This window comes from Culex pipiens, chromosome 1 (genome assembly GCF_016801865.2).
Source record: "Culex pipiens pallens isolate TS chromosome 1, TS_CPP_V2, whole genome shotgun sequence".
Lineage (NCBI taxonomy): Eukaryota > Metazoa > Arthropoda > Insecta > Diptera > Culicidae > Culex > Culex pipiens.
Genome location: NC_068937.1, coordinates 30,485,464 through 30,772,724, shown reverse-complemented (window position 1 = coordinate 30,772,724; position 287,261 = coordinate 30,485,464). Strand labels below are relative to the sequence as shown.

The window sequence follows — 287,261 nt, the reverse complement described above, 5'->3', positions numbered from 1 at the left end:
TTTTTTTTTTTTTCTTCATAAAATTATTTTTATTAGGTCCTTTTCGGTACTGGGACCTGGTTAGGACCGAGTTGGCTTTTGTAATTACATTTGACTTAATAATTACAGAGGATCTTGTGTGTAAATGTTAGTGGGAGGGGAGCCGATTACCCGCGGCCTACTCGGGGTTAGTAGGGAAGGGATTGATGTTAAAGACAAGGCGTGGGAAGGGAAGGGGGATTGTGTAGGGGTTGGTTGGCTCTGCTGGCCTTTGCGTTTTGTCCTCAGCCGCAACTCGGTGTCCAGCTGCTGGGGCGATCTTGCTTTGCTTCCGGTGCAACCAGAAACGACGGCTTTGTGCGAAGGCGAGTTATACTAACTAGAGGAAAACTAACTGAAGGGAAACTAACTGGAAGAAAACTAAATAGATATTTTGGAATCTGAGAGGAACTGATAGATAGGATAGAGAACATCAAGGTCTAGTTGAGACAGCGCGTATCGCATCGGGATTTCTGGTGGTCTTCCTCGGGCCCTGAGGGTATCTTTCAACTTAATTCTGTGAGCCTGGTGATCTGGACACGCCCATACGAGATGGTCGATGTCCTGATAACCCTGCCCACAGTCGCAAAGGTTCGTATCACTCATGTTGATACGGTAAAGATGAGCCTTGGACGAGTAATGGTTCGACATAAGGCGGGACATCGTTCTGATGAATCCACGCGTCAAGTCCATTCCCTTGAACCAGGCTTTTCTTTGCACCTTAGGTCGTATGGAATACATCCAACGTCCCTTGGTGTCGCCGTCCCATTGTGTTTGCCAATCCAGAAGCGCACGCTGCCTCGGAAAACCGTAGCATTCTTGTAGGCTAATTGGCCTTTCAAAAATGTCTCCACTCTCAGCACCCTTCTTGGCGAGCAAGTCCGCTTTTTCATTACCCGGAATCGAGCAATGAGCGCGGACCCACACCACCGTGATGTTGAAGGACTGAGCCGCCAGGTTGTTTAAAGTCTTACGTATTTCCGTGAGGAAAAACGTAGACTCCCTGGTCGGCTTCAGAGACCGGATAGCCTCAACAGAGCTAAAGCTATCGGTGAAGATGAAGTAGTGGTCAGGTGGCATGGTCTCGATGATTCGCAGTGCGCAGTAAACCGCGGCTAACTCTGCGACGTAAACCGAACTCGGGTCCTTCAGCTTAAAGAACAGCTGATAAGATTCATGATAAACACCGAAGCCCGTACAGCCGTCAAGCTTGGAGCCATCGGTGAAGAATCTGTTGTTTGGAGGAACATGGTTGTACTTTGATGCGAAGATCGACGGTACAACTCCCCGCAGAAGATGGTTTGGGATACCGCGAGTATCGGATTTCATGGACGTGTCGAAGCCAATCAGGGTGCTGCTGGTTAACGCAGGCGTGCGCTGTACCGTTGTGCTCGGGCTCCACTCCCACGATGACATAAAGTCATAATATAGAAGCATGCGCCGAGACTCAACGTGAAGGTTCAGCAACGTTTCAAAGTTGTCAATTACCAGTTTATTCCTGTAATCACACCGGATCAGGAACCGGTAAGACAGTTCGTAGTAACGAGTTCGCAGAGGCAACACTCCCGCCAAGACCTCGAGGGTCATGTTGTGAGTTGAGTGCATGCATCCCAAGACAATGCGAAGACATCGGTACTGTATCCGCTGGAGAACCAACAAGCGTGATTTCGCAGCTGATTGGAAGCAGAAACTGCCATATTCCAGCACCGAGAGTATCGTTGTCTTGTACAGTCGAAGCAGGTCAGAAGGATGAGCACCCCACCGGTTGCCAGAGACGCTGCGCAGAAAATTAGTTCTTTGCAGGCACTTTTGCTTCAGGTAGTTGATGTGCTTCCCCCATGTTCCCTTTTGATCGAAGATGGTACCCATGTACATGAAGTGGTCCGACTGCTCGATAGTCTTTCCCGAGAGAGAAAGATTGAGCTGTGCCGGTTCATGCTTCCCCGTAAAAACGACCAGTTCCGTCTTCGCCGGAGAGAATTCAATACCCTTTTCAACTGCCCAATGGGCCAAGTTGTTCAGGGTATCTTGCAAGGGTTCTAGCAGATCGACTTCCTTCTTGGCAGCGATTGAAACCACTGCGTCATCTGCGTACTGTATAAGGGTGCAGTCTCCGGTCAAGCAATCATCGATGTCGCTGACGTAGAAGTTATACATGGATGGACTAAGGCGTGAGCCTTGTGCCAAACCCATGTAACTTATCCGGGTGATTGCCAGATCACCTTGCACAAAGTGCATGTGTTTTTCAGACAACAGGTTGATGAGGAAGTTGCACATCGTCGGATTGAGACCGCTCCGCCGCAGCTTTACTCCCAACACATCGATGGAGACTGAATCAAATGCACCCTTGATGTCTAGGAAGACAGAAGCCATTTGCTGTTTCTTACCACGGGCTATGTCGATCCCTGTGGCCAGCAAGGCTAGACAGTCGCTTGTTCCCTTGCCTCTCCGGAAGCCATACTGCGTGTCTGACAGCAAGTGCTCTCGTTCCATCCATGGTTCGAGGCGGTCGAGGATCATCTTCTCCAGCAACTTGCTGGCCCACACCATTGTTGTTGTGAGCTTAAAGGGCGCTACCAGCATTGACTAAAGTTGGATTGATTGATGGAGGAGGTTTTTGGATTGTAAGCCGAACATTGTATTGATGTAAGCCCCCGGGGATTTCCATTCTTTGGAATGCTTTTTGATGTCAACGAAAGTGGTTTGGATTGAGAAGGAGTGTTGAATGTCCTGTGAAATGTTTTCACTTATTGTTACTGGAAATCGGATCACGCACTGGACTCACAATTCAAAAAAATCACCGTTTTGAATCTCTTTAAAGTCCTTGTAGATAGAATGAAGACACTCTTGCTAGAGAGATGCTAACGCGCTTCCGTGCCTACCGGAACAAGGCAGAACAATTCCAATCTCCCAGTGAGCTGAAGTTGAAGTACATCTACAACGTTATTCGATGTCAAAAGACAACTACAATCAGTTATTTAGTTCATCTTTTCTATTTGTACCACTTTTTTTTAGCATGTTTGGAAGGTTTTGGTTTGTGGTTTTTCCTTGCTCAATCCATTTTTGGAATATCACACATTACATTCAAATGAGTTGAAGTACCGAAGTTAGAACTTAATGATGAATGAATTGAATTGAATTATAGGAAGCTGCACATATATCTACTCAGTTTCTTGTTCAATCAAAATATTTTCCATATATCCATAGCTGATTATCAAAAATCACATTTAGCTTCAAAAATAAAATTGTAGGATATTTACGAATTAAATTTTTGAATTTATTAGGAAATTCAAAATTACTTGCCAAAATGAAGTACTTTCATCACGCCATTCTTTTAAAAAAAGTATTCCAAAACCGTTATATCAAATACTTCAATTGCGTTCATTACAATTTCGTAAACCGAATTTGCTTAAAAAATAAAGACAGAAAATAAAGTTGTATAAATGTGACAAGTGCTGAGAAAATATAGTTTTGCAACGGGTTGCATAACATTTTTTTTGCAAAAAAACATCATTCAAATCGATATTTAAATCGAAAGTCCATGAGTTCAGTGAATTCACCATTGAAATCTAAGTTATATAGCGAAGTATTACTTTTCGATACAAGTGCTTTAAAGTTCAACTTTTTAGCACCTACACAGCTAAAAAAGTAGTAATCCAGCTGCGTGTAAACAGCCTGGGTGTAAAATAAATATTGCATTATTTTATGCAATTTTATGTGATTTTACACCCTGTAATATGTAGCCCATCAGTATGGGAAACCTACTTGACCGAAATGTCAAGCTCATATATGCATTTATCCTTAAAGCTTTTCATCGGTCTGATGGCCGAGTGGGCTAAAGCGCCAGTCCTTACTGTTGGTGCTGGGTTTGAATCCCGTCGGTTGCAACTTTTTTTTTGTGTTTGCAAAAATTGTACATGCAGTGTGTAATATTAAGTGTTTATTTTGACGAAGGTGATGTGCATGCTTTTGCATGCGATTTTACAATCGGATTTTTTGCTGTGTATTTCAGTGGGGAAAAGTAACTACTGTACTGTTCATCGAAATTTTACAAAAAATCTAAATATGATTTTAAACGTGGTAAAATGCAGCATGAATTGATTATTTTTTTGTAAATTGTATTTATTTTTTCATTAAAATTTCAAAGTTTCTGAATAAAATATTAGAACGCCCAGTGATTTTTCCGGTCAATTTTGCAACAGAAGGGCGACAACATTTTTGAAAAGATATTTGCATCGGCCTTACATATAATAAATAATTTACCTTATCATGAATTTATAAAGTTGGTTGTTCCAATTATGTTAAATTCCGGCCATTTTAAATATTGTCAAATGATTACTTTTTTTTGCAAATTCTCTTCTATCTTTGAAACAAAAAGTGAACAACAATTGTAAACTATTAAGAAAACATTGATTAACGTTCATGTTTACCAAGGTTGTTAATCGATAAAGTTATCGCCGATAATATTATCGTCTGACGATAACGATAATGGTTATCGTTCTCGTTATTTCGTGAATTCTATCGGCGATAATCTTATCACCGATAATGGACGATAACTCATTTTTAAAATCTTTCTATATTAATTAATTAAACCATATCATGTTAAATTTTTAATGCTTTCACTAAGAATATTTTTTTTTAAATCTCGTAAGTTTCAATGTATAAATATGCACTCAAATTTTTCGAAAATACTCATATTTTCATAAAAAGCATTTGCAATTTCAATTCGTTTGATGAGAATTTTCGAAAAAAATACGGTATTTTTGGAAAAATTTTGCAATTTTACTAACAAAAACTAATAAATTGAAAAAGCAAACAAAATCATAACAAAATTTGAAAATTTGAGTATTTTCAAAATATACGGTATTTTATATTTACAAAAAAAACTTAAATAAAGTGAAAAAGAATACAAAATTTCGCTTCGCATAATTTAAAAATTTCAATACATGTTTTCGAAAAAATACGGTGATTTGTGAAAATTTTTGTATTTTGCAAAAAACACTTATAAAGTGAAAAAGCATTTACAATTTTGCATAGTTAATTTTTTTCTATTTTTTTTATTTATTTTTTTTGTTTTAATTTTTTTATACCCATATTGCAAATTATGAAAATTTTTGTACTTTCGAAAAACACGGTATTTTGTGAATATTTTAGTATTTTCCAAAACAAACTCTCTTAATGTGAAAAAGAAAACCAAATTTCGCTTCGTTTGATACCCAAACTGCTCATTTAAAAAAGAATAGTATTTTTTAAAAAATACGGTGTTTTGTAAAAAAATTAGTTTTTAACAAAAAAAAAGTCGAATAAAGAGAAAAAGCATACACGATTTCGCTTCGTTTGATATCCATATTACAAACTATGAAAATTAGTGTATTTTCGGAAAAATATAGAATTCTGTAAAGAACTTTGAGTACGTTTTTTACATTGAAACTTACTAGATTTAAAAAAATATATTCTTAGTGAAAGTATTGAAAACTTTTAGACATGTTTCAATGTTTTATAATGTTTACAGTTGAACTTGAAAACAGCAAATTTTTTCCGGGAAATCCCGGGAATTCCCGGGACGGGAAATTGGACGCTCTATTTGATACCCATATTGCAAATTATGAAAATTCGAGCATTTTCGGAAAAATATGGAATATGTGAAGAACTTTGAGTACGTATTTTACATTGAAACTTACTAGATTAAAAAAAAATATATTTTTATTGAAAGCATTGAAATTTTTAAGACATTTTTCAATGTTTTATAATGTTTACAGTTGAACTCGAAAACAGGACATTCCCAACCATAATTCCGTTCAAAATCCAGAGAAAAAAATTACGAGTGATTTTTGCCCTCAATCAATGTCAGGTGTTTTCTCAAAGAAAATAATTAAAATTAAAATTATTTCTTGTTCTTAATTGCCGTTTTTAGTTCTGTCGTATTTACAGAAAACGAGTTCAAAATGTGAACTTTGATCGTTTTTCAAAAACGTATCAATAGTAGTTTATGCAACAAAGTGCAAAAAGAGGATTTTTTCAGCACGAGTCGTACATTTATCCAACGAGGTTCACCGAGTTGGATAAATACGTCGAGTGCTGAAAAAATCAAGTTTTGCAACGAGTTCCATACAACATTTTTTGCAATTCCGAAAAACACCCATTGAGTGAAATTTTAAGTCAAATTTTCTAGTATTTTATCAATAAATCGTTTAAATCCAAAAAATGTTGAAAAGTGTTACATTTCGAAACAAGTGCTGAAAAGTTCAACTTTTCAGCACCCATTTCAGTTATTTTGAAAAGTGTTGCTATTCGATTCTTTTATTTTTGGTACAGAAAAGTAGGCTATTTCATCGTTCAAGAATGACAGGAAAAGTAAGTAATTTCACGACGGAATTGCAAAAAATCAATTTTAACACTTGGTTCGTGGTTCCGAATTTCATTAAAGCTAAGTAAGAATTCGTCAATTTGATGGAATGATACCTGACTTGTCAAATATAGGATTATTTTCTCTTGTCACCTTGTTTTCGTTTGATAGTGTGCCTTCAAAAGCTCATTTTTTTTCTAAATAAAACCTTTTTTTCGATTTAATTTTGTTAGAACATGAATTACTTTTTGGTTTACAATTTTATTCAATTTCATGCAATTATTCAACTTTCATCAAACCACAACCCGATCACGATCACTCCCCTCAAATCAATATTGGTAAGTTCGATCGATGCTCCAAAGTATTGGTGTGCCAGCCATGCTCTCACTCTCCGGCAGTTCCGAAAGCCAATGCTCTAGTCCCCGGCACGGCCCCACAAAAGCGTTGTTTATGTTTACGACGGACACACGTTTTTTCTTTCTTCTTTTCTCTCTCCGTGTCTGCAACCCGGCTGCTGCTGCTGGTTTCATGTTGTTGACTTGTTGTTGTTGTTGTTGTTGTTTGACGTGCATTTTTGCTCAGTTTCTCCTCGAGCGGCACGTTTGTTTTTAGCCCCCACGAGAGGGTATCGGACTGTCACTTTGACTTGGGCTTTTGCGAGCTGTCAAACAATTGTTAGGTTATGTCGAAATTAGAGTTCATTACTTGGGTTGTTTTCTTTTTTTTTTTGTGTATGTGTTTGTAAGTGTCTACTGCACATTTGGTGGCATTTTATTTCTGTTTCAAGACACGACTTTTAATGGTTTTGGTACTGCCTCAGAAGGCGCTTTGCGTGTAATAAACCTAACCTATAAAGAAGATTTCGACTACTAACAAGGTGTCACTTTTTATTGACCCTTGGTGTCACAACTGACAGTTCTGTTTGTTTTCGGGCACGGTCTTTAAATTTTACCCAAAATTGGGTTTGCTTTGCAAACGTGTAGTTTGACAGTTCTAACCCAAATGCGTTTTAAATTCAAACAATGAATCGAGCAAGCTCACCACTCAAGAACCTTTACCTGAGTTTGCACCCCCTTTGTCGGGCTCCTTTTTTTCTCCTCTAGTAATGAATCGTGACGGGTTTACCTCCAACTCCCTTCTACCTCCTGCAGCGTCCATTCACCAAATCGTCAATTCTCTGCTCATTGAGGTAGCGATCTCGCAGCATAGAGTGCTTATGATCACTTTGGTGTTGTGTTCTTCGCCCATAGCATCAAAATTGTTCTTTTCCAGCACCGAAAAACGAGTAATTTTCCTCATCCTGCGTCTTAACCACTTTTGTTTTGAGCCGATGGACTCGTGTGCTCAATTGGATTTGGTTTGGTGTGTTGAACGGAAAGGCTCAACTGCCAGTTTAACACGGTTGTGGAAGTTTAGTCAAATTTGAGTTCAAAACGCTTTTGGTGAACACTCAAAATCAGAAGTATCCCTCAAAAGGGTACTTTCAATCCTCAAAAAGGATACTTTCTATCCTTTTCATAAGTTTACCCGGCGTCACCCTTTTAAAAGGGTATGTCAAAATCAGTACATTTTCGATACCATGTTAAAGGGTGACGACGGGTGAACTTGAAAAAAGGATACTTTTTACTTTGAGTGAAGTCTGCGCAAGCGTTTAAGTGAAGCAGAAAAGTTGAACTGTCACTTTTGCACGCTGCCTTCAGCTTACTCAATTTTAAGTTTAATGCTCTTTTGCTGCATGGGCTCAGAAGAATTATTGCCTACAAAATTCAAATAAGCCTTGCCAACAATCGAGGTTCTTCCGTGTTCTTTCGCGGGAATCGGCTCCAAACAGATCTCAAGAACTAACCCAACGCACATTACCGTACTCACGATCTTCGACCCCGGGCCAGCAAGCCGACCAAAACACACTTTCCGATTGGTTCTTCCTCTTTGCTGTTTTGATTCTACACTTCACGTCTTCACATCGATCTTCTTCTTTGCATCCCAGCTCAACACTTGAAAAAGCAGGGAATCAACCAGGAGGAAAACGCTTATTTACCCAAAACCTGATGTAATTTACAAGTTACGTACGTTCAAGCGTGGAGTTGGGGGCTTGTAAAACTTACAGGTTTGGCGTGTGTTTGATGACGCGTTACAAACTGGTTTTTCCAGCCTCCCGGCAATGGAATGATGAAGGTGCGGGATCTCTGGTTGTATAGTGGATCACAACGCACGTGAGTGAGTTTGTTTTTTCTTGTTGTGTGTTTGACGTTTGGGGAGTTGGAAAACGAAGCATAACAAAGCGAAAACACTTTATGACTTATTTCGCGGAAGTTGTTGTCGATTGGAGAGGCAACGCGTGTTTCGCTTTTGTCATTGTGAAGAAGGCTTTATTTTTGAGGTTAATGTGCGTTTGATAAGTTTTACTTGTCTCTAGAAAAATTCATGCAGCAAATTTGATAGAGTAGTTTATGCAACAAGTTGCAAAAAGAAAAAAATTACAGTCGTATTAGTCGTACATTTATCCAAGGAGGTTTACCGAGTTGGATGAATACGACGAGTGCTGAAAAATCAAGTTTTGCAACGACTTGCTTACAACATTTTTTGGAACTCCGAAAAACGCTTCTTGAATGTGTTTAGTTAATTCACCGTTCAAAACAAAACAATATTGAAAAATGTTTCTTTTCGATACCAGATCAGCACTCCGTTCAGTGCTAAAAAGTAGAACTTTTCAGCACTGGTATTGAAAGGTATAAATATCTCATTCTGTTAGTTTTAGTAGAAAAAAGTAGGCCGTTCCGTCGCTCGAAAATGACAGGAAAAAGTACACAGCAAATAACGTAGTAATCCAGCTGCGTGTAAAAGGCCTGGGTGTAAAATAAGGTTTGCATTATTTTATGAAATTCTGTGTAATATTACACCCTAAAATATGTAGCCCATCAGTATGGGAAACCTACTTGACCGAAATGTCAAGCTCACATATACGTTTATCCTTTCCATATTTCATCGGTCTGATGGCCGAGCGGGCTAAGGCGCCAGTGTTTACTAGAGGGGCTGGGTTTGAGTCCCGTCGGTTGCATTTTTTTATGTTTTTACAAAAAATGTACATGCAGCGTGTAATATTAAGTGTTTATTTTGACGAAGGTGATGTGCATGCTTTTGCATGCGATTTTACCATCGGATTTTTTGCTGTGTAAGTAGTTTCACGACGGAATTGCAAAAAATGATTTTTTTTCAGCACAAGGCGTTCACTTATCCAACGAGGCTCTACCTAAAAATGCTGAAAACCAGCCCCCTGGCACCAGTGTAACTGTCTAGCACGTTTGACAGTCACCAAAACCTTGAAGAGTACACGCAATGGTATATGTGAAGAGCCCACCATCAACAAAGCTTTGGATGAAGTAGTATTGGTGTCTTGTGATTATTTACATGAAAATAAGGAAATGGCGAGCGCGAAAAAGTTTAACCAAAAATAACATTTTTGTGTTAATTTATTACGAAATTCGGTTTAAGTGGTCACGCGAGTGGACCTGTTTATCTTGGGCAGATTTCCGGATATTTATCGTGTGTGTATGAGGCCGGAATCCGAGGAGCTCTAGAAACGGCAGGATGAGCAGCCGGAGAAGCAGAAGTAATTTTACCTCTTCCAGTAAGCTGCTCTGATGCGTGGAGTAAGTAAAGAACCTTCCACAAAGGCAAAAGAAGGAACAACCAATTTAAAGGAAAAATCCGAATTGACCGAGAAAATCTGGGACCGGGGATCGAAAATGTCTTGCAATCGCGGAAGGAACATTCTTCAAGGAGTCCTGGACATGCGGCAAGTGTAACACGTGAAAAAGTAAATAATTTAAGAAACGTCTGAGCACTTTGTTTATTTTTCTAAATCTGACAGTAGACACCTTCGTTTTCTTCTTTGTTTGCTTGATGTTCGTCATTGAACTCAAGTAAATCGAACTCAGGTAAACTCACAATCCAAAACAGTGTCAAAAAATATGATGATACAAGTACTAAAAAGTTAAACTTTTTACCGCTCAAAAGAGTGCAATTTTTGTTATTGAGCAATTCTCTGAGATTTTTTTTTGCATTTTTAAGCCTGGCTGCAACTTTTAGGGTCCCTTTCCTATGCACAAAGCAGCTATTTTTCATCATCAGCTTGTCCATTATTCTCCATACAAGTTTGACAGCTGCCCATACAAAAATGGTATAGACAAATTTAAAATCTGTACATTGTGAAGGAATTTTTGAATCGATTTGGTGCCTTCTGCAAAAATGTTGATGTGTATGGGAACTACACCAAAAAGTTTAAACAGGGATTTTTTTGCTCATTTTTAAATTCGCTTTTTGTAATAAAATAATTTTCAAAGCGTTGAGGCTGGAAACATCACAAAATGTTTAAAGGGTGATTATTGTTATGCTTTCGTCAAAAATTTTCATTTTTTTTGAGAACTCACTATTTTTTGTCTAATTGTGGCGCATTTACTGATCTTTGATCCAAACATACAAGATTTAAAAAAAAAGTTTTTTAAATTAAAAATAAAATATTTAAAAAAATATGGTTTGGGTCATACGAAAATGCTGAAATTGTTACGACCCAATCTCACTCTCCTGCCCCAATTTCACCCCTGATGACGATACATTTTGGATCCGGATCTCACTTATCTGCATGGAAACTATGTCCAGAGCTATAATCAAACTTATGGTTGGATAAGTTATATCAAGACCTCCCAAACGAGTCAAATAGTTCGAAGGTCTTGCAACTGGTTTAATGTACACAGTAAAACATAATGTAAATTTGGAAGCTGTAATTTTGGAAGGTTGAATAAAACCTCTTTTATGATGTTATTTTACCTCAATTTAGACTGAAAAAGTGACATTACACCAGAAAAGTGGTAAAATTACACATTTCCAGAGGTAAAATTACACCTTTTTCTGACATAAAAGATGTACGTACCCCTTCCCAGATGTAATATTACCATTATTTTTTTTCTGTGTATATTGAAAGAATTCAAGATAAATTATTTTGGTTTAAAATTAATAATCAAAAAATGTTCGGCGATCAGGGTTGTTAAAATATCAAAATATCAGCTCTCAGCAACTACAATTACAGAGAAACCTCTTTTTACGCGGTGGCGTTACGCTTTTTGTTTCGTCGATTGCTCTTAAACTACACAATATTTTTGCAAGCTTCAAAAAGCATTTTGTAGAACTGAACAAAACCTACAAATTGATCTTAAAAGATTGCAAAAATGTTTCGTCGTTCCAGAGAAATCTACGAAATAAAAAGCGTAACGCCACCGCGTAAAAAGAGGTTTCATTGTATCCCGCCTGAATTTTCATGCCTCAAATACAACTGCTCTTCTCTCCTCATTGAAACTCTCAGCGCCGAACATAGCCGAACACGTTTTCGTGTTTACCCACTCGCGATTCTCTCTCATTCTCGCTTCCACGATCATCCTACCGCAACAGCGTCTAACCACAAAAGCCGCCACAAAACCAATTTTGCAAACGCAGTTTAATGGGACGTTATGCGTGGTCGGCTCCTAATCGCCATCTCGCGTTCTCTCATTGCAGTTTTAGGAGAGATTGAGAGACTCAGCGCTGAGAGCGTCGAGGAAAAGGGAAGGAGTGATAGAGAGAGAATGACATCGCTGGGAATCACGAGACACAAGAAGAGATCTCACAAGCTATGTTGACGGCCGCTATACTCTCGGATATTTTTGGTGCAGAGATAATCTATTGATAGCTTTTATATCACTCTTTTGCAACACTGTCGGCCATCCATTATTTCCAAAAAATGGGGTCCTAAAGCCGTTGTTAATTGTGATGCACAACGATTTCTGATTTCTGATCACTTTTTTTTTATTTTAGCAAATAAAAAACTTGATGAGACAACTTTTTTTTATGAATCATCTATGGTCCCCGGAACGAGCTGTCAAGTAGGGGAGCGCTCTTTTATTAAGCAACGCAGTAGGGGGGAGAGAGGGGTCGATGGCTGTGTTACGCTCCATACAAAAATTTTAAAATTTGTATGAAAATTTTATTACGAGGGAGTTCAAAAATACATTTTTTACGTTACGTAATACAAGAACACTCCCTAGGTGGGCTTCGATCTAAAAAATCGCCAAAAATCAATTTTCAACCATTTTTGGATCTTTAAAAAGCATTGCAAAGGAAAGCTCTTGAAATTAAAAAAATAGGGTTTGAAGTTTGACTTGTTTTATGTAACTTTGCCAATGTTTTTAAAAATGTAATTTTGGTAGAGACTTAAGCTGTGTTTTTTTACTAACATTACCTATATTTTAAGTAAAAGAAATATGCAGTATTTTTTGTAGTGTCCCAGACTATGTCTCTACGTATTTTTTACAATTTATGTGATAATGGTGCCATTCTGTAGCAGAAAATGAGAAAAACAAGCAAAAAATTGAAAAAGTGACTGTTAAAACATGAAAAAAATAGAAAGGCAAAATGTAATGATATAAGGTGGTAGAATATGCCAAAAACTACCAAAAAGAAACATAAACTGAACAAGATAAATGCAAATTAAAATACTAAAATGAAACAAGAAAAAAAATAAAACAAGAGAAGTAAAGTTTTTCGTAGAACAAAAGTTGCCTCCCAAACAAGGGAAAAATAAAAAAAAATCGAAAAAAATTGGGCATTAGAGGGTTAATTTTAGGACCCAATTAAAGGTTGAAAGTCCCTGTTCTAGTTATGCTGAGATACATTAGATGTAATGTTTGATCAAAACACCGCGGTGCTCTGTCATAATCAAAAATTAACAAATCAAATTTTCACTCGTGAATAAATCAATTAGAGGAAAACACGCTGGATGCACGTCAATTTCGCATAACTCAACTCATCTTCAATCTGCCATGATGCGTTCATCACACAACACGAAAAATGAATAGAAAATTCTTCTTGAAGCAGACTGAAGGGTTCGTCAAAAGCTCGGAAATCCGCTCCTCCGTGAGCAGATGCCACATGTTTTGCGTGCTGATGCAGGCTTCCCAGCGCTCCAAGAGGGAATTTTTAATTACATCTGCTTCATTCCCGTTAAATTAGATTACAGCGTGCGCTTCACTTTTAATTTATCTCTCTGAAAACAAGAGGCAAGAGGCTTCAACCTTGAGTATACGACCTTCTTTCAGAACGCTGCAAAAGCCCTTGGGAAACGTGTACGGTCAGAAGGTCGTGTGTCCTACTTGAGTAAAAGCTTCCGGGGTGTAAACCTTTCAAAAAGGTGTGAAATGTTTCCTCTTTGTGAGTAAACCTTCTTCACCGTGTTGACAGCTGTTGCGGCGACAGTGATGCCAGATTTATTCGTTCCCTGCGCAGATCTCGCCATACTTCCCGGTGGGATGGTCTCGGGCGCAGTTGTCATTATAAATTCAAATTATGCAGATTTTTTACCTACCTTCACGACAGTCTAACAAACCGCTGACATTAGAGGTGTTGCCAGTTACAGAACTCATTAAAAACTAGAAAGTATAAAAGGGAGTGGGATATGGGACCGTGCACACCAGACTTGTTTTCGTTGCGACCACGTGGTCGTCTCAGGGTTTGGAATGCAAATCCCACGTGTTGAAGAATTGAATCGTTACTTGACGTGAAGATTAAATCTCAGAAATTTCTTGCATCTTAAGAAGGCATTCCTGGCTAAATTTGGCTACAACTCGCACGAGGGGGAGAAAATTTCTGGAATTTTTCGTGAGATTTTTGTTTCTTGAAAACGACCTTGCCAGAGTTGAGCAGATACTTGCGTTGGTGGAGTGCCGGCTTTCGCGTGCGACAGTCAACCTCGTAATACATCTTCATTCTAGTCTTCATTCGTATTTGGACGGATGGCAAAATGTTTTGTCTCTTTCCGTAAAGAATATCTAAACATTGTATATTTGTATTTTTGTATTTTTGTATTTTTGTATTTTTGTATTTTTGTATTTTTGTATTTTTGTATTTTTGTATTTTTGTATTTTTGTATTTTTGTATTTTTGTATTTTTGTATTTTTGTATTTTTGTATTTTTGTATTTTTGTATTTTTGTATTTTTGTATTTTTGTATTTTTGTATTTTTGTATTTTGTATTTTTGTATTTTTGTATTTTTGTATTTTTGTATTTTTGTATTTTTGTATTTTTGTATTTTTGTATTTTTGTATTTTTGTATTTTTGTATTTTTGTATTTTTGTATTTTTGTATTTTTGTATTTTTGTATTTTTGTATTTTTGTATTTTTGTATTTTTGTATTTTTGTATTTTTGTATTTTTGTATTTTTGTATTTTTGTATTTTTGTATTTTTGTATTTTTGTATTTTTGTATTTTTGTATTTTTGTATTTTTGTATTTTTGTATTTTTGTATTTTTGTATTTTTGTATTTTTGTATTTTTGTATTTTTGTATTTTTGTATTTTTGTATTTTTGTATTTTTTTATTATTGTATTTTTGTATTTTTGTATTTTTCAAAAGCCAACCTTCACTACCTGCCATTACTTTCAACTCAGACCCTGTTCTAATAGCCATAACCTCAAACAAAAAAATAATGGTTTCACCTTCCTCAAACACATGTTTACCTGAAACCCCTTTCACTAATCGTCTCCATTTGCAAGACCCCCCCCCCTCCCCTTCTCCCCTCTCTAACAAACCTTCTAATCGCCTAGGGTTTCGCACCAATTACCAACCAATTAGCCATCATCGCCGGAGAGAGAAAGGAAAACCGCCCAAGAAGCGACGGCCGGTCATCATTTGCACTTGTCCAAGGTCTGTTTTCCTGCGGAAAATTGCATCCATCCGCCGTCGATTCCATGCAGGGGGGAGGGGGGCGCTTCAAGTTCAACTTTCACAAGCCCATTTATCGGCTGCTTCTCCACCACTACGATGTTGATATTGGTTTGCAAAGACAACGCCAAAGATGACGCTCTGATGATGATGGTCAATCAATGTCATTGCTGCGCGTGTGACTTGGCGACTTGGCGACTTGAGTGGTCGACGTCGCCGGTCAAGCGGTGCGCAAGTTCAATAGCTCAAGTTCGCGGACTCGCTGGTGCTTCGAGACGCCGGGTTGGATCTTCTTCGGAAGCTAATGAGGCCCTGGTGAACCGTAAAGCCCGAGCGAGGCTAAATCGAGATCTGAGAGGTTGAAAAGTGCGTGACAGTGAAATCGATTCAGAAACAACAATACAGAAAAGAAGATCTCGCTGTCTCACCGTACATCACCATCAAGGTGACGATTTTGGACAAGTTCGCGCTGGGGTTTTGTACCGTAATCCAACTTGAGCAATTGTGAAGGTTCAATGTTGGCGGCTGCTTCATCAGCTCCGTTATACATCGCTAGCGCACTGTGTCACTCGATTTTTGTGCGCCATAAATCTAGAAGTGTGTCAATACGCTGAAAATAGCTGTAAACCTTACAAGTACTTGAAATTGAAATTTTATTTGAAATTGATACTTATACATCGCTAAAGTGACATGTTTTGCATTGTTTTGTTATGCAGCGCTAGAACAACATCTCACATGAAATTATGACTTTATAATTCAAAAAAAGAGAAACTATGGCGTCAAAATTTACGCATTTTATGCACACACCAAAATGACACGCATAATGAACCCCACCAAAAAAAACCATTCATAATTTGTGGGTCCGTGCTTACATGATACCGGTGTCGAGACGCACACACAACGCCGCCGAGAGCACACATATAAATTAATTAAAAATCAACATCATATTAAAAGCGGATCTTCCCCCCTTCCCCTATGCGTTTTGATGAAAAGTGAGATGGAAATGAAGGAAAGATATGAGGCGCGCGCTCGCTTCTCTTTTGGCGGTTTGAATTTAGACACTTTCGCCATATTTTTTTGTTTATGGTTTTTACTAATCATCACGTGAGTGCGGCTTGGTGGGATGTCAGATGGCTGGCGCTTTAAGGGTTAGGGTGGTTACCAAGAGAAATTCTTTTTTTGTTTTATTTTTCAATTGTAATTGCAATCTATTCAGTTATTGTCAGTTTCCTCAAAATTGACTCTTTTTTCAATTCTACTTGCTGCCTTCATGTTTGCTACCAATTCAAATAACAGGTTTCATAAATTATCAGCAAAACCAAGAAACCACCTTGCAATATGCTAACTAGCCAACACATCTGTTTGCTACCAGCTACCAAAATCGTTACCAACAACTGAATTGCTACCAATTTTCAGAGTCTCACATTCCCATAAAACGATCCCCTCTTGGTGCTACCAACAAACCTCACAAGGTCAAAAACTCGATGAAACTTAATAATCGCAAATTGCTACCAATATTTTTTAATATCTCTATATGTTACTCTTACAAAAATGATTTCACTTTGAAATCACAATTATACTACATAAAAATCTCTGGTTGTATCTTATAATTAATCGCTAATAAATAGATTAATTTATAACTGATACTAAACATTTACATATCATAAGCTAATTTGCTATCAAATGGTTGTTATTTTGCTCCCTTAATTAGCTACCAATTCACCAATCCAAAAATCATTGCGCACTGAAGCTGCCTGCAACAACAAAAAACATTAGCGTTATTAATTGTTTATCATCAACTGAATTGTTATATAATTGTTATCATACATCCCAAATGATCATGAAGTGGTCACCTTGAAGTGCTACCAACATGCTTAACGTCTCCTTGAAATTCGAAACTAAACTATAAATTCCCGAACCCTGCTACCAACATATTTGATGACATCTTTAAGCAAACTCAGTCATTATAGCTTGATACCAACTGAACTTTGGAACCAATCGACTGAACCAATTGATTATCTCAATCCGCTACCAACATGTTCAAGAGTGTCCTTACTTGCTTACTCCTAATAATTGTCGATACGATAGTTACATTTATATACTGCTACCAAATATTTTTTGAGTTAATTTGTTAGGCTATTTTTTGTTACCAATTCAATCTTCAAAGTTTAAAATGGTTACCAATCGTTTGATATCATTTGACTTGCTACCATCTGCTAATGAGCTTTGAGCGTATATCTAGAGTTTTTTTTTTGAAAAGGTCCTAGTAACTTTCATATGTTTTCATGACCTTTAGAAAAACTCTAGATATCAATTCGCTACCAATATTTTAAAAGATTTTTTAAATATCTTCCAATGTGTAACCATAGTCGCTTGATTTGATTTTTTCCTTTTTAATAGACTGTTGATATCTTGATGTGCTACCAATAAACTTGCGATCGTCAGAGTTGCCTTAAGTAATATTTTTTTAATCCGAATTTCTTACTCTACAGCAAAGCTGGGGACATTCACCTACCTCTTGATTTGCAACCAAATTAATTTCAGACTCAGGCTTACCACTCAGCTACCAAATTCTCATATGGTTAGCATTTACTGCTGATAGCCTGCTACCAATAGTACTTATGTTTGCCTTAAACACTATGGCTTGCTACCAACTGAATTTTTAATGTCTATAATCGTTACCGATTTCAAACCAACTGATTTGCTGCCATTTTGGCTCAAAAAATCTTGATCTGCTACCAACACTGTTTGCTAACTTTAGCTACAATTTTTTGTCGGTAGCGAAATTCACATTCTGCTAATAAAATATTTCCGAATTATGTTGTTAATAAGATGTTGCTACCAATTGAATCTCAAAGGTTTCAAACAGTCATTGTTTGCTATCATCTGACATCCTACCAAATGTTATTGAGTATTTTTTTTATCAGAAATCAGTGATAATCTTTATTTAGCATAAATATGCTTAAGAATTTTTTGAATACCAACCAAAATTGTAAATTGCTACCAATTTTAAACTTTTGCCGCTTGACTCTATAAAGATCAAAATGGTAACTAATTGATTTGTTTAATTTTTTATAGACTTCAATATCGATACTTGTGTGCTCAATCTTTATCTGCTACCAATAAACTTGCTATCTTCAGGGTCGGCTACCAATTTATATTTGGACGTCGCAGCTGATAAGCAAACCGCATTAGTATTAAATGTGCTTTCCAGATTGCTACCAATTTCGTTTATGGCTTCTTATGGGTCTGCTACCAAGCAAGTTACCATTCTGTTACCAATCGACTTTATCATGTTGTTTTTTAAAGCGAATGCTCCAGGTTTCTACTGATAACTTTTCAAATTCTAGCAATTTAGGCGCCGAAGGACACCTTGCTACCAATAAGTTGGCCGGATTTTGTAACCCTCAAAATCTTCAATATTAACAAATTTTGAATATCGTCATACCAGCAGGCTAGGTGTAAAAAGCAGTTCATTATCCAAGACATGTTATTACCTGCAACTGCTCGAGGTGCTCAATCTTTGTCTGCTACCAACAAACTTGTGATCATCAGTGTCAGCTACGAGTTTATATTTCCAAGTCGCAGCTTATAAGCAAATCTCATTTTACTTACCAAATTTGCTTTTGTGGATTACTATCGATTAAAATTTGGGCTTCACATGAGTCTGCTACCAATGTGAATTTAATCATTCTGCTACCAATCGACCTTTTCTTGTTTTTTTTTTTTTTAAATTGATTGTTCCAATTTTTTACCGATTGCTTTTCAAATTCTGATATGATGTTGTAGGTTCGGAAGGAATATCCAATAATTACAATATATAAATTTTATATGCGACAGCTAAGCATTTATAAACAGTGTAGACTACCAATAGATCAATCTTCTTGTTACCAATATTATTTTACTATGACTTAGTGGCTCCCAATAGAAGAATGTTAACTTAGTTTTATCTTTTGCTACCAATTGGCTACCAATGTTCTATCAAATAATTTGGTTAATTTTCAGAAAAAAATAAGCATGTTCGAAAACATTGCATTTTAGCTTGAATACTAGACAGACCATTTTCGGTAGTTTCTTTTAAAGCTAGTGTGCTACCAAGCTCTCCTCTGGCTACCAAATAAACTTTAGACCAGGCTTAGATGATATCAGCAATCAGATATTAATTTTTATAAAACTAACATAATGGTAACGAAATCTGTCTAATTTGCTACCAATATGGAACTACTTAGTTTTATCCATGTTCTATATTTGCTACCAATTAGTTACCAACACTATTTTAAATTATTAGATATGTTTTCAATAAAGTTGAAGTGTTTTCTTCAAACTAGAATGAAAGTTCATCTTGGTTACCAACAAAATAATAAATGTGCTACCAACAATTTACGATTTATTTTCGTAGGACATCCCTAACCGCTCGCTCCAACCAAGCTCACTGATTAATTGCGGATGCCTTTTCGCTGGGCGCGTGTGTGTGTGTTCGCCACCTGAGTTATCAAATTTTCGTATTTTAATTAAGGGACGAATCTATCCAGCAGAAGATGCCTTATCGCGTCTCGAGCAGGTAGCAGCTGATGTGCCTACCTCCGTCTTGGGTTTAAATTAATTTCATCTCAGCAGATATGCAGCAACCTCTTCGAGGTTACGTAACAGAGTTCGTCTTTACGACTTTGTTCGATGTGTTGGTAAGGGCTCAATGAGCTATATTCGCTATTTAGCCCAGCAAATCGCTCACTGAATCGTTTATTGCCCTCCCTCAACTTAATCGACGTGCAAGCTTGTTTCACACCGTTAAAAAGTTAGGCAAATAAAACAAAACAGCACTCGGAGTGAACTTCAAGAATTTCTCACCCTTCCATTGGAGTGGGCATGCACAGGCAAACATTTGTGGCACTTTAAGGCACCCCCAAATGGGAAAACCAACAGGCAATTCAGCAATTTCAAAAGTTTACCGGTTTGAACGCTGCTTTAATTCTGTTTTTCTTTGCTCAATTTCAGTTCGGTTTTTGTTTTTCCCTCATATATTTTAAGGCTTTTTTGATCTTTTAATTACGGCCAATTCAGCTTGCGCGATACGCCACAAACAATCTGGCACCGACGTTTTTTTCTTGTTTTCGAAAAAAAACGGTTGTTGCTCCCTCTTTAGTGAAGCCCTCTTCTAATTTGAGAAATAAAAATTCAGAAAAAAAGCTTACGCTTAAGCCGAAGCCCCAAAGAGAAGGAAATTGAACAGCCCTGCGGGCACGGAGGCAAAACCGTGCGCGCGTGTATTAATTACCGGCGAGCGTAAATTTGCTGCAACCAGGAAGCCCGGGGTGGAAAGTTTGCACAGTTTTCCAAGCGCACACGAAACAAGGAAAATGCGTTCCATATTGCACACGGCGTTGGAACGTGAAAAGTCATTTGTACGGCGCGAATCGGCGATTTCCTTGCTTGGACGCGAGAGAAGAGGTTTTGCGCCATGGGCACACGGAGGGAAGTTGCTTCCTGGCTGAAGTTTTGCGCGGGGGGTTGTTGTTACTGCTGAAACTAGTGGCATAAAGACGGAGTCACTACAGTGGAAACACAGTGGGAATTGCTAATTTGACCAAGTTTTGATCAGTTCAAGTCTACGTTGATTTTCAGAGAGTATGATTGTTTTTTTTTTAACGGTGCACATCAACCAGAGCTTTTGAACCCAGATTTTTTACAGACATTTTAGTATCTTCAAAATTACGGGTAGAGATTTCGTTGTGAAAAAAGTTAAATTTTTTTTAAGCATTACATTTTTTATCGGGAGTACATTTTTTTTAAATTTTTGTGTACCAAATCAGCTTTGTTAAAAAAAACAAAGAATTTAATTTTTGTATATTTTCGATTTACATAAAATTTTGTGTACACTTTTTCTCTGACCAAAAAAGGAATTTTGCATCATCAGTTCATGCTGAAATCGTTTCAAAATTTTTAAATTAATTCTGATATTTAAAATGGTTGAACCATTTTTTTCGACCATATCAAAGGTTTATTAGAAAACTATGAAAATATTTGTAAAGTAAAGTATTTGTTTTTATTTATTATTTTCTAAGTAAAATAGTAGTTTATGCAACAAGTTGCAAAAAGAGGATTTTTTCAGCACGAGTCGTACATTTATCCAACGAGGTTCACCGAGTTGGATAAATACGAAGAGTGCTGAAAAAATCAAGTTTTGTAGAAAGTAGAACTTTTCAGCATTTATTTTGAAAAGTGTTGCTATTCGATTCTGTTATTTTTGGTACAGAAAAGTAGGCTATTTCATCGTTCAAGAATGACAGGAAAAGTAAGTAGTTTCACGACGGAATTGCAAAAACAAACTTTTCAGCACTTCTATCAAAAAGTAATACTTTTCAATATTGGTTTATTGAGAATGGTGAACTGACTCAACACAAGTACATTTGCCTTAAAATTCATTTCAAATGGTGTTTTCATGGTACAGTCCAGACTCGATTATCCGAAGCCTCGATTATCCGAAGTTCGATTATCCGAAGGATTGTATAACACTTCGGATAAACTAATCACGAACAAAACAATTTTTTCGTATATTTTATTTTCTAATTTTAACATCAAATTCGAGTTCTGCGACCCCATTTAAGTAAAATTTTTATGGTTGATTGCATATTAAACAAAAAAATGCATTTTTTCAATATTTTAACACCGCCATTTTGGCCGCCATCTTGGATTAAAATATTCTTAATCACTTCAGAGTAGTTTAGGGGTCATTCTTAAGCTCAACAATCATAAATAAGACAACGAAATTTTTTTTCTCGTGGTTCGATTATCCGAAGTGAAATTTTGCCAAGGCCTTCGGATAATCGAGTCTGGACTGTATTGCAAAATAAATATATGCAGTTGCAAAATTTAATATTTTCAGCACTCGTCGTAATTATCGAACTCGGTAAACATCGTTGTACAACTCGTGCTGAAAAATCATCTTTTTGCAATTTGTTGCAAAAACTGCTATTTCAGAGATGATCGAGCTTGGTCATGACAGTTAAAAAAAAGTAACGTTATCAACAAAAAACATTTTTTAGTGGATATAACTAAAAAAAACATAAAAAAATGTTGTTTTGCGCAATTTTTTTTTTGTAAAATTAAAAAAATGGTTAATTTTTTCCAAGTGCAACTTTTTTTTGAAAGTCCTAAGCAGTATCTACCACTTTGCCGAAGACATAAAATCAATAAGAAATTCCGTTCTCAAGAGAGCAATTCTCTACGAAATCGGTCTTTTTTTTTTAATTTTAAATTTTGTATTTTTTAATCAGGCTGAAACTTTTTTGGTGCCTTTGCATCATTAGTTCGTTCCTATAATTTTCCATACAAATTTAACAGCTGTCCATACAAAAATGATGTATGAAAATTAAAAAAAATCTGTACCTTTTGAAGGAATTTTTTGATCGATTTGGTGTCTTCGGCAAAGTTGTAGGTATGGATACGGATTACACTGAAAAAATATGATACAAGGTAAAAAAAAAATTTGGTGATTTTTAATTTCACTTATTGTCACTAAAACTTGATTTGCATAAATAAGTGCACATGTTTGCCCATCTTGGAAAAAAATATTTTTAAATAGCTGAGAAAATTCTCTATATTTTGCTTTTTTGAACATTCTTGATACGACCCTAAGTTGCTGAGATATTGCCATGCAAAGTTTTAAAAACAGGAAAATTGATGTTTTCTTAGTCTCACCCAAACAACCCGCCATTTTCTAATGTCGATATCTCAGCAACTAATGGTCCGATTTACAATGTTAAAATTTGAAACATTCGTGAAATTTTCCGATCTTTTCGAAAACAATATTTTCAAAAATTTTAAATCAAGACTAACATTTCAAAAGGGCCAAACATTCAATATTATGTCCTTTTGAAATGTTAGTTTTGATTTAAATTTTTTGAAAATATTGTTTTCGAAAAGATCGGAAAATTTCACGAATGTTTCAAATTTTAACATTGTAAATAGGACCATTAGTTGCTGAGATATCGACATTAGAAAATGGCGGGTTGTTTGGGTGAGACTAAGAAAACATCAATTTTCCTGTTTTTAAACCTTTGTATGGCAATATCTCAGCAACTAAGCTGCCCCTGTTCGCATAAATGTTCCATATGCAAAAACAGCACGCTGAGGAAAACGCATTTGAAGTTTGCCCCACACATAAGGCTACGTGTCAAGTTTTCGCGAAAAAAAATGGATTTCCTCCTGATTTCTAGAACAAAGTACTGGATGTCATAGGCTTTTCTGAAAGAGCACACAATTTTGAACCAAACTGCATCAATAACTCAAAAACGATGAAAATGCATATGGGACATTTATGCGATCAGGGGCAGTAAAGGTCGTATCAACAAAGTTGAAAAAAGCAAAATATAGAGAATTTTCTCAGCTATTTAAAAATGTTTTTTCAAAGGTGAGTAAACATGTGCACTTATTTAAAAAAAATGAAAAACTGCGATTATTTTCAAAAAAAGTTACCTAAAAATGGCTTTTACTTGAAAACGGTGCATTAAATCAAAATTACACAACAGTACTTTTTGATTGCAAATTCGATTTTACATTGAAAAATGAAGTTGAAAAATTTTCGCGACCAATACAGTGGACTCTCTCGTTGTCGATATTGAAGGGACCGTTGAGAGCGGGAGTTATCAAATTATAGAACAAAAAATCAAAGCAATCTTCTTGAAGGGACTGAAAAATTTATTGACAGCTGGAGCAATATTGATATCGAGAAGATCGACAGCCAGAGAGTCGACTGTAGTTCGATTTAAAAAAAAATAGTATTGATTCAAAAATTCATAGCGCGGTCAAAGATTTTTTGCACAGTATGGAAATTTCTGAAAAGTTGGCATTAAAACATTAAACATTAAAAATAGGGTTTTTTTTTTGCAAATCAAGTTTTAGTGACAAAAAGTGAAATAAAAAATCACCAATTTTTTTTACCGTGTATCATATTTTTTCAGTGTAGACCAGGCCTGCTCAACCTTTTCGGCTCAATTTTCACATTTTTGATCGTCAAAATTACAATTGTTCATTTTTTCATGGTTTCTTTGATGGAATCGGTTCTCAGATGACCAGTGAACATAACTTTGATAAAAGTTTGAAAAAATATGTTTGCAGGTTGTTTTTATGTAAGTTTTAAGTGAAAAATTGGTCCGGCCCGCGGGCCGGATGGATTTTTGACGTAAAATGTAGATAAAAACGACTTGTATAAATATTTTTTCAAACTTTTGGAAAAGTTATTTTCACTGGTCATCTGAGAACCGATTCCATCAAAGAAACCATGAAAAAATGAAAAATTGTAATTTTGACGATCAAAAATGTGAAAATTGAGCCGAAAAGGTTGGGCAAGCCTGGTGTAGACCTTATCCATAGCTACAACTTTTCCGAAGACACCAAATCGATCAGAAAATTCCTTCAAAAGATACATATTTTGAATTGTCACATATCATTTTTGTATGGACAGCTGCCAAATTTGTATGGAAAATTATATGGGCAAACTAATGATGCAAAATTGCTTCTTTGGGCATACCGAAGGCACCAAAAAAGTTTCAGTCGGGTTGAAAAATACAAAAAATAAAATTAAAGAACAAAGACCGATTCCGTAGACAACTGCTAAAAAGCTGAAATTTCAGGGATCAAATCCTGATCGGTCACTTTAAAATTTGGACACTGGTATTGAACTTAGAATATGAACAAAAAACGACTTAAATCAGGTGGGATTCGAACTCGAACCTTTACATTTGTAGTCTGGGCCGCTAACTCGTCGGCCACCTGTAATTTTCACGTAAAGTGGAATTTGATATTCTAAGTCTTATAAATACAAATTCATGAGAATTTATTTAAAATGCTGTAATTTACACCTGAATTTTTCTATGCTAAATTTTAACAAACTTCACCGCTGACCACTTTCCCCGTATCTTCACTACCCTTGGTCTGCTCAAACAAATCGCGAAAGTTCGAGGACGTTGTGCATCGTCGTCATCGCCGGACTATCTAATCGTATATGCACAACACGCAGCCGTTTTCGCCGACTCGCGTCCAGCTGTCTGCTGCTGATGATGATACCATCCTATCCTCTTAACTACGCAAAACAACACAACACAACACACGCTCTTGTCCGCCGAACAGGACATGGCGGCGCTTTTTGCAACCCTCACGCGCTCAGGACTGGGCCCTTTTTTGTTTGAAGTTTTCGCAGTTCCCTGCAAAATGAATTTTATTTCCAAGAGTTTTTAATTTTACAAATAAAAGTTTAATTTTGCGAAAAATATATTGTTTTTTATTTATTTTAAATCTTTTTGTAACAAAAAAATAAATATTTTTAGATTTATAATTTCGAAATTTATAATTTCCCAGAGAATCTCCCAGATGGTACTTGTCGGCCGTTGTGTTAACACCGCACTCGAGAAGTCCGTTCGTCCATGTCTGGGCTGGGGCTCCAGCTGACGATGAGGATCGCCACGATGTTGATGATGATGTTTAGTGCGGAAGTAAACGTTGCGTTGGGCTCTCTTCTGCACCGATGTTGTTGGTGATGTTTGCGCATCGGTTACACGTGCGCCTGGAAAGTGCGACCAGAGTGGCGGCGAGTTTGTTGCGAGCTTTCACGTGCATTTTATGTCAGGATTTGAAGTTTGATTGAATTAGTTATTTGAACTTGTTTAAAACTGAAACGAATAGCTACTTATTTCTAATATTTGAGACGTTTCGCTCTAAGATGCAAGTCTTCAAAAGGGTTCGTGAAACCTACCATTGTTCTCAAATTAGGCTCATTTTATAAATCGCTTCTCAAAAAAATGTCAACCTTTTCGCAACGTCCCCTCCGATTATCCAACCCAACTAGCCTTGGCCGCAAGCCGAACTCATCCATCGTTGAAGGTCACAACAACAGCAACGCAGCAAGTCTGTGTGACACCTCCTAGGAGAACAATGTCTTCCGGTTTTGTGGCCGAATCCAATCCGCGTGCGCTATGCCGCCTGCCGGAATAAATTGGTTCCAAATGATGGGGCTGGGCACGGTTGGCTGGTTTGCCCCAGCAGCACAACCCGCAACTCACGCGAAGGTCAACGCGTTGCGAGGTGGCAAACCCCTTCGAAATGTGTACTCCTCTTGAGGTATCCCTACACGGTTAAAAGTTAGCTAGATTACTGAAGTTCATATCAATCTTATAGGGATCGTCCATGAACCATGTTATTGTCTTAGTTTTTTGTAATCCCAGTCTCCACACAAATTAAAATCCATAGAAAAGAGCTATGCAAATATTAAAAAATCTGTATCTGGAGAAGGAATTTTCTGATCGATTTGGTGTCTTCGGAAAGCTCGTAGACTATAATTAAGACTATTTGAAAATATATGCACATTGAAAATTGCCATTTCAAAATCTTTTTTATTACGAATAAGGCCATTGCAATATAATTTCCAGTTTTTGTTTCTTCTTCCCTCTCCCCTTCAAAACTTCAAAAAAAAGGGCAAACAAATTATTGACTAAAATTGCCAACTTCTTGTAAAATCTGTCGCAAACTATTCAGAATACATTGCAAAATGCTTATTTATGTTTTTTTAAAACAAATTAAGACTTTTTACTCCTTTTACAAAATTAGATTTTTGGCATCACAGACGGAAAAGTTGAAGAAAAAAAAATAAAAAAAATATTGATATTTTGCAATTTGTTATGGTAGCATAACTATAATGATATATAAAGCATATTGTGATACATTTAGCTTAAACTTTTGAAAATCAAATTTGAAATTTACAAAACTTTAAATTAAATTTATTATTAGCCTAATCAATTTGGACAATCTTTACACCCTTCGATTCATTTCTTTGATTTTTGAGTGGACAAAAAGTGCAACAAAAAATTTGCTTTTGAGCACTTTTTAGTTAAGGGAGCGTTCTTTTATTACGTAACGCAGTACGCGCTCCATACAAAATTTGTATGGACATTTTGTTACGAGGGGGAGGGGGTCTAAAAATCCGATTTTTTGCGTTACTTAATAAAAGAACGCTCCCTAAAAAATGGGATTTAGCAAAGTATCGAAAATTCAAAAAAAAATTGAAATCAAAAACAATTTTGTAATTTTTTGATAAAATGCACCGTTTTCGTGATAAATCCAAAATTTTCAGAAAAAAAAAAACATATTTTTTATGATGTCTATGCTCGGCTATCTCTGCCAACAAGAGATTTTAAAAACTGATAAAATTCTACACAATTTTATTTTTGAACATTGTTGGTCTGGCCTTCGGTTGCTGAGATGTGGGCTTGAAAAATGTAATTAAAACAAGTAAAAATAAGTTTTTGTAGGTGCCACCCATTCGGTGAAATTTTCTTAATTTTTTCGAGGAAATATTTTTTAGATCTTTCAAATCACGACTCACATTCCAAAAGGACTTAAAACGATGTTTTGGCCTTTTAGAATGCAAGTAGTAATTGAAAAAAATCATACAATATGTAATGAAAATTTTGAAACGAGGTTCACATTTTAACATTAAAATCGGATCAATATTTTCATAGATATCGATTGATAATTGAGGGCCAAATGGAAAATTGGAAATGAACTTCGAAGAAATGGGCTTAAATGGACACCATTTTAAAACTCAAAAAAAAGAACTGCAAATTTCAATATGAAAATAGTTTAAACTCGAAAAACGGTACATACAAATAAAATCCCAAAAGTACTTTTTAATTCCAAGTTCAATTTCAAATAAAAAAAATGTTGGAATGTTTATCCTTTGTACAAGTCAAACAATGAAAAAAATCCAAGGAGCCTATGTTTTTCGTGAGCCTTCCTTTCTGAAAAGTTCCAATCTGTTCCAATCGTCATAACCCACAACTTTGACCAACACATCAAATCGATCAGAAAATTGCATAGCTATTTGCTATGAACAGTAGGGCGTCCCAAAAAAAAAAATGAAAAGTGGTTAAAATCTTGGTGCTCACCACAAGAATGATAAATTAGGATGGACGGAAAGGGACCATCCATAAACCACGTGGACACTTTAGGGGGGTATGGCGATTGTCCACGCTCCATACAAAAAAGATTTTTTTGTATGGACAGTTTTCCACGAAGGGGGGGGGGGGGGGGGTTGAGATTACCTAAAAAGTGTCCACGTGGTTTGTGGATGGTCCCAAACAAAAAAAAAACCTTTAAGAGGGTTTACAACTCGCGCGCTGATCTTGAATGAAAAACGTAAAAAAAAACACATACTAAAATCATTCAAATAAAATCGCTTGGGGCTTCAAGTTATTGTTTTATGTCCCCTGAATAAATTCCTGTCCTGACATAGTCCATAAAAGCTTGTGTTTGGGCATGTCAGGGATGCAAAATGGCTTATTTGTACCTAAAAAAATTGATAGCCAAAGTTCCATTCAAATAAAAAAAAAATACAGATTTTTTTTTGCAAAATGCTCCTACGAGTGCATCAAACCCTATTCAATCAAATTGAAGCTTTACGATCCAAAATATGATTTTTTGTGATTTGATTTTCCTTAGATTAATAATCGAATCTTAATTTTTTTTATTCGATTATCCAAAGTTATTTTTTTGCGAGAATTTTGAATAATCGAGACTAGACTGTACTGAGAAAACAAATATGAAAACAAAACGCAAAACGAAAGAATTAGAATCTTTCGAAGAACAAACAAAAAATCAACGGGAAAATATTGGGATTGATTTTCGGAAGAATTTTCAATTTCAGTTCAAGTTTAATGCAACACCCCGCTACTCTGATTTTAGCTATTTTCTGCTTAATTTGTGTTTCTATAATTTTCTAGTAACTTTTTCTGTGTTTTGCCTTTTTCAAACTTTTTTGCTCTAGAATCATATTATTAGGTAAAACTAGATACATCTGCGATTAAAAATATTTTGGGACATAAAAAATACCGCATTCTTATTTGTTGAAATTATTGATAAATCATCAAAACCTTTTTAAAAAAATCATTCGAATGCTTTTCCAAAACCAGTCATTTGAGGAAAAATATGTTTTTGCTAATTTTCAGACTCAAACCCAGAGCAGAGGTGAAGAGGGTTAAGGGGGGCAGAAATGTACAAACAAAGCATCAAATTATAAGCAATTTTCTCTCCTCAAATTGTGAGGTGTCAATGCTCAAGTTTATTTTTAAATTGAAATTAAAGCCATTTTTTGTTATAAGTTAAATTAGTTGAAACAATTCAAATTTAAGTGTCATACAATTCAATGTTTTGTTCGAGTAATTCACCAACATTAATTTAAAAGAATTCAAAAGCGAATTTTGCACACCCATTATTTCAAGAAGGTGCCCACAATAATGACGGTTGATCGCCTTAAGGGGTAGCTCAAGGTGGTTGCACGCTCGAAAGGGACACGCTCCGCTAGGTTTTAGTTAAAGTAGTTGTGTTGTAAAACAAGACCGCGCTACCGGTTTTTGTTTCGGTAACAACAACACTTTCAATTGGTGAAGAGTCTAGGTTGGTTAGCCTGCTTGGGGAAAATTTTGCGCCAATTTAGTTAAGGGCTTTGCTGATTTAGGGTTTTTCTTGCCAACTTCAACTCATAAAAGCTTGAAAAGGATAAATAACATGAAATACTCAGTACTTAATGGTTCAATCACAACACTTTTACGTAAATTATCCAAATTTGAATGCTGTAACCGCATCAATTATAAAACAACAATTGCCCGCTAAACAATGCAATGGCTCCGAAAAACAAAAAACGCAAATCGCCCCCAAATTAATCAATAAAGCTAACCTCAAATCCAAACATTACCGTACGGCCTCGAAAGAATGACCCCCGTTTCGGCCAGCTGACTCCACTCCAACATGCCAACACCGGCTTGTGGGTATGAAGTGAAGAGATCCATTAATTACCCATCCACCCCAACAACTGCCCCCGCTTCTTTTCTTCATTCTGAGTGGCGGCCACCGCGACGGCACTGCTGACCCACATTCGGGGCTGGAGAAAAAAAAACTCCATTCAGAAACGATTTTCTCTCGCCAGAAGTGCGCGCAGAGATAACAGAAGCCACAATTTCAACGGTTCACTCCCCTATCGATTGAAACAAAGCACAGTTTCTCTTCTCTTAGACTCAGCCACCCACCCACCATCGACCACTATGAATAAAATCATCGGCTTCTTCTTCTTCTTCTGCGGCGTCAATGGCCTGCACAATGGTTGGTTGAGGGGTCCATCGCCGGTGAGGTATTTGATGAGTTAATATGCATTGTTGTGCACGTGGGGTGGTTGTGAAGGGGAAGAAAGTTGGTTTGGACGCCTCAAGATTTTTGATTCTTCAGCAGGTCGACTTAATGACAGATTTTTGGAGTTGAACGATCACTTAGCAAATAATCAGCAAGTCTTTTTTGTATAGAAACACTAAAAAATTACAGTGCCATTCGAAGCCATTGCCGAAAAATAGCCCTAAAACTATTAGATATTAATTTGATGTTCAAGATATTAAAAAAAAATAAAAAAAATAAAGAAAGCGAAAAAATTATAATGATGATCGAAACTTCGATTAATCGAGTCTGGGCTGTTTGTGTTTTGAAGTAGGGCGTCCAATTTTCCCGGGTATTAAATTTCCCGGGAAACGGGAAAATATTTTTGGAATTCCGGAAATTCCCAGAATCCCGGGAAATTTTTGAAACAGTCATAAAATCAATGTTTTCATTATATTTGCTATGTTTTTCAAGCTTATAGTTAAAAAAAAATGAAAATGTTTTTTTTGTTCTTTGTTGTGCTTAGTATTCTAAATAAACTACCGTTTTTCATCCAATGTGATTCAAATTAAACAAGTTTTTAATAAAAATACCTTTATATTTTTTTTATATTATTATAACTTTATATTAAGAGATCGAAAAATTTCTTTGAAAATGTGTAAAAAAAACAAGAAGTGACAACAAATAAAATTATAACAGTCAATTTTAGATATGGTTTGAATTTCTTGTTTTATTTAAAATATATTTATCTTTAAGTTAGATACAGGAGATTTTAGAGCAATAAATTTGAATTATTTTGTTCTGTTCCTGTTTCAACCGAAGTCATTCAAAACATTATCAAAAAAAATGGCTTAAATAACTGTCTTAATTCGTTACATTTTTCTTGATTTGCCCCAGATGGCGGTGTGTTATGAAAAATAATTTAATATGATTTTTTTCATATTTAAAATTGTAAATAAACGTAAATATTATACCCAGATTTTTAAAATATAAAAAATCGAAAATATTTTTTAAGCCGCATAAATGCATTTGCGGATCTGTAAACTGAAATTCAAACAATTAAAAAAATAGGTAGGTAAGCCAAATTAACGCTTATATATGCAGAATAAAAATGTTAATGTCTTAAAATTCTTATCGAATATTAATTATTTAACTGTTCATCTATTTCCAGAACTAAATCTTAATTTCCAGACCAAAATTTGTTTTTTTTTTTCAATTTTGGGAATTCCCGGGACAAATTATTTTAAAAAAATCCCGGGATCCGAGAATTCTCGGTTTTGGAAAAATCTCGGGAATTTTGTCCCGGGAATTCCCAGGATGGATGAACTATGATAATGACAAAAAATTGCAAAAAAAAAAGCAACAGGAAAGCATGAAACAAACATGTTTTATGAGGATATGAATTTTTGAATGCATCTATAATTTTTCAAATACTCAATAATTTAAAGAAAAACCTGTTTTGAAGCTAAATCGAATTTGAAATCGAAGATTCGTAAGAATACTTTATATTTTTTGTTTAAATGCACCATTTATAAGTTAATGTAATTTGACGGTAAATTTCAGTATATCATATTTTGTTGTTGAAAATAAGGTTTTGATAAAATAATAAAATCACTACAACTATCATGTTTGAGTATTTTGAGAATTTGAGAAATCGAGAAAAATTAAATTTTCTTAGTGCTTTCAGAAAACCTAAATTATTAATCTGACGATATATCGGAAAATGTTTGTTACATGCTAAATTATGATTTTTTTGTAAAATTTTAAAATCTTCCGAATACAAATCAAACCCGATCCTAACATTTCAAAAGAGATATAAAACATAAATCTTTGCCCTGTGAAATGTTGGGTTGTCCGATATTCAAATGGCCCTAATTTGAACACGGAGCATTTAGAAAAAAAAAATTATAATTTTATTGGAAATGTTAATTTTTACATTTCTTAAATTTAAAAAAAAAATACACTCGTAGGTCACAAGCTAAGGGTTTATTATGAAACTCTTACAAAAAAATCGTATAATTTCGCAAAGTTTTATTTAAATATTGAAAATTGGACAAACAGTTTCCAAGTAATTCATCTTAAATCCTTTTAATTACAATGCAACTAGGGGAACAGCATCTAATTCATTCGTACCTCTAATGTTGCCATATCAGCACTTTGACATTCGATTGTAGCGCATTAAAAGTGATTTAAACTGAAATCAAGTGAATAATAGCTTATTATGAAGTGAGCAAGCAAGTTTATATATATAGTTTCTTAAAATAAGTTGTTTGAATAGAGAAAATCAGCTAATTGGATGAAGTTAGGAGCGAGTGCTCAACCTGCCAAACATACGAGAATTTCCCCTAATTGTCCAATTTTCAAATCCAAAAATGAAAATAGAATAGGTTCAACTATTTAAAGAAGAATTGTTTGAGCTATTTCAATAAATTATTTATAAAAATAGACTTTTTGGAAACTGTATAAAACGATCAACGGTTCCCTAACTCATAACTCAAATTAACCCTTGAATGACTGTTATTTGAAACAACCCTTATTAAGGGTTAAGAATTTTGAAAAAAAAATAGCAAAAAAATGCACGTCACCTCTGTAAGAAATGTCACGCTTGTATAGTTTTTCTGACACCCAACAAATATTGAAACCGACTGGATTCAAACCCAGCATACACTGAGTGGACTGGCGCCTTAGCCCGCACGGCCATCGGGCCAATGAGGAGTTGAAGGTTTCAGTTAAGTAGGTTTCCCATACTGCTACATACTTCTGGATGTAATATTACACAGAATTTCATAAAATAATGCAAAAAATATTTTAATCGCAGTTCGTTTTTTCGCTGTGTACAAATTTAATATAAAAAAAACATGATGTTTCAAAACTTTTTATCTGTACTTTACAGCGCTCAGATAAATGCTTAAAAAGTACTTTTTTTGCATTCCGTCGTGAAACTACTTACTTTTCCTGTCATTCTTGAACGACAAAATAGCCTAGTTTTCTGTACCAAAATTGACAGAATCGACATTTTTTGATTTAAATGATTTATTGACAAAATACATGAAAATTTGACTTGAAATTTTCACTCAATGGGTGTTTTTCGGAATTGAAAAAAATGTTGTATGGAACTCGTTGCAAAACTTGATCTTTTCAGCACTCGTCGTATTTATCCAACTCGGTGAACCTCGTTGGATAAATGTACGACTCGTGCTGAAAAAAATCTCTTTTTGCAACTTGTTGCATGAACAACTATTTTGCAATTCCGTCGTGAAACTGCTTTTCCTGTCATTCTTAAACGACGAAACAGCCTACTTTTCTCTATTAAAAAAAAATTGCAGAGTTGAACAGAAACACTTTTCAAATCAAATAGGTGCTTAATAGTTTGTTTTTTCAGCACTTGTTTTGAAAAGTAACACTCTTCAACATTGTTCTAAATTAAACTTGATTTTATCAGCACTCACCGTATTTATCTAACTCGATGAACCTCGCTGAATAAATGTACGAACTTCTTTTTGCAACTTGTTGCATAAACTACTAATTCAGTACTTTTTTGGCGAACTCTTCTTTTGCAAAAAAAAGTTGCATTTTAACTCATAATGCGTTAAAACATAAAAGTTATGATATGTTTTTAAATTGTGAAAAAAAAACATTTCAAAAAACTTCATCAATATTTTCAAATTTGTTGAAGACAGGATTTTTTTTGCTCGACAAGATGATTTTTATGTTACAAAATAAAAAATGCGGATCGAATACGAAAAGAATGGCTTAGAATCCAGTTAAATCTGATAGAATTGTTTTTTTTTATTCTTGCTTCAAAGTCGGTTTAAATAAAATAAATGCTGAAAACACAGCGACTTTTAAAGTTTCTCTGGAAAAAAAGAAAAAAAAACAAAAAACTAACGCAAATATTTTCATACAAAAATAATTTAATAATTACTCCAATAGCGAGTACGCAAATCTTCAGAAAAAAGTCATTATTTTTTCTCACAAGTTTTAATTTTACGAAGCCATCTATATAATGGTTGAAGAACCACCCCACCCAATCCAAGACAAACTGTATCGCTTCGCCGAGGAGCACGCAGCTACTCGTGGTGGCTTCTTCATTCGGCTTTCCACTCTCTAGTGGAAGTCAGCTCTTAAATCAGCTGAGCCTCCACACTGTGCATTGATCGTTGGGGTTGGCGTCCAAGATTGCCTTCAATTACTGTTTGCCCCAAGAGAGAAGTGACGACGATGAGCTGTGCCTTTTTAGCTACTCGAGAGTGATGGCCAATTGGATGGTGGTAGGTTCATTTTTTGCTACCGTCCGGATCATGGACGGTTTGTTTAGGTTAGTCGAACCCCCTGATTGATGCTCGTCAATCAATTCAGTAGTCACAGTGAGAAGGTGCAATTTTGGAGATTGGGTGGATCATCTTGGGATTAAGTTACGACGAGATGGGCTAGAATGATGGTTGATTGCCGCTTCGGAACTCGACAGTACCGGGGTTGAATGGTACAATAGCTGCTGACACCAGTCCATGGGACTCAACCTCCCCAGACATTACACGATGCATAATTCGAAATTCCGGTTGTTGACAATTGTCTTCTCTCTATCGGCGCTTGTCTGTTCGGCAGACCGACCTTCTGTCTGCAGTTACAACCAACTTCCGGTCCCGGCAGCAATTTGTGTTCTAATTAAATTCATTCCCTTTGTGTCATTCGAAGGGGCGGTCCCAGTGCCCGAGTTGTAGACCCACTTTTCCCACGTGAAACGTGCGCTCTCGCAAAACGGGGTTTTTGTGTGTATCAACACATCATCCAAGCCGGCGACGAACCACCACCGGGACCCGCAAGCAAAGTAGGTCCTGACAGAGCCCCTTCGGGGCGGAGATGAGCAGGCCTTGCCAGATGAGTTCGTCTACCGGTTTGCTACGATGTGGAAGTGTGTTTGCCCAAAAGGATTCACAAATAAAGATACACACAAGTACATTACATATGTGCACCACATTGTCACTGTCATGCTCTGTTGACCAGCTCTATCAACTCCGACTCCTTCTCGAATTACAATTCCCAAAGCTGTTGAAAATTTGCCGACTCAATGCGATAAATGTGACAAGAGAGCACAACGCCACACAAATTCATGATTAAATTAAATTCCCTGTCTCCATGCAGGAGTCACAATCTCCCCCCGGAAAGCCGGGTAAGGACGCCGCACAATATTGCACAAGGACGACCCCGTTGGCCCTACAAGTTTATGGGCGACCCCGGGTCCCAGAACGGACTTTTCCCCCGGCAATAACTTTACTCGGTAAGGTCTCAACCTCCCCCTTTGGGGAGCTACCACGCTATCCAAATAGCGAGATTATTGTTTACATGCTATTACCATCCTTCTGGTAACGACGACGACGGAGCGGTTGGTCCCTCGTAAAGTTTTCAACCCCTTTTTTTGGGGGAAGAAACGGTGTCCCCAAGTGGCATTCCACAAAATGGAGCCAACTAGGAAAAATTCGGATCGCCTACTTTTTCGAGGATGCCTGCATGCACCTCTATCGTGGAGGAGAAAAGAGAAAACCGAGGGGTACTCGAGCCGTCAAAAAATAATTGTTTTAGCATCATCTTTGCGCGGCGAGCGGATTCCGGTTCGTAATTTCGGAGATTTATGAGCCACCTTGACGAGTGCGAGTGCAAATCTGTGTACTTGGGCGAGGAGCAACAAGTGCACTTGTTCGTGTAGCAATAAAAGTGAGTGGAATTTTGCTCAACCATCATTGTTGTAGAGGGGTGTTTATGCTTCTAACCTGAATTTGAAATAGATAAACTCGCGTTAGCTGTCAATGACCGCCGATGAGACGGGAAAGTAATGTGCTCTTTTGATTGAGGTTAAATGTTTGCGTTCAAAACAGTCAAATATCTAAAATTTAGACCTTCAATCGACTTTATTGTTATTGATCTTCCATTTCTCAATAATACTGCATCTATCGGTGGTTCTTCAGTTCCTTCAAACAACATACTTCGATTAGTTGGTTCTATATCATGATTCCCCCCTTGCCTTGAAGGTCCCTTCGATGAGAGAGATAGTCGACTGTCCTATAATACTCTTCTTTCCTTGCTATTCTCTCTAACTCGAAGAATCTTTTTCTCGATTGTCTCTGGGTTGTATTTCTTCCAAAAATGCCCTCATTGAAGTGAGTTTGACATTCGTTAGTTTTTGCGCTTGCTGGGATCACTCCCATTTATGGGTTTCAGGATATTATTTATTTATTTTACTTGGGATCTTCAACAATTTAATATGGTTGTTTTTCTTTGAGTCGGTTTCGGTTCTTTTTGGAGAGCCTGAGTCAGAGTTGGAGTGAGAGTTGGAGTTGTTGAAAAAGCTGCCCAACTCGGCAGCCTTGGTAAAAAGTATTGAATATATTATAGGTGGAATTAGAATAAACGGTGTCTCCAAGAGTGGTGAAGAGTCCCAACCTAAAGAATTTTGTATCCCTTCACATTCCAACCCCGTTCTTAGACATGGTCGTATCTGAAAATTTCAGAACACATTAGAAAGATAATATTTGAGTTGTTAGATTGCACAGTGGCCAAAAACGGGTGAAAAAACGGATCTTTTGATGCCGTCAGTTTCTGCCTATCAAAAGTATATTTTTTTAATGTACGAGAAATCGATTGGTGACATTTTCATTGGCGGCAAATGACAACAATGGCCCATTTTGCCCCAGTTACCCCATTTTATGAGTTTTTCGTCAATATCTTTAATTGCTGTTGTTTTATCCCTTTGAAAGTACCGTAAAACGGGGTGACTTTGATAGCCGGGGTGACTTTGATAGGTTTGCGATTTTTCCGCAAATTGGGTCCTAAAATGAAGCTTAGATTGCTGATATTATTGTTTACAGCGATAAAGCTTATTTTTCTGAGTACAATGACCCTTTGTACGACCACAAAGAGTTTAAAATGGATTTTTAAATCAATTTTGAAAAATTAACCTCGCGGTCCTTCTTGACAGAAAAGCTCCTACTTGACAGCTCGTTCCAAGGGGACCATAGTTGATCCATCGAAAAAATGTTGTATTGTCAAAAAAAAAATTTGCATTAAAATGAAAAAAAAGTGATCAGAAATGGTTTTTAATCGTGTTTTTTACCGTTGTACATAAAAATTGACATAGGGCTTTAGTACCCAATTGAAGAGAACAATTAAAATACGTACGGAATGGTTTAGATTCATACTGACCGTGGTAGAGAAGTGTTCAAAGTATCTCAAGAAGAACTTTTCATAAAATTTGGAAAGTTTAAAAAGTTAGTTAACTATAGTTAAGAAAATGTTGATGAAAGTCATTATTTTAAACTTCTCAAAGTGTCATGATTTTCTCAATAAACATGATTTTGAATCGGAAAACGGAATGCATTTTCGGATTCTTTGGACAATTTTCCACTAAGAGAAGGTTAAAAAAGTTTGTAAATAATAAATAATATGTGTTTTTGAAACACAATTAAAAAAATCTCCAAATTTATAGGCAATTTCAGTTGAACAAATTTCATGTGAAATGTGAAAACTTGTGATTCGTGCTTCGAATTCAGTATAAAATGCAACATAAATCGATAATTTTAAAAACAAAACCAGCTTTAACAAATTTCAGGCAAAATTCCGACTTTTTAACAATTTTACCTAAAATTTATATGTATTTTATTAAAAAGCTTATATACTTAGTTAACCTAATATAAACATTGATTATCAGATACTTAGGTAATGGTACATTTAAAGTAAAAATAAAGTTTGAACATCTTAAATATGATTTTAACAAGAAAAAACTATGACTATCAAAGTCACCCCGGAATTTAAACTAAGAATTTTTAACGTAACTATTTTTCTAAACACTATTGAAAAAACTTATTTTCCTAAATAGTGCATGGACTTTGTGTGGCCTACCCCAGTACATGTTTTAAAAATAATAATCTTGAGAAAAACCTTACCTGTTGGAAAATATTCCAAAACAAATTGAAATCCTATCAAAGTCACCCCGGTTTACGGTATATTATTTTATGTAAAAAATAGCAAATTAGGCCATTGTCGTCATTTGCCGCCAATGAAATATCACAAATCGATTCCTCTCGGTTTTCTACAAAAAATAACATACTTTAAAACTTTACGAAACTACAGCAATTCAAGATATTAAAGAAAAACACATAAAAAGGGGGTAAATGGGGCAAAATGGGCCCTTTCCGTCATTAAATTATACTTTCGATAGGCAGAAACTGACGGCATCAAAATAACCGTTTTATCACCCGTTTTTGCCCATTTGGTGGATTGGTTTGTTTCGTGTAATTTGTAAAATGTATGTTTGGTGTCCATCTTGGGCCGTGTTAATGAGTAAAATTTCCTCAGTTTAAATTTTAAATTGGGTCAAACGTTGTTTTTCATTTTCGAAAGCATTGAAAAAATATTATTTGATTGTTGTTTTTATCAAAATTTTATGAGATTTAAAAAAATGTTTTTTAAAATAAAAACAAAATCTTCTGGCATAAGGAGCGGCCGTGGCTGACTGGTCACGGTGTTCGCTTTGTAAGCGAATGGTCCTGGGTTCGAATCCCATCTGCTCCCAACGAGAAAGTATAGGAAATATAAAACTTGAAACTCTGAACATGAACGAAAAATCAAAGTCGCTCGAGTCGGAGTTCGATCCCCCGTCCTTTGGATTGGTAAGCAAAAATGCTAACCACTATGCCTTCGCGACTTGGTGAGCTATGACTGGAATTAGTAATACTGTTTCTATCAACTATATACGCGCTGGGTCCTTGTCCATTTGACAAGGGTTCGGAAGTTCTAAATAACGTTTGAATCCGATTGGTCCAAACGTTCTTCAGGGCGGGGCTTGTCGATAAAGCTGAAGTACCTCGCGCTCGGCTAGCCAGCGTAGAAATGGGTCACCGAAGCTCGGCAGAACTAACACCTTCCAAATGCCTATGCGAGTTATTTGCATGTATAGAATGTAGATCTAAAAATACATGGAAACAACTCAATTTGTAAGAAGCGACCGCGTGGTCCCGTTTGGTTGGTTGCACACACACACACACACACACACACACACACACACACACACACAAAACAAAATCTTCTGGTATTTTTTTTTCAAATTTAAAACACACTTGGAGAAATTTTCTTCATAATGCTTAGGAATTCTCAGAAAAAATATAGTTACACTCTAAAAAAAACCCGTTTTTTTGTTCAATTCTTCATACAAAAACATAAATTGCCCAAAATAACCATTTTTAAAAATCTCATTTAAAGATTTTTTTAAATTACAAAAATGGCGTCTAGGGCGTCGCAAGGCGCGACGCATATCTTTTTTGCCGGGACCGATTTTTCGAAAAAAATGCCAAACTTTGAAGGCCTGTACCGAGCTCCAGATTGCTCCAAATTTCAATGTTATTTATACCAAAAGATGCGCAAGGATCTGGCCTACACGCCAATGATGTTGAAAATAAACGCTTCAGTGGCCAAAATGCCTCAAAAAGTGACATTTTTGAAAAAATCTTTTTTTACGGGTTAAATCCCATTTAAAATTCAAATGCAAAGCGCCAGCTCCTGTTACGTCCAATCAAGCTCATATTTTGGATTTGGGCTTAGTATGCCCACCGGAACAAACCCTTGAATGCCCTCCAAAAAGTCATTTTTGTTACACTCTAGTGTAGTAGTCAGGATGTTGGTTGTTGTTGAGAGACAACCTCTGAAAGGAAAATTTTAGTTGTTCTGCAAGTATGCATTCAATGTTCAATGTAAAAAAATGAAACTGTTGTAAATTTGCCGTTCGTTAAAAAAATAATAAAATCAAAATTTGTAAAATATCTATTTTTTTCGAAAAAAATATTTTAAAAAAATTAATCAAGCTACAAAAAAATGTAAGTGGCTATAACTTAGATACGGTGCAGGTTATTAGATTTTGTGAAAAGAACTTTTCGATGAAAAAATTGATTTTAAACCTGAAAATATAGTTTTTTGACTATATTTTCAGATTTAAAATCAAATTTGTCATAAAATCTAATATTGTACACCATTTCTATGTTATAGAAAGTTAATTTTTTTTTTGTAACTTGATCCATTCTTAAAAATATTTTTTTTCGAAAAAAAAATTGATTTTTTTTTGACAAATTTTTGAATAACTTTTTGAAATTAAGATTTTTTTGAAGAACCGGCAACACTGCCAAATATATTTTAACCAACTTGTGTCTTAGCTTTAATATGCCATTTTGTTGTCATCTAAAAATTATCCATAAAGAATATTATTTATTTTTTATTTGTAAGGAAATTCCCCCTTTTTCTCGAGTTTAGGTGTTAATAAAGAATTAATTTTTTTGCAGAATCATTTTTTTTTTTTGTCTGAAAAGTTCTTAGTCATACATTGACAAATACACCAAATTGGTCAAAAAATTCGTTCTCAAAAAACATATTTTAGAATATTAAATGAGTCTTTTTGTATGGCCAGCTGCCTGTATGCAGACTTGCAGCTAATGATGCAAAATGTCATGTCTTTGGTCATAGTGGTCAATCTTTCAGAGTTTGATCCAAATCAAAAATACAAGAAATAATCGTTGTCCAAAGCGTCAGAGAATTGCTTCCGGGGATGCAAATACATAAAATGAACAGTTAAGGTTTTATTTCTTTTGCAAACATAACTTTTAGTTTGAAGATTCTACGATTCTGTGACTTGTTCTATAGTATAATTAGTTAAACATGTTAGACATTTTTGAGTTATTGCAAGTTCCAGATTTGCTTAGAGAAGATACTTTTTAATTTTGTTCGTATTTATTCGATCATTATTTGATTTATTGTTTATTTGATATGGTTATTTAAGTTTTTCTTTGTTCTAACAAATATTTTTTGTATCATTTTCAAAATGGGTTTTCAAACAACTTTTTAAGCTGCCTTTTAAAATATTTGCAATTTTTCATGTTTAGAAAAACTAACTCTCGTTTAACTAGGAATTCTATTCTCTTTAATTATTTAATTTCGAAGAAACAAATATTTTACAAGGTGACAAAATGACCAAAGCCATAAATTTGTCAATTTCAAAAATTTCGTTTGCCCTTTGAATTTCTCAGAGGAAATGCTTATCCTTATCGATTCAAAACTAAATTTTAAGAAAATGTCTGTGCTTGCTGAACCAATTTTATCCGGATTTGTTCCATTCGGTCCAGGGCCGTGCACAGGATTTTCGAAAGGGGAGGGTTTTCTCGAAAGGGGCGCATGGGGTGCTTGTTTAGATTGCGAAAGGGCGCTAACAGTCAATCTTTAAACTCAATAAATAATACTTTGGTATATTTTACATATATTTTGCTGGTTCGAATCCCGCGGCGGACGCTCTAAAATTCTAAGTGTAATTATGGGTATCCGGCGCCGTCGCTCTGTGCCTTACTCAAACAGGGCGGCGAAGTCCTTGTAGTTAAAAGGAAGACAGTGGTTGGTCTAGTACCGGCCGACAGATATAAAGTCAACTTCGTTTTTATATATTTTACATTGGTGCAACAGGAGACTACACTTTTTGAATTGGTGCTGCAAATCGTGTTGAATAGCACCATGAAGGGGGGGCGTTAATTCGGAGTTTGAGCGAATTTGAGATTTTTGCGCAAATGAGAGTTTTGGCGTAAATCGGAAGAGGCATGGGCCGTTCACTTGTGGAGCGTAAAACGGGGTTTTAGTGAAGAAGTGTAGCGGTAATTGCTCAAAACAAGTTTTCATAAGTTTTTTTTTTTAAATATTAAGAGTAGTTCTCAACGATTTCGCAAATTTTTTTCACGATTTTTAGCTTTTCATTTTTTTGATTTGGATGAAACTTTGCTATGCACCATGCATTCCATATGTCAATAGAAGCACAATTGCATAATTCGTTTTTCTATACAAATGTCCATACAATTCTGGGGCCGGTCATATTATTCATCTGGTTTAGGAGATATGATTTTTTTGAAGAAAAAAAACGTAAAAGTGGACAAAAATTGTTGAAGCAATTTTGTTAACAAAATGTACCGTTTTCAGGTTAAAGCTAATTTTAGGACTGCATTTTCAATTTATTTTGGTTTCTTTTCAAGAAAATTTTGTACAATTTTCTCTCTGAAACTTTCAAATCGAGCAATTTGTTTCTGAGATACACAATCTCAAAGAAATCAAATCGATGAACTTGATTTTTTCTAAGAGTTAACCCTTTGCTGCCCAATTTTTTTTCGATTTTTTTTTAATTTTTCCCTTGACATTTTGAGCAACTTTTGTTCTACGAAAAAGTTTACGTCTCTTGTTTTTTGTTGTTTTTGTTTCATTTATAGTTTTAATATTTGCATTTATCTTGTTTAGTTGATATTTGTTTTTGGTAGTATTTGGCCTATTCTAGCACCTAATTTGTCATGTTTTTACAGCCAATTTTTCATATTTTTTTTGTATGTTTTTAATTTTTTTACTCTAGAACAAACCATTATCATTTAAATTGTTAAAAAATGCTTAGAGGTATAGTCTGAAACAATAGAAAAAAAAGTACAGAAAATATTAGTGAAAAACACAGCCAAGAAAAATTTACATTGGTAAAGTCAAATAAAACAAGTCACACGTTCAACCCTAAAAAAAAACAAATTTTAAGAGTTCACCTTTCCAATGCTTTTTAAAGGTCGAAAATTGGTAAAAAAAAAGATTTTTGGCTAATTATTAGATCGAACCCCGCCTAGAGGTGGGGTTGGGTTGTAGCTGGATAAACTGAAAGTGTTCAACTGATCATAACTCGGAAACTACTGGTTTTCAATCGACTTTTCTTTGCATTCCCTATGTCAAAAGAAGCAATTTTGCATCATTTGTTTTTTCATGCAAGTCTCCATACAATTTTGAGGGCTGGAATGGGTATGTAAACGTATGAAATTTTGTATCTTTGGACGGAATTTTCTAAAAATCTGAAAAATTAGATAAGAAACTTAATTTTTGGGTTAAACATTTGTAACAGATTTTTTGAGTATAAAAAATTAAAAAAGATAATTTTGAATATATTTCTATCGATTCCTTGACTTTTCTGAAGAAACGTCCTAGAAAATCGATAAAAAGTAACAAAGTTGCTACAGGAAACAAAGATATATTTCGATTTACCCCAGAAAATGTTCCGAAAAGGCACCTCTCTCATAAACAAAATTTAAAAAATGATAAAATAATTAACATATTAAAAAAAATACTATCAACGCCTGAATAGCACCATAGAAATGATGAAAATATTTTGAAAATTAGATTTCAAAGAAAGTTTCACAACACGTAAAAAAAATAATCAAAAAAAAGTTAGCTTAAGCAACATAAAAATGATAAAAAGTTGCGCCTTGTGATGAAATATTTTTTTTAAATATAACAATTTGACTACCTTTTTGAAAATAAAATTTCACTAGAGGTGGCCTCATGACAAAATAAAAAAAATGAAAAAAGTAGAGCAACATAAAAAAAGATCAAAGATAAATATTTTAAAAATAAGATTTTACCAGCGGCGTTTTGTTGATAAAATTATTTGACTATCGGCGCTCCTCAAGCTATAAAGACTATTCAAAATTAGTCAAACAAAGTTTGCCAACCGGCGCAAAAAGTTGTTGTAGCTAGAACGCTAAACAGAATTTTTATTTTTTTATGTTACCGTACGCCAAACTTTGTTTTGCTCTTATTAAACAGTCTTTATGTTGCTAGAGGGGCGTCGATAGTCAAACTTTTTTTTGTTGAATGTTTTAATTTTGTCATAATAGCGGTTCCAGTAAAATCTTATGTTTAAAATATTTTTATCATTTTTAAGCTGATTTGGGCACTGATTATTCAACTTTTTTTTCAATATTTTTACCAATTTTTTTCCCCACTCATAAGGGCGCCTCCAGTAAAACTTACATATTGAGAATTTACATAAAAATGTTTACGTCATAGGGGCGCCCCCATTCCATTTTCCATATCGAGAATTTGCATGATTTTTTTAAGTCGTAGGGGCGCCTCAAATCAAAATGTTCATATCGAGAATTTGCATGATTTTTTTTTAGTCATAAGGGCGCCTCCAGTCAAATTTTCATAAAAAATTTGTATGATTTTTTAAAAGTCGTAGTGGCGCCTCCAATTAAATTTTCATAATTTTCATAAAAAAGTTTTAGTCATAGGGGCGCCTCCAGTCAATTTTCATAATAAGAAATTGTATGATTTTTTTAAAGTCGTAGTCACGCATCCATTAAATTTTTCATAGCGAAAATCATCATGATTCATGATGAAGTCGTAGGGGCGCCTTCTGTCAAATTTTTGGTATTGAAGATTTGTTCTAAAAAATTTAAGTCACAAGTTGAATTTTCATAATAAGAATTTGTATGATTTTTTTTAAGTCATAAGGGCGCCTCAGTCCAAGTTGCCATATCGAGAATATGCCTTTAAAGTCGTAGAGGCGTCTTCAGTCATATTTTTTACATTAACATTATTTTTTTTAAATACATATTTAAAAAAAATAATTCATAGGGGTGCTTCCAGTCAATTTTTCATATCCAAAATTTGCATGATATTTTTAAGTCGTAGGGGCGCCTCCAGTCAAATTTTTAATGTTGAGAATATGTTAAAAAAAAAATTAGGTCGTAGTGGCGCCTCCAGTTAAATTTTCGTATTGAGAATTTTCATAAAAATGTTTCATTCATAATTATCATAGGTCACATTTTCATAAAAAGAATTTGTATGATTTTTTTTGAGTCAAAAGAGAGCCTCCATTCATTTTTTCATATCGAAAGTTGGCCTGATTTTTTTAAGTCGTTAGGGCGTCTCCAGTCAAAATTTTATATTGAGAATTTGAATTGGAAAAAATTAAATCGTAGGGGCGCCTCCAGTAAAATTTTCATAATTTTCATAAAAAAAATTTAGTCATAGGGGCGTCTCCAGTAAAATTTTTCATATCGAGAATGTATGAATTTTTTGAAGTCGTAGGGGAGCCTCCATTCAATTTTTTATATCGTGAATTTGCATGATTTTTTTAAGTCGTAGGGGCGCCTCCAATTCAATTTTCATATCAAGAATTTTCATAAAAATGTTTTTGTCATAGAGGCGCCTACAACCAAATTTTAATATCGAGAATTTTCATGTTTTTTTCAAGTCATAAGGGCGCCTCCAGTCATTTTTTAAAATATAATTAATATATTTTTTTAATGTCGTAGGGGCGCCTCCATTCAATATTTCATATGGAGAATTTGCATGATATTTTTAAGTTAAAAGGGACCTCCAGTCAAGTTTCTATATTGTGAACTTTTATTTAAAAAAAATTAAGTCGTAGGCCTCCAGTTAAATTTTCATGATTTTCATAAAAATGTTTAAGTCAAAGGGACGCCTCCAGTCAAATTTTTCATATCGAGAATTTGCATGATTTTTTAAGTCATAAGGGCGCCTCCAGTCAAATTTTCATAATAAAATTTGTATGATTTTTTTAAAGTCGTAGTGGAGCCTCCAATCAATTTTTCATTTCGAGAATTTGCATGATTTTGTTAGGTCGTAGGGGCGCCTTCAATTCAATTTTCATATCGAGAATTTTCATAAAAATGTTTAAGTCATAGGGCGCCTCCAGTCATTTTTTCATAATAAGAAATTGTATGATTTTTTCAAAGTCGTAGGGACGCATTCATTAAATTTTTCATAGCGAAAATTTTCATGATATTTTAAGTCGCCTCCTGTCAAATTTTCAATATTGAGAATTTGTTTAAAAAAATTAAGTCGTAGGGGCGGCACCAAATAAATTTTCATAATAAGAATTTGTATGATTTTTTTAAGTCATAAGGGCGCCTCAATCCAAGTTGCCATATCGAGCATATGCTTTTAAAGTCGTAGGGGCGTCTTCAGTCATATTTTTACATTGGGAATTTGTATATAAAAAAAATAATTCATAGGGGCGCTTTCAGTCAATTTTTCATATCAAGAATTCGCATGATTTTTTTAATTCTAAGGTGCGCCTCCAGTCAAATCTTTAATGTTGAGAATATGTTTAAAAAAATTAGGTCGTAGGGGCGCCTCCAGTTAAATTTTCATATTGAGAATTTTCATAAAAATGTTTCATTCATAGTCATAGGTCAAATTTTCAATATAAGAATTGGTATGATTTTTTTAAGTCATAAGAGCGCCTCTAGTCAAATTTTCATTATAAAATTTGTATGTTTTTTTAAGTCGTAGGGGCGCCTCTAGTCAAATTTTTATATGGCATATTCGTACTGAAAAAAATTAAGTCTTAGGGGCGCCTCCAATTAAATTTTCATAATTTTCATGAAAAGGTTTTAGTCATAGGGGCGCCTGCAGTCAAATTTTTCATATCGATAATTTGCAAGATTTTTTTAAGTCATAAGGGTGCCTCCAGTCTAATTTTCATAACAAAATTTGTATGATTTTTTAAAGTCGTATGGGCGCCTATATTTAATTTTTCAAATCGAGAATTTGCATGATTTTTTTAAGTCGTAAGGGCGCTTCCAGTAATTTTTTTTATATTGCATATTCGTATTGAAAAAAAATAAGTCTTAGGGTCGCCTCCAGTTAAATTTTCATAATTTTCATAAAAATGTTTTAGTCATAGGGGCGCCTTCAGTCAAATTTTTTACATATCGAGAATTTGCATGATTTTTTTAAGTAATAAGGGCGCCTCCAGTCAAATTTTCATAACAAAATTTGTATGATTTTTTTTACAGTCGTAGGGGCGCCTACAGTCAAATTTTTATATTGCATATTCGTATTGAAAGAAATTAAGTCTAAGGGGCGCGTTCAGTTAAATTTTCATAAAAATGTGGTAGTCATAGGGGCGCCTCCAGTCAATTTTTTTATATCGAGAATTTTCATGGTTTTTTCAAGTCATAAGGGCGCCTCCAGTCAATTATAATAAAATTAATATGATTTTTTTAAAGTCGTAGGGGCGCCTCCATTCAATATTTCATTTCGAGAATTTGCATGATTTTTTTAAGACGTAGGGGCGCCTCCAGTCATATTTTTATATTGCATATTCGTATTGAAAATAATTAAGTCTAAGGGACGCGTCCAGTTAAACTTTCATAAAAATGTGGTAGTCATAGGGGCGCCTCCAGTCAAATTTTTTATATCGAGAATTTTCATGTTTTTTCAAGTCATAAGGGCGCCTCCAGTCAATTTTTATAAAAAAGTTAATATGATTTTTTTTAAGTCGTAGGGGCGCCTCCATTCAATATTTCATTTCGAGAATTTGCATGATTTTTTTAAGACGTAGAGGCGCCTCCAGTCAAATTTTTATATTGCATATTCGTACTGAAAAAAATTAAGTCTTAGGGGCGCCTCCAATTAAATTTTCATAATTTTCATGAAAAGGTTTTAGTCATAGGGGCGCCTGCAGTCAAATTTTTCATATCGATAATTTGCAAGATTTTTTTAAGTCATAAGGGTGCCTCCAGTCAAATTTTCATAACAAAATTTGTATGATTTTTTAAAGTCGTATGGGCGCCTATATTTAATTTTTCATATCGAGAATTTGCATGATTTTTTTAAGTCGTAAGGGCGCTTCCAGTCAATTTTTTATATTGCATATTCGTATTGAAAAAAAATAAGTCTTAGGGTCGCCTCCAGTTAAATTTTCATAATTTTCATAAAAATGTTTTAGTCATAGGGGCGCCTTCAGTCAAATTTTTTACATATCGAGAATTTGCATGATTTTTTTAAGTAATAAGGGCGCCTCCAGTCAAATTTTCATAACAAAATTTGTATGATTTTTTTTACAGTCGTAGGGGCGCCTACAGTCAAATTTTTATATTGCATATTCGTATTGAAAGAAATTAAGTCTAAGGGGCGCGTTCAGTTAAATTTTCATAAAAATGTGGTAGTCATAGGGGCGCCTCCAGTCAATTTTTTTATATCGAGAATTTTCATGGTTTTTTCAAGTCATAAGGGCGCCTCCAGTCAATTATAATAAAATTAATATGATTTTTTTAAAGTCGTAGGGGCGCCTCCATTCAATATTTCATTTCGAGAATTTGCATGATTTTTTTAAGACGTAGGGGCGCCTCCAGTCATATTTTTATATTGCATATTCGTATTGAAAATAATTAAGTCTAAGGGACGCGTCCAGTTAAACTTTCATAAAAATGTGGTAGTCATAGGGGCGCCTCAAGTCAATTTTTTTATATCGAGAATTTTCATGTTTTTTCAAGTTATAAGGGCGCCTTCAGTCAATTTTTATAAAAAAAGTTAATATGATTTTTTTTAAGTCGTAGGGGCGCCTCCATTCAAATTTTTTATATCGAGAATTTTTATGTTTTTTTCAAGTCATAAGGGCGCCTCCAGTCAATTTTTATAAAAAAAAATAATATGATTTGTTTTAAGTCGTAGGGGCGCCTCCATTCAATATTTCATTTCGAGAATTTGCATGATTTTTTTAAGACGTAGGGGCGCCTCCAGTCAAATTTTTATATTGCATATTCGTATTGAAAATAATTAAGTCTAAGGGGCGCGTCTAGTTAAATTTTCATAAAAATGTTTTAGTCATAGGGGCGCCTCCAGTCAAATTTTTCATATCGATTTGAAAAAAAAATCTCTTTGGCATTTTAGCAACATAGCTAAAAAAAAATCGGCCCTTCGGGCCGAGGGGCGCATGGGGTGTAACTAACTTAATTTGCCAGGGGGGGGGGGGTTAAACCCCTAAAACCCCCCCCTTGTACACGGCCCTGATTCGGTCCAATTCCGAGTCCTATAGTTTGGTTTGGAAAATCATCAAGTTAAATAAAGTTGTTAAAGAGTTAAGTAAACAATGCATTTAAACCGATACCAAAAATCGTGGTTTTCAACATAACCTCAAAATGTTGGGGTCTTAATTTAAAATCAGGATGAAATGGTTGCATATTTAAAAATCACCGAAATAGCATTTTTTTGTAACATGAGGCAATAACGTTATTTTTGTTTTTACCATTTCAGATAAAACCATTAAAATGTGCAATAAAATGGACCGAATGAAATAAAAAGCTGACACCATCAAAAAATTATCAGGTAAGCAATCGTCAGTTTTGTCACCGTGATTCATTTTAAAGCTCTTTTTTACATTGTGAAAAGTTTAGCTTAAAAAAGAAATTTAAATTCATCCAGTATTCACACTCTGTCACCACCGTCAAAACTTCGTCTACCTGGAAATTTATAATTTGCCACATTTTCCCCGACACAAAGTTTTGCTGCCGAGCATCACCTCTATCAACTTTGACGTCGTTTCGGATGTATGTGAAGTGCCAAAAAATGGCGACGCTGGATTCAAACTTCAGTGTTTCAAGCCCAGTTTTCACCGTCACACACTCAGCTCAGCTGACGACTGGAGAAAAGTTGCTTTACCATGCAGATTGAAAAGGTTAATGAAAACATATCCCAGAGTCGGCTTTCCGGCGTGGAGTGAAAACTTTCCGCAAATTTAAAACTACCTTGAATCCATATCCATATTTATTAGCTGGGGCAATTAATGCCTCAACTTCCAGCGGGAATCGATCTGCTCTGATAATTACAACGCCATAGTTGAGGCCGTTGGTCACGTATCGTGCCGAAAAACCAAAACCGCTCAAAACGCCAAACTGTAACGGCCACAAATTAGCACCTGTTTCGATGGCCACAGCAGCGAGGCCCCTGAAACGCCTCGAGGCCCCACAACAATGGGCAGAGATTCGTGAGAGATCAAGCTGGGGACCTACCACGTGACTGGATGTTTGAGAAATGGCACTCTGAAAATTTTCAAATAATGTTTAAGATTTTTGCCAAATCAAATTAACTAAATTGAATTTTAATTTATTTGAAAAAAATGTTTGAAAAATCTGCAAGTTTTTTTTTCACAGTGTAAGATGCTAATCTGCAGCTAATTTAATTGAGGCGATCATCATCCTAGTGCCTAACGCGTAAAAGATGCTGATGCCATCTCACGATAAAAAGAAAGCAAGCGTAAAATGGCGTGACGACGTTTTTTAAAAATGCTTTTCATTGCCTTGTTTTGAAGCTTTTGGAGCTTTGAAATTTGCCCTGGAGCTCGTTTGCTAGAAGAGCAGTTCTCTACGGAATCGGTCTTTTTTCTTTAATTTTATTTTTTGTATTTTTTAATCCGGCTGAAACTTTTTTGGTGCCTTCGGTATGCCCAAAGAAGCCATTTTGCATCATTAGTTTGTCCATATAATTTTCCATACAAATTTGGCAGCTGTCCATACAAAAATGATATGTGAAAATTCAAAAATCTGTATCTTTTGAAGGAATTTTTTGATCGATTTGGTGTCTTCGGCAAAGTTGTAGGTATGGATATGGACTACAATGAAAAAAAATGATACACGGTAAAAAAAATTTTGGTGATTTTTAATTTAACTTTTTGTCACTAAAATTTGATTTGCAAAAAAACACTATTTTTAATTTTTTTTATTTTTTGATATGTTTTAGAGGACATAAAATGCCAACTTTTCAGAAATTTCCAGAATGGGCAAAAAATCTTTGACCGAGTTATGATTTTTTGAATCAATACAGATTTTTTCAATAAATCGAAATATTGGTCGCAAAAATTTTTCAACTTCATTTTTCGATGTAAAATCGAATTTGCAATCAAAAAGTACTTTAGTGAATTTTTGATAAAGTGCACCGTTTTCAAGTTATAACCATTTTTAGGTAACTTTTTTGAAAATAGTCTCAGTTTTTCATTTTTTAAAATTAGTGCCCATGTTTGCTCACCTCTGAAAAAAATATTTTTGAAATGCTGAGAAAATTCTCTATATTTTGCTTTATTGAACTTTGTTGATACGACCCATAGTTGCTGAGATATTGCCATGCAAAGGCTAAAAAACAGGAAAATTGATGTTTTCTAAGTCTCACCCAAACAACCCGCCATTTTCTAATGTCGATATCTCAGCAACTATAAATCCGATTTACAATGTTAAAACATGAAACATTCGTGAAATTTTCCGATCTTTTCGAAAAAAATATTTTCAAAAATTTAAAATCAAGACTTACATTTCAAATGGGCGTAATATTGAATGTTAGGCCCGTTTGAAATGTTAGTCTTGATTTAAAATTTTTGAAAATATTTTTTTTTAAAAGATCGGAAAATTTCACGAATGTTTCATGTTTTGACATTGTAAATCGGATTTATAGTTGCTGAGATATCGACATTAGAAAATGGCGGGTTGTTTGGGTGAGACTTAGAAAACATCAATTTTCCTGTTTTTTAGCCTTTGCATGGCAATATCTCAGCAACTATGGGTCGTATCAACAAAGTTCAATAAAGCAAAATATAGAGAATTTTCTCAGCTTTTCAAAAATATTTTTTTCAGAGGTGGGCAAATATGGGCACTAATTTAAAAAAATGAAAAACTGAGACTATTTTCAAAAAAGTTTCCTAAAAATTGTTATAACTTGAAAACGGTGCACTTTATCAAAAATTCACTTAAGTACTTTTTGATTGCAAATTCGATTTTACATCGAAAAATGAAGTTGAAAAATTTTTGCGACCAATATTTCGATTTATTGAAAAAATCTGTATTGATTCAAAAAATCATAACTCGGTCAAAGATTTTTTGCCCATTCTGGAAATTTCTGAAAAGTTGGCATTTTATGTCCTCTAAAACATATCAAAAAATAAAAAAAATTAAAAATAGTGTTTTTTTGTAAATCAAATTTTAGTGTTAAAAAGTTAAATAAAAAAATCACCAAATTTTTTTTACCGTGTATTATTTTTTTCCAGTGTAGTCCATATCCATACCTACAACTTTGCCGAAGACACCAAATCGATCAAAAAATTCCTTCAAAAGATACAGATTTTTGAATTTTCACATATCATTTTTGTATGGACAGCTGCCAAATTTGTATGGAAAATTATATGGACAAACTAATGATGCAAAATGGCTTCTTTGGGCATACCGAAGGCACCAAAAAAGTTTCAGCCGGATTAAAAAATACAAAAAAAATCGAATGACCGAAATCTCAGAGAATTGCTCAGAAGCTTCTTTGTTTTATTTTTTGTGTGATTGTCATGTAAAATATTTAAAGTACAGCAATTTTGAAAGAATTTCTTGCAAAAAGCACTTCACGTCCACATGAAGTTTCCACTCCATAAACCACACACCAATCTGTCCAACATCGGCATCATCTAGATATAGAGAGAAAGGGAGACGAAGAAGTTGCAGCAGCAGTAAACGAGCTGACAACTTCCCAACCCTCGCATTCCAACCCGAGCAGACGGAAATAACTTGGGAATGACATTTTTTGCTTGAATATCCTAGAACAATAACAATTTATGTTATTTATAACAAGAATTTTTATTCGTCGTTATTGGATTTTTATTGTTTTGCCATCTCAATAACAAACACTGTTAAAATAACAGAAAGTGTTATGGAATCTTCTTGAAAAATCAATTTTTGCATAAGGATTTAATAACATTTTATGTTATCATAACATAAATGGTTCTTGGTCCGATATTGGGTGAAAGCCAAAACAACTTGGGAATAACATTTTTTGTTATGGAAGAATACCTCCAACTGTTATTGGGATGATCGGATAAGTTGTTAAAATAACAAAAAATAATAACAAAGATTTGTTCGAAGAATAACTAAAAATGATATTAGTCTGTTATAACAATAACAATCCAATAACAAAAAATTCATAACGAATAATAACAAATCTTGTTATAGATAACATTAAATGTTATTGGGTTAGTATTTTCAAATATCAAAAAATGTTATTCCCAAGTTATTTCCGTCTGCTCGGGAACGAAAAATGTTAGTTGTTTTGGCTTCCAAATTAAATCAGACTAATAACAAATTTTGTTATGATAACATAAACTGCGACTCTTCTAACTCTTCCCGGGCAGAAGGTTATAACAAAATTCATGCCATTTCAATAACAAATACTGTTAAAATAATAGAAAATGTTATGGATTCATATTGAAAAATCAACTTTTGCATAAGTGTTGAATAACAGTTTATGTTATCATAACAATAATTGGTATTAGTTTGATATTGGTTGAAAGCCAAAACAACTTTGGAATAACATTTTTTGTTATGGAAGAATACCTTCAACTGTTATTGGGATGATCGGATTAGTTGTTAAAATAACAAAAAATAATAACAAAGATTATTTCGAAGAATAACTTTAAATGTTATTAGTCTTTAATTACAATAACAATCCAATAACAAAAAAATCATAATGACGAATAACAAATCTTGTTATAAATAACATCAAATGTTATTGGCCTAGTATTCTCAAATATCAAAAAAATATAAGTTATTTCCGTCTGCTCGGGTTATGCAAAAATGGATTTTTCAAGAAGATTCCACAACACTTTCTGTTATTTTAACAGTATTTGTTATTGAAATGGTATGAATTTTGTTATTACCGTCTGCCCGGGAAGCCAAGGACCCGGGACAGGAGAATCGCATTAAGTGATTCCGGACACGTGTTTTTGCTTGCCGGGTGGTTGTATCTTGTATTTGCGATTTACAGATTTCCCCCCGGTGTTCTTGTTCGGATGGTTGGTTAGAAGTCGGAAAGGAGAAGAAGGGTAGCAAAACTTCACGTGTGCACCCGTGGCGACACGTGGACCTCTGTTAAGTGCTGCAGCAGGTATTGGGGAGAAACGATTGATGTTCAACAATCCTTCTGCTTGCCTTCGCCGGGATTCACTCGGAACATGTGTTTTGCGAAGAATGCCTGCGCGAAAGTGTGGGAAATGCAAGGAATGTCCACGTGTTACGGTTTGATTGTTGAAGAATGGAGGAGGCAAACTTGGAATGAAGGCAGATAAAGTTTAAAACATGTCTGAACAAGGCTTGTATTGATTTGTTGTAACCTTCTGTTCTTATATTTTTGTTTTCGTGTTTTTTTCTGTTCTTCTATTTTTCTATTCTTCAGTTCTTCATTTCTTTCGATTTGATGTTTTTCTTTTCTTCTTTTCTTCTATGTTCTTTTTTCGATGTCCATGTTCTTCTGTTCTTCTGTTCTTCTGTTCTTCTGTTCTTCTGTTCTTCTGTTCTTCTCTTTTTCTGTGCTTCTGTTCTATTTTTTGTTATCTGTTGTTTTTTCCCTTTCTTGTCGGTTTCTTCTCTATGTTATAACTTATTTCCCACTTCATTTTTCATTTACATAATGAAGTTGTCTCTCTATTTTTATCACTGAGTGCTTGAAAGATGACTTTCATAATTTCTCCACTCCACAGCACAGCTTCAGTCTGTCTGTCTGCTCTTCGTCTGAAAGTGATACAATTCCGCCCATTTCTCCAATTTCACTTCCACATATCTCCGGCGAGTGTGTCTTCGTCCAACCCGCGCATCGTTTGACTCTTCCCCTTAGAGAAGTAGGTAATCACAATCAAACGGGCAAAACAAAAGCAAAAGTTCGAAAGGAGGAAAAAAACGTGAAGAAAACAAAGTAATTAAAAATTTAAAACCATATGCGATCGAAAGTGAAAACACAAATGAGCAACTGACACACACACACCCAGCCAGACATGTGAGGTTCACAATTAATTCATTTGTTTTTCACCAATTTCTCGCCAAGCCACGCCACTTCGTTTGTGCACAGGTGAGCAAAGTGTCATATTTCCCGCTCTCTGTTACGACGGAGGGGGGCGCTTTCTGCTTCGGTTGTAATCTGAGCAAGACCTGCGCTTTGAGACGTAATATTTTTGCTGATTTTCTTTCAAAGCAGGTTGGATTGCCACTTTTTTAATGTTTGCTTCCTGCACTATAAATTTCATTAATTAACTCATTTAACGCGATGGAGTTTGAGTTTGGGTTCTTTGGAGGATTTTAATATTTGTTGAGAGTGAAATTGATATGGTTTTGATGTTTTAGTTTGTGTAAGAGTTTGAGAATTTTGAATGAAATCTGTTAAAGCTAAGGTTAGTCTTATATATCTTAATTAAAGGAATGTTCTTCTAAGTTGTCTCTAATTTGGCAAATTTGAATTTTATAAAAAAGTGTTTCTTCTCAAAAAATCATACAAAAAAGCAAATAAAAAAATTAAAAATCAAAAATTAATTGAAAGAAATCTAATAATCTAATAATATTTATTTTCATTTGCATTAAAAAAAGCTTCTTTATTTTCAAATTAAATTTGATTCTCTTAGTTAGTTTTTTATTTCAGACCAAGATATCTTGCCTAAAAATTTCCTTGAAACTTTTAAGAGAAACAAAGAAATTTGAACCACAAAAATGGTGAATTTAAAAATTGTTACTAAGATTTATTTAGTTTTTAAATTTAAAACGAACAAATATTTTGCTTATTTATATGCGGATAAATTACTAAGGGACCATCCATAAACCACGTGGACACTTTAGGGGGGGGGGCGGGGGGTTGATACAAAAAAGATTACTTTTGTATGGAAATTGTCCACGATGGGGGGCGGGGGTTTAGATATCCAAAAAAGTGTCCACGTGGTTAATGGATGGCCCCTAACTTACAGAATGTTTTAAACGTAAACGTAGATTTTTATTTTAGTTTTTTGGGGCTATTCATCAACCATGTGGACACTTTTTTGAAATCTCCTTGCTATCCTGTGCAATTAAAATTACATGAAAAATTTCACAAAAATACGTATTTTTCTTATATTTCTAACATGCAGTTTTTTCTCGAAAAAAAATCTCAAGATCATTGTTTTTGCAATAGGGTTTCAAATGATCGGGATTTTTTTTTAAATTTCGGAAGCAATAACTCTTTTTTGAAAACACTCAAATTTTCACAAGACTACGTATTTTCGAAAAAATACTCAAAATTTCAGTTTTTACAATATGAGTATAAAATGATCAGGACTTTTTCATACATTTCGCAAGTAATTTTTTTTTTTAAATTCACAAAATTTTAAATACATTTCGAAAGTCATAACCTTATGTAAAAAACTGAAATTTTGAGTATTTTTCAAAAATACGTAGTTTTGTGAAAATTAATTAGTAGGTATTTTCAAAAATTTCTTTCAAAACATTCGAAATGTATGAAAAAATCCCGATCATTTGATACACATTATGAAAATATAAAAATATTCAAAAATATAAAAAATTAAATAACAAGCCATTGTCTCAACATTTGGATGCAACAAAGTTTTTTAAAGTGCATTTTACACCTTCCTATTTGTTTGCAATCATTTGTTTTCAAAATATCCAAGTATTGAAGAGATTTTTTGTTGGTTATTGAAATGGCATGAATTTTGTTATTACCGTCTGTCCGGGGTGTTTTGCCTTTCTTACTAAAGAAAGGTATAGGTTTTACTTTAAGCCAGGACGTCATTTCCATCTTCGTAAATATGTCGATTCAGCATGAATTTTTAATCGGAAAAATCGTCAAAAATTCACACTGCATCGATTTTCGACGCTCTATCGGTTCACCTTGACAGAACTCGTCTATCTCACACCCTCGAATTTTGAGAAAATAAATTCCGTGGAGGTCGAGTAATGTTCGTATGTGGTAAAATTTTGCAAAATTTTGTGTCGCGCCGTTCTCAGCTCCCATATATCCGATTTCGATTCTTCTAAATGCAGATGAAAGCTAGTGTGCTGAACCTGGGCGAGTTGCCGCGCAAATTTCGAAATATCCAAGTGTTTTTAGATGCGGCCAGACTTTTCAACAAAATACACAGTTTTCAAATGAAAATATGGTCAAATTTTTTCATTTTCATATCTTTTATTTATCTCAAAAATTGCATTTTTCGAGCCCTACAACCTTCAAAATTTTCATCCAGATTCATAATATGGTTCTGAAGTTAGAGCCGTTTGATTGACCTACCATAAAAAAAAATCCCTAAAAAAAGGTAAAAGCCCACCTGGTGACCTTCGCCAACATTTTTCATTTCTGATTTTATACGAAATTTCTTGCTACATTCATAGTACAGACCATGAGTGAGCATCTGAAACAAATTCGACATCGATCGGCAATCCCGATCAATTTTTAAGAACGATTTTCTTTTTGCCTTTCTTACTAAAGAAAGGTATAGGTTTTACTTTAAGGCAGGACGTCATTTCCATCTTCGTAAATATGTCGATTCAGCATCAATTTCAATCGGAAAAATCGTCAAAAAATCACACTGCATCGATTTTCGACGCTTCGTCGCTAAGTCGACAAGTTGTCAAGTTGAGCTTCGAATACTGGCTCGAGAATGCTGGCGCATATATTTTGGCTCGACTTATACTCATTTTGTAGTAACTTGTTTACCGATGTTTCCTTCAAAATTTAAGATATCGTAGCTTTTCGGTTTCTTTTGCCCTGTCCGTTGTTACATAACTGTCCAATGTTTATGCAAAAACCTATGTGATATAGGAAATTCATCCGGCTACAATCATTTTGTTTCCCGTGCGCTCCTAAAATCGCCTAAATGTAGACTTCATTTTTTCGTGATTTCGTAAGTTTATTTAACAGGGTTCATTGGATTCCAATAGGAGCTTTCTAAGCTTTTCATCGTTTATTTCGTTTTCAAAGTGTTCAATGCTGGCGACTCCAATGGCTTTCTTCCTAAGGTTCTCGCGATTGAGTGTGTAGTGGTGCGGTTGTTAAAAATAGCTTACTCTGAGTCTGTCACTTTCGTAGAAGCTGAATGGCTAGCTTCCCTGCACCGTGCGGCACACGCGGTTCACTTGAACCTCGGTTTTGCTTGTCTTGGTGCGCTGGTACGATGAACCAAAACACCAACACAGTCACACAAAAGGGCTCGTACCGAAACTAGAAAACCAAAACCGCGGTGTGCGTTGTTGGGAAGCTTGCTATGATCGCGTTTGTCATAATCGCTTGTTTGATTAGAAACGTACAAACATATTGTACGATTAAAAATATTCTTTTGGTGAAAATTGCGTTTTAAATTTCTTTTGGAAATTATATCATTAATAATACTCATAATATCATCATAATACTTTGCTTTCATCATAAGACTTTCTTTTGAGCTGACGTTATAAATGAACAAAGTCGATGTTATTCATTGAAAGAAGTTCTACCATTGTTATATTCTTTAGTAAGAAAGGCTCTTTCTCACCCAGGTGGGATTAAATCGGGTTTTTAATTAAAAAGAAACATTTTAAGAGCGAGTCCACGAACAGGGCATACCCCTTTGTATGGGACGTCGTTTGGACCTCACCAATCTGCCTGAAATTTTCAGGGGTTGCTTGTACATATAAAACTAGCATCTCGCCAAATATGAGCACTCTAGGTCAACGGGAAGTGGGGCAAATAGGGACGCAAAGTTTGAAGGTTCAAAAACGTCAAAAATCTTAAAAAGGCTATAACTTTGACTAAACTAAATTTAACTTCAAAATTCAAAATGCATCTGAAAGGGCTTAGAAAATGCAGCATAATTTTCAAACTTAAATAAAAAAGTGTTCCATCCTGATATCAACTCGGTTCAACCTGCAGCTTGTAGGGGACATCTGGGACTACCATCTGAGACTGAGAACGCTTTGGGTAAGGCAGTTTAACATATTAAATAGACACTTTTACTTTTAGTGAATTTTTTGGTTGTAAATTTTTGCTTGGGGGACCCCTTAGATCCCATTTTCTGGTGATAATTTTATCATATTCGTGTTTCTGAGACAATTTCACAATAGAAACATGCATACAAATGTTTATTTTCATCCATTTTTACCCTTTAAAAAATGAAAATTAAAAAAATTCTTCGATTCACATTTATTGAAAATCAAGTTCGTTTCCAAGGATACTAGATGACACCAGAAAAAAGCAGCTTCTTTTTTTTAAAGTAACTTTTCATGTTTAATAAATCTGGAAAAAAATCAAAAATATGTATAAATGATGAATAAATTATGTTGAAAGAATGCAAAATGGTTTTAGTTTGAACACTTTTTTTCAAAGAATTTTTCATGATTTTAATAAATTTTACAAATACATATTTAATTTTTTGGAAATAATTAATTCTTAAAAATTTGCTTGCGTTCAGACCGTAATATCATCAAACTTTTAAAGTGACTAATCTTTGATTACTGAAAATTTTTTTTCAATAATAATAATATTTAAAATACCGATTTGATGGCGTACATGAAATTTCGATAAACAACAACTTTTTTTCTCATTTCAAAAAAAATCATAAATTGTGTTCAAACTGCTGTCATTTCCCGTTATAGAACTTTAATCTGCCGAGAAACACGACGTTTTATGTTTAATTTCATGTACTTTTCGAATCTGCAAAACCCAGCGAGTTATTTTTTGCATTTTGAGATCTTCCATAAACCTCGTGACAACCTTAATTGTATGCAGCGTGGGTTTTTTCCAGACCCCCTCAAAAAGCCTTGTGGTATATGGATGATCCTCTAGAACAAAAGTTATTTTTTTAAACATTTAGATATCGCGAGTGGAGAAATGAGGTTTGATTAAAATGATAAAAACTAATTTTTCACAAAATTTAAACTTTATAAGGCTACTTCACAGCAACCAGCAATCCGAAGTCAAGAAATGATAATTGTAGAAAACGTTTTCAGCCTTTAAGTTAAAAAAGGGAGCTTTTCTCTCAAGAAAACTTTTTAAAAATGAAAAAAATAGAACACATTGCGAAATAATTTCCTTTAATTTTGTAGTTTAATTTGACAAAAAAATCCTAAAATCTTTTTTCTCAAAAAAAAATTGTTGCCAGATTTTGCACCACCGTTAACCCAAGTGCAAAAGAAATCGTTTTTAGTCCCCTCACAATTATCCACTTTCACAAATTATACAAATAAGATTTCATTCAGAAAACACTGTCTGTGCTATAGATTTTTTTTATCAGTTTACATCATTCTAAACAATTTGTCTCTTAGTTCGTTAGTTTGGAAGTTCAGGTATTAGAGAGTTAGCAAGGACTAGTTGTCATTTACTTAAAATAAAACTCATTTACTGTGTAGATATTGTTTAAAAACTATTTATTTGCACTTTTAACCATCTTTTACAAACAATTTATATAAATGCTTAACTAAGTAACACAATGACCGGATAATCCATCAAACTTTGAAGCAACTCGCCACAAACTTTGCCTTCTGTTCAACGCAGAAAATATCGCTCTCTTCATCGTCTAAAAAGCAAGCCATTTATCATATTTGCAACCAGTTCTTCCCCTCTTCTGCGCCACACTTTCCCCATAAAAGTCCATCTAACTTTGCTCAAACACAAACAACGCACACCCCCCTTTTTTGCATACGGAATACTCCCTCCTACTGTTCCCAGCTCAGCTGCCCGGCTCAAGATTAAGTTCACAACTGTCAATCACTGACCCCTGACGACACTGCTCTTGCTCCTCTCCTCCTCCTTGGTGCCGATTCTGCCAGTACCGAACCCACTCTTGCTCCTCCTCCCCATCGGTGGTAATCATCGTCGACGAACTTCTCGGAAACTCATCACTTTCGATTATTGTTTTAGCATCCCCCTTGGTTGGTGGTGGCGGTGGTTCCGGAGGGGGTGTGAATTCGATTTGTTGACCTTGTGGCATCGATTCCCCCCGGGGGTCGCTGGAAAGTCCAACTTTGTGAGGAAATTGGCCCGGAATCGTCGGTGGTAAAGTTTGATGAGTTTCTGCGGGGAAGAAAATCGGTTTATAAGAACACAATTTGTTAGCCGTTAACGAAACTTGCCCGCTTTCTTGGAGGGAAATTCTTGCTCGTTTCTGGTGGTGAACAGTCGTCCAAAGCTGAGGATTAGTTCGTCCAACATTTGATTTGAAGTCACTGGCTTGGGCGGTTGGTCCGAATTGTGTTCGCCAACCACCTCCGGCGGAACATCCCCCCTGACGGGATCCTCCAACAAGTACTTGTTCTTTTTGGCTTCCTCCTCGATAAATGTCTTCACTTCGTGCCGAAAGTAATCGTTTATGAGTCGCCACACCCCGGCACTGTACCCGATCACAATGCCCACGAAAAAGAAACTTCGCAACGCTATCAACAACATGTTTCTGCACTTTATTCACTTAACAAACTGTGTTCCTTAAAACTCATCCTCCCCATCCTCCCCAAAGTACGACATCAGCATTTCGTACGACTTCTTCATCTGTGGCCAGGCCACCGTCAGGAACATCACGATCGAGTTCGCCACCACAAACAGCTTCAGCATTTCCGAACCTGAAAGCAAAAAAACAAAACATGTTAATATCCCCGCACCCAACAAACCCTGTTCGGTTTCGCGTTACCTTGCGAGGAGCGCAAATATTCGGCAAAGCCCGAGTTCTGGTCCTCGTCGCCGGTGGCGTTGGTTTGAGCGGAAGTGTTGACGGCAGCGGCTGCCTCGTTACCGGCAGGGGCTTTCTTGAAGGATTTGCCCCGGGAGCCGCCGGCAGCGGGCGACTTTTTATTGCCACCGGAAGGCATGGTGGGGCATCCGATTGGTGGTTGTAGGTGGAAGAAGTAATCTTGGACACTGGAAGAAAGATGGGAGAAAAAAATAAAAACTAATGAAATTTAAAAAAAAGGTTTTTTTTAAATTTAACTCTATTATAGTAAACATTTGAATATTTAGAATTTTGAAAATATCAAATTTACATTCATGTATCATTTTGAAAATTCCGGATACGTTCTTAAGCTTAAAAGTATATCATATTTAAACCCAACTCTAGGAAACTTGCCCGAAAATAGTGTCTCAAATCGCCTTAAATTCGAAAGCGCTCGACTATTATTTAACAGTTTGAAAATTGATTTTTTTTAACGTGAAAAATCACTAAGACTATAGATAACTTTGAAATTTGAAATCAGTTTCATCTGTTCAGCAATAGAAACTAACAATTATTTGAAAAATTTAAGAAATTGAAAATTGAAAAAGCTTGTTTTTTATAATAAATAAATAAATAAATAATTAAAAAATAAAAATAATTGATATACAACATTAATTTCTTTTGCTTTAGTTTAGACCCAATATTTACAAGTTTAGAATTTAGAAGTATTTTTTTGTTAAATGTGTGATCAAAAAGGTATTTTTCATAATCGTTTAAAGTTTTCATTAAAATTATCCCTTTTTTAACATTTGAAGATATCTTTATACGATGAAATTTATCAGCGATAAACGACGAGTAAAATGATCAAATTTTAATATTTTGCAATATAAGTTTTAAACGAAACAAAAATGTACATATATTTTTTTCTACATTTGAAGTTTAAGTTCAAAATACATAGTTATTTAAAAATAATTTTCCGGTTATAATTCAAAAAATTTGCGGCGTTTTAGCCAATATTGCGCAAATTATGGAAATTTGAGTACCAAAAAAACTTTTTTTTCAGATAAATTGTGAGTATTTTCAGTTCAAACTCTAACGTAGTGAAAATCTATACAACATATCTCACCGTTTGGTACCCATATTGCAAATAAGGCAGGTTCAAATTTTATTAAAGTTTTGTTCACTCCCACAATTCAACAATCTTTTGATTTTTTGTGAATTTTCGATGAACAAAACCGCAGGGACAAACTTTGAAAAATATTTGCATCGGCCTTTTGAAAATTTGAGTATTTGTAAAAGAATACACAATTTTTTGAACATTTGAATACCTAACAGAAAAAGCTCTAACGTAGTGAAAATTTATACAAAATTTGGAGTAATTTGCAGTGTTGTAAATGAGTGTTAGAAAAAAAAAACTATCATTTGATGATTCCTGCACCGAAATATCAGAAGGTATAGCGACCGTTACTATTGCTTGTAAGTTCTCTTCTTTGATCTCGTGATTGCCAGCATGAGCATCCTCTTTCTATCACTGATTCTCTTTTTCTCGTTCATTAACACTCGCTGAAGATTCTTTTGTTTTCTCAAAATAAACCACAATAAAATAACACGAGAGGGGGGTTGGGAACGGACCACGGATTATGCTTCGTTTCACTGCGATGGAAAATTTAATTTTGTAGCGGCATTTGTGGCTACACTCCGTCGAGGGGGGACGATCGTGAATGCGGGAAGGAGAGAGAAAAAGAGAATGTCTCTCGGGATTGTGTAATCACGGGATAGAGACCGACATTTTTTTTTTTGCTTGGAATTTCACAAAGGAAAGAAAGGGTGAAAATTGGGAGATAAAATTTAAAGTTTGAGTATTTTCGAAAAAAGAAAATACGTTCATTTTTAAATTTCTTGAATGTTTCTACTTTTAAATATGCTATGCTTTTAAAAAAATAGAAAAAAAAAGCTTTCAAGATCGGCAAGATTTTGTTTCAATATTTGATCTTGTTTCAATAATTTGTTTGTTTATCTTAATTTTTGTATATAAGTTTGATTTGAAATTTTAGCAGTATTTTGACGAATATGAGCAATTCTCTGGGAAATCGGGCGATTTCGATCATTTTTTTTATTTTTGGTATTTTTTTATTTGGCTTAAACTTTGTGGGGACCATCATTAATGAAGCCGTTTTGTGTCATTAGTTCACCCATACAAATCTCCATACAATTTTGGCAGCTGTTCATACAATAATGGTAAGTAAATATTCGAAAATCTGTGACTTTTCAAGGAGTTTTTTGATTGATTGGTGTCTTCGGCAAAATTGTAGGTATTGATGAGGACTTTTCAGAAAAAATATGTACACGTAAACAAAATTTGATGAGTTATGATTTCTTTTTCAATTGTGATTTTTGTAATAAATTGAAATCTTGTACTGAAAATTTGTGGACCTTTATTTTTTTAAATATGGGATCGAAATTGCAATCGAAAAGCACATTACTTTTTTTTTAATAACTGCATCGTTTTCAAAACATAGCCATTCAAAGTTAAATTTTGTCTGAAAAATTCCGGTTTTTTGACTCTTTTAAAATAGTCCATTTCTGTTTTTTTTTACGAAAAGTTCAGGAAATATCCTACAATTTTGTCTAAGAAACATTTAAGACCACTGATTGTTGAGATACAGCGAAAAAAAGAAATGAAACAGGAAAATTTAATTTTTAAGTCTTTCCCAAACAACCCTCCATCTTTTCGAAAACTATATTTTGAATTTTTTTGAATCAAGACTAGCATTTCAAAAGGGATAAACATTAAATATTACACCCTTTTGAAATGTTAGTATTGATTAACCCTCTATAGGCCAAATTTTTTGTTCGAATATTTTTTATTTTTCCCGTGTTCAGGAGGTCATTTTGAGCAACTTTTGTTCTACGAAAACCTATAAACTTCTCCTATGTTTTACTTGTTTCATTTTTAGAATTTTAATTTGCATTTATCTTGTTTAGTTTATGTTTGTTTTTGGTAGTATTTGGCATATTCTACAACCTCCTACCATTACATTTTGCCCATCTGATTTTTTTATGTTTTTACAGTCAGTTTTTAATTTTTTTGCTCATTTTTCACATGTTCTGCTATAAAATGGCACCATTATTATTTAAATTGTAACAAAATGCGTAGAGGCATAGTCTGAGACACTACAAAAATAACTGCATACTTCTTTTTACATAAAATAAAGGAAATGTAGTAAAAGTAAAAAACAGCCAAAGTTGACCCCTAAAAAAAATATTTTTTTTAATTATTGGAAAAATCACCTGAAACAAGTAAAACCAAAAATTGGTTAAAAAATGGATTTTTGGCAGTTTTTAAAATTGAAGCCCGCCTAAAGGCTGGGTTGGGTTCTAGAGGGTTAAAATAATTTAAACTATTTTAAAAAGTAAAAAAAAAAAAACAGAATTTATTGGACAAAATTTAGCTTTGAAAACGGTGCACTTAATCAAAAAATGGTAGAGTATTTTTCGATTTTGAATTCGATTCAAAATAAAAAATTAGGTCAACAAATTTTAAGCCCAAGATTTCATTTTTTTACAAAAATCAAGTTCATTTTGGTCCATACTTCTGAATGGCTTAAAAGATGCGGGTTTTTTCCCCTAAAAATATATATAAAAATTTCAAAAATTAAAAATATGGATTTTGGGAAATTGATTTTTTATGAAAAAAAGTTAATAAAAAAATCAAAAAATTTTTCCGTGTACCTATTTTTTTTTTTGGATAGTCCTCATCAATACTTACTAAAAAAAACCATTAAGATTTTTTTTTACAAAAGGTTCAAATTTTTGAATATTTACGTGCCATTTTTGTATGCTGCCAGTAAAAAAAATCTTGATTCTTTAGGTAGTCACAAATAACTCGTCAGGGTTAACTCGGATCGTTTTGAGGTCTTGGACAAATTTGTTTGTAATAAAATGTTACATATGAATCTCACACTTGGCTATGCTGCCACAAATTTTACGCCACTTTTTTGGCGGAATTTTGAAAATTGCTTCAATTTGTTTTTTTTTTCAATTATATTTTTTTCAGGCGAAACCTTAAAAAATGTTTTTACAATTCCGTCGTGAAACTACTTGTTTTTCCTGTCATTCTTGACGATGAAAAGGCCTACTTTTCTGTACCAAAAATAACAAAATCGAATAGTAACACTTTTCAAAATAAATGCTGAAAAGTTCTACTTTTCAGCACTGAAATGGATGCTGAAAAGTTGAACTTTTCAGCACTTGTTTCGAAAAGTAATACTTTTCAGCATTTTTTTTTATTTAAACGATTAATTGACAAAATACATGAACATTTTACTAATAATTCCACTCAATGGGTGTTTTTCGAAATTGCAAAAAAATGTTGTATGGAACTCGTTGCAAAACTTGTTTTTTTCAACACTCCTCGTATTTATCCAACTCGGTGGACCTCGTTGGATAAATGTACGACTCGCACTGAAAAAATCTTCTTTTTGCAACTTGTTGCATAAACTACTATTTGATTTTTTTCTAATCCTTTTTTTTTTGTTTTTTTTTTCTAATTTCAACACTGCTTTCCACGTCCCAATTTCTTTTCCCAGAATCCGGAGAAATGATTCATTTTAGCCAAGGGAGATGCGTACGTGTTGTTTTGGTTAGTTTGTCCCTCATTTCCTCCTTCGCCCTTGCTAGCTCGCTACTAGACGTTACAAACCAAAACGGCAAAACCGCACACACGTGACATGTCCGAAAATAGGTACCGTAAATTCACCCTACCACCCACAGTGTGCAAAATCTAATCAATCAGCACATCCTCCGGAAATGGAACATGACCAACCCGTAGGTGTGTTTGTAGGGCTATTTCGGGGACTTCCGAGGATTACGACTGCAGCAGCTGCTGTGGTTTTATTAGAGTTGTGTTGGGCGGAGAAAGCCAGTCATTACGTGCGTAAATCGGGACAAATATTTTTCGGGGATTTGTATTTGTGATGAGATTTTTCGGACCTATTTTTGTTGTGATTTTGGCACTAATTTGATTTTTTTCTTTTTATTTACAGGTAAGGTGAAAACAATAATTTTTGAGGTAATTTTGTTCAGTAATTAAATGTATTTCTTTCGTTTTTCTACTTTTCTGATTTTCTGTCCTTCTGTTCTTCTGTTCTTCTGTTCTTCTGATTTCTTGTTTTTTCTGTTATAATTTTATCTGTTTCGTTTGAGACTCAGTCGATTTAATCTCTCAACCAAATAAATCTTTCTTAATCTCTCTTCCTTCCCCTCCATCAATCTATTTCACCCGTGACCTGTTGCATCCAATAAAACCTTCATCTTGAGGAGACGCGCCTGCAACAAGTCAGCCTTCAGCCTGACATTGACGAGGGACTACGACGCCCCCCTCCCGTCACCCCCGACATGACTTGACCTTCCGGGACCTGACTTCTACTTTTCAGCTCCCACTCTTTTCAACTACTTCGAGCGCAGGTGTCCTCCTTGGCAAATTTTCCGCGCCAATTGCGTCAATCCGAAGCTCCCCCTCCAAGTAAACGCAAATTTAATTAGGGTTCAAATTTGGGGCGCGGACTCCGGTCTCTTCATTGCCAAGTGTACTCGAACATTTCGCAAAGTCGCTCGCCGCCGCCGAGAAACCTTTCAAATTTCAAAAACAGAACCATGAAGCAATAAATCATGACTGGCGGTGGTCAATTCTTCTTCACTTTTACCAGCTTTTTTTTTTTTGTTTGTGGTGTTGTGTGCTTTCACGCTCGAGTTCCTTCGGAATCGAAGTGGCGTTGAATGCGCTCTACAAACCTTGATTTGACCATCAGGTGGTTGGTGATTTTTTTTGGATCAGGTGGTTGTCATTCTTGAAGCTTTGAAGGATAATTTTGTGGAAGATTGCAAATCCATTAGACTTTGATAATTCAATTCTGATGCCAGCATTACTTTCCCATAATTTCGCTGCCTGCCAGCGGGTTGGGAAATCTGGTTTTCCAGAGGTTTATTGGCAATAATTTTTGTTTTAGAAGAGCTATTATTTTTCAGAGAATTGTTACGATTATGTCTGAGAAATGTTGGTAGGCATTTTTTACAATTCCGTATTATTTTATTGCTGATGGTTATCATTTCAGATAATTTGCACCCAAATTTTTAAATAACTTCAATTATTTTATTGATTGAAAGACATTGTCATTGTCATTGACATTGTCTTGATGTTAAACATAGCAAGAGTGCTTTGAGCAAAAATCGGGTAAATTTGCTATACATATTTTTGAAAACATCTTCAAACGAGAAAAATATTCTAACAAAATCATTTGTTTTTCTATATTCCAAATTTCGTTCAAATTGCTCCAAACAGACCAACAACAGTGTTCAAATTAACATTCAAAAAGAAATTATAAGGAAATATAGAATTCCTAAAATACGTATCTTTATATTTTGGATTTTTTTTTCTTGGTTTTCCAAAGTAAATAATTAATTTTCGAAAAATGTGTTTTTAGCCCTTTCAAAAAGTTATTTTTCACTTCAAAATTTCTAAATAAATTTAATGAAAAAGCAGAAAATTATTTTTTATATGTTTGAGAGGACATCAAATGCCAACTTTTCAAAATTATGAAATCTTTGACCGAGTTATGAATTTTTGAATCAATACTGCTTTAAAAAAATCGAAATATTTGTCGCAAAGATTCAAATAATACGTAATATTGAGTGTTTGGCCCTTTTGAAATGTAAGTCTTGATGTAAAACTTTTGCATGGCAATATCTCAGCAACTAAGGGTCGTATCAACAAAGTTCAAAAAAGCAAAATACAGAGAATTTTCTCAGCTCTTCAAAACAAAATTTCAAGAGTGGGCAAACATGGTCACTAATTTAAAAAAAATAACTACTGCTATTTTCAAAATAGTTACCTTAAAATTACTATAACTTAAAAACGGTGCACCTTATCAAAATTTCACTGAAGTTCTTTTTGATTGAAAATTCGATTTTGCATCGAAAAATTCAGTTGAAATTTTTTTCGACCATTATTTCGATTTTTGAAAAATAAAAATTGGATTGATTCAAAAAACATAACTCGGTCAAAGATTTTTTGCCCATTCTGGAAATTTCTGAAAAGTTGGCATTTGATGTCCCCTAAAACATATAAGAAAACGAAAAAAAAAAAATAAAAATTGTGTTTTTTTTGCAAATCAAGTTTAAGTGACAAAAAGTGAAATAAAAATCACCAAAAAAAATTTAACCGTGTATCATTTTTTTCAATGCAGTCCATATACATACCTACAACTTTGCCGAAGATACCATATTGATCAGAAAATTCCTTCAAGAGATACAGATTTTTGCATTTTCAGATATCATTTTTGTATGGACAGCTGCCAAATTTGTATGGAAAATTATATGAACGAACTAATGATGCAAAATGGCTTCTTCGGGCATACCGAAGGCACCATAAAAGTTTCAGCCGGATTAAAAAATACAAAAATTAAAATTAAAGAAAAAAGACCGATTCCGTAGAGAACTGCTCATAGAGCTTATGGAGACATTGGCTATAATCCTATGAAAAATCATCCAAACTTCAAAAAGTTTCAGCGTTTTGGAATCGGGATGATGTCAGCTATCCATCGCTGTTATTAAAACATGAAATTTTTTACTAAAATACGTATTTTTCCTGTATTTTGAAATTGCAATGTTTCTCAAAAAATACTCAAAATTATTGCTATTGCAATGTGGGTATTAAATGATCGGGATTTTCCATACATTTTTTATTTAATAAAAAAAATGAAAATATTCATGATTTTCACAAAACTACGTAGTTTTGAAAAATACTCAAAATTTCAGTTTTTAGTTTTTAAATAATCAGTATTTTTCATACATTTCGAAAGTAACAGCAACATTATTTGAAAACACTCAAAAATATCACAAAACTACGTATTTTCGAAATAATACTTAAAATTTCAGTTTTTTACAATATCGGTATCAAACTATCGGGGGTTTTTCATACATTTTGAAAGTTATATTTTTTTCAAATACTCATGATTTTCATAAAACTACGTAATTTCGAAAAAAAAAACTCAGAATTTCATTTTTTAACAATATGGGTATCAATTGATCGGAATTTTGAAGTCATTACTTTTTTTTTCAAATTATTCAAAAAAATACAAAACTACGTATTTTCGAAAAATTACTCCAAATTTCAGTTATTTTTACAATTTGGGTATCAATGATCGGAACTTTTTCATACATTACACTTTTTCATACAAGTCATTACATTTTTTTAAATTACTCAAAATTTTCACAAAACTATTTTTTTTCGAAAAAAACAGTTTTTACAATAAAGGTATTTCAAAAATTTATGTTATAACTTTAGAAATGAATAACAAAAACCCGATCATTTGATACCCGTATTGTACAAACCTGACATTTTTAGATTTTATTTATGAAAAAACGTAGATTTGTTATAATTTTGATTATTTCCAAAAAAATGTGTTGTAACCATCGAAATGTATGAAAAATCCCGATTATTTGACACCCATATTGAAAAAAACTGAAATTTTGAATATTTTTTTCAAAAACACGTATTTTTGTGTCAATTTTGAGTATTTAGGGTTATGATTTTCAAAATGTATGAAAAATTCCTGATCTTTTGATTCCCATATTGTAAAAATCAGAAATTTGAAGTATTTTCTTCGAAAAAAAATTACCGTATTTTCCATATGTGAAAATTTGAATATAATACACAACAAACTAAAATAAATATTAAAATACACACAAAATTTCGCTTGCTTTGATACCCATATTGCGAATGATATAAAATTATTACAGACCAGACTCGATTATCTGAAGATTCGATTATCCAAAGTTCGATTATCCGAAGGTTTGTATGGTAGGTACTTCGGATAATCGAATCACGAAATAAAATTTTGATCGTATTTTTTTCATTTTCATGTTTTTAACATAAAAATCGAGTTCTGTGACCCCATTTAGACAAATTTGAATTATTGATTGCCTATTAAAAATATTATTTTTTTTCATTTTTACACCACCGCCACTAAAACCGTTTAAGCGTAGTTTTTAGGCTAAACTATGAAAAATAAGACAGCGAAAAAAAATGTTTTTTCGTGATTCGATTAACCAAAGTGAAATTTTGCCAAGGCCTATTTGATCGATTCTGGAGTCACTATTTTATCAAGAATTAATATCTCCGGGCGGTATCAGATTTTGCACCATATGCCTTCTCAAGATAAAAATTCGTAATTTGGGTTTTTTTTGTGCAGATAGTTATTCTAATTCCTAAGAATTTCTGCAAATTAAAATATGATGTTCAATTGAACCCGGAATAGGTTTTCTCATTTAACTTTAAAATTTACGTTTCCTAAAAAAAACAAATATTACTTTTAAATAAATCTCGGTTTTGTACAATGCTGTTCCGAAATTCTAATATTTGAAACAAAAGTCAACAAAAATCACAATTTGACAGCCACTACTGCTATCTGCTATCAGAAATCACGTTCCACCAAGAATCCTTTCGACGCATTTTGCCGTTTAAAGTTGCTTCCACAAACGTGCCCCATAAAAAACATCCCAAAACCACACCAAAAAGCAGAACGTTTAATTTGGATGGTTTTGAATTCTGCCCAGAACATCCCCCGTCATTTTCCTCCCTCTCCCCCGCACAGAACGACCACTCTGAGGGGAGGGATTCATTCATAATAAACATAATTATGATAATGATCGTTTCCTCTCCTCCCTCTGCACTCTCATTCTACCTCGCTCGCTCTAGAGTTCGGAGTGATTTCGCTCTCTTTAATCCCCCATGAAACGAAACGGTGAGCTTTAAAGCTCCTCTGTTCAGAAGCTGCGTCGGAGAGGTGTGGGTGGAGGGGGAGAGTTATATTATTTTAAACACTTTTCGAGCGATTTTTAAGCGTCGGCTTTTTTTTTCTTCTCTCTTCTTATTATATATTTGCGGTGAAGTATTAATTAACGGCTTCCTCTCGGCAGTGAAAATTGAGTTGAGCTTTTATTTACTCGTTTTTTCGTGTTTTTTTTCGGTTGTTCCGCCGAGCAGTTAATGCAATAAAATGATGGGTCGAACGGCGAGGAGAGCCTTTTAAAATTCAATAACGCACGAAAATGGGTTATGGAGCGGTGCATTTTTTGCTCAAATTTCTTCTTTTTTTTTTTGGAAACGAACGAATGTCAGAAATAAATCAGTTAAGAAGGCTCTTCGAGTGGGCTTCGGAAAAGGTGGATAATTGGAGCAGATTGAAAGGGGTTTTGGATTTTTTTTGAACGGTAAAATCAAGATTTTTTTTTTATAGTTAAGATAGAATTTTTCAGACTCTTCTTGAAATTGTTTCCGAATTACGCAATCCAACTCGCAAAAGTGCAATAAAATCACATTTCCCAAACTTTTTCACCACAAATTTCGACCTGTAAAGCTGTCCCACCCGCGTTCGAAAAACTTTATCTGCCCTGGGGCCAAATTAATTTTCACTTTGTTCTGTGTCGCGTGCACTTTCACCATTTTGTTAAAAGTGGCCCCCCAAAATCGGGGCGAATAGTTTTCCATTGCTTTCCCTCCCTGGTGTCTGACCAGATGACGATGAAAACTCCAGTTCCAGCTTATTAAAAACTTTTGTTCAACTCTCGCTCTGCGACGGGGGTTGGTCGAATGGGGGGAGGTCCCTTTCATTGGCCATTCGCTTATCGCGCCAAGTTGTGGACCCCCCCTCCCTCTTGGGCAAGTTGTCACATTTTCGCACCGATTTTCGCACAAATACCACATTTTTGGGGTTGCAGCCGCAGACCGGCTCCCAGATGGCTCTCTTATCACAATTTTGCACAAGTTGGGGTTGTAATGAGGGTGGTGTTTTGTGCATCTTGAGGGGTGGTGAGGATGGGGAAAAAGGGAGAGGCTCTTGGCCCTGCGGGCAGGGAACACAAACCACGGTGGTGTGAATGTCCTTTGAATGTTGTAGCTTACCGAAATGCTTCAGGATAAGTTAATGTTTAATTTGTTTGTTAAATAACATTATTTATTTTATTGAATTTACATTCAAATTGTTTTTAAAATGACAAATCCTAACAATTGATAAGCAAACTCATGGAGCAGCATAATGAAATCCACTGAGAAACGATTATAATCTTTTCCATATTTATTTTTCCCATTCTCAGAACAGTATCAATAATATCTCTACAGTGTTCCCAGATAATCTTTAATGTGCATATACAGCAGTTCCCCACAAAAAAAAAGTTCTCCGATCGAGCTCAAACTTTTTCTTTGGGCTCCTTCAAGGGCTCCTTGGCCGAATTAATTAAACCAGTTTTTTTTTGTTATTGGCCGTAGATCACTTACGCCGTATTAGGGTGATCCAAAAAATTGCAATTTTCGTCAATTTTCACATAAACCACATTTTTCAAAAAATCATAATTTCGCGCCATTTCAACCGATTTGAAAGGTGATTGATAAGGCTTTAGGAGAAAAATAGTTTGGAGTTTCAAAAAATCTAGCCTTATATTAGAAAGATAGTATGAAAACTTGAAATGCGGTTTTGGAGGTCTCGAGACCAAAGAGCTTATACCAGAAAATATTTTTATCGGATTTCTCGAACAATTTTACAAAAAATATGTCAAAATGGTGAAGATTTGAACATGGTTCAAAAGTGGATGTTGAATGAAATTTTATCTGCTTGTCAGAAATTCTACTCCATATTAGACCTGTATAATTATTGAAAATTTGGTTTATCCAAGCTATGAGAATTTTTATCGCAGCCACTTTTAAATTGTTACAAAGGTTTAAATTATGATTTAAACTCAATTTTTGATTCAACAGTTCACATGAATAAAACAAATTGAAAATTAGTATTCCTTTTTAAATTTTAATTTCTGATTTAAAACATAATAAAAATATTGTGAACCAAATATTGAAACAAGCAAATACTATTGTACAAAAAATGCGTTTTTCGTGTTATAAAATGTATTTAAAAAAAATAAGGTTGATACAATATTACTTAAAGTTTTATTTCCTCGGCTCTAGTCAAGGTCAGAGCATATTTTTTTTTTATAGAAAGAATTTCAAGCCCATTTCTTTTTTTTTTCCTTTTTTTGTCATTGATTTTATGAACAAAAATAGTAGTTTATGCAACAAGTTGCAAAAAGAAGATTTTTTCAGCACGAGTCGTACATTTATCGAGGTTCACCGAGTTGGATAAATAGGAAGAGTGCTGAAAAAATCAAGTTTTGCAACGAGTTCCATAAAACATTTTTTGCAATTCCGAAAAACATCCATTAAGTGCAATTTTAAGTCAAATTTTCATGTATTTTGTCAATAAATCGTTTAAATCAAAAAAAAAATGCTGAAAAATGTTACTTTTCGAAACAAGTGCTGAAAAGTTCAACTTTTCAGCACCCATTTCAGTGCTGAAAAGTAGAACTTTTTAGCATTTCTTTTGAAAAGTGTTGCTATTCGATTCTGTTATTTTTGGTACAGAAAAGTAGTCTATTTCGTCGTTCAAGAATGACAGGAAAAGTAAGTAGTTTCACGACGGAATTGCGATATGTATTTTAAAAAATGAGGCTGATGCAATATTATTTAAAGTTTCATTTCCTCGGCTCTAGTCAAGGTCAAAAGCATAAATTTTTTTTATTAAAAACTATTTCAAGCCCATTTCTTTTTTTTCTTTTTTTTTTGTCATTGATTTTAAGAACAAAAAAAAACATTTATCCTAAAGTTTTAAGCTTTTCTTCCAATTGTGATTCCACTATACAAAATAAAAAATCAAAAAGTCTAAAAGTGCCCTATTTCGGTAGAGAAACGTTATGCAATGTAGTTTAAATAGTTTTCTTTCAATTGTACAAGTTTTCCAAGTGAAAAGGTTTCAACAAAGTTTAAGTCAATTAAAAAAATACCAAAAAAATATCTATGGCTCAAACTCCGGAGTGTTAATTGTATTCTTTTGAATGCATTCGAAAGTAAATTTTCTGAATTGGAAAGTAAATGGAATTAAAATGATAATTCTTAGCCAATTTTTTCAAAAGGGTTTAAAAAGTGTGTAAATAGAAGGATTTTAAAAATGGCGGTAATATTCACCCCCGGGGCAAAATGCACCCCTTGCTTTTCTCGGTATTTGGAAGAATTTTCCGGGGAAAATATCATGGAAATTGGAAGCTTAAAATTGCTAAACCATGCTGGAAAAATTTGAGCATCGCAGTATAAAAACAGCTTAAGTTATTTGCAAAACTTCAAAATCTTGTGTTTTCATCTAATTTTCATTGAACTTTTATTATGATTTTTGGACAATATAAAAAGCATTTATTGATATTGTAAGTGTTAAGGTTAATAGTTTTTGCCATAATCTTCATTATTCTGTAGATAGATGAGTCCAAAAACATCAAAAAATGCATTTTTAATTATTTTTTTTGCAAAAAGCGTGATCGGGGCAAAATGCACCGCTGTGAAGCTCCTATGTAAACACAGCAGTGACATCTAGTGGTGACAAGTGAAAACTGCTTTTACCCGATGCATTTTGCCTCATGTTGTGGGGCATTTTGCCCCGTTGTTGTAGTGCATTTTGCCCCGCATGGTTGTTTTAAATGAATCAAAAATGTTTTTAGAAATTTGATATTTTCGAACAATTTTGAGGATTTTTTAAGATTTTTTTTTACATGGATTAAGAAGAATAATAGTTGTTTTAGAACATCGAAAAAATATTTCTAATTTACATCAGGCCGTTGCAAATTTTATATCAAGTTAAATTCCTTTAAAAATAAAAAAAAGTTACCAAAGAAACCATTTTGAGTAATTTATTCTTCCTATGGCTAGTGATTTTTCACGGCAAAAAAAAAAATTAAAATATGCGGCATGCCAATTTCAAAGCTATTGAATTTCAAGGCAATTTCACGGTTTTCTGAAATCTGCTAAAAATTAAAGCAAAAATGTGTAATGTATGAATAATTGATTACAGGAATGTTACTGAAAAAGTTAGCAGTTTTTAAAAAGACAAAAAAATATCCCCCTGACTTCAAAAATCACGTTCAAAAATGTACCTCCATTTTGTGAAATTTTGCAGAATTTTCATCAGCAGATTTAACGAACCAACCTGTTTTAACAGAGATTTTAGAAATTTAATTTGCTAAATTATCTTCAAGATGAGGAATATAAATACTTCATTTATGACCAAAATATTCATATTTTTATACTTTTGTTTTATGCTATTTTTTCATCGTTTTTTTAATATTGAAAAAAAAAATAGCTACAACTGTTCTGTATTTTCTTGCATTTCAGTTTTGAATAACGTTCTTTCACGTTTTTTTTAATTGGGTAATAAAAACATGTAGCATGCTTTAAACTTTCTTTTCATTAAATTATTTCTTTTCATTAAATTATGTGCATTAAGTAAAACATTGTAATAAACAATTACTTCAAAAATGAGTTCCAAAATTACTGATAAAACTCTTGTGGATTGTAAGAATTAAAAAAAATTCAACACGCTGAAGAGCGATTTGGCAATCAATTATTTCGGCAATTCGCAGTTTTTTCCAAATTTCACGACCAAGGGCAAATTTCACGGATTACGTGGCTTCCGTGAAATCGCGAAAAATCACTAGCCCTGGTTCTTCCATACAGGTTTGACAGCTAAATCTAAATATTCAAAAATCTGTATCATGAGAACGGAATTTCTGATCAAATTGGTTTCTCCAGCAAAATATAGGCTATAGGATATAGGCAAAGGACAATTTAAGAAAAAAATACTGGGTCAGCAAAAACAACTTTTTTGATCAGAGGAACTATTATTTTGCAGTGTTGTCTTTTTTTTTTGTTGATCATGACTTTTGGAAATAATTTCAAACATGGTCAAAAGAATATCTGATTCAAATTTAATTTAAAAGTATTAAACAAAATTTTTAATAAAATTGTGCTTATTTTTCGATTTTTCCTGAGCCCATAAAGTTTTTTGGTAATTTTCATCTGCCGATATCACAGCACCTATTAATCGGGTTTCAATGGCATGAAATTATAATTTTATGAAATTTTCTAATTACCAAAATTATAAACTTATGACTAATAGTTGAAAAAAGCGTTTTTCGATTTTGTGAAAAATTACAATCAATACTTTCATATTGATTTTTTCCATCACTGAACAAAAGCCGAACTTACTACAAAATCACAACATTTAAAATTCCCTTTGGCACTAACCAACATCAAAACCCCACCCCCAAACTCACCAATCTTATCCGTTTGATTCCCTCTAGCTAGACCAAAAACAAAAAAAAGAACCAACTAACACGACAATCTGTCCAGTTTTGAGCAGGTTCACTTCATCAAACCGAGCGCAGCCGTTATCCTGCTTCTTCTCGTCTTCCCCAGCTTTTGCAACAGATGTCACTCTTGATTCACTTCAACCAAACTGGCAAAAAAATCTGTCTGGCGAGCCCCAGCCCAGGACACACACTTTTCACCCCCACGACGGTCACCGATGGTACTGCGGGTACCCCGGGACAGGTTTAGTTCAGTTCTACAATTGCATCACCCCCCGCTCACTTTTGGTTGAGGGGGTGGGAAAGCGGAATTGTTTTAGGAGGGTGGGGGGAAGCCACCCAAGTGTCTACGACAAGAAAATTCTTTGAGGAAATTGTTTTTCAAAATTTTGAAATTAAGTCATAATATTTGAGACAAATCTATGAGAACTTTAAACACAAGAGATTCTTTTAATTGATTTTATCTCAAATTGAAAAAAAGCTTTCTGAACCTAAACTTACATAACTTATGATCTACAAGCAAAATTCTGTGGCAGTGTTGCCAGATTTACAGAATATGTAAATAGTATTTAAATTAAGAAAATTAATACAACATTACATGATCAAAAAATCATCAATTTCCACAAAGATTTTCCTCCAATTTCACTCCAGCTAACTGAAAAACTGAACTGGAGCAGGTCACGTGATGGCTTGAACCCCTCACTACCTCTCTCTTTCTAGTTTTTTTTTCGTACTATTTTGGAGTGTCACCTTTTCGTGTTCTTCTTCCCTTCTCGCTCCCCCAGTGTGCACGTCGGGATTCTAATCCTCTTACGTAATGGGATTACATGCACGTTAGTCACAGAGGCTAGTTACGGTGGCAGCACACCACCACTCCTTACAACGTATGTTGATTTGGTCTGGCTTTTGGAGGCGATTGGGGGAGGGGTCGGGTTTAGTTTCACCTCTGTTAATAGGTTTTCTAGAGTCAGGTGGTCGACACACGTCGTTGGCTTTAATCGATTTGGAGAAGGGACATTGATTTTAAAGTCCTTCAATTGCGAATGTTCTTGATTAGTGCTTAGTTTTTATCTTTTAATAAAAATAAAATTCAAAACTCTACAAACTATAATTTAATCAAGCTGGTACATTAATTAATATTATATTATTAAAAATTAAATAGCTTCAAAAATTTATATTGTATATTCAGAGTAAAATTTTAGCTGAAATATTTTTTTTTCTAAAATATGAATCGGTTTATATTTATTTCATTAACTAACTTCAACTTATTTATAAATTTTCATGGAGATCGGTGTAAACAAACATAAAATATCTAGAGCTTTTTTTTTAAAAAAGCTCCTATAAGCTTTTGGACCTAATAAAAAAAACTCTAGATTATTGCTTATCATCTTTAACCCATTTTTTATATTTAATTTTTTTCTTTCTTTCAATAAACATATATTTTATTCCTTAAATTATATAAATTGGTTTACGATATGCTGAAAGCAAGGTTCTTCTCAAAGAAAATATTATTCCCACGCAACCATTCTTTCTTAAATCTTTCAAAATGAGTCTAAATTATACCACTAAACGTGTCTAACTTGCTCAGATTTTTTTTTATAATTGTCTTTATTTATCTAGGCCCAAAAAAAAAATAATTTAGCGTAGTCTACACTTCCTTAGTAAATTTGACAAGTTAAAATTTCAAACCATGCAATTTTTTTGGAAAGATTCCTAGCATTTGATTTTAATTTAATTAATAACTGTTTTAATAATGAATTACCTGTTCTGCTTCAAGGAATTACATTCGCAATTCAGAGATTTAGAGAACATTTCAACTGAATCAGTTAATAAGCCTTTGCAGGGAGGGGACAAATTTCTAATTTTAGATTTAGCAAGCTGAGTGCTCTTTTTGGGAAAATACATTTTGAGTAAAAAAATCCTAGGCCTATGGCAAATGATGTTTGGTTTAAATGATTCGTTATGCTCGATATCTTTTTTCCAATTTGTGATAAAAGATATCAAAATCTTTGAAACTCAAAATTCTTTAAAACTTTAATTCGATTAATCTGAATAGAAATAGAAATACTTTTTTAATTTGATCACACATTTTTTTATCGATAGAAATTAAAATTGTTTCAAACAATTTCAAAATATTTTTTTTTTTTTCAGAAAAGATCATAAAATTTCACAAATGTTATATTTTTCAACATTGAAAATTGGAGCATTAGTTGCTGGGGTATTAACAGTAGAAAATGTTGGAATGTTTGGATGAGTCTCAACAAAACTTCAATTTTCAGCAACTAAAAGTCCAATCTTCAATTTATCTTATTGGAAAATTTGTTGAAGAAATCGAAAAATTGTTTTTTTCTTTCAGTCAAAATTTAACTTAAAGGGGCTATATCTTGAAGACGGTGCACTTTATAAAAATCTGTAGAGTACTTTTGGATTGCAAACTGAATTTTACATTACAAATTTAAGTCAAAATGTTTGTTTTACATAAATTTTCTATTTTTTCCCAAAAAACCCCTTTTTTCTAAAAATCATAACTCGGCGATAACATTTTTGTCCAAACTACTCTATAGCTCAAAAGTTGCGGTTTTTTATTCCCTATTCGTACCAAAACATACAAAATCGTTTGGCTGAGCCAAATAGTTTTAAAATTTTCGATATCATTTTAAGCATAATTGGGTTTATTCAAAAATCTTTAGAATTTTTGAAAATTTTCTATATGAGTAATTCTCGCTGAAAGTGGACCACTATTTACACAAGGTGCTCAAAAATCAAAAGCAATGTACTTTTCCAATAGCCCCCACCAAGTTATGAATGAAACCATGTTTGGTTGGTTGAATTTGTCCTCACCTCGGCGCCACAAAGCTAAAACATTTTTTTAAATTGGTAATTTTTTGACTTAGACGCGTCTACAAAATTGCTCATAACTTTGCAAAACTTCAACGAACCCTTGATGTTTAGGGGTGTTTTGGAAAGGAAATGAGCAGAGCTTTCGAATGCACTTGTCAGAAAAATACCGTTCCATACATTTTTTAGCCACAAAACACCAATGTATTTTTAAAAGTCATTTTTGAAGGCCGGCGCCCCGCTTTATCGAAGAACTGACAAATCCATTCGAAAGCTGAGACGATTTCACATAAAGGACCAATAAATCTAAGGTGTATGTTCCTCCTATCTTTTTTAATCTTATTTTGATTCTGCGAGCGCAGCGCTCCGTTCGCATTTCGGGTGCCCAAAATGTTGCAATTTGCTTGCCTCATTTTAAGGTTTTGTCAAAAAATATAGGTGGTCACTTTTTAAATGATAGTTTATTGTCCAAGGATCAAAATGCACTTTCGATAATTGACCAATATTTATATTTTTGGGTTCTTCCAGGCAATTTAATGTCGAAAAATTGTTAAATTTTTAATTTTTTTTTGTAAAATGCTCACCTACAATTGGGTGGACTTTTTTTCAGTAGAACTAATGAATGTAGCATGTAGGAAATTTCAACACGAACATTTTTATCTGAAAGAAAACGTAATTTCGATACTCCAGTGCCAAGATATTTGAGTTTTAGTGCGAAAAAAAGTGCCAATTTTACAAATTTCTCGGAATTAACAAGCACGGCCTATTATTTACATGCGGCATATGTTTTGGAGGCCAGAGTATGGTTTCTTATAGTTATTTTGGTCGCTGAATTCGGATCTGGAATCAAATTTCAGATAAACAGTTAAATTTGGAGCCACGCGGTAATATGCTGTAATTTTAATTGCTAGTGAATTCGGTCATATGTCATCTTTCGCTCACCTTTAATTGATATTTTACTCACGGATTTTTTTTATGGAGTTTATAAGTTTTTTTTCAACTTCTGATTGTTTTGAGAGGCCTCGTAACGCGGTGGTTAGCGGCTTCGGCTGCCGATCCCTATGTGGCTATGGGGAATACACGCAAATAATATTTTAGCGTGACTAAAATATCACTGTTCACTGTTTAACTGAAATTTGATTCCAGATCCGAATTCAGCGACCAAAATCACTATAAGAAACCATACTCTGGCCTCCAAAACATATGCTGCATGTAAATAATAGGCCGTGCTTGTTAATTCCGAGAAATTTGTAAAATTGGCACTTGTTTTCGCACTAAAACTCAAATATCTTGGCACTGGAGTATCGAAATTACGTTTTCTTTCAGATAAAAATGTTCGTGTTGAAATTTCCTACATGCTACATTCATTAGTTCTACTGAAAAAAAGTCCACCCAATTGTAGGTGAGCATTTTACAAAAAAAAAAAATAAAAAAAAAAATTAAACGATTTTTCGACATTAAATTGGGTACTAAAGCCCTATGTAAATTTTTATGTACAACGGTAAAAAACACGATAAAAAATCATTTCTAATCACTTTTTTTCATTTTAATGCAAAAAAAAATATTGACGAGACAACATTTTTTGATGGATCAACTATGGTCCCCTTGAAACGAGCTGTCAAGTAGGAGCTTTTCTGTCAAGAAGGACCGCGAGGTTAATTTTTCAAAATTTATTTAAAAATCCATTTTAAACTCTTTGTGGTCGTACAAAGGGTCATTGTACTCAGAAAAATAAGCTTTATCGCTGTAAACAATAATATCAGCAATCTAAGCTTCATTTTAGGACCCAATTGCCTGGAAGAACCCAAAAATATAAATATTGGTCAATTATCGAAAGTGCATTTCTTGAGTTTTTTTTTGATTAGGTCCTATAAACATATGAAAGACAATAGTTTATTGGTCCTTTTAAAAAAAAAACTCTGGATTTTGATTCTTGGACAATAAACTATCATTTAAAAAGTGACCACCTATATTTTTTGACAAAACCTTAAAATGAGGCAAGCAAATTGCAACATTTTGGGCACCCGAAATGCGAACGGAGCGCTGCGCTCGCAGAATCAAAATAAGATTAAAAAAGATAGGAGGAACATACACCTTAGATTTATTGGTCCTTTATGTGAAATCGTCTCAGCTTTCGAATGGATTTGTCAGTTCTTCGATAAAGCGGGGCGCCGGCCTTCAAAAATGACTTTTAAAAATACATTGGTGTTTTGTGGCTAAAAAATGTATGGAACGGTATTTTTCTGACAAGTTCATTCGAAAGCTCTGCTCATTTCCTTTCCAAAACACCCCTAAACATCAAGGGTTCGTTGAAGTTTTGCAAAGTTATGAGCAATTTTGTAGACGCGTCTAAGTCAAAAAATTACCAATTTAAAAAAATGTTTTAGCTTTGTGGCGCCGAGGTGAGGCCAAATTTAACCAACCAAACATGGGTTCATTCATAACTTGGTGGGGGCTATTGGAAAAGTACATTGCTTTTGATTTTTGAGCACCTTGTGTAAATAGTGGTCCACTTTCAGCGAGAATTACTCATATACAGTATTGCAAAAGTTTTTTTTTTTCGCTAAAATTGTTGTTTTTTCAAATCTTACAATTTTGTGAAACTAATGGTTGCCAAGCAACTGAACTATTGTAAATGCATTTTAAAACACTTTTTCATTCAAATGATGAGACTATGGCTTGTTATTTGAATTTTTACGTTTATTATTGTTATTTTTTTTTGCTTTTTTCAGCTGCCAAAATTATATGCAGACTTGTATGGGTGAACCAATAACACAAAATGGCTTCTTTGGAAATGGTCATACACAGCTAAAAAAGAAGTTATCCAGCTGCGTGTAAAAGTGCTGGGTGTAAAATAAATACTGCATTATTTTATGCAATTTTATGTAATTTTACGCCCTGAAATATGTAGCCCATCAGTATGGGAAACCTACTTGACCGAAATGTCAAGCTCATGCGTTTATCCTTAAAGCTTTTCAACGGTCTGATGGCCGAGTGGGCTAAGGTGCCAGTCCTTACTGTTGGTGCTGGGTTTGAATCCCGCCGGTTGCAACTTTTTTTTGATTGTAGAAAAAATTGACATGCAGTGTGTTTATTTTGACGAAGGTGATGTGCATGCTTTTGCATGCAATTTTACCATCGGATTTTTTGCTGTGTAGAAAAGTCCCCTGCAATGTTTGAGCCAAAAAAAATACAAAAAATAAAAAATGGCTTTCGACCTTTTGTACACACAGTAGAATAAAGCTTAATTTTAAGTGGTTCCAACCTCTTTATCATGTAATTATACCTAAATTTATTTGTTAAAAGTAAAACTTTAATCCACAGTCCCTGATGTAAAATAAAACATTTTTATAATCGCTCATTCGACTGTTAACAAACTTAAAACATTACAATTTATGTTTCGACAGATTTTCTGTCATTTTCCTTTAGAAATATGTAAATTTACATCATTTTATGAGTAATTGGACACATTTATCATGAACTGAGATGTAATAATAATAAAATTTATTATTTAATAAGAGGTAACATTGAATCATAAAAATGTTCAACCTTTGAACTTTGAAGGTGCACGTAAAATATAAAATATTTACTCTTATTTAGAGGTTATTTTAAACATTTTCGTGACACAAAATGTGTCTACATTCTCAAATGTTTTTAAATGTGTCGCATCTTGAAGAAAAAAAAAACAAAGTTCTCGAAGAACTTCCTAACGATTTATTATAAGAGGAAGAGTTCAAATCATTATTTTACCCCCAACGCGTTGCAACGTCTGACAAATTAATTAGACGAAATTTCTAAGCCGTCCAATTAGTGCCTCACAATGAGCTAAAGCGGCGCAATCCATTCATAGAAAACAAACAACATTGCAACGCCGTCGGCCGTCGGTATGGTATCCCGTCGATACCGATCATTATACGCAGAGGTGATGTTTACAGATTTTCCCGGAAAATGAGTAACTCTAATTGAATAGACACACACCTTCACCAGTTGTCGGTACATCGGACATGACCATATTGAACAACTACGGGAAGAATGCCTATTTTGAACAGTAGTTTTCGTTTTTTGGCAATATTTCATCTGGGATTTGTTGAGAACCCGTCAAAAATAAAAGTAAAATTTACATTTTTTTCATGTAATGTTACATTTTCCATTAAAAAAAAGTTTAAATAACACTGTCAAATTTTGCACTTTACAAATTTACACTTTTTCAACTGAAAAAAAAATTATTTGGAAATCCTCAGAAACTATTATTCTGGGTTCAGTGAAATTCATATCAAAATATGTAAATTTACATAATTTTTGATGCAATATCATTTTTTTCTATCGCAAAATCTGTGATCATTCCCCGAAGTAACATTACCATGACTTTGTTTTACTGTGTATGCAAATAAAATTTATAGTTGACATTGTGTTCATTTCTAACAATTCAATTAAGTGTATAATTGTAATTAGGATGTAGATCCCTGCAAAAAGATGAAACTAGGTACTCTTCCCCTGATTCTCTAATGATAACAACAACATTTTGAAGGGAAGATAATTCTGCTTTTCGCGCACTGTAAAATAAAGCAAATTTTCATCAATGTGTAACTCTACTTATTGCTGATAAATTCAAGTAAAATTACATCAAATATATGTAACATTCAACTTTCTTTCTTTTAACCTTTCAGAATTAATCTTTTTTCACTGTCTAGCTTCCGTACCGTTCTGGTATCATTAAAATCAAGATAATTATAACGCAATGTTGAACAAAGCCACCAGCATTCGCTAATGGGGTGTCCTGGAAACTTTTCAGGAAGAAAAACAGAATCACATCAAGGACTTGGCTATCGCAAAATCCGACAGGTAACTTGTTGCTCAAACCCATTTTTTGATGGCTTTTTTTGCACTCGTGATGGGAAAATAACATTTGATTGAAAGTTATGATGGATGCTTGGCTGGGCAAGGTAAAAAAAAATGAACGGGAAAACACTCTCAATTTCCATAATCACATGACACACATGCCGTTCGTCGTCGTATTCCGGAAATCGATTTCCTTTTTCGCAATATCGGAACGACGAACCCGGCTGATGGTGCAAGCTGGCGGGAAGATGGATTTGAACACGGGTATGTTAGCCCGTTTAGCCGTTAGGGAAGAGCTAACAGTAGGGGACGAAATCTAGAATGTTCTTTTTTTTTTTAAAAAAAAAAGGGCCTTTTCAAATAAAACTCTAGAAATGTATTGATTTTGAAAAAAAAATTTAGCCACTTCACCAAATTTACAGCACTCGTTTCAAGAATTTCCATGAATCTCACTAAAGTGGTGATATGTCATGGAAGGGTTGCCAGATTTGCAGAAGTTTCAGTTAATCGGTAAGGCTTTTGAAAAACGAGCCATCAATCCTACAGAGAAATCATTTTGGAAGTAATTTGAAAATTTATGTTCTCATAACATTCGGCAGAGTTGCCAGTTTTTTTTTTCTTTGAAAAATATTTAAACTTTTACACAATTTTTTTTCACTTTTTCAATTTAAACTAAATAAATAAAATCTGACTTGATTTTGACAAGACTTTCATTAACCGCTGAGCAACACTGTACCCTCCAAAGCATCTAGTCAAACTCTCATAAGGGAAGGAAACGAAAATGATGGAATTTCTAGGTTCCATTTCGAACTACGACCGCCCCTCTTTCAGCCAGCAATGTTTCAAACCATCTCGAGTTTCGCCTAGTTTAAATATGTTACTCCACTAGCAGCTATCTATCCAGCATAACTCTTTCACTGCAGCATGACGGGACTGCTTCTTGGTTACAAACTCCGGGATCCTCAGCCTTGCCAGATTTGCTTTTCAGAAGGCAGTGCTCCCATTTTTCTTGTTTTTTTTTTGAAAAAAAAATCTTGAATAAATAAAAAAACTGCATTTTTTTTTCTTTGAATCTATTTGGTAAAAAAATAATCAAATTACCATTTTTTAGTGTGTACCCAGAGGAAGGAATGCACTCTGCCAGTGCAGGCACATTCTGGACCAAGATTGAATGTACTTTCCCTTTCCCACCCTTCACTTCCTTACGAGTTCAGAACATGCATGCCCTTGCTGGGAAATTCCGCTAAAAACATTCAACTTGTCGTAAGAGTGAAGTAAACAGCAGTGTTGCCATCCCTTTAAAGCTTCCTAATCCGGCAAACCAGCTGCTGCGCTGGCCACACTTTACTGTCGGGGATTTTGTTTAAAGAAAACACAACTTCTTAGAATCGGAAGCTTAGCTCCCCTTTTCCCTCCACTTTCCATTCAACTGGTCAAGAATCTTCTAGAGGCGGATTTGCCCACCCCCCCCTCGTCGGAGGAAAGCAGCTTTAGAAGGTATGAAAGACAAGAATCGACCCGAGGAGGATAATCCGTTTCGATTAAAGCGGGTCAGGCTGGTGTTTGAAAAGGTTGGCTGAGGATCGAAGGAGTGCTCTGGTTTGTTATGGCATTGTTTATGTTACATCATTAGTGATAGTGTAACAACGACGGATTACACCAGCTTAGAGATGAAATAAAAAACGTTGTGTGTATAGCACAAGAAGAATCCATTGATACAATGATCCTTGCATTGATAGGCAAGGTGATATCTAAAGATAGTCTTGCTGTCCCACGTGAATGTTTTGTCATCTTTTTAGTTATTTGAACTTAGAACCACCATTTGTCATAAAGTTTTGAGAGAAATAAAATTGGTTCTTTGTTCAAATGATTCCAATAAAAAAATTAAATATTATTTAACCCTGATGGGACCCAAAAATCAAAATTTTCAAAACTAGCATATAATTTTCGTATGGTCATAAGAATCATTTTCCCATAATTAACCTTATATTTTTTTTGAAAATTCAGGCCTGAAAGAGTTAAGGAAGCGTTACGACTCGAGTCACGAGTTCTCAAAATGTTTTTTCATTCAAATGTGGAAACTATGGCTTTCTAATTGTTTTTTTTTTTTTTAAATCGGCCTAGTTTAAATTAAACCCAAAATTAAACGATACAGTTCATACACGGAGAAAAAAGAGTTCCCAAAATCGTGAACAAGCGTTCATGAAAATGGGAACCACGAACAAAGTGTTCAAATTTCATGGTACGTTTTTCAAAATCGTACCATGGGATTTGAACACTTTGTTCGAGGTTCCCATTTTCATGAACGCTTGTTCACGATTTTGGGAACTCTTTTTTCTCCGTGTACTCAATTATCTAAAGCCCCTTCCTAATTTTTTTGTCGAATAATCGAAGCATGCTGGAAGCAATAGCTGGAGCATGCAATCCATGATGGCGACAAACATGGCGGAGATGGTAATGAACTACTCGAATTCAACTAATTTCTGGTCGCTTAACTTGAATTTAATATTAACGGTGCACATCAATCAGAGCTTTTGCACCAAGATTTTTGTTACAGATATTTTAGTATTTTCGAAACTATGGGAATTATCGATATATTTTTTTTTATTCATCCCCAAAGTACTGTCTACTAAGTGATTTACAACAAAATTTGCCTATTTTACAATCAAATTGTTGCAGGATTGAGTCCGTAAGTTTGTCAATTTTGGAACAAGAAAGCAACAACTTCTTGGTTGCTTTTTAAAAGATGTAATCCATGTATTTCAAAAAATATATATATATATATGTATATATTAAGAAGTCTGTATCTTGAGAACGGATTTTCTGATCGATTTTGTGTCTTCGGAAAAGTTGTAGGTTTGCTTAAAAAAATTCAAAAAAATTAGTAGCACTCAAAAATTTATCCCGTTTTTTTGGACTTTTTACACACAAAATTAAATTGGGCTGCATAACAATTTTTAAAAAAAAATCTTTATAGTTAAAGTTTTTGTTTTTGATGTCAAAGTTCTGTTAGCAGTGTTGCCAATTTTCCGAAAAAATCATATTTTTTTATAAACGTTGAAAAAAGTCGATTTTTTAAACTTATTTTTTGTTAGTTGATAATTTGCAAACGAAAAGTATTTTACTACTTTTTGCTGATAACTTTACCTTTTCTCACCTGTAGAAGTTGTGGCCAAGCTGAAAGACATTGAAGTTTGGACCAAGGGTTGCTGAGATACAGATTCTTTAAGAAAAAAAAAATCACTAACATAGCGTCAAATTTTTAAAGATGTTAACTAGGGTTAGTGAAATTTCACGATTTCGCGGACAGCGTGAAATCCACGAAATTTGGATTTTTCCGCGAAATCCCGTGAAATTTTATGTTTGTGTGAAAATGTAACGATTTTTCTGAAAATAATTCATCAAACTCAAATAGGAATAAAAATAATCTTATGAACTACTGAAGAATTAAGCGCGTGAATACCCTGGTTAAATTACTAATAAAGGGTTAGTGATTTTTGACGGTTTTGTGGACGGCGTGAAATTCGTGAATTTGTCAATTTTCTTAAATCATTTTTTTTAAATAACAACTTAATAAATATTTCATCCAAAAAGACTATTTCATAAAATTTTATTAGTTTTCAATTAAAAAGCTTGAATATATATGTATGTTAAGTTGATATAAACAATTTGAAGAAATGTTCAGATTTTTGAGTATTTTTAGATACTAACTAAGTTTTGTAATATTATCATTCGCTGTGTTAAAATTATTACTGCTTTTTTATTTGAAAGGTTTAGCTTTGAATGAAGAGCAATTCCAGCCCAAAACAGGAATTTTTCAGGTACTTTTTTCTCGACCCTCTCCGATTTCAATGAAACTTTGTAGACATGTTATCCTACGCTTATATAAGCCATTTTTATGTATATGGAGCCAGTTCCACACGATAATGACATTTGAGAAGGGCGTAAGTGTTTTAAATATTTTTGTAATTCGGAATATAAATATTTCTGTATCTCGAAGCCGTTGCATCGTATCAAAAAGTGGTCAAAGACAAACTTGTAGGAAATTTGACGGGCTTTTTGATAAAAATACATTCAAAGAAAAAAACACTCAACTTTTATGAGATTTTTTGATTATTAAGTTTAAAAGTCAAATTTGAGGGGGAGCCCACGATTTTTTTTCGTTCAAAATTTTTGTGAGGATAGCCTAAGATGTTACAAAAAGACTCACGAAAAATGCAGGATGGAGCATCTCACCTAAAAAAATACAAAAATCATTTACTGAAACTGTTTTTTTGAAAAGTGCTCTAAACGTCAAAATTTTCAAAAACCGAATACGGGAATCGATTCTCCAGACAATTTTACATAAAAGTCTCCATATTGACTACTGTCCTAAGTCCAATCCTTGTGAAGTTACAGCGGTTTTAAAAATAAAAATGTTGAAAAAATAGGTTTTTTGATGGTTTTTGGCAATTTCTATATGACAGACTTGATTTTTCAGTCTCGTAAATATTTTTACCGGAAAGCTCGTCCAATTTCCCATAAGTTTGTCTTTGACCACATTTCAATTGGTTGTATGAGCTTACAGATATAAGCTAATTACATTGCTCATAACTGAAAACATCATATTTTTTCAGTGTAGTATAGTAACCTGGATAGTAAATTAGCTTATATCTGTAAGCCCATACATCCAATTGAAATGTGGTCAAAGACAAACTTATGGGAAATTGGACGAGCTTTTCAGTAAAAATATTTACGAGACTGAAAAATCAAGTCTGTCATATAGAAATTGCCAAAAACCATCAAAAAACCTATTTTTTCAACATTTTTATTTTTAAAACCGCTGTAACTTCACAAGGATTGGACTTAGGACAGTAGTCAATATGGAGACTTTTATGTAAAATTGTCTGGAGAATCGATTCCCGTATTCGGTTTTTGAAAATTTTGACGTTTAGAGCACTTTTCAAAAAAACAGTTTCAGTAAATGATTTTTGTATTTTTTTAGGTGAGATGCTCCATCCTGCATTTTTCGTGAGTCTTTTTGTAACATCTTAGGCTATCCTCACAAAAATTTTGAACGAAAAAAAATCGTGGGCTCCCCCTCAAATTTGACTTTTAAACTTAAAAATCAAAAAATCTCATAAAAGTTGAGTGTTTTTTTCTTTGAGTGTATTTTTATCAAAAAGCCCGTCAAATTTCCTACAAGTTTGTCTTTGACCACTTTTTGATACGATGCAACGGCTTCGAGATACAGAAATATTTATATTCCGAATTACAAAAATATTTAAAACACTTACGCCCTTCTCAAATGTCATTATCGTGTGGAACTGGCTCCATATACATAAAAATGGCTTATATAAGCGTAGGATAACATGTCTACAAAGTTTCATTGAAATCGGAGAGGGTCGGGTACAACCGATTCCCTATTTGGCATGGAATTGCTCTGAAGTTAAAAGAATCAAGCTTTGTTTTATTCCAAATAAAATGAAGAGTATTTTTTATCTTTGGAATCACATTTTAAAAACATCATTTTTTTTTTTGGGCCTTTTTAATTTTAACGACATTTGTTTGTTTGGGTACATGATTCCGTGAAAGTTAAAAATATACTACTTTTTTGTTTTCTTTTCTCATTTAGAATAAAAATTTCGATTTTTAATTAAATTATATTTGCAAATTGATTAAAAATTTAGTTTTTGAAAAGTAAGCTAAAACCCTTCAAAATATGTTCAATGGGCTAAATGTCGCAGAAAATTCATATTTTACTCATATTGACTGGACAAGATTGTTAAATCTTGCTTTGATATGAAAAAAATAGCTTTATATTAAAAGAGCAGTTCAGTAAATGAGAATACGCGTGGCCTACTTTTTGTTTCAAAATATATGGAATTTTGTTGAAAATCAGGAGAATTTTTTTTTAATGCGACACAAAAAAAATCCTGATTTTCAAAAAAAAAATAGTGACGATTTTTTTAGTTTATTGAAGAATAATATATAATGAAGCATAAAGAATGGTTTCTTGGATTTAAACAAAGGTTTTTCAGAGTTATTTTAACATTTTTTTAAGTTCCGCGAAATTTGCGTGAAATTTTGTGTTTTGAAATTGAGGTTCCCGTGAAATCTGCAATTTTCGAGCGTGAAAAATCACTAAGCCTAATGATAACTCAGCAAACATATGTCCGATTTTCAATGTCAGTAAATGAAATTTTTGTTAAGTTTTCGATCTCTTTAATAAAATCTCTAATAATAAATATTTTCTAAATTTTCAGGTGAAAATAAGGCATGCTGGAAAATATTTTTTTTTAAAAGTTGGCTAGAAATTATAATTTTTTAAGTTCTCCTATTTTCGAAATATTTTGTTGATACGTATAAGGATAAAATATCTGTAGAATTATTACTTTAAAGAAAAACCTTAAGTAATGAACAGAAGATAACGTAGTGATGTTTTTTTTTTTTTTTTCAATATTCTGATGAATTTATAAAAGTGGCATAATACCTCATCAATTTTAATCTTTCAAAATAATATGATGTCTTGTCTTTAACATCAATCCCTTCCCTACTAACCCCGAGTAGGCCGCGGGTAATCGGCTCCCCTCCCACTAACATTTACACACAAGATCCTCTGTAATTATTAAGTTTTTTGTAATTACAAAAGCCGACTCGGTCCTAACCAGGTCCCAGTACCGAAAAGGACCTAATAAAAATAATTTTATGAAAAAAAAAAAAAAATAATATGGAAAGATTAAAAGCTAGTAATGCTTAATGCTTTCATTAATTAATCAACTGCAAAAATCATACCCGCCTCACAACCCAATCACAACCCCTCTATACTCAAAGTTAACTTTATCCACTAATCGAGTTTATATCTCTCTTTAACTTTTTCAGGTAGGTAAGCGAAACCGTTTTTAACTTTATATTGATGCTGCTGTGTGGATTTTCCATCTCGTTAACACGAAGGTTAAGGTAAGTGAGATGGCCATCATCATCACAATCCAAGATGGGAAGAAAAAAGTGAGGAAAAAAATCAAGGTTCAAAAAAAGAAAATAATTTGCTCATGGAAGCATTGCGAATTATCAAAAGCTGCTTGGAAATATTTGTTTTATGTTTCGTCAATCGGTGATCCAAAAATCAGTTTTCTTTGAACGCCATTATACATTTGTTTTTGTTTTGAAGTGTTTTCACTATTTTGTTGCTGCCAAAAATATACTTTGCTAATAAAATCAATAAAATGTTTTGAATACTATCTATAAGAATCAAAAATTTACAATTTTCAAATAATTCCTCCCATTTCAAAATTCCACTCACGTTCCACTGCTAACGGCAATCGAGACGATTAGCATAGTGTACCAAAACCTTAAAAGGCCAAACAGAGGGATAGAAAGATCAAACAAATTTCCCCGAGCAGATACAGCGCGCAGAAGGTAAGCCCTGTCTGTAGTCTGGTTTGCTTGCTGCTTGTCGTTAGCATAGTGTTTAGCTCTCCGGTTGGTGGGAAAATTTTATCCTTCCAGCTCACGTGGCTGTGTGTGCACGTGCAAAGGAAAATGCTTCCAAATGGTCTATGATTTTGCGTGGCTTACTGATGGGACGGTATCGATATGCTTGCGGGAGGGGAAATCCTTTTCAGGAGGAGAAAGGGTTTCGGTGAATGTTTGGAAAATGTGGAATTTGTTTTCCTTTAAGCTGTGACTGGTTTTGTGCCGATTTGCGGCCGGAATATTTTAGATTGAGGTACTTTTGGATAGAACGATTTTGATTTGCATATTTTGCAATTTGAAAATTGTACTGAAATAGCTTGATTTTTTTTCAAAATTTCTGTTGTTTTTTGGTCTTGCTAATTTTAAACAAAACTCATCAAAAATGGCAAAAAAAGCAACATAATTTCCACCTCAAAAAATCGTTTGCCTCACATCAGTGAAGCTCCCCTCCGTCTTTATTATTATTATCGTTATGAAACCGAAACCCGGCAATTGTGTGTGTGTGTTTGGCCACTCTCATTACCGTTGAAGCATTGCGCATTACGACCATTAAAAGGGGCCCCAAATCGGCCACTTCAGCCACCAACCATCGGTAAAGAGAACTCATCAGAGGCACACTATTCGCGTCATGTCATGGCTCACGAAAAACGAGGGTGGTTTCGATGGAAATTGTTTTTCCTCCCTGCCCACCTCAAAAAAAAAAAGTGAAGAGAAGTTGGGGAAAAAAGCTTTGAAAGCACGCGAAGCTGACTGTGAAAAGTGCGAAAGTTAAGTTGTTGTTAAGGGTTTGTCGGACAAATCGGCTGAAATGTTGGTGGATTTTTTTTGGTTTGCCCACCAGATTTTGAGCGTGAGATTGGTACATTGAACTGAAAGAAAGATAATGATTATTAGTTCTCTAGAATCCAGAATGTTGTTTAATTTAACTAAAAGTATGGGTTGATATTACACAGCTTTTTTTCAACAATCGATTGTTGATTTTGTAAACCCGAAATTGCTAACCGCCAGTAACTAAAAAAATAGTTGGAATAGCCATTTTTGTTGGTGAAACGGCCGAAAAAACAAGAATATTTTTTTAACTAATATTTTTTGTTATCAGCTGAACTTTTTTTTAACTGTAATAAAAAAAAGATGTTTTATTTATTTTGTTCATTGTGTTCATTTTGTTCATTTTGTTCATTTTGTTCATTTTGTGCATTTTATTCATTTTGTTCATTTTGTTCATTTTGTTCATTTTGTTCATTTTGTTCATTTTGTTCATTTTGTTCATTTTGTTCATTTTGTTCATTTTGTTCATTTTGTTCATTTTGTTCATTTTGTTCATTTTGTTCATTTTGTTCATTTTGTTCATTTTGTTCATTTTGTTCATTTTGTTCATTTTGTTCATTTTGTTCATTTTGTTCATTTTGTTCATTTTGTTCATTTTGTTCATTTTGTTCATTTTGTTCATTTTGTTCATTTTGTTCATTTTGTTCATTTTGTTCATTTTGTTCATTTTGTTCATTTTGTTCATTTTGTTCATTTTGTTCATTTTGTTCATTTTGTTCATTTTGTTCATTTTGCTCATTTTGTTCATTTTGCTCATTTTGTTAATTTTTTTATTTATATTTTCCATTTTTAATATTTTTTTTTATTTTTATTTTTATTTTTAATTTTTTTTATTTTTTTTTTTATTGTTTACTTTTTTTAATGATTAACTTTTTTTTAATTTTTTAATTTTTTATAAATTTTGTTCTTTTTCATTATTTTTGTTTTATTTTTTTTTAATTTTTTTAATGTTAACTGTTTTTATATTTTTTTTTCTTTTTTTTTCGTTTTAATAATTTTGGTAATTTTAACCATTTGAGTCAATTTGGTTATTTTAGTAATTTTTATAATTTTGGTCAATTTATTAATTTTGGTTATTTCTGTTATTTTGCATGTTACAAAGAATACAATAACTCATGCAAATTATTTACTTAAAAACTTACTAAATTAGTTTTAAAAGCAGCTTATTATTAAAGAATATAGAACTCAAAGAATTTGTTTTAACTGCCTTTAAAGTTACCATATCAGCACTTTGACGTTCAATTACAGCTCATAGAAAGTGTCAACTGAAATCGAGTGATATTTAGGAAGTAAGCAAGTCAGTTTCTATTAAGGCTTCATCCATAAAGTACGTCACGCTAAAATCAGCCAAAATTTACCCCCCCTCCCCCCCTTTGTCACGCTTTTTCTATACTTATAACATGCAATGTCACACTTGCTCAGACCCCCCCTCCCCCCCTAGAGCGTGACATACTTTATGGATGACGCCTTATATCGTATCGTCAATGAAAATCAACTAATTGGATGTAGGGGAACTATACCCTTTTTCAGCCTATTTCTATTATCGGCCTATCAGCACTTTGTTCATGAATTACGGCTTTCAAAAAGTGTTTTTGACTGTTCCAAAGTTATAAATAGCTCGAATTAAAGTGAGCAAGCAACTCTCCATTGTTGAAATATCTGTAAATGTTGATTTAATAGCGGAAAACGGCAAAGTGATGAGAATTGGTCGAACGGCTTAGAGTGATTAAAATGGGTATATTTCCCCTAGTTGGGAGCGAGTGCCAAACCTGCCAAACATACGAGAATTTCCCCTATTTCTATTATCTTGTCGAATTCTTGAAACTGTTTACTTTTCCAAAAATCAACTTGAAACTAAGTCCACTGATTGATATTGCACTGATTCGCCGTCCTCTACGGAATAACAAATTCTGTTCCTACTTCACCCAAACCAAAACACCATCGCCAACTGACGTTTTACTCGACATTTTGTCTCCTCTCCTCTGGAGGCGCCTCTCTTCATCGACTCCGACAGCAAAGCTCCCTCTCTCAGCAACCCCAAACCGCACAAAACGAGAGAGAGCTCACGCAAAACTTCTCGCACTCTCTCACCATTTCGCACAACAACAACGTTCAACAGCGCGTTTTCGCCGGCTTGCTTTGCTTTTTTCGAGCGGTGTCGACGACTAGCAGCAACCCGATCAACAATCAACAACCTTTTTCAACTCTGTGCACTTTCCGGCGTCGTCGCCGTCGTCAGGATGCAGCATCCTTCGATTCCAAAGGACCAGCCGACAGGAGTCAGTTTCGCGGAGACCACCGGACTGGTATGACGTGACGCAGCGCGCCCGCTTTCAAGCTTTCTCACGCGACAGGAGCTTTCTTCGCTGGCTTTCCGTTAAGCTTGGTTCGTTTTGCGAATTCGCGCGCGCCTGAAAAAAAAACTCGGTTTGCGTCGGGAATCGAACCGCGGATCGCGCGCTTGACGCGCTTTTGGGAGGGGGTTTTGTGTGTAAGTGATTTCTGTGTGCGAAGGGAAAGAGCGCAACAGGGTGGCGAAAAGTAACGTTCGGAAGAGTTCTTGTTGGTGAAGTGAGGAAAAATGGGTGGTTTTGGGAGAAGTGACGACACGACACGCTGAACTAAGCGGATTTTCCAACCGAGGGGAGAACAAGGACGACGCGTCAACTGAAACAGACGGTGTGGAGAAGAGAGACCCGGGGAATCCTGCTGAGTTTGTTAGTTTTTCCACTGCTGGAATCTGTTCCGACGATAGGCGCCGTGGAGAGGAGTGGGGGAGGGGTGGATTGTGATGTATTGTGTGTTTGAAGTATGAAGTAGATGTCTGGGAGGCACACTGGAGTTTAACGAAGGGATGGGAAAAGTGAGGAATTGATGGGGCATTTTTGAGTTTTGTGAAAGAAAAGAAAACACCAACATTGGCAACAAATCTTTAAAATGAACAATCATTAAAACAGAAAACATATTTAGTGTTAAAACTTAAAATCGTTGCTTAATCAAAAATACAACTAAAATTACTTATTTTAAGTTTGTGTTTTTTCTACTTAAAGATCACGATTAACATTGAATTTGCATCAGTTACCTTTAAAATGTAAAAAATTAACCAAAAGCGTCATAAAAGGAAACGAATGCAATCAAATTAGTGAAAAAACTGATTTCTATTTTTCCAATTCATATTATAATAAATCATTTAATAATAATTTTTTTCTAGTCTTTAATTTATATCAAACATTATATTTTAAATTGAAAAAAAAAATCCTTTTCACTTCGACCAGAGAAGTTGTCTTCATTTTCCGAAATTGTTTTGAACGGACACAATCCCGGAACAATTTTATTTTAAAATTGATCGAATTGTGTTTTAAATCCATTTATAGACAATATTTCAGGAGATGATTTCTAGAGTTTCCTTCAAGACCTAAAACTTTTGAAACACAATAGTTTATAGGACCAATAATCATTGATTTCGTACTTTTCAAGTTACCCAAATGTTTGCAACCAAAATCTAGGTGCATCAGACTCAGGTAATGAGCACTGTTAAATTGTTTAAAACGTGTTTGGTAAAGCTTATTTCAATTGGGATTTTTCACAATTTCAGAAATAAACAGATTCAAAAACATTCAAGAAAAAAATCAAATGGAATTGAAAATGTTGCCTCAGTTTTTAAATAATCATAACTACTAATCCAAACTTATATCTTCACTAAAGCTACTGTTGTTTAGCTTCTACCAAATCGGTAAAATTTTCAAAATTTTCAATTACCAAAAACACATGCAGCCTTATAATGTTTTTTTATTATCAATTTCTAACAATTTTGAAATATTAATGACTAGGAATGTTTTTCAGAAATAATAATTTGAAAAAAATAAAATGATCTTAGAAATTGTACTAATTAAAAAATTAACACATAAATGAATATTTTTTGACTGTTTGAAAAAGTGTTGCATTTTATTTTGAAAAATGAAGGCCGTTGCACATATTTTTTGAAGTTTATGACTCTCGACTCTGACCAAAGTCAGGGGGTGGGGGGAGGGGAGGGAGGGGCAAACAAAATAAAAAAAGTATAACAATTGAAATTACGAGCCATGGTTTCAACATTTTAATTAGAAAAAGTGTTTTAAAATGCCTTATACACCTATTCAGTTGTTTTGCAATCATTATCTTCCAAAATATCTAAGCATTGACGAAAATTTATTTTTTTGCGAAAAAAAAATAGTTTTTGCGATATATTTTGAATTCAGCCCAAACATGCTTAATATTGACTCCTATTTTCGTTAAAAAAAAAAAGTTTTTTGAAAAAAAAAATGTTTTTTTTACCCCCAATTTTTTGGGCCAATTTTGAAGGAGGGGGGGGGTCGACACTAACTTTGAAAAATATTTGCCACGGCCTAAGGTTAATTACTTATTTTCACTGGAATTATCCGTAAATAGCTATTAATAATTTAATAGAATTTATAGTAATTAATTTAAAAACCTAAAATTATTACTAAATAATCAGAAAATATCAAATTAATCAGTAATGATTTGTCAGTATTAAGCCTTGCTAAAAACCCTTGATAATACATGAAATGTTGTAAATGAAAGAACAATAAATAGATTAATATATTCACTTAAAATTTTTCTTAAAAACCAACAGCAAAAAATTGCATCACAAGGAAGCAAAAATATCATATTTGTTAAAAAAAAAGAATCTTAACAAAATCTCGACTTTTTTTGATAAGGTCCTACAGACATATGAAAGACAATATTTTATAGGACCTTTTCAAAAAAAACTCTGGAAATATTCCTAAAAAAAAATCAAATCAAATTTTAAAATTAATTTTCTATGTTTTGATGCATTAAGTTTCTCAAATTTAGGGATTTTTTACTCATGTCATCCACACAAAAAAGTATTCATTAAAAATATTGTTAAATTATTAATATACTACCAAAAAGAAAACATTGAAATTACATTTTAAACAGTTTGAAATAGACTACCTACGTTTTGTTTTACGATGATTCTGAATTTTAAATTTCTCTTTGTTTGTTGGAAAAATAACAGTAGGGTGAAATATACTTGAAAAATGCAGTTACTTTAATCCTTTTGATCCTTCAGGGCACTATAAAGCGAATAATTCATAAATAATAAATAAATAAAAAAAGAAAAAAACGAACAGTTTTGTGAGTTGTATGGATTAATTACAAATTTGCAACTAATGGTCCAAATTTCAATGCTGAAAAATGTTTTTTTTTTATTTTAAATATAAATTTTAATAAATTTTTCCTGGAATAAAGCCTAACATTTCAAAAGGGTCAAACATTCAATATTAAGCAAATTTTGCAACCAATGGTCCAATTTTCATTGCTGAAAACTGTTTTATTCGAATTTGTTTGATCTTTTCGAAAAACTATTTTGATTTTTTTTTGGTTGCACAGCAACGAAGGAAGTTGTTGTCTTATTATTCCAAAATTGTCAAACTTACGGACCCAATCCTGCAAAAACGGAATTGTAAAATTAGTCAAATTTTGTTGTAAATTACTTTGTGGACAGTACATTAGGGAATGAATCAGGGGTCTGTGACAAAAATCTGGGTTTAAAAACTCTGGTTGATGTGCACCGTTAAGACTAACATTTCAAAAGGGCCCAACATTCAATTTGCAACTAATGGTCCAATTTTCTATGCTGAAAAATGTTTTTTTTTATTTTTTTGATCTTTTCAAAAAAAAATGTTTTGATTTTTTTTTTAAATTGAGACTAATATTTCAAAAGGGCCAAACAATCAATATTAAACAATTTGCAATCAATTGTCTAATTTTAAATGCAAAAAAATGTTTTTTGAAAGTTTTTAATCTTTTCGAAAAAAAATATTTTGATTTTTTTTTGGAATTAAGACATGAGCAATTCTCTACGAAATAGGTATTTTTTCTTCAATTTTAATTTTTGTATTTTTTAATCCGACTGAAACTTTTTTGGTGCCTTCGGTATGCCCAAAGAAGCCATTTTGCATCATTAGTTTGTCCATATAATTTTCCATACAAATTTGGCAGCTGTCCATACAAAAATGATGTATGAAAATTCAAAAATCTGTATCTTTTGAAGGAATTTTTTGATCGATTTGGTGTCTTCGGCAAAGTTGTAGGTATGGATACGGACTACACTGGAAAAAAATGATACACGGTAAAAAAAAATTGGTGATTTTTTTATTTAACTTTTTATCACTAAAACTTGATTTGCAAAAAAACACTATTTTTAATTTTTTTTATTTTTTGATATGTTTTAGAGGACATAAAATGCCAACTTTTCAGAAATTTTCAGGTTGTGCAAAAAATCATTGACCGAGTTATGATTTTTTTAATCAATACTGATTTTTTCAAAAAATCGAAATTTTGGTCGCAAAAATTTTTCAACTTTATTTTTCGATGTAAAATTGAATTTGCAATCAAAAAGTACTTCAGTGAAATTTTGATAAAGTGCACCGTTTTCAAGTTATAGCCATTTTTATGTAACTTTTTTCGAAATAGTCGCAGTTTTTCATTTTTTAAAATTAGTGCACATGTTTGCCCACTTTTGAAAACAATATTTTTGAAAAGCTGAGAAAATTCTCTATATTTTACTTCTTCGGACTTCGTTGATACGACCTTTAGTTGCTGAGATATTGCAATGCAAAGGTTTAAAAACAGGAAAATTGATGTTTTCTAAGTCTCACCCAAACAGCCCACCATTTTTCAATGCCGATATCCCAGCAACTAATGGTCCGATTTTCAATGTCAAAAAATGAAACATTTTCAAATCAAGACTAACATGTTAAAAGGGCGTAATATTGAAATGTTAGTCTTGATTTGAAAATTTTGAAAATATTGTTTTCGAAAAGATCGGAAAATTTCACAAATGTTTCATATTTTGACATTGAAAATCGGACCATTAGTTGCTGAGATATCGACATTGAAAAATGGTGGGCTGTTTGGGTGAGACTTAGAAAACATAAATTTTCCTGTTTTTAAACCTTTGCATTGCAATATCTCAGCAACTAAAGGTCGTATCAACAAAGTCCGAAGAAGCAAAATATAGAAAATTTTCTCAGCTTTTCAAAAATATTTTTTTCAAAAGTGGGCAAACATGTGCACTAATTTAAAAAAATGAAAAACTGCGACTATTTTCAAAAAAGTCACCTAAAAATGGATTTAACTTGAAAACGGTGCACTTTATCAAAATTTCACTCATGTACTTTTTGATTGCAAATTCAATTTTACATCGAAAAATAAAGTTGAAAAATTTTTGCGACCAAAATTTAGATTTTTTGAAAAAATCAGTATTGATTAAAAAATTCATAACTCGGTCAATGATTTTTTGCACAACCTGGAAATTTTTGAAAAGTTGGCATTTTATGTTCTCTAAAACATATCAAAAAATAAAAAAATTAAAAATAGTGTTTTTTTGCAAATCAAGTTTTAGTGATAAAAAGTTAAATAAAAAAATCACCAAATTTTTTTTACCGTGTATCATTTTTTTCCAGTGTAGTCCGTATCCATACCTACAACTTTGCCGAAGACACCAAATCGATCAAAAAATTCCTTCAAAAGAGACAGATTTTTGCATGGACAGCTGCCAAATTTGTATGGAAAATTATATGGACAAACTAATGATGCAAAATGGCTTTTTTGGGCATACCGAAGGCACCAAAAAAGTTTCAGTTGGATTAAAAAATACAAAAAAAAATCGAATGACCGAAATCCTAGAGAAGTGCTCACATTTTAAAAGGGCCAAACATTCAATATAAGGCCCATTTGAGATGTTAGTCTTGTTTCCATCCTTTTAAAAAAAATCAAAGAGATCATAATTTTTTGTTTGTATTCTAGCAACATTCAATGTTTCACAGGCAATTTTATTGTAAATTTTCGAAGATTTTTTTCTAAAGAATGATCATTGGACACTATTTTAAAAAATCAAACTGAAAATAATAATATTTTTTTCCAAAAGACAAAATAGGAAAAATGTTTTTCCATTCTACTCTGTGGCTCAAAAGTATGGATTTTTTATCCCCTGAAAATTATAAAAAATTCAAAAATTTAAAACTATGGATTTTAGATTGAATTTTTATTTAAAAAAAATAATAAAAAATCGGATTTTTATCGCGTACCTATATTTTTCTGATTAGTCAATATCTACAACTTTGCCGAATGCCCAAATCGATTAGAAATTTCCTTTAAAAGTAACAGAAAAACAGAGTAAAAAAAATATGGAGACTTGTATGGGTAAACCAATGACACAAAAAGGGTTTCTTTGGCTTTAAAAAAAATATACTCAAAATTCATTCCCTGTTTTGGTTTTGCTCAAAATCAAATTAAGATGTTTAATGGGGGTAGGCGTGGCTGAATGGTTACGCTGTTCGCTTCGTAAGCGGAAGGTTCTGGGTTCGATTCCCATCTGCCCCTATCGAGAAATTATGGAAAGAAGGAATAATTCTGAACACTTGAATATGAACGAACAAATCATTAGCTCGCGGCGGGGTTCGATCCCCCGTCCTTTGGGTCAGCAGACAAAAATGCTAACCACCAGACCATCGAGGCTTAGTTGTCTAGAAGGATTAAGAATGCTATAAGAATCCAAGAAACTTGATTGGAATCTTTGTGAACCTAAGAAGAATGCAAGTTGAATTCAAGGACACTGGTTGCATAATTGTTAGGCGAATATTGAACTTTCAACACGACCAGAATTCACCACAAAAAGCTTGGTGAACCGAATTGGAAAGCTTCCAAAAATGAATCCAAGAACATACGAAGAATTAAGGACTATAAATAGATTTGACCGGCCGCATCACTTACCACGGTGAATCCTGGCTCCACACCCATCTTACTAACACCCTCAAACCTCACGTGATACTTTGTCGAAGACGCAGCTGATTTAGCGGTCTTCATCACTCAAGTATCGGACTAAAATTCCTATCCACTTCCCCCGTGTCTTACCACTGGTCGTGGCCGGCGCTGTGATTGGCTAGCATGATAGGGACATTTGAAAGTTGCGAAGTGGTGATGATTGGTTCCTACTCTTCATCTGTGGTCCATGGAGCAATTCTTGGAGGTCCTGGTCAATAACAGAGTAGCAACTACGGGTAGACACCAATGCTATGCTATGCTATGCTAAATCAAATTAAGATGTTTAATTTTTTAGATTTATCTGTTTTTGTTTCATCTAAAGCATTCAACAAATTTATTTTTTTAATGAATAATTGATTTAATGAATGTTTTTCCTCGAAAATTTAAAAGTAATCAAATTTGACAAATGGGTATACCTAATCCTCATCTCACCAAGAAAATTGTATAAAATCATTTTGAACTTACTGAATAAGCCTCTTAAATCCACCTTCACGTAATACATTTCGAATCAATTTCTTAGCAAGTGTCGTAGATATTTTTTGTCACTCGAATTACTCGGAATTGGCTTGACTAATTTTATCCAAAACAGTGTCATTCGATCAGTCTTGAGATGAAGTCTTTTTTGAAAATCATTTAGTTCGAAAAAGTACTTCAATAGTTACGTTAAAATGTAATTTTTGGGGATGCAAAAAAGGGTAGATTTTCAAAAAAAAACTCAACATTTTCCATAGCCTACATCTTGACTTTCAGTCTCTAGTGGATTAATTTGGAAACTAATTATCACAAAGCTTTCTTAATAAGCTTTTGGAATACATTCAGGCGCATTCAAACAAATTCTCCATCGGTAAGCTTTTGCTTTTTTATTTTCAAAATTTTGAAGCAAATTGTGCCACAAAATACTTTATAGATTATTACAGTAGTTTGCAAAATATCTGAAAATTTCCGCCGATCTTCAATGAAATTTCAAAAATATGTATGAATCAACAATTCCCATTTCTCACACTTTCCCCACCACTACGCAATTTCCAGTAGTTCCCTTTACTACCCGCGGCAAACTACAACCGGCGTTCCTTCCAGAGCACTCCCCGGAGGGAAATCAAAAATTTATCACCTGTGAGTGGGGTTTGTTGGTGCGCGCGCTCCGGAAAAAGAGCTGCTGCACCAGCTTCTAGATCAAGGGGGGTGAAAATAGTGTTTCCGATCTTTTTTTCCTCCTCACATAAATAAGATACCGAGACCAGTAGAACCCAAATCCGACAATCCGGCGGATCAACACTCGGGGGCAGATTTATAAATTGCGAAACGGGATCCCGCTCTCCTTTTCTAGTTTGGTGAAACACAGAAAAAACAACGTGTGTTGTTCCGCGATTCAATTTGGGAACAGTGAGCAGTGAGGAGGGGGTCTTGCGAGGGTAGGGAAGGATGCCATAAATAAATGATGTCCCGGTTTTGGGAAAAGGTTGAAGGCTATCGAGGGCGTCCTCGGATCGACCGGTAATGGAGAGTGAAACCGAGTTGTTTTTGGGACGATGGGGAACATGTGTGGGAACAAGGAGGGGGGTCATGTGAGATTACGAGGATGTTAACAATTCAACGTTTTCGGGAAGGATGAAGGATCAGTGTAATTTTGGACGAGCAAGTGAAAAAAGGAAAACGTAGTGGAGTCGAGAGATAAGACATGATGAAATTATGTCAGAGTTATTTATAACTTATATACTAGTGACTGTTGACAGACTTGACTGAAGACTGATTCTGTACTTACCGATTCACAGCTGATGCAGCAACACTTAAACCTAAACACTTTGTACTTACCGAAATCCAGTAGATCGTTTGCTTTGAATTCTCTATTTTATGAAGTACGGTTTGAAGTCCGTAATTGAGGTGTTATTTGATCAAATGCTTTTTTGCGATTTTCAGTTGATCATCATTTCAGGACTCAGATAAGGTTCGATTTGAAGTCCGTAATTGAAGTCTTATGCACCGAAACTATCTTATTGCCTACTTGCAGGCGTTTAAAGCTTAGTTCAATCTGAAAAATCATTGTTTTTGTTTTTCAAAAAAGAGTTTAGCTGAATTTACAGTCTTGTTGCCTACTTGAAGGCGATTTCGTTCAAACTGCATTGCTTTGAATCCCATAACTTCTGCTTCGAGGAGCTCTTTTCGAGACAAACAGCTTCAAAACCAGCTCTTAAATGCATTGATTTAAATCGGCTCCTGTCATAACCATAATCGAATGAAAATCTGGAAAAGCTTTTTCCCACGCTCAAACTGGCCGCCACCAAACGGTTGGTTGGTTCGTAAATTGGCAACAGATTTTTCGCACCCAACCAGTGTGCAGTTTACCCTGCAAGTTATTACTGGGTGAGATCAGAGGGCAAAACATGCGAAATTTTTGGGGCGAACATGTTGCCGGCTGCAGTTGGCAGAAGAATTATGGGGTGTTTGCTGGTTATGATTTTGCTGTAAATTTTCGAATTTATGTTGCTGAACTTTTGAGAGAAAGCTGTAAATTGAACTCTAGATTGGATTCACCAAAGCAAGACATTCTGATTAAGCAGGATAAACATTTGCCCAAAATCAAGCCATCTCACGCTTTTCGATTTGTTTCGAGTGGAAAACCGCACCACCCCCTGAAAGTAGGCAGAATGATTTTCCAAACAAATCCCCCGCCCGAAACCAACGCGCTGTGTTTTGCTAATTGATTTTTCCGGGCCAAACGGCGGGATGTTTCATTACTCTTCCCTTCGGGGCAACCACTTGAAGGATGGGGGGAGAATTTATGCTTCATCAGCGCGCATATCAGTGATCTCTGACAAGGGCTTTCTAATTAAAGCACAAAAGTTTGGCTAGAACAACACGGCTTTGTGTTGGATCTGATTAAAAAGTGACTGTTGACAGAGTTGACTTATTACTTACCGATTTTTGGCTTATTTCAGCATTCTGGATCACTTAAACTAACACTTTGTACTTACCGATTTTGCTGGAACTTCATTTGCTTCAACAGCCTCTATCACTTATCTTTACCTTGAAGTCCGTAATAGAAGCATTAAGTTCAAAACACTTTGTACTTACCGAACACCAATTTATCATACCGCCCAAAGTTTGCTAAAGCCAACTTTAGCTTGAAGTCCGTGATTGAAACCTAATTCTCACGAAATCACCGTTCAAGCCTGGTTGCCTACTTGTAGGCGTTTACTGCTCAACTTTTAAGTTACTGTCCCGAACTCCGTCGAGCTCACCCAACGTAACTTTATCTTTTATCAATCATTCAACGCTGTGAACCATGATGATGTGGACCCCCCCCCACCCCCCCTCGCTTTTCTCCCAAAATTGATTCAATTTGGCTAAACTTGTCTGTTGTTTCTCACTTCTTTACCCTCCGCTGTACATCGTCCACCGCAGCTGCCTCGACTTGATTGATTATCGACCTCGGCTGGGGTGGTGCTCCCCCCCCCCCCCAGACACCAAAGAGATGGATAGCCTGTCAATTCCCCTTCCCGCAAAAAGAAAAAGTTTCCAAGCAAAAGAGCTTCCCAAAGATTACACCGATTTTCACGTAATTCCACACATCAGTTCATGAACTAACGTCAAGTGGCGGTGGTGGAAAAACTTTTTTCCTCTCTCACACCGCAAACTTAATCAAAACTCAACACCCTCTGCGGGGGTCGAACGTGGTGTTTACTGACGCAACCTGCCGCGAAATTTATCACCTCCCCCCCGCTGACGCAGCAATGGGGATGATTGTGTTTGACAATTTGGCTGTGTGAGGTGAGAGGGAAATGGGGGGGGGGTCGCAGGTCACACATACAGACACGCGCAACGTCCAGAGTGAGTGGTAGAATTAAATGCCAACAGTGAAACGGAGAGTGGTTCAAATTTGCCTGGTTGGTGTGGTGGGGTCCTAAGCAAATAAAAGGGTTAGGGTTGGCAGAAAGAGTTCAGTCCTATTTTTGGTAACTGTAATTGTTGATGGAATTTGCTGAAGACTGTTTCGATTCTTACCAACTTTGACTGCCTTCGGCATTCAGCAAAACTCGAACTAAACACATGGTACTTACCGAATTTTAGTTAATTTTTTAGTCCTTTTTTGCCTTCCTCACCTTACTGAGGAAAGGCTATAAAATCACTCGAAAAATGAACTTCTTAATTCGACCTCGTAGACCTACCTTCACGTATACCTATCGACTCAGAATCAAATTCTGAGCAAATGTCTGTGTGTGTGTGTGTGTGTGTAGGGATGTGGGTCTGTGCACCAAAAAATATGCACTCGATTATCTCGACACTGGCTTAACCGATTTGGACCGTTTTGGTCTCATTCGATTTGTCTTGGGGTCCCATAAGTCCCTATTGAAAATTATGAAGTTTAGTAAAGTACTTCAAAAGTTATGCTAAAAAAACGATTTTGACTAAAGTCCGGAAGATTGTAAAAAGGGTGGTTTTTGTAAGAAAACACGTCTGATCATACATTTTTAGAAAGGTATTTGAAAGACCTTTCTAATGAGCCCAAAACATTGAAGATCTGATAACCCTATCAAAAGTTATGAGCACTTAAGTGTCATTTGTACACATTTCAGAGGCCGGATCTCAAATATTTTTATGAAAAAGTTGTCCGGATCTATCATGCTACCCATCGTTGGATAGGTAATCAAAAGACCTTTCCAACAAGCCCAAAACATTGAAGATCTGATAGCCCTATCAAAAGTTATGAGCACTTAAGTGTCATTTGTACACATTTCAGAGGCCGGATCTCAAATATTTTTATGAAAAAGTTGTCCGGATCTATCATGCTACCCATCGTTGGATAGGTAATCAAAAGACCTTTCCAACAAGCCCAAAACATTGAAGATCTGATAGCCCTATCAAAAGTTATGAGCACTTAAGTGTCATTTGTACACATTTTAGAGGCCGGATCTCATATATTTTGATAAAAAACGTTGTCCGGATCTATCATACGACACATCGTTAGATGGGTAATCAAAAGACCTTTCTAACAAATTCAAAACATTGAAGATCTGACAACCCTATCAAATGTTATAAGCACTTAAGTGTTATTTATACACATTTTAGAGGCCGGATCTCAAATATTTTGATTAAAACGTTGGCCGGATCTACCATGCGACCTATCGTTGGATGGGTAATCAAAACACCTTTCGAACGAGTCCAAAGCATTAAAGATCTGATAACCCTATCCAAAGTTATAAGCACTTAAGTGTTATTTATACATATTTTAGAGGCCGGATATCAGATATTTTGATGAAAACGTTGGCCGTATCTATAATGTGACCTATCGTTGGATGGATAATAAAAAAACCTTTCTAACGAGTCCAAAACATTGAAGATCTGACAACCCTTTCAAAAGTTATAATCACTTAAGTGTTTTTTATGCACCTTTCAGAGGCCGGATCTCAGATATTTTGATGAAAACGTTGGCCAGATCTGTCATGCGTCCTTTCGTTGGATGGGTAATCAAAACACCTTTCTAACGAGTTTAAAAGAATTCTGATCTGACAACCCTATCTAAAGTTATAAGCACTTAAGTGTTAAGTTAACACTCATCGGAGGCCGTATATCAGACATCGGGATCAAAATATTTTTCGAATCTATCTTGCGACCAATCGAAAAGATTGAACATCTGACAACACTATCAAAAGTAATGAGCACTTAAGTGTTAATTCAACACTCATCCGAGACCTTTCTGACATTGGGATCAAAATATTGTACGGATCTACCATGCAACCCATCATTGGATGAGTAATGATAAGACCTTTCCAAGCCGCCTATAAGTTTTAAAATCTGATATTTAACCCTATCAAAAGTTAAGAGTACTAAGTGTTAATTTAACACTCATCCCACATTGGACTCCCAAATCGTGAGTTCGAATCCCGGGGTGGATGGTAGCTTAGGTGTAAAAAGAGGTATTAATTAATTGCCTCACGATTTCATGCCTTCGGACACCAAGTTTCTAGTAGGAATCGCCAAAGTAATGCTTTTTTTAAGTATCAGATATTTATTTCGAACTTGGAATTTCATAGCTTTATTTAATTTATGTTTTCATTTCTATACATAATATAACTTATTTTAACTCACTTCTTTTCACTCAATAAAATTAATCTACAAACACTTTTTTCACAACAAACTTTTTCCTGCGTTCTCATAATTTACCATTTTTTGCTCTGCGGGTGTGAACCCGTTCTTCGGTTTCTGGCATGTTGGCCACCACCTACCAGAGCACGTCCAGCAGACTCATCATGTTCAGTGCTCCGACAGCTAATCCAGCAGCACGCCACACCGGTTCGCAAATCCTTGGCCGGAATGCTGCACGAGTGCGTCCGCTTCGTTCAGCCCTTGTCGGCGAGTGCTCTGTGCACGAACTGGCCACTGCCGTCGTCCAGGATCTGGTCGTGTATCGCTGTCTGGATGTCCACGGGATGACTCACAGATTAGCTGGCCGTGTTTAACCAGCGTAACCTCACCTGGTCTGTTGGCGCGAGACTTCCGCTGCAACGGTTGAACCACTTTTTGGTATTTTTTTTTCACCACACAGTGGCAGCTACGAGGTCGACGAGGCGATCGGATCTACGTGCTCGTCAAGAAGCTACCCGAAACGAGGCGGTCAAGGAGCGGCAAGCGTTTTGCTGGCATATTGAATACCACCTTCCAGGGCACGTCCAGCAGTTCGTTTAGTTCAACCGGATGTGTTCAAAATAGGTGCTCATAGGCTGGGCGCATAAAATAATAATAATCTGTGCCGAAGAGAATAAAAACAACAAACGATTAGAACCGAAGGCAAATTAGGAGTTAGCACAGAGAGAGTGCAGGAAAGGGCATTTTGTTGGGAAAAGCAGAATTGTATCTCTGCCAACTTACCTTTTGAAGTTTCCAGACTCGAGTATAGCTTCCGTTGTTGATTCCTACAAGATAATGATATAAATATTTTCCACCTTCGCGCACAGAGAGAACCAATTGTCAAATTGACATTGAGAATAAATCATCGCACTCAGGCTGAGCACAGCCCTACTTTTTTGCGATTATAATGATAGTTTATTCGGTTAAACGAGGTTGTCCTTAAATGTTTCTGCAGAGTAATTGACCAGTCACAAAATATACAGCAATAGGGTCCTAAAGCCCTATGTCAAATGGGTCCTAAAATTTGATTGTTTACAACCGCCGGGATCGGTGGTGTAGGGGTAAGCGTGGTTGCATCTCACTCAGTCGGCCTGGGTTCGATCCCAGACGGTCCCGGTGGCATTTTTCGAGACGAGATTTGTCTGATCACGCCTTCCGTCGGATGGGGAACTAAATGTTGGCCCCGGTCTAACCCAGGTTAGGTCGTTAGCCTCAGTCCAGGAGTAGGAGTCGTCTTCACGGTGGAGTCACTGGTAGGCAGTTGGACTCACAATCCAAAGGTCGTCAGTTCAAATCCCGGGGTGGGTGTAAAAGAGGTTTGCCTTCGGACACCAAGTTTCGAGTAGGGATCTCGCAATCGAGAACGCCAAGGGAATGCTGTAGGGCGATCATTTAATTTGATTATTTTTAATGTTGACAACGATAAAGCTTATTTTTCTGAGTACAATATTGTACGGTCAGTTCCTTAATGGACTCGGTCAATGCAAAAGACCGTACACTGAAATAAAAAAATAGTACCCAATTCCTTTATTCTAGGAATCTACTTATGAATCGCACAAATTTGGACTGAAATGTTAGTGAATGGCCTTCTTTAGGTCTCAAATAAGCTGTTCACATTCGGGTAGTAATGCGAGGTCTCCCGAACGTGGAACCGGATTACATCAAGGAGCTGCTCAAGACGGAACATCAGCTGGACGTCTTGGCAGTACACGCCATCAGGCGGAAGCAGCAGCTTCCCGCCATCGATGAGACGCCTTTCATCGTGCTCTTCCCCAAGGGGCACACCAGTCTGAAGGAGTTGAGTAGCAAGGTAAAGAAAGTGGGACCAGTCGTCGTCCGGTGGGTGGCCTACCGGAACAAAGAACCGCACGTGACCCAGTGCAAGAACTGCTTGCAGTTCGGTCACGGAACCACAATTGCCATCTCAAGCCCAGGTGCAGCAGCTGTGGGGGTCCCCACAACACAGAAAAGTGCAAAGCAGAAGAAACGCAAGCCAAGAAGTGTGTCAACTGTTCTGGATCCCACGAGGGTCTGGACCGCAGCTGTCCCAAACGTGCGCAGTTCATCCAGTCGAGGCAGCAGGCGTCCAAGCCGAAGCCGCCAGCATGGAAGAAGGACAAACAGACTCCTGCAGGAGCCGTGTTTACCGCGGCGGATTTTCCTCCGCTACCTGGAGCAGTACCGGAAGATAAACATCCTCGTCCCGCAGGAAGAAGTCAAGGAAATACTGGCGCCGACGCCGGTGCAACCCCGAAGGAGCAACAAGGTGAACGGATGCTGTACAGCGAGTCGGAGCTGTGGGCCATTTACCGAGAATACAGAGTTCGCTTGAGGCAGTGCAAGACACCCGAGGAACAGATTGACGTGATCGCACACTTGCTGACACATGGCACGAGAAAATGATCATCTGATTCAGTTACGTTTTTTTTTTTTTTTAATTATTTATTATTTGTTGTATTTTTGATCCTCGGTCCTAACCTGGTCGTAGCACCTAAAAGGACCTAATAAAAATAAGTTGTGAAGAAAAAAAAAAAAAAAGCTGTTCACATCAAAACAATCGATAGTTTATATAAAAATTTGCTAGAATTTAAGGAAATCGAAACCATAAATTTCTGCTTTGCCTTCCCGGTGCTTCGAACGCCTATGAAATATTTCAAGTGAAATGTTTCGCATTTTTGGTAAACTTATAATTTTATTGTATTTAATTGTTTTGACATTAACTACAGCGTTCAAACAAACTTTAAATGAAAGTTGATGTTGGAAATCATCAAATGACACAGTTTTGACATTCATATTGCGAACCTATATCCAAATAATTGATAAAACAAGATGAAGTGTCCGGGTTTCGAAGCGTCCGGGAATTCGAATCATGACGTTAGTTGATCCATCGTGAAAAGCTGTCTTGTCATGATTCTGAAATTTATTTATTTTTTGCGTTAAAATAAAAACGTTACTTAATCCACCTTTAGGTGGTTGGTGCCTTCCTCTCATTTAAAGTGATTCCAAACCCCCTAAAGTGTCCACATGTTTATGGATCTCCCCTAACGTTCGCAGCACCAAAGAAGTCCTATTAAAAATAAGTGATGAGTAAAAAAAACAGACTACCTACAGACTTTTTGTCAAGATTATACAGACACGGCCTTTGAGGAAAATTGCATCCCTCTACACGGCTTTTTCGTGGCGATCAGACCCGACCAGTTGAGGTTATGTGAATTCAGACCATTTTTTAAACTGCTTGTAATTTAAGATAGGTAAGTCAGATCTTGAAAATTCTTACTCCACCTAAAAGGTCTTCTCATATGCTTTCTAAAAATATATAACATGTGAGGGTTTCATGGAAAAACCACTATTTTGCCTTCCTCACCTTACTGAGGAAAGGCTATAAAATCACTCGAAAAATGAACTTCTCAATTAAACCTCCTAGACCCACCTTCATGTATACCTATCGACTCAGAATCAAATTCTGAGCAAATGTCTGTGTGTGTGGTGGGATGTTGATCAAAAAATTGTCACTCGATTATCTCGAGACTGGCTGAACCGATTTTGTCCGTTTTGGCTTCATTCGATCCGTCTTGGGGTCCCATAAGTCGCTATTAAAAATTATGCAGTTTAGTTAAGTACTTCAAAAGTTATGCTAAAAAAACGATTTTGACTAAAGTTCGGAAGATTGTAAAAAGGGTGGTTTTTGTAAGAAAACCCGTCATGTTATACATTTTCAGAAAGGTATTTGAAAGACCTTTCCAACGCGTCCAAAACATTGAAGATCTGACAACCCTATCAAAAGTTATAAGCACTTAAGTGTTATTTATGCAATTTTTTGGAGGCCGGATCTCAGATATGTTGATGAAAACGTTGTCCGGATCTCTCATGTGACCTATCGTTGGATAGGTAATCAAAAGACCTTTCCAACGCGTCCAAAACATTGAAGATCTGACAACCCTATCAAAAGTTATAAGCACTTAAGTGTTATTTATGCACTTTTTGGAGGCCGGATCTCAGATATTTTGATGAAAACGTTGTCCGGATCTCTCATGCGACCTATCGTTGGATTGGTAATCAAAAGACCTTTCCAACGCGCCCAAAACATTGAAGATCTGACAACCCTATCAAAAGTTATAAGCAATTAACTGTTATTTACGCATTTTTGGGAGGCTGGATCTTAGATATTTTGATGAAAACGTTGTCCGGATCTCTCATGCGACCTATCGTTGGATTGGTAATCAAAAGACCTTTCCAACGCGTCCAAAACAATGAAGATCTGACAACCCTATCAAATGTACTTAAGTGCCCTGCAATATGAAGATCTGACTACCCAATCTATGAATGAATGAATATGAATAATGAGTCAAATTGATAAAATACTAAAAAACACCGCCCTTTTGTGTCTATTTTGGATAGCACCCTTTAAATTTGAGGAAGGCACCAACCACCTAAGGGTGGATTAAGTAACGTTTTTAAGTTCAAGTTGAAGTCCGTGATTGAAAGTCAATTTTCTTCTGATTTGAATGTCAAGAAAAATGTTATTTGTACTTTATTTGAACCAGCTAAGTCAAAAAGAATGAATAACTTATACTTTTAGTACTACTTGATACTTCTTACTTTACGTCTGATAATCCTTTTAGTTTTACAATTGTTACTTATCTTGGTACTCCTGTTAGTACTCCTATTAATACTTCTCTTGGTATTATCTCTTGGTACTCCTGTTTGTACTTCCCTTGATACTTCCTTTGAAACAATTTTTGGTACTCCAGTTGGTACTCCTTATAGTACTTTTCTTGGGACTTCTATTGGTACCACGGTAGACCAAAATCGAAACCGCATCCTTATGTAAAATATATACTCCTACCACTTCTGGTTTTACTTATGGACACATGGTAGACATTTTGGTACTCTTCTTATTAGGCTCCTTAGTACTCCTCTTGGTACTTTTTATAGAGTTCCTCTTGATGCTCCGTCTTGATGCTTCTCCTGGTACTCCCCTTGATACTCTTCTTGATACACTTTTTGAAATGCCTCTTGGTACCCCAGTTAGTACTCCTCTTGATTCTTTAGCTCTCCTATTGGTACGCCTGGTTAAAAAAAAGTTCAGTTTTGAGTTCGAAATTTACCCCGCATCTTGATGTAAATAACTAACATTTACTATTGGTACTTCTTCCCGTTTTATTCTTGGTACTCCACTTAGTGCTCCTCTTGGTACCCCCTCTTGGTACTTTGGGCCCGAATAACTTTCGAGTTAAGTGGTCCTTAAACGCAAATAAATAAATTTAATCCCCTTGGTACTCCTCTTGAAACTCCTGTTGGTACTTCCTCTTGGTACACCTGGTAGACAAAAAGTGCAATAAGAAGTTTGGACTTGAAACCGCATCCTTATGTAGAATACTCACACTTGCTGTTGGTACTACTCCTGGTTTGTACTTGTGATAATCTTCCGACCCCTTCAGATTAGACTGGCTCTGTTGTTGTTCACCACCCTAATCTCTGTTCCACTCCTCACTTAACAGGTGCCCACTTTTCGCTTCGATTACACACATTGACATTGGTGTCAGGGCCGTTCTTAGGTACCACAGTACACAGAAAAAAATAATGTAAATTTGGAAGCTTTAATTTTGGAAGATTGAATATTACCTCTATTATGATGTAATATTACCTCAATTTAGACTGAAAAAGTGACATTACACCAGAAAAGTGGTAAAATTACACATTTCCAGAGGTAAAATTACACCTTTTTTCTGACATAAAAGATGTACCCCTTCCCAGATGTAATATCACCATGATTTTTTTTTCTTTGTAGGTACCAATTTTGGTACTCCTCTTGCTGCTCTTCAAAGAATTCCTCTATGTTTCTTTGGATACTCTTTTTGGTACAATTTCGTTTTGTATACTACTTTCGCTCTAGGTACTCCTTTTGGTACTTTTCCTTATCAATTCTCTACCAAAACCGGAAATGGATTTTATTTGTATTTTTTGATTTGGCTCAAACTTTATGGGGGCCTTCCCTATGACCAAAGAAGCTATTTTGTGTCATTGGTTCACCCATACAAGTCTCCATACAATTTTGGCAGCTGTCCATACAAAAATGGTACGTAAATATTCGAATATCTGTAACTTTTGAATGAATTTTCTGATCAATTTGGTGTCTTCAGCAAAGTTGTAGGTATTGTTGAGGACTATTGAAAAAAATAGGTACACGGAAAAAAAATTTGCCGATTTTTTAATTAACATTTTTTTCACAAAAACTCAATTTCCCAAAATACGTATTTTTTTTTATTTTCGAGATTTTTTGATATGTTTTAGGGGACAAAAACCCGCAACTTTTGAGCCATAGAGAAACATGGTCAAAAAATCTGCCGCCGAGTTATGAATTTTTGAAAAAATAGTGATTTTTTGGAAAAAATCGAAATTTCATGCAAAAACAAATTTGACGTAATTTTTTAATGTAAAATTGAATTTCCAATCGAAAAGTACTTTACAGATTTTTTGATAAAAGGCTCTGTTTTCAAGATATAGCCACCGAAAGTTTGATTTTAGCGAAATATTTGCAGTTTTTCGATTTTTAAAAATAGTGACCATGAGTGACCATTTCTAAAAATATATTTTTTTTGAAAAGTTCAGAAAATTTGCTATAAAATTGTCTAAGAGACATTGAAGATTGGACCTCTGGTTGCTGAGATACAGCGGCTTAAACAAAAAGAAACACGAAAATTGAAGTTTTTTTAAGTCTCACCCAAACATCCCACTATTTTCTGATGTCGATATCTCAGCAACTAATGGTCGATGTTAAAACATGAAACATTCGTGAAATTTGCCGATCTTTTCGAAAAAAGTATTTTGAATTTTTTTAAATCAAGACTAACATTTTAAATGGGCGTAATATTCAATGTTCGGCCCTTTTAAAATGTTAGTCTTGATTTAAAAAATTGGTACTATTCGTGATATTCTTCCTATTACTCTTCTTGGTACTCTTATTAGTAAACTTTCAGGTACCCTTTCTGATAGTTTTTTTGTTACTATTTACTATTTTTGGTACTTTTACATTTCTCCACTTGGTATTGTTTTTTGTACTGCTTTTTAAACTCCTCTTATTTGTTTGTTATTGACAATACTTTGGCTCTTCTTGGTACTGTTATTCGCAGGCGTTTTGAGACCCCTCACAGTTAATATTTTAGGTACTTTTTTTAAACTTTTATTGGTACTCTTCTTGGTACTCTCATTGTACTCTTCTTCGTACCTCTTATTGGTACTCTTATTAGTTTGTCTTGCTAACCCATTTGTTACTCCTCGTGGAACTCTTTTTGGTACTCTCATTGGTACTTATAATGCTTCTCCTCTTGGTACCTCTTATTGGTACTCTTCAATATTACTTTTTTTCGTTACACTCCTATTGGCATTCTTCTTGGTACCGTAATTATTACCCTTATTGTTGCCATTTTTGGTAATCTTGATGGTACTATGTTTGGTACCTGTTATTGGTACGCATTTTGGCACGCTAATTGTTTTCAATGGCACTCTTGTAGATATTTTTCTTAGTGCTCTAATAAGTACTCTTATTGGTAACAGTTTTAGTAATCTTGATGGTACTCTTCTTGGTACCTTTTTTGGTACTCATTTTGGCACTTTAATTGGTATTCTTCCATGGTACTCTTTTAAGAACTCTCATTGGAATTCTTCTTAGTACTCTTATTGGTACTATTTTTGGCTGACTCTTATTATGATATCTTCTTGGTACTTATATTGCCTCTCTTCTGATTCTGATACCTCTTATTGGTTCCTCTCCATGGCACTGTTTTTAAAACTCCTATTTACAGTATTCTTGGTACCGTAATCAGTACTCTTATTGTTTATATTTTTGGTATCTGTTATTGGTACTCATTTTGGCATTCTACTTGTCTTCCATTGTACTTTTGTTGGTACTATTTTTATAACTCGTATTGATATTTTTCTTGGTACTCTAATAAGTACTCTTATTGGTACCCTATTTGAGTATCTTCGAGGTACTCTTCTTGGTACTTTTTTGATATTCATTTTGGTACTCTAATTGATATTTTTCCGTAGTGCCCTTTTCTTAATTGATGGTGCTCTTCTTGGTACCTTTTATTGGTACCCTTTTTGGCACTCAAATTGGTACGCCTCATTGGTACTCTTTTAAGTACTCTTTTGAGCACTCTTATCGGTATTCCTATTGATAATCTTTTGGGTACTTTTCTTGGTACTTATATTGGTACTCTTATGTAATTACCTGCTAGGTACTTCTCTTGGGGGTCCTCCTTATGCTTCTCTTGATAATCATCTTGGTACTCATGGTACAATCGGTAGACTTAAAGTTTGAAGTCCGTAACCAAAACCTCATAATTATGTAAAGAAATTTCATAAAAAATTGCGAACGTTTCCAATCAATTGAATTCAAATTCAAATCAATTTAATTTAACGAAAATTTTAAAATTTCTCAAAATCTAAAGTACGTCACCCTAGCAACTTTAAGAGACACCCAGTCGACACTGTGTACCGGGGTGAAAATCTCCAATTCCTGGAAGGACCAGTGAACACATTTCTGCGAAGGGACGTTGTGCGTAAATTTGGAGCAGATTTGTAACCTGTGTGCGAAAAAAAAGTACATTACCAGATGTGTGGGTGAAAGTGGAAGGGTTCTCGGGATTCCTCCGGGTGGAAACAAGTCCAACAAGGTCGGATTCCTGGAAAGGTTGTTTAGCCTGATAAGAGTCAGATTCAACACGTGATGGCAGTGTGATGGATGGGTCAATTTAAATTTTGAAGGGGTGTTTAATCTGTATCAGTTTCAGTTTTTCCAGACTACATTTCAAAGATTCTCGTAATTTTCGCACTTAGCAAAAGTACTCCATCACCAGTGATTGCATCGAAAATCATGCCATCCTGTTGCTTTCAATTCTGATTCGCAAACAGGAGGGGAAAAAAACCTTCCAGCAAATCACTGCGAAATGGCTCGAACTGGCTCGTTTTTTCATCATTCCACCCACGTCGAAAACAGTTGCAAACCCGGCAGGAATCAATCTGGGCGTAAAATTGCAACGAGCAACTTCCTGACGATTTGTGAAGGGAGGGAAAAAAATCAGTATCGTTGGAAAAAAAGTGTTGCCAGATTGAGTAGTTTTGAGTGGAAATTTTTCAGAAGGGCACTTTAGAAATCAGTGTGGCTTGTAAATTGCCGAAATAGTAGTTTATGCAACAAGTTGCAAAAAGAGGATTTTTTCAGCACGAGTCGTACATTTATCCAACGAGGTTCACCGAGTTGGATAAATACGACGAGTGCTGAAAAAATCAAGTTTTGCAACGAGTTCCATAAAACATTTTTTGCAATTTCGAAAAACACCCATTGAGTGAAATTTTAAGTCGAATTTTCATGTATTTTGTCAATAAATCGTTTAAATCAAAAAAATGTTGAAAAGTGTTACTTTTCGAAACAAGTGCTGAAAAGTTCAACTTTTCAGCACCCATTTCAGTGCTGAAAAGTAGAACTTTTCAGCATTTATTTTGAAAAGTGTTGCTATTCGATTCTGTTATTTTTGGTACAGAAAAGTAGGCTATTTCGTCGTTCAAGAATGACAGGAAAAGTAAGTAATTTCACGACGGAATTTCAAAAAAGCGTTTTTTGATATTTTCTGAAATAAAAAAAAATCTGTTTCAAAAATCTCTGGGTGCACTTCAAGATCAGCAGTGCATAAATTAACACCCCCCGTTTTTTCACTTCAATTCTGCAGCAGTAGTCGTTCCTCCTGCATCGGGTTTTATCAGCCATGGTTGGTTGAATCTGCAGTCGGAAATGACGATTTTGCAAATTTAGTCGGCGTGAAAAACGTGGAGTTCCTTTGCCAAGAGTTTTTAGAGGATAGATGGTGGCGGTGGCCTTAATTGAAATGCTCCTGCAATGGTGGGATGATTTACAGTACTGAATAATGAAAATATGTCAGATTTTTGTCAAATTTTACAAAGCTTTGATAAAATCTTAGTAGAAAAAAAATTGAAAGATTTGGCAACACTGCCTGAAGTTAAGAAAACTTAAAATCTGGCAACCCTGGCTTTCATCAAACTTTGCAAGGTTATTTTAAATTTCAATACTAAGAGTAAAGATTGTTTTTTTAATAAAAATTACTCAAAAATTGGAAATTTTTACTATCTGGCAACCCTGTCTTGAGATGTCACCACTTAAGCCTAATTGGAGAAAATTTGCAAGTTTGTAATTTTTGATGAAAATAACACTATCGATTGAACACCAAACGATTTATCACCATTATTTAAACGAAAAAAAAGTGTTAATGTTTATGTAACAGACATGACCACTATGACAAAGAACATTCTTAGAATAGAATAAAAAAAAGTTCTTTATAGAGAAATTCAGTTTGCACGATTCAATTATCTTCTCTCTAAATATTTCTTTAGATTGCAAAAAGACGAAACTTTTCCACCCCCAACTGACTTTGACTTTAATTCATTCCTGCCCCATTCATCTTGGCAAGCTTCTTGATGAACAACTCCTTCTCCACTGCACAGCAGCAGTAGCAGAATATCCTCCGGGAACGGCTCGGAACAAACAGAACATCGCCCCGAGAAGCACGTCGTCCAAGTCTTACTGCTGAACGCATTGTTTGCCCAATGGCCTGGCCTGTCCCGTTCAGGGACACGCCATATGGTTCCGTCTTCAAGTTAGTCTTTCGAATCCTGGCTAGGGCCAAGAAATGTGAAATATTTATGAGGACTTCAACTCTTCAAAATGCTTTAAAAATGCTGTGTTTCAAGATTCAACTCTGCGAAAGTCTACGACGATTTGCCTGCGGCAATCTGGTGTCGATTTCGGCTTGAAAAGTGTGATTCGCTGTACCGCAAAGAGAGGGGGAAGCGCTATCGTTGAAATCGAACGAAATCCTTTCAAAAATTTACACCTTCTTCGTCGAATTGACGAAAAAAAAGCTCCTTATTGAACCCTTTTTCGGGCGAGAACATCGAAATGCTTTCGATACTTGGCGCACACCGGAAGTCTGCATTTTTTCCGCCACCACTAGGGGTGGATGGCATTCCGAAAGGTTTTCCTGGAGAAATCCTGAAGGGAGCAGGGGGTAAAAAGAAATCCCAAAGTGATATCAAACCTAAAGTCCCGACGAAAAGGTGAACGAGTGAAATCAATTGTGGACTTTTTTTGCGCTTTTTTAAAGCGATTTTGCAATCCTTGGTTTTGGACGGAAAGTTGAAAATTTTATGACCCGATTCTTTGAAAATGTGAAAAAATGTCGAATGGAGTCACAAACAGTCGTATTGGCAACCCGGCGTGTTGCTAAAATTACTGTTTTTAACAAATCAAATCCACAAATTCGTACTATTCTGTACTGCGGATACTTGAAAAAAAGCGAGCTTCATAATGGTTCCTCCTTGAAGGCCGTTCTTCCGGTACCGCGGATTCAACGAAACCGATTGAACACTTGTCAAACGGAGATGGCGATATAAATGTTTGGACTGGAAACATTTATCTTGAAGGGATTTTTAAGGTGAACTGTTATTAATCCTCAAATTCTTCGAATTAATACGTGCTACAAATACACGTTTTAACAATTTGTCAACTTCTAGGCGTCATCCACAGTAGCGTGCCCAGCTCCTCGAGGAAGGTGGGGCAATTATATGGACGTTTAGAAAATTTCGTCGTTTATGGACGCCCCCTGACTAAAATTAGAACAAATTTCTGAGGATGGTAAGGCAGTTGCCCCATGTTGCCCCACCCTGTGCACGCTAGTGGTCATCCATAAAGTATGTCACGCAAAAATCGGCCAAAATTAACCCCCTCTCCCCCCTATGTCACACAAAGTTGAACCTTCCCCTCAAAAAGTACGTCACATTTTGCCAGACCCCCCCCCCCTTGTTTTCGATGGGATTTTTTATAGTTTTTATATCTTTAAACTCTCATAATTTTGGTATTTTTGGCAATTTTAATATGAAAAAAATAAGTTAAATTATTCTAATTATTCATTTTTTAGAATAAACATTGCTATATAAAAAAATGTATCTTTTAAAAATTAGAAGACCTGGTATATTCAAGTATTAAAAAATCTTGAAAACTGTTTTTCACAGCTTTGTATCTAATAAGTTCAAACCATTTATTAGTTTTCTTATGAACACCCTGCTTCCAATTCAAAGCATTTATTTTCATCAAGCAAGAATTTGCAAAATATTGAAGTTCCAGCTGAAAAAAAATGTGACTATATAATAAATTATAATGTGATACCTACTTCTAAATAATAGTAAGCAAACAATTTTAGAAAAGAGGATTTAATTTAATTGTGTACATTTCAAATTAATATTATGCAATCATAAAAAAAAACCTAGCGTGACGTAACAATCTTGCAAACCCCCCACCCTCCTCCCCCCTTCGTCACATCATGTCACACCTTCGGTAACCCCCCATCCCCCCCTAAAAGCGTTCGTACTTTATGGATGACGCCTATTTGCTCTACAGTTTTCTGTCTACATATCTAAATTTTGAATTTTTCTTAATAAAATCTTATTGAATCGACCTGACTTTTTTTATTTTGTATCCATTTTTTAATCTCTTCGAATCTGCTTAACCCTTTCAGGCCTGAATTTTGAATTACATTTTTTTTCTCTTTTAAATGATGTGAAAATGACCATATGGACCATACAACAAATATAGGCCAATAAAAAATGTGATTTTTAACCTTAGTTTTGGCATTCCTGTCATTTAAAAAATATATTCTTTGATTCTTCAGAATTTCTTTGATTTTTTTCACATCTTTGGATTATAAGATTTTTTTCGAAAACTTTTCAAATATGAAATCTTAAAAAAATTCCATGCATCTATTTAATTATTTTGAGCTCTCTTTTAAACTTCATTAATTTATTTCTTTTCTTTTTCAGCTGCTTGATTTTTTTATTATTGCTTGCAATGTTTTGAGTTTTCAAAGTTAAAATTTTTTGAAATCTTTTTGAAACGTTTTCGCATTTAACTATTCGAATTTTTGAAAGGGGAAACCTGAATCTATGAGTTTTAGGCATCCAACTCTTTTTAAGTAAAAAATGTATGCAAATTTGTGATGCTTTTATTATAGAAAGATAAAATAAAACTAAACTAATTTGAACCAGTGGAAACACTGAATAATAATTACAAAAGCCAAAATATATTTTTATTCTTTAAAAATAAAAACTAACATCAGAAAATGTTCAATGTCAGAATATTTATTTGAACAGACATGTTAATATTTGAAAGATTTGATTTGTTTATAAGAACATCAAATTCAACCATGAATCTATTCAAAAAAAAAAAAATAATGCTCCTCTTCGAAAAAGTTGAGCAAAGGCTAATAAGGCCGTTGCATATATTTTTTGAAGTTTATGTCCTTCGACTCTGACCAAAGTCGAAGGGGGAGCGTGGGGGACGTTGACAGCGAAGATAACCATTCATTTTTTTAATTCTACCAGTTCTCATTCATAGAAAAAAAAATGTTCAAAAAGTCGAGAAATGTTTTTGAAGTCAGCTGCCGGTGAAAAATTTAGAAAAATTCTCAGAAATATTACAAAAATAGGAAATAATTATCATTTTTATCTAGAGAATGTAACAAAATCTCTGCTGAATTTTTCAAAGGCTCTGGTTTTATCAATCTTTTAAATACTTTAAAAAAAGCTAAATGCAGTTAATTTTTTGTGTAACAATTTGAATCTTTTAGAACTCGTCCATCTTTTTGATTTGCTTTAACAAATTTCTTTAAATCTCTGTTGAACTCTTTACACAATGTGCAATTTTGTGTAACCTTCTGAAAATAGTTATTCTTTGGCATCTTCGAAAAATCTCTTTGACTCTTTTAAATTTTGAAGTCTCTGGTTAATTAAGTTAAGTTATGATTATATTTTGTTATTTAACAAGTTATGTGTTTCTTTAGTTTTGTTAACTCTTAGAATTAATTTGGAGTTTCTTTAATCTTAATTTTTTTACATTAACCCTCTTCTTTTTTATTTCATTCAATTTGTTTCGTTGTTTATGAGGTAATCATTACGAAAAACGAAACTTACTTACGTGTGTAAAAAACATTCATCTGAACCCTCTAATTCCCATTTTTTTTCGAAGTTATTTATTTGTCCCGTCTTTTTGTGCAACTTTCGGTCTACGAAAAACTAAATTTTTCTTGTTTCGTTTTAAGTATTTCATTTGTATTTATCTTGTCTCGTTTTTGTTTTAATATTCAAAACAATGCAATGGCAAAGTCACATAAAACAAGTAAAACTTTCTACCCTCAAATGTTTTCAAAATTTTATGAGTTCTTCTTTACAATGCTTTTTAATTGGTTGAACAATGTTTAAAAAAAAAAAAATCTGTTGCAAATATTTTTTGAAGTTTATGTCCCTCGGCTCTGACCAAAGTCGAGGGGGAGCAAAAAAATAAAAATATATAACAATTGAAATTACAAGCCTAGGTTTCAACATTTGGATGAAAAAAGTGTTTTAAAATGCATTTTACAGACGTACAGTTGCTTTCCAATCATTAGTTAAGAAAATATCGAGGTATTGACGGAATTTCGTTTTTCGCAAAAAAAAAAACTTTTCGTGGGACTGCACATTGGTATTTCATGAAAATTTAAAATGTTTTCAAAGGAGTTCAAACATGCTAAATATGATTGTAAACGCGGGAAATGCATTTTAACTGGTTTTCAGTTGATTAAACTTTAATTTTCTTTGAAATTTTGAAGTTTTTCGAAAAAATATTTTTTTTGCCCCCTGATTATTCAGACCAACTTTGAAGGGCGGGGGGGGGGCGACATAAACTTTGAAAAATATTTGCAAAGGCCTTAATTAGTTTGAAGATTGACTTTTACTGAATTTATCAATTGAACCTCTTATTATTGCAGAAATAATGATTTTTTTAAAATACATTTTTAGAATTTCTTTGTTTCTTGTTATCTAAAGAAATTCTAAATATTCAATGAATTTGTGTTAAGACAAACCATAAACTATATATAATTGTGAGAAGTATATTTGCCAACACCAAACTAATCTCACGACTCACGTATTTCCTTCTTGGAATCGCAAATATTGACAGCTCCAAAACACAACGCCACGTGCTTTCGAAAATTGTCTCAGAATTAAACAACGAATCTGCCTAGTTTCCCACCACAGTGTGTGTGTGAATTTGCGTAAACAGATTTGCCCCGGGAGCTGTGTTTGCCATCCCCGAAGCCAAAAGTTGGGGTTATCCCGCACAGATCGAGCAAACTATAAGCGATTTGTTTGCTCGATTTTCCATATCATGAACCGGTAATCGATTTGTCGTTTTCCATTCAAAGGGGAGGTGGTGGGGGGAAGGGTGGAATTTCAATGGAATTGTTACACTGTCAAAATTAAACTTTTAAGAATATGATTTTGATCTTAGGTAATTTCGATTCTATCAGAATCAGAAGTTGCAACCCTGAAAAAGATTCACAGTTGAAACGAAACGTAACAAAATTTAGTGGCAAAACTTTGTTCAATCCAAAAATTTAAGAAAAAAAAATCAAAATTTCACCAGTGCAAGTCAACAGATGTTGTTTTGCTCCCTCCATAGAGACCTCCGACATCAATTACAGCAACCGATATTATCAAAATAAGGGGGAGGGGGTGAGGGAGAGTGGAGAAAGTGCGAGTAAGGATTCATATTATTAAATATTTGAGCTTCGTGATGGCAATGGCAAATGATGCGAAAGCTGTGAGTTTGTGTGTCTTTGAGAAATCTCTGCTTTCTGAAGGCAGAAAAGCAGAAGACAGTTCGTGCAAATATTGTGAAATTGATGGCTGGAATTTGCTCTTGTTATTGATAGGATCGAGCAATTTCTAATAGCTTTTGAAGAGAACGTGTTCGTTATGAAGAGACATACTGTACTGCTTTAATTTAAATTTCGATTTTCAATTTGCTTTAAATTTCAATTTTTTAAGTGACAATCTGTATCGACCACTGGAAGTCGATTCCCTTCCTCGTCAAGTCTTTTCCCAGAAAATCAGAACGTGACATATATTCATCCCGGCACATCCTTTATTTGTACCCTTCTTTCCAACCCACCACCCTCCAGCGGAGAAAAGAGGAGAGGCTAATAACATTATTGCAAAGACTCAATCGAGACATATTTTATTACAGCAGCCTTCCGCAAAAAACCCCGCTCTTCAAGAACTTCGTCTTCCGATAGCAACGGAACTGCCGGTCTCTTTCAAGTCCAAAGGACAAAGATGAACCAGTGGTCCTTGTCTGAACCTCCCCGCACCCTCAAACCATTGCCAGAAGTGTTGAAAAGAGGATGATTATCGGTCGCCATAAACATTGAAGGATGTCGCCTGCCCCTAAAGTTATCCCTTGGTCACTGGGGTTGGGTGATTTTTTGGTTTGTATCGATGTGATTTATGGACTGGGGAGGTTGCAAGGATCAACGATTCGATTATAACCGACTCAGTGAAGCGGTTATGTCGAAGGTTTGAGGATATATGAGGTTCAGACAGAACTGGAAGAAGCAAAAAGGGTTAGATCACTTAAATTCAGAATGATTTTTAAAAATTTATTAAGTTAAATGCATTTTTTTCCAAATATAATTGACAGAGTTGCCAAATCTTCAAAATTTTCAAAATGTGTCACGTTTTTTATGGATGGCCCAACATTCAAAACTGGTAAAAATATGTCAAATTTTATTTTTCTCCATTTTTCAAAATCAGTTCTTGATATTCCACCGGAACGAAAGGTTCCAACTTTATTCCAACCAACTAAGCTCTGTTGCTAAAGAAGGTATTAGTCTATGACAAACAAACAAAAAAAAACTAAATTTGTTGACTGCTTTTGTTTGCAGAAACGTCAACCTGAATACATTTTGCTTTGTTTGCGTTTGTTTTCTTGTTTGACATATTCTAATACCTCCTTGAAAATATATTTGAGCTTACGTCACATTTGAGTAAAACTGAAAAGAAAATATAAAAGCAATAAATAAATAAATATCAAATATTTTGTTTGTGTTGATTAAATAGTCCGAAAAATTTAATGCTATAAATGTGACGCTTTTGCCTTAAAATCACTGTTTTAGTGACAAAGTGACGTAAACACCATTTTATCTAAAATATAAAATAAATGTTCATTAAATCGTTTAAGGTAAAATTATTTTTTTTGTTGATTTTGGAATTAAAATACAAGATTTACGTACTTGACTTTTTTGCTTTACAGTTAAGTGACGTAAACGCCAAATAAAATTTAAATGATTTTAAATTTGCTTCGAAATGTATTTGCAAGAGTTATTATCACTTAAAATTGATGAAAATGCAAATAACTTAGACAGGCTAAGGGGCCATCCATAAACCATGTGGACATATTTTTTTTTTAAAATTTAGATTGATTTTTATTTGGAAAAGTCTCAATTTTCCTTTTTTTACCAACAACAAACAGTCAATTATGAAGGTCTTCTCAGATCAAACTTAAAATTGATACGGATCACCATCAATATCGTAAACCTTCGGGAGGTGGTCGGAGCAAAAAGCAACACTCTTGATGTATGAGCCCATTTCGTCCTTCTCACACAATCAACCTTTTCCCCACGGGGAAAAAGAGGAAAAAACTGAAAATCGACACTGGTAAAAGTTAACTTTATCACGATTCCGCCCACAGACAAACACATACATTGAAAAAAAAAATGCTCTGGGGTTTTCCCTTTGAAAGTGCGACACTGCTTCTCATAGTCTTTTTCTTCTTCTTGGGAAGGAAGGTTGCAACAATGCGACGAAAATATGATTGTTTAGGATGGTGAAAATTGGAAGGCAACCCTCGGCCTGAAGGGAAGGGGAGAAAGAAACGCTTCGCATGTTTTTTTTTTCGATCTGAGGGCTTACGATGGAAGGGAACCTACCCTTAATGATCGAAATCCTTGAAAAATCAAGAAATTTGAATCATAAAAATATGAAATTTACACTGAATAAAACATAATTCGAAAGATTGAAAATTAAGGAGTAGAATATTATCTCCTTTTCCATGTAATTTAACTTGGATAAAAATTATGTAAATTTGCTTGAATTAAAAATTAGTAAAAAAAATAATAGTAAAATATTATCAACCTTTCGATGTAATTTTACATGAATGTATATGGAAGAAAAACAATTACATGTAAAAATGTGTAAATTTACACATTCTTTGACGTAATATTACAGTTTTTTGCCTTCCGAAGATGCTTCTTCTAAATTTCCTGATTTTTAAGGGAAGGATTGACTAAAGCTTTACAAAAACATTTGAAATTTCTGTCCAGTTGAGGGTTAACGACCTCCCCTCTCTCGAGGTATTGATTGGCGATAACTTTCCAATGACGTTGCTGCCGCCGGGTGACGAAAGACTTGACTGTGAAAGGTTGTAAATTGACGGGATCTGAACGAGCACTGTGTGTTGATACATGCATAAACTTTTTATGTGGCAAGCGAGTTAAAAAAATCAATGTTAACCACTTTTCGCGGAAAATCAATTTGTTTTCGATTTTGCTGTGGAAAAAAAAGTGTCATCTCGTGGTTTGAAATTATGTTTGCCAATGTGTTTTGACTGGTTTTTTTTTTTGTTGGAAAAAGAAGCATTCAAAAAAAATACAATTTCAGTAAAAATCAATCAAACTTTTGATAACAATTTTCACAACTCACTTTTACAAACAGAAAACAATGTATAGATTTACTTCTTTTTATGTAATTTTATTAGAATTGCTGTGTAAACAAATATTTCATCAGATTTTGATGTTTTATAACTAACGAGTAAACTGTGAATTGAACATTTGAAGGTGTAACTTTCCTGAATTGATGTGTGTTAAAAGAAAAGAAAAATAATCAGATTTTTCTGATGTTAAATTACAATCGTGGAAACGACGAGTGAACATTAAACGTTCAAATTTTTATGGTGTAAATTTTCCTTTTTTAATATATCTTTACCTGCAATATTATTTAAAGTATTAAATAAAATAGAACAGAATAACAATTTAACAAGATTAAAATGTTAAATTACAAACTTGAAAAGTTTAAAATTTATTTTTACTGCTTTTAAATGTAATTTAGCGGAATTGCTGCGTGTAAAATAATCAATTACAAAAAAAAAACTTTTTCACTAGATTCTGATATTAAATTAATGATTTGAACGATTGAAGAAGTAAATTTACCTATTTTTAATGTAATTTTACATGATTGCTATTTGAAAATTGAATAACAATGAAAAACATGAACATTTTACACGATTCTGGTGTAAAATTACAAACTTGTAATTTCACATCAGAAACTAAGTAAAACTACATTAGCAAGGTAAAATATTCGCCTCATTCTACGTAATCTTACTTTTTACAAATTAATTCACCATGAAACATTTCAAAACAATAATTTAACGTCACACAAGTCAACCCCAACCCAAAGTCTCCCCCGCCCTCTCTTCACATCGTTTGACAACCAGCAGTGACGTTCCGTTTTTCCTAGAAGAAATCCCACCTGGCACCTGGCAAATGTCACCGCGCTGTTTTGTTGGTTTTCCCGCCATCGGCCAAAATCGATGGCAGAAGGTGGAGAAATGTCACGAGACACAATGCGAGGGACCCTTCTCGTATGTGGATGCCGGAGAATTGGGGAAGCTCCGTCAATAACAATAAAGAAGGCAATGTTTTACTTGTTTGGTGAAGCGTTTTTCTTTTTGTATTGGTTTTTTTTTTGGGAAGTGTAGCATTTGTTTGCTGTAGTGTAGGATGAAAAGGCTTTTTCAAAAGAAAGTTGAAGATTCTGCCGGTTGAAGGTGTAGTTTGAAAGTTCGTCGTGTCGGGCAGCTCCCAGTGCCATGTCGGCCAAATTGTCGGAGTGACTGCTTATAGGGGGATAAAACGTAAACAAATCTTTCTACAGATCGGTGAATAATTCCAGTTAACAGTGTGACAAATAATGACAAGAGCAGCTGTAATTGTTCATGTGTTCAAGCCAACGTACCACCAGCTGTGGCAATTCCAACAGTAGTTAGTGCAAATAACCAAGGAAAATCGTCTCAAAGAGTGTAGTGATGACCCCGACCCCGCAGCATCGTCTGCAACCGCCGCCACCACCTTCTCTGCTCCGAAACCGGTGAACTGGGGAACTCTCGTCGAACCGCCCTGCCACCAGCAACCCTGAATCCCGTGTGGACGCTCCGGAACGTCGGGGGCCTCCCATTGCCAGTGGTGGTGCCCCACCCGCAAGCTATGCAGTTGATGACGCTGAACTCGCTACTCATGTTCGACATAGTGTTTATCTTTTTCCTCTTTTTGGTCGGAGTGACCTGCCTGGTGTACTACCTGCCCCCGCCGGCACTTGGGTCGTTCCGGAAGGGTACGGGAGCAGCTTGTAGTGCAGCCACTAGCGCCAGCGCCGTCGGGCCAACGAACTATTCCTGCGGGACCACAACGACCTGCACCGGCGAAACGGTGCGCTTCCGGCGGTACAGCGTCGGATCGCTGCTCAGTGCGAACGAGCTGACGGTGGGCAATCACCGCTTTCACAATCCGGTGCTAGCCGGCGCGGGTAGTGTCGTGGGCGTCACCGGCGACGGTGGTGACCTGCTCGTGACCGACTGCGAACTCGAAGAGATACTAAGTCTGAGGGGGGAGTCACCGGTGCTGGTCGCTCCGCCGGGGTTCTGTGCCTGCTGTGCCGAACAGCAACAACAACAACAGCTACATCTCGAGCAGCACCTGGTCGAGAACCCGCTGCTGCTGGAGGCGCCCGTGCCGCAGCCGACGGCCGCCATCGCCGGCGTGGACTACGTGCAGATCGAGATCGAGCGGACCGCGGTGGACCCGGCGCCACCGTGCTGCTACGTCCGCGCCAAGGACGCCGACATTAAGGAGTGCCACGGCCCGATCCATGATGTGTAGAGGTGAGTACGCAGCCAGGTTGAGTTCTGTTGGCTGTGATATCACTCAAAAAATGTGTTTCATTTAAAATCTTTATTTTCAATTACATGAATACATTGACAAGTACGCAGCCACAATGTACTGCGTGCCGTTTTAGAAAATGGCTGCGTACTTGTAATAAACTATACTTCAAATGTTATCTTCTACTTTCTTTTATTGATTTTACATCCAGTACGCAACAACACAAATTTCCGTACGCTGCGTCCCCTCAAACCACAAACGGATACACCACCACCTTCCGCATCCTCTTCCGAACCTTCCCAACCGCAATCTCCCCGCCGCAGCAGACGGCGGCAAGGGCGCAGCCCAGGGCCAGCACAAAGTACGCACCCTGAAAGTGGCTCAACCGCAGCGGGACCACCTGCGCCACGTGGTCCTCGACCTGTCGCGTTGCGTTCCGGGTGTGGGCCAGGAAGATTCGCGTCACCGCCGCCAGGTAGCCGGCCTCGATGAGGGATCTGGCGAATTTGGGGCGGTTAGAACTGATTAGATTAGGAGATAATGGAAGCGAGACTTGCCGGATCTTCTTGTTGATGTGGTCTCTGAGCGGGAGTCCCTTCTGCATGACGATCTGGATGAAGCTCTTGGCGACGATCTCGTCCAGCGTGAAGACGGAGGCCGGTTCGGTTTGGTGGGCGGCCGCGTAGCGGAGGTACATGCTGGTTGAGGAGAATTCAAATTAAAAAAAAATAAAAAATCTAATCTTTCCAAATCTAAACATTTTTAACATCAAAACATTCTATCAAAAAATTCTTTCAAATCTCAAAATTTTCAAAATTTCAAAACTTTTCAAAATTCTTGCAATGCTTAAAATTCTCAAAATTCTTAAGTTTAATTTTTTTTTAAGTTCTACAAAAAATCAAAATTCTAAACTTTTTTAAATTTCTAAATCCTCCAAATTCTCAAAACATTTAAAATTTTCAAAATCCTAAAAAATCAAAAGTTCACACAATTTACAAAATTCTCTAAATTCAAAGAATTATCAAAATTCAAAGAATTCTCAAAATTCCAAATATTTAAAATTTTCAAATTTCTATAAAATTTCAAAATTCTTAAAGTATTCAAAATTTTCAATTTTTTTTAAATTCTCCGAATTCTCAAAACATTCAAAATTTACAAAATGCACAAAATTCTTAAAATTCTCAATATACACAAAATAATAAAAAAATCAAGCACTCTAATAAATCTCAAAATTCTAAAAATTTCTAAAATTCTCAACATTTTCAAGATTTTCAAAACTCTATAAAATAACCAAATTCTCAACATTTTTGTAATTCTCAAAATTTTCCACATTCTCAAAACATTCAAAATTTTCAAAATTCACAAATTTTTCAAATTCTAAAAAACTCTAATAATTCTCAGATTAAATATCTGTATATAATTCTAAAAAATAAACATATTCTCATTATTCTCAAATTATATATAACTGCCAGCGTCCTGTCTGGATCTATCCACCATCACATAAATTTAATTCTATTTTCACACATATGAGTTACCTTTTAAAACGGCAACATTTCTAAATTCTTGTGGCTTTGCTGAATAAAAAACACAAAAAAAAAGGTTTGAAAAAAAACTGTTGTCGCGATCTTCAATTCTGTCTCTCCTCTTTCTGTCCTAGGTTAGTTTAATATTTCTCGCCGCTAATTGCCAATATAAGCAAATAATTATTCTCAAAATAAAAAAAAAATTAAAATTGTCAAAATTTAAATATTTTCTAAATATTTCATATCTAAACATTTTAAATATTAAAACATTCTATCAAAAAATTCTTTCAAATCTCAAAATTTTCAAAACTTCAAAACTTTTCAGAATTTTCAAAATTCTTGCAATTTTCAAAATTCTCGAAATACTCAAAATTATAAAAAAATTCAAAATCGCAAAAAATTCTAAAAATTTAAAAAAACACATAAGTTTTAAAATTTTCTAAATTCTACAAAAAATCAAAATTCTAAACTTTTTTTAAATTTCAAAATACTCCAAATTCTTAAAACATTTAAAATTTTCAAAATCCAAAAAAATCTAAAAGTTCACACAATTTACTAAATTCTCAATATTCGAAGAATTCTAAAAATACCATATATTTAAAATTTTCTAAATTCTATAAAATTTCACAATTCATAAATTATTCAAAATTCTCAAAACATTTTAAATTCTCAAAATTCTCAAAACAATAAAAATTTACAAAATGCACAAAATTCTTCAAATTCTCAATATACACAAAATTATAAAAAAAATAACAAAAATGACTCAAAATTTCTAAAATTCTCAACACTTTCAAAATTTTCAAAACTCAAAAAAAAATTCTAAATTCCCAAAATTCTCTACATTTTTGTTATTCTCAAAATTTTTCGCATTCTCAAAACATTCAAAATTTACAAAATTCTCAAAAATACTCAAGATTATAACAATTTCAAAAACTTCAATAATTCCCACAATTTTCAAAATTCTAAAAAATAGACACATTCTCATAATTCTCAAAATCCTAAAAGAAAATTTAACTGTCAAAATTCTATTTTTTTTTAAATTCCCAAATTTCTCAAAATTCCTAAAATACTCAAAATTTACAAATTTCTCAAAATACACAAAATTATAAAAATTCAAAAAACTCTAAAAATTTCTAAAATTACAGGATTAAAAAAATTCTCAACATTCCAATTTTTTAAATTTTCCAAATTGTAAAAAATAAATTTTATTTTTTTTGAAAATTAAAAAAAAAATTAAGTTTTCCAATGTCTCAAAACATTCAAAATTTCCAAAATTCTGAAAAATCTCAAAATTCAAAAAATCTCAATATACACAAAATTATAAAAAAAATCATACACTCTCAATTCTTCTCTTTAAATTCAAAAATTTCTAAAGTTCTCAACATTTTCAAAATCCTTAAAAATTTCAATATTTACAAAAGTCCCCAAATTTTCAAAATGTTCATAATTCTCAAAGTTTTCCAGATTCTCAAAATTCACAAAATTCTCAAAATACTCCGGATGATAAAAATTTCAATAACTGTAATTCTCAAAATTCTCTCAATTTCTCTATTGTATATTATATAATTTTATATAATTCTAAAATATTTTTTTTTTATTTTCGAAATTCTAAATAATTTAAAAATTCCCAAAATTCTCATCATTCTCAAAATTTTTCAAATTCTCAAACATGCAGTATTTTTAAAATTCTAAAATTTCACAACACTGAAACAAATAATATCAAAAATGACAGAAATGACAAAATTGACAAAATTGACAAAATTTATTAAATTTACTAAATTGACAAAATTGACAAATTTTACAAAATTTACAAAATTTACAAAATTTACAAAATTTACAAAATTTACAAAATTGACAAAATTGACAAAATTGACAAAATTGACCAAATTGTAAAAAAAAAATCAAAATTGACAAAATTGACAAAATTGTCAAAAATTACAAAATATAAAAGTTAATAAAAATACAAAAAATACAATAATTACAATAATTACAAAAATAAAAAAATACAAAAAATTGATATTTCGTTTATGAATTCATGAATTTTGTTCATGAAACCATGAATACTGTTCACGAAATTATTCATAGTTTGTTATTAAAGACAGATTGGAACAATTCCGTCATTAAAAACGGATTCATGAATATATGTTCACAATTTCGTGAATATGATTCATTAAACCATGATAATTTAAAGCAAAATTAGTAATTTTGATATTCATGAAACGAAATTCATGATTTCATGAACAATTTTTAGCTTTTTCAATCTTTGACTCGTTCAATTCACCCACTTTCAAACGTGACCTTCAACTCACCGATTCCCGATGGTGGCAAAGGGTCTCGCCCCACCAACCATGGCCAGGCAGGTCTCGGAAGTGCACTCCAACCTTCGCTGCAGAATCCGCTCGGCAGAGCCGTTCAGTCGCTCGAGGTGAATCTGGGGACGACGATGATGACCATCACCACGGGTGACAACGGGGTGGAACGAAACACGAAGCTAGTTAGTTTGCGCAAGTGGCAATATACATGAGAGCGATCGTTACATGGTTAAGGGGTGACGAGGGAAAGGTGGTTGGAATTTTCATCATTTTTTTGTGTTTGCTTCTGAGTGGGGAAAAGTGCCGCTGCAGGATGAAAAACTTTTCTATTATCCTTGTTGGGTTTTTTTCTTTTTTTTTCTAGCTGCTTTGACGTCAGGAACATTGCTTCTTTTTTGCTTGTCTTCATGCAAAGAGTATCGAGTTTCGATGCAGGCGATGGGGGGGAAAAAAGTTCCGATCCGTTCCTTTCGGGGGTTTATTCAGGGCATGATGAATTAGAAAGTTGAAACATTTTTTTCGCTCAAGTTCCCTCCTTTTTTTGCCAAAGTGAAAAAACTTGTAGCACCAAAGCGGAAATTTTTGCGCAACTTTGCAAAGCGTCCCCCCGGTACTTACGGCAAAGTTGGCCGGAAAACCGATGACCATGCCCGAATCGAGCAGCTCGGCGACGGTGGAAATCTGATGGCCGTCGAGTGGCCGCTTCAGGATGTCAATCATCTTCGACTGGTAGAAAATGGCCACGTGCACGCAGAAGACGCTCCACAGCCAGAAGTATGCCCTGGAAATTCACAACAAACGCAAAATTTTATAAATTTACAAAATTTTGAACAATAAACTTCAAAAAATTAGAAGGAGTCCCAGTTGGACTTGTTCTTTTCATCGTTTGAGTCCCATTAGGACTTGCTCTTTTTAACATTCTGAGTCTCAGTCTGACTCATTCTTTTTTACATTGGGAGTCCCAGTCGGACATGATCTTTTCAACATTGTGAGTCCCAGTCGGACTTGCTCTTTTTAACATTCTTAGTCCCAGTCGGACTTACTCTTTTTAACATTGTGATTCCCAATCGGACTTGTTCTTTTTTACATTGGAAATCCCAGTCCCAGTCGGACTTGTTCTTTTCAACATTATGAGTCCCAGTCGGACCTGCTCTTTTTTACATTAGGAGTCCCAGTCGGACTTGTTCTTTTCAATAACATTGTGATTCCCAATCGGACTTGCTCTTTTTTACAATGGAAATCCCAGTCGGACTCGCTCTATTCAACATTGTGAGTCCCAGTCGGACTTGCTCTTTTCAACCAGGGAGAAACCTTTCCGCGCAAAAAGACAACTCACAATAAATTGCTTAATTAATTTAGTTCACGATACTGCCTCCAAGGGGGCAGGCAAGACCCGAGGTGCAAACTTTTCCGACTTATCCCTTTTTGTCGGCCACACGAAGCCCCGTGACAGCAACAGACAAAGTGCTCTTTCTTTTTTTTTTTGTCCTGACAGTGTGTCTCTTGGTGAGAAATAATTACTCCGGTAAGTCCGGGTGACAGAAATGGCGCTAAAAAGGCGTTGCGAAAATGGGGTTTTTCCCTTGGTTGTAATTTTCCTGACAGCTTGTGGCATGTTTGGTTGGCTTGATTTGACAGGTGCTGGGCTGGAAATTTGTAGGTTAGAACATTCTTTACAACTTTTTCGAAAATATAATTAAAAATTACCCAATTTTGGGTAGTTTAATTTTGACATGTTCCGAAATCTTCCGCTTTAAATTTAATTAAATTACTTTAAAAGTAATTAATCACCGATGCCGCCCCCACGCTTGTCAATCAGTTCATTCACAACTAATGAGCCGTGTCCGCTCAACCTTCCGAACGCAAAATTAATCTCTGAACTGAAATAAACCGGATCCGGCCCGAAAAAAATGTAAACAAATGATTTCGATTACCGGAAGCGCAGAGGTTAAAGTGTAGGCCAACAGAACCAAACCAAACCAACCGGCGAACATTGTTGACTCGCGCGATTGAGGAACCTGTGAGAAGGAAAGTGAAATCAGGAATAACATTTTGAGTCCCATTCGGACTTGTTCTTTTTATCATTGTGAGTCCCAGTCGGATTTGCGAGAGAGAGAGAGAGACCTGAAGTATCTTGACGCGTCGTGCTAGTGGCCGAAGAAAAAGTCAAAGTAGTTATGTCACAGACATAACCGGAATGGCGTAGACTACGTAAAGTTTTGATATGTGGACACAGAGTTTTCCATTTCTTAATTTTGATGAATTAGCTAGACACTTGAAATACATTAACGGAATAAGATCGTGAATGCGAGATGGACCCCCCGACACCTAGTAAATTCAATCGGACCGTGTACGTACCGGTTGTTGAAACGGAATTTATATACGATTCGAATTGACTTTTACTAGAAAGAGATGGCAAATCTAATGCGAACAAAACCGCAGCTACCATGTAAACATACTTTGAATGTGTTGATAAATCTTTGACTAGACAACATCGAATGGAGGAAGGAAAGAGAAGAACGAAAAACGATTTTTTCGCGAACCGAATGAATGTTTAGTAGCAGAATGAGGGGGAGGGAGAGGGGTTGGGGGCGAGAGCAGCCTCAGAAAGCTGTGCAATCCGTCACCCCCGAAGTCAATCGTGTCAATTCAATTAGAGGGAAGGAAGATATAAGCGTTTGACGGATGACGCAGTATTCCAGGGCCTTCGGCCCGGGTTTTTTTTAGGAGATGGGGGCGAGGGCAGCCTCAGAAAGCTGTGCAGTCCGTCGCCCCCGAAAACCAAAATGTGTTCCTAAAAATTTAAACTGTAATCATTCAATGCGCTTCTTCGCCCCGGGTGGGACGAGGGACGGGGAGTGAGGCAACTCTGAAGAGTTGGGAAGTTTAACAACTAGAATTGGGAAGTTTCACAACCACGGCTTGACCCACAAGAGGCAACTTTTCGGCGAGAAGGCAGCAGGCGCGCGCCTCAATTGGTTGCTGCATTGTCCCGGGTGGGACGATCCAAACGGTCCGGCCATCGAGAGGCAACTGGCTGACGGTGACGACGAGAAGGCGATGCGCGCTTCTTTTCCAGTTGTGGTCCCTCTCTCTCCTGCTGCTGCTCTGGGCTGAGCTTTCCTGCTGCTGCTGCTCTGGGCTGAGCTTTCCTGCTGCTGCTGCTGCTGCCGGTCCGACGTCTGAGACGTGAATGATAGAAAGGGCTGAGCGCGCGTTCTTATATATGATTTCGGTCCGCTACTTCCCCTCCTTTTTCGCGACCGACACTCGGTCGCGTTGCTCGGGTGATTTTCCCCTCAAAATAGGTACTTGACATTCCCGTCCGTGAGTGGGAAGCGCTCATTTTGCTTGCAAAATCTCTGCATTTTGAAAACATTTTAAAACATTGAATTGTTTCAATAGTAAAACTATTTTGCCAACAATGAAAGTTTTATAGCAAATTGCTGGATAATTTTCGAATCGAATGGAACATAAATCGTGTCGATTCGATTAGAGGGAAGGAAGATATAAGCGTTTGACGGATGACGCAGTATTCCAGGGCCTTCGGCCCGGGTTTTTTGGAATGGCACCCCAGTACCTTCGACAAAGACGTAAGTCTACGTCAAAAATCCGTTTTCAAGTGAAAAATAACTCGATTTTGCTTTAAAATTGCACGTATCGATTCGTTTTTAATGGTGCAATTCGAGGAACATGAAGTGTCGCGATTTATCAGTGACTTAGTGTTGATTATTTGGTTTCAAAATCGATGACCTGTTTTTGCCGGAGGCCGGCCATATTGGACTTAAGCATTTTGATGCTGTGCGAAAAGAGAGTGAGAGAGAGTGAAAAGAATCGAGCCGATTACACCGCAGTTGCACCGTTTTTTTCTGTTCATGGGACGAATTTATGTGTGTGTTTCCCGGTTTGCTTTGGCTAACACAGAGCAGTTCTGGTAAGAATTTGAAACATGCTAGTTGTGAAGAAAGCTGAGCAACATGCAGCATCGTCAAGCCTTTCGTCGTGGTCGTAGTAGTTGTGACGTAGATTGTAAGTGAGCTGCAGCAGGGCAGAGCGGCTTAGACGTCGCTGCCAGAGAAGAGCCACAACATAAATGAGCGTGAGAGAGAATTCGCTAAGTGTGGAAGTTGACGAGCGGCGTAATGGTATTTGTGAGCGAATACTGACAGCTGCTCTCGCGGAGTCCGCGGAGTTCACCAGCTTGACTTTGACAGTCGATCTTTGAAATGAACCTTGCAAGATGCAGAGAGGGTCAAAGGGCATCACACTTGAGGTAAGCTCTTTCTGTTTTCAGGTAAGTGTGAGCGCACACTCAACTGTAAATATTAAAAGGTATGTTGGCATTGTATTTATTTATTTTATTTTTTTAATCTGATTTGATCTGATTCTAAGCATTACTTTCTTGCTCTATACTGTCTAAGAAATTTTCCTAGAATGTTTAATTGTATTTATAATTTATACTCATCTATGTTTACCTACCCACAGTGAGCGAGTTGTGGCGCTATAACCACGGCAAAAAGGGCTAGGGCATCTGTGGAAATACAATGTCCCATCCTCGAGGGTCCCGGGGCACCAAAACTTCTTAGCGTGGTGCTCCCAACGATTCATTGCTTTAATAACCAGGAACGTGAGCGGGGGATCCCCACGTTTCTTCCTCCCCTGTAGATTCATTAAATGTTTTGTTGTTTGAACATTCGTGCTCAAACGCAATACATTTTAACGAATCATCTTTGCGGTTAACTTTACGCAGTTGGCCTGGCCGCTTCGACGTTTGTGATGTTTCAATGCATTCTAATGCAATGGCGCACTGCAAATGTTGATAATGACAAGAAGATGCTAGGCGTCAATCAACCTAAGGCATTCTCCAGGATGCCCTCGAAAGACTGGCTGCGATAGGGTTAGATTAGATTAGATTAGATTAGATTGTGAGTCCCAGTCGGATTTGCTCTTTTCAACATTGAAATTCCAATCGGACTTGCTCTTTTTAACATTCTGAGTCTCAGTCGGACTTGCTCTTTTTATCATTTTGAATTTTCGGACTTGTTCTTTTTGACATTGGGAGTCCCAGTCGGACTTGCTCTTTTTATCATTTTGAGTCTCAGTTGGACTTACTCTTTTTATCATGTTGAGTCTCATTCGGACTTGTTCTTTTTGACATTGGGAGTCCCAGTCGAACTTGCTCCTTTTAACATTGTGAGTCCCAGTCGAACTTGCTTTTTTATCATTTTGAGTCTCAGTCGGACTTGCTCTTTTTTACCATTTTGAGTCTCAGTAGGACTTGTTCTTTTTTACATGTTGAGTATCATTCGGACTTGTTCTTTTTGAAATTGGGAGTCCCAGTCGGACTTGCTTTTTTTGACTATTTTGAGTCCCAGTTGGACTTGCTCTTTTTATCATTTTGAGTCTCAGTCGGACTTGTTCTTTTTAACATTTTGAGTATCATTCGGACTTGTTCTTTTTAACATTGGGAGTCCCAGTCGGACTTGCTCTTTTTTACCATTTTGAGTCTCAGTCGGACTTATTCTTCTCAACGTTGGGAGTCCCAGTCGGACTGGCTCTTTTTAACATTGTGAGTCCCAGTCGAACTTGCTCTTTTTTACCATTTTGAGTATCATTCGGACTTAGCATAGCATAGCATAGCATAACGAGTATCATTCGGACTTGTTCTTTTAATATTTTTTAGTAATTTTAAGTTTTTTAATGCTCGCAATCTCGCACGCAAGTTTCTCCCACTTCTTTCCTACAAACTCCCTAGTACAGAGGGCCTTCAACTACCCACGGGCAAACTCGCATTAATTTGTGTTTTCAATTAAGACTACACCGCGCGTTTTTTCCCGCCTCCCACTCTCTCTCCTACCGTCACCCGATTCCGCTCACCTGTTCTAGGTCGGTGACAAACAGTGACAAAGCCACGAGCCTGCGGCGCATCCTGAAAAAAAAAATTTTTCCCAGCGGTGGCCACGTGGGATTTGGTGGGAGTGGAAAATGCGGTGGGTTGGAGAAGTTTCTAATTTTTAGAAATTTCTTGATTTTTGAGTATTTCAAAATTTAATAGAAATTCAGCCATTTGAAGTGATAATATTTTTATTTATTTTATATTGATCGTATTTCAACTGTCAAGGTTAACCTCAAAACTGAAACGAGCAATATAAGAGTGTAATTCTAGACTTTCTTTGAATTGGTCCTATAAACATATGGAAGAAAATAGTTTATAGTTCCTTTAAAAAAAAACTCTAATTTTTTTTAAAGATACGCCCTTAGCAAGTGATGTGACCATTTTAGAAAATACTGACTACTAACTATAGACTACTGACTACTGAACACTGACTACCGACTACTGACTTTGGCTCTGACTCTGACTCCTGACTCCTGATTACTGACTTCTGACTCCTGACTACTGACTTCTGACTACTGATTTCTAACTACTGACTCCTGACTACTTTTGACTACTGATTCCTTACTACTTACTAATAACTAACAGCTGAATCTGACTCCTGACTACTGATTGCTGACTCCCGATTCTACTGCTGATTACTGACTACTGTTTCTTTTCTTGACTGCTGACTTCTGATAATTTACTACTGACTTCAGATTTCTGACTTATGACTCTTCCCGAGCAGACGGAAATAATTTGGGAATAACATTTTTTGATATTTTAAAATATTAGCCCAATAACATTTTATGTTATTTAAAACAAGATTTGTTATTCTTCGTTATGATTTTTTGATTATTGGATTGTTATCGTAATAACAGACTAATAACATTTTTAGTTATTCTTCGAAAAAATCTTTTTATTATTTTTTGTTATTTTAACAACTAATCCGAACATCCCAAAAACAGTTGGAGTTATTCATTTATAGCAAAAAATCCCGGCCAGACGGTAATAACTAAATTCATGCCAGTTCAATAACGAATATTGTTAAAATAACAGAAACTGTTATGGAATATTCCTGAAAAATAATTTTTTGTATAAGGGTTTAATAACAGTTTATGTTATCATACCAAAAATTGTTATTGGTTGGATATTGGTTGAAGGCCAAAACAACTTAGGAATAACATTTTTTGTTATGGAATAATACCTCAAACTGTTATTGGGATGATCGGATTAGTTTATAAAATAACAAAAAATAATAAAAAGATTTGTTCGAAGAATAACTAAAAATGTTATTAGTCTGTTATTACGATAACAATCCAATAACAAAAAAATCATAACGACGAATAACAAATCTTGTAATAAATAACATAAAATGTTATTGGGCTAATATTTTCAAATATCAAAAAATGTTATTCCCAAGTTATTTCCGTCTGCTCGGGATGTTATTCCCAAGTTGTTTTGGCTATCAACCAATATCAGACAAATAACAAATTTTGTTATGATAACATAAACTGTTATTAAACCCTTATCAATTTAATTTTTTTTTAAACACACCGTGCCGAGGAATTCCCTGGCGCTCGTCGACGACGAGTTTTGTTCGACATTTTAATTAAATTCTGGGCTTGCTTTAATTTCACGTGTGCCATTTGGGTTTTCCCCGTTGAACACTGGTTGGGATGTTGTTCCCGGGCAGACGGTAATAACTAAATTCATGCCATTTCAATAACAAATACTGTTAAAATAACAGAAAGTTTTATGGAATCTTCTTGAAAATCTATTTTTGAATAAGAGTTTAATGACAGTTTATGTTATCATAACAACATTTGTTACTGGTCTGATATTGGTTGAAAGCCAAAACAACTTTGGAATAACATTTTTTGTTATGGAAGACTACCGCCAACTGTTTAAGAGATGATCGGATTAGTTGTTAAAATAACAAAAAATAATAACAAAAAATTGTTCGAAGAATAACTAAAAGTGTTATAAGTCTGTTATTATAATAACAATCCAATAATAAAAAATCATAACGACCAATAACAAAACGTGTTATAAATAACAAAAAATGTTATTGGCCTAGTATTTTCAAATATCAAAAAATGTTATTCCCAAGTTATTTCCGTCTGCTCGGGTTGTTCTCGTATTTTTTTCCTCCAAGCTTATGTTTTACATTCCATGTTGTTGACATTTCTGTTTTTGGTTTCGGTTTCTGATTTTGTTTGCCTCAAACATTCGTGTTTTAAATTTACAATGTTTGCGCTCAAATTCAGTTAAAATGATGTTTTAATCAATGTTGAAAGCAATACCTTGCAGAATTTCAAGCACTTTAAGAGTTGCTCTTCATGTCTCACATTACACGGGCGTTACCGGTTGGTAACCTCTACCTGAATGACATCCGCACTTGTTCGCGGCTCATTGAGCATTACGGCGGTGACTTACCGGCAGACGGTGCTGCGGGGAATCCACGGCAGTGACATGGCAAGCATGACGCCCACGCAGTCCAGGGAGGACCGGACGGGGTCGGGCTGTTCCACCAGGGTTAGGATCGTCTCGTACAGGACGATGAACAGGACGGTGGTCGCGATGAGCAGCAGCCAGACGAGGGGGCTGGAAGATTGAAGTGAGAGGGATTCTAATGATTTTTCTTTTTCTTCTCTTTTTGCAGGTAAATTATGGTGATTTTCATGGAAAACTGAAGAGCAGAAAGGTTTGTGTGAAAAGTATTAAGTATTCTAGGTATTCTACAAATATAAAAGTTGTCTTTAAATTCAAGAATTTAATAATTAAATTCAATAATCAACTCCACAACTCAACAACATGACAACCTAACATTTCAACAACCTAACAATTCAATAACTTCAACAACATCAACAACCTCAATAACCTCAACAACCTCAATAACCTCAACAACCTCAACAACCTCAACTACCTCAATAACCTCAATAATCTCAACAACCTCAACAGCTTAAACCACCTCTATAACCTCAATAAACTCAACAACCTCAACAACCTCAATAACCTCAAAAACCTCAATAACCTCAATAACCTCAACAACCTCAACAGCTTCAACAACCTCAACAGCTTCAATAACCTCAACAACCTCATCAGCCTCAACTACCTCAATAACCTGAATAACCTCAACAATCGCAATAACTTCATCAGCCTCAATAACCTCAACAACCTCAATAACCTCAACAACCTCATCAGCCTCAACTACCGCAACTACCTCAATAACCTCAATGACCTCAACAACCTCAACAGCCTTATTGAGTTGTTGATTTGTTTAGTTGTTGATTTGTTAATTTGACTTCAATGACCTCAACAGCCTCAAGAACCTCAACAATCTCAACAATCTCAACAACCTCAACAACCTCAATAACCTCAACAATCTCAACAACCTCAAAAACTTCAAAAACCTCAGCAACCTCAACAATCTCAACAACCTCAACAACCTCAATAACCTCCATAACTTCAACAACCTCAACAACCTCATCAGCCTCAACAATCTCAACAACAGCAATAACCTCAACAATCTCAACAATCTCAACAATCTCAACAACCTCAATAGCGTCAACAGCCTCAACAACCACAACAACCTCAATAACCTCTACATCCTCATCAGCCTCAACAACCTTAATAACCTCAATAACCTCAATAACCTCACAAACCTCGATATTGCGGTTGTTTGGGAAGTTGAGAGTGTTGAGGTTGTTAAAATTGTTGAGTATTTTGGGTTATGTTGTTTGGTTGGGTTGTACAGTTAGTTGCAGTTGTTAAGGAGTGTGTTGAGTTTTATGAGGTTGTTGAGGTTATAGAGGTTGTTGAGGTTGTTGAGGTTGTTGAGGTTGTTGAGGTTGTTGAGGTTGTTGAGGTTGTTGAGGTTGTTGAGGTTGTTGAGATTTTTGAGGTTATTGAGGTTGTTGAGGTTATTGAGGTTATTGAGGTTTTTGAGGTTATTGAGGTTGTTGAGGTTATTGAGGCTGTTGAGATTGTTAAGATTATTAGGTTAGTTGAGGTTATTGAGGTTGTTGAGGTTTGTGAGGTTGTTCAGGTTGTTGAGGTTGTCGAAGTTGTTGAGGCTATTGAGGTTGTTGGGATTATTGAGGTTGTCGAGGTTTCTGAGGTTGTTGAGGTTATAGAGTTTGTTGGGGTTGATAAGGAAGTTGAGATCATTGAGGTTGTTAAGGTCATTGAATTTTACAACTCGACAACTCATCAACCGCACCAACAATTTATCTAAGTACTTTTCCAACGAATCTTCGCGACCAACAATTGATGGATTGCTTTACCATTACGTGACAGCACAGATCTTCCCAGATATCCTTTATTACTTCCCCCCACTGAATGTAATCCAACTTCCGACGCAGATCGGGCCCTACTCCAATACCGAGATAATTCCTGCTTAGACATGTGTGCGAAATATATCATTTGACGTATCCCCTCCATTACTCACGCGACGGCCTCCCATACTATCCGGAAGCCGACCAGAAGGGATAAGTAGTTCCGGATGCTCATCGTCCTGCTCCTCCTCATCATCATCGCCGTCATCATCATTGTGTAATGTTTTATCGTCCGCTTCCTTCCTCGAGGACGCGCGTCTTTTGTTCAACTTTTCGACGGAAGTTGCGTTGCCTACATTCAGGGGGCGTCAACCCAGAGTTGGGGACAAAAAAGGCTTCAAGGGAGGAGGACGGGTTAGGTCATTAATTAAATTAATTTATGATGCCCCCATATCAGTGCTGGGGCAGCAGCTGAGCTATCGTGTGTGTGTGTAACCTCACAATGATTGTGCTCTATTAGACGGAGGGTTTTACAAACGATGAAGGATCGTCCGGATCTGGCACGTTTCCAATATGCCAATTTTCAGACAAAACTCCACCGGTCCTATTATGAGGTTTAATCTCCATTTCAATATTCATAAAGAGAGAGAGAGAGAGACAACCTTCGTGTTGGCACGTGTTTATGGAGTCATCGTCTGTAATGGCGACGACGAGCTAAATTTAGATCGTCTTTCGAATTGCCAATAGTCGGCGGAGGAATGCTAACGATTCTGGAATCAATTTGCCCACCACCCCCTCTTGCTTACCTCAAGTCATGTGATTGTTTTCGTCGAATGTCTCAACCCCGGAAGGCATACCAATTTGCATTGCTTTCCTATTTGGCCTTTCCGTCACACGGTATCATCCGACAGGTCAGACTCTACAGCCTTTGTCAGGTTGTGAATTTATCAATCAAATGGTGAGAACCATTCATTGTGGTGTGCAGACTGAGAAATATCGATTTGTTGAGGTCATGAGCTAATGAGTTCATGAGTTGTTCTGTTGCAATCTGATAAGTTGTTGAGGTTATTCAGATAGATTAGGTCATTCAGGTCATTTAGGTTGTTGAGCTTGTTGGAGTTATTTAGGTTGTTGAGATTCCTGATTTTGTTGAGCTTGTTGGAGTTATTCACGTTGTCGAGGTTATTCAGGTTATTGAAATTATTGAGTTTTTCAAATAGTTTAGGTCATTGAGGTCATTTAGGTTGTGGAACTAGTTGGAGTTATTTAAGTTGTTAAGTCCATTAAGTTTGCTGAGGTTATTTAGCTTGTTGGAGCAGTTGAAAATTTAAAGGTTGTTTAGGTTATTGAGGTCATTGGGGTCATTTAGGTAGCTGAGGTTATTGATTTTGTTGCGGTTGTTGAGGTCATTGTCATTTAGTTCATGAGTTTTTTGCAAGTTTGTTAACGTAAAATTATCGAAGCTCGATAACGATAACGATAGTTCTATCGGGACGTTAACGATAATCTACCGTTATCATCATTTCGATAATTCAATCGGCGATGATCTTATCGCCCATAATGAACGATAACTCATTTTTCAATTCTTTCTAAATTCAACTTTATTCAACCATATAATGTTAAATTTTCAATGCTTTCACCAGGAATATATGTTTTGAAAACGTTGTAAGTTTGAAAGTCCGACAAAATTGTTAACAAAATATCATATTTTTTTCGAAAGTACTTAAATTTTCATAATTTGCAATATAAATAATTTTATATGCATTTTCACTTTACAGGAGTTTTTTTTTGGAAAATACTAAAATTTTCACAAAATACTGTATTTTTCCAAAAGCACTCAAACGAAGCGAAATTTGGTATGCATTTTCACTTCATTATAGTTCTTTTTTTTTGTTTTTTTTTTTTTGTTGAAATACTTTGATTTTCACAAAATACCGATTATTTTAGAACATACTTAAAATATGGAAATGGGTATCAAAATATTGCTAATTTTGAAAATTAGAGTTTATTCGAAAAAATACGATATTTGTGAAACTTTTGGTATTTTCCAAAAATAAACTTTAACCCTAGGCCTAGGCCTGAATTTTCAAAAAAATATTTTTTTAGTTAATTATGGGAAAATGATCCTGAGGACCATACGAAAATTACAGGCTACTTTAGAAAATTTTGATTTTTGAGTCATATTACACATTTTGAAAATTTGTACATATTGCAAATTTTACAAATAATTAAAAAATTTAAAATTGGAGAACTTTCGAAAAAAATACTGTTTTCTGTGAAAATTTTATTATTTAAAAAAAGAAAACTTCAATGAGGTGAAAAAGTGTAAAAAAATTCGCATCGTTGATACTCATATTGCACATCTAAAAAATAGTATTTTCGAAAAAATACGTTATTAAATGAAAGTTTTAGCACTTAAAAAAAATTCAACAAGATGAAAATGCATAGCAAATTTTGCTTCGTTAAGATTATTAATTTTAAGTACTTACGGCATTTTGTGAACAATTTAGAGTATTTTTAAATATTTTTATAGAATATTTAAAGTTTTTAAAATTGGAGAACTTTTGCAAAAAATACGGTTTTTTGTGAAAATTTTCAAAAAAAATTATTATTTCAAAAAAGTACTTCAATGAGGTGAAAAATTGTAAAAAATTTCGCTTCGTTGATACCCATATTGTATTTTCGAAAAAAAACTTTATTTAATGAAAGTTTTAGTACTTAAAAAAAACTACAGCAAGATGAAAATGCATAGAGAATTTTGCTTCATTACAAATTATTAATTTTGAGTACTTACGGCATTTTCTGAACAATTTTGAGTATTTTTAAATATTTTTATATAATATTTAAATTTTTTAAAATTGGAGAACTTTCGAAAAAAATACGGTTTTTTTTTATTATTTTCAAAAAAAAACTTCAATGAGGTGAAACAATGTAGAAAATTTTGCTTCGTTGATACCCATATTGCACATCTAAAAAAATAGTATTTTCGAGAAATAAGTTTTCAAAGAGTTTGTTGAGGAAATTGAGGTCATTGAGGAAATTGAGGTCATTGAGGAAATTGAGGTCATTGAGGAAATTGAGGTCATTGAGGAAATTGAGGTCATAGAAGAAATTGAGGTCATTGAGGAAATTGAGGCCATTGAAGAAATTAAGGTTGTTGAGGTTATTGGGGAAGTTGAGATTGTTAAGGTTTTTGAGGTTATTGAGGTAGTCTAGGTTATTTTGGTTTTTGAGGTTATTAATTTTGCTGCGGTAGTTAAGGTCATTGCATTGAGTTCATGAGTTATTTGTTCAGTTACAAGCTGAAAAGTTGTTGAGCTTTTACAATTATTTAGGTTGTTGAAGTTATTGTGGTTGTTGATCTTGTTAGAGTTATTTATGTTGTTGGAGTTATTTAGGTTATTGAGGTTGTTGACGTTATTGAGGTTTTAAGACAGGTTTGGGCTGTTGTGGTTATTGAGGTTGTTGAGCTTGTTGGATTTATTTAGGTTGTTGAGGTTATTGAGTTTGGTTAGGAAATTTAGGTCATTGAGATTGTTTAAGTTTTTGAGGTTTGTTGATAAGTTGTTAAGGTTATTCAAATAGATTAGGTTGTTGAGGTTATTGAGATTTTTGAGCTTGTTGGAGATATTTAGGTTATTGAAGTTATTGAGTTTGTAGACGTTGTTTAGGAAGTTCAGGTCATTGAGGTTGTTAAGGTTATTGAGGTTGTTGGGGTTGTTGAGATTGTTAAGGTTGTTGAGGTTATTGACGTAGTTTTGGTTGTTGAGGCTATCGATTTTGTTTGGTTTTTGGAGGTTTTTGAGGTAGCTCAGGTTGTTTAGAATGTAGATTTGTTGAATGTTGAGTTGATGAGTTGTTGAAACGGACTTTGCAAAGCAAAGAAAATCCAATTTAAAGTACTATCCTAGTACAAATACCTTATGCTACTCAACGTTACATCATTAAACTGAAAACCCAGTGCAGTTTTCCAACCTAGCAACCGAGACATGCGCCCGGATTCGATTTCACAACCAACCTCAACTAGAGCGCAGAGGGGGGAGGTACTTCTCACTGGTAATAAACGGAAGAGTGTGCTCCTCAGGAACGAAACTTCATTTGCTATAAATTTCACCATCAACCAGTGAGACAATGCACAACGGTCTGCTGCTGGGCAGATAAATGGTGCAGCTCTCGAGTGTCAGTCACAAATTTAAACCCCTCTCGAATCGAGGACACACGTGCGAGCCAGTGTTGCCAGAATCTTCTGAGTCGTTCCGAATCGATCCGGGAAGATTACACATCTCTGGCTTTAAAAGTTGCATCACCACAGCTGCAGAGTGGTGGTTCATCCCCAGAAAATCTCCAATCAGTACGAGGAAATCATCCCACAGAGAGGACTTGAAGAACTAGACATACCTGAAAGCACTGCCGAGATTCCGCCACAGGGGCTGCTTGCCGGCCAACGGAACCACCCACTGGATGACGTCCTGCAGGTACCCGATGCTGTGGTCAAACACGGAGTGCCGCTCGTAGTCCGGGTACAGATTGCCGAAGAAGATGTCCGCTGACGGGTGGGACTGGAGTTTTGGAGTTGAAAGTAGGACTTTTAACAACTAAGCAACTCAGCAACTCAACAACTCAACAACTCAACAACTCAACAACTCAACAACTCAACAACTCAACAACTCAACAACTCAACAACTCAACAACTCAACAACTCAACAACTCAGCAACTCAGCAACTCAGCACTCAGCAACTCAGCAACTCAACAACTCAACAACTCAACAACTTTGTTGATTTGATGATTAGTTTGAGTTGCTGAGTTGTTGAGTTGTTGAGTTGTTGAGTTGTTGAGTTGTTGAGTTGCTGAGTGCTGAGTTGCTGAGTTGCTGAGTTGTTGAGTTGTTGAGTTGTTGAGTTGTTGAGTTGTTGAGTTGTTGAGTTGTTGAGTTGTTGAGTTGTTGAGTTGTTGAGTTGTTGAGTTGTTCAGTTGTTGAGTTGTTGAGTTGTTGAGTTGTTGAGTTGTTGAGTTGTTGAGTTGTTGAGTTGTTGAGTTGTTGAGTTGTTGAGTTGTTGAGTTGTTGAGGTTGTTGAGTTGTTGAGTTGTTGAGTTGTTGAGTTGTTGAGTTGTTGAGTTGTTGAGTTGTTGAGTTGTTGAGTTGTTGAGGTTGTTGAGTTGTTGAGGTTGTTGAGTTGTTGAGTTGTTGAGTTGTTGATTTGTTGATCTGTTGAACCCAACAACCCTACCTGAAACTCCTCGATGACCTTCACCCCGGCCATCCGCCCACTCCGATTCACGTCCAACAGCTCCTCCTCCAGCCTAACGTTCATGAACCGGGCCACGTCCAGCACCAGTTTCTGCTCCATCCCGACCCAGTCGGTCCGGCCCGGATCGGTGACCATCGGGGGCCACACGGCGACCAGGGCCCGCACCGGGCAGCCCCCCAGATCGTGTGGGACCTTGTGGAAAAAGTGCGGATCTTCCGGCGAGATGAGCAGGCCCATGCTGGGATGGAAATCCGCGGGTCGTTTCGTGAGGGCGCTGTTGACGAAGGCGCGCTTGCGGGTCGTGGGTTGTTGAAATTGGGGGTGTCCTGCGGAACGGAGCTCGAAGGTTCCGGTTGGGATGGCGCTTTTCACGGTTGGGATCGAGAAGTTGTGCCACTTTACGCGAGTTGGCGTGAAGAAGGCTTCGTTTGGGTAATGGGAGGAGCAGCTCGTCGAGTTGTCTTCTGAGATGTTCACGGCTCCGTTCAAGTACTGCACGTTGAGTTCACCTTCCACCAAGGAACACCGGTCAATCTGGTCGTAGTTGAAGAAGTTGGTCGCACAAGATGAATACCTCCCATAGGGAAACCAAGTATAAACAAAACACTCCTCCGAGGTCAACCCCACAGGGCAGTACATCAACACCGTATTATGAATGTAGAACCTGCTCCAAAGCAGCTCAAAAACGGCCGCCACCGCCCCACTTCGCTCCCCACATCCCTTCACCTCATCCAAGAACACCACCAAAAACCAACTCCGCGAATCGAACCGCGAGTGATTCTTCAAAAACCCCAACTCCTCCTCCAACTCCGCAATCCCGCGGAAAACCATCACGTAGTGCGTCTCCCGGTTGAACCCGTGACGGAATGACCCGTGGGAATCGGGTTGATGCCGGCGGTCGTCCCAACTGGCCACCATGATGTTGGCCCGGGTCGTGGCTAGCGCGTAGAAGCGGTCCTGAAGAAGGGCGTCATCGCGCAGGATGTACACCAAGTCGCCGCGGTCGATGTTGGCTTCGTACAGGTACTCCAGGCAGAGCAGAGGTAGAGGTGGGGGGTCGCTGGTGGATTGGGGGAGGAACGGAAGCAGGATTGATAGGGAAATGATGGTGCGAAAACGGTGCTTCATGGTTGAAGGAGACTGTTGGAAAAAAGGACAAGTGGGACCTTTTTATATCGGCGATGGAACAAAGAGGAGTTTGAACAAGTGACTTTGCTGATTCTACTGTTGTTACGAGTAGTTTGATGAAGGGAGGTTAAACATCCGTTCTACGAATCATCAAACTGCAACCTTATCGGATCGACTAATCAGAAATTTCACTTTTTAATCATTCAACAAATCATTTTTTCTCAATTTTTTGTCGCGGTAGTTTCTTTCTTGTTTCTTGTTTCCTGTTTCTTGTTTCTTGTTTCTTGTTTCTTGTTTCTTGTTTCTTGTTTCTTGTTTCTTGTTTCTTGTTTCTTGTTTCTTGTTTCTTGTTTCTTGTTTCTTGTTTCTTGTTTCTTGTTTCTTGTTTCTTGTTTCTTGTTTCTTGTTTCTTGTTTCTTGTTTCTTGTTTCTTGTTTCTTGTTTCTTGTTTCTTGTTTCTTGTTTCTTGTTTCTTGTTTCTTGTTTCTTGTTTCTTGTTTCTTGTTTCTTGTTTCTTGTTTCTTGTTTCTTGTTTCTTGTTTCTTGTTTCTTGTTTCTTGTTTCTTGTTTCTTGTTTCTTGTTTCTTGTTTCTTGTTTCTTGTTTCTTGTTTCTTGTTTCTTGTTTCTTGTTTCTTGTTTCTTGTTTCTTGTTTCTTGTTTCTTGTTTCTTGTTTCTTGTTTCTTGTTTCTTGTTTCTTGTTTCTTGTTTCTTGTTTCTTGTTTCTTGTTTCTTGTTTCTTGTTTCTTGTTTCTTGTTTCTTGTTTCTTGTTTCTTGTTTCTTGTTTCTTGTTTCTTGTTTCTTGTTTCTTGTTTCTTGTTTCTTGTTTCTTGTTTCTTGTATTTTTTTTGTATTTCTTGTGTTTCTTTGTATTTCTTGTGTTATTTGTTTATCTTTTGTTTCTTGTGTTTTCTATGTTTCTTATGTCTCTTCTCCCTTGCAATTTTAGTAATTTATTTTTCCAAGCATTGTTGTGTACCGCAAAAGGACTTATTGTATCTTGACTATTCACCAATAAAACAGAATTGAAATTGAAATTATGTCTGTTGTATTTCTTGTATTTCTTGCATTCCTTGTATTTTTTGTGCTTCTTTACTTGTATTTCTTGTATTCCTTGTGTTCCTTGTGTTACTTGTGTTTTTTGTGTTTTTTGTGTTTTTTGTGTTTTTTTGTGTTTCTTTTGTTTCTTGTGTTTCTTATGTTTCTTCTCCCTTGCAATTTTAGTAAGTTTTTTTTGTATTTTTTTCTTACTCTTGGTAACACTTTTATTTAAAGCAATAATTGTTGATGTAACACACAGTTGAAAGGAACTCCAAAACACTGTTGTGTACCGCAAAAGGACTTATTTTATCTTGACTAAAAACAATTGTTTTTGTTTTAAACGTTTATGTTTTTTTGAAATTATGTCTCTTGTATTTCTTGCATTCCTTGTATTTTTTGTGTTTCTTGTATTTCTTGTATTCCTTGTATTCCTTGTGTTGCTTGTGTTTCTTGTGTTCCTTGTGATTTTTGTGTTTTTTTGTGTTTTTTTTATGTTTTTGTGTTTCTTTTGTTTCTAGTGTTTCTTATATTCCTTGTTTTTCCTGTGTTTCTAGTTTTTCTTGAATTTCTTATATATTTTGTATTTCTTGAATTTATTGTGTTTCTTGTATTTCTGGTATTTCTGGTATTTCTGGTATTCCTTGTGTTCCTTTTGTTTCTTGTGTTTCTTGTGTTTCTTGTGTTTCTTGTGTTTCCTTGTGTTCCTTGTGTTTCTTGTGTTTCTTATGTTTCTTGTGTTTCTTTACTTGTTTCTTGTGTTTCTTGTGTTTCTTGTGTTGTTTTGTGTCATTTGTGTTTTATGTCCTTTTTTTGTGTTTTTTGTTTTTTTTGTATTTCTTTTGTTTCTTGTGTTTATTTTCATGTATTTTATGTGTTTCTTTTGTATCTTGCGTTTCTTGTGTTCCTTGTGTTTCTTTTGTATCTTGCGTTTCTTGTGTTCCTTGTGTTTCTTTTGTATCTAGTTTTCTTGTGTTTCTTGTATTTCTGGTATTTCTGGTATTTCTGGTATTTCTTGTTTTTCTTGTGATTCTTGTGTGGCTTGTGTTTTTTGTGATTCTTATATTTAGTTTTTAGTTTTTAGTTTTTAGTTTTTAGTTTTTAGTTTTTAGTTTTTAGTTTTTAGTTTTTAGTTTTTAGTTTTTAGTTTTTAGTTTTTAGTTTTTAGTTTTTTGTTTTTAGTTTTTATTTTTTAGTTTTTAGTTTTTAGTTTTTAGTTTTTAGTTTTTAGTTTTTAGTTTTTAGTTTTTAGTTTTTAGTTTTTAGTTTTTAGTTTTTAGTTTTTAGTTTTTAGTTTTTGTTTTTAGTTTTTAGTTTTTAGTTTTTAGTTTTTAGTTTTTAGTTTTTAGTTTTTGTTTTTTGTTTTTAGTTTTTAGTTTTTAGTTTTTAGTTTTTAGTTTTTAGTTTTTAGTTTTTAGTTTTTAGTTTTTAGTTTTTAGTTTTTAGTTTTTAGTTTTTAGTTTTTTGTTTTTAGTTTTTAGTTTTTAGTTTTTAGTTTTTAGTTTTTAGTTTTTAGTTTTTAGTTTTTAGTTTTTAGTTTTTAGTTTTTAGTTTTTAGTTTTTAGTTTTTAGTTTTTTGTTTTTTGTTTTTAGTTTTTAGTTTTTAGTTTTCAGTTTGAAAAACTAAGTTCAGAGTTATATTGCACTAAACCAGCACTGAATGTTTCAAAATAGTATCACATGTAACCTGTCAGTTTCCACCATCCTTCTAACTGCAGTTACTTGATTAAAAACTTTAATTACCACGTTCTTTACAACCCTACTCTAAGCTTCCTCGCGTACTCCCATTCAAAGAAACTGCTAGTTGCATTCCCGGAATACTTCCTCCGATTATTGCTTCCCAACGAAATGACCAAGTTGGGGGGGTAGAGATGAAAATGGATCCCAATTACAGCCTGAGGTGGATGATAATTGCTGACAATTTTGTTCTCTGCCTTGTTTGGCGAAATGAATTTTCTCCCCCAACTCCCTGCCAAGTAACTTAATCAATGTGCTCTGCACTGCACTCTGGTTCACTCTGGTTGGAACATTTTCAATTTAGTTTTATTGGATCTCGGAATTAGCTGCGGTGCCGGGCGCGTGCTTCGGGTTAAACTACTCTCATAATTAGACTAATTAGGTGGAAAGTGGCAACGGATTTCGTAATAAGAGATCTTAATTTCACCTCTGGTCGAAATTAGAAACGCAAATTTGTATCGGAACTTCAAATTATTGATTTCATGCTGGGAACGGTGCGTAATTGGCGAAATCCAGCGAACCAGCAAATATGGCGGCGGAGGTCCTCCCCAAAAAGTGGAAATCGGACGTCACATCCGGTTCGGAAATGACTCCATCAAAAATGAGTACAGGTTGGATTTGCAATTGGTTGCGCCTATCGCACCAGATTCAATTATGACAGCTTGCTGCACGGAGAGAAGTGGATTTGTAAGTTCTGAGTTTTTTTAATTTTGTTGCTCAGTTAGTCATGGTTCCTTTGAAAACTAACCCGAAAAGTGATTTGCCCTTCATTAACATCTAAATTTGCCTTTTTCGAATCGCAATTCATGAGATCTTTTTTGAAGCTTTATTTTTAAATTTTTTAAAAATCACTTTTCTCCGTGCATTCTCCCGCTTAAATCCTGTCACAGCGATATCAGAGCTGGGCCAATGACTGAACGGAACGTGATACCGGACTAATCCTGGTACCAAGCCCCTCTCCTCCCCCCATCAATTCCCGCAACTTATTCGGAATTGAGTGCATCCGCACGGGTCGGGTATTGATTTTAATACCGGCGCTCTCACACGCACACGCACACACACACACACACACACACACACACACACACACACACACACACACACACACACACACACACACACACACACACACACACACACACACACACACACACACACACACACACACACGTGGCCGTTGATTCCGTGGAAAACATCAATCCCGATCACACAACGACAGGTGGACAGAGTTTGATCCAATTTACGTGGGTTGCAATCGGGATGAGTCATTGGTGAAAACGGAAATGAACTTTTTTTTCGTTTCAGGATTATTTTTTTTTTAATGAATTTTAATTGTTCCTCTTAAATGAGAATTAAGTCAATTGAAAATTAAGCCAAATTATTTCGAATTTATTTTCGATTTTATAAAATTCCCGGAATCAGTGTCCAAGTGAGGCTGATGCACCCAATGTACGGTTGTTTGCACTCGGAGCCGGTTTCCGGTGCAAGAGGGTTACAATGTTTCCACCAGCTGGAACGACATGGAATGTTTCCGAAGAATTCTGCTGGCTATGGTTTGTTTTGACATGGCTGAGGATGATGTTGGTATTTTGAACTACAACAACGAGTATGTTTGGTATTTTTAAGGGAGATTTTACATTGTTTTGATTCCATTTGAGTAGTATTTTTTTAAGTGACTAACCTTCAAATTGATTTGCCTTTGTGGAAAAATTAATGAAAGAAAGTGTATTTAAATGCTACATCGTAATTTGGAAAATTATTTTCAGCGTTACTAGTTGAATGAAATTTTAATTTTGTATTTTTATTTTTTTTATATTTAAAACTTTTATGATGCTTTCGGTATGCCCAAAGAAGCCATTTTGCATCATTAGTTTGTCCATATAATTTCCATTTCCATTTGGCAGCTGTCCATACAAAAATGATGTATGAAAATTCAAAAATGTGTATTTTTTGAAGGAATTTTTTGATCGATTTGGTGTCTTCGGCAAAGTTGTAGGTATGGGAATTTTTTTTTTCAAAAGTGGGTAAACATGTTTACCAATTTTAAATAATAAAAAACTATTTTCAAAAAGTTACCTAAAAATGGCTTTAAATTGAAAACGGTGTACTTTATCAAAATTTCACTGATGTACTTTTTGATTGCAAATTTGATTTTACATCGAAAAATGAAGTTGAAAATTTTTTACGATCTATATTTCGATTATTTTTTTAAATCAGTATTGATTAAAAAAAATCATAACTAACTCAAAGATTTTTTGCACAACCTGGAATTTTCGGAAAAGTTGGCATTTGATGTCACTTAAAACATGTCAAAAAATAAAATATTTAAAATAGTGTTTTTTTGCAAATCAAGTTTTAGAGCGAAAAAATTAAATTAAACATCACAAAAAAATTTAACGTGTATCTTTTTTTCAGTGTAGTCCTTATCCATACCTACAACTTTGCCAAAGACACCAATTCGATCAAAAAATCCTTCAAAAGATACTGTTTTTTGATTTTGAATTGAAAAGAAAATGTTCTTAAATTTCAGATTTGTCTTGCTTTTTTTTGTGTGCTAATGTTCTAAGAAGTCAATAAAAACGTGTTTTTCCGGCGTTGAATGTAATTAAATTTTTTACAAAAAAATAAAAAATAAAATGAATAAAATGTGTCAAATTTTTGCTACAATTAAATTACGCTTTTTTATCGTTGCTAATTCATTTTTTAAAATTGTTTACAATCATTGAAATGTAATGATAATATCATGCAGCTTAATTTGGAATTCAATAAAAAATAAATACTGTATGTATTGTATTATCCAAATGATACATTCAAGTGAATAAAGATTCAAAATGAAAAATCTCTTTTTTAATATGACTGACATGACATTTTTCCATCAATAAGTTTACACATAAAAATTTATTATAAAAATCGAAAAAAACTTAAGCGTATTTACTATCCAGGTTTCTACCACACTGACATTTTTTACTATTTTCAGTTATGAGCAATGTAATTAGGCTTATATCTGTAAGCCCATGCATCAAATTGAAAAGATGTCTGAGGCAAACTCATGGGAAATGGGACGAGCATTCCGGTGAAAATATATTTTCGAGACTGAAAAATCAAGTATGTCATATAGAAATTGCTAAAAAAATCAAAAAACCTACTTTTTCAACATTTTTATTTTTAAAACCGCTGTATCTTCACAAGGATTCGACATAGGACAGTGGTCAATATAACGACTTTTATGTAAAATTGTCTGAGGAATCGATTCCCACTATCGGTTTTTGAACATGTTGACGTTTTGACCACTTTTCAAAAAAACAGTTTTAGTAAATGATTTTTGTATTTTTTCGTGAGTCTTTTGTAACATCTTAGGCTGTTTACAAGTTTGTCTTTGGCCACTTTTTGATACGATGCAACGACTTCGTGATATAGTATTTTTTTAATTACAAAATACAAAAATATTTAAGTAAGTTACGGCCTTCTCAAATGATATTTTCGAGTACAATTGGCTCCATATACACAAAAATTGCTAGGATATCATCGTGCTTGCCATTTCATTAGGACACATAACTTTTGTAGACAAGAGTGTTTCCCTTTCACACCTTATGTAAACTGTCATTTGAGTGAAAGGGATACACTATTGTTTACAAAAGTTATGTGCCCTTTTGAAATGTTAGGCTCCACATGTCTAAAAAGTTTCAATGAAATCGGAGAGAGTCGGGTACAAAATTACCAGAAAAAAAATCCTTTTTTGAGCTGGAATTGCTCTGCTCACTATATTTTGCACTAAACACAACCTACATAGCACATAAAAAACTGTAGACTGGAGCGTTTGGAACGGTACGTCCACGCATCCTTCCTCCGCTGTAGATTTTGTAAAATGTGATCCGTTCTCAGAATCCTTTCTGCGGTAAACACAACGCAGTGGGGCTGGCTGTTGTTTTTTAGGGCGTAATCCAACCCTAAGACTTTACAGCATAAGATTAGATAGAACAAAAATCAAACTTTCTCAGCAACATTGCAGGTGAATTTACATTACTGACATCAACTTCAACAGGGTCGCATAGGAGTTGGCAATTCAAGGAAAACAATTAAAAACTTTTGACATTTGCGAAACAACTCCAAAATGCACGCAACGCTGCATAAATCAATTTACCCGGCTGGTGACAAATTGAAACGGGCAGTTATTACAAACAATGCTGCTGCAAGTGGATATTTTACGACGGAGGCTGTGTGTGTGTGTGCATTGAAAAGAAAATTTACGAGAAAACTTTCCTGTTTCGTTTGTCGACACCACACGCTCACACTCTTGGTCTGCCAGAACGTGAAGCCTTCGGGGGCGATGGGAGGCAATCGGAAATCCGCAATGCCATGCAATTTTCCTCCCTTCCCAGCGTGCTTTTTGGTTCCAGGGGGAAAGTGCATCGTTCAGATGCTTTCAAGGAGAGCAGCTTTCAAAAAGATTGCTCGATTTATAGTTCATAAAGTCGACCGGCTTCCCCTAAAATTCCTCTCATTTCCAAAGCAACTTGCACGCGCCGCAGCACGGCTTACGGAGAATGGAAATATTAATTAAATTATATTTCATTACATTAGTCGTTGCCGTTGAGTTTTCCTGGCGCGTTGGCGTTTCAACTCAGCAAAGAAAGGGCCGTTCTCCAGGTGAGAGAAAGGAGTCAGAACTTGTGGGGTGGGTGGGTTGTAGAAAGCTTATTAAATGCATCGCACACACAATCAGAAAGGGGGTAGATTGTGTGGGAAACTATTGAAATCGAGGTGGTTTCAAAGTTGGTTTTCTTTGTAGGTGCCAGAACGTGCCAGATTTGGCCTTGTTGGTACTGCTGGAATTTTGAAAATGATTCCTGTTTATAGGAAAATAGTCAAAATAATGGCGAACAATTGTCTTTTTTTCATTTGTCCATCAATTATCAGGAATTTTAACTTTGGTGTGAAACCTGCGTACCCGAGCAGACGGAAATAACTTGGGAATAACATTTTTTGATATTGAAAAATACTAGGCCTATAACATTTTATGTTATTTATAACAAAACTTGTTATTTGTCGTTATAAATGTTTAGTTATTGGATTGTTATTGAAATAACAGACTAATAACATTTTTGGTTATTCTTCGAACAAATCTTTGTGATTATTTTTTGTTATTTTAACAACTAATCCGATCACCCCAATAACAGTTGGAGGTATTCTTCCATAACAAAAAATGTTATTCCAAAGTTGTTTTGGCTTTCAACCAATAACGTCATGATTCGAAATCCGGACACTTAGTAGCATATCATTTTTTTATAGCTGGCAAAAAATCATGTAATAAGTTGGAAATGTAGAAATATCATCAGGATGTAGTATAAACAGTCAATTTCAGGAAAATGCATGCAAAATATGCCTTTTCTAACATTTTTTCATAAGAATTTTAAAATTAAGATGACTTGTTGTGCTTCGAATCCCGGACACTGATAAAAGCTGATTCGAAATCCGGACACTTTTGCTTCGAATTCCGGACACTCGATTTTACTTATGAATCGCACAAATTTGGACTGAAATGTTAGTGAATGGCATTCTTTAGGTCTCAAATAAGCTGTTAACATCAAAACAATCGATAGTTTATATAAAAATTTGCTAGAATTTAAGGAAATCGTAACCATAAATTTCTGCTTTGCCTTCCCGGTGCGTCGAACGCCTATGAAATATTTCAAGTGAAATGTTTCGCATTTTTTGTACACTTATAATTTTATTGTATTTAATTGTTTTGGCATTAACTACAGCGTTCAAAAAACTTTAAATGAAAGTTGATGTTGGAATTCATCAAATGACATAGTTTTGACATTCATAATGCGAACTTATATCCAAATAACTGATAAAACAAGATGAAGTGTCCGGGTTTCGAAGCGTCCGGGAATTCGAACCATGACGTTATCAGACCAATACCAAATTTTGTTATGATAACATAAACTGTTATTAAACCCTTATGCAAAAATGGATATTTCAAGAAGATTCCATAACACTTTCTGTTATTTTAACAATATTTGTTATTGAAATGGCATACATTTTGTTATTACCGTCTGCCCGGGTATGCTTCAATTGAGAATTCAAGGGTACAGTTTTTGATTTCAAAAGTTTTCCACCTCATAATGCCTCAAAATCGCCTCCAAAATTGACGCAATTCATGAGCTAGCAATCCTTTGACTGGCAGCCATTAAGGTGTCACACCATCATCTGCCGTTACGACCACCTCCTTCTCTAACCTTTCCCAAGAAGGGTTAAGCTCACAATGACGTCATCGGCTCATAATCGGCCGACTGCCCACTTCCTTACCCTCGCTTCGACATAATTTAATTTTGCCATCATCTTCCCTCAAGTAGAAAGAAGAAGAAGTAACTTTGTGCTCACATTTTCTTCCGTGGAAAAACTTTGACGCAGATTACGGGCGATGAATTTTCTCGCAAGTCGTAAAACGCTCTCTAAAAAGGGGGTGGATTTTCCACGAAGAAAAAAAAATAAAGAAAACTTTGCCCCAGCTAATATCCTCGCGGAGGAGTTTCTTTTCCATTCCTCGCAGGCAGGCCAGGTCGACCATCCGGAAGATGACAATAATGGATTAATGTCATCTAGTTTTTCCAAGGTTTGCTCAAGGTACGAACACGAAAGCAAACAAGTAAGCATTTTCTTTGGCGAAAATCCCCGCGGAGGTGTCATTCCGACGAGAAGGAAAAAAGTGCACTTTTTGTCTAACGAAAGCACGCCATAATGAGATTCGCTCGGCAGTGCTTTTTCCGGGCTTCCTGTTGAAAGTTGCTGTCTTAAAGGTGAGATGATCCCCCGTTTCGTGTGCGCTTTTACGAGGTGATAATGGTGATTGTTTAACGTGATGGCGCTTTTGCCACCCTCGAGGGCGCACCAATTATTGTTATTAGTGCGGACCGTTAAGCGGGGGATGGTGAGAGGAAATTTGACTTTGTGGCTTTGACTGATTTTTATTATTAATATGATTTTATGTTGTGAGAAAATTGCTCTGAAAAAGTATTCAAAAATCAATTTGAATTGTTTTATAGTAAAACGGAATCAGTTTTTTAAAGCATCTTAGAGTTTTAGAGAAAAGTACATTCCAATGAAGCTTATTTCAAAACTGCTTTAAAAAGCAAATCAGAGTACAGTCATGCCTCGGTTTAGCACCGCATATGGGGGATGCCAAACCGAGGCGTGCATAACTGAAGCACATAGCTTATGAGATTTTGGCTATATGGGAGACATTAGCTATCATGCAAACATCAAAAAATTATAGTGTTCTGGAATCCGGATAATGGCAGCTATCCATTGCATTTATAATTACATGAAAATTTTCACAAAAATACGTATTTTTCCTGTATTTTGAAAATGCAGTTTTTTACTCTTAAAAAAAAACTCCTAATTGTTATTGTTATATGGGTATCATATGATCGGGATTTTTTCATATATTTCGAAGGCCATTTCATTTTTTTTAATACTAAAAATTTTCACAAAACTACGTATTTTCGAAAAAGTACTCAAAATTTAAATTTTTGTAATATGGGTATCAAATGATCGGGATTTTTTCATACATTTCTAATGTAATAAAAACATTTTTTGAAAATACACAAAATTTTCACAAAACTACGTATTTTCGAAAAAAAAAACTCAAAATTTATCGGATTGATGGATCAAATGATCGGATTTTTTTTCATCAATTTTCACAAAACAACTTATTTTCGAAAAAATATTCAAAGTTTCAGTTTTTTACAACATGGGTATCAAATGATCGGGAATTTTTCATATCTTTCCAAAGTGGTATTTTTTTTTGAAAATACTCAAAATTTTAACAAAATTACGTATATTTGATGAGAATTTATTTTTTCATACTTTTGTGAAAATTTTGAGTATTTTAAAAACAATTTGTTATAACTTTCGAAATTTATGAAAATATCCTGATCATTTGATACCAATATTGTAAAAAACTGAAATTATCAGTAGTTTTTTTTCTTCAAAAAAACGTAGTTTAGTGAGAAATTTGAGTATTTTCAAAAAAATGTGTTATAACTTTCGAAATGTATGTAATCGGGATGATTGTTTGATATTCATATTGTAAAAAAATGACACTTTGAGTGTTTTTTTTCTTTCGGAAATGCGTAGATTTGTGAATTTTTTTAGTATTTTCAAAATATTGTGTTAGAACTATCGAAATGTATGAAAAAATCCCAATCTACTGATTGATCTATTGATATAGTAAAAAACAGAAATTTTGAGTACTTGTTCGAAAATACGAAGTTTTGTGAAAATTTTAAGTATTTTCAAAAATAACATTCGAAATGTATGAAAAAATTCTTATCGTTTGATATCCATATTGTATAAAAACAGAACTGTTGAGTATTTCTTAAAAAATACGTAGTTTTGTTAAATTTTTGAGTATTTTCAAAAAATGCTGGTATTACATTAGAAATGTATGAAAAAATTCCGATCATTTGATACCCATATTGTGAAAAATTTAAATTTTGAGTTTTTTTTCGAAAATACGTAGTATTGTGATAATTTGAGTATTTCAAAAAAAATTGTTATTATTTTCGAAATGCATGAAAAAATCCCGATCATTTGATTTTTTCGAGAAACATTGCATTTTCAAAATACACAAAATTTTAGTGTAATTATAACTATATATAGTAATAAGTAGTTGACATTATCCCAATTCCAAAACACTATAATTATTTGAAGTTTGGAGGATTTTTCATAGGATTATAGCCAATGTCTCCCATATAGCCAAAATCCCATAAGCTCTGTGCTTCAGTTAAGTTATTCATTTTTTAAAATTAGTACATAGGTTTGCCCAGCCCACTTTTGATAAAAATATTTTTGAAAAGCTGAGAAAATTCTCTATATTGTGCATTCATGAACTTTGTTGATACGATCCATAGTTGCTGAGATGTTGCCATGCAAAGGTTTAAAAGCAGGAAAATTGATGTTTACTAAGTCTCACACAAACAACCCACTATTTTCTAATGTTGATATCTTAGCAACTAATGGTCCGATTTTCAATGTTAAAATTTGAAATATTTGTGGAATTTTCCGATCTTTTCGAAAACAATACTTTCAAAAATTTAAATCAAGACTTACATTTCAAAAGGGCGTAATATTGAATTCTTGGCCCTTGGACAATTTTCTCAGCTTTTCAAAAACATTTTTTTCAAGGTTTGGCATACATAAGCACTTATTTTAAAAAATGAATAAATGTGAATTTTTTAAAAACTTTTCCTAAAATGGCTATAACTTGAAAACGGTGCACTTTATCAAAATTTCACAAAAGTACTTTTTGATTGCAAATTCGATTTTGCATAGAAAAATGAAGTTGAATTTTTTTGCGCCCAATATTTCGCTATTGTTTTTTTAATCTGCATTGATACAAAAAATCATTTTTTGCCCGTTCCGGAAATATCTGAAATGCTGGCATTTGATGTCCCCTAAAACATATCAGAAAATGATTTTTTTTTTGCAAATCAAGTTTTAGTGACAAAAAGTGAAATTAAAAATCACCAAAAAGAATTTTATCGTGTATCATTTTTTTTTCAGTGTTATTCTTATCCATACCTACAACTTTGCCGAAGACACCAAATCGATCAAAAAATCCCTTCAAAAGATACAGATTTTTGAATTTTCATACATCATTTTTGTATGGACAGCTGCCAAATTTGTATGGAAAATTCTATGGACAAACTAATGATGCAAAATGGCTTCTTTGGGCATACTGAAGGCACCAAAAAAGTTTCAGCCGGATTAAAAAACACAAAAAAAATCGAATGACCAAAATCTGAGAGAATTGCGCATTATTGAAAGCATTCTTACTTGGAAAGGTTTGCTTTGGATTCCAGATTTTTAAGTATAAAAACGAAATGCAGTCTCAGTTAAAATTAATGTCATTTATATATGTATTTTTTTTATAAATAATCATGCGGAAAAAATCTGGAAAAAAACTGTATTGAAACCTGCAGAGATTTAGACCACTATCATTTGACAAAGTTTGCTTAAAATTTAGCAAATCGATGCCTCTGTGCTCTCTTATGCTAACTAGATAGGAAAACCAGCAAGCTTAGTACAAGAGAGCACAGAGGCATCGAAAAATTAATCATAATTGTGATTTCCCCTTAGTGGGTAATTTTTAATATAAATTGTTTGGTCAAAGGTTAAAAAGATCAACAGAATTTTTTTCAAGACAAGGTTTCCTTTAAATGCTGGAAAAGTTAATCAAATAATCATGATTACAATTAATAGGACAATTACACTATGCTTGGCTTCAATTCAGTTTTATTTCAATCTAAAAATGTATCAAACCAAGAAGCTTCTCAACGTCTTTTCAAACGAATTTCCGCTGGTTAAGGCTGCACGTGCCCTTGCACCTTTGCTCGGGAGCCGGTTAGTAAATTGAGTTACAAACGTTCAACGCAGTGACATTTTCCCTCCCACAGACGACTGCAGAAGAAAGCCAGCCATCCAGCCTGCACAAATAAGGAAAAGCGTTGAATTGTTCCTTCCGGTGGGGGGTTGAATGAAATTATTACCTGGGAGCTTGCACTTTTGCACTTTTCTTCTTTCTTGTGCCATAAATATCCTGCAAACTTGAGATGAATGGCTTTTGCACGTGGGTTCACGGTGTGAGGTGGGCGTTTTAAATTAGATTTGTTTCGATTTGCTGCAGGAGAGAATTTATTTTCAATTTTATGTGCTCTCACTCGAGGTGTTGCAAAATTGATTTCTTTATTAAAGACAATTTCGCCTTTAATACATTCAATCTGAGCCCGACAATGAATGTCATTTTAATTAATTAGCCTCACATTTCCATCATCTCAGGCCTCCATTGTATCCAAATCCCATTACTTACAAGGAAAATTACCAAAAGCACAAACAACACCTCGTACGACCCAATTATCCCAGCGACAACCCAAGTGGAAGCCTCGACAAATGGTGCGACGGTGCCTTAACATCTTTGCTCATTCCCGACCCGTCATCATCCTCATCAGTGTCAAAATTTGTCCCTCCAACTTCCATTCCCCTCTCTCAAGACCACTTTTGATGATGATTAATTAAGGACTCCTTCTCTTGCTCTGTCTACTTGCAGAATGTATCACACGTCGTCGTCCTCGTCGTCGTCTTCACCACCACTACCATCAGCAACCGCAACAACAACAACAATATCATCAACAAACAATACGACAACAACAACAGGGACAACATATGCTGCCACGTTGCCACGACCCTCCTCCGGTGGCCACCACGGCCTTCGGCATCATCAGCAGCCGCCGCCACAACTCCAGCATCATGTTCTCCACCAGCAGCACCACTACAACGGTGGACCCTCGTACGGCACGCGGACTCAGCCGCCGCCTCAACTTCGGCAGTCCTCGTCCTCCACGTCGCTGGCAACACTGGCCGATGCGCCGCACAGACTGAAGAAGAGCCACAATCAAAACAGCAACAGCAACGCCATCATCAACAACAACAATCCACAGTCGTCGTCGTCGCGGCCAGTCGTGTACCAGTCGAGCTCACAACTACAACCGCAGCCCAAGGCCGGGCCGAGACCCAGTTACGGTGCCTATACGAATAACACTTTACCGCGGGGGCCTTATCTTCAGTATAAGTATAACAATATTAGCAGTATTCCGAGCAGCGACAATAACAATGCCCAGCAACAGCAACAACACGAGCAGCAACACGAGCACCAATCGAAGCAGATCGAGGCACTGCGCAACGAATTCCTAGAGCTGGCGGCCGCCCAACAACATCGGCAGCAACTTCAACAACAATCCGGCAACGGCGTTGCCGCGGACCGCGACTCGCTCCGGAGCACCAAGTCCGGCACGTCAACCGCTTCCTCGACGGCCACGGCGGCCACCGCGATTGTGGGCTCCCTCGGGACCTACCAGCATCATCAACATCAACAACACCACCATCAACCGCAGCAGCATCAACAGTTTCATCAGCAACAAAATCAACAAGGCTGTGCTAGTGTTAGTAATAGTAATAGTGTTCATAGCAATAGCAAGCGGCATCACCACTACAGCAGCAGCAACATCAACGTCAACCATCAACAACAACATTATCAGCTGTCGCAGCAGGCGGCGGCGACGGCGGTGCAGCAGCAGGGAAGTCTGGATCGGCGTGGCGGTGGTGGAGGAGGAGGAGGGAGTGGTCGCAGCGCGACCAGTGGATACTGTTTGAACTACGTGACGCTTGCGGACGTGGTTGCACTGAAGCGGATCAGTCAGCACGAGGGCTGGGCGGTGCTGTGCCAGTCGGTGCAGGCGTTGCAGGATCTGTTTTTGGCGGGTGAGTTGATTGTTGAGTTGTTTACATTTTATGGTTTTGACAGGTCGTCAATGTTGTCACGTGATGGCAGTACATACGTACATTTGAAATTACTCAATTTTCGTCAAAACCGAACCTACTCAGAAAAGAGTAAATGCGTCATCTATCCGATCTGAGTAAAATTCACTCAGAATTCAACGACAATTTAGGTAAATTCAGCCAGATCTAAGTGAAATTTCCTCAAATTTGAGAGATGGCCCATTTACTCATTTTTAAGTAGGTGAAGTGTCCAATATTCTAGTTTTTGCGTTTCGACCTTTTGTCCATTATATCTGTTATCCATTGGACCTTTTGTCCATTTGTTAATTTTGACCATTTGTCCTTTCGGCCATTTGTTCATTTGACGTTTTCTCCATTCGACCATTCGATTTATTCTTGAAAATTTATCAATTCTATAAACATTTTGTGAGTGATGGAAAAAAAATTGTGGATGAGAATCATTGAATGTTCAAAATTCGACTTTTTGGTCTTTCGACCTTTTGTCTATTTAACATTTTGTCTATTTGTTATTTTTTTCATTCGACCATTTTTTAATTCGATATTTTTTTCAAGTCGACCTTTTGTCCATGCGGCCATTTGTTCATTCGACCTTTTCTCCATTCGACCTTTCGATCCATTCTTCAAAAATGATCAATTCTTTAAACATTTTGCGAATGGTGAAAAGAATATTGATGTGGAAATCATGAAATGTCCAAAATTCGACCTTTTGGCCATTCGTAATTTTTTCATTCGACCATTTGGTTATTCGACCTTTTATCGATTCGATCATTTGTCTATTCGACCTTTTCTCCATTTGACCATTTTTTGATTCGACATTTTTTTCTGTTCAACTTTTTATTCATTCGACCTTTTGTCTATTCGGCCTTTTGTTCATTTAAGTTTGTTCTCGAGTATAGATATTCATCTTTTTCAACGTTTTTTTAATAACCTAATTTCCAAGCAGATTGTTTGTACAATGTTTAATTTCTTTTCGGATGAAATAATTTGAATGAAATCTATCAAAGATAAAATCTGGAATAAATTAGAAGAAAATAATAAATACTAAAACAAAACCCAAAAAACACCAAAATATAAATAAATATAAACATAAAAACAAAAACCAGAAAAACCAAATCATCAAATTAATCAAAAAATCAATAGTTATAAAACAACTTAAAAAACAAAAAACCAGAAAACTAATAATCAAAAAAACAAGATCAGAAAACAAAAAAAAAAGAAAACAAAAAATAAATTTAAAAAACATGAAAAATTATAACCAAAAACACAGAAAACCACAAATCCCAAAAGCCAAAATAAAAACAAAATACCAAATTAAAAACTAAGCAACCAAAACCCCTAAAAAAATATAAAAAACAGCATAAAAAAAATCAAATAATCAAAACACCTTGAAACCGAAAATAGAAAAAAACAAATCATCAAATTAACAAAAAAAAAATTGAAACAAAAAAACAACCAAAAAACCACAAAGCAAAAAAAAAAACAAAAGCCAGAAAACTAATAATCCAAAAAACCAAAAAGATGAAGATCAAAACACAAAAAAAAAACAATTATTCAAAAAACCACCAATCCCAAAAGCCAACCAAAAACCCCAAAAAATTTAAAAAAAACAGCAAAATAACAAAAACATAAACAAATAACCAAAAAACCTAGAAACCAAAAATCCAAAAACCGAAAAAAAAAAACAAAAAACAAAAATAAACATACAATACCAAAAAATTAGATAAAATCAACCATCCAAAAACCCAAAAAAAAAAACAAAAAAAACTAAACCCCAAAAAAAAACCCAATAAACAAAAACCAAAAAAAAAACATTAAACCCAAAGATAAGCAAACCAAAAAAGCAAAAAACCTAACAATAATATAACTAAGAACTCAAAATAAAAATAAGAAAAAACAAAGAACAAAACTAAAGCCAAATAACATAATAAAAAAACAAAACAAAACACTAAAAATTAAAAAAAAATTAAATCAATAAACCAAAAAAAACACACAAAATCAAAATCCTACAAAATACACAAAAACACAAAAACCATATAACAATTAAAAAATCTCAAAAAAACACATAAAAAAATAAAAAAAAAGAACAAAAAATCATATAAATAAAAAAACTAAAAATCTAAAAAAACAGCAAAAAAACAAATAACCGAAACACCTAGAAACCAAAAATAGAAAAACCAAATCATCAAAGTAACAAAAAAAATTAAACGTTCAAAAACAACCAAAAAACCACAAAGCCAAAAAAAAACAACAAAAAACCAGAGAACTAATAATCAAAAAAACCAAAAAGATCAAGATCAAAAAACAAAAAAAACAACAACAAAAAAAACAACAACTTAAAAAACAACAACAAAAAAAAACAATTAATCAAAAAACCACCAATCCCAAAAGCCAAAATATCAAATTAAAAACCAAATAACCGAAAACCCAAAAAAAAAATAAACAACAAAATAACAAAAAATAAACAAATAACCAAAAAACCTAGAAACCAAAAATCAAAAAAAAAAACAAAAAAAAACAAAAAATAAACATAAAATCCCAAAAACAAATAGCTCAAAAAAAACAAAAATAAAATAGCATTAAACCCAAAGATAAACAAACCAAAAAAAAACTAACAATAAAATAATCAAAAACTCAAAATAAAAATAAGAAAAAAAAACAAAGAACAAAACTAAAGCCAAATGACAAAAAAAATAAAAACAAAACAAAACAATAAAATTTGAAAAAAATTACAAATCAAGAAACCAAAAAAAAAAACACAAAATCAAAATCCTAATCCTAATATAAACCCAAAAACAAGAAACCACAAAGTTAAAAAAACGAAAAAAAAAACACAAAAACCCATAAAACAAAAAAATCATATAAACAAAAAAACTAAAAATCACAAAAAAAGCAAAAAGGCAAAAATACGATATTAAAATATTTATCTTGAAAACAAAATAACCAGATGTTCCGGATACCGGTTCCCATGCAGTCATTTTTCAGGTACATTTAAAGAGGTCAAGTAACACTTCAAATATCGAAGAATTAGCCAGATATTTACATTACAACTCAGTTTTATTTTCTGCAACAAGCAAGAACCTGCTAAAAATTGTCGATCCGGATGTTCCGAATACCGGTTCCGACGGTTCTCTCTTCCTTAGAAACACTTAAAATGGTCGAGCGGCAATCCAAACATCGTGGAATTTGACTGATGTTTACTCTTCGACTGATTGCAAGTAGCTTTGAAAAGATCCAGTTAAAACATGGCCAATCCGGATGTTCCGGATATCGGTTCCGATAAGGTCATTCCTTAAAACCACTCGAAATGGTCAAGCGACACCTTGAACATCGTGGAATTGGCTAGATATTTAATTTACAACTGATTTTAATTGACCTCGCCAAGTTCCTATCAAAATATGGCCTTCCGTACGGGATTAAGAAACTTCGCAAGATTCCCTCTTTCCTAAACACTTTCCCATGCTAAATTTGAAACCCAAGAGCTGAAACAATCTCAAAAGTAACTTTCACAATTTTCCAGGCTCGAAACTCATTTTCCACAACAAGAAATCCTTTCTTCCTTCCAAACTCTTCTGGCAGCAAAAATCTTCACCCGAATCTTGCGCACCTCTCCTCATCCACGTCGCAAAACTCGTTCTCGGAACGGAAATTTAATTGTCCCTTTTTTCGGCCGCAGAGCGACGAGATAGGGCGGAAAAACTTCCTGTTTCCGACACTTTTCGCCATTCCCGAAGGTGTCAAGTGCGATTGACCTTTTCGCACACCGCACGCGAGCGCCGGGGAAAAATCGTCTTGGGGAAATTAATTTACCTTCATTTTATTCGGGGCTTTAAATTATGGTGGAAATTTGATTTTTTTTCCTTTTCTCGAAAAAAATACTTCAAAGAGTGCAGAATGAGGCACGTCGAAAAAAGCAGGGGAAAAAATGGCAAGAATTTTGCTCACCTTCATGGCAGGGTAATAAAACTCAATGGGATTATTTTCCACCAGCGCAGCGTCTTGTTGTGTGCCGAGCATTCTGGGTGTAATTTTTCGACATAATAACACAACACAAAGAAACCGCGAGGCGAAAGTGAATCCCTGGGAAATTCACGTGGGTGGTTTTTATTTAACTTTCGTTTTTTGGGTTTTAGGGTAAGTTGTCCGTTTTTTGATCAAAGTAATGTTAATTTTAGTTTGTTTCAAATTTGTTCAACCACAATTTCTAGAAGAATTTAAAAAAAATAGCAGAATTTTTTTTTAATTATTTTACAAAATGCAGCCAACAACCCTAAACCACACTGTTGAGGATTCGTGAGAGCTGTGAGGGTTTTGTCACCGACATATACTAAATAGACTTGTTATTGAAAGTTAGAGGGGCGAAAGAAGTATTTTAGCGCGGCGCTGACACTTCTTGTTTGCTCAACCTTAGCCCCCCGGTCCAGAATGGTGTTTTGGGCATCATTTTTCCTAGGGGCTCTCTGAACACTGATGTTGGGAGTCTGCGACACAAAGATGTCTGTCTGTTTGCGGAGGAGATTTTGGGCTAAAAATAACCACTTTCTGGTGAGGTCGTGATGGAACGTGATTTATTTTCAGGTTTACTTAGTTACTGCTGGAATATTTAAGAACAAGGTGATTAATTTTGAATTTGTTTCGCTTTAATTTTCCTGTAAAAGACTGAAACTCTTAAGATAACTTGTAAAAGAGTGACTATGAGGTCCCCAAGTAGCCAACGGTAACCGAGAACAACGGCATGACCGTAGATTGATAGATCTTTAAATTTCATGAAGTTTGATATGTCGCATGATAGAGTTTCTGGCATATTCCGGAAGTGTCATCAGGCGGTCACCGGTCACCGGTTCTGGAGTGACCAAATTTGGTCAGCGAACAACGGCATGACCTCAGATTGTTATATCTTTCAATTTCATGATGTTTGATATGTCGCATGATTGGGTTTTTGGCATATTCTGGAAGTGTCCTTGAGCGGTAACTGGTAATCGGTTCCAGGGAGGCCTGGTAGGGTCAAAGAATATCGGCATGACCATAGGTTGTCATATCTTTCAATTTCATAAAGTTTGATATGTCGCATGACTGGGTTTCTAGCACACGGCATGACCTTAGACTGTAATATCTTTGAAATTCATGAAGTTTGACATGCAATAAGATGATTTTTCAACAGAACAGTCAAGTTGGCAATTTGTTGGTTACCCTGGAACCGGTTCCAGATGAACTAGATGCGGCCAATAGAACTCCAAAGTAGTTTTATGTTTTTGATAAGTTTTATCGATATATTTCAACTTTTGTAAGGATGTTCAAAATCCCGAACCGGTAAGTCTTCTAGCCCTGATTTTCTAAGTCGGTATCGGGAAGGGGACATTTTAAACTTTGGGTAATTCTCTACCAACTCACACGCAATCGGGAAAAGTTGCCCCGACCCCTCTTCGATTTGCGTGAAATTTTGTCCTAAGGGGTAACTTTTGTCCCAGATCACGAATCAGAGGTCCGATTTTTGATTTCTCGTGACGGAGGGGCGGTACGACCCCTTCCATTTTTGAACATGCGAAAAAAGAGGTGTTTTTCAATAATTTGCAGCCTGAAACGGTGATGAGATAGAAATTTGGTGTCAAAGGGACTTTTATGTAAAATTAGACGCCCGATTTGATGGCGTACTCAGAATTCCGAAAAAACGTATTTTTCATCGAAAAAAAACACTTAAAAAAGTTTTAAAAACTCTGCCATTTTCCGTTACTTGACTGTAAAACATTTTGGAACATGTCATTTTAAGGGAAATTTAATGTACTTTTCGAATCTACATTGACCCAGAAGGGTCATTTTTTCATTTAGAACATAGTTTTTCATTTTAGAATTTCATATTTTTTCTAATTTCCAGGGTTATTTTTTAGAGTGTAATAATGTTCTACAAAGTTGTAGAGCAGACAATTACAAAAGTTTTGATTTACAAAAATAAGGGATTTGCTTGTAAACATCACGAGTTATCGCGATTTTACGAAAAAAAAGTTTTGAAAAAGTTCCATTTTGCATTTCTCTTTGTTTCGTCGTCCGTGTCTGTCGTGGATGACGATGATCGGCCATGATCGACGACGACCAACTTTTTCAAAAACATTTTTTGTAAAATCACGATAACTCGTGATGTTTATAAGCAAACCCCTTATGTTTATATATCAAAATTTTTGTAATTGTCTGCTCTACAACTTTGTAGAACATTATTACACTCTAAAAAATAACCCTGCAAAGTTAGAAAAAACACGAAATTTTAAAATGAAAAAAAAATCTAAATGAAAAAATGACCCTTCTGGGTCAATGTAGATTTGAAAAGTACATTAAATTTCCCTTAAAATGACATGTTCCAAAAAAATTTACAGTCGAGTAACGGAAAATGGCAGAGTTTTTAAAACTTTTTTAGTGTTTTTTTCGATGAAAAATACGTTTTTTCGGAATTCTGAGTACGCCATCAAATCGGGCGTCTAATTTTACATAAAAGTCCCTTTGACACCAAATTTCTATCTCATCACCGTTTCAGGCTGCAAATTATTGAAAAACACCTCTTTTTTCGCATGTTCAAAAATGAAAGGGGTCGTACCGCCCCTCCGTTACGAGATATCAAAAAACGGACCTCGGATTCGTGATCAGGGACAAAAGTTACCCCTTAGGACAAAGTTTCACGCAAATCGAAGAGGGGTCGGGGCAACTGCTGTGTGAGTTGGCGGAGAATTACCCCTTTAGTAATAAATATAGTTTGGACATAAACTGGACTTTTGACGACTTTTTTTTTAAATTTGGGGTAGAAACATTCTTAATAACTATTAGACAATTTTTTATGAACGCTCTCTTTGAGGTCTTAAAATTTATTTATGGTTATAATTGCGTTTTCATGCTACACATTTTATGACAGAAAATCTCAATATTTAAGCGTTTTCTAGCTAAAATCAAAGCGATTCCAAAATTCAGAAATGCCGAAAAGAACACCAATGACGTCCTTTTCAATGATTTTTGTACTTATTTTTATTGAACTGTTGAGTTTATTTAATATCTACTCGAATCGAAAAATTAAAAAATCAAGTGCTAGAAAAGAAAGATTTATACACGGAATATCATGCCAAAGCTGTAAGAAAAATCAAATTGGCCTCATATGAATCAACGATGTAATTTCCTCAAAATTGTATTCTTTACTAGTAAAATTTTCAAACCAATGAATGTGAGACGAGGTGAAAGAAAATCTCTTCACAACTCTCAAAAAACCTCAAAAAATAATCGACATTTTCATGAATTTCTCTAAACCTAAAAAGTGACTGCTCAACTAAGACGTTCCAAGTGTCATCCAATTAGACATTATTTTTTAAAAAAAGGTAGCTCGACAACCATCCATCAGATTTTCAATGTTTAACAAGGAAACATTTGTGATCTTTTCCTAAATATTGTTTTTGTAAATTTTCCAAATACTAGGCAAGTTTTTTTTTTAATTGAAAGAATATTATTTTCGGAAAAATCTGGAAATTTCACAAATGTTTTGTTTTTTAACATTTTGAAACTCTAAATTATTAAATTCGGTTGAAATAGCGATGAATTATGATTAAGTTAAGTTTTTTTTTTTTCGAAAATCGAAGAATATTTACATTTTTTGGACCACCATAACACGGTGTGTGGCCAAACAAAAGAAAAAAAGGGTTTAATTATTCGGCCAAGGAACCTCCAGTCCAATTTTGAGCCCGATTTGACATTTTTTTTCGAATACCGCTGTTTTATTTGTTTTCATGGGGAATTGCTGTATTTTCACCATAAATAAGACTTGAAATGGCAAAAACTTAAAAAAGATGTTTTTCATCAAAAAGGTAAAGTAATTTTTGATAGCCATTTCGAAAACTGTATGGCTCAAAAAAATCAGGATTTTGTCCCCTAAAACATGTCGAATTTTTACAAAAAATAAATAAATCAGTTATTGTAGCAAACAGTTTTTTTAAAAATCGCCAAATAAAATACATGTGCCTTTGTTACTAACAGTCAGCATAATTGAACGACGTAGTGCTGATATGCAAACATAAGAAACTCGCTGAAATTACATGCTGTTTCCGTGTATCGCGGCATCACTTTGATTTCAACCATTTGGTTCATTTCCTGCATCTTGCAAAATATCCATCAATCTTACACGTGCCGCACACATACACACACGAAATCATGTGTTGGTAACAAATAACGTCCAAATCAAAAGCCACGTGTGCAATGACTGATGAGTTGATATTAAAATTCCGAATCGAAACTTTCGATTAGGGTTTCAGGGCTGAGTCAATTCAGCAGAACTGGTAAAACAATGTTAAAGTCAAATGGAAGTCAAATATCGAGAAGCTTCAAGAAAAAAAAATATATAAATGTTATGCTAAATTGCATAAACATATTTTGCTAAATTTATTAAACATGCTTATAAGTGACCTAGTTTGTTTTAACATTGATTATAATTTTTACAATTTGTTCTCTATACAACCTTCAAATAGGTTTTAATATAAAGTTTGCAATTTAGATTTGAAAATACATAATTTTCTCGTAATTCTATAGTGAAGAAATGGCCTACTTATCATCACCAACTTTTCAGCACTTGTATTGAAAAGTATTTTTTTTAGACTTGTTGGATGAATCTACAATTCGTGCTGAAAAAATTGTTAATTTTCAACTTGCTGCATAAACTGCTACATTTTAAAACCAGATTATCGGAAACTCATAACTTCCAAGGGATTAAAATCTTACATGATTTAAGTCTGTTTGCCTGTGTCTTTACGTCAATTCCAATAACTACTCTTGTTTCTCCTTCCTTGCTCGATAAGCTCGTGCAAATAATAAAAAAAAACCCTGCAATGATTTCTCTGTTTTGCAATCAGCGAAGAAGTAATCACTTTTCATTCGCGAGTATCGCGCGCATTTCTCCAATGACCGAGGATATGACGCAAAGCTCGCAGCACAGATGGAAAACTTTTCCACTTTTCCCTTTGCAATGACCTACTTCTGTCATCGTTTTCCAGTTGTCTTGGCGAAGTGAGCGGAACAAAAAAAAAAAACGAACTGAAACACAACCGTCAGAGACAATACCAATTCGAGATATTCAAGGGAACGCTCTCTTCCAACCTGTCAGCAACTGTATTATCCTTTTTGTACCGCTTTCCTCGCTCTCCCAACGGGTTATTACCAGCCCATAAAGCAGGGGTGCTCAAAGTTTTTGGAGGCCGGGCCAAAATTGAAGCTCAAATGAGCTTGCGGGCCAAATTTACAAAAAAAAATTACGTTATTTTTATTTAAAAGATTTAATTTCTCTTATTTAAAAAAAAGTCAATGCAAAATAATTGAAACAACAAAATAACAGTTTTCTATCGGTATTGTTGATTTTATTGTTTCAGGTATTTGAAAAAAAGTTTTTAGCTTAATGTACTTGTGTTTTCAAATAAAAAAATAAGTTTTGTTTTTATATTCCGAAAATGTGTTATGTCACCAAACAATTAAACAATTCATCTAAAGGCGTAATTTTATCTATAAGTTAAGGGTGGCTAATGAACAATCGCTGAGAGCCAGAATTTCAACATTTATTTCATCGAAAATTCACTAAAATTCAAATTATGTTGAATAACCCCAAACATGCTCAAATGATTCTAAATGCAAAGGAATGTATATTTAATTAATTTCAGCTGATTGCACTTAAATTTATTTTTTTTAGTTTTGAAGTTTTTTGAAAATATATTTTTGCTCCTGGTTTTTCGAGCCAATTTTTTATTGAGTGACGAAAGATTTGCAACAAACTTGATCCTCCAATTTCCACATTTTGTCTGCCTGAATCAGTTGGTAGTCAATCAGATTCGTTATCCAACTGTAACGAGTTCGAATCCCGGAGGAAATGCAATGTATGTTTAAGGGTCAGTTCATTAAAGGGCCATTATGACTTGCAAATTAATAAAGAAAACTTATATTTTTGCAACAATTACAGAATTCTACCTAAGTCAAACTTTAAAGTTTTTTAAATATTTCCAAAAAAATTTGATGAAAGTTTTGACGATATTTACTAGTTCCACTCACATTGCAACGTGTGAAATTGTTTTGATTATAAAATTTTTTGAACAAATTATTTGTATCCTAAAGTGGGGATCAGAATATTGATAAATCATAAGTTTTTTTTTCAACAAAAAATTATAAAGATTAGCATTTAAAAGTTTAAAATAAACCTTAATTATGAAAAAGTATAAAATCACTTTACAAGTGGTCAACGGGCCATTTTTCATGATCATTCAAAATGGGTCCGCGGGCCACAAAATATCACCTCGCGGGCCACGTTTGGCCCGCGGGCCATACTTTGGTCACCCCTGCCATAAAGTCATCCTCGAGGGATAAGCCACCGCGAAACATGGCGGTTTCGGCAACAAATGGAACCATGTCAGCGGTGACGAGGTACTGCTCAGCAGCAGCAGTTGTCATGTTAGAACTCTTACGACCCTTGAAAAAAGGGAAGGGAAATGTGAGGAAAAGAATTCTGAAAAGGAAAATTATCACTCCCACAAGGGTGACTACTGTTTGAGGGAATGGTTTCCTTTTCTGGTTTGGGAGCTCTGCAGGGTGACTACCTCAATTTAAAAAGTATTGAAAATTCATTTTGCAACGAAAATAAAAACAGTAAAATTGATGAAAAATTTAAGATCCATACTAAAAAGAAACGAAATTCATAAGTTAATTCTAAAATTAAAGTATTTTTTTTTTGTTCAATTAAGCTGCCACCCTGTCCGAACCCGCACAAACTTTGCGCAGCTTCCTTCCCTTCTTTTTTTTCGAGGTTAGGGTTAAGAAAGAAAGCATTGTGTCCCACATTGTCACCAGCTGGAGTCCTCTTTTTTTTTCCCTTTTCCTATAGTGTAACACACACACACATCAGTCAAAGTGGCGCGGTGTGTCATTCGGTTTGGGTCGGAATTGTGGTGACATTTTCCCTTTTGTTTCTTAGCCGGAGGAAAATGCTATACCATAGTGTAAATACCCTCGCTGGTGACGTGAGAAATGGAGCGCACGCCGCCGTGACACGGAAACGGAAATGTGCCGCACGTGTGTGGGTGTGTGATCTTAAAATTTGTCATGTGGAAATGTGGTGCTGACATGTGATCAGCTGGTGCACACTTCTGAACCTGAGAAGATAGTTTGTCATTTGTCGGAATGGATTTATGATTGTGGTTGGATTGTTTCTTTCATTCATTTTATGACTTGACTAATTACTATTAAAATTGGAAAAAAATCCTCATAATATCCCCTCCCAAAAATATTCGTACTCATAAAATTGTTTGAAAGAACCGAAGTGGTCTTTTTGGTCATAGAGAAAGAACCCACAAAATTTTTGACAGGTAAAACATGCGAAAGAAAAATAAAAACATTGTTCAAAGTCTTAGAGAAATGCTCAATGTTGAAATTTAGGCATATCAATTAAATCCTTCAAACATAACTACAGTTTGAAGAAATATTTTTGAAACTGTACAGCTAATTAAAAATTAATTATTGTAAACAAAAGTTTCCCCTGAAAACGTGCCAATTAAATTTCCAACCACAATTACCGATACCAAAAAAAAGTACAGACCGCTCTCCCTCATTATAAAGCATTTGCAAATTCAGTGGAATCAGTTCCAGTTGCCTGCCGTTGATGGTGAATTATTATCCGCGTCCAGCCAACGAAAAAAAACCCGAAAAAGTCTGAGTGGCAAAAAGCTTTCCTGTCAACACAGAAAAAAAAATTGGAAAACGATTGGTTGCAAATTTGATGGTGTAATTTTCCATCTTTTTCATGTAATTTTACTTAAATTAACATGTAAATATTTAAAATATCAGTAATAGATAAAAACTTTTTCCGATTAGCTTTCGATCAAATACTGCTGAAATTCTGAGCTTTTTCACCATGTTATTTAACTTATCACATTACGTAAATTTACATAAAAAAGAGGTAAAATTAATCTTACACGGCAATTATGAATCACATGTAAATTCGCTTGATGTAAACTTAAGATTCGATGTAATCGTCTGCATCACACGTAAAATCATGTTTTTACTATGATTTGTTGTCAATTTACATCAAATCGCATCTAAATTCAAATGATTAATGATGTAACATTCAGAATTTTAGTTTTCTTTGCTTTTTCAAAATTTCAACATGTTTTAATGTGTACATTTCGTTTTCCCTGTCCGAATTTCCCGCGAAAAAGTTACCCCAACCTTTGAGCGGTTTTCCAAGGGGGGTGAGTTTCCAGAACTTCACGCACCCAAGCTTCGTTAATATTTGCCACGAGGGCGATGACGACGACGATAAAGTGGGTGTTGACTAAAAGAAAACTTTTTGTTTCCCTCCGAGCCGCAAACTGAAATTAAATCCATACTGAGGTGCCCCTGCGGAACTGGAGTTTTTTCACTTTTCTCTGAGAAACAGTTGTGGGAAAAAGGTGAACGAAATTAAACATCATTATCAATATCAAATGTAAGATTCTAGGAAACATTAAACAATGACCCACACTAAAAATATCATGGTAATAATACATCAGGGATGTCGAAAGGTGTAGTGTCAGAATAAAATATGTAATATTTCCACTAAACATAGATAAATTTACATCCGCAACTGTGTAATTTTACTTACAGAGCAATTCCAGCTCAAATCAGGATTTTTTGTGGTACTTTTGTACCCGACCCTCTCCGATTTCAATGAAACTTATTAGACATGATATCCTAGGCCTATATAAGCCATTCTCGTGTATATGGATCCAATTGTACTCGAAAATGACATTTGAGAAGGGCGTAAGTTATTTAGGTATTTTTTTATTCTGTAATTAAAAAATGACTATCTATGGCTTTCCGAAAAAATACACTGATACAAAAATACACGCCACTTCTATGGGATTTTTCAATATTTTATGTTTAAAAGTTTAATTTTAAGGTGAAGTCACGATTTTTTTTCGTTCAAAATTTTTGAGGATATAGCCTAAAATGTTACAAAAAGACTCACAAAAAATGCAGGATGGTATGTCTCTCCTAAAAAAAAATACAAAAATCATTTACTAAAACTGTTTTTTTGAAAAGAAGTCTAAACGTCAAAATTTTCAAAAAACCGATAGTGGGAATCGATTCTCCAGACAATTTTACATAAAAGTCTCCCTATTGACCATTGTCTTAAGTCCAATCCTTCCGAAGATACAGCGGTTTTAAAAATAAAAATGTTGAAAAAATAGCTTTTTTGGTGGTTTTTGACATTTTTTATATGACAGACTTAATTTTTCAGTATCAAAAATATGTTTTCAGGAAAGCTCGCCAATTTCACATAAGTTTGCCTTTGACAGCTTTTCAATTGGATGCATGGGCTCACAGATATAAGCTTAATTACAATGCTCATTACTGAAACCAGAATATTTTTTTCAGTGTGGTAGAAATCTGGATAGTAAATATCTTACGTAAATGTTAAAACGAGTCAAATTGAAAAGCTGTCAAAGGCAAACTTATGTGAAATCGGACGAGCTTTCCGGTAAACATATTTTTGAGACTGAAAAATCAAGTCATATAGAAAATGCCAAAAATCACCAACAAAGCTATTTTTCAACATTATTATTTTTAAAACCGCTGTATCTTCGCAAGGATTTGACTTAGGACAATGTTCAATATGAAGACAATTATGTAAAATTGTCTGGGGAATCGATTCCCACTGTCGGTTTTTGAAAATTTTGACGTTTAGACCACTTTTCAAAAAAACAGTTTTAGTATTTTTTTAGGAGAGACATACCATCCTGCATTTTTCTTGAGTATTTTTGTAACATTTTATGCTATATCCTCAAACATTTTGAACGAAAAAAAATCGTTACTTCACCTTAAAATTTAACTTTTAAACATAAAAAATTAAAAATTTCATAGCAGTGGCGTGTATTTTTCTATCAGTTTATTTTTTTCGGAAAGCCCGTCAAATTTCCTACAAGTTTGTCTTTGACTACTTTTTGGTACGATGCAACGGCTTCGAGATGCAGTCATTTTTGAATTCCAGAATACAAAAATATTTAAAACCCTTACGCCCTTCTCAAATGTCATTTTCGAGTACAATTGGCTCCATATACACAAGAATGGCTTATATAGGCCTAGGATATCATATCTATAAAGTTTCATTGAAATCGGAGAGGGTTGGGTACAAAAGTACGAGGAAATTCCTGATTTCAGCTGGAATTGCTATATAGCATATTAATTGAGGTTGAATAACTTCGAAAAAGGGGTCATAATTTTTTTAATCATCAACAAAAAACTTTTTGTACTGAGTAATTGAAAATAGACAAAAGCCAATAATTTCAAAAATCTCATTCTTCTATTTTGGAATCTTAGACTGTTAATTGTTATGCAACAAATATTTGTATCTTCACTTTTTTAAATGTAGAATCTTTTATATAAGAAACCATATAATTTTCAAAGCTAAAATATTTTACTACTATAGAAAAAAAATTACTTAAAATTGAATTGAGAATTCACAGTTTGTGATTGAACACTCAATAAAATCTTGTTTGAATGAATATAAAAAGAAAACCTGAATAAAGAATAAAAAAATTGAAAAAATAATCTTAACTATCTCAGATTCCCCATAACTGGCAACACTGAACTTTAACAGCTTTGTCTTTAATTTTGGTTTGTGTTGGTAGTTTATTGCAGTTCGTGTGGGTGTGGGTTGAACTCCCGCGTCAAGAAGTCACATCGAGTTCCCTGGAAGGTCTCAGAAGAGCAGCTAAAGGTTATGCAAATTTGTGCGTTAATTAAAGTGCGGTGTAAATGCGATGCTGCTGGCTGTGTTTGTGTTTATTGTGTACGCGACGCTCGTGGATGTATTAGTATGCAATGGATGGAAGTCTTGGCAAACAGACCGTTTTATTAGCTTCTTCGACAAGCTTGAGGACGAGAGCTTGAAGTGGGATGAACTTGTTGACTTTTAAAGAAGACTTGTTTTATTAACATATTTAATTGATTTCTTCGCATATTAAATTTTGATTCATATTTTGTATCAATAATTCGAGTTTATATTTTAATTAGGGTCAAATTTAATCTTTTTGACCGAGAAAATTATAAAACAAATAAACAAATGAATTGATAAAAGAATAAAATGGGTTCAACCTCCAGAAGAAAAAATCCAACTTAAACCCGTCAAGTCGTTACAAATATTCGTGTCCATCGCTCTTCCCGACCATCTGGAGCAACCTTTTCCGGAGCTCCATCAAGTCATTCCGGAGTTTGTCCCGGACTTGCACTGAATGGACAGCAAAAAAATGGTCAAGAATATTTTTAATCAGGAAATTCCTGCCAAAACAGATTTGCGTCCGATGATGTGTTGCTGCTGCACCACGACCAACTGTGAACTTTTCCTTCTCCTCCTGAAAAAGCGCTGAGAAGGGAGGGTTGAGAGTTCCGAACTAGAGTAGATTGGACAGTTTCTCGGACATCTGGCAGCGTCCGACGTTGTTGCAAGATGTTGCCTCCCTCTCTCTCAAGGCAGTGTGGAAAAGTAATTTGAAAAATATTTCCCTGCCCAAAACGGGAAGCCCGGGTTGGAATGTGTCACATAAAGTGCCTCACCGGAATTACGATTGGGCCCTTAATCTGTTTACGACAAATATGCTGGTAATTTGAGATTTTTGCTTGAACTTGTTATTTGCTGCGGCCAAGAATCTTTCTTTTGGCGAAAACAGCATTCCACAAAGAGCGCGCAATTTCGCGTAAAAGTTTCGGTTTGTTTTCGGGGCTCTGGCCAATTAAAGTTGAACTGGGCTAGTTAAAAAGTTCGACTAGGAAATCCATGTCTTGGCCACAACTTTTCAAGTGCCTCCTTCCTGCAATGTCAATAGAAGGGAAAGATTCCAGCAAGAGGTTTCTGAGTTGGGTGTAAGTAAATTCAGCACAAGTTTCGATCCTGCGGCAGCTTGTTTATCCAATTAGCTAAAATGAAGTTGAGAGATTGACTCTGTTCTCAAGATTGCGAGTGGAGAGCAATTCCTCCTACAATCTCCATTAATTCGAGGTTTAACCTTCTCAGAAGGAATTAAATTTAAAGGTTTAAGAAAAAAAAACATAACATAGTTGCCGAATTTGACGACTTGACGACTTGACGACTTGACGACTTGACGACTTGATGTCTTGACGACCTGACGACTTGACGAACTGACGACCTGACGACTTGACGACTTGACGACTTGACGACTTGACGACTTGACGACTTGACGACTTGACGACTTGACGACTTGACGACTTGACGACTTGACGACTTGACGACTTGACGACTTGACGACTTGACGACGTGACGACTTGCCGACGTGACGACTTGACAATTGACAAAATTGACAAAATTGACAAAATTGACAAAATTGACAAAATTAACAAAATTGACAAAATTGACAAAATTGACAAAATTGACAAAATTGACAAAATTGACAAAATTGACAAAATTGACAAAATTGACAAAAAAATGACAAATTGACAAAATTGACAAAATTGACAAAATTGACAAAATTGACAAAATTGACAAAATTGACATAATTGACAAAATTGACAAAATTTACAAAATTTACAAAATTGACAAAATTGACAAAATTGACAAAATTGACAAAATTGACAAAATTGACAAAATTGACAAAATTGACAAAATTGACAAAATTGACAAAATTTACAAAATTGACAAAATTGGCAAAATTGACAAAATTGACAAAATTGACAAAATTGACAACACTGACAAAATTGACAAAACTGACAAAATTGACAAAATTGACAAAACTGACAAAACTGACAAAATTGACAAAAAAATGACAAATTGATAAAATTTACAAAATTGACAAAATTGACAAAATTGATAAAATTGACAAAATTGACAAAATTGACAAAATTGACAAAATTGACAAAATTGACAAAATTGACAAAATTGACAAAATTGACAAAATTGACAAAATTGACAAAATTGACAAAATTGACAAAATTGACAAAATTGACAAAAATTGACAAAAATGACAAAAATGACAAAAATGACAAAATTGACAAAATTGACAAAATTGACAAAATTGACAATATTGACAAAATTGACAAAATTGACAAAATTGACAAAATTGACAAAATTGACAAAATTGACAAAATTGACAAATTTGACAAAATTGATAAAATTGACCAAATTGACAAAAATGACAAAATTGACAAAATTTACCAAATTGACAAATTGACATTTTTTTTTTAAATTGACAAACTCACAAAAAATGAATTTCAAGTGGCTATAACTTGCAGAGATTTCATATATAAAGTTTAAAGCACTTTTTGATTGCAAATTTCATTTGTAAAATACTCAAATTTTCACAAATTTTTCGAAAATACTAAAATTTTCATAATTTTCCATATGGGTATCAAACGATTTGAAATGTTGCATTTATTTTCATTGTTTTAGATTTTTTTTTTAAAAAGAAATACTAAAATTTTCAGAAGATTCTGTACTTTTTTAAATACTCAAATTTCATAATTTGCAATATGGGTATCGAACGATACGAAATGGTGCATGCTGTTTATGTATTACTAGAACTCAATTTTCTCACAAAATACTGTATTTTTTTAAATACTCAAATTTTTATAATTTGCAATACGGGTATCAAACAATTCGAATTTTTTTCATGTATTTTCATTGTTTTAGCTTTTTAAATGAAATACTATAATTTTCAGAATATTCTATATTTTTTTAAACACTCAATTTTTTTATAATTTTCCATAGAAGTATGAAACGAATTCAATTTTGATACTATTTAAAATTTTGGATGCATTTTCACCGATTTACAGTTTTTTTTAATAACAAAATACTTAAATTTTCACAAAATACTATTATTTTAATTCTCAAATTTTCATAATTTGCAATATGGGTATCATACGATTCCAAATTACAGATGCATTTCCACTGTTTTAGAGTTGATTTTGTTTTTGTGTGTGAAGTTTGTGAAAATTTAAGTATTTCATTCAGAAAAAAAAACTCTAAAACGGTAAAAATGCATGAATAAATATGCTTCGTTTGAAACCCATTTTGGAAATCACCAAAATTTGAGTATTTTCCAAAAAACGGTATTTTGTGATTTGTTTTAGTTTTTATGCTTTGAAACTTACTACATTTTTCTTAAAATTAATACTTTGTGAAATCAGTTAAAATTTAACATGATATTATTATATTAAGGCGATTTTAGAAAGATTTTGAACATTAGTTATCGTCCGTTATTGCCGATAGAATTATCGAAATAACGTTAGATTACAAGAGGTCAAATATCACAAATTTTCGTTACGTAATAAATAATGATCCCTAATGATACAAAATGACATTTTTGGTTAAAGAAATATACAGAGCATTTGCTATGATATCTCCACCAAAATTTTGATAATAAGGATGTCAATATCTTTGGACTTAATTTGATCCAAAAATTTACAAATATTTCACAAGCCTATAAAAATGGTGGTCAATTTTTTTTATTAAATCTTTTTGAATTGATCAATTCATTCATCTATAAACAGTGTCATTTTAAATCAAATCTTTGCTACAATTTAACCATAAAATATGGATGTTTTTATATTATATAATAATTTGTTAAAAAAAGAAACTTGAGAATTTCAGGTTCTTGGTTAAAACAAAATTTTAAAACGAAGTGTAACTTTAATTTTACCCGTCAAAAGTTTTAAATAATTACATTTTACAATTTTAACGTTTAAAGAGAGCCATCCATTGCCGCCATGCCATCTCCACCGCACACCAGGAGTTAAGGATAGTGCATTTGAAAGACGGAGATTGTTGATGCTTCCGCTTTTTAAGAGGACAAGCGAAATTCTCCACGATATCCTTAAGTGATTTGTGTTTGGATTTGAAATGCCTCCAAGCTATTTTGGCAATTGTTTTTGTTTTAATTTATAATAGCTTTTTTGAAAAATACTTTCAAAAACACTTTTTTTCTTCCAATCCATCTTTCCAGAGCCAAAACCTGAATCCAAACAAAAAAGTGTAACAATAAATCCCTTCGACTTCTCGCTGCACATTCCATCAAACTTGTTCAGGATATTTCCAAGAAAGTCGAAGCAAGAAGAGAGAAAAACTTTCGTTTCCCCCTAGTTTGACAACAAAAGCTCCTCCACACACAGAATGAATGGAGCTGAAAAACAGGAAAAACAGCTGCTCTCCGAGCAGCAGTGCCGCGAGCAACAGCTTTCAAACTTGACACGATTTTTTTTTTCTTTTTGTGAGTGTATTCAGAAGAAACTTGGAAGTCGTCCGGCTTTTGTGCTTCTTCAGTGGGGGTCGAGGAAATGTATGTATTTATTTACTTTTCTTCGCTGAAAATGAAGCCGAACCGCCGCGCTTGTGACAATTGTGTCTGTTGGGCGCAGAGAAAGGATTCAAAGTCATTCACCGGAAATGGTGGGGAAAGGGGAAAAATCCCCACGAATAGAGCATAGTTATTGGATTTCAGTTTTCCACTCGTGATCGAAAGTTCATTGTTCAAGAAGAAGAAGAAGTCGGGAAAAATCAACCTCCCACGGAATGAAGTGCTTCGCAAACAGATACCAGCACGGGGTTTTGAGTGCATCTTTCGCGCTGGCTGTTGACTGGAAAATGAGAAAAACTGATCCGAAAATAGGAGAGAGAAAAAAAAGAAGGATATTAATCGGTGACGGCAGCAAACTACCGCCTGATTGGGAAAGTTTTTTTATCCTCTAAAAGTGGGTGGAAAATTGTTTGCCAAGAAACCCCCACACCAACATCGTGCTCCGGCAGCAAAATGGCCAGTAAAGTGCGTAACGAGTTTTTCAAATTGTGTCTGACGTAGTTTCGTCAGTAATGTCGTCACGAAGGGCGAAACAACTCTGCCGCTGTTTGCACTGCTCGACGGCTTAAAATTTGCGTGTGCGATGAAGGCTAGACCTGACGGCGGGGGAGTTGGGAGGAGAAAGTAAACTTATTTATCTGGAAGCTTTTGCGTAACAAGTTAAGCGATGTCGTGATGAAATTTCTTTAACTTTTAATAGGAATACCCATTTTTTGAAATTTATTGAAAATGAAAATATTTTAAATGATTTGCTTATTTGGTTTTATCAAATTTGATTTGAATTTTAACAATCACAATGATGAAAATAAAACTTTAATTGCTGATTGAAGGTCTAGGGACCAAAGAGGAAAATTGTTGCAAATATGTTGTTTTATTCAACATGTCTGCAACATAAACAGAATTCAAAGATGTGGAATTTTCATGGATTTCATTACACGAATCGAACTTGAAGCACATGGCGTCTCCATCATAATGCATTGGAACCTAATTTTTATAGAAATGCGTGGTTTATTTTGCTACCTTCTTCAAACTTTTTAGAATTTTCCTTATAAGCTTAACCAATCATCTTTCTTTTGCAACGCAGCGAGTTAAAATTTGTTCTGAAAAATGTGGGCTCAAATCGTCGAAAAACACTTTTGATTTGGATCCTGATAGTTTCAAAAACTATATGTATCTAAATTGTTACCAATTCGATATTTTTGAAATTTTAATAATGTACTTTTCAAGCGATTCAAATTCTTTGGGAGGCTTTATAACAGGAACTAATTGCTCGATTTTAAAGGTTCCAGAGAGAAAATTATAGGACATTTTCTAAACTAGTCAAATTATTATTTTCAGCGGTACTTTTTCTCAAGAAATATTTTTTAAACTCAAAATCAAACAGAAAAAGAAAATGTATACTTAAAAGTAGAAAACTGTAGATTTTATTAAAAACAATTTATAAAGTACTTTGCGATTGCAAATTAAAATTTGTTTAAAAAAATATTTTTAATATTTAGTTTTGTCCAAATTTTTGATATTTTCCTAAAAGCAAATTTTTTTTCAAAAATTTAGATCTCCTAAACTAGATTTGTCAGAAAATCCCTACTCAAGATACAGACTTTCATTTTGTATGACCAGCCCCCATTTTTTTAAAAATAATGATGCAAAATGCCTTTTTGACATAGTGAATGCATGGACAGAGTTTCATTCAAATAAAAAAATACAATGAAAAGTCGATCTGCGAAATCGTAAAGACCCACTCAGGGATAGATGAGTACTGCCTACACCAAGTAAACCACCAGTAAATTGACACACGAAAAACTTTTTTTTTGCAGATTAAGAAAAATTAAATCAAATTTTTCCTGTATTTTTGTTATTTTTTCATGGCCATGTCTCAGCAACCAAAGGACGTATCAACAATGTTGCACAATGTAGGGCAAATGCAAACTTTTCGAAAATATTTTTTTTAGACATGAGCAAGCATGAAGACTACATATTTTTTTAATTAAATAACTGCGATTTTACAGTTTTCTAAAAATTTAAATAATTTCAAATCATTGCACTTTACCGAAATTTTAATTAAATATCTACTTTTCTATTGCAAATTTGATCATACAGTGGATCTTCCCGATATCAATATTGCTCCATTTGTCAATATTTTTCCAGATCTTTCAAAAGCATGCTTTGATTTTGTCGTTCTATAATTTGATACCATCGATACCGTGGTCCTTTCAATATCGACAGGGAGAGAGAGAGTCCACTGTACATTAAAATAATAAACAAAGCATTTTCTTTACCTTTTCTGTGATTTATGATTTTTTTTTAAGATTTAAAAAAAATTCATATACCATTTTTGTATGGACATTTGCTAAATATGTGTGGAGAGAGAATTGCTCATGAACTGCAACAATATTTATTAGAAAAATGTCGATATATTAGATAAAAGTATGAGGCAAACGTTTTTTATTTGACCTGGAATATTGAATATTTTTTGTTTGAAATGTAATATTTTAAATTGTCTTGTCACATTTTTATATTTTTTCTTTATTTTTCCAGAATCCACTTGAATCGATTCATGAAAAATAGAAAAAAAAAATCATGAGGAATGTTAAATCCAAATGGTACACATAAAAAAAAATGATGGTAATATTCATCAGGAAATGGTGACAGATTTTGTGGCAAAAAAATGATTAATTTTACCCCAGAAAATGATGAATTTTCATCAGTTTTTGATGAATATTCATCAGGTTCAGATTTTTACACATTTTTTATATAATATTACTCAAAAAAAGAGGTTTTATTCAACCTACCAAATTTTCAACATTCCAAAATTAAACTTTTTTTTCTGTGTATTCAAAATTATTCAATAACAATCAATACTGAAACTTAAAGAATGCACCATGTTAGAAACGGAATTTTCAAAATAAACAGTTTCCAAAATTATAAAGAAAGAACAGATAAAAATCCAAATTATCCAAATCAAAATGATCAAATCATACCGTAGTTATAACCGGAATGTGCTGAGTAATAATTAGGTCGTAGCGACAAAAACCTAGGTATTTAAAATTTAATTCTGTGTCTGTGAAACACTTTCATACTGCAAAAATTTAAGCATTCAAGGTTTTCAAGCTTGAAATGATCTAATTTGACCGATATGCCAAAATATCAAATTTATGGATATTTTTGGAAAAATTGCACGATTTCCCTTGTTTTCTTTTTAGACGTCAAGATGGAGCGTTTTTGTTTTGCATTGTTTTAGTTAAACTATTGAACAAACTGGCAAAAATCATCAAATTGACTTTGGACCAAACTTATTGGGAGCGTTCATCTATCAATAGCTTTAGAAAAATAAATCCAGAAATCCATTTTCCACGGTTTATATTTTCAGTTTTTTTACCCTTTTTTGTTAGTTGTTTATTTCATCGCCATCTTGTTGCTTGGACAGTTTTACATTAAAATCATTGAAAAGCTCAGAAAAAAAACAAACCATTGCCGAGTATCAGCCATCTAAAAATTAAAACTTTGGATTTCCTGAAAAAGAAATACCACAAAAATAACTAAATTCAGTATCCTAACATAGACAATTTTCAAAGATTTCCTTAGCGGGTTTATCAATTATTGAAAAAAATCAACATTGAAATTTTTCATTTCTGATAAACGAATTTATATTGACCTTGAAAAATTGCTCAAATTTTTTCATAGTTTCAGAGAAACCTTAATTTGATATTCGAACTTCGATACTGTCGACTCGTCAGTTTTACTAATTAGAGGATTAATTTTGTTCAAACTTCAAATCAAACGATATTTACTATGGATCGCGTTGAACATATTGTAAAACAAAAGTATACGAGCGAAACCAAATTTTAAAATAATTGACAGGTTTCAGATTTTCATTTGAATTTTTCTGCGGAAAAGTTGTTTGCCCAGCGGTCAGCGCGACTATGTTTCAAATGAAGGTGGCGCCAAAATGAGGTTACTTACCTAAAATCGTATCCCTTTCTGCCGGATTGAAGAACAAAATCGATTATTTCTCATGATTCCCTGCATCAATCTTAATGAAACTTGTGGCAAAAGACGAGAAAAATTTATTGCTTTAAAATAATGAACATCAATTTTTGGGCGCGTAAAAAATTGTGAGCTTTTTCTTTAAAAAAAAAACATGTTTCGGAACACGAAAAAATGAGTTTCCTTGTATATATTAATGAAATAAACAGTTATATAGATGATAACAGATGTGTTAACGTATATTCAACAATTTTGATTGACTTTGGACAGACTTTCTTGGCAAATAGTCCAAATTACTATCTTTTTCTAAATTTACAGTTTTCTCATAGAAAAATTAAACAAATATTGGAAAGTTGTACACCAAATTGTGGGAAATAATTTTTCTTATCCGAATCCGACATAAGTTTTATAAAAATGTTGATTATGAAGGAAAAACACATTTTTTCAAAAAATCATAGGTTTACGCTATTTCTTTATAGGTCTTTAAGCTTTGCTGCAAATCCTCTATAATCTTCACAGATTTGATTTTCAAAAGGGGGTAAAATCTGGTTAAAGCTACAAGAATTCCTCTTTATTTTCTTCATTTGTCATCATCCTGCAATCTCAAAATGCTTCCAAAAGGCTTTCTATTTTCCACCCATTTAATCCAGCCTTTTCCAACAACAACACCCAGCTTGCTGTATAAGTAAAAGAGAGGTAAAAAGGTTGACCCTTCTTGAAAATAACCTTACAACCAGCGCTCTTTTTGCTCCAAAGCGCATCTCCTCCCTTCTGTTGGCAATGATTTTCTGCCAGATTTTTCCTTCGTTATCACCGGTTAGTGTCCTTGTTTTTACTGTTTTTTTTTTCCCGGGTCAAATTTCCCACCTGCGCCCAACCACACTGTAAGCTGATTTTTTTTCCTGTTTTTCCAAGAAAACTGCACTTGTTTTCTCGGACGAGAGTAAAAACGGATTAAGAAGCGTAAGCTTGCTCGTTGAAAAATAACGTTTATCCTGTTTTGCTTTGAATGAAATTGTTTGTTTATGTTTAATACACTCTCTGCTGATTAAATTGAAACATCAAATTAAAAATGTCCAGGCAAATTGAGACTGATGACAAAATCAAAACTCGCAAATTTTGTTTCCCATTGAAAAACGCAACTCGAGCGAATCATTTTCCGCATGATTTCACGCCTCTTTCCCATTTCTAAAGATAGCCACTGAACTGTAATTTCAGAGCCAATTATTTTCCGAGCGTGACAATGCAAAAAAAAAACAAGAAATCACTCTTCAAATTCAAATAAAATGAAATAATTGATTGTTTCCCGTTTCTTCCAATTTCCCCTCCTTAGACACCCCATCGATCACCAAAGTCCGGCCGCTGATTTCGCCCACGGGGCTGCAAATTACGTCCCGGGGCCGGGTCGTGTTCAACATTGTGTCGGTCGGGCAGCCGCTCGAGTCGACGGAGCAGCAGCAGGGCCAGGATGTTGGCTTTGCCAACATGAAGAGCTACCTCTCGCCGGAGTACGTCAACTGTCTCGGCAAGAAGCTCAAGTATGGCGAGTCGGACGTGGAAAAGGTGAGTTGAGCAGTTTGAATTTTAGTTGATGGATTGGTACCAAATTAGATATTTTTAATAAATTTGATATCTTTACATTCTAAAAATTAGATCTTCAAACAATTCAAGCAGAAAATTCTGGCGTCTTTCATTATTTTCCTAAAAGCATAGATAAAAAATAGAAAAAATCATCAAGAATTTAGAAATCAAACAGAATCGACACTTTTTATAAGATAATGATAATGATGCTGATAAAAGCAGAAAATTAAAAATAATACAAATAAATATATACATAAAGAAGTAATGCTAATAAGATTCATATATATTTTGATTTAAAAAAAGAAAGATAATGGAATCTTTAAATTAGTTTGATTTTGTAAATTTTCTATTTTGAATAAAAATTGTGTTGTAATTGTTTTTGTCGATTGCAATGAAATACCATAAAATTATTAGCTGTTAAAAAACCATAAAAACTTTGTCGGTCATTATTTAAAAAAAAATCTAACATTCCTTCATTTCCCCGAGGATAGCTTGGACCCAGCGTGAACCCCCATATGCCCTGGGCTGTATTACACACTCATCAAAAGATGAAGACATGGTATCTCCCGTGTTGGATTATTGTTCCGGATGAGGGTCTAACACAACCACACCAAACAGTGGGATAAGCGTTGTGGAGCCTTCCGGTGGTGGGGCGTCCTCCAAATGCTAATGCTAATGCTAATTATTTAAAAAAAAAACAATAAAACAAAATTCCAATTAAGCATGACCGCTTTCAGAAGTTTTATAGAAACATAATTTAGATTATTTTTTGCGAAAACTATTTTGGCGGGGTTGTTCACCTTAGTTCCAATATACTTGAAAATTTGAACAATACAGGACTTCGATTTTTTCAAATACATATAAAAGTTTATGAAAAAAAAACTTTTCTCCTTGATTTCTTGAGACATTTTTTTTGATTACTTGAAAAATATTTGCAATTATTCTTATTTTCAGAATTTTGAATTTGCTTATATTTTCGAAACTCCTGTTTCTTCCCATTTTTTTTTTCGATATTTTTCGATTTGTTTCTATACATTTGTAGCCAACAATGACAGTTTTTCGTATATTTCACATTGAAAAGTTTGCTATCTGGTGGAATTTTTTTAATTAAATAATTTAATTGAAAATATTTATTATTAATAACACAGAACTAAGTTCATCCAAAAAATAAATAAAATAATTTGGAACATAAGAAATATATTTGAAAAAGACACATGCAAAATCAAAATAATTTGTTGAATAAGCAAGATGGCTAATTTATTTTTTGCTATAACGCAGAAAAGTTGTTCTCAAGCCATTTTTTTAATTTGGACACTCAAATCAGTTGGAAAATATCTTCTGAACAGGCTAAAGGGCCAGTCACTAAGCAACTTTCGAAAGGCGTCGCTGGTCCTCGTCCTGGCCGGATTTACAAAAGACGATTTTTTTTTTGGATAATGCAGTTAGTATAAAAAATGTAGACTCAATCAGTTTTCAAATATTAATAAATACTCTAATTTTTGAGTAGCCAAATTCTGCATGGATTTTGACAGCACTGATTTTTTTTTCAAAATACATATATTAAAATGTAGTATTGTGGGAAATATTTTTAGTTTAATATTGATGTGAAGTGTATTTTTGGGATAAAACAATCAAATGATCACATATTCATATGTGATTCATGTATATTCAATATTTTACAGCGAATTTTGAAAGCATGTCAACCAAAATCTTAAGTGTTTATTTTTTTGTATTTTGAAAACACAAGGTTGATATTGTTTCAAAAATATAATAAATTTATCGGCTATAACCGACAATAAGTTATTTAAAGTTTCTTCTGAAAAGGAAACTTTTTTAAACAGAATCTTCTTGAACTTTGAAAGTTTTGAAGAATTTCATTGTTTCAAGAATTTAGTTGAAAACTTCAATATAACATCATATTTTCTGTTGAAAATATTAATTCAAAAAATAGACGAATAACATTTTTTTTTGTAAATTTTCGCAGACATTTTTTTTTTAAATATTTAAACTTTTATTATTTGCAATATGTATATTGAACGACACCAAATTTGGCATAATTTTTCATTGGAATTACATTTTTAAGTATGCAACTCTCATATTTTCACAGATTATAGATTTTTTTAAATGCATTTTTATAATTTGAGACAACGGCAACAAAGACGCAAAATTTCGTAGATTTTAACGTAACTTTTACTTCAAAATTCACTAAATATCTTATGAAAAAATAAGGTTTTTACAATTTGAAGTATGGGTATTGTTTTTAAGTAATTGATGTAGCAAAAGAAAGATTTCATTTTATAATCATTTAACGTTAACAATTCAAATACAGTTAAATTTTATACAAACAATCTTTTTCATGAAACATGAACATTGCAGTATTTTCAAATGAAAAACTTTTTTTGTGTATTAATTGCAGTTTTTCAAAATATAAAAGTCTAATTCAGAGAAAAATCCATGCAAAATGGTACGTCGTTTTCAAATTTTAAATATTTAATTGTTTTCAAAAATTTAGTTGTATTTTGAAAGTTTTAGTATTTCACACTCCTTTAGTAAAAACTTATGAAAAATTGGCGCCATTAAATATTTATTTGCAAATTATGAAAATTTGAGTATTTTGCTATGAAACGATAAACAATTTGTATTTTTTTTAATTGATAGACACTTTGTATTGCAAAATTATAAATTTTTGATCATATTTTGGGTTTTTATGATAATTTTACATTTAAACCAAAAAATGACCAAAAATCCTTTTTTTACTCATTGGCTCAATTCTGAAGGAAAATTTCGATTCAGCGGGTAAAATTACATGGAAAAACATATAGTTGGACAATTTTCGAATCTTCGTTAGGGTGATCCCATACACTGTTCCCTTGAAAATTAGTCATTTTCAAATGAAGATATATTGAGTTAAAACATCTAGCGTTTATAATGCTAGATCTACTCTTTCGAATGCAACATGGCGCTAAAAATTTTGCCTGCGCCTTTTCGAGATATTTGAATTTTAAATTTGCACGATTTTTACCTTAAAATGGCTGTAACTTTTGACCCAAAAGTCCAAATTGAGTTGTAAAAAAATAAAAATGTTCGTTTTTAAAGCTATAAAAGTGCCTCGAACACCGCTTTTCTTTAAAAGTTAACCCTGAATTTCTACGCAAAAAAAACTGATTTTTGAAGGTTTGCTCAGATGCTTTATCTTATTTTGGTCGTAGAAGGCGTAGATTGCGAGATAAAATTTTGTTGTCTTGGACAAATTTGCTTGAAATGGCAAGCCCAACAACTTTCTAGAAGACGAAAAAATTCCCAAAAATATTCCTGAAAAGTTAGGTTTTCAAAATCACCCTAATCGTGAACCACCCTAATTTCTCACCAAACCAAAAGTTGCCCTTTTCCAATTTCAACAACTCTTCTAAACTCTTTCATTTTCCACTTAATTTTGCGATCTGAACCACTGTGCAATGTCATCACGGATATTAAAATTGTAAATTAAGTTATTTGAAACGAGGAATCTCTGAAAGCACTTGATGATTTAATAAAATGAATTTTAAAATTGGAGGTATTCAAACAGATTTGACCTGTTAGATTTAATTTATTAATTGAAGTAAATTTTTATGTAACTGGAAGCATTCGATTAAATTCCAATTCCCGACATCAAAGCCCTCCTAACTCAATAGTGCAATTGCTCCATTTCACGCACTCAACCCCAAAGCGCTCCCACTTGACAAAACCCATCAAGTTTAATCCAATTGTTGGCAAAACATCCCCCTGCTCTGGCGAGGGCAGGCAGCTATATCACAAACTAGCAGGCAGGCAGCGTGACAATATTCCCTCTCCGTTCCACCCTGGGTGACACACAATTTGAATCGGAATCGGACAGACAGCTAGCAATTGCACCAATCCCTGCTCCATCCCATTAACGGGCGAGAGTTGTGTGCACGTTAAATTGAAACCAGATTGGCATTAACATTGTTAAGGATGCTTCTGAGTGTCTTGATGCTGTGCACAGTTTTCCACGTCTGTTTTGTGGTGAAGCAAACGAGAATCACGTCATGTACTGATTTCGAAGGGAGCTCGGAGTTGGGAAAGGTGCAATGACTCTCTCGTTTGAATGGGAGCTTTTGTTTGACTGTGATTAAATTTGAAGATTAGTTCGTAATATCACCAAATTTTGAGGTTCGTCACTTGATGACTACTCAAGTCATTCTGTAAAAATTGTCTTCTTTTTCAGGTTTTAAAGATATTTTCTTCCGAATATTTAAGAAACTTAAAACAAACTTAAGAAAAATGTTTAAAGCTTACGCAAAAACTATCAGATTTACGTAAATTTGAGGGTTCGTCGCTTGAAAAAACCTTTTTCAATTTTGCCTTAACTTGTTCATTTTAGTATCAAAATATTGAAGAATGGACGAAATTTCACAACTTAATTGGTTATGGACAAGATTTAATCGAAATTTGAAGGTTCGTGTCTTGATGACCGCTCAAGTCTCCCAAACAAAAAACAGCTTTAAATAGGCTTAAACGTCATTTTTTTGTAAGCAAACTCAACATTAAATAAATCTAACCCCCCCTCTCTTCACCAGATGTGGATCTACTCGCTCGGAGTGACGCTGCAGAAGACGATTTCGTCCTTTTCCGTCAACCATCAGCGCTTCGGTGGCAACGCGGCGGAAAACTACGAGCAGCAGCGCCGATCCGCCGAGCCGGAAACGGAGGACGGACTGACCGCGCTGGACCACGTCATTCTGGCCATGTGCGAGGCCAACCTGTACAAGCGGGCCAGCTTGATGTTCCTGCTGGATGTGAGTACCTTAAATTTAAAACCTAAAATTAAATTTTGGTCAATTTAGTCAAAATTCCGCAAATTAAATTTAAAGTTGAAAGCAGTTGCATTCCTAGCTGGAAAATGCTGGTCATCGGGGCTGCAATCCGAGTGCAACGAACCGTCCGCAGAAAGAAAGAAAAGGGTTTCCGCTCCGGAAGTGCAACCCACTTGGGTCGTTGTGGTTTCACAGGGGGAGGCTTACACTTTGTTGCATTCTGGAGTTCTCTTTGTGAGTGTGAGTGTGTGTGTTTTTCGTTCTCTCTTTGTTTCAGGAAGTTGAAGCTTCCGGCAAATGTAGCACTTGGGAAATTGATGTTAAACACAGAATCACAAGAGTGGAAAATTTCAGGGAAAATTATGATTTTTATACTCTTGGAATGCCTTCTCAATTGAAACTTTCTCAAAAATTTAATGAAATTTGATTATTTTGAACGTTTTAATAAACAGATATTGCATGCTTTGTTAATCTGATGAAAATAAATTATTTAGAAGCTTTCTGCATGTTAAGAAGCTTTTTGAAAGGTTGGGAGCTTTCGGTAAACTTAAAAGCTCACTTAAAATATAGAAGTAATCCGAAAGCTTGGAAGCTTTCTTGAGTTTTGTAAGCATTTTTAGAAAATGCTTCAAATATTATAAAAGGTTGTAAAACTTTTGAAAGCATGGAAGCTTTCTGTAAATTCGGAAGCTTTCGGTAGACATGGAAGCCTTTTGGATGCTTGCAAGTATTCTAGAAGCGTTTTGAAAACATTTTAGAAAATTATTGACATTTTTAAATCTTGAAAGCTTTTTGGAAACTCGGGAGCTTTCAGTGAACTTGAAAGCATTTTGAAATATCAAAAGTATTCTGGAAGCTTAGGAGCTTTCTGAATCCTACAAAGCTTTCTGAAAGAAAGTCATCTGGGAGCTTAGAGGCTTTCTGAAAGCTTTTCAGAAAATGCTTAAAACTTTCAAAGAGCTTGAAACCTTTTTGAAAGCATGAAAAGTTTGTAGTGACTCATAAGCTTTCGGTAAACTGAAATACTGTAGAAAACTAAGTATTCTGAAAGCCTTCAAAAAATGTATTTAAAAAAATCAAGAACTTTTACATCTATTTAAAATCTCTAAAGCTTTCTGGAAACTCGGGAGCTTCCAGTGAACTTGGAAGCCATTTGAAAAATAAAAGTATTCCAAAAGGATGAGAGCTTTCTGTAAGCTTTAAAGTCATCTGGAAGCTTAGAAACCTTCTGAAAGCTTTTTAGAACATTCTTAAAACTTTCAGCAAGCTTGAAACTATTTTAAAACATGAAAGCTTTCTGGAAGCTTGAAAGCTTTTAGAAAACATGGAAGCACTCTGGAAGTTTAAGAGTACTCTAGAATCCTTAAAAAAATTAGAAAATGCTTAAAATTGTCATATTTTTTGAACCATGAAAACTTTCTGGTAGCTCAAAAGCTTTTAGTAAGCTTAGAGGAAATAAAAAAATAGAGGAATTCCGGAAGCTTGGAAGCTTATTGAAAACTAGTTTGTTATCAGAAAGCTTTCAGTCTCCTGGAAACTTAGAAGCCTCTTGAAAGCTTATCAGAATTTTTTTCAAAATTTGAGCAATCTTTAAGTATTCAGGAAAGGTTTTTAGGAAATGCTCAACATTTTCAGGAAGATTAACACCTTTTTTAATCTTGAAAGCTTTCTGGAAGCTCTTGAGCTTTCGGTGAACTTGAAAGATCTCTGAAAACAGAAAGCTTATTAGCTTGGAAGCTCTCTGAAAGTTTGTTTTTTTTTTCTTGATGCTTTAAAGCTTGCTCAAATTTTGGGAGCTTTTAGTAGATTGAAATTCTTCATAAAAATGAAAGTTTTTTCAAAAAATTAAAAATATTTTGAAATATGAAAGCTTTTCACAAGATTAAAAGGATTATCGCAAATCTTAAAAAAAAATGCAGAAAAAAATAAAATTTCTTTGAAACTTGGAATCTTTTTAAAAGTTTTCAGGAAACTTGAATCTTTCGAAAGATTTGAACACTTTTAAAAATAACTCAATTTCCTTGAAGCTTAGAAGCTTTCGATAGCCTGAAAGTCTTCTAAAAGCTTTTTAAATTATGAAAAACCTGGAAAGCTTGAAGCTTTCTAAATGTTTAAGGCTTTTTAGAAAACTTTGAAGATTTTGGTAGTCTTTTGGAAGCTTAGAACTTTTAGGAAGCTAGAAAGCATTCTAAAATCATGAAAGCTTTATGAAAGTTTGGAGCCGTCTGAAGGCTTAAAAATATTTCAAAAACAAAACAGATTCCTGGAAGCTTAGTAGAAGATTTTAATATGAAAACTTAGTATATTGACGAATGATCAAAATGTTTTCTGGAATGTTCAAGCTTCTAGAATGCTTCCTAATTACCAGAAAACTTTTGAATAATAGAAAAGCTTCAAGCTTTCAGAAAGCTTCGAATTTGTTAAAAGCTTTCCGTCACCTTTGAAGCTTGAAAGCTTTTTGGAAACTTTCTTAATGGTTGGAAGACTTCTATTAATATTCGTTATATTTTTTTGTGGATCTAGGAAACTTTGAAGTTTTTTCTTCTTTCTTCTCTTCTCTATGTTTTCTTTCTGAACCCCTAAGTCTGGTCTGGAAATTAATAAGAAAACATGTCTTGAAATTTTGAAGCTTTTAAAATCATTGAAGCTTTTGAAAGCTTCAAACTTTAATGCTTAAAACTTTCTGGAACTTTGAAAAGAATGCAAAGTTTGGAGGGTTTTTGGTAACTGACAAGCATTGGTTCTAATAACTTGTTTGAAGCTTAGTTGAAGCTTGAAATCTTACATTATATTGTTTAGTACTAAAAGACGGAATTTGATTAAAAACAAATTGTGACTGTTAGTATCGAACAGGCAAAAAATCAATTAGTTTTAATTGAAATCACACCTAAAATCCACCCGCAGCGTAATATTTCACCCTGTCAAACGCGGCAAAAATTAGTCCCGTAATTCACGGTTTCCCCTCCTTCTACCTTCACTTTTCCTCATTCAAGGGCCGTTTGAACTGCACTCACCTTTATTCACAATTCTACAATACATAATCAATGATCCGATAACAGCAGCAGCTGCAGGGCCCACCCTTCGCCACCTTCGTCCTGGAAAGGAGGGTGATCAAGTGCTAAAGTGTGCAACGAATGGGAATTGTGCAGTTTAGTTTGCTGTGCCCCGTTCGCGTTCAATATCCCATTTGTGGCAGCACTGTGGATTGTAGGGTCGATGGAAGGTTTATTGAAATTTAATAAAATATTTTAGTATTGATATAAAATTTTAAATTAGAAAATTATTTTAAAAAGACCTTTTTTCGCGAAATTTTGAGGTTCGTCGTCTAAGGAACGCACAAGTCTCTGTTCGAAAAATGTTCTTTTAAGAACGTATCGTATCCGTTTTCTGTCGCCATTTGGCTCAATTACCCTAAACTTTCCACTGGCAATTTCTCCCCTTTTGCAGCGACTGCCACGAACCATTATAAAACCATTCTACAAGCGTACTCTTTCACGCTAATAGATTCTGACCATCATCGATTAGAGCGCGCGCACACAGGGGAAGTCCCCGGTCACACATCCTATGTGTGTTTGCACTGAATTGTGCAGTTCAACACCGCATCGGTAAAATTCCAAGTTAGACTTCACATATGTGTGTGTGAAGAGTGGTTGGGAAAAGGGAGGGAAAAAGTTTCCGTTCAATTGAAAGTTATTTATTATTTGAGAACAACGGCAGCTTTTGAGCAGAGCAATCCATTTGGAAAAGCGGACTCTGGATCTGGATGGAGCGCTGGGGCTGGATCTGGTTCAGAAGCCGTGCAAATGGCGGAAAAATGCGGGAAAATGAGCGAGAATGAATTTGAATAGGGTGACCAGTTTTTTTTTTCTCTTAAAATTCAAGTAATGGTTATAAAATAAGCAAAACTTAAGCAGCTAATAAAAATAATAAGCTTTTTGGAAACAATCTTAATTTTTTAAGGTTTTTGATAGCGTTATTGTTTTGAGAAAAATTGGAGATATTTTATAAAAAGAAAACCAAAGCAATATAAAAGTTCAAAAGCTATCTGGAAGTTCAAAACACTTCTAGAAGTTTAATTTTTTTTCAAATTTCTTTTTCTGTAAACTTGGAAAAAATAATTACTCTTAGCCCTAAGAAAAATGTAATTACAAAAGCCGACTCGGTCCTAACCAGGTCCCAGTACCGAAATGGACCTAATAAAATAATTTTATGAAAAAAAACTTGGAAAAAAAGCTTTCCACAAACTTGATTGAAAGCTTTTAAAAGCTCTTTGTAAGTCTGGTTTTGTTGAAAATTTGTAGCCTTCTGAAAGATTGAAACGTTTTCGATCTTCAGAAACATGGAAATTTAAATTTTCTGAAAGCATGATATTCTATAAAATACTTTCAAATTTTAAAAGCTATCTTGAAATCTTCTGAAAATTGGAGTTTTGAATACCTTCTGGAAATATGAAACTCCCCACTATTCTACAGAAACTCTCCAGAAGTTTTACGGAAGCTTGGTTGAAAGCTCTTTGGAAACTTTCTAGAAGCTTTCTGGGTGGTTAAAAATTTCTGAATGTCAAAAGATTGAAAGTTCGAATCTTCTAAATGTTTCGTAACTTAAAAAGTTCTTGAAGCTTTTAAGAAAGCTTGGAAGCTATTAACTAGCTTACATGAATATCACGAAACTGTTTAAAAGCTTTATAGATGTTTTGCTTAAAGCTTTTCAGAAACTTTTTAGAAGGTCGAAATCTTCAGTTGTAAACTTCTGAATGTTTATAGACTTTTGGATGCATGAAAAATTCCAGAAGCTTTCTGGAAAGTTGAATCGAAAGCTTCATGAAAGCTCTTAGAAGCGTTCTTGTATGTTAAAATCTTCTGAATTTTTGGAAACATTCTGCAAGTTAGATCTTTTTTTGGAATCTTGAAAGCTCTCTAGAAGCTAACTTTACGATCTACAAACTGTTTCAAAGCTCTACGGAAATTTTGTTTGAAGCTTTTTAAGAAACTTTTTTCAGGGTGGAATTGTTTAAAAAGCTTGGTTGGAAGCTTTGGGTACTTCCTAAGTGTTATAAACTTTTAAATGACATTCTGGATGATTCATACTTTAAAGAAGCTTTATATAAGGTTAGAATTTTCCTAAAGATAAAAAAAATGAAAGTTTAAAGAAAGCTTGGTTTAAAGCTCTTAGACGCTATCAAGTAAGTGTTCCAAAAACCTTCTAAATGTTTGGAACAATCTAGCAGCTTTTAAGGAGGCTTAGAAGCTCTCGTTTTGTAGCTTTAAAGCTCTTCAGAAGCTTACTTGAAAATCTATAAGCTATTTTAAAGCTTTATAGAGGTTCTGTTTAAAGCAGGAATCTTCTAAATGTCCAAAAAATTTGGGAAGTTTGGTTAAGCTTTCAAAAAGCTCTCAGAAGCTTTCAAGAATGTTGAAATCTTCTGAATCTCTGAAAACTTGATGGATGCTTGATACAAGCTAGAAGCTTTCTTTTTGTAGCTTAGAAGCTCTTGAGAAGCTTACTTGAAAATCTTTAAACTTTTTACTAGCCTAATGAAAGTATTTTTTAAGTTTATGTTTTTTTTTATAAAGTAACAATCTTGAGAAAGTTTGAATTGGATGCTTTGGACAGCTTTCTAAAAGGTTATAGTCGGCTGGTAGTTTTAATTTTTAAGAAGCACTCTGGAAGCTTCATGAAAGCTTAGTTAAAAGCTCTTTTGATGCTTCGATGGAAGTTGGATTTTTTTGAATATTAGGAAACCTTCTGAAGCTTCAAACGCTCTTAAGGCTATTGTTTTTTTAAGCTTTGAAGCTCTCTAGAAGCTTACTTGAAAATCTATTAAACTGTTTCAAAGCTTTACGGTTTGTTCAAATTTTTTTAGAAATTTTTAAACAGTAGAAATCTTTAAAAAGTGGTTTTTCTAAGGGTAATAATCTTCTATAAGAGAAATTATAGATGTTTAAATCTTTTAAGAAGCTTTCTGGAAGGTTGGAATCTTACAAATGTGGAAAAATTGGAAGCTTTAGCAAATCTTGATTTAAACTCTCAGAAGCTTTAAAGAAGGTTGAAACCGTCTGAAAACTTCTAGGAAGCTTGAAGCAATCTAAAAGCTTTTTAGGAAAATTTGAAGCTCTCTTTTTGTAGCTTGGAAGCTTTTTAAAGCCTACTTGATAGTCTTCAATCTTTTCAAAAGCTTTATTTAAACTTTGGTTAAAAGCTTTAGAAAGCTCTCTAGAGGGTTATAATCTTCTTAATGTTTAGACACTTTCTGGATGCTTAACAATGTTAAGAAGCTTTCTGGAAGCTTCATGAAAGCTTGGCTGAATGCTTTTTAGAAGCTTTCAAGAAAGTTGGAATCTTCCGTAAATTAGAAAAAATTCTGGAAGCTTGAAACGATCTCAAAGCTTTTTTTGAAGCTTGAAAGCTCTCTTGGAAGCTTACTTGAAAATCAAGAATCTGTTTAGAAAGCTTCTTTGGAAGCTTGGAGCGCTTTTTCAAAGATAGTAACTGAAAAAAGTTTAAGAGACATTGTTTTAAGCCTTTAATGAAAGCTTGGAAGCTTTCTAGAACGTTAAAATCTACTGACAGTTAGAAGGCGTTCTGGAAGCATGAACACGTTTAGACACATTCTGGATGCTTAACAATTTTAAGAAGCTTTCTGGAAGCTTCACAAAAGCTTGGTTGAAAGCTTTTTAGAAGCATTCAAGAAAGTTGAAATCTTCAGCAAATTAGAAAAAATCTGGATGTTTAAAACGATCTCAAAGCTTTTTTTGAACCATGGAAGCTCTCTAAAAGCTTACTTGCAAATTAAGCATCTGTTTAGAAAGCTTCTTTGGAAGCTTTGAGCGCTTTTTCAAAGTTTGTAAACTAAAGCAGTTTAAGGGACATTCTGGATGCTTTCTTTTCTTTTCAGAAGCAAGGAGGGTACTTTTTTAAAGTAGACAAGGATTCTAAAAAAAGTCGTTAGAATGGTCACCCTAACTTACTTCTCTTTCAGTGAAAACATCCTGCAAAATCTGGTAGCGCGTATCAACATTGCTTTATATATTTTTCTGACAAAAGCAGTCGGAAGTTAACCAAACAATTAAATGAGCGTTATTTGTCTTCCCAGAGGCAAAAAATCGTATTAACTTCATTGCAGAAGCCGAGGTTGGATGTGTTGTTTGATCGGATGAAAGTAATTATTGGTTCAAGCGAAAATTGTACCGATATTTCTTGGTTCGGAAAAAACAAGTCAAGCTAAGTTATGAATTGCAAAATCAATACAAACATGAAATAAAAAATTGCAGGCTAACTTGAACGCAAGTTAAATTGCAAACAAAAAAAAACCTGAAATTCAAACATTCACTTGAAACCACTTTTCCAGGAGGGGACAACAATTCCCCCGAATCTGCCCTCCAATTTAATGAGGGGCAAAATTCGCCTGCTCTTTCTCCGTTGTGCCTTTTTTTTAAATCCCGGAAACGGTGTAACTTCCGGCAAAAGTGCCACGGTGCCCCTAATGACCATTTCATTTGGATTACGCTCAACAGGCGCTCCTCCACTCAACTCTGCGAACTCCAACTAATCCTGCCCCCCCTCGACCAAATTGGCGAGTGCACACCCCCTCCCTCATCCACTTGAAAACAGGCTAAATAATGCCACTTTTGCTGCTTTTTAAAGAGGGCACTTTTTTCCCTCTCCGGTGAAGGAGACCAGCCGGAACGAGACCCCCCCGTGAAATTGCTCTCCAAACATACTTACGCCAAATGGAGAAAGTACCGCGAGCCGCCCCCAGAAGTTATGCAACCAGCAGTGTGTGTGTAACACATTTGTTAAGGAGTCACCCAACCACCCCAGCAACCATTTCCGGCAAAAAAAGTTTAAATCAAACAAAGTGGCGAAAAAGAATGTCTCACTTTGCATCGAGTTAAGGGAAAAAGTTGTGGCGGGCTTGGCACGGTTTGGCGCGATTTGTTGAGAATGTTTGGCGAAGTTTGTTTTTTCGGTGTGTGGTTTTGCGCGTTGAAGATTTTTTTTAAGGGGGAGGGCTTTGACTTGAAGATTTCTTTTCAAATGTAATTAAGATTGATGCGTGGTTATTTGTTTAGAAATGAAGCGAATGAAACAGCAACTAAATCGAACTGAAAATTAACACTGAATTTAGATTGATGATTTCACTGAAAATACACACAGCGAAATTTAGTCTGAAGTGATATGTACAAAAATTAGAGCTGAAATAAAGACTAAAATAAAAACAAACAAAAAACTCGATAAAAATTAAAATTTTGGTAAAAATGTTAAGTTAATTCAAAATAAAGCGGGAATTTGAAATAAATTATTTCTAGACATAAATTTAACTTGAAATTTCAGTTTTGACTGGAATTTTGGCTAAAATTTGGAAAGAAATTTATCCAGAAAATTTTACTTAATTGTGTTGAAAATTTAGTCTAATGAGATATTCGAAAGGAAATCAGACTCGAAAAAAATTTTACTTTGTAAATCCCTATGACCAAAGAAGCCATTTTGCGTCGTTGATTCGTCCATACTAAGCAAATTCCCTTTAACAAATGGTAATAATCTGAAATCTGTATCTTGACGATAAAATTTCTGTTCAATGTGTTTTACGGAAAATTTACTTTAAAATATAAAAAGTGAAATTGGCTGTATTGCCATTTAAAAAAAAAACATGATTTTCAGATGGAATCAAAAATTACAGAAATTAAAATAAAGTACACCGTTTCCGATACAAATTCACTTAAAGTGAGTTTTTTTTGCAAATTTTTTGCAATTTTTCAACCGTAGCCATTTGTTCGTGTAAATTAACATTTTTCGAAAAGTTTTGAACAATTGGAAATTGGCTTGCTTAGATGCAGTCACGAAATAAAAAAGGGAATTAGGTTTTTTTACAGTCATCCAATGATAGTTTGAAACATTCAAATGCCGATATCTCGGCAATGATATTAAGACTGAAATTTTTATGTAAATTTTAATTCTGATATTTAAATTGAAATTATGACTCAAATTAAGCTTGAAGTTCAAACTTTAATTTAGATTTTAATACAGAGTGAAATTTAGATTTATATTTTGTCAACACTGAAATCAAGACTAAAATTTAGAAATTAATCAGTCTTTTAGTACGACTAAAATTTGGAATTCAACTCAGACATAAATTAAGGCAGATATTTCTACTTTAATTTACACTTAAATTGAGATTGAAATTCAGACTTGAATGTAATGAAGTTTACAAAAGAATTAAGAATGGAATTGAATCGATAACTCATTTTTAAAATCTCTCTAAAATCGATTAATTGTACCGTAAAACGGGGTGACTTTGATAGCCGGGGTGACTTTGATAGGTTTGAGATTTTTCCGCAAAATGAAGAGTACAAATTAAATACGTACGGAATGGTTTGGAATCATACTGACCGTGGTAGAGAAGTACTCAAAGTACCTCAAGAAGAACTTTTCATAACATTTTGAAAAGTTTAAAAAGTTAGTGAACTTTTACTAAGAAAATGTTGATGAAAGGCATTATTTCAAACTTCTCAAAGTGTCATGATTTTCTCAATGAACATGATTTTGAATCGGAAAATGGAATGCATTTTCGGATTCTTTGGACAATTTTCCACTAGGAGAAGGTAAAATAATTTTGTAAATATTAAATAATATGTGTTTTTGAAACATAATTTTAAAAAATCTCCAAATTTATAGGCAATTTCAGTTGAACAAATTTCATATAAAATGTGAAAACTTGTTATTCGTGCTTCAAATTCAGATTAGAATGCAATATTAATCGATAATTTAATGAACCATATTAGATTTAACAAATTTTAGGCAAAATTCCGACTTTTTAACAATCTATATATTTAACAAATTTCGACGGTTTTGGTTCGAACGCGAATCAGTTCAATACGGAGCGTCGGATCGAGGTGCCCTTTGTTGCGTAGGGTTCGTATAAGTCCAACGAAGGTTCTTTCACCAAAAAGTGACAACTTTGACCACTCTGGAACCGATTCCGGAAAATCTGCAGATTGTATGGGAAAAGTTGCGTAAAATCAAATTTTGATCACAGGAGGCTGAATAAGCAAAAAAGTTAAAAACGTCAACAAACGAAAAAAAGGCAGAACGAAGTTTGTCGGGTAAGGCTTGTTTTACCTAAAATTTATATGTATTTTGTTAAAAAGCTTATAAACTTAGTTAACTAAATATAAACATTGATTTTTTTTCTTAAAAACTATATCAGCAACCTTAGTGATGGTACATTTAACGTAAAAATAAAGTTTGAACACCTTTAATCTGATTTTAACAAGAAAAACTATGACTATCAAAGTCACCCCGGAATTTAAAATAAGAATTTTTTACGTAACTATTTTTCTAAACACTATTGAAAAAACTTTTTTTTTTTAAATAGTGCATGGGCTTTATGTGGCCTACCCCAGTACATGTTTTAAAAATAACAATCTTGAGAAAAACCTTTCCAGTTGGGAAATATTTCAAAAATAAATTGAAATCCTATCAAAGTCACCCCGGTTTACGGTACCACATCATGTAAAATTTTCAATTCTTATATTTAATAATAATTTTTTTTTTGAAAATCTAGTAAGTTTCAAAGAACAATATGTACTCAAAATTATTCACAAAAAACAGTATTTTTTCGAAAATACTCAAATTTCCAGAATTTGTATTATGGGTATCAAACGAAGCGAATTTTTTTATGTACTTTCAATTTATTAGAGTTTTTTTGTAAAATACTAAAATTTTCACAAAATACCGTATTTTTCGAAAGTACTAAATTTTTTAAATTTGCAATATGGATATCAAACGAAGTGAAATTATGTTTGCTTTTTCACTTTATTAGATTTTTCCAGTAAAATAATAAAAGTTTCTCAAAATACCGTATTTTTTTTTAAATACTAAAATTTTTTAAGTTTGCAACATGGGAATCAAACGACGCAAAATTGTGTATAATATGAAGCATTCACAATTTGAATGTATGTATGAGGCAGGTGAAATTTCGCTTCGTTTGATACTCATATTGCATATTTTGAAAATTAGTGTATTTTCGAAAAATAAGATATTTTGTGATTTTTTTTGTATTTAACTCCAATAAATTGAAAATGCATACAAAATTTCAATTTGTTTGATACCCATATTGCAATTTTTGATAATTTGAGTATGTTCGAAAAAAATGATAATTTAAGAAAGTTTCAGTTATTTTTTCTAAAAACTCTAATAAGGCCGTTGCAAATATTTTTCAAAGTTTATGTCGCCCCCCCTTCAAAATTGGTCCGAAAAATCAGAGGGCAAAAAAAATATTTATCTTCACCATTTTTTGATATGTTATGTGAAATTTTTCGAGGAATCCGATAAAAATATTTTCAGACATAGGCTCTTTGGTCCCGAGACCTTCAAAACAGCATTTTAAGTTTTCATTCGACCTTTTCAAATGTTAAGCTAGATTTTTGAAACTTCTTACTATTTTTCCCAAATAGCCAAACTAATCACCTTTTTTTTTGCGTCTAGGACAGCTAAAATCGGATGAAATGGCGCGGAGATATGACTTTTTGAAAAAAGTGTTTTTTTGCGAAAATCGACGAAAATTGCCATTTTTCGAACCACCCTAACACGGCGTAGGTCACCCTAATGGCCAAACAAAAAAATACGGGTCTAATTATTTCGGCCAAGGATCTCCCAGAATTGAACTTTTTTTTCGAATCATGCTGTTTTCGTGGGGAATTGCTGCATATTGATAATTTGAAACTTACAACATTTTCAACAAATCGTCGCTTGTGTGCTATCTTGTGACACGTATTATCTTATTACAGCAGACGCGTCACAAGATAGCACACAAGCGACGAAATATATTCTTAGTGAAAGCGTCCCGACGATAACGATAACCATTATCGTTATCGTCAGACGATAATATTATTGAGGATAATTTTAGCGATTAACAACCTAGATTAATTTGTTGTGAGATGCGACATAAATTGAAATTGATGTTAGTGATATGATAAACTTTCTGATATTTTTTTGAAATCAATTGATCTGATTTTTTTTTAAATCAATTGATATGATAAAATTAATTTTGCCTAACTTTTTTTTTGTTTTTCATTCCGAGTCAACTTAACAAAAGTTAATATTTACACAATCTTTTAGGTATTTAGGTTTTTGAAATTCCTGATAAGTCATAGAGCTACATGTCCTGGCAACAATTGTATGAGGCATTTAGACTGACTTAAGTGGAATTTATTGAACTTTTCATGGCTGGATAATTCATCAACAACCACCCACACAATGATTAAACAACTTGTTTTAAAATGATTTATTATGCATTTTAGTGTTTTCAAATTTTGTTCAGCTTTTCTTTTAATTTTATATTTTTTCTCTCACAATATCACTCATCTTAAAAGCTCAATATCCTGCTGTAATTGAATTCTCTTCACATCTCACCGCGAAAGCTCGCTTCAAATCTCTTCCCTAACCAGCGTAAACGCTAGCGCCCGAGGAAGAAATTTGCATATTCATAACCCGAGCAACAAAAAAAAAAAACACTCCCATAATTCCAAACCCACATATCCTCCGAGCGAAGCTCGCTTGTACTTTCCCTCCTAAACTATGCCAAAAAACTATGCTGCATGTTACTTCTGGCTCGTGTGGCTCGTTGCACAAATCGTCGTGCTCGTGCTGTCTTGTCGCATGTCACCATGTGACAAACTGCGCCATTACAAAATTTTGTATGACGAGTGGCAAGATTGCACAATCGCGACGAAATGTGCATGCCAACCAGAACGTGGGCGGGGGTGGAATTTCGCTGAAGCAGCATGCGAGGTTGCGGCAGTGTTGCCAGCACCAAAGCTCTGCCAATCGCCCCAAGGGATCATCATCGCTCTCTCTGTACTGTAGGCACGCACAATACCGGAACTATCCGGGGAGGAAGTTTATGAACTCTTTAGGGCGGGTGGCGCGCGGTTTAGCAAAAGTTTTAATGGTTGGCGGTTGGCTAAGAATTTAAATTTGAGGTTACTTTAGGGGGGAAAGTTTGCTTTGGATGAAAGAAAGTTGGTGCAGATATCTATCAAAAACGAGCAGAATTCAATTTTTGGGAATAAAAATCGAAATAACTATCCATCAAGTAATTCTTTAACAGAAATTTTCCAACCCCATAAATTTCGGGATTTTTGACACATATTCAATATTGAACGCACACTGAGCGACGTCATGTGGCGCTCGTTATTCAGCGACCAGCTCAACCGATATCAACTGCAACTGCTGGCACGTGTTTGATCCTGTTTTTACACCAAACAACAGTGACAGCAACAAAAAATCCTTCCATTCAACGTCCACAACGATGCCATTTTTCGGTTTGAAGCAGGGGAAGGGATTTCAAACTGAATAAACATGCTGGCGATTCTTTGAGAATTTCAAAAGTTGTTTTCAAATGTTATAAATCTTTTTGGAAGTCAATCGGAAATATTTTCAGTCCAACAACGCAAAATACAAACAAAAATAATTTAAAAAAAAACCCTAAAAACCGCAATTTTCCAAAGAATCTCTCACGTCCATACGAAGGCCATCACGGAATCATGCCGGCGATGATTTACAGCCTCGCGACTGTCAGGAAAAAATCCCAACCAGGCCTCGGACTGTACGGAGCGCCAGATGTGGCGGATGCGTTTTTCGCGAGTTCCGGATACCGCGCGACAACACTATTGGGACTCTATTTGGACTGGCCGGGAGGGCTGGAGTGTGTCTCCTGATATGGAATGTCGTAGATGATTGGAATGAGGGGGTGGAATGGACATTTGGTAATAAAAAATTAACTGTAGTATTGTGTGAGTTAGAGATAATGTTTTGCACCACACATTTTTTTGATTTTGATTTGTTAATTTTTTTTAAATTACTCAAAGGTACAAGTTTAAAATGCATGTAAGCAGACATAAATTAAAAAATATGACTTTTATTTGAAAAAAAAAAAACATGAAAATCGTACAACATCTTACAAAATCGTATACATTACTTTTTCCCATTTGGTTAAGTTTTATTTGTTTAATCATAGAATTTGGCACAAATAATTTTCAAGTAATCAAAGCTCAAAAAATAAATTTTTAAACATCGAAAAAAAACATCTCTCAAAAATTTTAAAATAAAAACAATTTTTGCCTTCTTCAGTAAGAGCAGTTCTCTACGGAATCGGTCTTTTTTCTTTGATTTTAATTTTTGTATTTTTTAATCCGGCTGAAACTTTTTTGGTGTGCCCAAAGAAGCCATTTTGCATCATCAGTTCGTTCATATAATTTTCTTTACAAATTTGGCAGCTGTCCATACAAAAATGATGTATGAAAATTCAAAAATCTGTATCTTTTGAAGGAATTTTTTGATCGATTTGGTGTCTTCGGCAAAGTTGTAGGTATGAATATGGACTACACTGAAAAAAAATGATACACGGTAAAAAAAAAATTGGTGATTTTTAATTTAACTTTTTGTCACTAAAACTTGATTTGCAAAACAATTTTTAATTTGTTTTCTGATATGTTTTAGAGTACATCAAATGCCAACTTTTCAGAAATTTCCAGAATGGTCAAAAATCTTTGACCGAGTTATGATTTTTTGAATCAATACAATTTTTTTTCAAAAAATCGAAATATTGGTCTCAATAATTTTTCAACTTCATTTTCAAAAAGCAAAAGCAATCAAAAAGTACTTAAGTGAAATTTTGATAAAGTGCACCGTTTTCAAGTTATAAACATTTTCAGGTAACTTTTTTCAAAATAGTCGCAGTCATTCATTTTTTTTTAAATTAGTGCCCACTTTTGAAAAAAATATTTTTGAAAAACTGAGAATATTTTGCATTTTTGAACTTTGTTGAGACGACCCTTAGTTGTTGAGATATTGCCATGCAAAGGTTTAAAAACAGAAAAATTGGTCCGATTTACAATGTTAAGATTTGAAACATTCGTGAAATTTTCCGATCTTTTCGAAAACAATATTTAAAAAAATTAAATCATGAATATCGTTTCAAAAGGACCAACCATTCGATATAACGCCCTTTTAAAATGTTTTTCAATTTTGATATATAAACATAAGGGGTTTGCTAATAAACATCACGAGTTATCGCGATTTTACGAAAACAAGTTTTGAAAAAGTATGTCATCGTTGATCATGGCCGTTCATCGTCACCCGCGACCAGGGTTGCCAGGTTGCAAGATAGATCTGTGAATGCCAGATTTTTCAAGTGACTGCCAGATATAGATTCACCCTTCTCTGTGCCAGATATTGACAGATTTTGCCAGATTTTTCATTTTATGCCCATTATGAACAATTTTTCAATTAAAATGAACGAATATTAATTAAAATAGAATGTGTATTTCTTAAATAAAATGCGAATCCAGCATTTTTGAGGCCTTCAAATTAGTTAAACTATCAGAACTCTACAAACATTTGAATTAATTTATATCCTCCTTCCCCTTAACCATTCGAATTTGTTAGATTTTCGTCTGCCAGATTTTTCCAGATTTTGAATAAATACTTTGCCAGATTTTTCAAATTTTGACCTGGTAACCCTGCCCGCGACAGACACGGACGACGAAACAAAGAGAAACGCAAAAAGTAACTTTTTCAAAACTTTTTTTCGTAAAATCGCGATAACTCGTGATGTTTATAAGCAAACCCCTTATGATTATATATCAAAATTTTTGTAATTGTCTGCTCTACAACTTTGTAGAACATTGTTACACTCTAAAAAATAACCCTGCAAAGTTAGAAAAAACACGAAATTTTAAAATGAAAAATTTTGTTCTAAATGTAAAAATTACCCTTCTGGGTCAATGTAGATTCGAAAAGTACATTAAATTTCCCATAAAATGACATGTTCCAAACAATTTTACAGTCGAGTAACGGAAAATGGCAGAGTTTTAAAAACTTTTTTATAATTTTTTTTTCGATGAAAAATACGTTTTTTTACGTACGCCATCAAATCGGGCGTACAATTTTACATAAACGTCCCTTTGACGCCAAATTTCTATCTCATCACCGTTTCAGGCTGCAAATTATTGAAAAACACATATTTTTTCGCATGTTCAGAAATTGGAGGGGTCGTACCGCGGTCACGAGATATCAAAAAACAGACCTCTGATTCGCGATAAGGGACAAAAGTTACCCCTAAGGACAAAGTTTCACGCAAATTGAAGTGAGTTGGCGGAGAATCGCCCGTTTATTTGTTAATCCCCGGAATATTTCAAGAAATCGCTCAAAAAAAAAGGTCATCAAAAATTTAAAAAAAATTAGATCGTGCAAGTATTATTTTTTTTGATCTGCAGAAAGTTTTTTCAACGTAGCCGTAGTAATATAATTGTGTGTTTTTCAAAAGTTTTGCTAAACTATAGATTTTTATTAAGTCTGAAAAAAAAATATCTTGCAAAATTTGATACGATTTTGGTTCTTTACTCAGTGTCGACAATCTGACAACCTTATTTAAGGTTTTGATTAATTCAGTGGACACAGGTTTTTTGAACTTTTCAGAACAGTAAATTTTAATGCAAATATCTTTTCAGCGATTCCACGTCAAACCAGCAGGATCAAAAGTGCTCCGATTTGGCAAAATTTTGACATGGGAGTTCCTTGGTTTTAACTGAAATAGGGTGATAAATTGCGTTTTTCGATGATAACAAATATTTAAAAAAATGTTTTTGATGGAAAATACAAGAACATTTTAAATACATATCTGATTGATCAAACTAAAACAATATTTCGTCGTAGTCGTGTTAACTTGTCGTACGTGCATTTTGGGCCAAATCGAGTTAAGAACGCCATTTTGTGCAGCTCACAATGCCTCATCTTTTGACCTTCACAGATCCCCAAAATTCGATTTCAATCCTGAGATATTCAATGAAAACCAAAAAAGGTCCGAAATTTTTTGTCACTTTACATATGAAAGTAGTTTCAATCTTGTCGTGCTATCTTGTCACTCCCTGAAAATTGATGTAAGTGCGACAATTGGCCAAAGGGATTTCAGGTCAGAACGCGTTTGACGCACGTACAAGTTAGACTACCGTAAACATTTGTAATTATAACTCGGGACTCCAGCAACCAATTTCAACCAAACTTCGGGACAATGCACAGAATGGTCAGCCAAACAAAACATGTTTGTTATTGTTTACATTGTGTGCTTTCGTTTTTGTTTATTCAAGGTCAAACATTAAAACGCGTTTTTCTCGAGACGTCAAAATGGCGGGTGCGACAAGATAGCACGACGACGTCGATTTGCTGATTTAAAGGTCAAGGGACCAAAGAGCTCAGAGCTGAAAATAATTATATATTATTTAAAGGATATTTTATGATATGAGTTTTTGAAAAATAAAACTCGGATTTCGGTACAGTCGTCCTCGGAAAAATTTCACTTTGGATAATCGTAACTTCGGATTATCAAATCACGAAAAAAATATTTCTTTTAGTTGTCTAATTTTTTATTGTCGAGCATAATTATGACCCCTAAACTACGTTAAAGTAATTCAGAATTTTTAAATTCAAGATGGCGGTCAAAATGGCGGTGACGAAGTATTGAAAAAATGCATTTTATTATTTAATGGGCAATCAACTAGTCAAATTTTACTAAAATGGGGTCGCAGAACTCGAATTTGATGTTTAAAACAAGAAAAAGAAAATAAAACGAAAACAATTCTTTTTTATTTGGACCCTGCTGATAAGACGTGGAATTGCTTGCATACCATAGTACATACCTCTTTTCGGATAATTTTAGAGTATCTGACCTCAGCTGAATGCTATGAAATTGGATGAAAATTACATCTGGATTTCATCACTGCCACGATGTATCGTTTATTTTTTTAATAAAGGTTATTTAAAATGTTAACAAATTCTGATATTGAAACCATTCTTAAACCATTAAAAACGTTGAGACGTTTAACTTTATTATAAATTTCCCAACATCACGTCAAACTACACTTGACCAAAATTGCGCGTTTTTTTTCTCTCTCTCGTTCAAACCAGCCTGAAATGGCACACGCTTGCCCAGCGGCAGTTCGGCTTGTTGGCTTAAATGGGATTGATGGGGGCTTTGCTGCACGCCCCTCGTGTGTTTGTGTGTAGGCGGAAGCGGATTGCACTGCCTGTATGCGTGTAAAATATCTGCGCGTGGGGGAGTGGATTACATTTTCCACGGGGTATTTGCACTCACACACACTCTGATTGAATGGAGCTATTTTCTCATCGAGAATTTTCCACGTATTGATCGTAACTCGAGCAACAATGGTTGTTTGATTTTTTTAAAGCAATTTTACCTCAACTTGAATTAATTCAAGCTTAACATTTTGATTTGTTAGACTCTGATGCAAAGAATCCAGATTCCCAGAAATTTTGATGACTGATGTTTGCACAACCAACCAAATCACTCAAAATGAATCTAATTTGCCTAACATTCCGTTCGGTCTGGCAAAACATTCCCAAGAATGCCAATAAAACCCAGCTCCAAAAATCAACCCCAACCTTCTCCCACGTGCCAACGCCCCAGCAAACGAGGTGAAATTCGTCTCTTTTTCAATTTTTTGACATCTATTACGACGGCACGCCAAATTTATGCCAAGCATCATTTCCCTAACGAAATATTAGAAAATCGTATCAACCAGCAAGCAGCCTCCTCGGCCACCATTCCCAGTAAAGGTGAAGCAAAATAAGAAAGAAGCAAAAATTGCCCAACCCCAAAACGCTCGCGCGCTCCGTGATTAATGAGCTCGCAATGTAAATCACTCCACGTGGCCGTTATGGGTGGAAAAGTGCCCGCACGTGGGCGGAAAATGATCCTTATCCTTTTGTCGTCGTCGTCGCCTGTTGGTGAAAAGTCCACCAAATTTTTGTTTAGAAGTGACTTTTCCGCGCAGTGATTGCCCACAAAACGATAAGGAAATGTGTTTCTGAGGGGGGTCATTAGAGGGGTTGTTGTTGTTGTTGCGCGGAATCTTAAGCGGTTACGCGTGGAGATTTTTCTGGTGGAGATTGATCGGGGTGGAATTGGACCACCTAAGCGTAACTAAAATTGATTTCCAACGTTTGAAATAAGACGAAATATTGAATTTAATTGAAGAATTCCCTTCACTATTTTAGTTTTAAGAATCAGACTAATAATTAAAATAAAATAAACAATATTTGGAGTGACTTTTTCCAGTAACTTTTTTAAAAATAAATTTAAACCTTAAAGTGTGCCGATTGATTAAGTCAAAAAAAATATGTTTGTTCAACTGAGTTAATTTAGTTTTAATAACATTTATAGAGCCCAAATTTGCTTGAATGTTGTTTAAAATTGTTTATTTCATAAAAATATGTTTTTGCCGCCATAAACAATTTTGAAAAATGGAAAAATCCTATTTCACTAATAAACTTGTCTTGTTGAAAAGTGTCTACATTTCAAGATATTTTTCTACAAAGAAACATATTTTATCAGTTCCTATTGTAAAAATTTACAAAGAATCCGAAAGTGCAGTGAATTGAGAAAATCATGATACTTTGTGAGTATTAAAATAATCCTACACAGTAAAAAAAAATCATGGTGAAATTACATCTAAAAAGGGGTACATCTTTTATGTCAGAAAAAAAGCTTTAATTTTACCACTTATAATGTCCAGTTTTCACAGTGGCGAGTTGGCCGTGCGGGTTGGGGCGCGGACTTAGTAAGCTAGATTTAACTATCGCCGGTTTGATATTTTTTTGGGATTGCAGATATTTTTTCCTAGCGTCTGCCAGATGTAAATTTACACATTATTAGAGGTAAAATTAAAGCTTTTTTCTGACATAAAAGATGAACCCCTTTTTAGATGTAATTTTACAATGATTTTTTTTACTGTGTATGTATCAAGGTTTTCCATTATAATAGTTAACTAACTTTTAAAAACTAAATTTGGTTTTGAAATTGCAGAACAACTGTGTTATAAAAACATTTCACAACTCAGATTAAAATAATGTCAACGTTTCAACAAAGTTTATATAAAATTAAATCAATCATTTTAGTTTTCTTAAAAGTAAGGGTGATTTTTAAATAATATTTTAATCGCTTTTGTTAAATGAAGTCGCGACTTTAAAAATAATTGAAGTGACAAATAAAATCAATTTAATTTACATTATTAGAATAATTTTCAAGCTTCTTTAAGCAAATGTTTCAGACAAAGTTTATGTTTTGATTTCTTTGTAAATATTTGCTAAAATTTCGTATTAAAAAGTTCTGTTCAGATTTCAGGCAAAATTGAAGTCTTGCTTTTAGAATAATTTTTATGCTAAATTTCAGTCTCTTTTTAAGTCATATTTCCAATTTCAATTTAAAATTATTTGATAGCCCTAAATATTTATCTAAATGTTAATATAGAATGCATTGCCAATTTCAGTTTAGATATTAAACAAATTTAAGTCTAAATTATAATATTAATGTCAGTATAAATTTCGACCAAAGTTTTTTTTTTATGTATTGAAAAATTTAGTCGAAATTTAGATTAACATAATTTTTTTTATCATTCAAGTCAAAATCCCAGCTTAAATTTATTCATATTTATTTTGCTTATTTCAGTCTCAATTTTAATGTTACTTGAATTTAAAATGAACTCTAAATTTGAAGTAAATTACAGTCTAAATTTTATTAGAGATTTCAATTTGAATTTTAAACTAACTTCAGTCTTAATTGCAATATTAATATTAGCCAAAATCTCACCTTAAATTTCATTTTTAAATTTCAGTCATTATTTTTTACTTCAATGCAAATGCAGTCTGATTTTAAGTCTTAATGTCAGTTTGATTTTCAATATTTATTTCAGTTTAAATTTTAGTATAAATTTTAGTTCAAAATAACCTCTGAATTTCAGTTTAAGTTAAACTCCAATTTTGTATATAAATTTTAACTTGAAATTTGGACTAATTTTAGTTCAAACTACATTATGAATTAAAGTCAAAATTTCAACTTAAATGTTGTCTATGTTTAAGTTGAAATCCAAGTTAAAATTTCAATCATATTTTGCATCTTTATTTAAGTCTCAATTCAATTAAAAATGTCAGTCCAAGTTTTAGTTTTAATTTCAGAATAATTTTAAATGTTTATTCCAAGAAAAATGTCGGTGTAAATTTCAGTTCAGTTCTTCTTAATTTCAGTCTTGATTACATTCCAATTTTTAAATAATTTGCAATTTGAATTTAATTCTACATTTTTGTGAGATTTGAATTATTCCAAAATTCACAGCAAAAAATGTGTAAATTGCACAGCAAAAAATCATGGTAATATTACATCTGGGAAGGAGTACATCTTTGGTGTCAGAAAAAATGTGTAATTTTACCTCTGAAAACTTTTCTGGTGTAATGCCACTTTTTCAGTCTAAATTGAGGTAAAATCACAACATTAAAGAGGTTATATTAAACCTTCCAAAATTACATCTTCAAAATTTACACTGTTATTTACTGTGTGGAAAGGTCTTTTATGATGTAATATTAGTTCAATTGGCATTACAACGAAAATTTTACATATTTTTATAGGTAAAATTACAGATTTTTTTCTGTTATAAAAGAAGTAAGTATCCAAATAATTAAATCTTCACATTAAGCTGGGCGTTTAAAGCAAATAATGCAATTTAAAGTATTTCGAATCTTACCTTAAAAAGCGGTCTCATCACGCACTGACTAAACAAACAAGTTTAATTCCCCTCTCGGCTAAATCCTTCAAATCTTAAGGCCATCCTTCTCACCTCTCTAAAAGCAACGCCTTACCTTTTTGACTGTCCGTCACAAAAAAAAGCTTCCTCGCGGGCATCCTTTCGGCACGAAATCTCTCAATCCCACACCTTAAGAAACAGAGAAAAAAAAAACTTTCACCCTAAATCCACAAAAATAGGTGAAATTTTGAAGGAAAAACCCTTAAAAAGAAAAATCTGCGGTTTCGACCACAGAACCAGCGGGGAAATTGACACCCGGCGTGGAAAAATGCTCGGAAACCTTTTTTATCTTCCCTGCTGGTGATCGTCTTCCAGGAGCCAGCCAGGATATCTTCTTTGCTGTCAACCAGGTCCTAGTCGGGGGGAAAAAAGGTAAAGTAGGCTGTTGTTTTTGCCCACTGACCGATCTTAAACGGTTTTTGGGCACAGTTGAAAATTTGTTTTGCGATAACGCCTGAAAGTAGGCTCGAAACTTGCATACAACGTTAGCAAATTTAGTTCCAAAATTTTCCACCGTGTCCAAACCGGAGTCGAAGCCACACTCCAAAAGGTCCAGAACAATTTTCCGGCGGCTTTTGGGACGTGCGCTAGATGGAAATAAATGGCCGTTTTAAATTGGACAAGTTATGTCATATCTTGCCGACCCGTTTCTTCCAACTCTCTCTCAGGCGGATTGTTATCTGGAACGTCTTCACCAATGCTGGCAAAAAAAAATGAAGAAATAAACTTCAACAAAAGTTGTCCCGCAGGTTGGTCTGCGACGGAGTCTGGGGTTGAATTTTAAAGCAACTTCCTGCTGGTTGAGAACTTCCGGACACGGAATAATGTTGGGTAATGATGAGCTTTTTTTCTGTGGAAAATGGGGGGAAATCTCGGTTAAAAATTGGGGGTGATTTTGAAACGTCAGCGCGCGCGCTGGATTGAAAAGGTTGATTTTAGGTCATAAATTTGGAAGGGAGTTCTTAAATCGCAGTAAAGTCAGGAAATTTAATCAAACTTCAATGTACCTCTATTCTGCTTTATCAAATTAAATAGCTTGTGCTAGACGGAAGATTACAAATTTCTTTGGCCGATGAAAAATTTGTCTGCGGTTTTCCACTGAGCACTCCATCAAAGCATCCCAAAGAGAGTCAGCCAAATTGAAAGGAATATCTAATAGACTGCCTGCATTCCAAGATGGTTAGAATGGTTTTCTTATGACCGGTTGTTAGGATCTAGACTATCGACAAGCTACAAAATTACTTGAATTTTCAATGCTTTATCAAACTATTTAAATAAGGAATAATCCGAATTATCAAATTCTTCGAATATCAAATCCTAAAACCTCAACATCTCCACAGGTTCTAAATTTTCAAAGTTTCTGAATCCCTAAAGTCTCCAAATCTTAAATGTTTACTCAAGTTTTGTTATGTCTTCAAATCATCAAAGTGTCCAAATCTTTGAAGTCTCTTAATCTTTAAAGTTTCCAAATCTAAAAAGTCTCAGAATCTTAAAAGTCTCCAAATCTTCAAAGTCTCGAATTTCAATGTCTTCGAATTTTAAAATTCTCAAGTTAGCCTCCACATTTTTACACCTTCACAGGTTCTTCATTTTAAAAGTTTCTGAATCCATAAAGTCTCAAAAATTTATATTTCAAATCTTAAAAGTCTCTCAAATCTCAAATTTTCCAAATTTTAAAAGTCTCCAAATCATTACAGTCTCCAAATTTTTTAAATCTCCACATTTTTACTGTCTTCAAATCTCTGAAAGACTCCAAAATCTCTAAAAGTCTTGAAAACTTTAAAGTCTCCAAATCATTACAGTCTCCACATTTTTGCAATTTACAAATCATTAATATTTACAAATCATGAAAGTCTCCTAATTTTAAATGTCTCCAAATCTTGTAAGCGTCCAAATATTTAAAGTCTCCAAATCATTTTAATCTCCGCATCTATACAGTCTCCTAATTTTTAAAAGTTTCAAATCTCTAAAAGTATCAAAACTGCATGTTTCCAAATTCATTCCGCATTTTTACAGTCTCCAAAACTTTTAAAAATTCCAAATATCTAAAATTCTTTAAAAAATCAAAGTCTCCAAATCATTGCAGTCTCTAAATCTTCCTAGTCTCCACATTTTTACAGTTTCCAAATCTTCAAAGGCTCCCAATTTTTAAAGTCTCCAAATCTTGCAAGCCTCCAGATATTTAAAGCCTCCAAATCTTTTTAATCTTCGCATTTATACAGTCTCCAAATTTTTTAAAGTCTTCCAATCTATAAAAGTCATCAAAACTTAAACTTCAAAGTTTCTAATTCATTCAAAACTAGGTTCCCAAATCTTCAAAGTTTCCTTATGTTTTAAAGTCTCCAAAACTTGTAAGCCTCCAAATCTTCTTAATCTCAGGATTTTTACAGTCTACAAATCTTTAAAAGCATCCAAATATCTAAAATTCTTCAAAACTTCAAAGTTTCCAAATCATTACAGTCACCAAATCTTTCTAGTCTTCACATTTTTACAGTTTCCAAATCTTGTAAGTCTCTTTATTTTTAAAGTCTCCACATCTTGTTAGTCCCCAGCTTTTTAAAATCTGCAAATCTAGAAGCTTCAATCTAAATCTTAAAAGTCTCCAAATCATAACAGTCTCCAAATCTTAGTCCAAACCTTTGCCTCCACATTTTGACAGTTTCCAAATCTTTAAAGTTTCCAAATATTCAAAGTCTCCTTATTTTTTAAAGTCTCCAAATCTTGCAAGCCTCCAAATTTTTAAAGTCTCCAAATCTCCTTAATCTCCACATTTTTTAAATATCCAAATCTTTGAATTTTTCCAAATATCTAAAAGTCTTTAAAACTTCAAAACCTCCAAATCATTACAGTCTCCACATTTTTACAGTTTCAAAATCTTCAAAGTCCAAAACTTATAAGCCTCCAAATCTACAATTGAAGACTTTATCTTCTTCAAATCATTTTTACAGTCTCCAAATCTTTGAAAGCTTCCAAATATCTAAGATTCTTCAAAACTTCATTACAGTCTCCAAATCTTTCTAGTCTTCACATTTTTACAGTTTCCAAATCTTCAAAGGCTCCTAATTTTTAAGGTCTCCAAATCTTGCAAGTCTCCAACTTTTTAAAGTCTCCAAATCTTCTTAGTCTCCACATTTTCACAGTTTCCAAATCTTCAAAGTCTCCTTGTTTTTTAAAGTCCCCAAATCTTGTAAGCCTCAAAATCTTTAAAGTCTCAAAATCTTCTAAATCCTCGCATTTTTACAGTGTCCAAATTTTTGAAAGTTTCCAAACATCTAAGATGCTTTAAAACTTCAAAGTCTCCAAATCATTTCAGTCTCCAAATCATCTTAGTCTCCACATTTTTAACAGTTTCCAACTCTTTTATGTTTCCAAATCTTCAAAGGCTCCTAATTTTTAAAGTCTCCAAATCTTGAAAGTCTCCAACTTTTTATAGTCTGCAAATCTAGAGGCTTCAATCTTAATCTCTAAATCAATCCAAATCATCACAGTCTCCAAATCTTCTTAGTCTCCACATTTTTACAGTTTTCAAATCTTCAAAATCTCTTTATTTTTTAAAGTCTCCAAATCTTGTAAGCCTCCAAATCTTTAAAGTCTCCAAATCTTCTCAATCTCCGCATTTTTACAGTCTCCAAATCTTTGAAAGTTGCCGAATATCTAAAATGCTTTAAAAAATTTAAAGTCTCCAAATCATCACAGTCTCCAAATCTTCTTAGTCTCTACATTTTTACAGTTTCCAACTCTTTAATGTTTCCAAATCTTCAAAGGTTCCTTATTTTTAAAGTCTCCAAATCCTGTAAGTCTCCAACTTTTTTATGTCTGCAAATGCCTCTAAATCTTGAAAGTCTCTAAATCATTACAGTCTCCAAATCTTCGTAGTTTCCACAATTTTGCAGTCTCCAAATCTTTGAAAGTCTCCAAATCTCTTAAAGTCTTCAATACTTTAAAGCCTTAAAGTCTTAGAAGTCTTTAATGCTTTAAATTTTGGTGAGTCTTCGAAGCTTGATAGTCTCCAAATCCTGAAACTCTTCAAATCATTATATTCTCTAAATCATTAAAATCTCAAAATCTTCTCCACTTTAAGTCTCCAAATCTTTAAAATCTTAAAAGTCTCCAAATCTTAAAAATTTGATGAGTCTTCGAAGCTTTCGGAGTTTGAATCTTAAAAGAGAAGGGACATGCGCAGTACGCAGTCTTCGTTTCCCTTGGATACCTCGGGAACCCCAAACAAACGGTAACAATCGTTTACTGTTTACAATTTCTTCAGTCCATCACTTGGAGTAGTCTGCTCACCACGAAAATCGCCATGAACCAGAAGCCCGTTTGGGAGGATCGCGAGATCAAGTTCGACATCAGCTTCATGTAGGACACGATCTTTTATGGTAAAATCCGGCATTAAATTGATTTTAATTTGCAGTGTCAAAACGATTCGCAGCGGCGAAAAGATCCTGGAGATTCTCGACTCCATCGAGGACACCAAGGGCAACCTCGGTGATCGCGGCCGCTTGCTAGTCACGAACCTGCGCATCATCTGGTACTCGGTCACGTCGAGCCGGTTCAGCCTGTCGATCGGGTTCACGTGCGTGCTCACGATGAACACCAAGACGGTGGTGTCCAAGGTGCGCGGAACGACCCAGGCGCTGCACATCCTGAGCGTCGGTAACAACTCGCGGTTCGAGTTCATCTTCACCAATCTGACGGCGAACAACACGAAGCACTTCTCGACCATCTTCGACATCTACCGGCTGTACCAGGCGTCGTTTCTGTACCGCGAGTTGAAGCTGAGGTCGGCGATTGTGAGTGGCGGGCAGCTGATGGTGCTGGCCCAGGAGCAGGTCTTCAACACGATCAGCGGCGTGTGGAACCTGTCGAGTGACCAGGGTAATCTGGGGATCTTCATCCTGAGCAACGTCCGGCTGGTTTGGTTCGCCGAGATGAACAACAGCTTCAACATCTCGCTGCCGTACATGCAGATCGCGAACGTGCGCATCCGCGAGTCCAAGTACGGACCGGCGCTGGTCATCCAAACGCTGGAGACGGCCGGGTCGTACGTGCTGGGGTTCCGCATCGACCCGCAGGACAAGCTGACCGACGTGTACAAGGAGTTGCTGTCGCTGCACAGTGTGTACACGGAAACGCCGTTGTTTGGGGTGTTTTACGAGCCCAAGCCGGACACGGTGCGACCGGCGACGGAGTCGATCGACGATATTGAGGAGTTGGACCAGTCCGGGGTGGGGGAGATCAACAGCAAGTTTACGGCGTATCTGGCGGACTCGGATGGGGCGCAGGGGGTTTTGGGAGCTGATGGGCGGCGTAGGCCGGTGTACTGTAAGGAGTTGGGGTTCGCGATAGAGGCGATCAAGGAGGGGTACACGCTGAAGGATCTGTGGGAGGTGGTGCCGAGCTCGGCGACGGGGTCGTCGGCGATGTGAATGAGTTGATTGCGTGTATAAAAAACAAGTTGTAGTTCTTAAGAATCTTACTAATTTTAAATAAAATTGCAAACAAGAAACAATTGAAGGCTTGTGCATGACAAAATTAAAAATGATTCAAGAATTTCTTCAGTTTACCGACATGGCACGTGAAATTATGAAATATTTCAAAAACGCCAAAACCGCATTGTTAAACTGAAAAATTGTTAGAAAAGACATATTTTGCATGCATTCTCTTAAAACTGACTGTTTATACTACATCCTGATGATATTTCTTCATTTCCAACTTATTACATGATTTTTTGTCAGCTATAACGAAAATGTTATGTGTCCGGATTTCGAATCATGACGTTATGCAGGCTGACGTTTGTACAAACAAATCCGGGCAAACTGTCAAAAAGTGCGAGTTTGTTTGTTTGTTTTCCGCAGTGTAATGGCTCCTTCACCTGCTATGGCGGTGAAAATTTTAGCGGGGATCGAGGCTTCTTTCCACAATTGCCAGCTTGAAATGTGCACTCAATTCGAATGTGTTCAATTTGAAAAATGAAATATTTCATCAGTCAGACTGTATTAAAGCTTAAACAACCTAGCCGTATTGTTAAACATACAATTTTGGTAGATGTTTTGGAAACATTTCATCGCACAAATTCAATGACACATGTCAGGCTGACGTTTGGCGATGAAGTGTCAATCCTCGTCGAACTTTTCACTGACATGGCACGAGTAACCTTACAGATGAAACGCTTCAAAAAAATCCACCAACATTGTAGTTGCATTGTTAATTTGATTTTGGTTAACCGCGGTGGATTTTCTTGAAATAATTCGTTGGCGTCGAACTGTCAAAAATTGATCGCGGTAGATCGCGGTGGATACTTTTCTACCACAGTTTTTTGTGTAATCAATGTGGTAGATGCTTTGGTGGATTTTTGACAGTTCGAATTATTTCAAGAAAATCCACCGCGGTTAACCAAAATCAAATTAACAATTGTATCTGTAATGCACAGTGGTCCAGATCGCAAAATTAAGTGGAAAATGGATTTTCCGAAAAATGGTGACGTTTTGGAGCTTTGGTGTCTTCAGAAGAGTTGTTGCAAATGGAAAGGGGCAACTTTTGGTTTGGTTTAAAATTAGGGTGTCAACAAATCGATTTTTGGTCATATTTTGGGTTTCCATGTAAAATTATCATTTAAACCCAAAATATGACCAAAAATCGATTTGTTGACATTTTGGCTCAATTCTGAGGGCAGATTCAGATTCAGCGGGCAAAATTACATGGAAAAACATATATTTGGACAATTTTCGAATTTCGTTAGGGTGGTCCCATATGGTTTTCCCTTGAAAATTAGACTTTTTCAAATGAAGATATCTCAAGTTTAAAGAAAAACACCCCTGAGATTTTTTCAGCGTTTGTAGTGCTGGATCTCCTCTTTCAAATGCAACCTAGTGCTTAAAATTTGGCTTGCGCCTTTTCGAGATATTTAAGTTTTAAATTTGCATCTTTTTTACCTTAAAATGGCTGTAACTTTTGACCCTTAAGTCCAAATTGACATGCTAACCCTGAATTGCCACGTTCAAAAAACTGATTTTTGAAGGTTTGCTCAGATGCTTTCTATAAATTTGGTCATAGAAGGCGTAGATTACGAGATAAAATTTTGGTGTCTTCGACAAAGTTGCTTGAATTGGCCAGCCCAACAACTTTTTAGAAGACATAAAAATTCCCAAAAATATTCCTGAAAAGTTAGATTTTCAAAATCACCCTAATCGTGAACCACCCTAATTTTAAACCAAACCAAAAGTTGCCCCTTTCCATTTGCAACAACTCTTCTGAAGACACCAAAGCTCCAAAACGTCACCATTTTTCGGAAAATCCATTTTCCACTTAATTTTGCGATCTGGACCACTGTGTAATGATTTGGAAACTTCAAATATTTGGAGGCTATCAAGCTTCGAAGAGTCATCAAACTTTAAAGATTTGGAGACATAAGAGATTTTAAGATTTTAAGAGATTTGGAGACTTTCAAAGATTTGGAGACTGAAAAATTGTGGAGACTTAGCAGATTTGGAGACTGTAATGATTTGGAGACTTTTATGTTTAAGAGGCTTTAAAGATTTGCAGACTTCAAACAGTCTCCAAGACTTAAGAGATTTGGAGACTTTTAAAATTTGGGGATTTTGAAGATTTGAAGAGTTTAAAGATTTGTAAGCTGTAAAAATGTGGAGACTAGGAAGATTTGGAGACTGTAATAATCTTTTCGATTTTTTTATTTTTCACTTGTTCAAGAGGTCATTTTGAGCAACTTTTGTTCTACAAAAAACTTTACTTCTCTTGTTTTATGTTTTTCTTGTTTTATTTTTAGTATTTTAATTTGCATTTATCTTGTTTAGTTTATGTTTGTTTTTGGTAGTATTTGGCCTATTCTACCACCTAACATAATTACATTTTTCCTATCCAATTTTTTCACGTTTTTAAAACCACTTTTTCAATTTTTGCAGGTTTTTCACATTTTTTGCTATAGAATGGCACCATCATCATTTAAATTGCAAAAAAAATCGTAGAGGCATAGTCTGGGACACTACAAAAATTACTGCATACTTCTTTTTACTGAAAATATAGGAAATGTTAGTAAAAACACAGCCAAAGTTGACACTAAAAAAAATACATTTTTAAAAACATTGGATAAATTAGTTTTAAGGTATCCCTTTTCCCTTTTGTACATGTAGGAACTCCTACATTTGAATTCACTGAATAGCGAAAGCTACAATATTTCATGAATAAATAAAAGTTGCTAGTATTTAAAATTGAGGTGAAAAGTCATCGATTGTGATTGGACACTCAATAATATTTTAACTGAATGAATGTAAATGGCAAAGAAAATCTGAATAAATATAAATTAAAAAAAAAATATTGGCAAAGTCACATAAAACAAGTTAAACTTCCGACCCTGAAATTTTCTAAAATTTTAAGAGTTCTTCTTCTATAAAAATCAAAAATCGGTTGGGAAAATGATTTTTGGCGATTTTTTAGATCGAAGCCCGTCTAAAGGCGGGGTTATGTTGTAGAGGGTTAAAAGACTTCATAGATTCACCGATATGGCACGTGAAATGAAGAAATGTTTCAAAAACACCAAAGCCGCATGGTTAATCTGATATTATTGATGGATTTCGTTGAAATGTTTCATCGGAAAAAACACATGCCATGTCGGTGAAAGTTTGGCGGAGATCGACACTTCTTAGCCAAATGTCAATTTGTCACATTCGTATTTTTGGTGGATGAAAAATGAAATTTTTCATCAGTTAAAGTTAAAGCAATCTTTGTCGATCAAATGTTCGACGCGATTCGACTTTGTTGTGACAGATGTCAAACCCATGTATGCTGTCAAAATTGAAACGTTAAGGATGTGAAAACGACTGTGGCCTGTCAATGTCGGCTGATGAAACATTTCATCCACTTGTAGTGTGTAGTTTTACAAAGTTGCACATCGCTATCATAACATTGCCTACAGTTTTCAAAATTATTAAAAACAACTTTCCCGAACTCGTAAAGCACATCAAACCCTAATAACACAGTAATTAAACCCTCACACACATATGCCGAACACCGCCCATAGGTCACTTTCCCACGTCTATCGGTGGCGTCCAGCAAAAAAGTTTGTTTTCTCCCTCCTCCCAGGAAACAGCATCTCGTCAAAGCCAAAACCCGACCCTCGGAATGAATGAATGAATGGGGAGTCCACGTGGTAGCACACGTGTGCGAGTGTGGGTGGGCAGACATATCAGGACGCGATATCAGACGGGTTTCCCTTTTTCCGCCTGTTATTGCTCCTTTTCTTCTTTCGGGTCATTGAGATGATTTCATCTCATGAGTGTGGGGGTATGAGCGGGCCTTTTTTTCGGATGGGAAGGAAAATGTTGCTACCTTTGCGAAAAATCAGAGAAAATGATCCGGTGAAGTTCATGAAGCTGGAAGACTGGCTTGCCGGGGCAGAAAAGGCTTTTCGGATGCTTAGTTTAATGGGCAGACGAAAATTGCGCTGATTGACAGGGCAATACTTACCGAATGGTGAGATTCTTTGGGATTTTCTTAGGAAAAAAGCATATTTTTGATGTAGCATTGTGAGAATCTTTATCAAAAGAGATTAATGATTCGACATCTGTCAAAACAAAATTGAATTACGTCAAGCATTTGATAAACATGATCACAAATGTTATCAAACTTTTCCGTTGAAACATTTCGTTCATCATTCACCAAACGTTCAAGAAAGGAAAACGACTTCACTGAGCACTCACTGAGAGAGAAAATCGAAAGAGTATCAATCTTTTTTCACATCTTTCGTGAGATATCGGAAAGATGAAAGATCGATGAACGATTTCCAATATTTTCGTGAGAAATTTCGATCTTACTAATGCATTCAGGCGTGAAACGTCTGACTCTTTTGAGTTAAATTTCACTTTTGTTTGATTCTCTGAATATTTTTTGAATTTACATTATTTAAAAAATCTAGAAAAAAAACCTTAAAAGTTAAACAATTTGGATCTTTTTTGAAGGCATTCATCGTTAAAAATTCAACAATCTAAAATCTCTGTCTTTGATGAATTATTAAACATTAAATTTTGCTCGATCCATTAGCCAATCCTTAAACACCGCTTTCAACTCAAACAAAATCCATTTAAAATTCCGATTAAACAATTCAATTCCCCTCCCCCCTTCTCCTTTCCCATTCAAAGCTTAATTTTTCGCCCAAGCTTTTAATCCTTCCGTTCACACAAAATCTCACAAATCCATTTACATCAAGCATCACTAATTTATTCACCAATCCGTGCTGCGCTACGCGTTCAATCGCCAACACTCAATTCAATCCATTTTTTTAATTCACTGGGGACACTGGATGAGAGCCTAACGGAAGGAGACGAAATAGAAACTAAAAACTAAAAACTAAAAACTAAAAACTAAAAACTAAAACTAAAAACTAAAAACTAAAAACTAAAAACTAAAAACTAAAAACTAAAAACTAAAAACTAAAAACTAAAAACTAAAAACTAAAAACTAAAAACTAAAAACTAAAAACTAAAAACTAAATACTTAAAACTAAAAACTAAAAACTAAAAACTAAAAACTAAAAACTAAAAACTAAAAACTAAAAACTAAAAACTAAAAACTAAAAACTAAAAACTAAAAACTAAAAACTAAAAAACTAAAAACTAAAAACTAAAAACTAAAAACTAAAAACTAAAGTTGAAAAGTTGAAAAGTTGAAAAGTTGAAAAGTTGAAGAGTTGAAAAGTTGAAAAGTTGAAAAGTTGAAAAGTTGAAAAGTTGAAAAGTTGAAAAGTTGAAAAGTTGAAAAGTTGAAAAGTTGGAATGTTGAAAAGTTGAAAAGTTGCAGAAATCGAAAGCGTAGCAATGAAAACGTAGGAATTGAAAGCGTAGAAATTGAAAGCGTACAAATAAAAAGAGTAAAAAATAATAGAGCAAAAATTTAAAGAGTAACAATTAAAAGCGTAAAAATAAAAAGAGCAAAAAACAAAAGAGTAAAAATCTAATGAGTGAAATCTAAAAGAGTTAAAATTTAAAGATTAAAGAGCAAAGAGTAAAGGGTAAAGAGCAAAGAGCAAAGAGCAAAGAGTAAAGGGTAAAGAGTATAGAGTAAAGAGAGAAGAATAAATAGTCAAAGGTCAAATATAAAATATCAAAATTCAAATTTCGAAAGTCAAAAGTCGAAGGTCAAAAGTAAAAACACAAAAGTCAAAAGTAAAATTTCAAATGTCAAAAGTCAAATGTCGAAAATCGAAAGTCAAAAGTCAAATGACAAATGTCAAAAGTGAAAACACAAACGCCATGATGATTTTTTTTTTAAATTTAAACTGCACTCTTTATTTTCCAAAGTAAAATTGCTAGAAATTCTCTCTTCATTTTTTCTACCTTGCCTACTTTGACAGTTCCCCCCTTTCACCTCCTTCACCAAGGTCCCTCAACCCCTCCACCAACAGCGGCTCAACCTCCCGATAAACCTCCTCTCCCTGAACCTGCCCAAAGTGCTCCTCCAGCCTGCGCTCCGTCATGCCGTCATAGTCCGCGGGGTCCGCCAACGGGACGTACCCGCTAAGCTCGCAGAACGCCACGTTCAGCGGCAGCACCTGTTTGTACTCGCACGGTCGGGACCGCGGGTAGACCAGCGCCCGTAGCACGGTCCCACCGGAGTTCCACGTGAAAAACAGATTGTGCGCGATGCCCGCGTCCAGGAGCAGCTCGATGGCTCGGTAGATTAGGGCGATGAAGTTGGGGGCGGACGAGGGGGTTTCTAGTTGAAAGCAGTAGGCTTTGGCTGGACAGTTGTCGAGTCGGTAGAGGTTGTTTCCTAGTGGGGTGAGGGGCTGCAAGAAAATTTAACGTGAAAAGATTGTTTTCAAGAGAAACGTCAACCGAACTCACGGCATCTTCCACGTACAGTCGATGCTTCACCAACAGCAAATGAAGGTGCAGGTGATTCACGGACGCCAGCGCTCCAGGGCTATTGAACCCAATTCGGTAGTCAATCTCCTTGAACTCCAGCATAATCCTGACCGCCGCCTCCACGCCCCCCTTCGTCAGAACCTGCGCCAAATTTGCCCCCCGCTCCGGCACCAACAGCGTGTGAAACTCCGTCAGCGGACTATTGTTGATCAACAAAGACACCGCCGTGTCCCCAATCCGGACCTCGCCCATCACCTCCCGCTCGTCCACCTTGTTGAAGTGGAACCGTTCCGGCTCGAACGGTGGCCGCAAACTGCGGATAACTTCCGGCTTTCGACGCTCCGTCATTCGTTTCGGGTTCAGCTGAAATATTTCGCAAAAGTGTGGAAACATTTCACCACTTGCGTGCAAGCTTGCGTTCAAAGCACTTACCTGCGTGAGAAAGCCGAACCGACCGGGGAGAGTGCGCTCTCGTTCGATGGCCAGCTGGTAGCGAAAAATGTTACGATGGTCCGGATTGGTGTGCAGTTCCGACCAGCGGGATTCGATGGTGGCGCGGAGATTCGGGAGATCGATTGGGGTGGACATGGTGCGGCGCGTGGTGGGGAAATGTTTCGCGAGAATTTTTGGGGTTTTTTGTTGAAATCGTAAAAAAATGAGGAACTTTTGGCAAGACACAGCACACAACTAGACACGTTTGCTCGACTGTTTGTTTACATCTAAGTTTTTCCTTGAGTAATAGGTAAAACTTTGAGAGAGAGAACTATTTTCTCCTCTCTTAATTGATTTGAAATATTTCAAATTTAAAGTTCCAACCACTTGTTGTCTATTTGGCAATTTTCACAATACTTTTTCCAACTGGGACAAAACGTTGAGTTTGCATTTTGTCATTGAACAGCTGTCAATCAGTAAGATGACATTTTATGTCAGAGTTGCTTGATTTGGGTGCAACTTTTCCACATGAAGTATTTTTTGTTATTCGACTAACAATGTCATCAATTTAACAAATTTGTAGTTTACTTCTGGAAAATCATGTTCTGTCCTCAATTCTTCATAGCTCATGACCACTTCTTCCTTGAAACCAACTTTTTTCGCTGCAGTTTGCGACCCAGGACTCGTAAACACCGTTGCACTAAGTTTCAACCCCATTGCCTCGCAGATAACTCTTCTAGTCCGCAACATCTCCGTCGCAATCTTGAACCCCCGATACTTTGGTGTCACCAAAAGTCCTCCCGAAGATAACAAAAACTCCGCCTTGTACCTCTCAAACAGATCACCTCCCTCGCACAAGAGTTCACCAACCTTGAAGACCCGCCCAAGTCGCTCACTCTGAACCTCCAAACGATCTCCCTTCCCGACCACGTTTAGCAAGTCCAGCGCAACGATCTCGTCACTCGCTTCCCGGTAGCAAACCTGCGCGATCCGCTGGCCGGTCAGCTCCCTCCAGATCCGCTGAAGCTCCGAACGGCTCGCCGGATCTTCCGGGATTCGTAGCGCCCGACAGAGCGGCTCATCCGGCAGGAAGTGTCGTCCGAGTAGGTCTACGGCTTCCTCGCGGCACTCCTCGGGCAGGTCCTGCACGTGGTAGCGGGCCAGCTGGCTGGTGTCCGGATCGATCGCCTTGAACGAGTGCCAGGTTTGCGGGCGCTCGAGCGACTTTGGACGGTGCCAGGGTGGCATTTTGCGTGTGCGACTTTGTGCGGGTTTGGAGCGGGACTGATTGCGGTGTTATCAGGGTTGCACTTTTCAAGTGGGTTGTGCGATGGGGTTGCATCTTACTCACTCTTAGTTGATAGATAACTCAACTGATTAGGTACCACAAACTCAACCAACCATTACTGCTACCTTCCACAGATAATCTCCGACTACTGCAAGAACCACCACCTGTACAAGCCGTTCTCGCACATGGTGATCGACCTGTTCAAGGAGGTGGTCGCATCGGTATCAACGCGAGTCGACGTCAAGCCGTTCCAGCAACCCCGCACCCAGCTGCACATCCAGCCCAAACAGATGACCGAATCGTACGAGGAGCAAAAGTGAGTTCAATGCGGCACGCAAGGGTGCGTTCAATGCATGCGAAAGAGTGCGTTCAAACCCGTTATTTTTTCTTGCAGAAGCGACACCGACTCGGGTCGCAGCTCCGACCACGGCGAGCTGGACGTTCAGCGAAACAAACCGGCGCAGCCGGTTGCACCGATCAACTACGGCATCACCATCAGCGGGCACGACCTGGAGCAGGCCCGCTACTTTGGCTCGACGGCGAATCTGCGGGTCAAGCGGGCGGAACCGCCCGTTCCCGCCGGGGACGCCAAGTTCCGGTCGCTGCCGCGACCAACTGAATCCAGCAAGCTGGAACCGGCGCGGAACTACGCCACCATCGGGTACTCCAAGAGCATCCGGGCCGCGGAAAGCGGCGACCCGAAGAAGCTGCACGTGGTCCGGCGGAGGCACAACGAGGCGCTGCGGAAGCGGAACGACTCCCGCCGGAACACCATCGACGTGACGATGGTGGAGGTCAAGATGGCCGAGGTACAGCAGCGGCAGGAGATGATGGGCCGGCTGCACCGGCTGATCCCGTCCAAGTCGACCAACCAGCTGAACCTGCTGGACGACGGCGGGAACGACTTCCAGCGCAAGCTGGACGAGATGAGCTTCAACGCGACGTCGATGCCAAGTGAGGATCTTGAAGGTCGCCATTTTGAACTCTTCTAACCTTTGAAACTTTTCGCAGATCTTGGCGCTCCGCTCGGTCCGAAATCGCAAGCAAATCTGAACCAGAACGAAGATCGGAGGTACCAGCAGCACTACCCGATGGGACGGTCCAGCAGTCGGATTGACGGGATGGATGAGGTTGGAAGGGGTGGTTCGGAAGCTCCGGTGATCATGGACTCCTCCAAGGGGCCGGAGTTTGTGCGGAATGCCCACGCACCGGCCAAGGTGATCGATTTGACGGATGCGAAGGTAAGTTGGCGGAATCTTACAAGATGTAAGATACAAAAATTTTAAAAGTTTCTAAAATTTCAAAAATTTTAAAAAATTTAAAAATTTTAACATTTTTAAAAAAATTTAAAAGTTCTAAAAATTTCAAAAAATTTAAAATTTTTAAAAAAGCGTTTAAGAAACATTAGCAGAAGAAACATAAAATCTATATATATAAAAAATTTCGACTATTTTGTTCGAACGCGAATCAGTTCAATACGGAGCGTCGGATTGAGGTGCTCTTTGTTGCGTTGAGTTCGTATAAGCCCAAGGAATGTTCTTACGCTAACTAATTGACACTTTGGTCACTCTGGAACCGATTCCGGAGCATCGGCAAATTGTATGGGAAAAGCTGCGTAAAAACAAAATTTGATCACAGGAGGCTGAATTAGCAAACAAGCAAGAAACGTCAGGAAACCAAAAGAGGGCAGGACGAAGTTTGCCGGGAAGAGCTTGTTAAATATAAAGATAGGTAGCTGTAACAATCATAAAAGGAAGGAGAGGGGAATTATTGGTCCTTTAACCAATTTCCATGTTTATTTTTAAGTTGAATATTTTTTAAATTATTTTTTTCTGTATTTTTAAAATTGAATATTTTTGTTAATTTGTTTTTGGCTTTTTAAAGTTACTTACTTTTTAAAGTTACTTACTTTTTATTCAATCGAAATTTCTTTGAATTTTTTAAATAAATTTCTAAGAGTAAAAAAATATTATTCTTTTTAAAGATTTTTTTCCTTAAAAAATAGGTGGTATTTTTTTCAAAATTTTGGAAATTATTTTTTTTTAAATTTATGAATTTTATTAAATTTAAGAAATTTATGAAATTTATTAAAATCATTAAATTTATTAAATTTATTAAATTTATTAAATTTATTAAATTTATTAAATTTATTAAATTTATTAAATTTATTAAATTTATTAAATTTATTAAATTTATTAAATTTATTAAATTTATTAAATTTATTAAATTTATTAAATTTATTAAATTTATTAAATTTATTAAATTTATTAAATTTATTAAATTTATTAAATTTATTAAATTTATTAAATTTATTAAATGTATTAAATTTATTAAATTTATTAAATTTATTAAATTCGTTAAATTTAGGCCGTTGCAAATATTTTTTAAAGTTTATGTCGGCCCCCCCCCCCCCCCCCCCTTTAAAATTGGTCTGAAAAATCAGGGGGCAAAAAACATATTTTTCCAAAAAACTTCAAAATTTCCATGAAAATAGAAGTCTAATCAACTGAAAACAATCTAAAATGCATTTTTCTGCATTGATAATCATATTTAGCATGTTTGGGCTTGTTTAAAAATGTTTTGAATTTTTATGAAATTCAATTTTTTTTTTTAAACCGCAAAAATTTTATTTTTCGCCAAAAATAAAATTTTCGTCAATACTTAGATATTTTGGAAACTCATGATGGCAAAACAACTGGACAGGTGTATACTGCCCATGTTCGCATAAATGTCCCATATGCAAAAACAGCAAGCTGAGAAAAACGCATTTGAAGTTTGTCCCATACATAAGGCTACGTGTTAAGTTTTCGCGAAAAAATGGATTTTCTCCTGATTTCTAGGACAAAGTACTGGATGTTATAGGCTCTTTCGAAAGAACACACAATTTTGAACTAAACTGCATCAATAACTCGAAATCGATGAAAATGCATATGGGACATTTATGCGATCAGGGGCAGTATAATGCATTTTAAAACACTTTTCAAATAAAAATGTTGAAACCATGGCTCGTAATTTAAATTTTTATACTTTTTTATTTTTTTGCCCCCCCCCCCCTTGATTTTGGTCAGAGTCGAGGGACATAAACTTCAAAAAATATTTGCAACGGCCTTATTAAATTTATAAAATTTATAAAATTTATAAAATTTATAAAATTTATAAAATTTATAAAATTTATAAAATTTATAAAATTTATAAAATTTATAAAATTTATAAAATTTATAAAATTTATAAAATTTATAAAATTTATAAAATTTATAAAATTTATAAAATTTATTAAATTTATTAAATTTATTAAATTTATTAAATTTATTAAATTTATTAAATTTATTAAATTTATTAAATTTATAAAATTTATAAAATTTATAAAATTTATAAAATTTATAAAATTAATTAAATTTATTAAATTTATAAAATTTATTTAATTTATTAAATTCATTAAATTTATTAAATTTATTAAATTTATTAAATTTATAAAATTTATAAAATTTATAAAATTTATAAAATTTATAAAATTAATTAAATTTATTAAATTTATAAAATTTATTTAATTTATTAAATTCATTAAATTTATTAAATTTATTAAATTTATTAAATTTATTAAATTTAATAAATTTAATAAGTTAGATAAATTTTATAAATTTAATAAATTTAATAAATTAATTTAATTCTATATATATAAAAAATTTCGATGGTTTTGTTCGAACGCGAATCAGTTGAACACGGAACGTCGGATCGAGGCGCTTTTTGTTGCGTTAGGTTCGTGTAAGCCCAAGGAAGGTTTATACGCTAACTAATTGACACTTTGGCCACTCTGGAACCGATTCCGGAACACCTGTCGTTTGTATGGGAAATGGTTCAAAAAAACAAATATTGATCATTGGAGGCGTCAAGAAAAGTTAAAAGAAAAAAAAACAAATGTCAAAAGGTTTAGTAATATTTAAGTGAGTAAAAAGGAACAAGAAATAAAAAGCTATGAAAACAAATCTTGACTTTTTTTTGATAAGGTCCTATAAACAAATGTAAACATTGAGTGTATCCCGCTTACTCCGATGGACTTTGACATAAGGTGTGAAAGGGATACACTCAATGTTTACATATGTTTATAGGACCTAATCAAAAAAAAGTCTAGAAATGATGATATAGTTGTGAGTATTTACGAAAGATCTAAAAAAAATAAATGATTTACATTTACATTTATTTTAGGATTGAGGAACATTTATTTTAGGATTGAGGAACAGGTAAAAAAATAAGATAAATGAAAACAAAACAGAATGAGGACAAAAGCAAATGCAAAAAAAAATCGGCTGATAACGACAGAAAAAAATAAGGTAGCAAATGATATTTGTGATATTGTCAAAAAAGAAAAATATGTCTGAAAGCGAACACAAAATGATGCAAAAAAGGTCAAAAAGAAGTATAAACTAAACTCAATACAAAAGACAGAAAGAAAACAAACAACTTGCAGTTTATGTCCAACAACGGAACTCTTTCAAGTTCTTTTTTAATGAAAATCGAATAGTGTACTAAAATGTAAAAAAGTGCAACAGGACATGAGAAAACAACAACAAGCTGTTCCTTAGAAAAGGGTACCTTTAAAAAAAAGGGTACCTTTAAAAAAAGAGTACAAAAATCAGATTCACGAAAGAAAAGGGAAGAAAAAGCAAAACTGCTTTATGAAAGTAAAAATTAAAAAAAGAAAACAAACTCTTGGGAAAAGAAATTTAAAAGAGAAGAGAAAATCAGAACAAAAAGTGGATTCAACAAGAATTCATCCTTCTTAACAAAAGAAAGAAAACAATATAAAAAAGGCAGAGAAAAATAAGAAGGATACGAATCTCAATTAAAAAGACAACTATTCAAAATGACCATAGATAAGAAGTGTGATGAGTCAAAAAAAGTTACATTAAGGTATGAATTACAGATAAAAAAGATAGACCAATCTATAATGACAAAACAAAGAAAAAAGAACAACAGATGTTTGGAGTGCAAAGTTCTTCATTTTACATAAAACAAACCAAAAAAGGGCAGGACGAAGTTTGCCGGGGATAGCTTGTTATTTTATAAATTTTATAAATTTCGTGAATTTAATAAATTTCATAAATTTCAGAAATTTCGTTAATTTATTAAATTTATGAAATTTACGAAATTTATAAAATTTATAAAATTTATAAATTTAATAAATTTAATAAATTTAATAAATTTAATAAATTTAATAAATTTAATAAATTTATTAAATTTATTAAATTTATTAAATTTATAAAATTTATTAAATTTATTTATTAAATTTGATAAATTTTATAAATTTTATAAATTTTATAAATTTAATAAATTTAATAAATTTAATAAATTTAATAAATTTAATAAATTTAATAAATTTATGAAATTTATGAAATTTATAAAATTTATGAAATTTATGAAATTTATGAAATTTATAAAATTTATGAAATTTATGAAATTTATGAAATTTATGAAATTTATGAAATTTATGAAATTTATGAAATTTATGAAATTTATGAAATTTATGAAATTTATGAAATTTATGAAATTTATGAAATTTATAAAATTTGTGAAATTTATGAAATTTATGAAATTTATGAAATTTATGAAATTTTTAAAATGTTCAAAATTTGTTTTTTTTGAATTTTTTAAATTTTGGATTTTTTGAAATTTTTGAGATTTTCCAATAATAGACATTTTTAAAACTTTTGAAATTTTGGAAAATGTTGAAGTTTTTTAAAATTTTAAATATTCTTATTTTTTCACAATAAAAATATTGAACTCAGATTTATTTTTAAATATTCCGTTTGAATAAAAAAAAATCAAAAAATTGTATTACAAATTACGATCGTAATTTCTCGATGGTAAGTCGTAATTTGTCGATGGTGAGTCGTAATCTTACTATCGAGAAATCTCGATCGTGAGTCGAGAAATTACGATCGCATGCAATAATCAACACGGTATTCAAAATCTAACCTCAAAACATCGTTTTCAGACTCAGCACCGCCGAACCGTTACGATTCTCCTTCTGAACGGTACCAAGGTGAACGTGCTGTGTAGTCCCACCACCACCGTGGCCCGCCAGGTCTTCGAGGCGATCGTCCGGATGGAGCAGCTGGCGGAGAACTTCTTCCTCGGGCTGTGCGCCCTCATCGGCGGCGACTTTGTCTTCCTGCCGCACGATCTGAAGATCTACAAGGTACTCCAGCTCATTTTGAGGTTATGTTCGGTTCTCAAACTGTCAATTTTCACAGGTCGCCCCCCAAATCTGGGTCAACACATCGAAGAAATCTTCCGTACTCGGAGAGAACGTCGTTTTCACCCTCTATCTTAGGATAAAGTTCTTCCTGCCAACGCTGCGAGGCGTTAGGTAACATAACCTCTCTCACATTGCAGGATAAAGCTCAACTAACAAGCTTTTATCCCCCACAGCTGTCTGGAATCGCGCCACCTGTTGTACCTGCAGCTGCGCAAAAGCATCCTAGAACGGCAAGTTCTCTGCTCCGAGGACGACCTGATAGCCCTTGGCGGACTCGCCCTCCAGGTCGAAGTTGGCAGCTTCAAAGAGCACGTGCGTTGAAATGTTTCACACTCGGAAATATTTCCAAAACCTTCTAACATTTATTCCATCTTTCAGATGAAATACGCCGAGTACTTCAGCATCTCGCACTACCTCCCCGAGGAGGTCTACCGCAAAAAGAAGGAACTCGCGAAATACCTGCGCAACTCGCACTTTTGCAAGCGCGGCCTGCACCAGCTCGAGGCCGAGCACAACTTTATCCGGTACGTGCAGGAGCTGAAGGAGTACGGCCTCCATCTGTACAGCGCCTCCTGGACCACCGAGGAGAACATGACGCTGGAGGTGTACGTGGCGATTTCGCTGTCCGGCGTGGCCATCTTCGAGCGGAACCTCAAGTTCAGTCCCAAGTGCACCCAGCAGGAGTTTAGCAACGGGAAGAACTCCTACCAGCGCCACCTGTACGCGTTCTTCGACTGGCTGGAGATTGAGAACATTTGCTTCTCGAAGCACGTGTTTTGCGTGGTGGTGCGGCGAACGGAGAGCTTGAGCCCGAAGGATAAGAGCCGCGTCAAGTACAAGCTGCGGATGGACGGGAGGAAGTGAGTACAGCTTTTTTGTTATTTGTATTTTTTTATTCAGTCTATTAGATTGTCAAAATTATCCATCAGAACTTTTCTATATTTTTCACAACAAAGTCAAATTTCATCAAAAAATTGATCGAAATGTGTGGACAAATTTGTGAAGCAACATATGAAAAGGGCGGATAAACATTTTGAAAGCTGGAACTAAATTATAATTAAACAGTTGGCTGTTGTCTAAGAATTTGCAAAATATTTCTAGCTGTCAAAAAGTTTATACGCCATTTTCTTTCATTTTTTCTCCACCAAACTTTACTCGGATATTTTTTTCATTTTTTGATGGCTTTGATTTTTTTTAAATGTTTTATTTTCTAGATTTTATTATATTTTTTTAATTATTCTGATTTTTTTTATACATTTATTTTTTTCACCTTTTATGATTTTTTTTTGTATTTTAAAAATTTAAGTATTTTTATAATTTTTTTTTATTTTGTCTTGATAAAAAAATAGTAAAATTCAATAAATAAAAATAAGTTAGAAAACAGAAAAAGAGATCAAAAAATAAAAAGCATCATGTCTCATTTTTTATTATTTTTTTGTATTTCTTTAAATTTTGATTATTTTCAATTTGTTGTGATATTTTTAAATTTATAAGGATTTCTTTTTATTTAAATTGTAATTTTTTTCAATTTTTTGAATAAATGTGTTATTTTTGAAATTTTATTGAAATGTTTGTATTTTTATTAAGTTTTTCATTTATTGTTGTCTATACTTTAAAAAAATATTTTTATTTATAAAAATGAACTTGTCTTTTTTATATCTTCAGTTTTTTATTGTTTAAATGTTTAAAATTTGTATTTGTTTATTTTTTTGCATTTTATTTTTTTAAATCTTATTTTGTTGTAATTTCTTTTAAGACTTTGACATATTTGATTTTTTTTATTTTGAAAATATCAAAGTCTTAAAAGAAACCAAAACCATATAAGAATTAAAAAAAAAACTAAAAAGTAAAAAACTTAAGAAAAACAAATTTAAAAATTCAAACAATTGAAAAACTCAGGATATTTAAAAAAACAAGTTCATTTTTCTTAATTCAGATTATTTAGTTTAAAACATAAAAACAACAGCAAATTAAAAATTAAATAAATGTTGAAAAATATAAATAATTCAATTAAATTTTAAAAAATTTAAAAAAATCATAAAAAATGAAAAAAATAAATCGCTAAAATTTAAAAAATATTTAAACAAATTAAAAATAATCAATATTCAAAGAATTACGAACAAATAAATAAATTCAAAAAAAAAACATAAAAAAACTAAAAACAATAAAAACTAACTAAAATCTCTTAATAACTAAAAAACAGCGTTTTATTTTGTATGTTTTTGCCCATTTCTTTTTTTTATTTTCTAAATTTATTTGTATTTTTTTTAATTGTTTTGCCTTCCTCACCTTACTGAGGAAAGGCTATAAAATCACTCGGAAAATGAACTTATTAGTTTGACCTCGTAGACCCACCTTCACGTATACATATCGACTCAGAATCATGTTCTGAGCAAATGTCTGTGCGTGTGTGTAGGTGGGTGGACAAAAAAATTGTCACTCGATTATCTCCGGACTGGATGAACGGATTTTGACCGTATTAGTCTCATTCGATCCGTCTTGGGGTCCCATAGGTCTCTATTTAAAATCAGCAAGTTTAGTTAAGTACTTCAAAAGTTATGCTAAAAAAACGATTTTTGCGTATGTCCGGAAGATTGTAAAAAGGGTGGTTTTTGCAAGAAAACCTATCATGTTATACATTTTCAGAAAGGTATTAAAAAGACCTTTCTAATGAGCTCAAAACATTGAAGATCTGTCAATCCTATCAAAAGTTATTAGCACTTAAGTGTTATTTATACACTTTTTGGAGGCCGGATCTCAGATATTTCAATGAAAATGATGTCCGGGTCCCTTATGCAACCCGTCGTTAGTTAGATAATTGAAAGACCTTTCAAATGAGCCTAAAACATTGAAGATCTGACAACCCTATCAAAAGTTATTAGCACTTAAGTGTTATTTATACACTTTTTGGAGGCCGGATCTCAGATATTTCAATAAAAATGATGTCCGGGTCCATCATGTGACACGTCGTTAGTTAGATAATCGAAAGACCTTTCAAATAAGCCTAAAACATCGAGGATCTGACAACCCTATCAAAAGTTATTAGCACTTAAGTGTTATTTATACACTTTTTGGAGGCCGGATTTCAGATATTGTGATAGAAATATTGTCTGAATCTTCCATGTGAACTATCGTTGGATAGGTTTTTTATCAGAACTTGCCGATGAGCCAGAAATATTGAAGGTCTGCGAACCCTATCAAAAGAAATGAGTAATAAAGTTGATTTGTTAAACATGTTAAAGAGGAATGTTGCTATTTTTACTAAATGTATTGACTTTATGAATTTGAGGAAGGCACCAACCACCTAAAGGTAGATTAAGTAACGTTTTTTTTATTTGTTTTGATATTTGAGATTTCAAGGATTTTTATTTAAATTAAATTGCTTATTTTTCTCAAGTTTTAATTTTTTTTTATTTAATGAAATTGTTTACATTTTTCAACCTTTATTTGATTATTTAATTAGTAATGATTTATATTTTAAAATTTTATCTTTATTTATCAAAATTAACTTCATTTTTTAGTTATTTAATTAGTTTTTGTTTAGAACTTTTTAAAGTATAATTTTCAAATTCTTATATTGTTTAGATTTTTTCAATATATACCTGGATATTTTTGAAATTTTGTTAAATTGATTTTTTTTTGAATATTTTTGCTGTTTATTCAATTTTTTATTCATTAAATTTTTATATTTTTTTGTTGCTCAAAGAAAAATGATTAATTTTTTTTAAATATTTACATTTTTTATTTTGTATATATTTATTGAACTTTCAAAATGCTTTGAAATTAATTACGGTTTAGATTTTTGTTCAAGTTTTTGATTTTTTTTTATTTGTTGACTTTTGTGAAATACATACCGACATATTTTTTTTTATGTTTTGATAAAGATGTTTTTTTTTATTCTATTGATTTTATATTTTTGACATTCAACATATTTTTTTCCAATTTTGTTTTTTTTTTTAATGTTTGATAAATATTTTGTACACTTTAATTTTTTTTAGAAAAGATTGATTTTTCGAACATTCTTTTTATTTTTCCATTTGTTTAAAAAAAATAATATTAGATTTTTTTCTATTATCGGATTTATTAAAATTACTTTTTAATGATTTTTTCAGCTTTTTTATTCAATTTATTCTATTCTATTATTTTGAATTTTCTTGATATTTTAAAATTATACAGTTTAATCTGAAATAAAAGAATACATAAAAAAATTAAAAGTTTCAACAATTCAATTGAACAATATGTATAAGAATTTTGTTGAAACTTTAATTTTGTTTCATGTATTCTTTCATTTTAGATTTTTTATTTAGTTTTTTTTTTAAATTTTTCAACTCTTGTTTGTTTTTGGAGTTTATATGTTTTTTTGAATCGTTTAATTTTTTTATAATTATTTGATTGTCTTGGAACTCTATTGTTTTTTTTAAACCTTTTTTTATTTATTGAATTTTGAAAAATTCTGAAATTTAAGAAAAGTGTACTGATTTTTTGATATTTTGAATGTTACGTTATTTTTTGTGGCAGTGCGTGGCCGAATGGTTACGCTGTCCGCTTTGTAAGCGGATGATTCTGGGTTCGATTCCCATCTGCTCCAACCTTCCATCGGATGAGGAAGTAAAATGTCGGTCCCGGCCTTGGTTGTTAGGCCGTTAAGTCATTCCAGGTGTAGGAGTCGTCTCCATGCCATAAGTACAAACAACACACCAAACCAAGCCTACTTCGGTGGAATCGCTGGCGGCGGTTGGACTCGCAATCCAAAGGTCGTCAGTTCAAACACTGGGGTGGAAGGTTCCTAGGAGTAGAAAGAGGTTTGGGTGCTCTCCCCATTCAAGCCTTCGGACTCCTAGGTTCGAGCAGAAACTTGCAATAGAGACCACAAAAGACCCGGGGGTCGTTAATGTGGATGGTTTGATTTTTGGTATTTTTTACATTTTTAATTGCATTGAGTTTTAATTTTCGGGAATGTTTTTTACCTCTGTTTGTAATTTTTTGATATTTTTCAAATTTAAGTTTTTTTTTTATTTTTGCTGTTGTTTTTGTGTTTTTGACATTTTTCGAATTTATAGATAATATTTCACTTTTATTTTATTTTTTAACGCACCGTCAGTCACATACATGTACTTTATTTACACTTTGTTTTAACTGATTTTTAAGATTTTTTTCAATTGAATTGTTGAATTTTTTAATGTGGTTTTATTTGTGTGTTTTTTTAGATTGTATTTTTATTTATTATTTTTTTTTAAATTCTGGGATTATAAATTTAGTTTTTTGATGTTTTGAATGTTAATGTCTTTTGTTAATTTTCCGCCTTGCCTTATTTGCTAAATATGCATCTTCAGTGTTTTCTCGTAGAGTGGTAAGTTCGTTTGAGGGCTAGTTCCGCACTGAGTGACGCACTCAGAGCTGTCAAAGTGTAAAAAATGCGCTAGTTCCGCACGAGTTTCGTTGCCAATTTTGAACTGAAACTCTAGTGCCGTACTCGATATTTTTTTCAGTTTCATGCGAGTTCCACGCACACTGACTAATGACGTTCGATTGAACCAAAACTGGCACCGACGAGTGCGGCACTTTCTTGCGAATTTCAGATGGACATTTGGAGCCTAACATTTCAAAAGGGCACATAACTTTTGTCAACAATAGTGTATCCCTTTCCCTCAAATGACAGTTTACATAAGGTTTGAAAGGGACACACTTTTGTCTACAAAAGTTATGTGCCCTAATGAAATGGCAAGCACGATTTCTCCTTAAAAATAATAAAGTTTTTGTAGCCGTGAACAGTCGTCGAATCATTGCTGAAATATGTTTTTTTTTTAATGACAAAATAAATGACCAATAAAGTGTAATATTTCAAAATTTTATAAATTTCTCATTTCCCACTCTTCCAGGAGCTACTTCGCCTTCAACCTCGCCTCCGAGCACCACAAGTTCTACATGAAGCTCCGCAACTCGTTCGTCTCGATCAAGGCCCTCTCAGGCGAACTTAACATCCCAATCCACGACCCCGGCCGAAGCGCCTCCTCCACCGACGGCGCTCCCCCCAAGGCCAAGCTGGACGTGGCCCAGGTGGACGGCGAGGCCGCCTTCGACGCCAAGCACGTGGACAAGATCGACAAACCGTTGAAGTCAACGGGGTTGAGGGTGCGCAACTTGAAGAAGTCCATGCTGAACGACAACCGGTTGGCGAAGTTGCGTCAGAAGTTTCTGCTGAAGCGGTCGAAATCTTCCGTTGAGGGGCCTGCTCCGGCGGCGTTGAACCAGTCGGTGGAGATTGCCAACCAGCAGAATCAGAACAAGGAGAATGAGAACCCGGCTGGGTTTGGGGGGTCGACGCTGGGGCTTGCGACGGCGGAGGTCGTCAGCATGTCGCCGGACAACTCGCCGAAGAACACGCACAGCATGAACCGGAACCGGGTCAAGATGGGGACGCGCGTCTTTTCGACGCAATTTTTGAACAAGTCTTTTGACAACCTGTACGATCACGCTGGGGGGGCGTTGAGTTCGGCAAACTCGTTTCAGAACTTGGCCAACGGGAGTTTTAATGAGGATGAGGAGGAGGACGACGAGGAGATGTTTAGAGGTTATGAGCGGAAGCAGGCGGACCGGATGATGCGGGAGAGCAGCGTGGACGATGCGCTGTCGATGAAGAGCAGCATCGGAGGATCGATGTACTTTATGGAGAAGATCGAGGAGAAGGAGCTGGGAGGAGGTAGCGAGGAGACGCTGTCGCCGAAGGCGTGTGTCATTCGTGAGTATTGGACGACCTCCTAAAACAATAATCATCTGATAACGTCTTACTCTCCCCCCAACAGAGTCCAGCATCCGCAGCGAGAGTGGCCACTTTGACCTGCCCAACGAAACCATCTCCGACACGCTGCTGGAGAAGTTCAACAACCTGAGCTGCAGCGCAGCGATCAACGACCGGATCCTAACCTCCGTAATCGTCGTGAAAGATTTCATCAACCCAAACGAGAAGCAATCCGCTTCTTCCGCCCTAGCACGGAAGCGATCGTTCCTGTCGCGGAGTCAGGAGTCGGTGCTGTTTCGGAGCGGGCCCCGGTTGACCCCGTTTGGTGGGGACGATCTCAGCTCGGACGGGGGGATCGCCGATTGTGGGAGTAGCGGGGAGGATACGCGAGGGGCGCGGTACACGCTGGGGATCAGTATCGTGCAGGGCGCGGACAATAACGTGTACGTGAAGGACCTGGTGCCGAACGGGCCGGGGGCGAGAGCTGGCGTGCGGATTGGCGATCAGGTGGGTGGTATTTTGGTGTCAGTCGATCCAATTCAAAAGACTTTTTATCACTATGCTGGAAGCTCGGCAGTAATTCCAAAACTATTATTTATTTGGAGCATTTCCGTGTGGTTTCTGGCAATCGAAAGTAACTCTGGGAAATCAAAGTAATCCGTGACATATTGCCAGTAATCCTGCTAATTCCATTCAGATTGGTCAGTAACCCTTGATGCTGGAAACCCCATTTTTTTCGCTTTCTGATCTTTTTGAAACCGTCTTGAGCATTCAAAAACTCCCAAAAGCAAAACATAAAAATGTGTTCAAACTAACCACAATAAAAATGTGGTTATTTGGACCACTGAAAAAAAACCACAGGAGCAATTATCTACGAAAACGGCCGAATTCGAACATTTTTATTTTTTGTATTTTTTTATTTGGCTCAAACTTTGTGGTGGCCTTCCCTATGACCAAGGAAGCTATTTTGTGCCATTGGTTCACCCATACGAGTCTCCATACATTTTTGGCAGCTGTCCATACAAAAAGTGGTACGTAAATATTAAAATATTTGAAACTTTTAGGTGAATTTTCTGATCAATTTGGAGTCTCCGGCAAAGTTGTAGGTATTTTTAAGAACTATTGAGAAAAAAATAGGTACACGGTAAAAAATGTAGCTGATTTTGTAATTTACTTCTTTTTCACAAAAACTCAATTTCGCAAAATACGTTCTTTTTTATTTTCGAGATTTTTTGATATGGTCAAAAAATCTGCCGCCTGGTTATGATTTTTTGAAAAATAGTGATTTTTGAAAAAAATCGAAATTTTCTAAAATCAAAACAAAATTTGACCTAATTTTTTAATTTAAAATTTAATTTGAAACCGAAAAGTACTTTACAGATTCTTTTATAAAGGGCTCCGTTTTCAAGATATAGTCACCGAAAGTTTGATTTTATCGAAATATTTGCAGTTTTTCGATTATTAAAAAAAGTGACCACGAGTGACCATTTCTAAAAAACAAATTCTCTTGAATAGTTCAGAATAGTTGCTATAAAATTGTTTAAGAGACATTGGAGATTGATTACGAGAAGAAGTTAAGAAAGTCGAATTCTGTAAATTTCTTTTAATATCCAATCCAAACCATGACCTGATGCACTGGCAATCGTAACTAATAAAACAACAAACTACACAATAAACTAATAAAACAACAACCTACTAAATAATATTTAAAACATGAAAAAAATGCTTTAAAAACTTTCAATACTTTCACTACCTCAAATAATATGATTGATATCAATTCTTTGAAATTAAATATTTAAATTCTTTTAGTACTTTAAATATTCATAATAATTTATGCTGCATTGTTATGCAATATTTAAACTTAAAATATTTCAAAAACTTACTAAGCTAAAAATACAAAAAAAATTACAAATATTGAATTTCGAATATGGATCAAGTTGAAAAGAAATAGAACTTTCAATAGAGTAATTATCTAATTTTTTTAATGTCGAAATGAAAAATCAAGCCTAACATTTCAAAATGCCCGAAATGCCCGTATTGATTGATTCTTAACACCTCCCCCTCCCTCCCCCTTCAAAGTTGGCCCGAAAAATCACGGGGCAAAAAAAAACATTTTTTTTTCAAAAAAAAAGTGTAAGAAATCAATTTTAAATACATTCCCCTGCGTTTAGAATCATTTCAATCAAATCGAAACAATTTAACTAGTGTACTATGCATTTTAAAACACTTTTTGCATCAAAATGTTGAGACTATGACTTGTTATTCCAAAAACTTTGAAATATGAAAAAAAATTGTTATTTAAGGTCAATGCAAATGGTCTTAAATAACAAAAATGTTCAAACACGTTTATTTTTAAGATTGAAAATTGAGCCAACAGTTTTCGAGAAAACGCAAGATGTAAAATGAAGGCTATTTGAGAAAAAAATCTAATTTAATTTTAAATCTAATCTAACGCAAACGCAGCCAGTCCGATTTAAGCATGCAGGAAAGTCTTGTGATTAGATAACGCCCCAAGCACTTTTCTTGTCATTATTAATAATTGCAGCACTTCCGAGAACACCCAAAAATGTATTGCAAAAATCAAAGCGGCCAGCCCTACTGCGTTGTGTTTGCCGCAGAGAGGATTCTGAAAAGGGATCACATTTCACAGAATCTACAGGGGAGGAAGGATGCGTGGACATACCGTACCAAACGCTCCAGTTTTCTAAAGGCTATTTGAGAAAACAAAATAAAAAAACTAACTTTAAGAGCTGCAATTGATTAAACTTAAAAAGTAAAAAATTGCAGGAAATTTTCTATCCTTTATTGGATTTTGCATCTGAAATTGATTTTTAAAATTTTGTTTGATGATATGTTCCTTTGAACCTGACATCAAACATGAAACATTTGTGAAATTTTCCGTTCTTTTCGAAAACAATATATTATTTTTTTTTTAAATCAAGACTGACATTTTAAAAGGGCCAAACATTTAATATTACGCCCCAGTTGCTCAAAAATAATTTGGCTAATATTAAAAAATGAATAACTGTGACTATTTTCAAAAATATACCTTAAAATGGCAATAACTTGAAAACGGTGCACTTTATCAAAATTTTACCGCAGTACTTTTTGATTGCAAATTTCATTTTACATCGAAAAATCAGGTTAATTTTTTTTTGCGACCAATATTTCAATTTTTGAAAGAAATCAGTATTGATTAAAAAAAATCATAACTCAGTTAAAAATTGTTTGCACATTCTGGAAATTTCTAGAAAGTTGGCATGTCCCTTAAAACACATCAGAAAATATAAAAAAAATGAAATTGTGTTTTTTTCCAATTAAGATTTGACAAAAAGTGAAATAAAAAAACCACAAATTCTTTTACCGTGTATCATCATGTATTATCAGTGTAGTCCTTATCCATACCTACAACTTTGCCGAAGGCACCAAATCGATCAAAAAATTCCTTCAAAAAATACAGATTTTTGAATTTTCATACATCATTTTTGTATGGACACGGACAGCTGCCAAATTTGTATGGAAAATTATATGGACAAACTAATGATGCAAAATGGTGCAATTCTTCGGGCATACCGAAAGCACCAAAAAAGTTCCAGACGGATTAAAAAATACAAAAAAAAAATCCAATGACCGAAATCTCAGAGAATTGCTCAACTATGTTTTGTCATAGAAAAAAAATTTAAACGGAATATAATCATTGAACTTTTAAATTGTTTCATAGTGTGCTTGCATACAGTTTATGTTACTGACAACATTTTTGCAGTGTTGGAATTCTCACGATTTCGCGAGAAACTTTTTCTCCCACAAGTTCTCCCCGTGCTCTCCTCCGCTTTTGGTAGCGCTCGCAAGCGAGAAGTAAAACGAGTTTTTGCACGAGGCGTTCGCGAGCGCTCGCGACTAGAAAGAGAGCGAAAAGGCGAGCGCGAGCGGGGAGAGGAAAGGACTATAAGTTCTCTCCCTTGCTCGCGAACGGGCAAAGCTTTTCTTCTTCTTGCTTGAATTCCATCACTGATTTTTTAGTGATATTTCTTTCCTTGAAGATAAGTATTGAAATCAAGACAAAAATAAACAATTTTCAACCTTCTTCGCAGATCATCGCCGTCGACGGTCGCTCCTTGCTGAACCTCGCCTACACCGAGTCCCTCACCGTGCTCCAGAACACCGGACGAACGGTCGAGCTGGTTCTCTCCCAGGTCTACGTTCGTCCCGCCCTCAGCTCCAGCACCCTCAACATCAACCAGCAGCACTCGTCGATCCACCAGTCGATGAACAGCTTGAACCACTTTCCACCCCTTCCGGACGATCTCTACCCCTCAAAGCTGGACGCGGTTCGCATGGCCACCGCTTCCGTCGCCAAATCCAACAGTTTGTACATAAAGAACGGTCAGACGCAGCCACCGCAGCCGCAGCCAGCGCGAAAAAGCTCACTGGCAAAACCGTACGACGACATCGGGAACCACTTCGAGGCTATTCGGTCGTACTACCAGCAGCAGAACCAGGCTCCGGTCCAGGACGACCGGAAGGTCGCCAACCAGCAGCAGCGGTACACCAAAAACGTGGCGGACATCCTCCGGACGCGGAATCGGGCGAACGAACTCCCTGTGCAAGGAACGCTCAGCCCGTCGAAGAGCATGCCCGATCTGCCAAAGGTAAACATAACCTAAAAAAATACTTCTCAAACGTCAAAATTCTAACCTCAAACCTCCACAGATTCTCCAAGCGTACAGCAAGCCAACCTCGGTCAGCCCCACCGGCTCGGCCGGTTCCTCCTCGACCCTCTCGTACGGCAGCAACCGGACGCAGCCCAAGTCGCTGCCGCCGCCCAAATCGATGGCGACGACGCTGATGATGGGTGCGTCGTCCCGCCGGTACAACGGCCCCGTTCGCTTCCCGGTGACGCCCGCCAAGGACTGCCTACGCACGATTGCGGCCCATCCGGCCGGCAAGGTGCAGCTCTCGCTGTCGAACGCGTCCGATGAGGGGCAGGTGTTTATCTAGGTAGTCGTCTGACTTGTTGACAGATGGAAATTTCTGTTGTGTTGTGTTTTGTTTCTGTGTTTTTGTTTTGCATGTGAGCGCGAGTTAGAGAATGAGAGAGAGACAAAGAGCCAGTTTTAATCTTTTCTTTTGTGTTTCTTTTCTGATGGTTATGAACGATTGGACGGGATGAGCTGAGGGTTGGGAGTTGTTTTGAATAAAAAGTGGTTGCGTACTGATAATGAAAGTTGTCAAAATGTAAAAAAATACAGAAAATATTATGGCCGGTTGCTGTCAAGCATGAAGAAAATATCCTACAGATCTTCCAGATTCAATATTTTGAATATCGCTGGAGATAAATTCGAAAAACTTATTGATCCTTGCACTGTGACATGGATTTTGCCCCCACTTTTCTCTCTCACTTTTGACAACAAGTGTTTTTTGTCGCATTTTCTACCAAACTGGACTATCGCACTTCCATTTAATTAGGAAATTATTTGGTCCTTAAATTGAGCTTAGATTGCTGATAACATTTCAATCATAGATAAAAATTATTCTTCTGAGCAACACTGCACCACAGACAAACAGTCATAATTCAAAATCAAAATCAATCATAAATCAATCAGTCATTTAACGGTCAATTTGAATGATCAGAAACTCACCACGGCCATTTTGAATTCACCCCAGCACATAAACACGCATTTGACACATTTTGATGTGAATCGTGCGTTCACAACCAGATGGCTCTAGTGAGAAGAGATGGGTGTTTTCTGATAAAGTTGCGCAATGATTTTCGTCCGTTTGTCTGTGATAACATTTTATACGTGAAAAAAAAATAATAAAAATAGATTTTTTGAAAACATTTGGTGTCGACGTACCTTCTGACTCGATTGCATAGGTAAAAATAAGTTACTGTGTCAATTTTGAGCCAAATCGGTTAAAATTTAAAGTTCGCTATTCAGAGATCGTTAAAGTCGGTGAAAAAAAATCTTTTCATACAAAAACTTCAGGATTAACTCGGACCGTTTTGCGGTGTTCGACAAAGTTGTGCGTTATACAATGTTACATAGGAATCTCACACTTGAATTGATCTTGATCCGACACATTTAACGCAATCTTGTTGAGGAATTTTGAAATGTTTCGCAATCACCCCCCCCTAGATTTTTGCGAACATTCGCCTACAAACTTCAACGATCAATAGCGACCCAAACTATGTCTCAAAATTGGCACAGTTACTTACATTTAAGATTTTAAAAAAGAACATTTTTTCTAGCCACCCTAGGCCACAGTTGGTTCATTTGAATCTCTTTTTGGTTTGTTTAGATATTCTGTATGAAAATTTATTTAAAAAAATCACAATTTTGTCTCAACCGTGTCTTTTATTACCGTCATCAGGGGTGAAATTGGGAACATATTAATTTCCGTAATCTGGGGTGAATCGGGACTACAGTCTGAATAGGGACAGCAGTTTTTAGAGCACTTAAAGCTTTTAAATTTGGAAATGGATGTACACATTTTGTTGGCCTGAGTCTGTTTTAACCGACACCAACCAGAAAAATCAAAATATTGTGCTCCTACATGGTTTAAACCACTGTCCCTATTCGCCCCATGTGTCCCGATTGACACCAGTTTACGGTTCAGCATTTTTCTATGACTCAATCACACCCCCAGACCCAACGTAACCCCTGATGATGGTAGATAGTATTAATTTATCCAATTTAACATAGGGCCAGTGTTGCCAACTATGTTGAATAGGTCTGTATTTCCTCGGAAAAAGTCTGTATTTGATCTGTATTTAGCCGATTTTGTTACTCTAAAACAGTGTTTCTCAACCGGTGAGGAATTCCCCCCTGGGGGAGGAATTTGACCATTTTGGGGGGGGAATGAGGATGTATCATTAATCGAATTTATTTAAACATGTATGCAAAAAAAGTCTTATCTGATGCTGTTTTTGCAAATTACATGTTCACAAATAAATTTCAACGTTATTCAAATATTTTTTGTATATTTTTCACGGTTTCTAAGAAGTTTTACTTGAGTTTACAGCATTTTTCCTAAATTGATGTATAAATTTTATTTTTTCAAGCGAAAGTTATAAAATGGTTTAATGCATGAGTGGTTTTTGAAATATTAAAACAGATTTGCTTTAAATAATTCTCGATATTTTTAATTCCAAAAAGAACACCAGATGTTGTTTGGGTTTTTGAAAAAGTTTTTTCAAAAGAAAATGTTTTGTTTCTTATTAAATTGAACATTGAGAATTTTTGTGAGGTTTTGCTGAATACTGTATTGAATATCAAAAGTTAAAAGAAATAATTGTTTCAGCATGCTTTGAACTGGAATGTCTCTTTTTGTTAAATTTTCATGGCATTAAACATTATCAGTGCAACAAAAAGGTTACTCAAAATAAATAATTCATTTGTGTATGAAATTATGTAATACTTTAGAAAATTTCTCATGTATTACATGATTTGTTTATCAAATTTTGATATTCATGCATTTTTGTTTCATCAAATTTTGATATTCATGCATTGATACCACAAGTTCAACATCAGTGGGGGAGGGAGGAATGAGGCTCTTGAAAAATAGTCAAGGGGGGAATGGAACGAAAAAGGTTGAGAAACACTGCTCTAAAAGGATCTCAAAAACTTTTTAGTTCAGAAATGGATTTTATGGTGTTGTGAAGAATAGTCCATTGTCTAACATTTTAAAATTTTGTATTTTTTTTTTGTCAAAATAGTTTGTGTCGGATATTTGCGATTTTGAAATCAAAAGTCTGTTATATTTAATTTTTTGTTTGTACATGATAGGACATTTCTGAAATTTTGTTTTTAAAGATTCAATAAACATTTTTTTTTCTTTTTGGGTTTCGGTTTCAAAAACACCCAAAAAGCAAAATTTGACAATTTTGTTCATTGAACCTTTTTAAAAAATACTCTACATTTGGACTCAATTTCTATGTTTGAATGTTATGATTTTTGAACGGATCAGTTGATTTTTTTTTATTTATTTTTTTTTATTTTTACCGGATTATGAAACATTATTGAATAAACCAAACAAACAAAAAAATAAAAAATAATTTTGCGATTAATTTACGAAAAAAAGTCAAAACTTCTTTCTAACAAATTTTGTTTTGTTTATTTAATTTAAAGATTTTTTAGAGATTTTGGATCGTTCCAATATTTTGATATTTTGGAATCCAAATATTCCATTTATTTTGCAGGAATTGAAAAAATATCTTTTTCACAATTACGAAAATATATTTCAAAATAATCATTTTGTAATAAAAGCTTCTTTAAACCTCCATAATTCCTTGATTATTCACTAATTTAAAAAAACATCACAATTGTAAAATTTTCATTGATTATTTTTGGAAGTTGTACTTTTATGATTGTTTACTGCATGATTCTAAATTTCAATTTACGAATCTTTTAAATTTATACATTCAAGATTATAAATCTGATTTTTTTTTTCAAATTTTCAGATAAAAAAAATTAAAAATAGCATCCAAAGGACATATTTTGTTATTGTTATAGAAGTTTTTTTTTTTAATTTTATTTTGTATTGTTAAATGGACTTGGATTTCGGGGAAAAAAAAACTGCAAGTTGAAAAACTGTTAAATTTACGTGCCTTAAACATTGTCGATACTATTTTTTGATTAAAAAAAACTAAATTTTCCATTTTGAAAATCTGGCAACCCTGTTTCATACGGTGAGAGCTTAAAAGTAATTTTAATACATTTTTTATCTAATAAATGGTTTTTTGTGAAAAAAAAATTTCAGAACGAAATATTTATTGATTTTTTTCGGAAAATCAATTATTTTTAGAATTTTGGGAACCCTGTTAAATTTTACAGCTAAAAGTGTTAGCAAAAATATGGTCGGATATCGTAATCTAGTGGAAAATACTGTTTTTACGTTGTTGAAAAGGTACTTGAAAGATGAATCATTTGAACCGAAATGTTTGAGGATTTGGCAACACTGCCATTAAATATGTAATGTTAAGATAGCTCAATGTTACTTTTGGATTTTGATTTTTTTTTATCTTGATGAAATTGGAACGAAAATGGTCTATTTTGGGAACTCTATTTCTACAATGATAGATGTTCTGAAAAATGTGCTAATTAAAAAAAAGTAACGTGAAAACTTTCTAAATCTTGTATTTAGAAAAAATGCAACCATTATTAACGCTCGTTTTAAGATTTTTTGTATCAAAACTTTCATTTTAAGGAATTGTTTTTTTTTTGTTTTGTCAATTTTAAACGATCTTGATACTTTTTTACCTATTTGCTTCGTTTTATGTGTTTTTTTTTTGGCATTGAAGTGAGATTTAAAGTTGTAGTTCATTGAATTTTTGACGTAAACTTTGAAATTATATGAATCAATTTGAAAAAAATATCGCTATTCAGTACGCAACCAATAATTCTAAAACAAAACCCAATCATTCGCTCATTCCGTCCAGACGATTAAGTCTAGAATTGACCTGTGTAATATTAGCTGTTTAAGGTATTAGTGCGTGTGATTTTGGCTGTTCTTTTTCCTGTGCTTCTTTTTCCTGTACGAATCTAGTTTAAGGTTAAGTTCATCCCCCTCCATTTCTACTGCGCTAGATTTAAAGCCTTACCCATTTAAGTTTAAGAGAGGAGCAAAAAATAGTTTAACTTCGTTAGCTTTGAGAATGTTTAGTTTAACTTTTCCTTCCGTCTTCCCTGCCCACCTTTTTTTTGCTATCGCCAGGTTTGCAAAGTTGCAAAACCGTTTCGTTTGTTCACGCGGGCGAAAAATTAGTTCTGATAGTTTTGAGAAAAGATAGATCCATTGTACAGTGTAATTTCGCCGCGAGCGAGTCAAAAGCTAGCCAACGAACGAAAGTTAGTAGCTTTTGTGCAAACCAACAGAGTTTAGTTAGAAGTAGCAGCAGCAGCAGCGTAAGCCGGTGTCGACGAAACTTTATTATTAATTAAAGTTGGAACTTTTCCTTCCTGCATCGAGAAGTAATTTGTGTGTGTTTTTTTGTTTCATTTATTTTGTTGTAGTTCACCTCTCACAGCCCTCTTATTTCTTTACTTTTCAGTGTTTGTGTTTTTAGCTTCTCATCGATTTGCGTTTTCCTTGCTCCGCAAAACTGCCAAATGTGTTTGCAAATTCTTCTTTTTTCCCCCTCTCCTCACTTTTTTTTCCCTCTTGCTGGATTATGGAAAACTTTCGCGCAACCATCAAGATAAGCACCATCCCATCTTTTAGCAAACTACCACTACCAGTTTTGCAAAGTATTATTGCATGTGCTGCGCCGCGCGGGTTTCAGGCAAGGATTGCCACTCACTCACTCTTGCGTTTTGTGGTCGCTTATTACTTTATCCAGTTTCTGTAAGCAGATTTTCTTCAAGTTTTTGGTGGATATCGTGTGCGAGAAAAAGTTTTGTTTCAGATGGAGGAGAAAAAATAGCGTTTGAAGAATGATACATACTCATATGGGAGCAGCCAAGTACTCTCTGACAACTTTGAAGGGAGCTTAGTCATATTAGAAATGAAGTTTTTATATAAAATGCGTCTTTTTTTGGTTTGTATGAGACTTCGTATAATCGAATTAAAATCACTGTTTAGTTTTTTTTATTTTATTTTTATTTTTAACATCATATTTAGGTTCAACGACTCCATTAGTCAAAATTGAATGATAATTGAATTAAAAATTACCGAATGCATTTTCTCAATATTTTATCACCGTCATCATTTAAACATTCTAAATCGCTTTAGCGTACACAGTAAAAAAAATATAATATTACATCTGGAAAGGGGTACAACTTTTATGTCAGAAAATAATTGTAGTTTTACCTCTGAAAATGTGTAATTTTACCAATGTCACTTTTTCAGTCTGAATTGAGGTAAAATTACATCATAAAAGAGGTAATCTCGGATAAGTTTTCAAAAGGACGTAAGAGCCATTGACAAACTTAGCCCTTTTTGCATCGGTACTCGACCTACTTACGAAAGACCAATTTCAAAAATGCTTGAGATTGTTCATCTTTACGTCCTTCAAGTGCTCAAAATTTGAAACAAATGAAATATTGTTTCAATTTGGAGAAAAATTAAAAATAGTGCTGGAGGTCACGGTGACTCTTACGGCTTTTTGAAAACTCACCCGAGTAATATTCAATATTCAACCTTCCACAATTACACCTTCCAAATTGACACAATTATTTACTGTGTAGTTCAGAAATACACAGTAAAGATGTGTAAATTTGGAAGGTGTAATTTTGGAACGTTGAATAAGACCTCTTTTATGATGTAATTTTACCTCAATTTAGACTGATAAAGCGACATTACAACAGAAAAGTGATAAAATTACACATTTTCAGGGGTAAAATTACATTTTTTTTCTGACATAAAAGATGTACCCCTTTCCAGATGTAATATTACTATGATTTTTTGCAAAAAAACACAATTTTTTATATGTTTTAGGGGACATCAAATGCCAACTTTTAGAAATTTACAGAATGGCAAAAAGTCTTTGACTGAGTTATGAACACTGATTTTTTTTAAATATCGAAATATTGCTCGCAATTTTTTTTCTACATCATTTTTCGATGTAAAATCGAATTTGCAATCAAAAAGTACCGTAAACTGGGGTGACTTTGATAGGTTTTTCAAATGCCCGCCAAATTAATATCTAAACATTTTTGAGAATTTTGAGTATGTAAGCATTAAGGGATAGCTTATTATCGAACATATATGCAAAAATGTGACTGTTACATTGGATGTATCAAAATTAGTGGCCAAATCAAATTTCTATCAATGTCACCCCGGGCTATCAATCTCACCCCAGTTTACGGTACTGCACTGAAACTTAATAAAGTGTACCGTTTTCAAGTTAAAGCCATTTATAGGATTTTTTTTTAAATTTCCGCAGTTATTATTTTGATTGAATTAATGCCCATGTTTGCCCACATTTGAAAAAAAAATTTAAGAGCTGAGAAAATTCTCGATATTTTGCTTTTTTGAACTTTCAAAAACAGGAAAATGAGATTTTCTCAGTGCTGCCCAATAAAAAAATATTCCCAAATTCAACGTTCAACGTCAACGTTTGAAAAGGGTTAAAATAAAGATTTCTGTCTACAGGTAAGTAACACGCCACAATTTTAGGTAATTGAGAGTTTCATTGAACATGGGCAAACATATGGACACTAATTTTGAAAAAAAGGAATAACTGCGACTATTTTCAAATGGCTTTAACTTGACCAAATCAAGTTTTAGTGACAAAAAGTGAAATTTAAAATCACCATGATCGATCAAAAAATCCCTTTAAATGATACAGATTTTTGAATTTTCATATATCCTTTTTGTATGGACAAAAACGAAAATGTTTGATCAATTTGAAATTATGATTTTTTATAATTACAATCAAGTTTTATTTTGAACAAGGAGCACTTTATCAAAATTCCTGAAAAGTAAATAACGATTAAGAATGTTAAAACATTAACACAGAGTTTAAAAAATAACTAAAATTATTTTTTTCCTATAGAAAACTTTTTTTTATCATAGCTCGCCGGCAAAATTTTGGTCCGTACTTTTCTATGGCTCAAAAGTTGCAGGGCTTTGTCCTTAAAAAAAAATATGGATTGTGGGAAATTTATCTCTGCAAATGTTCATTAAAAAATTGGGATTTTTTTATAAATTACAAAAAAAAAACACTTTGTCGACCAATTTCGGAAAGAATCACTAGATTGCATTTAATTTTACATTTACAAATGGTGTTTTGAACTTTCCAAATGTTCTTTTTTTCTTCAAAATCCCTGGAATCAAAAAATGTACAGCTTGGCCAAAACAAAGACGCCCGGCACTTTTGGTCCACAAAACCAATTAAAAATATGATAAAAAAATTCTTTTGTTAAAGTATTAAATACAATTTTTTAGTGCCTTTATTTTTTTCTGAAAGTTTTAATTATAAAGCAGATATTAGACTGTGGCAAACAAACAAAAAACAAACTCGCACTTTTTCGTGTTTGACAGTTTGCCAAACGTGTCTGCAAACATTTACAGGCAAACTGCCAAACTGTCAAAATGTGCGAGTTTGTTTGTTTGTTTGTCAAAGTCGAATACCTGCTTAACCTACAACTTTGCCAGGAACACCAAATCGATCAGGAAACCCCTTGTCAAGATAAGGATTTCTCGTTTATTTTCATGGCACTTTTGAATGAGCAGTGCCAAAAATTGGATAGAGACTTGTATAGAAGAATCAATGAGAATTACTCAAGGCTGATTTTGTTTTTTGCTGTTTACGTTCAATTTTTCAATTAATTTTGCTACCGTCATCGATGACGGTATATGAAACTATTGTGTGCAAAAAATAAATTTACTGACATTTAGTTTATATTAGTCCTTAGTATACGAATTGAACTAGGGGAAATCTACCCTTTCCAATCAAACACCTATCTTCGTCATATGGAGAGTTTGATGCTCGATTAAAGCTCCAAAAATACTATTTGGGCTATAAACTTACCAGCAACAGCACCGCCTCGAGTAAGCACGCAAATGTATGCCACTTACTGGCCAAAAAGATCACATTTAATGCACTTTTGATCATAATTTGTATTTTGCGAGACCACTTCTCATCATTTTGTTGGCACACACAGTGACACACACGAGAATCCCTCAAACGCTTAATGAATATCGCCAAAAATAACTTTTCACTTTAGCTTACTTTTTCACGGCGCTTAAGATATGAAATTGCTTCCAACTACCGGCAACATGTTCTTTTGATCATTAGTAAGGCACTCACTTGAAGAATAATCTCGAAAAATGTAATAAATTAGCAAGCGCCATCAAAAAAACAAACGCGCCAAGTCGTTTGACGTTTCAATTTTCACTTTGCATTCCAAACGAAGGCTGAAGAAAACCGAGCGAGAGACGAAGGCAAAAAAGAACAAAGGCTGGCCGTCAACACCACCAGCAGCACAGCCAGCGATGCCAGGAAACTTTCCCTATAAATGCCACTTTTCGTGAGTGTTCGTTTGAACTGTCAGCGCAAATGGCAACACTCGACAGAGTGTTGGAAGAAAAAAGAACTAAGCCGATATTAGAAAAATGGGCGTGGCCCAATGCATTCGCCTCGATTAGAATACCCTTGGGAATTTTTTTTTGTTAAATGCTTGGTAAAGAAATAGAATAACTTTTAGTGAAAGTGAAAATAAACATAAATGTTCACAAAAACTTGCTCTACTCGTTGGTGTACTTGGTTTTAGTAAAATTCAAGGGAGACTCTAGATTATCCAGCATCATTCAAACACGACCGCTTATTAGGATTAAAATGGGTAGATTTCCCCTATTTAGTTGAAGAAATTTAGTTTTTAAAATTAAGTTTAGTTTAACATTGCTTTAAGAATTGTTCAATTTAGACTGTATGGATAATTATTTTGACTCGAAAACAAGTCAATTTTCAAAAATATTTCTAGAGCACTTTTTCCAAACATCCAATGCGCTGTGGGTTTCCTATGTAGATTTTTGCAATTCCTTCGTGAAACTACATCAAAAATCGAAAAATATTGCTTACTTTTTTAAACAAGGGCTGAGAAGTTCTACTTTTCAGCTCTGAAATGGGTGCTGAAAAAATGAACTTTTCAATAATGCTATCGAAATAGAAATTACTATATATTTTTGGCAGTAATTAGCCAAAACAAACTATTAGAACTATGTTGCTGGTTTTGATTTGCTCAGATGCTGGTTTTAGCAAAAAATTGCGCTGGAATAGAAACTTTTTTTTGCAAATATTAGCAAAATCAAACCTCTCTCAGCCGATTTGGCGATTTTGGCAGATTCCATTTCCGTGTAAATTTCATTTTTTTACGATAAATTCGAGTTCTTCGATCCAAAAATGGTCAAATTCAAGTGGTTTATTTCCTGCTACAAATGAATAATTTCATGAATATTCAAAGTTCGCCATATTAGCAGCCAATTTCAAGCAAAACGATGCAAATTAAAACAATAAAGGAAAAAAATGTGATTCGATTTACCAATGTGAAATTTTTGCGAGGACTTAAGGTAATCGAGTCTTTATAGTAATTAGTTTCATGATAGTTATGTATTCTTTGGGGTTTTTTAATGTCTTTGCCAAAAAATAATTTCATGGATTTTTTCTTCAACTTATTTTCGTTGTTTGTAGTTTCATCCATCTGAGTAAATTGATCATTTTTTTTAAAGTGCATTTTACTCTAAGAATTCATTTAAAAAGCAATCTAGCCCACCATCACACAAAAAAATGGTTTCAGATGGGAACACCTGTGCACAATTTTCAGTTTCAACCTATGGCATCAGAAACTGGGCCAAATATTAGTTCAGAATTTGATTTTGAATATATGTGTATTGTTGGAGATATATTTAGAGCGGTAATTTAAGAAACAAATGATTCGAGTGATTTTTAAATAATTTTATAGCAGTCTGGCCGTAGAATCGGACTCACTAGGATAATATATGTTCAATTATTTAGATGATTTTTCGATCGCTCCAGAAACTTTTATCTAACTCCAACAAGTTTCCCTCCGATTACTCTTCCCTACAATGTTTGCTTCCGGAGCTGTTTCGATGCATGTTTGATAAACTGATCCAATATCCGGCTATTTGAGCGGAAAGTTTTTCGCATATATTTACATTCCATCAGTATCCGAACATGTATCACCACTTGAAAGTAGAAGGATGCAAAACTTTTACATTTTCTTCACCATCGAGGCATTTAATCTAGAAGTTTGAGCTTATGTCTTAAACGGGAACATTGTTGGCGGAAGTTTTGAAAATGCCTAATATTTAGCTTTGCAATGATTGCTTTTCTCGATAAATTTTGCACAACTTCAAGATTGCTAGGTCAACCTTCCAGGTAGCCATAATTTCCCCAAAAGTGTTCAATACCACCAACTTTTTCCCGCCAAGTGCAAAACCATCAAACAGACTCAACCGAAGTTCGAAGTGAAAAGTTCTGTCCCGAACCCTACTCCTGCCCACCGAAGCGGAAACATTGATGCGACAGTAAACACTAACTGTTTATGAATGGTCTCACAAGTTTTACCTTCGATTTCCCCACCATACTAATGTCGACCACATCAGAAGAAGGATTTGCGGAGTGGTTTGCTAAAAGTGTCAAACATGGTTTTAGTTCTCCTCGTTTGAAGGGGGAATTTTTATTTGATTAGGGATTTTATTGCTGGCTTGAACTCTTTTTCGATATTCCGAATGAAAAGTGTGAAAGCGGAAAGGTGTGTTTCAGTGGCGGGAAAGTTTTTCTTTTCCCTTTTTATTTTTCCTCTCTTCCGCTGTCAGAAGTGGCTTTTTCCCATTATTGCAAACATTGTTTTTCCACACTTGCGGCTCTCGGCAAATGCGACTTGTTTTCTGGTGCTTCTAATTAAATTAGCCATTGTCGCCGGGACAGAAGCCCGAAGGATAGCTCGAAAGGTTATTTACGAATCGTTGGGAGTAGTATTGAGCTTGTGACTGAAATGTGGAATTTGATTTTTTAGAACAATAACAAAACATTTTATTCTTCTGTTGAGAAACAAAGTTTTTGGTATAACAAAAGATGCGCTGAACTATCTTAAAAAAATGTTCATAACTTCAATACAGATTAAAACTAAATTTAAATATGATAAATGAATAAATTCAACCATATATTAACCATGATATCAAAAGCAAGTTTATAAAAAAAAACTTTTTTTTCAGCAAAAAAAAATACTAACTTCATGTTTAATTTCTAAACCTTCAACCTTCGACAGTTTTGCAACTTGTTAAATAATGATGATATCAATTAATTAATGACAATATGGTTTCCTACACACAGAAAAAATAATGTAAATTTGGAAGCTTTAATTTTGGAAGGTTGAATATTACCTCTTTTATGATGTAATTTTACCTCTATTTAGACTGAAAAAGTGGCATTACAACAGAAAAGTGGTAAAATTACACATTTCCAGAGGTAAAATTAAACCTTTTTTCTGACATAAAAGATGTACCCCTTCCCAGATGTAATATTACCATGATTTTTTTTTCTGTGCATTTTTACATGATTTTCCGAACCGTTGTCTCAAATTCGAAAAAATTTGAAATCTTTAAGGGCCCATTTGATTATAAATATCGTTAAACAATGTTTTGTATTCAGTTTTTGCCTCCTGTTTTTTTTATATTTTTTTTAAGGATGCAAAAAACTTAATTTATACTGTAACTTGTTACTTGGTGTGGATTTACATAATTTAATTTGTATGTTATCTTCAAATAAAATATTGTTGAAGATTTCACAAAAAAAAAGTTCAATTTTGAAATGTTGAAAATTTAGAAGGTTGAATATTACCTTTTTTTTTGGTAATATTACATAAAAAATGTGTAAAAATGTGAACCTGATGAATATTCATCAAGAACTGATGAAAATTCATCATTTTGTGGGGTAAAGTTAATAATTTTTTGTTTGCCACAAAATCTGTCAGCATTTCCTGATGAATATTACCATTTTTTTTTCTCTATATGTATTCATTACGAGTACACGAAGTATTTATTTCAACCAAGGAAAAGTAAGCTTTTGTTAAAAAAAACATTTCTGAAGGAAATGCATTTTGGATTTTTCATTCTCAAGACATTGGCATTTCTGAAAATATTAGATCTGTTTTCTTTTTTATAAATCATGAAAATATTTAGTTGAGTTTTTTCACTTTTGAAAATCAATTTGTTGTTTTTAACATCTTACAGCAGAAAAAATAAATTTCAATTTTGAAGAATAATTTTTAAAAACTGTTTGTTTTATAAAGTTTAACGCCTCGTTTCAATTTGTGATCTTAATACTCAAAATTTAGCATAAGATTTAAGCAACACTTTTTGAAGAAAAAAATTTAAAAAAAGTTAAACAAAGTACTATGCATCATAGTTTGCAATCGAATGTACTTGTTATTTCACTGAATATTTAAGTTTCAAGCATTATTAATTTTTTTTATTTTCCTCTGATTTCTGGGAAAATTTAAAAAAGGAGAAAAAACTTAAAATATTTATTGCATTTGTCCTATATGTAGACAAAAATTCATCTACTTATGTTAAAAAATATATAAAAATAATGCAATCATTAAAAAGAATCCACTGATGGCATAGCCAGATGAATCTTGAGGGCCATTTTGGTAGTTTGCCGTAATATCGCGGGCTGCATGTGAAATACAAATAAAAATAATAAATCTTGTTTTAGAATGTAATTTAAAGTTTTTCAATTCAAAAGTTTTAACAAAGTTTACTTCCGTATGTTCAGAGCGCAAAAAAAAAATCATTCATTCAACTCTTTTAAGTTTAAACATTACCAAATTTAATATTTATGGAAAATTATCTCTTATGGAGTTTTACAAATACCTATGTTTGGATTGAACTCTTTTTTTAGCTGGGAACATTTAGCTATTCTTTTATTTTTTTTAAATAATTCGTATGAATTGTGAAAAGAACAGTTTCAGAAAATAATGACTTTCAAGTACATAATTTTGAATTTCACTTAACATTTCTTCAACATAGCAATTTAATTTTAGCTTTATAGTGAAGATTATTCTGCATATTAAAAAAAATGTTTCATTTTTTTTAGTCATTACAACCTTGCTAAAAGGAAACTGAATCAAAAAATTGAATAAAAAAAAATTAGAAACGTTTGTGAATTATAATTTTATCATCAAAAATTTTATTGTTCTGTTTTTTTTAATCCATGTTTATTTTTTCAAAACCTACATTTCCATGACATTTTAGTTTTAAGCAAAATATAATAAATGCTTCTTACCTACATTCAAAAAAACGAGTTCGCGTAAACGTGAACAGAGTTCATACCACCGGGAACCAGGAAGAAAACTGTTCAACTTTTATAGTGCATTGCACCATAAAAGTGAACAGTTTTCTTCCTGGTTCCCGTTGGCATAAACTCTGTTCACGTTTACGCAAACTCGCTTTTTTAAGTGTAGAATCAACCACTTTTCTACCGTTCGCTTGAAAAAAATACAAAATTTTTGATTAAATTTTATTTAAAAAATATATCTTTTTTTTCGAATTAATAATTTGACAAAAATTCAAAATTCAAGTTCCAAAAACACTACGTTTGTTATTATTTAATTTGATGCATATTATGAATTCATATTTTTTATATTATGTTAGCATTATTGTGGTTTGGTTGAGCGTTTTAGCAGAATGCATTACTGTGAATACAAAGAGACGAGTTGTTCCTTTTAATTCCGAATAAAAAGGAACAACTCGTCTCTTTGTATTCACATGTTAGCATAATTTGTACACCCTACTTGAAATATAGTTTTGACTTTAGATTGATAATAGTGATTCGAGTTATTTTTCGCTGAAAAAAGATTTAAAATTATCAATTTTTTTGTATTTTTTTTATTTTATTATTTTTTATAAATACAAAAAAGTGTACATTATATTTGTTTCAGCCTTTAAATATTTTTTTTTAATTTGTTTTAGCCGCATTTTACATAGTTTGCCAAAAAATCCAAAAAATCCTATCTTTGGAACCAAATTTTGCACCATCCCCACTATAAATCAAAATATGTTTCAGCCATTCCATGTCAAACAGGAAGTCTCCAAATTTTGCCCAAATAATTGGACTCGTTTTTTTTTTGTTTGGCGATTAGGGTGCTCCTATCCGAAATAGGGTGGTCAAAAAATTGAATTTTCAAAAAAAAATAATCATATCTCCGGATCGGCCGGAACGGCTGAAACAATCGTTTCAAAAGAAAGGCTATTAGTCGGGCTTTTAAAAAAAATGTGGAGGTTCGGAAAAGCTGAATATTTGAAAAGGTCCTATGAAAATTTCATTTGCTAATTTGAAGGTCTCGGGGCTAAAGAGCAATGTTTTACATAACATATCCAAAAATTGCGAATAGCCATTAACACGATTCGGAGATATGATTTTTTGAACATAAAAAGTGGGTTTTTTGAAGCGCCGCGCGCAAAATTGGAAAAATGACGAAAACGGGTAAATTTTTTTCACTAAAACTGCGATAACATGAAAATTTTAGCGATGACCTATACATGTTTGGGTACCAAAAGTTGCGTCAATTGCGAACATGTTGGTACCCAAACATCTATAGGTCATCGCTGAAATTTTCATGTTATCGCAGTTTTAGTTGACTTTTACTAGTTTTTAAATGATTTTTTTCAAAGGAAAGGAAATTGTTTCAACACTCCAAAGTGAATTGATCTACTATTTTGTGCACCCAAAAGCGAAATGGCTTTCCCCCTTATTTCTCCCATTTTCTTCCTATACCAAACCATTTGCTGCGGAGTGGTCACACAGTGGCCATCAGTCCAGTTGTCCAGCAGAACCGACCCCTCGCGTTAATGACAGTTGCATTCGTGCCGGTGGACGACGACGACGAGGACAATTAGACAGAGGGGGCACCTTTTTCCTTCTTTTTGCCAGCCAGGACAAAGCTCACAAGTTTTGGGGAAAATTTCGCTGCAGCTGCAATTTTTCTTTCGTTTAGTTTTGGGTCAAGAAAACAAGGATCCGACCGTGAGAAGTGTGGGGAAAGTTAATGAAAGAATAACTACTTTTAGCAATTTTGAGGAAAAATAGAGAAAAAAAATAGTGAAGAAACGTGGCAGTTTTTCCACTTTGGAAATGTTAAGGTGCAACGGTAAGGTACAGGATGGTGCTGGTGTTTCTTAATGTGATTAGTAGTGCTGCGTAGTTCATTCTTAAGGGCAAGGCGAAGAGAAAAGTTAATATTTTTACGGACCAGTGTAATGGGACGGAGGTGCAGCTGGTGCAAGTTCTCATTAGCCATGGAATAAGTTTTATAAAAAAGGAAAACTGAGCTGGATGCAGTGGAAAAGATTTGGATTAAACGTTTGCGGCTCCAGGCCTGGTGAGAAAGCAGAGCAGATGTGAAGAAATTGCGCAATTCGTAATGAGGAAGTGATGGATTTCTTCAAAAGTATGATAAGTATTCAAGTCATTGTCTTTTTAAGTATGCTAGAACGCAGTTTAGGGATGAAAAGCATGATCCGGTTCGCAAAAGTACTGCGATTTGATCTGAACGCTAAGTGGTCGACTAACAGTAAAAAAAAAACAATGAATCGATAATGGTTGGAAAACTAGCGACATCTGTAATTATATGAAAATTTGTAAAAAAAATCAACAAACAATTTAACTTAACTTCTATATATAATAACGTTGTCATGTTTTTTTTAAATAAATATTTTATAAATTTAACAATCTTGGGTTTTAACAACCTTTCATCATGATTCATATTTTTCATGAATTTGTTTGCAGCAACAAACAAATTTAGACTTAAACATTCAACTTTTAAGAAAAATGTGTGTAACTCAATCTGAACATTTTTAATTTTTTTTCTTTGTTTACCAAAATGAATTTGTGTCAATTTCGCAATACTTTCTAGAGCTATTTTTTTACCCACATGCTAACGAGATACAGGCGAGGATCAGGTCCCCCCACTCTCCCCTACCCGGTCAAAAAGCGTGAAACTGGGTTTGATTTGATGTAAAATTACAACAAATGTGATGCTCCAATTATGTGCATCAAATAAAGTTTCGTTGATGTTTTTTAGGTTTCGCATGATTATTCGCTGTACCAATGTGATTTACGTCAAGAGAAGCGTAATTTTAAATCAAAAATTAGGTTACGTAATTAAATAATACGTTAAAAAAAGTGTTTACGTCAAATATAATTTTAACATTTTTCTCATCTCATTGATTGTAGAATACCGTAAACCGGGGTGACATTGGTTTTTGTTTTGCAAAGTAATAAATACGAATTAAATGCAAACAGAATGGTATGAAATCTTACTGAGCTTGGTAAAGAATTGTTCAAATTATCTTAAAGTTTTTAACAAAACTGATAAGTTTAAAACATAGTTAAAAGAAATCAACGTTTTAAATATCAATAAATGAAGATGAACGATGAACTACCCGAGTACATTTTTTTTAAATATTTATATTGAAACAAGTTTTGCCGTGTGAAGGTCACTTAAGGGGTACCGTAAACTGGGGTGACTTTGATAGCCCGGGGTGACTTTGATAGGGTTTTCAAATGCCAGTCAAATTAATATCTAAACATTTTTGAGAATTTTGAGAATGTAAGCATTAAGGGATCGCTTATTATCAAACATATATGCAAAAATGTGACTGTTACATTGGATGTATCAAAATTAGTGGCCAAATAAAATTTCTATCAATGTCACCCCGGGCTATCAAAGTCACCCCAGTTTACGGTACTTTAAAACTATCATAGTGACCTGGAAAATATTTTACCAAGGGATTTTTGGTTTTTTTCCCATTTTATATTTTTGTACATACCTATTTTTTTATGGAGGCGCACGATCATTAGCAAAGCTTCACTTTAGATGAAGATTCAAGAAGTATCGCGCGCCTCCATTGAAATATATGGTATTTCTTGGGCTATAAATACCTAGTTAATTTTTTTTTCTAGTTCACGGATGTTTGGAAAGGACTCCCTAAGCGTCCTTTCCTCGAAAATAACAGTCAGGTACAATGATTTACAATAATAATCTTCTTTTTAGTCCTCAATATTGCGTGTTGAGAGCAAATGTTGGACTGTGATAATACAACAAAATCTTATTTTTCACGTGCTCACTGCAACTAAATTTTTTAGTAGATTTTTAAATCTTTAGCTTTGTCTTGCTGAGAAATTAAAATTGGAGATCATCAAAAATAATTAATAAAAAATATAACTGGAGCAATAGGGAGCAGTTAAACCTGAACATCAGGAATATTACTATGAACTGTTTCGCAAAAAAAATCAGATCGAACTGAACCAACAAAATCGCCAAAAATCCATTTTTCAACCAATTTTTGATCTTTTAAAAGCATTTGAAAGAAGAACCCCTAAAAAATTTTAAGTATTTTAGGGATGGAAGCCGGGACCGTGGTGTAGGGGTAAGCGTGATTGCCTCTCACCCAGTCGGCCTGGGTTCGATCCCAGACGGTCCCGGTGGCATTTTTCGAGACGAGATTTGTCTGATCACGCCTTCAGTCGGAAAGGAAGTAAATGTTGGTCCCGGACTAACCTAAAAAAGGTTAGGTCGTTAGCTCAGTCCAGGTTTAGGAGTCGTCTCCCTGGGTCCTGCCTCGGTGGAGTCGCTGGTAGGCAGTTGGACTAACAATCCAAAGGTCGTCAGTTCGAATCCCGGGGTGGATGGAAGCTTAGGTGTAAAAAGAGGTTTGCAATTGCCTCAACAATCAAGCCTTCGAACACCTAGTTTCGAGTAGGAATCTCGCAATCGAGAACGCCAAGGCAATGCTGTAGAGCGAATAATTTGATTTTTTTTTTTGAGGGATGGAAGTTTTACTTGTTTTATGTGACTTTGCCAATGTTTTAAAAAATGTATTTTTTTTTAGGGGTTGGCTGTGTTTTTACTAACATTTCCTTTATTTTAAGTAAAACAAAGTATGCAGTAATTTTTTAAGTGTCCCAGACAATGCTTCTACGCATTTTTTTTACAATTTAAATGATAATGGTGCCATTCTAGAGCAGAAAATATGAAAAACTACCAAAAAATTGAAAAATTGACTGTAAAAACATGAAAAAACTAGATAGCAAAAGTTAATGATAGGAGGTGGTAGAGTAAGCCAAATACTATCAGAAGCAGGGATGGAATAATCGCAAAAAAATCATTTTCGCCAGCGAACTTTCTTCACCCGCAAAAGAGAGCGGAGGCAAATCACGCTAAAAAAAATCGCTCCCGATCTTCTCCAAAATAATCAATCTGCTGATGATTTTTTGTGAATTTCCTTGTCAGCACCACTTAAAAATATTTATTTCACTTTGTTTACACACATTGCCCATCAACAAAATGTGACAGGTCTTTTTTCGACGTGTGACGTTACACTTGCAAGTGTAGTGGTGAAAAAGATGTTCCGCCGAATAATCAAGATGATGATTTTTGCCTTCCTCACTTTACTGAGGAAAGGCTATAAAATCACTCGAAAAACGAACTTTTTAGTTAGACCTCCTAGACCTACCTTCATTTGTACATATCGACTCAGAATCACCGGCTGAGCAAATGTCTGTGTGTTTGGCTGTATGTAGACATGTGTACCAAATCAATGTCACTGGAATATCTTGTCTCAGGCTCAACCGATTTTGGCCGGAATGGTTTCAATCGATCCGTCTTAACGTCCCCTAAGTTTCTATTTAGATTCATGCAGTTTTATCATGTATTTAAAAAGTTATGTTAAAAAAACTGTTTCATATTAAATTAAAATTATGGTAAAAAGGGTGGTTTTTTCATGAAACCCTCACATGTTATATATTTTTAGAAAGCATATCAGAAGACCTTTCTTGTGGATTAAGAATTTTCAAGATCTGACTTACCTATCTAAAATTACAAGCAGTTTAAAAAATGGTCTGAATTTACATAACCTCAAATGGTCCCGTCTGATCGCTATAGCGAAAAAAGCCTTGTAGAGGGATGCCATTTTCCTGAAAGGCGGTGTCTGTATACTCTTGACAAAAAGTCTGTAGGAAGTCTGTTTTTTTTTACTCGTCATTATTTTTATTAGGACCTCTTAGGTGCTGCGATCACGATATGGGGAGATCCATAAACCATGTGGACACTTTAGGGGATTGTAATCACTCTATAAATGAGAGGAAGGCACCAACCACCTACAGGTGGATTAAGTTACGTTTTTAGGTTCTTTTTGCCGATCTTTCGTGCGCGAGAGAGGAGAGCCATGCTCCCTTTGGATTTTTTCTCTTGATGAACGTCCAATGATTTTCTTTTGATGATGATTATTCCATCGCTGATCAGAAGCAAAGATAAACTAAACAAGATAAATGCAAATTAAAATATCAAAAATGAAACAAGAAAAACACAAAACAAAAGTTGCTCAATATGACCTCCTGAACACGGGAAAACTAAAAAAATCGAAAAAAAGTTTGATATAATTATGATGTAGGTAAGCTGAGATAATGCTTCCGAAGTAAAATTGAACCGGAAAAAATTTGTTTTAATGTCTAATAATTCCCTTAAATTAAAAGTCATTTTGATGAGTTCTACAAGTGCAACACAATTTTGTCAAATTCCGTAACTGAAAAGCACTACAAACAAAAAATCTAGAGTTTTTTTATTAGGTCCTATAAACATATGAAAGACAATAGTTTATTGGTTCTTTTCAAAAAAAAAAAAAATCTGGAAATGTGCCGCGAACCAAAAATGAGCGTCGCGATGGTTGACATCACTGCTGAAGACTCGCCCGTCATCTAAACCTTACTAGCCCACGCAGTTGTATTCGTGAGTAGCCCCTGTCTGAAACTAGTCCATGCATTAGTATTTATGAGAAGCCCCTGTCGAAATTGTCTGCTGTTTAGTAGTGTTGGTAATGTTTTGGTTTCATTAAGATGGCAGCCTTAGCAGTGACCTGGTGTTACCACAGACAAGCAGAAAATCTTTCAATCAATAATTAGACGACTAAATTTAACAATCAGAAATTCATGGAAATATTCAATAAATGTTCAAAATGAAAATATTTAGTTAAGTTTAAATTAGGTTACACAAATTCTATGTGTAAATATAGGTATTCGGTGCCCTCTCCCCGTGCCATACCTTCACACTTAGGAGACCCGGGAGGCGGAGTCTTGTCGCAAAAAGAACGATACACGCCTGTGGATCCGTTGACGAAACCGCAAGGTTTAAGAGAGCCACATTATAAGGTGTTACGTCGATTCCGTTCCGTTAAATTAGGTTAAAATTATGTAGAATATACATTGCTTTTCATTTATTTATTTTTCTTGTTATGAAACTAAAAATAGAAAATCATGCGTAGACATTTCGACGCTGTCCAATTGTCGCATTTACATCAATTTTCAGGCTGTGTCAAGATAGCACGACAAGATTGAAACTTCTTTCATATGAAAAGTGATAAAAATGCACGGAGTTTTTTCGGTTTTTATTGAATATCTCAGGATTGAAATCGAATTTTGGGGATCTGTTAAGGTCAAAAGTTGAGGCATTGAGAGCTGCACAAAATGGCGTTCTTAACCTAATTTGGCCCAAAATTCACGTGCGACAAGTTAGCACGACAGCGACGATTTGTGAAATTTGTTTTTCATTTTATGTTCTTTTCATGTTTTTGTTTTGCATACTTTCCATGAATCCTCTCTGTTGTTTTCTAATCACTTATTGTGTCCCACCCTTTCTATGGCTTCCCTTTTGCAGCACGCGACCGGCACAGTTCAAAGTACCGTCTGGTACAGGTGTGACCTTCCGCACACGCTCACCTACTCCTTCTTCCACCTGATTTAACCTTCACTTCTCGCGCGTTCACTGACGCCTCCAATCCAATTAAAACTTGTATCGTCACTCTGTTTTTTCTCTGTTTCGCAGGTCTCCTCCCGCCGCTGAAGATCCCCAAGCTCAAAAAGCTCAAACAGTGGAACGGCGCCTCCATCCTGAACCTGCAGCAGCTGAAGAACCTCCCGTCGCGAACCCGAAACGTCGGCACGGTAGCTTCCGTCGTCGTCCGACCCCCGGAAGTCCCCGCGGCAACGATTCAAAATGGCACCGCCAAATGTCACTCGCGCAAGCGATCTGACATTTCCATCATTAGCGCGTCGGTGCCTACTACGTCGCGTGGCGGCGCCGCCGCCACCGGCGGCCTGTACGCACTCAAGTGCGACCGGAACGCCGCCAAGCGGGGCATTTTGCTGAATCTGCCGCGGAAGATGATGGGGGTGATGGGTGGGGGTGGTGCCGGGGGGGACGGGAACCTGGACGGGGTGAGCTACCAGTCGGAGGAGATGGTCCACGAGAAGTTTTCGCCGTGCAAGAAGCGGGTCGTGGAGCCGCCGCCGAGGCGGAAGCGAATGAGGAAGCGTGAGGAGGAGCGGAGGGAGTTTTATTGCGGGGATCGACTGCTGGAGCGGAACCGTAGCGAGCTGTTCCGGATTGCCGAGCGGGGATCCAATGAGCGATTGAATGAGCGACGACGACGGGAAGAGGCGGCTCCGCCGCCACCAGGGTTGATTAGTGGTGGCCGGAAGACGCGATCCGCGGACAATATACTGGCGCTGAAGAGTTACGGGGGCAGTGAGAGTGACGAGGACGACGCCGAGCAGGTTCGGTCGTTGAAGGTGAGTAGGATGGCCGAGTGGCAGGGGCCGGCCAGCATGCCGTTGAAGTATAGTGAGAGCATGGAGAGCGATACTGAGGAGGTTAGGGGACGGGTTAGGCGGGTTAAGATGAAGAAGGCGAGTGAGTACTCGATTGAGAATGATTCCGAGAAGATTGAGGTTAGGTTCCGGAAGAATCACGGGAGTACGGAGAGTGAGGAGATTAGGCCGGCTCCGCCGGCACCACCGGTTCCGCTACCGACTCGGGTTGTGGCGCTGCGTCAGCAGGAACCTAAGCCCAAGGTCAAGCCGAAGCTTCCGGAGAAGCCACCTCCAAAGAAGCCGGTCGAGCAGTTCGTTACGGCGAAGGACTTTGCCGAAAATTTCAAGCCGCTTGCGGCGGTGCTCCAGGAGTCGATCAAGAGTGCCGACCTGAAGCGCAAGTGGATCAACGACTTCCTGTCGGAGAGTGACGAAGAGCCGGCCAAGAAGCAACAGTCGTCGGAGTCGCTTACGAAGAAGTTCGCCATGGTAGATCGATTCGATCGCCAGCTGGAACAGCTGGAGCGGGGAGCGACCTTCATCACGAAGGACTCCGTCGAGAGTGTCAACATCTTCCACAACGGCGGAGACTTTGACGAGTTCGACAAGCTGTTCCAAGCGGACAGCGTCAAGAAGAGCGTCAAGGTTAACGAACAGGTCACGGTCATCAACCGGAAGCAGAACCTTGACAACTTTTCCTCTTCCTCCTTCGATTCGGACGTGGTTCGTCCACCCATTCCGCCACCACTCCCGCCGCCGATCGTGTCCCCACGAAGCACCGTCAACATCCAGGACTATTACGACAAGAAGCTGCAGCGCGTCCGGTACGTCTCGTCGCCATCGCCGTCGCGATGCTTCGACGAAGATCCGGCAACGCCGCAGCCGCTCCCCGAAGCGATCAACAATAATTTAGTGCTTCCTTTAAGTATAATCAACCAACGTACTGTAGATAAGTGTAGTACTACCGACGCAGACGAAGCAGTTTGTAGACCGAAACCCTATAACCAGAACCATATCTCGTGTAATCTCAACAATATCCACCCTACTAACAACTATATCGAACCCCGTACTAATACCGATTACAGTTCTACCAACAACAACAACAATAGTGCTAGTGTTTTTATCGTGGGTGAAACGTTCAAGGCACCGCCGGTGAAGCGTTACATCAACTACAAGTTTGACGATTACGGCCACATCGAGGTGTCGGGCTCGTCGGCGACGAGCCGACCCAGAAGAACCTTCAACATCAACGACTTCCACGACGACTGCTACAACGAGGAGGGGGTCGTGATTATCTGAAGAATTAAGCTTCTCGAGGCTAGATTAGCAAAGTGACACAGTTGTAACACGTTTTAATGAATATATCACCTATTGGACAGGAAAAAACAAACAAGAGTAAACAGCGCCATCGTTCTTGCCTTTCTCTCCGGAACTGACAAAAGAAATCCGTCTTGGGCTAGTTTTCCGGAACCGGAAGACGCAGCTGTTGACTGCGTAATTGAACCGTTTCAATATTTAACAGCGCTAGCTGTTAAGGACTTGGAAGGAGGGAAATGAAAAATCAACTTAATCTATTCCCACCTTTCTTCTCAAACCGTGGTGTTCATCTGACAGTTCGCAACCAAACTTTGTCTCCTTTCGACAGACTCCCTTTTCGTCCACCAGGTGCACTGAATTGTTGTCTTCTTCTGCTGCTCTGGCAATCGTCCGTCTTCGTTTGGGATAAGGAAATCTCTGACGAGGACGGTGAAAAATTGTCGCCATCAGCTGGGGAGAAAGTGGTGATGCGTTGTTTTGCTGCTCTAGGATTGGGGCTATTTTTCAATTTGAGCGTCAGCGATGTCAGTAGTTTTTTCTTTTTCTTTTTCTTGAATTTTATCGCATATTAAAAGAGTAACGCAAAAAGGAGTTTGACTGTATCTAACCAAATCAGGTTTTATTATTTATACTAAGAATTTAATTTAATTTCAGGTCAACTTTGTGCAGTTTTGGGCTCGACCTTCAACGATTTTGGACCAAAAGTTGCTGCACAGACAAACAACGGTGGGGCAAGTTTAAAAAGCTAAGGAAATGCTCGTTAAAACCCATTAAAAAGTAAATAAATCAGTCCGATTTTTTGATAATCATCTTGTTCCTGGTCTTGACTATGACTTTGATAGAACAAGTTTAAAAAAAATCTTTTTTTGTATTTTATAAAAATGATTTAAAAATTATTGATTTTCCGTACGTTCTACTCAACTAGTGGGGCAAGACGAACAACCCATTGGGGCAAGAGGAACAATGCATGAAATAACATGTTAATTTGCTAACAATTGAACTGTTATCACTAAGACACATCAGATTTTTTTTTGTCTGAGTAATCTACCACTTCGACCAGTACTTAGATCTATTGTGGGATCGCCCAATTTACAGTTGTTGGGCCTTTCTCAGGGTTGCCAGGTTGCCAGATAAATCTGGGAATGCCAGATTTTTCAAGTGTCAGCCAGAATAAAGATTTACCCTTCTCTGTGCCAGATATTGACAGATTTTGCCAGATTTTTCACTGTTTGCCCATTTTAAACATATTTTTGATTAAAATTAACGTTTTTAATTAAAAATCATATAAAAATAGAACGTGTTTTTCAAAAAGAATATGTGAACTCAAGATTTTGAGGTCATAAAATCAGTTAAACCATCTGAATTCTACAAATTTTTGAATCCATTCGTATTCCCCCTCACCTTTACCATTTAAAATTGTAAAATTTTGTTTGCCAGATATTTCCAGATTTTACATCGATACTTTGCCAGATTTTTCAAATTTTGACCTGGTAACCCTGCTTTCTGTTGACTTCGCACGCAAAAACCATTGTATTGAGTGAGTGCGTGTGTCGTCCTGCCGAAAAGCCGTAACTCTTGTTGACCACTTTACATGCGTCCTTCTTGAGCATCGCTAGATCTAGAGCAGTATTGTATTGCTAGGGGAAATATACCCTTTCTAATCAAACACCTATCTTCGTCATATGAAGAATTTGATGCTCGATTATAATTCCAAAAATAATATTTATGGTATAAACTTACCAACAGCGCCGCCTCGTGTAAGCACGCAAATTTATGCCATTTACTGGCCAAAAAGATCAAATTTAATGCACTTTTGATCATAATTTCTATTTTGCGAGACCATTTCTCATCATTTCGGTGGCACACACATCCACACGCAAGATCAGAGGTTAACTGCTTAACGAAAGCCGCCATCAATATCTTTTCACTTGCGCTAACGATTTCAAAGCGCTTAAGATATTAAATTGCTTCCAACTACCGGCAACATGTTCTTTTGACCATTACTTAGTCACTCACTTGAAAAATAATCCCGAAAAATGTAATTAATTAGCAAGCACCATCAAAAAAACAAACGCGCTAAGTCTTTTGACATTTCAATTTTGACCACCCATTCCAATCGAAGGCTGAAGAAAACCGAGCGAGCAGCGAAGGTAAATAAAGAACAAAGGGTGGCCACCAACACCACCAGCAGCGCTTGTGGTGTTGCCAGGAAACTTTTGCTATAAATGCTACTTTTCGTGAGTGTTCGCTTAAAACTTCATTAATTTTGGCAACACTAAGCAGACCCAAAAGAGCGCTGGAAGAAAAAAAAGAACTAAACTGAAAATAGAAAGATGGGCGTGGCCCAATGCACACGACTGATTAGAATGCGTTTTTGAAATATTTTTTTAAAATGCTTGTAAAAGGAATAGCATAACTTTTAATAAAAATGAAAATAAACAGAAATGTTCACAAAAAGTTGCTCTACTCGTTGGTGTACTTGGTTTTACTGAATTTCAAGGAACACTCCAGATTATCCAACATCATTCAAACAAGACCGCTTATTAGGCTTAAAATGGGTTTATTTCCCCTATCAATCGATCCGGATTTTTTCATACGTTTCGGACAATCAAACTACGATTAACCGAGTCTTTGGATAACCGAGACCCGAAAAATGCAAAATTTCACTTCAGATAATCGAAACTTCGGGTAATTGATTCACAATTTTTTCTTGACTAAAATGGGGTCGCAGAACACGAATTTGATGTTAAAAGCAAGAAAATGAAAAAATGCAAAAAAAAATTTTTTGTTCGTGATTTGATAATCCAAAGTACCATACGAATTTCGGATATTCGAAACTTCGGATTGTCGCGGCTTCGGAGAATCGAGTCTGGACTGTATTGTGAAAAGAAAATATTTTAAGTATTTTTCTCAAAAATACGTAATTGCACATCGACAAAAACTAAAAAATTTAGAATATTTTCAAAAAATACGTAGTTTACTGAAAATTTTAAGTATTTCACAAAAAAAAAATTATGACCATCAATAAATGAAAAATTCCCGATCATTTGATACCCATATTGTGAAAAACTGAAATTTTCAGTGTTTTTTCAAAAATTCGTAGTTTTGTATTTTTTTTGTGTTTTAAAAATTTTTGTCATAACTGATGAAATGAGCATGAGCATGAGAGACCACCCATGGTTGTCCTTCTCCGTTGCTGAACAGAACCGTAATAACCTGTCAGCACAACCGATCATACGCTTCAACGATCTGGTGATGTTTCTCTTATCAACAGCATGCATGAATGCGCTGAAAATATAAAACATCAAGATCATCAAAACTAGAACTGCTGTAGAAAGGTAACAGTCGTTGGCCACCAACGGCGCCCGCCATGTCAGTTTGTAGATCTCGAGGGGATGGGACGGGAATGTTAGTTAGCACAGGCTGCTACCAAGGGTGGGTTCTATACGATATCCACACCCCCGCGTGTGCCGGAAAACTACTTCTACTTGGGATTTTGTTAGTAGGGAAGGGTAATGGTCAGGATTCATCATAGAAGATGATGATGTGACCCAAATAATCAATAAGTTTTGTTTAATGGGTTGATGTATTATTCCCAAGGCAAGCAATCGGATGCTGCTGTTGAGACTATTCCCGTTTATTTGTGATTTATTTACGTTTAGATGGATTATCTTAGACAGCCGGCTGTGGAAAGATAGAACCACAAAGAATGTATTTAACAGGTAAAATATTAAACTCTACGTAAAGTGTTTAATTCGAGTGGATCATAGACGATTTCAACTTTTGAATAATTATAAGATTAGCGACCGATAACTGATGAGTTACGAAGCTTCAAGAAGGGCTTAACAACCGCGTAGAAGAAATACTCGTTATCGTTCTCTCCGAGCTATAATGCTGAGAGTAATTTTTTTCATGCGTTTTACGGAAAACGTCTTTTCAAATTTTAAATTTATACCTCGCGAGCGTATAGCGAACCTACAGAACACATACTTTCAAATCGTAGATATAATACACGGAAAACGGCTATATCGTTTATCAAACACGGCGACGAACGCGCAACACAAAACTGACCCGGCGTTGCTAATCGGACTAATCTATCGGACTAAATTTCATTAAAATAAAATCGATCTCACGACCACCGAGAAACGCTACCCGTTCGTTCTTAGTTCGTAAGCTTGCCCTGAAAACAAATATATCATTAGTAATTTACATACTCTTTCATTCATTCATTCACTCAGCCAATCACACAAAAAACTAATTAATTTAAATTACTGTTTTAGAGACTTGAAATGTTCAGTGGAGAGTTTTGCTTAAAGTTACGTTACAGCAAAAAAAAAATACACAAACACACATACATACACCCGCACACGCTCAACCTTCATTCATCCCTTCCTCATCACGTTATCTAATCAGACAGAAAAACACCAAAGTTGTATTGTTAATCCGATTCCGGCCAACCGCGGTGGACCTTCCTGAAATAATTGGAACCGTCAAAAATCCACCAATGCATCTACCACATTGATCACACAAAAAAACTGTGGTAGAAAAATATCCACCGCGATCTACCGCGATCAATTTTTGACAGCCAACGAATTACTTCAAGAAAACCCACCGCGGCCAACCAAAATCAAATCAACAATACAACTCAAATCAAAACGGGCTCACCAAAGTTGCTGCCAAACTGTAGACTCTCGCATCACTCTCAGCAACACTCTCTCCTGGCCATCATCAACGCCTCGCACAGATCACGATGATGACATCGAGCGTTCTCGCTCTCATCATCAGGAGCGTGACCGACAACACGGCACGCACACGAACAAAGCTCAATGCCAGCCGTCCGAATCACCGCGCTTCCCGTCTCGCTTCAACACACAACTCCGCGCTGCACAACCACGAAAGATACGCAATGCTGTCGCAAGGCCTATTTCTTTTCCGTTCTGTAACCTTATCCTACCAATACACTAACACATGGCATCCACGGCCCTGCTTATAAAAGCTTCCATCTTGGAATCACTCGGAAACACAAATTTATTTTCTCAAAAAATACACTAATTCCGCAGAAATTTTCCAAAACTTCACCATTCCCGCACTACAATCATTCACACGCACTGAATGAGACATTTTTGACGGCGCCAATTAAAACATTGCACCGAAAAAATCTAATCTAAAACTCGCGAACAAAACTAACCGACCGAACTGGGCAAACAGTCGGGGCCCCCTCAATTTTTGTCATAACTGATGAAATGTAAATAAACTAATTTAAACAAGTACTTTTGTGAAAATTTTGAGTTTAATTTTTTTTTATTTGTTTCGAAATGTTTGAAAAAATCCCGATCATTCTGTACCCACACAGTAAAATATTGTGTAAAAATGGAAGGTGTTATTTTGGAAGATTGTAGATTACCTTTTTTATGATGCAATTATACATAAATTAAGGCTGAAAAAGTGATATTGCAACAAAAAAGTGTCTTTTACACATTTTTAGAGGTAAAATTACACTTTTTTTCTGACATAAACAATGAACTCATTCCCAGATGTAATATTACCATGATTTTTTGCCTTTCTTACAAAAGAAAGGTTTAAGGTTTGCTTTTGGAAAAACGCTTTTTTCAGAAATCTTAAAAAAATCGTACATGGCGAGGACTCGTGCCAGGAAATAATCCTATTACTAAATTGAAGGTTTAGATGCGTTCTTTCGATTGAATTTTGGCCCGAAACCCGGAACTCAAAGTCTAAATTTTTAGAGCTCTTTTTCTGAAATACTTGAGTGATGTCTGTATCCGCTCTTAAAAATTTGTGTCTTCCATCATTGGAAAACCGCTCGTAAAACCCACAATTTTTATATTTCAGATTTGTAGCCGTGGGGTCGGAGACGAACATTTTATTTTTCGAGTCACAATTTTCGACCAGTTAATGTGGTCAAAGCCATTTTTAGAGGTATTTTTTGGACTATTTTACAGATAACACTATCAAATTTAAAGAATTCAGTTTAAAACAAAAAGCCATTCGAAAACATGCGCCATAAACTGTTTGGGCTCAAAATTTGAAACTTTTCCAAAATGTATTTCCAGAGATATAGCGATTTTAGTGTTTTTCGTCTTATTTTTACCCTATTTTTTCCTATTAAATTTTTGGATTTATACAAAATCATATACTGAACATCAAATTCGAAGTCCCGGCTCGTTCTCGCTCGAAAGCTCGACAAGTCGTCAAGTCGAAGCTTCAACGCCAGCGCTTTTACGCCAGCGCTTTTACGCCAGCGCTTTTACGCCAGCGCTTTTACGCCAGCGCTTTTACGCCAGCGCTTTTACGCCAGCGCTTTTACGCCAGCGCTTTTACGCCAGCGCTTTTACGCCAGCGCTTTTACGCCAGCGCTTTTACGCCAGCGCTTTTACGCCAGCGCTTTTACGCCAGCGCTTTTACGCCAGCGCTTTTACGCCAGCGCTTTTACGCCAGCGCTTTTACGCCAGCGCTTTTACGCCAGCGCTTTTACGCCAGCGCTTTTACGCCAGCGCTTTTACGCTTGCGCGTTTTACGCTGCGCGTGAAAGTGTTCTTTCTGGCTTCTCATAATAGATCGACAAAGTGCAATAGCGATACATATTTTTTTTAGTTAATCATAGACTATCAATAAAGACTGAGTACTCTTTATTTTTTTTCTAATAATGTCAATCCAATATGTTTTTCTTAATTAAATTGAAATATCTTGCGACAAATAATGTACTTTTGAAATTAAAAAAAATGGCATTTGAGGTTTAGCCTAAAAAGATTCGAAGCTTTAGGTAAAATTCTCACTGGATGGTATCATTATGTTTCTGAAAAATTAATTGCACCAATATATTTCTCGGAGTTTCATCATTTTGTAAGAAAGGCTCTATTTCACCTCTTGTGATATTAAATCGGGTTTTTACTGTGCATATTGCAAAAACAATAGTTTTGAGTATTTTTCCGAGAAGCATTGCATTTTGGCAGATTGTTTGAAATTTTCCAATTTATAGGGAACGTGGTTTACATAAGTTACGGATAAAAATCAGATCAAAATCTATTTTGATCTAATATTTGAACTTTACAAAATAAGGTATACAAAAATTCAGGTTCACGAAATCTCTAAAACCTTTTAACTAGTGTTTAACCTTTTTGTATGAAAAATATGATAGAACACATTCGATAACATTTAATTTTTTTTTAAATTTATTCAAAATCACTGAAAAAAAATATTTCTGTCGAAATTGGACCAAACATATAGTTAATGCAAAAATAGTTAGATTTTTAACACTTAAAATTTATCTTCATATATATGATTTTAGCCATGAGTTTGATTTTCACACATATTTTGTCTACTACAATATTGTTAAATATGATAAATTTCAAATAACGAACAAACGAAATCGAACTATTAAAACGCGTCATTTCTTCTACATGTGAGAACTCAAGTTGTCGTGTTTTCTTTAATAAAAAAAAGCTCCTTACAAAATTTCAATCAATTCAAATCCTTCGTTTCCAAAAGGAAACCCACCTACTCGCAATCATCAACTCTCGCCCCCAGCAAAATAAATCCTGCATCTGTTTGATTTAAATTAATTAAACTCGTATCCAATCTCAACATCTTGTCTGCACCCACCACCATTTCATTCATAGGAGAAACCCCTTCCCCGAAGCTGCTACCTCGCAAGACCTGTGGTGTGGGAGTGGAACGGAAAACCTTCCAAGAAAATTAAAAGGGCAGATAACCAGACCAAAGTGTCCTTTCTCCTGCTACTTCTTAGGATCTTAGAGCCAGCACAGTTGGAAAGTGGGTCTCTTCATCCGATATAAGCCCCGGAGGAAGTCCACCCTCGTTGACCCGCTGACCGGGATCCGTTTTCTTCCGCCTGCAAGATAGGCACCCCGCATTACACGTAACTGACTGTCGACGCACGCCGGGGCGTTACACCGGCGTCATTCATCGTTTCCAACTTGAAAAAGGGGTTTCGCTGGAGAAATTAGAAGCTTTTGCGCAATCGCAACGAATCCCGAGGGCACTCAGTGAGTGCCCTCCCCCAGAACAGCTGATTTTGCCGAACGTCTGGCTGCTCGGTGGGAAAGTGCTCTAAAGATTGATGGTTAGTCTACTTTCGGGCGTTAGCGGAGAAGGCACGCCATCTGTTGTTGGTTGCAGGGGGAAACGCCTAACGGTAGGCAATTTTCTTTAAAAATCGCAAATTTGGTGATTTTTCTTTTGGAAATCTCAATTGTCACTTCAAAATTTAATTTTACCGACGAAAGAAGCCCAAATAAACGTTTCCCAAAATCCAATTAGTTCCCCTTGAATGAATGATGACGGTGAAAAAATTTCTCTCCCTAAATTCCGTTGATTTTAAGCTGCTCGCAGACATCAATCCGTCCTCGACGACGTCGAGTTCTCCCCTCGTAACAGATTTAGCAGAGCAGGGAAAATTCGGAGCTCATGATTTGGCACATTTTCGCGTTGCGATGGGTTTTGCCAGACGATTGAACTTGAACTTGTCTGGTGTGCTTTAAAGGAAATGCTCTTTAAATTTTCAGATGGTTCAGAAAATGTAGGTGTTGATTAGTTGTTCGGACGTTGCTTGCATCCAATTACAGAAGCGTCCTACACTCTGAACACCTTGTTGCATGTTTGCAATACCGAACATAACTCCGAATGAAAAGAAGATTCTAATTACAAGTACAGCTCATGGGAAATTACTACGTCCCAGCACTATCGGCATCATGCCCAGCACGCTTTCAATATTCCGAGCAGATTCTTTCATCAAAATCTCATAACAAATTCATGCTGTTCACTTACTTCGAGCGAACGAACTTCCCCACAGGAGCAGCAAGATCCAATAGACATGCTCCCCTACCTTTTTTCACAAGCCGTTGCCCGCCCACATGAGATTGATCAAAACTCGGAGATATTATTCATAGCTAATAATCCACTTTGCATTCATCATACATTCGCCCCCGCACCCCCTTCCCAGTACTTGCTCCGTGGATAATCCCGTCCCAGCTAACCCACTGGAAAGCCGCTTCCCGTTATTGAATCTGCTGCTGGGTCCAGCAAATCGACAGCCAGATATGGCACGGCTTGGGCTTGGGCTCTAGGACCACTTTTTTCTTCGTCGTCCTATACTATGTGAGACTAAGCCGGGCTAGTAATCCACTTTTCTGTTCGTGCAGTGCGATGTGCTCAGTGCTTACTAGGGTGCCCAGAAAAAATGACCCCCTGCTCCACAAGCGGAAAACGGGTTATTGGGTTATTTTAAGCTTCTGTGCAAATTTTGAGCGAAATTGGTTGAGATTAACCCATTGATACCTGAGCCTAAAGTTGGTGAATTTTTTTTCGATTTTTCCCATACAAACTTCACCCCCGAGTATCAATGGGTAAATGTTAACCGATTTTGCTCATATCTGGCCCAGAGTCCTAAAATAGCTCAAATATCAATGTTCAGCTTGTGGAGCGAGGTTTTGAGAAAAAGTCCCGTATTCTGGGCACCCTAGTGCTTACGGAGCTGCAGGGATGCACTGGAAGTTGGGGATCGGATGGAATTTTTCCTGCAGCTAGTTACTGACACTTTTGGTATTTAACGGAATTTGAAGACTAGTGCTGAACGTCTGTTTTTGAAGGTTTTTTTTGCTATTTACGAACTGTTTCTGAAATTTTCACTAGTATTTGCAGATTCTTCACTGCAACTTACAAACTTTAAACTGATAACATGGTGTCAACTCAAGCTACAATTTGAATAATCTTTCATTTTTCCCTAATTGAGAGGTCAGTTACATGACCAAAAATATTGTATCAGAATCCTATTTTTAATACTTTTGCCTTCCTCACTGAGGTAAGGCTATAATCCTGCTCTAAAATGGAACTTTTTATTTAAAGCTCGAAAACCCACCTTGATGTATACATATCGACTCAGAATCGAAAACTGAACAAATGTCTGTGTGTATGTGTGTGTGTATGTGTGTGTGTATGTGTGTGTGTATGTGTGTGTGTATGTGTGTGTGTATGTGACCAATAATGTCACGCAGTTTTCTCAGCACTGGCTGAACCGATTTTGACCAAACCAGTCGCATTCGACTTGGTTTAGGGTCCCATACGGTGCTATTGAATTGTTTGAAGTTTCGATAAGTAGTTCAAAAGTTATGTATAAAAATCTGTATTCGCATATTTTCGGAAGTTGAATAAATGGCAGTAAACTGAACCAAACATCATCATGTTATACATCGTTAGTTAGGTAATTGAAAAACCTTTCCAATGAGTCCAAAACATTGATAATCTGGCAACCCTGTCTCGAGTTATAACCACTTAAGTGATATTTATGTACTTTTTTGTAGCCGGATCTCACTTAAATGTATGTAAACAATGTCCGGATCCATCATACGACCCATCGTTGGTTAGGTAATCAAAAGACCTTTCCAACGAGTCTAAAACATTGACGATCTGGCAACCCTGTCTCGAGCTATGACCACTTAAGTGACATTTATTTACTTTTTTGTAGCCGGATCTCACTTAAATGTATGTAAACAATGTCCGGATCCACCATCCGACCCATCGTTGGTTAGGTAATCGAAAGACCTTTCCAACGAGTCTAAAACATTGACGATCTGGCAACCCTGTCTCGAGCTATGACCACTTAAGTGACATTTGTTTACTTTTTTGTAGCCGGATCTTACTTAAATGTATGTAAACAATGTCCGGATCCATCATCCGACCCATCGTTGGTTAGGTAATCGAAAGACCTTTCCAACGAGTCTAAAACATTGAAGATCTGGCAACCCTGTCTCGAGCTATGACCACTTAAGTGACATTTGTTTACTTTTTTGTAGCCGGATCTCACTTAAATGTATGTAAACAATGTCCGGATCCACCATCCGACCCATCGTTGGTTAGGTAATCGAAAGACCTTTCCAACGAGTCTAAAACATTGACGATCTGGCAACCCTGTCTCGAGCTATGACCACTTAAGTGACATTTGTTTACTTTTTTGTAGCCGGATCTCACTTAAATGTATGTAAACAATGTCCGGATCCATCATCCGACCCATCGTTGGTTAGGTAATCGAAAGACCTTTCCAACGAGTCTAAAACATTGACGATCTGGCAACCCTGTCTCGAGCTATGACCACTTAAGTGACATTTGTTTACTTTTTTGTAGCCGGATCTCACTTAAATGTATGTAAACAATGTCCGGATCCACCATCCGACCCATCGTTGGTTAGGTAATCGAAAGACCTTTCCAACGAGTCTAAAACATTGACGATCTGGCAACCCTGTCTCGAGCTATGACCACTTAAGTGACATTTGTTTACTTTTTTGTAGCCGGATCTCACTTAAATGTATGTAAACAATGTCCGGATCCATCATCCGACCCATCGTTGGTTAGGTAATCGAAAGACCTTTCCAACGAGTCTAAAACATTGAATATCTGGCAACCCTGTCTCGAGTTCTGACCACTTAAGTGATATTTATGTACTTTTTTGTAGCCAGATCTCACTTAAATGTATGTAAACAATGTCCGGATCCATCATCCGACCCATCGTTGGTTAGGTAATCGAAAGACCTTTCCAACGAGTCTAAAACATTGAAGATCTGGCAACCCTGTCTCGAGCTATGACCACTTAAGTGACATTTATTTACTTTTTTGTAGCCGGATCTCACTTAAATGTATGTAAACAATGTCCGGATCCACCATCCGACCCATCGTTGGTTAGGTAATCGAAAGACCTTTCCAACGAGTCTAAAACATTGACGATCTGGCAACCCTGTCTCGAGCTATGACCACTTAAGTGACATTTATTTACTTTTTTGTAGCCGGATCTCACTTAAATGTATGTAAACAATGTCCGGATCCATCATCCGACCCATCGTTGGTAAGGTAATCGAAAGACCTTTCCAACGAGTCTAAAACATTGAAGATCTGGCAACCCTGTCTCAAGCTATGACCACTTAAGATGCCACTTATGAGCCCTTGCGGGCGCTCTAAAATTCTTTGTGTAAATATGTGTATTCGGCGCCGTCGCTCCGTGCCATACTTTCATACACTTAGGAGCCCAGGGCGGCGTAGTCCTTGTAGATTAAAAGGAAGACACTAGTGGTTGGTACCCAATGTAATCCATTCTATAAAGGTACGGCTATGTTTCTACAGTTGTATTGGTGTAGGGACCAAGAGAAAAAAAAATTGTCAAGTTTAGCTACGAAATTCAATTTTATGTAACTTTTCTCTCCGTGCACTGTCGACTAGAAAAATTATGACGTCATACCGTTTGTTTTGATAGCGGATATAAAGGAATTTTAATGTTTTTAAGGTTTTGCGAGGATTTGAAGGAACCTGTGCTGCGCAAATGTCCTTCTGCCGGCAGAAAACTTCACGAAAAAGGTAAACAATGTGTTAAGAATAGTTTTATTTTTACTAATTTGGTTTATTTCAGCGGTATTAGCGGGCGAGTCAAATCGGACAGTCAAGTTACGGAACCAGAATCGCATGTTGCTCAATTTCTGGCAGAGAAGAAACGGCCAGCTCTTCTGCGGACCGATGGGAGAAACAGGAGCGGAACTGGTGATTGAACTGTGGCGCGAAAGAAACGGTGATGGAATCGGAGTACTAGCAGCAGCACTTTTCGTCAAGCATTCGGCAGGAGCAGTGCGGCTGTGATGCGTTCAAGTAAGCGCTGCACTCAAACCAGTCCCCGCACTTTGGTGGCGACCAATTCAGCACCGATTATCAGCTGCAATCAATCCCGGGATGGCCAACAGCAGTACCGATCGGCAATCTCCAAAGCTCAGTGTCAAACTCTACCAAACCCGCACCATAGTGAGACTGCTGGCTGTGAACAACGTTCAGCTGCAAAAGAAGCTTCAATCCCGGCCGGTCACCATGTTGACGCTCGGAACAACGTTGGACTGCCGCCGCAATCAATTAAGCTCCCAGCAGCAAAAACCTCTTTCGCAAAAACCGCAGCGCCAGGTCGTTGCAAGGCGTGATATGAAACACATCCGCAAGTTTGGCCAAAACTCCAAGCTGGCCCCTCCCCTGCAGCAGTGACAGTAAACGTCGATACACCAGCAGTTTTGCGTCGATTCCAAGGAACCTGTACGGCGTAGAACCTGCTTGAATGTTTGGCCATTTGGATGACAAGCTTACCAAGAATTTGGCAATGAAGGTAAACAAAATATGATATTCGTAGTAGGAAAAATAAACTAAATACATACAATTTATTTTAGCTGTGACAGAATTTCGGTATGCGGTCGAGTCAGCTTGGAGAAAAGCGTTTGGACCGAAAGAGGAAGAATATAGTTGATCTGTAGTTAAAGTAGATGGCCGTAGCCGTGAGGCAACAAGTTGGCAAACGTTTGTGGCAGTAGTTTTTGAGCCATTGATGGAGGAAATGGTGGCGAAACCGATTAGAGCTACTTCTTCCAGAACATTTCGATGCCACCCCAAAAGCAGCAGCAGGTTCTGCTATGCAATCAGCAGCACCATCACGGCCGGTGGTGGTGTACCTCTGCACGCGATACACTTGGAGCAGTCGCAATACGGCGGCGCCTGGCCAATGAACAAGATGAACGGTTACGGCGGCCAGAAAATGTTCTGCATCAAACTTCATCATGACTTTGACGGGTTTTGTCGACGGTTCGTATCGGAGACTGCCTCTGGCGATGGCTTGCGCGGTTCAGGTGCAGAATAGTTTCGCGTCAACTGGGCCTTGGCCATCGCTTTGCCCAGCAAGTCGTCACATCAACGTGCCACGTTGTATTTCCGCCGCCAAAAGTTCGCAACACAACACCAGGTCGTTTTCCAGCGTGACATGGACAACATGCGCAAGTTTGGACTAGACTTAAAACTGGAAGCCACAACATCAGCAGCAACAGAAACCAGCTAGGCGATCAGCAGGATCTGCAGCCCTTGAATTGAAGTACCAATCTTGGTAAACCAATGGGGAATACGCAAAACTTCTTCAAAATAGCCAAAACAAAAATAATCATCTATTTATAATTGATTGCGTAACAAAACTTTTAATCAAATATCTGTTATGATTCTCAATTCGAAAATAAATGAAATATCTGAATCTTATCTTTCACTAAAATATGACAGAGAACCTCGAATAAAAAATATTTTCAAAAAAATACTCTGTATAATCTGAACTGAACCGTGGTTGATTCTGTCGAAATGTTGATTTCAAACGATAATCGTGAATTTCGACAACTCACATTGTTTCGTAGAGTTCTCCTCTCATCAGAACCTCGTAGGATCATCCCTGAGGGCTCCCGTTCATTCCGGATTATGACCACCGTAAAAAACAATTTTCCTACGCAGTATCGGAAACTATATTTATCAAATTCTTAAGATTCCATAAATTGTTTCCCTGTCGGGACTTCCCTGAGGGCTTCCGGTAATTCTGAATTATGGTCATTTCCGTAAAAATGTATTCTTATGGTCTGTGCCTTGTTAAATGTATACTAAAAACGCATTATTTATGATTAAATTAGCAATTTCCATTAAATTCCTATATCGCCCTGTGCAAGCAAGAACGGTATGACGTCATCAGTAGAGGCATCGCGAATGTTGACACTTTTTCGCTTACTAACACTAAACCAACCCGTTCTCAGCCGGACCTCTTAATATACGGACATTGGTTGGTACCTGGGTGATGAATAGAGAGAATGCGTAACGTGATTTTCGAATGATCCCACTTTGTTTACATCTACAAAGTTGGAGGCTGTTCAAGCACAAGCATGACTTTTTTCTTACTGGTAAATGAGCTGTTTTAAAATCAGTTGTATATGTTTTATTTTGTCTAGTTTTTGACTTTTTTTGCTGTAAAATTGTGTGTGTTTTCAAGTTTCGATTGGTTAGAACATGTTTTTATTTTTTACGGGTGACGACGAACTGCGGCGAGAATGTCATTCTGCGTTGCGGCAGATAAATTTCCTGGCTGATTTTGGAATCCTGCTGTAGGGTCCTATGCGATGCAAGTCACCGAACTTGTATTTATATTTCACCACACCTTGCATGCATATTGCGTTTGCATCACACCTTGCGTGCAAGCCTTTGTGTTCGATTCTGACTTAAGAGCGCGTGGTTATTTAGTCGAGAGAAAGCCACCGGCCGGAGCGGACAGGGAACGACGACGCGAACCGATGGTTAGCGGGCGGACGGGTGGAAGGCCATCGGTGACAATCGGAGTGAGCACAGGAAATCTAGGACACTACAATTGGCGACGAGGGTAAAAAAAAAAAGGAAATTCGGCATGGGTCAACTGTGTTTTGATGGTGAAATTGATGTTTGTTTACAATAAATAATAACAGTAAATGGATCCAGTGAATTTTGTGAGGGAGAAAAAAATGTGTTGTGCTGTTGTGAAAAAGGAGGAAAGTGTTGTGGTTGGGTTTGTCTAAAGAAAAAAAGGTGAGTCATTGAAAAAAATTGTGAAAATTCGGAATGCTGAGTCGAAAAAAAAATAATTATGAGGTTTGGCAATAATTTCTTAAGCTAAAGGCAAGAGGTAACGACGAAAAAATGTTAAGCTTCGCTTGGAAAATAAGTGAATTGCTTCGAAATTTTGATTTGATTGTGGATGAAAACAAAAGCTGAAAAATTATGGTACTTTATTGCATAGTTTATATTGAAAGCAGATTTGGGGGAAATTTTGGAAAAAAAGATGGGTTTGGTGTGCATCATGGCTTTAAATAAGAAAATTGGCGGATTACTGGCGGTAGCACTGACGTGTTTGTGCCAATGTTTATTAACAGAATTGTACTTATGTGAAAGTATTGTGATGTGAATCACTTATGTTAGTGGCTGACTGCTCAGAAAACCACCAACAAATGAAACTGATAAAAGGTAAAGGTTCAATGCCAGCGAGGATCGATATAAGTTTTGGATATTTTGAGAAGTGTAAGATATCGATGCTGTCGAGGATCGATATGAGTTTCGGCCGTCGTTGAGATGTGCAAGAGATCGATGCCTGCGTGGATCGATAGGAGGTTCGGCCATCGTTGAGATGTGCAAGAGATCGATGCCTGCGTGGATCGATAGGAGGTTCGGCCATCGTTGAGATGTGCAAGAGATCGATGCCTGCGTGGATCGATAGGAGGTTCGGCCATCGTTGAGATGTGCAAGAGATCGATGCCTGCGTGGATCGATAAGAGGTTCGGCCATCGTTGAGATGTGCAAGAGATCGATGCCTGCGTGGATCGATAGGAGGTTCGGCCATCGTTGAGATGTGCAAGAGATCGATGCCTGCGTGGATCGATAGGAGGTTCGGCCATCGTTGAGATGTGCAAGAGATCGATGCCTGCGTGGATCGATAGGAGGTTCGGCCATCGTTGAGATGTGCAAGAGATCGATGCCTGCGTGGATCGATAGGAGGTTCAGCCATCGTTGAGATGTGCAAGGAGGTTCGTCCGTCGTTGAGACGTACAATAGATCGATGCCTGCGAGGATCGATATGAGGTTTGGATATTTCTGAGAAATGTAAGAGATCGATGCCTGCGTGAATCGATATGAGGTTCGGCTGTCGTTGAGATGTGTAAGAGATCGAAGCTAACGGAATCGATTTGAGGTTTAGATGTTTTGAGAAGTGCAAGAAATCGATGCCTGCAAGGATCGATGTGAAGTTCGGCTGAAAAGTACATAGTACATCGTAACAGCATGGATTAATACAAGATTCGTAGTAGTTAGTTTAAATCTGCCGTTTTTGAGACGTGTTCGAAATTGAGGCCTGGAGGGCTCGATGTGTGAGAACTTCTTCCATGCAGATGTCAATGTTAGAGTTGTTTGTTACATAGATGGCAACATAGTGACGTCACTTATGAACTAAAAAAAATGGGGTGTTGTAATGCTGAATTATGTGCAGCGGGTATTCCAGAGAGTTTAAAAGTTCTAACTGTTGTGGAAAGCACTAGGGAAAGCACCATTACACATCTAGAAA

General features: G+C 35.0%; 4 protein-coding genes across 4 annotated transcripts; 2 read left to right on the top strand and 2 right to left on the bottom strand.

The window, feature by feature from the left end:
- Nucleotides 1–60,079: 60,079 nt before the first annotated feature.
- LOC120421209 (uncharacterized) lies at nt 60,080–61,254 on the bottom strand. Its single transcript, XM_039584411.2, has 2 exons — nt 60,810–61,254; nt 60,080–60,750 (listed from the first exon to the last, which is right to left on the bottom strand). Exons 1-2 carry the CDS (start codon nt 61,120–61,122, stop codon nt 60,407–60,409), a joined length of 657 nt encoding a protein of 218 aa, XP_039440345.1. The 5' UTR covers nt 61,123–61,254; the 3' UTR covers nt 60,080–60,406.
- Nucleotides 61,255–128,291: 67,037 nt separating this feature from the next.
- Nucleotides 128,292–268,378, top strand: LOC120421212 (uncharacterized). Its single transcript, XM_039584414.2, has 16 exons — nt 128,292–128,432; nt 162,684–163,894; nt 188,588–188,817; nt 193,413–193,631; nt 229,039–229,220; nt 229,299–229,858; nt 229,916–230,145; nt 234,897–235,100; nt 235,156–235,271; nt 235,334–235,472; nt 235,539–236,020; nt 241,040–241,899; nt 241,964–242,406; nt 245,991–246,548; nt 246,610–246,897; nt 268,245–268,378. The coding sequence occupies exons 2-15, from the start codon at nt 162,685–162,687 to the stop codon at nt 246,895–246,897; spliced, it is 5,721 nt and encodes a 1,906-aa protein (XP_039440348.1). The 5' UTR covers nt 128,292–128,432; nt 162,684; the 3' UTR covers nt 268,245–268,378.
- Nucleotides 219,530–220,797, top strand: LOC120421213 (Bardet-Biedl syndrome 5 protein). The gene is made up of 2 exons (XM_039584415.1): nt 219,530–219,664; nt 219,720–220,797. Exons 1-2 carry the CDS (start codon nt 219,609–219,611, stop codon nt 220,732–220,734), a joined length of 1,071 nt encoding a protein of 356 aa, XP_039440349.1. The 5' UTR covers nt 219,530–219,608; the 3' UTR covers nt 220,735–220,797.
- LOC120421215 (GDP-D-glucose phosphorylase 1) lies at nt 226,581–227,772 on the bottom strand. Its single transcript, XM_039584418.2, has 3 exons — nt 227,617–227,772; nt 227,164–227,547; nt 226,581–227,105 (listed from the first exon to the last, which is right to left on the bottom strand). Exons 1-3 carry the CDS (start codon nt 227,770–227,772, stop codon nt 226,659–226,661), a joined length of 987 nt encoding a protein of 328 aa, XP_039440352.1. The 3' UTR covers nt 226,581–226,658.
- Nucleotides 268,379–287,261: the final 18,883 nt, after the last annotated feature.

What these genes read in the sequence shown, in the direction of transcription:
- LOC120421209 (XM_039584411.2), bottom strand. Translation starts at nt 61,122, where the DNA reads ATGTTGTTGATAGCGTTGCGAAGTTTCTTTTTCGTGGGCATTGTGATC. An exon ending in ATTTCCCTCCAAGAAAGCGG is followed by an intron (nt 60,751 to 60,809) that starts GCAAGTTTCGTT and finishes TCTTCCCCGCAG; the next exon opens with AAACTCATCAAACTTTACCA.
- LOC120421212 (XM_039584414.2), top strand. Translation starts at nt 162,685, where the DNA reads ATGTATCACACGTCGTCGTCCTCGTCGTCGTCTTCACCACCACTACCA. An exon ending in CAACGCGACGTCGATGCCAA is followed by an intron (nt 229,859 to 229,915) that starts GTGAGGATCTTG and finishes AACTTTTCGCAG; the next exon opens with ATCTTGGCGCTCCGCTCGGT. An exon ending in TCGATTTGACGGATGCGAAG is followed by an intron (nt 230,146 to 234,896) that starts GTAAGTTGGCGG and finishes CATCGTTTTCAG; the next exon opens with ACTCAGCACCGCCGAACCGT.
- LOC120421213 (XM_039584415.1), top strand. Translation starts at nt 219,609, where the DNA reads ATGAACCAGAAGCCCGTTTGGGAGGATCGCGAGATCAAGTTCGACATC. An exon ending in AAGTTCGACATCAGCTTCAT is followed by an intron (nt 219,665 to 219,719) that starts GTAGGACACGAT and finishes TTTAATTTGCAG; the next exon opens with TGTCAAAACGATTCGCAGCG.
- LOC120421215 (XM_039584418.2), bottom strand. Translation starts at nt 227,772, where the DNA reads ATGTCCACCCCAATCGATCTCCCGAATCTCCGCGCCACCATCGAATCC. An exon ending in GGTTCGGCTTTCTCACGCAG is followed by an intron (nt 227,548 to 227,616) that starts GTAAGTGCTTTG and finishes GAAATATTTCAG; the next exon opens with CTGAACCCGAAACGAATGAC. An exon ending in GACTGTACGTGGAAGATGCC is followed by an intron (nt 227,106 to 227,163) that starts GTGAGTTCGGTT and finishes ATTTTCTTGCAG; the next exon opens with CCCCTCACCCCACTAGGAAA.